At 37.1% G+C, this 288,358-nt stretch overlaps 1 protein-coding gene across 5 annotated transcripts; it reads right to left on the reverse strand.

Moving 5' to 3' along the window:
• Positions 1 to 71,192: 71,192 nt before the first annotated feature.
• On the reverse strand, positions 71,193 to 166,994 carry UBE3A (ubiquitin protein ligase E3A). Of its 5 annotated transcripts, XM_043554888.1 has the most exons (14): positions 166,447 to 166,550; positions 149,181 to 149,244; positions 146,921 to 147,040; positions 145,231 to 145,443; positions 143,644 to 143,688; positions 111,926 to 112,233; positions 104,648 to 105,897; positions 95,395 to 95,539; positions 91,892 to 92,097; positions 91,120 to 91,284; positions 89,664 to 89,819; positions 89,499 to 89,572; positions 75,658 to 75,801; positions 71,193 to 74,641 (listed from the first exon to the last, which is right to left on the reverse strand). In XM_043554888.1, exons 4-14 carry the CDS (start codon positions 145,380 to 145,382, stop codon positions 74,521 to 74,523), a joined length of 2,766 nt encoding a protein of 921 aa, XP_043410823.1. In that variant the 5' UTR covers positions 145,383 to 145,443; positions 146,921 to 147,040; positions 149,181 to 149,244; positions 166,447 to 166,550; the 3' UTR covers positions 71,193 to 74,520. The 5 variants fall into 5 exon arrangements, with proteins under 5 accessions (XP_043410823.1, XP_043410824.1, XP_043410827.1 ...); XM_043554889.1 differs by lacking the exon at positions 145,231 to 145,443 and having other exon boundaries at positions 166,447 to 166,994; XM_043554892.1 differs by lacking the exons at positions 145,231 to 145,443; positions 146,921 to 147,040.
• Positions 166,995 to 288,358: the final 121,364 nt, after the last annotated feature.

Consider the following 288,358-nt stretch of genomic DNA (forward strand, 5'->3'; position numbering starts at 1 on the left):
ACCCGCAGATAGAAAGTTAGGATATGGAGAAACATTGATCATGCAAATGGATGTCAAAGGAAAGCCAAAGGAGCAAACATATGTCACACAAAATAGGCTTTAAAACAAAGTCTGTAACAAGAAACTAAGAAGGGCACTATGTAATATTAAAGGAGACGATCCAACCAGAAGATGTAACAATTGTAAATATCTATGCACCCAAAATAGGAGCAGTTAATACATAAACAATTAATAATAAACTAAAGGAAATAATATATAATAATATAATAATAGTAGGGGAAATTAACACACATATTTACATCAATGGACAGATAACCTGAACAGAAAATAAGGAGCAATGTCTTTGAATTACAAACTGGACCAGATGGATTTAACAGATATATTCAGAACATTTCATTCTAAAACAGAAAAATACACATTCTTTTCAAGTTCACATGGAACATTGTCTAGAATAGATCACACAGTAGCCCACAAAACTAGCCTCAACAAATGCAAGTTCAAAGTCATACCATGTGTCTTTTCTGATCACAACACTATGAAACTAGAAACCAACTACAGGAAAAAATCTGGAGAGACTACAAACACATTTAGGTTAAATAACATACTAATAAATGATGAATGGGTAAACGAAGAAATCAAGAAATAAATTAAAAATGCATGGAAAACAAGTGGTCCATGTTCATTCTTCTGCATGTCGCTGTCCAGTTTTCCCAGCACCACTTGCTGAAGAGACTGTCTTTATTCCATTGGATATTCTTTCCTGCTTTGTCAAAGATTCGTTGGCCATACGTTTGTAGGTCCATTTCTGGGTTCTCTATTCTGTTCCATTGATCTGAGTGTCTGTTCTTGTGCCAGTACCATACTGTCTTGATGATTACAGCTTTGTAGTATAGCTTAAAGTTTCGGATTGTGATGCCTCCTGCTTTGGTTTTCTTTTTCACTCATATAAGGACTTTAAGAGACAAAACAGATGAACATAAGGGAAGGGAAACAAAAATAATATAAAAACAGGGAGGGGGACAAAACAGAAGACACTCATAAATATGGAAAACAAACTGAGGGTTACTGGAGGGGTTGTGGGAGGGGGAAGGGGCTAAATGGGTAAGGGGCACTAAGGAACCTACTCCTGAAATCATTGTTGCACTATATGCTAGCTAATTTAGATATAAATTTTTAAAAACATTTAAAAACATACATGGAAACAAATGAAAATGAAAACAAAACAGTCCATAACTTTTGGAATGTAGCAAAAGCAGTTCTAAGAGGGAAGTTTGTAACCACATTGGCCTAACTCAAAAAGCAAAAAGAAGTTCAGAAAATAACCTAAACTTACACCTAAGGAAGGTAGGAAAAGAAAAACAACACCCAAAGCCAGCAGAAGGAAAGAAATAATATTAGGGTAGAAATAAATTGTATAGAAACTAAAAACACAATACAGCAGATCAAGGAAACTAAGAACTAGTTCTTTGAAAAGATATAAAACATGATAAATTCATCAAGGAGAAAGAGAAAGAGAATTAAAATAAACAATATCAAGAATAAAAGAGGAAAAAATAAAAACCACCACAACAAAAATGCAAACAATGGTAAGACAATATTATGAAAAACTATGCCAACAAATTTGACAACCGGGAAGGAAATTAATAAATTCCTAGAAACACATAACCTACCAAAACTGAAGCAGAAAGGAATAGAAATTTGAACAGGCTGGTTACCATCAAGGAGATTGAATCGGTAATTTTAAAAAATCTCAACAAACAAAAGCCCAGGACCAGATGGCTTCACAGGGAAATTCCACAAAACATTTAAAGAAGAGCTAATACCTATTATTCTCAAACTCCCAAAAAATAGAAGGAGGAGGAAAACTTCCAAATTCATTCTCTAAGGTGAGTATCACTCTATACCAAAGTCAGATAGACATCATTAAAAAAAAGGTAACAGCAGACCAATAACTGATGAACTTTGATGCAAAACCAGAAAACAAAATCCAATACATTTATAAAAAAAAAACATTCATCATGATCAAGTGGGGTTTATCCCTGGGTTGCAAGGGTGGTTCAAAATTCTCAAATCAATCAATGTGATACATCACATCAATAAGAGAAAGTATAAAAACATGATTATCTTAATATATTCAGGAAAAGCATTTGAAAAAATACAACCCTCAACAAAGTAAGTTTAGAGGGAACATACCTCAACATAATAAAGGCCACATACAAAAAAAACCCACAGCAAATATTACCCTCAGTGGGGAAAAACTGAGAGTGTTCCCTGTAAGGTCAGGGACAAGACACGCATGTTCACTCTCATCACCTTAATTCAACATAGTACTTGAATTCCTATTCACAGAAACTAGACAACAAAAGGAAATAAAGCACATTCAAAGTGGTAAGGAAAAAGTAAAAAATTTACTATTTGCAGATAACATAATACTCTATACAGAAAATGCTAAAGATTCCACCAAAAATATTAGAACTACTAAATGAATTCAATAAAGTCACAGGATAAAAAAATCAATGTGCATAAATTTGTTGCATTCTTATACACCAATAATGAAGCAGCATAAAGGGAAAACAAGGAATCAACCCCATTCACAATTGCACTAAAAACCATAAGATACCTAGGAGTAAACATAGCCCAAGAGATAAAAGATCTGTACTCTGAAAATGATACAACACTAATGAAAGAAGCTGATGAGGATACAAAAAAATGGAAAAACGTTCCATGGTCATGGATTGGAAGAACAAACGTTGTTAAAATGTCTATAATACAAAAGCAATCTACACCTTTGGTGTAATACCTATCAAACAAACATCAGCAGTTTTCACAGAGCTAGAACAAACAAATCCTAAAATTTGCATAGAACCACAAGAGACCCAGAATAGCCAAAGGAACCTTGAAAAAGAAAAGCAAAGCTGAAGACATCACAATTCCAGCCTTCACGTTATATTACAAAGCTGTAGTAATCAAGACAGTATGGTACTGATACAAAAACAGATACATAGATCAATTGAACAGAACACCCAGAAATGGGCCCACAAGTATATGGTCAAATAATCTTTTGAAAAGCAGGAACGAATATCTAACGGAAAAAAGACAGTGTCTTCAATGAATGGTGCTGGGAAGACTGGACAGCAACATTAAGAAGAATGAAATTGGACCACTTTCGTACACCATACACAAAAATAAAGTCAAAATAGACAAAAGACCTAAATGTGATACAGGGAACCATCACAATCCTAGAAGATAAAACAGCAACCTCTTTGATTCAGGCTGCAGCAACTTATTACTTGATGTGTCTCTGGAGGCAAGAGGAATAAAAGCAAAAATGAACTATTGTGACCTCATCAAGATAAAATGCTTCTGGGGGCACCTGGGTGGCTCAGTCGGTTGAATGTCTGACTTCAGATTAGGTCATGATCTCACAGTTCGTGGGTTCAGGCCCTACATCAGGCTCTGTGCTGACAGCTTGGAGCCTAGAGCCTGCTTCAGATTCTGTCTCCCTCTCTCTCTCTGCCCCTCCCCCACTAGTGCTCTCTCTCTCTCTCTCTCTCTCTCTCTCAAATAAATAAATGTTAAAAATATTTTTAAAAGAAGATAAAATGATCCTGCACAGCATGGGAAACAATCAACAAAATTATAAGGCAACTGACAGAATGGGAGAAGGTATTTGCAAATTACATATCTATAAAGGGTTAGTATCCAAAACCTATAAAGAACTTACCAAAGTCAACAAGCCTCGTCAAAAACAAAACAAAACAAATAATCCAGTGAAGAAATAGGCAAAAGACATGAATAGATATTTTTCCAAAGAAGACATCCAGATGGCTAACAGACACATGAAAAGATGCTAAACGTCACTCATCATCAGGGAAATACAAATCAAAACCGCAATGAGATACCACCTCACACCTGTCAGAATGGCTAAAATTATCAACTTAGGAAACAAGATGTTGGCAAAGATGTGGAGAAAGGAGCACCCTTTTACACTGTAGGTGTGAATACAAACTGGTGCAGCCACTCTGAAAAACAGCATGGATGTTTAAAAAGTTAAAAATAGAACTACCTTAGGATCCAGTAAATACACTACTAAGTACTTAACCAAACAATATAAATATACTGATTTGAAGGGGCACATGCTCCCCGATGTTTATAGCATCATTGTTATAGCATCCATAATTTGAATATATATACACACACACACGCACACACACACACACACACAATGGAATATATAAAAAAAGAAAAATGAAATATTGCCATTTGCAGTGATGTGGATGGATCTAAAAAGTATGTTAAGCAAAATAAACCAGAGAAAGACAAATACAGTATGATTTGACTCATATGTGGAAGTTAAGAAACAAAACAAAGAAAAGGAAAAGGTAAGAGAGAGAGAGAGAGACAAGAAACAGTCCCTCAATTATAAGTAAAAATCTGATGTTTACCAGTGGGGATGATTATAAATGGGGGGATGGTTAAATAGGTGATAAAGGTTAAGGAGTTCACTTGCAATGAGCACAGGGTGATGTATGGAAGTGCTGAATCACTATATTGTATACCTGAAACCAACATAACAGTGTATGTTAACTAATTGGAACTAAAATGAAAACTTTAAAAATTATAAGGAAAAAATACATTTACAATACTATACTGTAAAAAAAAGTCCATGTATAAGTGGACCTGCACAGTTACAACCCATGTTGTTCAAATGCCAACTGTACTATATAAATTTACTTATATATTAAATCTTAAAAAGTCAAATTCATAAAATCAGAGAGTGGAATGGTAGTTTTCAGGGGCTAAGGGGTGAGGAAAGTGAGCAGATTTTGGTCACAGGGTAATAACTTCAGTTTTAAGATTAATAGTTTCTGAGAATCTAGGGGCGCCTGGGTGGCTCAGTCGGTTAAGCATCCAACTTCAGCTCAGGTCACGATCTCGCGGTCTGTGAGTTCCAGCCCCGCGTCGGGCTCTGGACTGATGGCTCAGAGCCTGGAGCCTGCTTCAGATTCTGTGTCTCCCTCTCTCTCTCTGCCCCTCCCCCGTTCATGCTCTGTCTCTCTCTGTCTCAAAAATAAATAAACGTTAAAATTTTTTTTTTTTAAAATAGTTTCTGAGAATCTAATGTAAAGCATAATGACTGTAGTTAATACTGTATTGTATACTCAAAATTTGCAAACAGATGTCTTAAATATTCTCACCATAGTAAAAAAAAAAAGGTAACTATATGAGGTGAGGGATGTATTAATTAACTTGATTGTGGTAATCATTTCACAGTGCATACTTCTATGAAATCATTGTGTTTTAAACCTTAAATATGTAAAATTTTTATTTGTCAATTTTACCTCCATAAACTCTTAAAAAATAGATCAATTAGGCAAGATTAATTAAGAAATAAAAAACTTAACACCTAACAGGCATCTGTAGAAATACAGCTACAACAATAATAGAATATACATATTGCCCAAATGCCATGGAGCATTCTCCAGAAAGATTATTTGTTAAGCCATAAAATCCACATCACTATATTTAAAAGAATTGAAATCATTCAATTCATATTTTGTGACCACCAAGATATTGTATCATAAATGGATACAGAAAGAAATTTGGGGAATTCATAATGAAGTGGAAATTAAAAAATACACTCCTAAAAACCTTACAAGTCAAAAATGAACTACTAGGACTTCATCAAAATAAAAAGCTTCTGCACAGTGAAGGAAACAATAAGCAAAACTAAAAGGCAAATGACAGAATGGGAGAAGATATTTGCAAATGACGTATCAGATAAAGGGTTAGTATCCAAAATCTATAAAGAACTTACCAAACTCAACACTCAAAAAACCAAATAATCCAGTGAAGAAATGGGCAAAAGACATGAATAGACACTTCTCCAAAGAAGACATCCAGATGGCCAACCAACACATGAAAAAATGCTCAACATCACTCATCATCGGGGAAATGCAAATCAAAACCACAATGAGATACCACCTGACACCTGGCAGAGTGGCTAACATTAACAACTCAGGCAACAACAGATGTTGGTGAGGATGCAGAAAAAGAGGATCTCTTTTGCATTGTTGGTGGGAATGCAAGCTGGTGAAGCCACTCTGGAAAACAGATTGGAGGTTCCTCAAAAAACTAAAAATAGAACTACACTATGACCCAGCAATTGCACTACTAGGTATTTATCCATGGGATACAAGTGTGCAGTTTCGAAGGGACACATGCACCCCCATGTTTATAGCAGCACTATCAACAATAGCCAAAGTATGGAAAGAGCCAAAATGTCCATTAATGGATGAATGAATAAAGAAGATGTGATATATATATATATATATACACACACACATATATATATATACACACATATATACACAATGGAGTATTACTCGGCAATCAAAAAGAATGAAATCTTGCCATTTGCAACTACATGGATGGAACTGGAGGGTATTATGCTAAGTGAAGTTAGTCAGTCAGAGAAAGACAAAAATTCTATGACTTCACTCATATGAGGACTTTAAGAGACAAAACAGATGAACATAAGGGAAGGGAAACAAAAATAATATAAAAACAGGGATGGGAACAAAACAGAAGAGACTCACAAATATGGAGAACAAACTGAGGGTTATTGGAGGGGTTGTGGGAGGGGGGATGGGCTAAATGGGTAAGAGGCACTAAGGAACCTACTTCTGAAATCATTGTTGCCCTATATGCTAACTAATTTGGATTTAAATTAAAAACAAAAAACAAAAAACAAAAACAAAACCTATCTATATATACTGCCTGCAAGGGACTCATTTTAGATCTAAAGACACCTGTGTATTGAGAGTGAGGGGATGCAGAAACATTGCTCATGCATGCAAATGGATGTTAAAAGAAAGCCAGAGTAGCAATAGTTATATTGGAAAAATAGACTTCAAAACAAAGATTGTAACAAGGAACAAAGAAGGACACTGTATATAATAAAGGAGATAATACATCAAGAAAATACAACAATTGCAAATATTTATGCACCCAACGTGAGAGTACCCAAATACATATAACAGTTAATATAAAACATAAAGTAACTAATTGATAGTAATACAATAATAGTAGGGGACTTTAATGCTACACTTACATCAGTGAACAGAACATCCAAATAGAAAATCAACAAGGGTGAGCCTGGGTGGCTCAGTCAGCTAAGCTTCCCACTCTTGGTTTCAGCTCAAGTCATTATCTCATGGTTCATTAGTTCGACCCCACTGGGGCATGACAGGGCAGAGCATGCTTGGGATTCTCTCTCTCTCCCTCTCTCTGTATGGTCCTCCCCCACTTGTGCTCTTTCTCTCTCTCTCAAAATAAATAAATAAACTTAAAAAAAAGAAAATCAACAAGAAAACTACTTTGAATGACACATTGTACCAGGTGAATTTAACAGATTTGTTCAGAATATTCCATCCAAAAAACCCAGCAGAATACATATTCTTTTCAAGTGTACATGGAACATTCTACAGAATAGATAACATGTTAGCCTACAAAAAAAGCCTCAATAGACCTGAAACCATAAAAATTCTAGCATATTCTACAGGCATAACAACTTATGATATAAGCCATAACAACTTTTTTTCTAGATAATTCTCCTGAGGCAAGGAAACAAAATCAAAAATAAACTATTGGGACTTCATCAAGAATAAAAGCTCTGCACAGCAAAATAAAAAACTACAAGGCACCTACATAATGGGAGATGATATTTGTAAATAACATATCTGATAAAGGTTTCATCTCCACAATATATAAAAAAACTTATAAAACTCAACACCCAAAAAACAAATAATTCAGTTTAAAAATAGGCAGAATGCATGAATAGACATTTTTCCAAAGAATACACCCAGATGACTAACAGATACATGAAAAGATGTTTAACAACACTCATCATCAGGGAAATGCAAATCAAAACTACACCTCACACCTGTCAGAATGGCTACAATTAATAACACAAGAAACAACAGGTGTTGGTGAGGATGTGGAGAAAAAGGAATACTCCTGAACTGTTGGTAGAATGCAAACTGGTGCAGCCTCTAGAAAAAAGTATAGATTTTCCCCAAAAAACTTAAAAATATAACTACCTGATTACCCATCTATCACACTCCTGGGTATTTACCTGAAGAATACAAAAACACTAATTCAAAGTGATACATGCACCCCTACATTTATTGGAGAATTATTTGCAATAGCCAAGATATGGAAGGAGCCCAAGTGTCCATTATTTGATGAATGTATAAAGAGGATGTGGTATATATATAAAGTGGAATATATAAAAAATAAGAATGAAATCTTGCCATTTGTGATGACATTGATGGACCTAGAGAGCATTATGCTAAGTGAAATAAGTCACTCAGAGAAGGACAGATAGCATATGGTTTCACTCATATGTGGAATTAAGAAACAAAACAAACAGAGAGAAACAAAGCAAACAAGCAAAGAGAAAAATAAGAGAGTTAATCAAGTAGACTCTTAATCATAGAGAACAAACCAAACAAAACAAATTGATGGTTTTCAGAGGGGAGGTGAGTGGACAGATGGGTGAAATAGGTGATGGGGATTAAGGAGTGCACTTGTGATGAGCACGTGATGTATAGAAATGTTCAATCACTACAAGTGTACACCTGAAACTAATATAATACCCTTTGTTAACTAAATGGAATTAAAATAAAAACTTAAAAGAAAGTAATCTTCTTTGGCTAAATTCTCTGTCTTCCAACTCATCATGGTGATTGCTCTGAGCTCCGAGTGTCAGCCTTGTTGATCATTCAGTCATTTGGGAGGTCATTCTCTTTTCTTGAAGAAAACTTCATATTCACAACTGGATAGTTCTATTGACCCATCCTGTCAAATCCCAGAAATCTAACAGCTTTCTTTGATTTTGCCCCATCCCTATTCCCTTTAATTCAACCTGGCAGTTTTTCTTCTGATATAATTCCATCTCTATTCTTGGCTTCTGCTAAGATGGCTGGTTAAGTCAATGAGTTATACCTGTAATCTCTCTATGCAGCTGTTTTCCAGCCACACTTTGGTATTCTTTCCAGAGCAAGCTTTCTTGTATTTCACAATATGGATAAGTTAAGAATTTTCCAAATATTCAAGTTATGGTTCTTTTTCCCTTAACAATTTCTTCAACTTATTATTCTGCTCTCACATTTTACTATAAGCAACAAAGATAAACCAGGATGTGCTTTCAATACTTTGCTTAGAAATCTCCTTAATATCCATGACCATCACTACAATTTCAACTTTCCACAAGACACTACAACGCAATTTGGCCAAATTATTTCCCATGTTATAACAGAGAACACCTTGGAGCGCCTGGGTGGCTCAGTCAGTTGAGTTTCCAACTTCAGCTCAGGTCATGATATCCTGGTTTGTGGGTTTGAGCCCTGCGTCAGGCTCTGTGCTGACAGCTCAGAGCTTGGAGCCTGCTTCCGATTCTGTGTCTTCCTCTCTCTCTGCCCCTAACCCACTCGCATTCTGTCTCTGTCTCTCTCAAAAATAAATAAACATTAAAAAAAATAACACAGAACACCTTTCTTCCTATTTTGAAATGTTATTGAATAATATATTCTTCATTTTTATTTGAGATCTCAGTATAATCACCTTTAGTGTCCATATTCCTACCAAGTCTCTTCAAGACAATCTAGGTTTTTTTTTCTATCATGCACCTCAAAGCTCTTCCAGCTTCTATGCACAATCCAGTTCCAAAGTAACTTCTACATTTTTAAGTACTTGTTATAATAGCACCTCATTTAATTGCACCAAAATTTGTATTATTTTCATAGAGCTGCCATAACAAAATACCAGAAACTGAATAGCTTAACACAAATTTATTTTCTTACATTATGGAGGCTAGAAGTCCATGAACAAGGTATTGGAAGGTTTAGTTCCTCCCATTATTATTATTATTTTTTATTCAAATTCCTGTTAGTGAACATACAGTGTTATATTAGTTTCAGGTGTACAATTTAGTGATTCAGCAATTCCATACAACACCTGGTGTTCATCACAATAAGTGCCCATCACCTATTTAACCCATCCCCCCCACACACACATGCCTCTCCTCTAATAACCATCAGTTTGTTCTCTATCGTTAAAATTCTCTTGCTTTGCCTCTATTTCCCTATGCTCATTTGTTTGGTTTCTTAAATTCCACATATGATTCAAATCATATGATATTTGTCTTTCTCTGACTGACTTATTTCATTTAGCATAATACTGTCTATCTCCATCCACGTCATTGCAAATGGCAAGATTTATGGCGGAGTAGTATTCCATTGTACATATATACCACCTCTTCTTTGTTCATTCAATAGTCCGTGGACACTTGGGCTCTTTCCATAGTTTGGCTATTGTAGATAATGCTGCTATAAATATCACGGTGCATGTATCCCTGTGAATTACTTCTCATATTCTTTAGGTGAATACCTAGCAGTGCAATTACTGAATCATAGGGTAGTTCTATTTTTAACTTGTTGAGGAACCTCCATACTGCTTCCAGAATGGATGTGCCAGTTTGCATTCCCACCAACAGTATAAGGGAGTACCCCTTTCTCCACATCCTTGTCAACACCTTTTGTTTCCTGAGTTGTTAATTTTAGCTTTTCTGACTGCTGTGAAGTGATATCTCATTATAGTTTTGATTTGCGTTTCCCTGATGATGAGCGATGTTGAGCATCTTTTCATGTATCTGTTAGCCATTTGTATATTTTCTTTGGAAAATGTCTATTCATGTCGTCTGCACATTTTTAAATTTGATTATTTGTTTTTTGAGTGTTAAGTTCTTTATATATTTTGAGAACTAGCTCTTTACCAGAAATTTCACCTGAAATATCTTCTCCCATTCCACAGGTTGTCTTTTAGTTTTGTTGAGTATTTCCTTCACTGTGCAGAAGATTTTTATTTTGAGGAAGTCCCAATAGTTTATTTTTGTTTTAGTTTCCCTTACCTCAGGAGACATATCTTGTAAAAGTTGCTACGGCTGATGTCAAAGAGGTTACTGCCTGTCTTCTCCACTAGGATATTTATAGTTTCAGGCCCAAATTTAGGTCTTTCATCCACTTTGAGTTAATTTTTGGGTAAGGTAAAAGAAAGTGGTTCAGTTTCATTCTTTTGCACGTTGCTGTCCAGTTTTCCCAACAGCATTTGCTGAAAAGACTGTCTTATTTTCCACTGGATACTCTTTCCTGCTTCATCAAAGATTAATTGACCGTAAAGTTGTGCGTTTATTTCTGGCTTTTCTATTCTGATCCATTGACCTATGTGTCTGTTTTCGTGCCAGTACCATACTGTCTTTATCACTGCAGCTGTGTAATATGACTTGAAGTTCAGAATTGTGATGCCTCCAGCTTTGCTTTTCTTTTTTAAGATTGCTTTGGTTATTTGGAGTCTTTTGTGGTCTCATACAATTTTAGGATTGTTTGTTCTACTTCTTGAAAACCACTGTTGGCATTTTGATAGGGATTGCATTAAATGTGTTGGTTGCTTTGGATAGTATAGACACTTTAACAATATTTGTTCTTCCAATCCATAAGCACAGAAAGTCTTTCCGTTTCTTTGTATCATCTCAATTTCTTTCATCACTGTTTTATAGTTTTCAGGGTACAGGTCTTTCACCACTTCAGTTAGGTTTATTCCCAAGTATCTTACATTTTTTTTGCCATTGTATATGAGGTTGATTCCTTAGTTTCTCTTTCAGCTGTTTTATTATAGGTGTATAGAAATGCAACAGATCTCTGTATGTTTATTTTCTATACTGTGACTTTCCTGAATTCATGTATCAGTTCTAGCAATATAATACTATGTCATCTGCAATAGTGAAATCCACAGTTAATGCCATCCTCAATGGGGAAAAACTGAGTGCTTTTCTTCTATGGTCAGGAACAAGACAGCAATGTCCATTCTTATCACTGTTATTTAACATAATATTGGAAGTTCTAGCCACAGCAGACAACAAAAAGTAATAAAAGGCATTCAGGTCAGCAAGGAAGTGGCTTGGTTTCTTTTGAGAAATCTCCCCTTGGCTTGCAGATGGTCACCTTCTTACCGTGGTCTCACATGGCTATTTCTCTGCGTGTGCACATCCCTGGTGTTTTTTATATGTCCAAATTTCCTCTTCTTACATGGATACAAGTCATATTGGATCAGGGGCCATCCATATTACTTCATTTAACTCTAATTGCATATTTGAAAGCTATATGCAAATAAAGTCACATTCTGAGGAACTGGGGCTTAGAGCTTCAACATATTTTGGGAAAATTCAGTCCATAACAGCACTAAAAGTCTAGCATAATGTTATAATGATATACAGGCAAATGAAATTTCATGACACTCTTTCTCCCCAAAGCAGTTATTTCATCTTCAACAAGACTTCTCCTGAGTGTTCTGCTTTTTACTGAAATCCAGATTTCCACTCAAGTTGATTATGACCATTTTTAATTTAAAAACTTTATTTTTAAATCATAAAGACTAAACGGAGGGGCATCTGGCTCAGTCAGTTGAGTTTCCAACTTCGGCTCAGGTCATGATCTCCTGGTTTGTGGGTCTGAGCCCTGCGTCAGGCTCTGTGCTGACAGCTCAGAGCCTGGAGCCTGTTTTGGATTCTGTGTCTCTTTCTCTCTTTGCCCCTCCCCTGTTCGTGCTTTGTCTCTGTGTCTCTCAAAAATAAATAAATATTTTAAAAAATAAAAAAAACTAAATGGAAAGTAGAGGAGTTTCCCATATATCCCCTGTTTCCATACCTGCACAACCTTCCCTACTATCAACATCCTTTACCAGAGTAGTACATTTCTTAAAATGAACCTACATTGACATCATTACCACTCAAAGTCCATAGTTTATATTCACCCTTGGTTTGTATATCTTATTGTTTTTGACAAATGTACAATGACAAATATGTCCCATTGTATATTACATAAAACTTTCACTTCCCTAAAAATTCTCCATACCCTGCCTATTCATTCCTATGTCCCCACCTAACCCCTGACAACTACCAATCTTTTTACTAACTCCATAGTTTTGCTTTTTCCAAAATATCATATGGTTTGAATCGATAATCCTCTGACCATGCATTTAACTTTCTCACATTTGTTTCTTTCACTTAGTGATATGTATTTAATTTTCCTACAGGTCTACTCACGGTTTTATGATTCCTTTTGTTAGTCATAAATAATATTGCATTTTCTAGAGGCACCACTTCTTATTAATTCACCTACTAAAGGACATATTAATTGCTTCAAAATGTGCAATTATGAATAAGCTTCTATAAAAGCATTCATGTGGACATAAGTTTTCAAATCATCTGATTAAATATCAAGGAGTACAATACCTGAATTGTATGGTAGGAGCATGTTTAGTATTATAAGAAGCTGCCAAACTGTCTCCCAAGGTGGCTGTTCATTTTTCATTCCCACTAGCAATGAATGAGAGTCCTATTGTTCCACATTCTCACCAATATCAATAGCTAATTTGATATTGCCAGTGATCTAGATTTTGGCTGCTCAAATAGGTGTGTAGTGGTAATTCACTTATGGTTTAATTAGCAATTCCCTGATAACATATGATCTTTTCATATGCTAATTTTTCATTTGTATATATGTTTTGTGAGATGTCTGTTAAGGTCTTTGACCCATTTTTTTAAATTGGGTTGTTCATTTTCTTTTCTTGATTTTTAAGTGTTTGTATGTTTTGGATAACAGTCCTTTACTAGAGGTGGTTTTTGAAATGCTGTTTCCCAGCCTGTGGATTGTGTCCTCCCTCTCTTGACATTGTCCTTTTTAAAGGAGAAGTTTTTAATTTTAATGAAGCACATCAATGGTCTCTTTCATCAGTTGTACACTTGGTGTTGTTTCAAAAGTTTTTGCCATATTTTCTCCTATAATATCCGGAAGGAATTTTACAGCTTTGAATTTCACACTTAGATCTTTAACTCGAGGATTAATTTTTATGAAAGGTGTAAGGTCTGTGTATAGATTCATTTTTTTGCATATGGATGTCCATGTCCAGTTGTTCCAGAATTATTTGTTGCAGATACTATCTTTGCTGTATTATATTGCTTTTTCTCTTTTATCAAATATCAGTTGTCTGTATTTATTTGGGTTTATCTCTGGGCTCCCTATTCTGTCCCATGGCTCTACTCCTTTATTGTTTCACTGATACCTTGATTATTGTAGCTTTGTAGTCTTTTTTTAAAATTTATTTATTCATTTTGAGGGAAGGGGGGGAACCAGAGAGAGACAGGGAGAGACAATCCCCAGCAGGCTCCATGTTGCCAGCACAAAGCCTGATATGGGGTTTGATCTCACAAACCATGAGATCATGACCTGAGTTGAAATCAAGAGTTGGATGCTTAACCTACTGAGCCACCCAGGCACCCTGTAGTAAGTCTTGATACAGTTAATATGAAACCTTCTATGGTATTCTTCTCCTTCAATATTGACTTTGCTATTCTGGGTCTTTTGCCTCTACGTAAAAACTGTATGTAGTTATATCCACAAAATAACTGGCTGGTATTTGGGCCGGATTACATTGAATCTATAGATCAAGTTGGGAAGAACTGACATCTTGACAATGTTGAATCTTCCTATCAATGAACATAAAATATCTCTCCATTTATTTAATTCCTTTTTCAATATTTTAGAATTTCACAGTTTTCTTCATACAGAACTTTTACATATTTTATTAGAATTATATTGGGGCACCTGGGTGGCTCAGTCGGTTGAGCGGCTGACTTCGGCTCAGGTCATGATCTCATGGTCCGTGAGTTCAAGCCCCGCGTCAGGCTCTGTGCTGACAGCTTGGAGTCTGGAGCCTGTTTCGGATTCTGTGTCTCCCTCTCTCTGACCCTCCCCCGTTCATGCTCTGTCTCTCTCTGTCTCAAAAATAAATAAACGTTAAAAAAAATTTAAAAAAAAGAATTATATCCAGATATTTAATTTTAGGAGGATACTCTTGTAAATGCTGATGTGTTTTTAATTAAATATTCCACATGTTCATTGCTGGTATGCTGGGAAATAATTGACTTTGTATATTAATTTTGTATCCTTCAATTTTCCTGTAATTTAGTAATTTTTTATCAATTCTTTCATATTATTTACATAGAAAATCATGTTACCTATGAACAAAGACAGTTTCGTTTCTTCCTTAAAAATATGTATACCTTTTATTTACTTTTCTGGTTTTGTTGCATTACATAGTACATCTTGTATACATCCTTTCCTTGTACCTATTCTTAACTGGGAAACCAGGTTTCTCACCATTAAGTATGATGCTTGCTGTAGATTTTTTGTATTCTTTATCAAGTTGAGAAAGTTCTCCACTAGCCATAGTTTGTTGAGTTTTTAGCATGAATAAATATTGGATTTTGTCATATGTTTTTTTCTTCTGCATCTATTGATACGATCATGAATTTTTTCTTTTTTGTTGACTTGATGAATTACATTTGCTAATTTTTAAATATTGAACTAGCCTTGCACATGTGGAATACATTCCTCTAGGCTGTGATATGCAATTACTTTTAAACATTTTTAATTCAATTTGCTAGTATGTTGTTGAGGATTTTTTTCATTTATGTTTATGAGAGATTTGGGGTTTTAGTTTTATTCTCTTTGTAATAACTTTGTCTGGTGTTAGTGTTAGGATGAGCCTAGCCTTTTAGAGTGAATTAGGAAGTATTAAGTATTTTCTCTATTTCTATCTTCTTAAGATGATAGAGAACTGATATAATTTCTTTCTTAAATGTCTGGTAGAATTCACCAGTAAACCCATCTGGTTCTGGTGCTTTCTTTTTTGGAAAGTTATTATCTATTGATTCAATTTCTTTAATAAATAGATCTATATCTATTAATTATTAAAGATTAATTTAAAGACAGGCATATTCTGTCTTTCATAGAATTAATTATAACTAAGTTTTCATATGTGTAGATATAGAGATGTTCATATCTTTATTATCCTTTGAATGCCCATGGGATCTGTGGTGATGCCCTCCCTTTCATTTCTGATGTTAGTAAATTGTGTCCTCTCTTTTGTTAGTTTGCCTGAAGATTTTCAAGTTTATTGATATTTTTAATGAAAGAGCACTTTATTCCAGTTTTATTGGAAAACAATTGATATTTGTCACTGCGTAAGTTTAAGGTGCACAGCATATGGTTTAGTTTACATATGTTTTGAAATAAGTATTGCAGTAGTCAAACAACCGGTTTTTTATTTTGTTGATTTTTTAATTGATTTTCTTTTTCCAATTTTATTGATTTCTGCTTTAGTTATTACTACTTTATTTCTGCTGACTTTGTACTTAATTTGGTCTTCTTTTTCTATTTTTCTTTTTTTAATGTTTATTTATTTTTGAGAGACAGCCGGGGAGAGGCAGAGAGAGAGAGAGAGAGACACAGAATCTGAAACAGGCTCCAGGCTCTGAGCTGTCAGCACAGAGCCTGACATGGGGCTCGAACTCAGGAGCCGTGAGATCATGACAAGCTGAAATCTAACACTCAACCAACTGGGCCACTCAAGTGCTCCCATCTTTTTCTACTTTTCTGAAGTGGAATCTTTGATTACTGATTTTAGATCTTTCTTCTTATGTGATATATGCATTCAAGACTCTAAACTTCCCTCTAAGCAAATCTTCCACTGTGTTTCACAAGTTTTGATATGTTGTATTTTATTTTCATTTAGTTTAAAATATTTTGAAATATTTAAAAAAATTTCTTCTTTGAGCTATGTGTTGCTTGTATGTTGTTAAATCCATGTATTTTTTCAGCTATCTTTCTGTAATTGATTTCAAGTTAAATCCATTGTAATTTCACAGCAGATGCTGTATTATTTCTACTTATAAAAATTTATTAAGTTGGGACTCTTGGGTGGATCAGTCAGTTAAGCCTCAGACTCTGGTTCAGTTCATGATCTCACAGTTTGTGAGTCTCAGCCCCACATTGGGCTGTCTGCTGTCAATGCAGAGCTTGCTTCAGATCCTCTGCCCCCCCCCCGCCCCTCCCCTGATCTCTCTCTCTCTCTCTCAAAAATAAAAAATAAAAGCTTTTCAAATAAAAATAATAAAATTTTATTAAGTTGTGCTTTATGGCCCAGAATATGGTCTATCTTGATGAGTGTTTTATGTGACTTGAGAAGACTCTGTCATTTTCTGTTGTTGGATGAAGCAGTCTATGTCAAAAATACCCAGTTAGTTGATGGTTCTGTTGAGGTCCATTAGATGCTTTCTGACTTTCTGCCTACTGGATCTGTCCTTCTCCATTACATGAATGTAAAATCTACTATGATAGTAGATTCATGTATTTTTAATTGCAATTCTGATCATTTTTGCCTAACATATTAGTGTCCTCTAACTTTAGGTACATGCACATTAAGACTTGTTATGTCTTTAGGATGCCTGGATGACTCAGTCAGTTAAGGTCTGAGTTTGGCTCAGGTCATGATCTTGCAGTTCGTGAGTTCAAGCCCCACATCAGGCTCTGTGCTGACAGCTCAGAGCCTGGAGCCTGCTTCGGATTCTGTGTCTCCCTCTCTCTCTCTCTCTCTCTGCCCCTCCCCTGCTCACACTTTGTCTCTCTCTCTCTCTCTTTCTCTCTCTCTCTTAAAAATAAATAAACATTAAAAAATAGTTGTTATGTCTTCTAGCAATATTGATATATTTATCATTCTGTAATGCCATTCTTTATCTCTGATCATTTTTCTTGATCTAAAATCTGATTTGATGAAATTAACATAAGCACACCTTTGTTTTGATTAGTGTTGGTTTGGTACACCCTTCTCTATTTTGTTTGCTTGTTTGTTTATAAGTAGGCTTCATGCACAGCATAGAGCCAAATGCAAGGCTTGAGCTCACAACCCCAAGATCAAGAGATGAGCTAAGATCAAGAGTCAGATGCTTAAGTTACTGAGCCACCCAGGCACTCCTGTTTCTTTACTTTTAATCTATATGTATATTTAGAGTTGCATGGGTTTCTATAAAGAACACATTATTGGTCATTTTTTCTTTTTTATCTACTCTGAAAATAGCTGTCTTTTTAATTTAAATTTTAGTTAACATAACATACAGTGTAATATGGGTTTCAGGACTAGAATTCAGTGAGTCATCACTTACATACAGCACCCAGTGCTCATCTCAACAAGTGGCCTTTTTAATACTCATCACCCATCTAGCTCATCTCCCACCCACCTTACTCCACCAACCCTGAGTTTGTTCTCTGTGTTAAGAGTCTCCTGTGGTTTGTTTTCCTCTTTTCTCTTTCCCCCATTCCCGTATATTTATCTGTCTTGTTTCTTAATTTCCACATGTGTGACATCATATGGTATTTGTCTTTCTTTGGTTGACTTATTTCACTTGGCTCCCACCATAGTTTGACTATTGTTGATAATAGCCATAACTGCTATAAACATTAGGGTGCATGGACATCTTCAAATCTGTATTTGTGTATCCTTTGGGTAAATATCTAATAGTGCAATTGCTGGATTGTAAGGTAGTTATATTTTTAAGTTTTTTAAGGAAATTCCATACTGTTGTCCAGAATGGCTGCACCAGTTTGCATTTCCATCAGCAGTGCAAAAAACTTCTCCTTTCTCTGCATCCTTGCCAACACCTGTTGTTGCTTGTGTTGTTAATTTTATCCATTCTAAAAGGTATTAGGGGATATTTCATCGTTGTTTTTATTTGCATTTCCCTGATAATGAGTGTTGAGCACTTTTCATGTGTCTATTAGTCATCTGGATGTCTTCTTTGGAAAAGTGTTTATTCATGTCTTCTGCCCGTTTCCTAACTAGGCTATTTGTTTTTTGGGTGTTGAGTTTGGTAAGTTAATTATAGATTTTGGATACTAATTCTTTATCAGATATGTCATTTATGAATATCTTCTCTCATTCCATAGGCTATCTGCTAGTTTTGTTGTTTCCTTTGCTGTGCAGAAGCTTTTTACCTTGATGAATTCCCAGTAGTTCATGTTTGCCTTTGTTTTCCTTGTCTGTGGTGACATGTCAAGAAAGAAGTTGCTGTAGCCAAGGTCAAAGAGGTTTCTGCCTGTGTTCTCCTCTAGAACTGATGGATTTCTGCCTGACATTTAGGTTTTTCATACATTTTGAATTTATTTTTATGTATGGAGTAAGACAGTGGTCCAGTTTCATTGTTCCACATGTTACAGTCCAGTTTTCTCAACACCATTTGTTGAAGACGCTGTCTTTTTTCCATTGGATATTCTTTTCTGCTTTGTCAAAGATGAGTTGACCATATACTTGTGGGTCCACTTCTGGGTTTTCTATTCTGTTCCATTGATTTATGTGTTTGTTTTCATGCCAGTACCATACTGTCTTGATTACTACAGCTTTATAATACAGTTTAAAATCAGGAATTGTGATGCCTCCAGTTTTGTTTTTCTTTTTCCAGATTCCTTTAGCTTTTCTGGGTCTTTTGTGATCCCAGACAAATATTAGGATTGTTTGTTCTAGCTCATAAAGAATGCTGGCGGTATTTTAAAAGGGACTGCATTAACTGCGTAGATTGCAGTATAGGCATTTTAACAATATTTGTTCTTCCAATCCATGAATATGGAATGCTTTTCCATTTCTTTGTGTCATCTTCAATATTTTTCATAAATCGTCTGTAGTTTACAGATCTTTTACCTCTTTAGTTAGGTTTATTCCTAAGCACCTTATTGTTTTTGGTACAATTGTAAATGGGATTCATTTCTTGATTTCCTTTTCTACTGCTTCCTTATTGGTGTATAAAAATGCAACAGATTTCCACACATTAATTATATATCCTGAGAATTTGATGAATTCATGTATTATTTCTAACAACTTTTTGGTGGAGTCTTTTTGGTTTTCTACATAGGGTATCAAGTCATCTGCAAATAGTGAATTTGTCTTTTCCTTGCCAAGTTAGATGCCCTTTATTTCCTTTTGTTGTCTGATTGCTGAGGTTAAGACTTTCAGTACTATATTAAATAGTAATGGTGACAGTGGACATCCTTGTCTTGTTCCTGACTATAAAGGAAAGGCTCTCAGTTTTTCCCCATTGAGGATGATATTAGCTGTGTGTATATAACCATTCCTAATTTGTGGAGGATTTTACTCAAGAATGGATGCTGTATTTTGTCAAATGCTTTTTCTGCATCTATTGACAGGATCGTATGTTTCTTATACTTTATTTTATTAATGTGGCATATCATGTTGATTTTCAAATATTGAACCTGCCCTTCAGCCCAGGAATAAATCCCTCTTGATAATGGTGAGTAATTATTTTAATGTACTATTGATTTCAATTTGCTAGTATCTTGTTGAGAATTTTTGCATCCCAGCTCATCAGGCATATTGGCCTGTAATTCTCCTCTTTAGTAGGGTCTTTGTCTGGTTTTGGAATCAAGGTAATGCTGGTTCTTAGAATGAGTTTTGAAGTTTTCTTTCCATTTCTATTTTTGGAAAAAGTTTGAGAAGATTAGGTGTTAACTTTCTTTAAATCACTGGTAGAATTCCCCTGGGAAGCCATCTGGCCCAAGGCTCTTTTTTCTGGGAGATTTGTAATTACTGAGTCAATTTCTTTATTGCTTATTGGTCTGTTCAAATTTTCTATTTCTTCCTGTTTTAGTTTTGGTAGTTTGTGAGTTTCTAGAAATTTGTCCATTTATTCCAGATTGCCCAATTTGTTGGCATATAATTATGCCTGTGGTGTTGGCTGTAATCTCTCCTCTTTCATTTGTGATTTTATATATTTGGGTCCTTTCTATTTTCTTTTTGATAGGTCTGGCTAAGGGTTTATCAATTTTGTTTATTCTTTCAAAGAACCAGCTCTTAGTTTCAATGATATGTTTTACTGTGGTTTTTTTTTTTTTTGCTTCTATATCATTTATTTATGCTCTAGTAGTTATTATTTCCCTTCTTCTGCCTATATGTTGTAGACTCTGGGTCTGGAGTTCTCTCTTGTCCAGTAAGAGAGCAGATGCAGAATTAAAAGCGAGAGAGACTAATGTCCAGGAGGAGACAAGAGCCCCGAGTGGATCTTGCTCCATTTTTATTAGGACCAGAAGGCTTACAAGCATGATGGATGTGCAGAAAGAGACAATGGAACCATGAACATTAACTCATGTATGTGAGAGAAAGGGGGTTTTGAAGATATGTGGTGTTAGGGGGTTGGGTCAATACAAAACAAAATCCTGGCACCAGGCAGATGATGTGGCAAGCGGGAGGCACCACGTCTGTTTATCTCAGCTTGCCTAGGGGATAAGACAGATAGAGCATGATACCTCAGGGTCAATAAGACCTTTATTTTGCTAATTAGCTCCACTCTGGGCAACTTCACCCTGCTGTGGTGTATAGCCCTATTTACCAGTTGACCTATTCTGGTCCTCCCCTCCTGTGAAAGCAGCTTTCTGCTATTGTACTATGTTGGGGCACTCCCACCCTGAATATCTAATCTTGGATGTTTTCATCCTGTGGCTTCCTATTTCTCTATGCCTTTGTTCTATACTAGCTGACGTTTTCACCTTGTGTACCTAATCCCAGATGCTTTCATCCTAAACCTTGTTAACTCATCAGTGCAAGCTCAGGGAATTCTTAAGCTTATTCCCCACACCTATAGATTTTATTTGTTGTTCCTTTTCTAGCTCCTCTAGGTATAAGGTTAGGTTGTGTATTTGGGACCTTTCTTGCCTCTTGAGATTGGCCTGAATTGCAATATACTTTCATCTTAGGACTGCCTTTCCTGCATCCCAAAGGTTTTGGACTGTTGTGTTTTCATTTTCATTGCCTTCCATGTATTTTTGAATTTCTTCTTTAATTTCCTGGTTAACCCATTCATTCTTTAGTAGGATATTCTTTAACCCCCTGTATTTGAGGGCTTTCCAATTTTTTTTGTGGTTGACTTCCAGTTTCATAGCATTGTGATCTGAAAATATGCATGGTATGTTCTCGATCTTTTTGTACCTGCTGAGACATGATTTGTGACCTAATATGTGATCTATTCTGGAGAATATTCCATATGAACTTGAGAATAATGTGTATTCTCCTGATTTAGGATGAAATGTTCTGAATATATCTGTTAAGTCCATCTGTGTATTCAAAGACATTGTTTCCTTGTTGATTTTCTGCTTCATATGATTTGTCTCTTGCTGTAAGTGGGGTGTTAAAGTCACCTACTATTATTGTATCATTATCAGTGAGTTTCTTTCTGTTGGTTATTAATTGATTTATATATTTGGGGACCCCCAAGTTGGCAGAATAAGTATTTACAGTTGTTATGTTATGCCCAGAATTCGTGATCCCCAAAGACCACCAGGGAGCCGAGTCCGATGCAAAAGCAAAGAGCCTTTATTCAAGCTAGCTCGAGCTCAATCCCCTACCTGCACCGACACAGCAGTGAGATACCAGGGAGAGAGAGCGAGTTTCAAAAGGACAAAGGTTTTATTGGGGCCTGGGGGCAGTTGGTGAGGTAATGGCTATGGCCTCAGCCGATTGGCTGGGGAAGGGTCCTGGGGAAGGGTCCGAGTCCTGTTAGGCAGGTGAGGGGGGGTTTACTCAAGGGGAGGAGGTGTGGTCAAGGTGAAGGACACGGAACAGGATGGAGTCGGCCGGAGTAGGCCCCCCCTTTCAGCTAGATCTTCTTGATGGATAGAACCTTTAATTATAATGTCATGTCCTTCTTCATCCCTTGTTACAGTCTTTATTTTATGTCTGAAAGTCTAGATTGTCTGATATAAGTATGGCTACTCCAGTTTTCTTTTGTTGACCTCATAGACCATGATAGATGGTTCTCCATAACTTCACTTTCAATCTTCAGATGTCTTTAAGTCTAAAATGAGTCTCTCATAGGCAGAATGTAGATGGATCTTTTTTTTTAACCATTCTGTTATGTTATGTCTTTTGACTGGAACATTTAATCTATTTACAATCAGAGTGATTATCAGCATATATGAATTTAGTGCCATCATGTTGCCTGTAGAGTTGGTGTTTCTGGTAATGTTTTCTTGCCCTTTCTAGTCTTTGTTGCCTTTGGTCCTGTCTTGTTTTTTTTTTTTTTCCCTCCACTCAGAAAGTCTCCTTTAAAATTTCTTTTTTTTTTTTTAGTGTTTATTTCTTTTTGAGAGACAGAGAGAGTGCAAGCAGGGGAGTGACAGAGAAAGAGGGAGACAAAGGATATTAAGTGGGCTCTGCACTGACAGCAGACAGCCTGATGTGGGGCTCAAACTCACAAACTGTGAGATCATGACCTGAGCCGAAGTCAGATGCTTAACTGACTGAGCCACCTAGACACACGTCCCCTTAAAAATTCTTGTAGGGCTGGTTTAGTGGTCATGAACTCCTTTAGTTTTTGTTTGTTTTGGAATCTATTTCTCTCTCCTATTCTGAATGACAGCTTTTTTGGATAAAGAATTATTGCCTGCATATTTTCCCCATTCAGTACATTGAAAATATCTTACAACTCCTTTCTGGACTGCCAAGTTTCTGTGGACAGATCTGCTGAAACCTGGTAAGTTTTCCCTTGTAGTTTAAGGACTTTTTTTCTTGCTGCTTTCAAGATTCTTCCTTTGCCTGAGTATTTTGTGAATTTCACTATGATATGCCTTGGTGATGGTTGGCTTCTTTTAAATTTAATGAAAGCTTTCTGTGCTTCTTGGGTTTTCATGTCTGTGACCCTTCTCACATTAGGAAAGTTTTCAGCTATAATTTGTTCACTTCAACTTTCTTCCCCTTTTTCTCTCTTTATCTCTGGGACTTTTATGATACAAATGTTATTCTTCTTTAATAGGTCACTGAATTCTTTAAGTCTTTTACCATCATCTTTGGACTTTGTATCCATCTTCTTTTCAGCTTCATTATTTTCCATAATTTTATCTTCTACATCACAGATTCACTGCTCCACTTCATCCATCCTTGCCATCATGGCATCCATTCAAGATTACATATCAGTTATAGCATTTTTAATTTTGATTTGACTAAACTTTAGTTCTTTTATCCCTGCAGAAAGGGATTCTCTGGTGTCTTCTATTATTTTTCAACCCCAGATAGTATTCTTATAATCATGGGGGTTTTAATTAAATTTATTTTTTATGTTTATTTATTTACACTGAGAGAGAGAGAGAGAGAGCAAAAGAAAGAGAGCATGAGTGGGAGAGGGGCATAGGAGAGAGAGAGAGAGAGAAAGAGAGAGAGAGAGAGAGAGAGACAGAGAGAGTCCCAAGCAAGCTCTGCACTGTCAGCACAGAGCCCAATGAGGGACTCAATCCTACAAACTGTGAGATCATGACTAGAGTGGAAATCAAGAGCTGGATGCTTAACTGACTGAGTCACCCAGGCACCCCTATAATTGTGGTTTTAAAGTCTGGTTCAGATATCTTACTTATATTTGTGTCAATTAAATCCATGAATGAGTTCTATTGCCTGTTCTTTCTTTGGGGATGAGTTTCTCTATCTCATTTTTTTTTCCAAAAAGAAAAGAGGAAGAAAGAAAAGAAAAGAAAAGAAAAGAAAAGAAAACACACAAAGAGAGAAACAAAAATCAAAAAAGCAAACAAAACACAACAACAAAAAAAAGATCTTGGGTATGTTTTGATCTGTTTGATAAAAGTATCGAGATCCAAAAATAAATAAAATATAATAACATAAAATAAAATAAAATAATAAAATAAAACCCCAAAACCAATAAAATAAAAAATTAAAAATAAAAGAAGGGACATGGGGATGGCTCAGTAGGTTAAATGTCTTCAGCTCAGGTCATGATCTCGAAGTTCATAGGTTTGAGCCACCCATCAGCCTCTGTGTTGACAGCTCAGAGCCTGAAGCTTACTCAGATTCCATGTCTCCTTTTCTCTCTGCCTCTCCCCTGCTCATGCTTGTCTCTCTCACTTTCTCAAAACAAAAAAATAAAAACACTAAAAAAATAAAAGGATATGTATATATAAAAACAAAATGTAGTAAAAAGTAAAAAAAAAATAATTAAAAAATGAGAAAATAAATAAAAGAAAAAAATAACGAATTAAATAAAACTGAAGTTAGAGCCTAATTCTCCTAGAGCTGGAACTTTGCAGCACCAAAATTATTAACTTGGTGCAAAGGAGTTGTGTTGGTCTTCTTGGGTGAGGGACCTGCTGCCCTGACTTGTTTCAGTGGAAGTGCACCTGAAGTGTGCAGAGGGGCAGAGCTTGTTGTAAGTGGCTCCAGCCTCCACTAGGTGGTGCTATATTGCACTCTGAACACTTTCAGCCATAAAGGGTAGAATGCACCCTGCTCTATAGCCCGGGACCTGAAAGTTCCTGCCCTCCACTCTTCATGGAAACCTCACAGGACAATTAATCACTTCTCTTGTGTCTCTAGTTTCTGTTAGAACCCCACATTCACTCAGCTTGTGTCCAAGCTTTATTTCAGGTACACGACTGAATTTCAAACCTCCAAATTTTAGGGATTCCCACTGTGAGAACCCATGCTGTTCCCCTGGGGAAGGATCTCACTGTACTTTTGCCAGCCCATGTTTAAAAAGGCAGTGGTAAGACTCTGCTGCTGTTCAGAATTTATGTCAAAACAGAGCAGAAAGCAGGCACACCTCCTTGCAGCCCTCAGCTGGGATGAGTCCTCTCTCTTATGCCTGGAAAGAGCACAGAACTTTTGTGTGACTTCTATTTCAACCCAAGGGATCCTCTGACCATGCTGTCACTCCCGGTATTCTTACCCACTTCACCACTTGAGCATCTTTCAGCTATGCTCTTTATCCATGGTAGGGGACTGCTACAAGTTCAGATTTTTTGCTCTGCTACTTGTACTACTTTGCAGTAGCCTCTTTAAGCCAGCTTCCCCGCCCCCCGCCCCAGTGTGGGCCCAGAGAAATATCTCTCCTGGTAAATTCTCTGCACCTCCTACCTTCCAAAGAATGGTTCCTTTTCTACATGTAGTCTTGCAGCTTTTGTTCATTCATACCTCCACTTTATTTCTTTGGTGTTCAGAATGATTTGATAACTCTCTAGCTATGTTCAAGGGATGAGACAAGATTAGGATCTCCCTACTCTGACTGCTTCTTCTCCAGTCAGAGAAGAAAGTTCTTATTTTTATTTTTAAAGAAAGATATAAGGGCATTTGGGTGGCTCAGTTAGTGAAATGTCTGACTCTTGATCTTGGCTCAGGTCATGATCTCACGATTCCTGGAATCAAGCTCTGCATTAAGCCCCACATCAGGCTCCATGCTGACATCTCTGAGATTGCTTGGGATTGTCTCTATCACTCTCTCTCTCTCTCTGCCCTCCCCCTGCTCCGATAATCTCTGCCTTTTAATTGGTGTATTGAAATCATTGATTTTTTGTAGTGTAGTTGACACAAAATATTACATTAGTTTTAGGTGTACAACATAGTAATTCAACAATTTTATACATTATTCTATGTTCACCACTAATGGAGCTACCATCTATCCCCATACATTCTTTATTAAAATATTGTTCAGTGTATTCCTTATGCTGTGCCATTTATTCCCATGATTTATTTATTCCATAACTGAAGACCTGTACTTCACACTTTCCTCTCCCTTTTACTTATTTTGTGTAACCCTCCACCCTCCTCACCTGTGGCAACCATCATTTTGTTATCTGTATGTATAGGTCGAATTCTGCTTGTTAATTTTTTTTTCTATTTCGCAATAAGTAAAATCATATGATATTTGTCCTTCTATTCTTTTTTTCAAGTTTTTATTTAAATTTCACTTAGTTTACATACTGTGTAATAATTAGTTTTAGGTGTAGAATTTAGTAATTCACTATTTACATACAACACCCAGTGCTCATCACAAGAAGTGCCCTCCTTAATACCCTTCATCAATTTAACCTATCCTCCAACCCACCTTCCCTCCAGCAACCCTCAGTTTGTTCTCTTAATAAGAGTCTGTTTTAAGGTTTGCTTCTCTCTCTTTTTTCTTTCCCTTATGCTCATCTCTCTTGTTTATTAAATTCCACATGTGAGTGAAATCATATGGTATTTGTCTTTCTCTGACTGACTTGTTTAACTTAGCATAATACTCTCTAGTTACAATAACATCATTGCAAATGGCAAGATTTCATTATTTTTGATGGCTGAGTAATATTCTGTTGTATATACATACAACATCTTTAACCATTCATCAGTTGATGGACATCTGGGCTTTTTTCATAATTTGACTATTGAAATACTACTGCTATAAACATCAGGGTGCATGTATCCCTTCAAATCAGTATTTTTGTATCCTGTAGGTAAATACCTAGTAGTGCAATTTCTGGGTCATAGTTCTATTTTTAACTTTTTGAGGAACCTCCATACTGTTGTCCAGAGTGGATACACCAGTTTGCATTCCCACCAATAGTGAAAGAGGATTCCAATTTCTCCACATTGTCACCAACTTCTGTTGTTCACTGGGTTGTTAATTTTAGGCATTCCAACAGGTGTGAGATGATATGTCATTGTAGTTTTGATTTGTATTTCCCTGATGATGAGTGATGTTAAACATCTTTTCATGTGTCTTTTAGCCATCTGTATGTCTTCCTTTAAAAATATCTATATTTCTCTTCTGCCCATTTTTTAACTGGATTATTCCTTTTTTGGGTGCTGAGATTGATAAGTTTTTATAGATTTTGGATAATAATCCTTTATCAGATATATCATTTGCAAACATCTTCTCCCATTCTGTAGGTTGTCTTTTAGTTTTATTGATTGTTTCCTTTGCTGTATAGAAGCTTTTTATTTTGATGGAGTGCCAATAGTTTATTTTTGCTTTTGTTTCCCTTATCTGAGGAAACATAGTAAGAAATTCCTACAGCCGATGTCAAAGAGATTATTGCCTGTGTTCTCCTCTAAGATATTTATGGTTTCCCGTCTCAAATTTAGGTCTTTCATCCATTTTGAATTTATTTAAAAAATATTTATGGTGTAAGAAAGTGGTTCAGTTTCATTCTTTTGCATGTTACTGCCCAGTGTTCTCAACATCATTTTTTAATGTTTATTTATTTTGCGGGGGGAGAAAGAGACAGACTGTGAGTGAGTGAGGGGCCAAGAGAGAGGGAGAAACAGAATCTGAAGCAGGCTTCAGGCTCTGAGCTGTCAGCACAGAGCCAAATGCGGGGCTCAAATTCACAAATGATGAGATTATGACCTGAACCAAAGTCGAATGCTCAACCAACTGAGCCACCCAGACATCTCTCAACCCCATTTTTTGAAGAAAAAATTTCCCACTGGATATCCTTTCCTGAGTTTTTGAATATTAGTTCACCACATAGGTGTGGTTCATTTCTGGGTTTTCTCTTCTGTTCCACTGATCTATGTGTTTGTTTTTTGTGCCAGTACCATATAGTTTTGATCACTACAGCTTTGAAATATATTTGAAGTCCAGAATTGTTATGCCTCCAGTTTTGCTTTTCTTTTTCAAGGTTTCTTTGACTCTTCAGAGTCTTTTGGGATTTTAAGATTGTTCTAGCTCTGTGAAAACAGCTGTTGGTATTTTGATGCACTAAATGTATAGATTTCTTTGATTGATGTAGACATTTTAACAATATTTACTCTTCCAATCCCTTAGCATAGAATATTTTTCCATTTCTTCTTCAATTTCTTCCATCGGTGGTTTACAGTTTTCAGAGTTTAGATCTTTTACCTCTTTGACTCGGTTTACTCCTAGATATCTATGTTTTTGATGCAGTTGTGAATGGGATCCAATCCTTGATTTCTCTTTATGCTGCTTCATTATTGGTGTATAGAAGTGCAACATATTTCTGTATGTTGATTTTGTATCCCATAACTTTACTGGATTCATATATCAATTTTAACAGTTTTTTTGGTGGCATTTTTCAGGTTTTTCAATATAGTATATTATATCATCTGCAAATAGTGAAAGTGACTTCTTCCTTGCTGATTTGGGTACCTTTTATTTCTTTTTGTTGTCTAATTGCTGAGGCTAAGATTTATGGTACTATGTTAGATAACACTGGTGAGAGTGGACATTTCTGTCTTATTCCTGACCATAGAGGGAAAGCTCTAGTTTTTTCCCACTGAGGATGATATTAGCTGTGTTTTTTAAATATGGCCTTTATCATGTTGAAGTATATTCCTTATATCCCTACTTCCTGGGTCATTGCCACATCAGGTCCCTGAAGTTTGGAATTTTAAAAGTCATCAGGCTTCACTGGGATAGAGCTCAAGGTTTGCTGCTCCAGGCAGGCAGGCAACATGAAGATAGTGTGAAAATAGCAACATGAAAAGTGTCTGGGATTCAAGAGGGAAATCATTCACTTCTCTGAAAGTGCTTCCCTGAGAGTAGCAAGCAGGGACTCCCCTTTCTGGATACAAAGGAATGGCCTGATGCCATTTCCCTTTCCACTCCTCAGCATAAACCAACTTCAGTAAACAACACAGCACTGACACTGCCTGCCTAACCTGCTTACACCAAGTCTTATCTCCCTGCATTCTGCTGTTACTGGTTTTCTTGGGTAAGTGTACCCAAGGGCAAGCACAGCAGGCCCCTTCCCCAGTTAAGGTTCACAACCACCCACATGCACCACATCTACTGACCATAGAGTTCTGTAAAACTTCAGTTCTCAGTCTCTTAAAAAGCAGACCAGAACACAGATACTTAAAACTTGCCACACTCTGGCCATTGTCCAAACACTGCCCACTCAGGCAAGGAATACCTCTGTCAGATGACTGACCTGGGGGATAAAACCACCAAAATATAGCAGCAGAGTGCACAAGAACACACAAGAGACATTCCGTTAAGCTCCACGTCCTGGACATTATATGACCTCTTCTTAATAAAGCCATTACTCTCAGGAGCAAGAAATATAACAGGCTTTTCTAACAGAGAAGAAGACAGATATCTAGATAATATGCCAACACAGAAGAATTCATCCCAAAATAAAGAACAAGAAAAGGCCATGGCCAGTGTTCTAATCATAATAGATATAAGTAATATACCTAATCCAGAATTTAAAGCAACAATCGTAAGCATACTAGCTGGGCTTAAGAAAAGCATGGAAGACATAAGGGATATCCTTACCACAGGGATAAAAGAGCTAAAAAACAATCAAGCTGAAGTGAAAAATGCAATAACTGAGATTGAAAATTGAGTGGATGTAATGACTACAAGGAGGAAGCAAAGGAACAAATAAGTGATATAGAACACAATTATGTAAAATAATGAGGCTAAACAAAAGAGAGAAAGAAAAAATGTGGATCATGAGAGTAGAATTAGTTAACTCAGTGACTCCATGAAACGTAATAACATTCATATCATAGGAATTCCAGAAGAAGAGAGAATAGGAGGCAGGTATATTTGAGGAAATTATAGCTGAAAATTTCCCTAACTGGGGAAGGAAACAGACATCTTGGTTGAGAAGGCACAGGGAACTCCCATTAAAATTTTAAAAAGAATGCCAACACCAAGACACCAAGACACCAAGACATATTGTAATTAAATTTGCAAAATGTAGTGATAAAGAAAAATTCTAAAAGCAGCAAGATAAAAGAAATCCCTAACTTACAAGGAGAGACCCGTAAGGCTATAAGCAGATTTCTCAACAGAAACGAGGCAAGCCAGAAGGGAGTGGTATGATGTATTCAAAGTGCTGAATGGGAAAAATAGGCAACCAAGAATACTCTATCCAGGAAGGCTATCATTCAGAATAGAAGGAGAGATAGTTTCCCAAACAAAAATTAAACAAGTTTATAACCACTAAACCAGCCCTGCAAGAAATATTAAAGAGGACCCTTTAACTGGGAAGGAAAGACCAAAGTGACAAACACAAGAAAAGAACAAAGACAATCTCCAGAAACAACAATAAAACAAGTAATAAAATGGCATTAAATACATATCTATCAATAATCACTTTGATGTATGTGGACGAAAAGCTCCAATCAAGATATTGGGTGTCAGAATGGATAAAAAAACAAGACCTATCTATATGCCGCCAACAAGACACTCATTTTAGACCTAAAGACACCTGCAGGTAGAAAGTGAGGGGGTGGAGAAATATTTATCATGCAAATGGACGTCAAAAGAAAGCCAAAGTAGCAATACTTAGGCTAAATTTTAAAACCAGACTGTAACAAGAGATGAAGAAGGGTGATATATCAAAATAAAGGGGATTATCCGACAGAAGATTTAACAATTGTAAATATTTATGCCCCCAACTTGAAACACCCAAATATATAAAACAATTACTAACAAACTTAAAGAAACTCAATGATAATAATGCAATAATAGTAGGGAACCTTAACACACCATTTATTGCAATGGACATATCGTCTAAGCAGAAAATCAACAAGAAAACAATGCCTTTGACTGACAGACTGGACCAAATGAACTTAACAGATATATTCAGAACATTTCATCCTAAAGCAACAGAATACACATTCTTTTCAAGTGCACGTGGGATATCCTCCAAAATAGATTACATAGTAGGTCACAAATAGGGTCTCAACAGGTTCAAAAAGATTGAGATCATACCATGCATATTTTCTGACCACAATGGTATGAAACTTGAAATCAACCACAAGAAATAATTTGGAGAGACCACAAATACATAGAGGTTAAACATCACACTACTAAATAGTGAATGGATCAACCAGGAAATCAAAGAAGAAATAAAAAATACATGGAAACTAATGAAAATGACAACATGACTGTCCAAAACCTTTGGGATGCAGCAAAAATGGTCATAGGAGGGAAGTGTACAGCAATATAGGCCTACTTCAATAAATAAGAAAAATGTCAACTAACCTAAGCTTCTATCTACATAAGCAAAAAAAAAAAAAAACAAACTTCAAATGAAGCCTATAGGCAACAGAAGAAGGGAAATAATAAAGCTTGGAGTATAAATAAGGTGGCCCCTCTGAGAATTTGGGGTCAGGCTGTGGCTTGGCCATTGCTGCTTCCAAGTCACCAAGTCACCTCACCCTGAAAATTCCCTTCTCAGCTACCCTCCTTCCACAGCGGTTTGTCCCTGGGGGTGAAGGTCTAGCTGAAGTAACCCTACCCTGGCAGCCCTGTCCCCAGGCACCGGGACCTCATGTCTTCTCCAACCCCTTCCTCTGCCCCACAACCTCTGTCCCCTTCCTAAGGCAGGGGCTTCAGACCCATGGGACATACGGTGGTGGCTGGTGCTCAGGGCCTCCTTGGTACCCACCAGCCAGACTCTCCAATGCCTCACTAACCTTCTGCCACCTCGTTCTGTGTTCAGATGCTCTCCTCTAGTGCCTTGGGTTTTTCTCAATCATCATTCCCAGATATTGTACTGAAAATATTATGCAAACTGGTTAAGCTTTACTAATCAATAAATGATTTAAAGCCAAAAAAAAATAAATGATGCTAAGTGAAATAGGTCAGAGAAACACAAATACTATATGGAATTTGGAAACATATGGAACTCATATGGAATTTAAGAAACAAAACAGGTTAGTATAGGGAGAAAAAAGAGAGAAGCAAACCATAAAATAGACTCAACTATAGAGAACAAACTGAGGGTTGTTAGAGGTGGGGTGGGCATGGGGATGAATTAAATGGGTGATAGACACTTCTTGTGATGAGCACTGGGTGTTTTGTGTAAGTGATAAATCAGTAAATTCTACTCCTGAAACTAATATTACATTGCATGTTAACTAACTGAAATTTACTTTATTTAATTTATTTTTACAACTTTTTTTTAAAGTTTATTTATTTATTTTGAGACAGAAAGAGAGAGAGCATGGAAGGGGTAGAGAGACAGAATTCCAAGCAGACTCCACGCTGTCAGTGCAGAGCTCAAGGCAGGGCTCAAACTCATGAACCACGAGATCATGACCTGAGCCAAAATCAAGAGTCAGACACTTAACTGACTGAACCACGTAGGCACTCCCTAACTGAAATTTAAATAAAAACTTGAAACAACAAGAAAAAAAGAATATATCATGATTTGTCTTTTCATGTGTCTGTTGGCTATCTGTATGTCTTCTTTGGAGAAATGTCTATTTAGGTCCTCTGCCCATTTTTTAAAAATCAGATTGTTGTTCTGGTGTTGAGTGGTGTATGCTCTTTGTATATTTTGGATATTAACCACTCATTAGCTACATCACTTGTAAATATTCTCTCCCATTCAGTGGGTGTCTTTTTGGTTTGTTGATGGTTTCCTTTGATGTGCAAGTCTTTTTAGTTTGATGTAGTCCCCAAAAATAATTTTTGCTCTTGTTTCCCTTGCCTTAGGAGACATAGGTAGACAAATACTGCTATATCCAATGCCAGAGAAATTACTGCCCATGTTCTCTTCTAGGATTTTTATGTTTTCAGGTCCCATATTTAGGTCTTTAATCCATTTTGAGTTTATTTTTTGTGTATGCTGTTAAAAGGGGGTTCCGTTTTATTTTTTTAACCTGTAGCTGTCCAATTTTCCCAACATCTTTTATTGAAGAGATTGTCTTTTTCTCCACTCTATATTCATGTTTCCTTTGTCATAGATTAATTGACCACATGGATCAATTTCTGGGCTTTCTATTCTGTTCCATTGATCTATGTGTCATTTTGTGCCAGAACCATACAGTTTGATTACTGCAGCTTTGTAGTGTATCTTGAAATTTGGAATTGTGATACTTCCACATTTATTCTTCTTTCTCAAGATTGTTTTGGCTATTTGGAGTCTTTTGTTTTCCATGCAAATTTTAGTATTATTTGTTCTAGTTTCATGAAAAATGTAGGTATTTTGATAGGGATTGCATTGAATCTTTAGATTGGGGTAAAATGGACACTTTAACAATATTAATTCTTTCAATCCATGAGCATAGAAAAGCTTTCCATTTCTTCATGTTATCTTCTATTTCTTTCATCAATGTTTCATAGTTTTCAGAGTACAGAGTTTTCACCTCTTTGGTTAAGTTTATTCCTAGGTATTTTTTTCTTTTTGGTGAAATTGTAAATGATGTTGTTTTCTCAATTTCTCTTTCTTCAACTTTATTATTAGCTCATGGAAATGCTACTGATTTCTGGTGTTAATTTGGTATCCTGCAACTATACTGAATCATTTATTACTTCTAGCAGTTTTTGGTGGAATCTTGAGGATTTTCTCTATATGATTATATAATTTATGTTTAAAGTGATTTACAAAGATGTGTTAATATCTACCATACTTGTTACTGATTTTTACTTTTTGCCCTTGTTATTTGTTTCTATCCTTGCCTTCCACAATTTTTATGTCTTTTATTGTTTTAACTGAGCATTTTATATAATTATTTTTCTCCTTTTGGCATTTAACCTATTCTTAAACATTTTTTTAGTGATTGCCCTAGAGTTTGTAATATATATTTAGAATTGATCTAAGTCCACTTTCAAATAACACTATACTACTTTACAGATATTCTAAGTACTTTATATTTCTAATTCCTCCTTCCTGTACCTTATATATTTACTGCTATTCATTTTACTTATACATAAGCACAGACACACACATAAGCATAGCATGCATAATCAAATACCTTGTTGCTACTACTATTTTGAACAAACTGCAATCTTTAGATCAATTAAGGATAAGAAAAATGAAAGTGTTTGTTTTATGTTCACTTATTCATTCTCCAGTGTTCTTACTTTCTTTTTTGTTTGTTTGTTTTTAGAGAGCAAAAAAGTGTGTGCTTGTGCAAGCTGGGGAGAGGGGTTGGAGGAGAGAGAGAAAGAGATAGAGATAGAGAGAGAGACAGAGAGAGAGAGAGAAGTTGAGAGAGAGAGAGAGAGAGAGAGAGAGAGAGAATCTTAAGCAGGCTCCATGCTAAGCATGACATGGGACTCGATCTCAGGACCCTGAGATCATGACCTGAGCTGAAATCAAGAGACTGACACTCAACCTACTCAGCCACTCAGGTGCCCATTTCCTTTCTTTAGCTGACTTATTTCACTTAGGATAATACTCCCCAGCCCCATCCATGTCATTGCAAATGGCAAGATTTTATTCTAAGACTGTGTAATATTTCATTATATATATGCCATCTCTTCTTTATCCATTCATTGGTTGATGGAAATTTGGGCTCTTCCTATAATTTGGCTATTAATGATAATGCTGCTATAAATGTATACATGTATCTCTTTTAATTAGTATTTTTTTATCCTTTTGGCAAATAGTAGTGAAATTGCTGGATCATAAGGTAGCTCTATTTTTAATTTTTTGAGGAACCTCCATGCTGTTTTGCAGAGTGGCCGCACCAGTTTGCATTCCTACCAATGGTGTGAGACTGTTCCCTTTTCTCCACATCCTTGCCAGCATTTGTTGTTTCCTATGTTATTAATTTTAGCCTTTTTGACTGCTATGAGGTAATATCTCATTGTGATTTTGATTTGTATTTCCTTGATGATGAGTGACATTGAGCACCCTTTTATGTGTCTTCTGGCCATCTGGATGTCTTCTTTAGAAAAATGTCTATTAATGTCTTCTGCCCATTTTTAAATGAGATTATTTGATTGTTCAGGTTTTTTGCTTTTGGTTTTTGTTTTATTTCTTTTTTTTAAATTTTTTAACGTTTATTTATTTTTGAGACAGAGAGAGACAGAGCATGAACGGGGGAGGGTCAGAGAGAGAGGGAGACACAGAATCTGAAACAGACTCCAGGCTCTGAGCTGTCAGCACAGACCCCGACGTGGGGCTCAAACTCACGGACCACAAAATCATGACCTGAGCCAAAGTCGGACACTTCACTGACTGAGCCACCAGGTGCCCTTATTTATTTATTTATTTATTTATTTATAGAAACAGCACATGAGAAGGGGAGGGTCAGAGGGAGAGAAATAATCCTAAGCAGGCTCCATGCCCAGCATGAAGCCTGACACAGGGCTCAATCCCACCAACTGTGAGATCATGACCTGAGCCAAAATCAAGAGTGGGATGCCTAAGTCTTCCAGTTGCCCGGGTATTGAGTTTTATAAGTTCTTTATATACTTTGGAAATCCTTTATCAGATATGACATTTGCAAATATCTTCTCCCATTTTATAGGTTACCTTTTAGTTTTGCTGATTGTTTCCTTCACTGTGTAGAAGCTTATTTGGTGAAGCCCCAATAGTTTATTTTTGCTTTTGTTTCCCTTGCTTCAGGAGACATATCTAGTAAGAAGTTGTTACAGTTGATGCCAAAGAAGTTACTGCCTGTGTTCTCCTCTAGAATAGTTCTTTTTTTTTTTAATTTTTTTTAACGTTTATTTATTTTTGAGACAGAGAGAGACAGAGCATGAACGGGGGAGGGGCAGAGAGAGAGGGAGACACAGAATCGGAAACAGGCTCCAGGCTCTGAACCATCAGCCCAGAGCCCGATGCGGGGCTCGAACTCACGACCGTGAGATCGTGACCTGGCTGAAGTCGGATGCTTAACCGACTGCGCCACCCAGGCGCCCCTAGAATAGTTCTTTAATCAATTTTGAGGGTTTTTTTTCCTTTTCTCTTCTTTTTTTTTTTTAATAAAGTGTAAGAAAGTGATCCAGTTTCATTCTTTTGCACCTTGCTATCCAGTTTTCCCAACAGCATTTGTTGAAGAGACTGTCTTTTTTCCATTGTATATTATTACCTGCTTTGTCAAAGATTAATTAACCATATAGTTGTGGGTTCATTTATAGGATTTCTATTTTGTTCCATTGATCTGTGTGTGTCTGCTTTTTGCCAGTACCATACTGTCTTGATGACTATAGCTTTGTAATATAGCTTGAAGTCTGGAATTGTGATACCTTCAGCTTTTCTTTTTCAAGATTGCTTTGGGGGGCTGTGGGGCATCTGAGTGTCTCAGTTCGGTTAAGGCTCCAACTTCAGCTCAGGTCATGATCTCACAGTTAATGGGTTCAAGCCCTACATCCGGCTCTGTGCTGACAGCCCAGAGCCTGGAGCCTGCTTCGAATTTTGTTTCTTTCTCTCTATGCTCCTCCCCTGCTCGTGCTCTCTCTCTCTCTCTCTCTCTGTCACTCAAAACTAAATAAACGTTATAAAATTTAAAAGAAAGAAAGAAAGAAAGATTGCTTTATTTGATTATTCTGGGTCTTTTATTGTTACATACACATTTTAGAATTGTTTGTTCTAGCTCTGTGAAAATTGCTGTTGGCATTTTGATAGGGATTGAATTAAATGTATAGATTGATTTGGATAGTATAGACATTTTAACAATATTTCTTCTTTCAATCCATGAGCATGGAATGTCTTTTCATTTCTTTGTGTCCTTTTCAACTTTTTTCATCAATATTTTATAGTTTTCAGAGTACAGGTCTTTCACCTCTTTAGTTAGTTTTATTCTTAAGTATCTTATGGGTTTTGGTGCAAATGTAAATGTGATCGATTTCTTAATTTCTCAGCATGCAACTTTACTGAATTGGGGTTTAAGTACTAGCAGGGTTTTTTTGGTGACACTTTTAAGCTTTTCTATATAGATGAAATTATTTTCATCTGCAAATAGTGAAAATTTTACTTCTCCCTTGGTGATTTGGATGCCTTTTGTTTCTTTTTGTTGTCTGATTTCTGAGGCTAGGACTTCCAGGGCTATGTTAAATAACAGTGGTGAGAGTGGACATCTTTGTCTTGCTCCTGACCATAGAGAAAAAGCTCTCAGTTTTTCCCAGTGAGGATATTACCTGAAATCTTCAAGAATCAGAATATTTCGTAATGGAGAAATAATGGAGACTGGCAGAGATGAGATTAGAGAAAAGTGACAAAGGGACAGAAAATCATGGGGAATTTTCCAGAGTGAAAAGAAGAAAAAATGATGATAAAATCTTATAGAAGTGGAATGGGAAGGAGTTAAAGTGGAAAAAGTAGGGAGAAAATTTTGGAAACTTGACTTTCGAAAAAAATTTAGAGAATTGGCATGGTTTAGAAAAGGGAGATGGATGTGAAATGCCAGAGATAGTTATGGAGAATTGTAAGGCATCAAATATAGAATTAGGGTGAAGAGGAAAAAGATAAAAATTTTGGAAAATCACAGGTATAAGGGGAAGGAAGTGGTAAGAACTTGAGAGAAAATGAATAATTGGCAGATGTCAGAATGGGGAGCTGGGGATGGAAAAGAGAAGAATATCCAAAATACAGACCCGATTTCAGGTTGAAGATCCAAGGTCCAGGTCCCTGTCAGGAGTCCAAGTAAAAGGTCTAAGAAAAATCTGGTTGAAAGTTTTAAATCCAATGTCCAAAACCAGGTACAATGTCTGGGTCCAAGTGTAGGTTTAGGGCCAGGGTCAAGATCCATAAATCAAGGCCAAGGACCAGGTCCATGTCTGAGACCCAGAACTTATAAGTCAAGTCCCAACATTATTGTCTAGATATGAAGTCCAAGAACAACTCCCAGGGCCAATGTCATGTTGAGGTTCAGCTCTATGTTCTAGGTCCCAAGCCTGGACCTGAATTTTAATAAAGAGGTAAAAAATGGACCTTCTTTCTGAACATGAACCTAGGACTTGAACCTTACACTTGGATTTGCCCAATTCCTTGGACATATCTTTAACATGAAACTTGGACCAGGATATGGAACTTTGATTTAAGCTTAGTTCTTTGATGTGGATCTGAATTGTAAAAATAAAGTTTGGACCATAGACCTTGGAAACTGAAATCTTGGAATTAAGCTTTGGTCTTGGCCTTGGAACTTACACCTGGGCATTGGACCTGGGCCTTGGATTTGGCTCTCTAGGTCTCTCTAAATCTTTACTTATGTACTGCCAAAATGCCCATTTCTTATCATATTTTTTTTTTCAGTGCAGATGAATTATATCATTTCAGAGCACAGTAAAAAGGACACTTCAATGAAGGACCAAACACAAAACTCTCTATTGGTCTAGTTTTATCTAAGCATAAACTTAGGATACTGGTGGAGTGACTGGACTATGTTCTCTTCTTCAAAAAATCTTAACTACCATCCCCCAAATTAAGATTTAGAAAAACAGACACCAGATAAAGTAAGATTATACTACTGGCAAAATAAACTGGCAAACCAAACCAAACCAAACAGCAAAAAGCACAGCTGTTCTTTGTTGCTAATCAATGGTCAAGTTTTATGCTTCCTTATTCTCTGGGGCAGAAGTTAGATTCCAGCATATAGTTTCTCATGAAAAATTAAAAGGTTTGAATGGATGCCCACACAACAGAAGTGGAGAAATTGTTTTCATTTTGCATTTTGCACAGATTTAAATTTTCCTTTTCCCCAACAAGTTTGAATTAATGAGATAATTCAGTTTAACAACACTTAACATTCATATAACACTCTTCAGTTCACAGAGCATATTTCTACCCCAGTAAAAGTGCTTTGATTCTCAGCTTCATCATGTCTCACTGGAGTTATTACAAAAGCATTTTCTCTGGTCTCCTGCCTCTAGCCCAACGAATATTAGCTGATAGGACACTGTAGGATCTAATGGAGGCTCCAGATGCTCTCTCAGAAAACTGTGCTTATAAACATTCATAAGAAACTTTTCTTAGAATTTCAAGGGTTCCCCTCTACCCCATCCTCTGATCCCTGATTCCATCTCTGCATTCCTGATGTAGTCCCACGTGTTGTAACCAGGGTAATGAATAAAACATTTTGTGATTCTTCATTGCTTCAAATAAAATATGAATCCTGCAGAATAATATGTGAAGTCGCTCACAATTGGTCTCTGTGTACCTCTCATACACCATACCTCCTGACATACGCATCTTTTCCGGACCCTTGAACCAATTGCTCTTCTAAGATCATCTATGCAGATCTCTACCTGAAGTAACTTTTCTCCAGTTCCTCTGATTCTATCAGAGCTAGGGCAGATATTGCTTCCCCTGAACATCCACTACCTGAAACAGATTTGAACACCCCTTTTATGTTTTTATTGTCCCACATATACACACCTTCTGAATCACTTTGACACATTCAAGTGTAATTCTAAACTGACATATTTGTCTTCAACTTCAAACCTAAGCTCCTTGAAGACAAATATACTTTGCCTACAGCATCTAGCCCAATGAGGCAATGGTAAGAGGTCAATAAATATTTGCTAAAAATTCATCTGCCGAATAAAATGTACTTTATGGATGATATATGTTAGGCTCTGTAAATTATATAAGTAACTTTACAGAGGCCATGCCAAACTGAAAAGTGGAGCTGGAATTAAAATATAAATATAATTCTTGACCCCACTTCCCATGACCACATGATGTTCATGTGTCATTATTGTGTAAATGTTCCTCAGAGCCATTCTCGGGATAGATCATCAAGGTCAGGGCCTCTGGTTACAAGGTGGAAATAGGGGCATCCTGAGAAAAAGGCACAGAATTTCCAAGGACAGCCACCATCCCTCCTCCCCTACTTTTTACGCTTCTCGTTGCCAAGAGAGAGAGATGCCACTGAAGGCCCTATGTGGGAGAACTGACCGTGTTCTCATTCATTTTCAGACACTGAAACCTGCCTCCAAAAGTGATATAATCAACCACGTTCTGGAGGATGGGGACTTTAGGAAATGGAGATAAAGCTGAGCTCCAGAAATAATCATGACTTATTAATGCCATTCATTTATTTTGCTAGAGGCCAAGCAAGGCATTAAACATCCCTGAAAAACTTTCTAAATGGAGAAATATTCATAGGCAAAACAATTCTCAAACTCATACCTCACTGAGTTATGTATACTAACATAAAATTTGATATACATGGTCAATACGCCAACAGATTCTCTAATGGGAATGTAGGTAATCTCTGATTGTGACTTAATCAAAAGTCATCTATAATTGAATAAAAAGAGCTTCTGGTGTCTTTGGCTCAAGGATTATCCAGTCCAGTTCACCTACAAGACTGAACATTAAAACAGGGAGCATTTGTGATGAACAAATACAGTATATAAAGAATGCACTCCATGCCATGTAGCAGCGGGTCCATAGCTTCTAGATGGAATGGGTGTGGTGAAGGATATGCTGCTGCCTCTGATATGTTCTGTGCCTCTTCTTGATCTCCAAATATAGTTATTTTGTTGTATATAGGTGTGTACAAGAATTAAAGTGGAAAACCTATGTTCACAGCCTTAAGAAGTGAATTTAGAAGGCTATTTAGCTTCCTCATTGCAGTGGACACGATAATTGGTGTAGAGATAGGCATAGAACACAAAGTATACCATTTGTTGTCTTCATTGGGATTTTTTCTCAAAACCATTAGGGAAGAAACTCTTTCTCCTGGGGTAAAATGTGGGTTACTGGTAGCCATCTTACCTACTATTTGGGGGAAAAACTGAGGGATAAAGTTCTGAGGGCCTCATAAGAGTACTACATGCAGATGTTCCATAGTGCAAGGTATACCTCTGTATTTTTTTAATTGAAGCATGATTGACAGATCATAAACTACCCATATTTAATTCTGGGCACATCCATCACTACTACATTTTTTCAACTTTTTTCTTCCACTAAGTTTTCTCTTCCCTCTGCTTCCAAGAAAACCGTCGGCTTTCTTTCTGTCTCTATATTTTAAGATAGAATATTATATAATTGGAACCACACAGTGTATTCTATCATTTATCTATCTATATCTATATCTATCATCTATATCTATCTATCTATCCATCATCTATCTATCTGAGTTTCAGTATAATTCACATAGTGTTATATTAGTTTCAGGAGTACTATATAGTGATTCAACAATTCCATGCATCACCCAGTGCTCATCATCCATCACAAGTGCACTCAATCCCCATTACTTATTATGCCCACCAAACTTCCCTCTGGTACCAATTTGTTCACTGTAGTTAAGAGTCCGTTTCTTGGTTTGTCTGTCTCTTTTTTCCTTAACTTGTTTGTTTTGTTTCTTAAATTACTCATATGAGTGAAATCATAAGGTACTTGTCTTTCTCTGACTGGCTTATTTCACTTAGCATTATACTCTCAAGCTTCATCCATGTCGTTGCAAACGGCAAGATTTCATTCCTTTTTTATGACTTAATTCTATAAATGTTGCCCTAGTTATTGCTTTGGTGACATCCAACACATTTTTTATGTTTGCTTTTATTTTCATTTAGTTCAAAATTCATCCTAATTTAACTTTTGTGCTCTGTGTGTGTGTGGTAATTAATTTCAAATATCAATGGTTTTCCAGAGATTTTTTTATATTATTGATATCTAATTTAATTCCATTTTGGCCTGGGAACATGCTTTGACTTGACTGTCATTTTTTATTTCTGCAGTAAAATTCACATTAACCTACAATTAACCAACTTAAAATGTATAATTGGTTATACATTTATACATTATAAATTCAGTGGCATTTAGTATATTCACAAAATTGTGCAACATTACCTCTATCTAGTTTCCAAAAATTTTTATCACTCCAAAAGAAAACCCCATAACCATTAAACAGACAATCCTCATTCCTCTTTCTCACAGCATATGATAACCAGTAATCTTCTTTCTGTCTCTGTAGATTTACCAATTCAGGCTATTTCATAGAAATGGATTAATATAAAATGGCCTTTTATATACGGCTTCTTTCATGTTGCATGTTTTCAAGGTACATTCATATTGTAGCATGTATTCATACTTCATTCTTTTTCATGATTGAATATCACATTGTATGGATAATGTTTTGTATAACCATTCAAAATTGATAAACATTTAGGTTTTTTCTATAGTTTGACTATTGGGAATAGCGCTGCTATAAACATTGGTGTGCAAGTTTTTGCTTGAATACTTCAATGTTTTTGTGTATATACCTATTAGAGGAAATGTTGGGTCATATGGTAATTCTATATTTAGTTTAAGAACTGCCAAACTGTTTTCCACAGTGACTGTATCATTTTACATTCCCACCCATAATGAATGAGGGTTCCAATTTCTCCAAATTTTCACCAACAATATTTGTTAATTTCCATTTTTTCAATTATAGCCATCTTGTGGGTGTGAAGTGGAATATTGTGGTTTTGATTTGCATTCCCCTAATGAAAATGATGGTGAGCATCCATTCATGTGGCTATTGGCCATTTGTATACTTTGGAGAAATCTACTTAAATACTTTGGTCATTATTTGAGTTGTCATTATTATAGAATTATTAAATTTTTTAAATATTCTGAATAAACATTTTTATATTTGTGCATGTATTTACCTTTACCAGAAATATTTTATCTTCATAAAAGTTTAAAATACGGTCTTGTGTCCTTCTATTTCAACCTGACATACTCCTTTTAGCAGTTATTATAGGACAAGTTGAGTGATAATAAAATCTCTGAGCTTTTGTTTATTTGGGAATGCTTTAATCTCTCCATTTTTGAAGGGCAGTTTTGCTGGTTATAGAAATATTAGTTGACAGATATTTTTCTTTCAAATTTATAAATATATCATCCCACTGCCATCTAGTTACCAAGATTTTTGTTGAAAGAATTCAGTTTATAATCTCACTGAAGATCCGTTGTATATGATAAGTTGCTTCTCTCTTGCTGCTTTCAAAATTCTGTCTGCTTTTTGACAGATTATAATGTGCCTTAATGTTGGTCTCTTTCTTTGGATGCATCTTGCTTACAGTTTGTTGAGTTTTTTAGATTTTATACATTCATGTCTTTCAACAAGTTTGGATAATTTTCAGACATTATCTTTTAATAATATTTCCCTTCTCCATTGGGGTCCCTACAATGCCTATATTGGTTTACATGATAATGGCTCATATGTCCTTTAGGCTCTCTTCACTTTTTTTCAATCTTTTTCTCTCAGTTTGATCATTTAACTTGTCCTCTCTTCATTTTTTTCTAATTTATTCTTATGCTTGCTCAAATCTGCTGTTGAACCCTCTATTAAAATTTTTAATTCACTTATTTTATTTTTCAGCTCCAGAATTTCTGTTTAGTCCCTATTTATAATTTCTATCTTTGTTGATACTCTCACTTTGTTCATATATAATGTTCTTGATTTATTTGTTTATTTTTTGGTCTGTGTTTTCCTTGAACTATTTGAACATATTTAAGATAATTCTTTTAAAATCTTTATTTAGCATGTCCATTGTCTGTGCTGCTTCAGAGATAGTTTCTGCCAAATTTACTTTCTTCTGTTTAATTGTCCATATTTTGCTGTTTCTTTGTATGTATGTCTTGTGATTTTGTTGTTGCTGAAAATTGGCAATTGCAAAAACACTCAGCATTCCCAGTCTTTGTAGACTGTTTCTATGTCAGAGATGTCATTTACTGAGTCATTTACTGAGATGCTCTGAGTTTAGGGGTTAGCTGAGGTAAAACAAGATCTTTCTGGAGCGTGTTTCTTGACTCTGCCTGTGTGTGACCAAATGAAGTTGAAAGCAGAAGAATAGGGGAAATTATAACATTAGAGCAGAAATAAATGATATAGGTACAAAAAACACTAGGACAGATCAATGAAACTAAGAGCTGGTTCTTTGAAAGAATTAATATAAATGATAAAAATCTAGCCAGACTAATCAAAAAGAAAAGAGAAAGGAACCAAATAAATAAAATAACAAATGAAAGAGGAGAAATCACAACCAACACCACATAAATAAAAACAATTATAAGAGAATATTATAAAAAATTATATGCTAACAAACTGGGCAATCTAGAAGAAATGAACAAATCCCTAGAAACATACAAACTACCAAAACTGAAACAGGAAGAAATAGATAATTGACACAGACTCATAACCAGTAAAGAAATTGAATCTGTAATTAAAAATATCCCAACAAACGAAAGTCCAGGGCCAGATAGCTTCCCAGGGGAATTCTGCCAGACATTTAAAGAAGAGTTAAAACCTGTTCTTAAACTCTTCCAAAAAATAACAATGGAAGGAAAACTTCCAAACTCATTCTACAAGGCCAGCATTACCCTGATTCCAAAATCAGACAAAGTTCCCGTCAAAAAGGAGAATTACAGGCCAATATCCCTGGTGAACATGGATGAAAACTTCTCAACAAGATACTAGCAAATTGAATCCAACAATACATTAAAAGAATTATTCACCATGATCGAGTGGGATTTATTCCTGGGCTGCAAAGGTGGCTCAGTATTCACAGATCAATCAACATGATACAACACATTAATAAAAGAAAGGATAAGAACAATATGATCCTGTCAACAGAGCAGAAAAAGCATCTGAAAAATAAACCATAAATTCTTGATAAAAACCCTCAAGAAAGTAGGAATAGATGGAACATACCTCATACACCATAAAGGCCATATATGAAAGACCCATAGTTAATATCACCCTCAATGGAAAAAAAAACTGAAAGCTTTTCCTCTATGGTCTGGAACAAGACAGGGATGTCCACTCTCATCATTACTATTTAACATAGCCCTGGAAGTCCTAGCCTAAGCAATCAGACAACAAAAAGAAATTAAAGGCATCCAAATCAGCAAGGAAGTCAAACTTTCACTATTTGCATATGACATGACACTCTATGTAGAAAACCCAAAGAACACCACAAAAAGAAATGATAGAACTATATATGAATTCAGCAAAGTCACAGGATATAAAAATCAATGTACAGAAATCTGTTGCATTTCTATACACCAATAATGAAACAACAGAAAAAGAAATCAAGAAATCAATCCCATTTACAATTGTAACAAAACCCATAAGATACTTAGAAATAAACCTAACCAAAAAGGTAAAAAAATCAGTACTATGAAAATTATAAAACAATGATGAAAAACTTGAAGATGGTACAAAGAAATGGAAAAACAGTCCATTCTCATGGATTGGAAGAACAAATATTGTTAAAATATCTATACTACCCAAAGCAATCCACACATTTAATGCAATACCACTAGTTTTTCACAGTGCTAGGACAAACAATCCTAAACTTTGCATGGAACCACAAAAGACCCTAAATAGCCAAAGCAATCCTGAGAATGAAAAGTAATCTGGAGTTGCGGCAAGATGGCGGCTTAGGAGGACGCTGGGCTCACCGCACGTCCTGCTGATCACTTAGATTCCATCTACACCTGCCTAAATAACCCAGAAAACCGCCAGAGGATTAGCAGAACGGAGTCGCCGGAGCCAAACGCAGACGAGAGGCCCACGGAAGAGGGTAGGAAGGGCGGCGAGGCGGTGCGCGCTCCACGGACTGGCGGGAGGGAGCCGGGGCGGAGGGGCGGCTCGCCGGCCAAGCAGAGCCCCCGAGTCGGGCTTGCAAAAGCGGAGGGGCCGGGCAGGACTGTGTTCCGACAGCAAGCGCGACTTAGCGTCTGGGAGGTCAGAAATTAACAGCTCTGCTCGGAAAGCGGGAAGGCTGGAGGACAAAGGGAGGGAGAGCTGCTGAGCCCCCTGACAACAGAGCTCAGTTTGGTGGGGAACAAAGGCGCTCGCCAGCGCCATTTCCCCCACCCATCCCCCAGCCGAAATCCCAAAGGGAACCGGTTCCTGCCAGGGAACTTGCTCGCTCCGCGCAAACACCCAACTCTGCGCTTCTGCGGAGCCAAACCTCCGGCAGCGGATCTGACTCCCTCCCGCTGCCACAGGGCCCCTCCTGAAGTGGATCACCTAAGGAGAAGCGATCTAAGCCTGCCCCTCCTGCCCCCGAGCACCTTGCCTACCCACCCCAGCTAATACACCAGATCCCCAGCATCACAAGCCTGGCAGGGTGCAAGTAGCCCAGACGAGCCACACCACCCCACAGTGAATCCTGCCCCTAGGAGAGGGGAAGAGAAGGCACACACCAGTCTGACTGTGGCCCCAGCGGTGGGCTGGGGGCAGACATCAGGTCTGACTGCGGCCCCGCCCACCAACTCCAGGTATACACCACAGCACAGGGGAAGTGCCCTGCAGGTCCTCACCACGCCAGGGACTATCCAAAATGACCAAGCGGAAGAACTCCCCTCAGAAGAATCTCCAGGAAATAACAACAGCTAATGAGCTGATCAAAAAGGATTTAAATAATATAACAGAAAGTGAATTTAGAATAATAGTCATAAAATTAATCGCTGGGCTTGAAAACAGTATACAGGACAGCAGAGAATCTCTTGCTACAGAGATCAAGGGACTAAGGAACAGTCACGAGGAGCTGAAAAACGCTTTAAACGAAATGCATAACAAAATGGAAACCACCACAGCTCGGCTTGAAGAGGCAGAGGAGAGAATAGGTGAACTAGAAGATAAAGTTATGGAAAAAGAGGAAGCTGAGAAAAAGAGAGATAAAAAAATCCAGGAGTATGAGGGGAAAATTAGAGAATTAAGTGATACACTAAAAAGAAATAATATACGCATAATTGGTATCCCAGAGGAGGAAGAGAGAGGGAAAGGTGCTGAAGGGGTACTTGAAGAAATCATAGCTGAGAACTTCCCTGAACTGGGGAAGGAAAAAGGCATTGAAATCCAAGAGGCACAGAGAACTCCCTTCAGACGTAACTTGAATCGATCTTCTGCACGACATATCATAGTGAAACTGGCAAAATACAAGGATAAAGAGAAAATTCTGAAAGCAGCAAGGGGTAAACGTGCCCTCACATATAAAGGGAGACCTATAAGACTCGTGACTGATCTCTCTTTTGAAACTTGGCAGGCCAGAAAGAATTGGCACGAGATTTTCAGGGTGCTAGACAGAAAAAATATGCAGCCGAGAATCCTTTATCCAGCAAGTCTGTCATTTAGAATAGAAGGAGAGATAAAGGTCTTCCCAAACAAACAAAAACTGAAGGAATTTGTCACCACTAAACCAGCCCTACAAGAGATCCTAAGGGGGACCCTGTGAGACAAAGTCCCAGAGACATCACTATAAGCATAAAACATACAGACATCACAATGACTCTAAACCCGTATCTTTCTATAATAACACTGAATGTAAATGGATTAAATGCGCCAACCAAAAGACATAGGGTATCAGAATGGATAAAAAAACAAGACCCATCTATTTGCTGTCTACAAGAGACTCATTTTAGACCTGAGGACACCTTTAGATTGAGAGTGAGGGGATGGAGAACTATTTATCATGCGACTGGAAGCCAAAAGAAAGCTGGAGTAGCCATACTTATATCAGACAAACTAGACTTTAAATTAAAGGCTGTAACAAGAGATGAAGAAGGACATTATATAATAGTTACAGGGTCTATCCATCAGGAAGAGCTAACAATTATAAATGTCTATGCACCGAATACCGGAGCCCCCAAATATATAAAACAATTACTCATAAACATAAGCAACCTTATTGATAAGAATGTGGTAATTGCAGGGGACTTTAATACACCACTTACAGAAATGGATAGATCATCTAGACACACGGTCAATAAAGAAACAAGGGCCCTGAATGAGACATTGGATCAGATGGACTTGACAGATATATTTAGAACTCTGCATCCCAAAGCAACAGAATATACTTTCTTCTCGAGTGCACATGGAACATTCTCCAAGATAGATCATATACTGGGTCACAAAACAGCCCTTCATAAGTTTACAAGAATTGAAATTATACCATGCTTACTTTCAGACCACAATGCCATGAAGCTTGAAATCAACCACAGGAAAAAGTCTGGAAAACCTCCAAAAGCATGGAGGTTAAAGAACACCCTACTAACGAATGAGTGGGTCAACCAGGCAATTAGAGAAGAAATTAAAAAATATATGGAAACAAACGAAAATGAAAATACAACAATCCAAACGCTTTGGGACGCAGCAAAGGCAGTCCTGAGAGGAAAATACATTGCAATCCAGGCCTATCTCAAGAAACAAGAAAAATCCCAAATACAAAATCTAACAGCACACCTAAAGGAACTAGAAGCAGAACAGCAAAGGCAGCCTAAGCCCAGCAGAAGAAGAGAAATAATAAAGATCAGAGCAGAAATAAACAATATAGAAACTAAAAAAACTGTAGAGCAGATCAACGAAACCAAGAGTTGGTTTTTTGAAAAAATAAACAAAATTGACAAACCTCTAGCCAGGCTTCTCAAAAAGAAAAGGGAGATGACCCAAATAGATAAAATCATGAATGAAAATGGAATTATTACAACCAATCCCTCAGAGATACAAACAATTATCAGGGAATACTATGAAAACTTATATGCCAACAAATTGGACAACCTGGAAGAAATGGACGAATTCCTGAACACCCACACGCTTCCAAAACTCAATCAGGAGGAAATAGAAAGCTTGAACAGACCCATAACCAGCGAAGAAATTGAATCGGTTATCAAAAATCTCCCAACAAATAAGAGTCCAGGACCAGATGGCTTCCCAGGGGAGTTCTACCAGACGTTTAAAGCAGAGATAATACCTATCCTTCTCAAGCTATTCCAAGAAATAGAAAGGGAAGGAAAACTTCCAGACTCATTCTATGAAGCCAGTATTACTTTGATTCCTAAACCAGACAGAGACCCAGTAAAAAAAGAGAACTACAGGCCAATATCCCTGATGAATATGGATGCAAAAATTCTCAATAAGATACTAGCAAATCGAATTCAACGGCATATAAAAAGAATTATTCACCATGATCAAGTGGGATTCATTCCTGGGATGCAGGGCTGGTTCAACATTCGCAAATCAATCAACGTGATACATCACATTAACAAAAAAAGAGAGAAGAACCATATGATCCTGTCAATCGATGCAGAAAAGGCCTTCGACAAAATCCAGCACCCTTTCTTAATAAAAACCCTTGAGAAAGTCGGGATAGAAGGAACATACTTAAAGATCATAAAAGCCATTTATGAAAAGCCCACAGCTAACATCATCCTCAACGGGGAAAAACTGAAAGCTTTTTCCCTGAGATCAGGAACACGACAAGGATGCCCACTCTCACCGCTGCTGTTTAACATAGTGCTGGAAGTTCTAGCATCAGCAATCAGACAACAAAAGGAAATCAAAGGCATCAAAATTGGCAAAGATGAAGTCAAGCTTTCGCTTTTTGCAGATGACATGATATTATACATGGAAAATCCGATAGACTCCACCAAAAGTCTGCTAGAACTGATACAGGAATTCAGCAAAGTTGCAGGATACAAAATCAATGTACAGAAATCAGTTGCATTCTTATACACTAACAATGAAGCAACAGAAAGACAAATAAAGAAACTGATCCCATTCACAATTGCACCAAGAAGCATAAAATACCTAGGAATAAATCTAACCAAAGATGTAAAGGATCTGTATGCTGAAAACTATAGAAAGCTTATGAAGGAAATTGAAGAAGATTTAAAGAAATGGAAAGACATTCCCTGCTCATGGATTGGAAAAATAAATATTGTCAAAATGTCAATACTACCCAAAGCTATCTACACATTCAATGCAATCCCAATCAAAATTGCACCAGCATTCTTCTCGAAACTAGAACAAGCAATCCTAAAATTCATATGGAACCACAAAAGGCCCCGAATAGCCAAAGGAATTTTGAAGAAGAAGACCAAAGCAGGAGGCATCACAATCCCAGACTTTAGCCTCTACTACAAAGCTGTCATCATCAAGACAGCATGGTATTGGCACCAAAACAGACACATAGACCAATGGAATAGAATAGAAACCCCAGAACTAGACCCACAAACGTATGGCCAACTCATCTTTGACAAAGCAGGAAAGAACATCCAATGGAAAAAAGACAGCCTCTTTAACAAATGGTGCTGGGAGAACTGGACAGCAACATGCAGAAGGTTGAAACTAGACCACTTTCTCACACCATTCACAAAAATAAACTCAAAATGGATAAAGGACCTAAATGTGAGACAGGAAACCATCAAAACCTTAGAGGAGAAAGCAGGAAAAGACCTCTCTGACCTCAGCCGTAGCAATCTCTTACTCGACACATCCCCAAAGGCAAGGGAATTAAAAGCAAAAGTGAATTACTGGGACCTTATGAAGATAAAAAGCTTCTGCACAGCAAAGGAAACAACCAACAAAACTAAAAGGCAACCAACGGAATGGGAAAAGATATTCGCAAATGACATATCGGACAAAGGGCTAGTATCCAAAATCTATAAAGAGCTCACCAAACTCCACACCCGAAAAACAAATAACCCAGTGAAGAAATGGGCAGAAAACATGAATAGACACTTCTCTAAAGAAGACATCCAGATGGCCAACAGGCACATGAAAAGATGTTCAGCGTCGCTCCTTATCAGGGAAATACAAATCAAAACCACACTCAGGTATCACCTCACGCCAGTCAGAGTGGCCAAAATGAACAAATCAGGAGACTATAGATGCTGGAGAGGATGTGGAGAAACGGGAACCCTCTTGCACTGTTGGTGGGAATGCAAATTGGTGCAGCCGCTCTGGAAAGCAGTGTGGAGGTTCCTCAGAAAATTAAAAATAGACCTACCCTATGACCCAGCAATAGCACTGCTAGGAATTTATCCAAGGGATACAGGAGCACTGATGCATAGGGCCACTTGTACCCCAATGTTCATAGCAGCACTCTCAACAATAGCCAAATTATGGAAAGAGCCTAAATGTCCATCAACTGATGAATGGATAAAGAAATTGTGGTTTATATACACAATGGAATATTACATGGCAATGAGAAAAAATGAAATATGGCCTTTTGTAGCAACGTGGATGGAACTGGAGAGTGTGATGCTAAGTGAAATAAGCCATACAGAGAAAGACAGATACCATATGGTCTCACTCTTATGTGGATCCTGAGAAACTTAACAGGAACCCATGAGGGAGGGGAAGGAAAAAAAAAAAAAAAAGAGGTTAGAATGGGAGAGAGCCAAAGCATAAGAGACTGTTAAAAACTGAGAACAAACTGAGGGTTGATGGGGGGTGGGAGGGAGGAGAGGGTGGGTGATGGGTATTGAGGAGGGCACCTTTTGGGATGAGCACTGGGTGTTGTATGGAAACCAATTTGTCAATAAATTTCAGAAAAAAATAAATAAATAAATAAAATAATAAAAAAAAAAAAAAAAAAAGAAAAGTAAATCTGGAGGCATCACAATCCTGGGTTTTGAGTTATATTACAAAGCTGTAATCATCAAGACAGTATGGTACTGATACAAAAACAGATACACAGATCAATGGAACAAAATAGAAAACCCAGAAATGGACCCACAAATATATGGTGAACTCATCTTCAACAATGAAGAAAGAATATCCAATGAAAATAAGACAATTTCTTCAACAAATGGTGTTGAGAAAACTGGACTGCAACATGAGGAAGAATGAAACTAGGCCACTGTCTTACTCCGTACATAAAAATAAATTCAAAATGGATGAAGGACATAAATGTGAGACAGAAAAATACCAAAATCCAGGCAGTAACCTCTTTGACATTGGCCATAGCAACTTGCTACTAGATATGTCTCCTGAGGCAAGGGAAACAAAATAAAAATGAACTATTGGGACTTCAGCAAGATAAAAAGCTTCTGCACGGTTGAAGAAAACAATCAACAAAACTAAAAGACAAGCTATGGAATAGGAGAAATTATTTGCAAATGACATAGCTGATAAAGGGTATCCAAAATCTATAAAAACTTATCAAACTCAACACCCAAAGCCCAAATACTCCAGTTAAGAAATGGGCCAAAGACATGAATAGACACTTTTCCAAAGAATACATGCAGATGACTAAGACACACATGAAAAAATGCTCAACATCACTCACCATCAGGTAAATACAAATCAAAACTACAAGATACCACCACACACCTGTCAGAATGGCTAAAATTAACAACACAAGAAACAAAAAGTGTCAGCAAGGATGCAGAGAAAGGGGAACACTCTTGTGCTCTTGGTGGGATGCAGCCACTCTGGAAAACAGTATGGAGGTTCCTTAAAAAGTGAAAAATAGAACTACCCTACAATGCAGCAGTTGCGGTACTAGGTATTTACCCAAAGGATACAAACATACAGATTTGAAAGGGTACATGCACCCCAATGGGTACAGCAGCATTATTAACAGTATCCAAACTATGGAAAGAACCTAAGTGTTCATTGGCTAATGAATGCAATGAATATACACATACACATACAATGGAATATTACTCAGCCATCAAAAGGAATGAAATCTTACTAGTTGCAATGATGTGAATGGAGCTAGAGTATATTATGTTAAGTGAAATAAATCAGTCAGAGAAAGATAAATAACCTATTATTTCACTCATGTGGGATTTAAGAAACAAAACAGATGAAAATAGGGGAAGGGGAAAAAGAGAAGGAAGTAAATCATAAAAGACTCTTACCTATAGAGAACAAACTGAGGGCTGCTGGAAGGGGAGGTGGGTGGAGAATGGGCTAAATGGGTGATGGGTATTAAGGAGGGCACTTGTGTTAAACACGGGGTGTTACATGTAAGTGATGAATCACTAAATTCTACTCCTGAAAACAATTTTACACTATATGTTAACTAACTAGAATTTAAATTTAAAAATTAAAAAAAAATAAATTATGTGTATTCTGCTGATGTTGTATGAAGTGTTTTAGGAATTTAACTTAAGTAAAGGTGATTAATAGTATTGTTCAATTGCTGATTTTATGCCCATTTAGTCTATCAATAATTGAAAGAGATTTATTAAAATCTCTGACTTTAAATGTGGATTTGTATTTTTCCTTGTATTTCTATCAATTTTCACTTCAAATATTTCGAAGATCAGTTTGGTGAAAAAGCACTTCAGATTGTTAGGCCACATGTTAAATTGGTTCCTTTACATTTCCAAGGTAAACTTTATTATCTTTACTAATATTTTTTGCTCTGAAACATACTTTGTGGGTATTAAAATAGTCATTCTAGATTTCTTTAATTGGTGTTAAGTATGGTATATCTGTTTCCATCTTTTTACTTTTAACATATTTGTGTCTTTAGATTTAAAGTTCATTTCTTGTTGAATGCATATGGTTGGTTGGGTCTTTTTTTTGTAATCTAATCTGATCTTCTTTGTCTTTTCATTGTAGTTTTTATATGATTTATATTTAATATGATTATTGTCATGTCTAATATTAAATCAATCCTCCAATTATTTGGTTTCCACTTGTCTCATCAGTTGTTTTTCCCCTTTCTCACTTTCTTTTGGATTGCTTATTAGTTTCCTAGAGCTGTGGTAAGAAAATACTGCAAGCAGAATAGCTTAAAACAATAGAAATTCATTGTCTCATAGTTTTGGAGGCTAGTCATATGAAATAAAAATGACAGCAAAGCCATGTTCTCTCTGAAACCTATAGGAGAGAATTTTCCTTTTCTCTTCTAGCTTCTGATGTTTTTTAGGAATCCATGGCATTCTTTGGCTTTTAGATGTATTTCTCCAATCTCTGCCTTCATCATTACATGGCCATCTTCTCATTGTGTGTCTCTGTTTTCTTCTTCTAATAAGGATACCAGTCATATTGAATTCAGTTCCAACTTAATGAATCTCACTTTAAGTTGATTACATCTGCAAAGATCTTATTTCCCCCAAAATCACTTTCACAATTATCAGGGATTAAGACTTCAACATATCCTTTTGGGGAATACAATTCAACCTGTAATAAATGATTTATACAACTCTATTTTATGTCCTTTGTTGGCTTATTAGTTCCAACTCTGTTTTGTTAATTTAATAGTTGCTTTAGGGTTTATAGTATATATCTTTATCACAGTATGGTTTAAGAATATGTACAGTTTAAGAACCTTATAATACTATATTCCATTTCTGGACTTTAGTTTATAATTTGCATAATTTGATTTACACCTATGTTATAAACTCCTCAATACATCAGTTATGTTTCAAAAGTCAGTAGTCATTTAAAGAGATTTAAATAAGAAAAAATCTTATTTTGTCAGTTTCGATGCTCTTAATTCTGTTGTATATCCATATTCCTACCTGATATGTACTTTCTGCCTGAAAGCTATGCATAAGATTTTTTTCTCTTTATCACTGTTTTTGAGCCATTTCATTGTTATGTGTTTTGGTATTATTTCCTTCTTGTATGTAGATTTCAGTGATATTTTTGATTCTGTGAATTTAGGGGCTTTTAAAAATCAGATTTGGAAATCTCTGGCTATTATTTCTTTAAATATTTTTTTTTCTTTTCCCTCTGTCTTTCCTGTCCTTAGGGGACTCTAATTTACATCTACCCATACTAGGCTGATTGAAGTTATTCCATAGCTCACTCTTTCTTTCTTTCTTTCTTTCTTTCTTTCTTTTTCTTTCTTTCTTTCTTTCTTTCTTTCTTTCTTTCTTTCTTTCTTTCATTTTGGATAATTTCTACTGCTACAACTTCAAATTTATCAATATTTTATTTTGCTATATCTAATATCCTGTTATTCACATTTTTCATTTCAAACATTATTGTTTTAATCTCTAGAAGTTTCAAGTCCTTTAAAAAATATCTTCCATGTCTTTACTTTTGAACATATGAAATACAGTTATAATAACTGTTTTTAATGTACTTGTATGCTAATTCTTACATCACTTTTTTATACTAATGAAAAATAAGTACATAAAAAGATGCTTGACATTATTAGGCACCTGGGAAATTAAAATTGAAGCCATGAGATACCACTTGGCTCTTACTATCATCAAAAAGGCAGATAATAATAAGTGTTGGTGAGGATGTATGTGGAGAAATCAGACATTCATATACCACTGGTGGGACTCTAAAATTGTGCAGCACTTTGGAAAACATAAGTTTTCCAACTTCAGTAAGGCTGAACATAGTTATCATATGTCATACAATCCACTCCTAGGCATACTCCAGAGAAACGGAGGGGGGGGGGACCCACACTGTATCTTGTGAAAAGAAAGCCCCATAAGCAATGACCCTTCCGTCTTGACCTGTGCATTGCTGCAGGTCTCATTTAGAGCCTCAGACACAGGACTTGCCTGTGTCTTTGAAATGGCTTTCAAACAAACTTTGATTTGGCTTATGCTCTAAAAGTGGTTTGAAAGAAAGGGCTCTACTTGTTCATCAAGAGAAGGGGTAGCCGGGGAGAAGCCCACTCCCCTCTACAGTAGGCAACACCTGTGCAAATGGTGAAAGGGAAAAAACATGCCCATTCAGTTTGAATGAAGGGGACATGAACGCTCTCTGCTGCTGTGTTCACAAAGAGCACTCCTCAGACTTGCCCTTTGTTAGCTATCACCCACCAAGGTTATAGGCAGAGGCAACCCAGTGTAGTACAAAGAGTCCTGGAATGGGTGTCCCAGATTTGATACCTGGGTTTAGCTCTCTATGAAAACTTGACAATTCCCATATCATCTCTGGCGTTCAGACTCCTCATCATTTGGGCTCTGTGACACCCAGAAGCCTTTCCTATTTTTATATTCTGTAATCTCAGAAACTGAATAATGTAAGGAGTAACCCACAAGGAAGTTCTCAGCTTTTATGGGATCAGAATTCACCTTAACATACCACAGACTGAAGAAGTTAGAGTATAAAGGAGTGAGTCAGAAGATCCTAGTGCCTGACGCCATCAGGTATTATTAACTCAAAGTACCAGTTCCATATAGGAATATATTTCCTGCATTGATGGGCTATGTCCTTCATAGGTATGAGCTTGTCCTATTGGTCAGTGGATTCTCCCAGAGCTAGACTTTTTCAGTACTTCTGTAGAGATTTCTGAGACTGCTCAATTCTTTTAATTGATACAGGCTTTAACAGAAGGGTCAGGGTATTGTGTCAGGTTATAGGCCTGGGAATCCTGCCTTGTTAAGGTAAAGTTTTGCTTTGAGAGAAGGAAAGAGGGTGCAAGTGAGCAAAGGGCAGACAGAGCGAGAGACAGAGAGAAGCAGGGCTCACCCAAAGTGGGACTCGTGTTCAACTGAAGAGGGGCTCAAGCTCACCTGATGCAGGGCTCGAACTCACAAACTGAGATCATGACCTGACCGAAAGTCAGATGCTTAACTGACTGAGCCACCCAGGCACCCCTTGTTAAGGTAATATCATTTCCATATTTCTAAATTCTACATGGAGGTGAAATATCAAGGGTGGTCTTACTGTGGCACTCAGGTCCTAGGTCCCAGAAGCAGGATAGGGTCACAAAGCCCTCTTAGTCTATGTGAGAGATAACTGGAGTAGTGGCCAAAGAGAAGAAATGATGTGAAGATCATTTCTGAGATATTATATATGTATAAGACTTCGGGGACAACTAGATATGGAAAGTCAGAAACAAAGAGTTGGAGATGTCTTTGAGGTTCTCAACATAGGTAATATTTCTTAATGTTATTTAAGAAAACATCAACATGAGATTAAGGTGTCTGTAGTCACTGAACTAAACTGTAATTTCAAAGTGTATACTTCATGGACCTTAAGGGTGTAGTGATCAGATTCTCTGAGCTAACAATACTATGACTCTAGGAAAAAATAACATAGATTGGCATGCTATGTCAATGGTAAGTGTAAATGTTACTACCATAATCACAGTGGGACAGTACTATTGGTTATTCATCTAGAACTTGGTGCAGTTCCACATTTTGCTGGTGCTGACCTCCATGAAGGGCTTTTTGGCCCTTTCCTCTCTTTTCCAAAGTTGGCAAATCATTGCAGAGCTAATCCTTATATAATAGTATGTTGAACTAATAATCTCTTAGATCCCTTACAATAGTAAAATTATTATATGCACACCTCTATAATGAAAGGCAGGGTTTCAGGTGCAGATGGTTTTTCTGCTGCTATGGTTGTTTACATCTAGCATCTATTCCAGTTTGTTGATGTCACATTGTCAAATTTTGGAGATTATCCTTGGATGTTTTAAAGCACAGTGCTAGGCTCTATTGACTGTAAAACAAACTAGCATTTCTGACCTGACCTGTGTGGGATCAGACTAAGAGAAACTACCATGAGAAGGGAGGGGAAGACATAACTGGGTAAATTCAGCCCCTTTACCAGTTGCAGTATAGACAACCAAAATGCCCAAGCCATTCTGATGGTTATCCTGCTATTTAAGGTTGGTGAGGTCAAAGAGGGATCCTCCAGTATAGTGTGCAGGGATCAATAGAAGTTTCATAAAGCCACTTCTCCCTTCAAAGGAATTCTGATACTTTGCTAATAAGTACAATTTTCTTATGTCAGTTACAGGAATTTATCAGTGAAGATACTATTAGCTGACAACTTCTTGGACAATTTGATGATATGGCTCAAACATGTGATTTAAAATCTGGGTTCTGTCCCTCCACAAAGCTATCCATGGGTCAGCATTATACCAAGGCTGGATGCCCTTGGTGGTAAGAAGGCTGACAGTAGAAAGTGGAGACAAGAGAAACTAGAGCAACAAGTTTCCTTGTTTAGGTAGTGTTGCTTCCCAAAACTCATATAGGAGCAAGCATACTTTCTCCCAAGTCATACTAAACATCCTGCCATATCTTACAGTCTCACAGTGGTTTTGGCCAGCCCAGACTCAAATCAATCACTGTGGCAAGGCAGGTTTTGCATTATCCTGATTGGCTGAGACAAACCTGCCTATCCTCGGGGCTGGACACAGTTTTTGGGTCAGGCCTCCAAACTGCATGTAGCCATTCAGTGGAGACAGGTGGTATGATGTTTGAGAGCAATCTGGATTTGCAAAAACTCATTTAGATTTATATAATATTTTCTAATTTAAAAGCCACTTTTATATATTTCATTTTACTAATATAAATACCACTTTTACTCTAAATGTAAGCAAAAGATGAGGTCCAAGTATGTGAAGGAGCTATCAAAGCTTTGTGTTTTTACACAGTAGGGTTTGGCAAATCAATAACTGTTAAAGAAGGAGAACAAACAGGAGAGTTTAAGATTGCAAGAAGGTTTCTTGGGCTAAAGGAAGACTCCATACTATTTTAGGAATACAATGTTTAGATAAAAGAAGTTGGTGTCTGCTTTTTACATTTTTTTAAAGTTTTTATTAATTTTGAGAGATGGGGGGTGGGTGGGCAGAGAGAAAGGGAGAGACACAGAATACCAAGCAGGCTTTGCACTGTCAGTGTGGGGCCCAATGCAGGACTTGAAACCACGACCTGAGCCAAAATCAAGAGTCAGTTGCTTAACTGACTGAGCCACCCGGGGCACCTCAGGGTCTAATTTCTTGAGGAGAGTTGAGAATGACCTGGAAAACAGGAATAAAAGGGATAGGAATAAACAGAATAATTTACATTATTTTACAGATATTTTTACGGATAATTTACATACTATATGGGTGGCAATTAATGGACCTAAGAAGAGGAAGATTATAGTTGTTAAAAGGTCAGTCATGAAGAAGAAGAAGAAGAAGAAGAAGAAGAAGAAGAAGAAGAAGGAGGAGGAGGAGAGGGAAAGGGAAGGGGGAAGGGGAAGGAAGGAAGGAAGGAAGGAAGGAAGGAAGGAAGGAAGGAAGGAAGGAAGGAAATCTTCATAAGTAACAGTCTTGAGTTGCAAAGTGGCTGGGTCACAAACACATTAAATTCCTGGTAGAACAAATGTAGCAGCTTATCTGAAGGTACTTATGTAAAGGGGGCTATGGTTTGAGGCATAAGAGCTGGGGTTGAAAATTTAGGGCTTCTGTAAGCTGGCACCAGCACTATCTAGGGGATTCTGTGGCCCACCCTACTGTCACCCTGTCTGAGGCTGTCTAGAGAAAGTCTAACATCCAGTTAGGACCAAATCTTTTGAGCTCAGCATCTAGGTGCAGACTGTTAATAGTTGATGTGCCTTCAAGAAGAGTATCCTCATTTATATTTTCTCTTCTTCCTTCTCCATTTCTCCCATACTTCCCCCCCCCCTTTTTTTGTTTGGCTGTTGGGAGGTCTCATCTTTGAAAAAAAATCTTCTATATCACAATTAATGAAGGTGTCCAATTTCAACCAACTGATCACTTCCATCTTGAGAGGTTCACATAATAAGACTATATAAAGTACCTTTTTCATTTACTTACATAAACATTCTCCTATTAGATGATACTTCTATATCTCATATCTCTGTTAATAATCTTATTAAAAACTTCCCTACTGGCCATTCCCTACCTGTCAGGGAGATAGAGGGAACTAAATTTAAACAATCTGTAACATCTTTAAGTTACTAAAAAGTAAACACATTCAGCCCGGCCCCTGTCAATGCAGTCCAATCAGACAGAGACAGAGCAGATGGCCTTCAAGCTCCCACCCCCTTAGAAAAGGAACAGTTCTTAGGTGGAAGCCGAGCTTGCAGTAAACAGGCTGATGAATAAGTTTCCCAGAATCTCTGTTCTTAGAAAGAGCGTTGACCACCAGACTGTGTAACCTGATGATCTATGGAGTTAACAACAAACACCAAAACCCAGAATAGAACCCTTTGATCATAGTGTCCACTTGTCACTAGGCACCCTCACAGATCTGCTGACAGAATATTGGCTGCCAGGTCTCTGATGGACTGAGAAATGTCTGATCCCCAAGTCCAACTGGGTATCTTATGGAGAAACCACCAGCAGAGCGACTGTTATAACTTGTTGGACAGCATCAGCAATCAGGGAAACAAACACTATTCCACAGTTGGAGAGAACATAAAACTTAAGGAAAGAGAGAAGTCCTGCTCAATTCTGTCTTTCAACTGGAAAGAAGAGAATTTGTTGAAAAAGAAACTCAGTTTTCTGGAGTTCATGAAGAAATATGAAGCTAATGCCCAGCTAATGGAGCAGAAAGTCTTTTATAAACAATGTCATTTGAAGCTCCAAAGGTCAGAGCTGGCACATGCCCAGTTGCTGGGCAACAAGGACCTGGCCAAACGGCTCACCTCCAAGAATATGTTGTCCAACTACACCTCTACCTTGGTGGATGAGAGTGAGGCAGCAGTGAAGGCAATAGTCCAGAATAGGAGAGGGTGGAAGAAGAACAAGATGCTCTTCAGGCTCAGTCTGGACAAAAACATGCTCTACCCACCCCTCAGCAGTAGTCTGATGAAGAAGGTGGAGGCCCAGCCAGCTTCCAGGGTGACTTTAAAGGCAGACTCCAAGAAAGAGAGTGTAAGGGCAACTGTAAAAATCAGTAGGTCTCCTTCCCGAAAGGAGGGCAAGCCAGCTCTGGTTTTATCTTTAGAGTCTCTGGGTAGCCCACAGCAGGAAGCAAGGCAGAGAAAGCTTCCCTTAGACAGCAGGCCACCCCTGGAGGGGGAAGGAATGATGAGGGACTTCTCCAGCAGAACATCAAGCATTGTGCAGAGTCATCTCCAAGATCCAGCTAATGGCAGGAAATCAAAAGGCAAGTTTCTTAAATACATAGTGTATGGAGACAGAAGTGTGGAACACCCCAATGAGAAAATTCCAAGACCCAGGAACAATCCTCATGGCCAAGAAGTGGTCAGCACTGCTGACCGAGATCCAAATCCTTTTAAGGCAAGAGTTTCTGATGAATGAAAGAGCTAAGTCTCTGGAGAACAGAATCCAAAGTCTGCTGCAGCCTACACATTTTCTTTTTCAAGATTATTCTTCTAGCAGTCCCTTGGAAACAGGAAGTGAGGGAGTACTGCATGATCCAGTAATCAAAATGCATGGTGCAGGAAGAGAGCAGAAAATCATTCTTGAAGAGATCAGAAAACAAATTGGAAGCAATTCCCTCATTAAAGCAAACATTTTTTTCCCAAAGGTACCCTTCCCCTTTCTACCCATTTATCATTCAGCAAAAACTTAACAACAACAACAAAAATCTTACCCCTGACCTCAAACTGCTTCTGAACTCAGAGAGAAAATGCTTTTCCTCTTCTATAAAACCATGACATCAAGACAGGATTTAACAGTAAGAAAGTGGACCTGGATCACAACTGGCCCTTGTAGCCCTTAAATTGGAGACACAGAGACAAACATAGCCCACAGGCAGCAAATGATGGGCAGGCTGCACTGGGAGCAGGGCATCTTGAACTTTCCATACCAGCCTTCATCTCTACACCAAATAACACTTTTCAATGAGTAATATCCAAAAGGAACATGATTCTGGGAAACTTTTTGCCAATATTATTTTTACTGTAAAAAGAGTCAAAGACAATAATTTGGGAAATGTTAGCAAATTTGTTCCTTCAGTGGCATGAGGAGGGAGTGGGAATGGAAGCTTCACTCTAATTTCTGACCTTTTCACAATAAAAACAAACAAATGAACACTAGTTGACTTGAAAACTAGGAGAGATCTTTTTCTTATGGGGAGAAACCTCTTATGGGGAGCCTCCTTACATTTAGTTAAACAAAGACAGTACTGACTGAAGCAAGCTGAAGTTAACTGGCTTGATAATGTGGAAGGAGCATGGAGTGGGAGGCAGAGCCTGGTTTCTACCTTTAGTTACATGAATACAATGGCCAGAGTAATCTTGGGCAAAGTGCTTCACAGTTTGACATCTGTTTCCTCATCTATAAAATGAGGGTTAGGTAATATGATCTTTTAGGTCATTTTAACCCCTAAATTTCCACAATGCAAATTACTTTGTTACAAAAACAGATTCTGAATGACTGCCCTTGAGCAAAATAAAATGTCTTGTCCCTCCAGTGATCTTTCCAGTGGTCTGTTAATATTTCAGACTTTTTGCTGAGGTAACATAAGGCAGTTAAAAGTTTTTAATAATCAATTAGATAGTAATGGGATAAATACATAAAGTGAGAATTTTACATTTAAATGGTTTTTTTTTCCTTTTGTAACACCCAGTGCTCATCCCAACAAGTGCCCTCCTCAATGCCTATCACCCATTGAGCCCATACCCCCATCCAGCACCCCTCCAGCAACCCTAAGTTTGTTCTCTGTATTTAAGAGTCTCTTATGGTTTGTCTCCCTCTCTGTTTTTATCTTATTTTTCCTTCCCTTTCCCTATGTTCATCTGTTGTTTCTTAAATTACATAATGGTAAGGCTCTCTTTAAAAGTTATTTCTGTGTATTTCCTAAATATTTAAGTCTCATGATGACAGCAAAAGTAATCTAAGAAAGTGGACTTCATTTTATAAAGCATGTAACTAATTAATCGCAGGTTTAGTGTCACCTGTGAAATCAGATGGCTGAAATGAGGCCCATTTGCAGGCAGAGGCTACTCTTGTCACACACTGCAATGGTCTGTGATGTTCCAAATGACTGTATCCACTTCATGTGGTTTCAATGTGAATTTTAACAATTTCCTCTATAGGTTATTGAGTAGAAGTATTGAAAACACACAGATGGTTATCACGAGAAACAAAAAGACATCCTTAAATAAATGATTACAAGAGTGATTTTAGAGTGGGGAGTCTAGATGGAGATATGAGATAGAGAGGAATAAAGAAGCTCTCTGAAAAGTAAAGTCGCTTAGGAAAATATGATCTATTTACTCACCACCTTCTTAGAAATATGTGGAAAACAAACTGGTTTTCCTCTTACTGCTTTTCCAAACCAGCTACATTCATAAGAATTATGCTGTCCCTGAACAATGGAAAGAAAGTGTGAGGAGCCCCTGAATGCCAGAAGAGCTCCAAGATCCTTCTACATATCCAGTGACAATTCTTATACTGGTAGTTTCTGTAGAGATCTGGAAGCCCAGTTGACAAATCAGGCCCTTTGACTTTGCAAATATAATTTCATTCATATATTCCTTCAATAGTTTTGTACTGGACATTGAAGTAAACCAAAATAGACATGTTTCTACTGTCCTGGAGCTTACAATTTGAGGACAGAGTTAGGCAGTAATGAAACAAACAAAATAATACATTGTGATAGGCACTATGGAATGATGATGAACATTTTGGAGAACACAATTTAAATCTGCAAAATAAGTCAGTCCTATTAATAATATATATTGAAGGCAAATGGCATTTTCACCAGGTTGGGTGCTGAATGCAAGCACACTGGGAGCAATTTTGAAATGCATTTTTAGGTAAGAAGATAACTTCATTTGACAGGCCCAAGTATACACTGTTGAGTTGTGGCAAGCTGGGATTGTCTTACTCAATTTTAGCTTGAAGTACTTGAACGTTATCTTCCTGCCCTTGGTGTTATCTCTGGGATAAGGCTGCCTTATTTGCCTCAAGCAACAGATTTGATCTCACTACAGTGCCTTTTCGTGCCCACTGAGTAGATGAAACCTAGCAGTGTCAGGCAATGATTGGTCCTGAAAGGTGAACAATTGATATATAAAGTCCAAAATCAATTACATCACCTTTCAAAAGTTTTGAAATATTTTCACTTAGCTGATTTATCTGTAAGAAGAGTTGTGATTGAGGGGTGGGTGTCCACCAGTGGTGTGCAAAGGTACAGAAGGGAGGATGAAAAGGAATTTCTGAGACAGTCTGGTTGGTGTGTAGCTCCATAAATCATGTTTACATTCTGCTACTGACATGGGGGGCACAACCATGAATAAGACAAAGTCCCTGCCTTCATAGAGCTTGATTTCTAGTGGAGCACAGATAGCAATAAGCAAACTAATAATAATGACAATTTTCCTTTACTGAAAGTTCCATGTGTAACTCAAATGCTACCATTTCCCGGGGATATTGACCACGTTCTTCTTGCCTCCCTTTATTCCCTTTTTCTGGTTCCTACCTATGGGTTCTGCTATGACCTATATGAACTGTAATCTTTTTTTTTTTTTTGAATTAATCTCATTTTATTTGAAGTAAGTTTTTACCAAGGTATTGACTTTTAAAAAGAGTGATCTTTCTCGGCTAAAAAAAAAAATTTTTTTTTCAGCTAGAAGTAAGAACCCCAGCATCAATAAGCTGCTAAGATTCCAAAACACAATTATTTAACATAGAAAACAATGAAATAGAACACAATAGAATTCTTTAATTTTTGGAGCATTCTTTTTTTAATGTTTATTCAGTTTTTGAGAGACAGAGAGAGACAGAGCATGAGTGGAGCAGGGGCAGAGAGAGGGAGACACAGAATCTGAACCAGGCTCCAGGCTCTGAGACGTCAGCACAGAGCCCAACAAGGGGCTTAAACTTATGATCTACGAGATCATGCCCTGAGCTGAAGTCGGACTATATGAACTGTAATCTTAAGAGCCAACATTTTTATCTCCTGTGTAGGCTTTTTTTCTAGATCCATATATTTTTTGAATTTTCTCTGAACAACTCCACTTGCATATCTTTCAGACACTTCAACTAAAACAACTAACCCCAGCTGTACTGTATTGGCTTTCCCTCCAAAACCTGCTCCTCTTGTTTGAACCCAACAACCCCACTATCTACCCAGTCACCTAAACCAGAAATGTGGTAGTTCTTTAGAATGCAAAACAGATTATCTTTGCTACTCAAAGTCTGTAAAATAAAGTCCAAAGTCTTTGGTATGGTTTACAAGGCCCTCTATGACCTGACCTATCATTGTCCTTTCTAATCCCATCTTGACACTTATTCCCTATACTCAGGTATATTGAACACCCTCTATATATCTGCCTGGTATACATTTACACATCTGTTAAGATTGTCCTAAACCCTTATCTCCTATCTGAAAAAGTTTTGGATCTGAATGCTAAGATTATATTTTTACATACTTCTATAACCCTTAGTGGTTTGCATATGTCTGATCTATTAAATTATCTCCTTATAATAGACTCTTTGATTGAGCAAAGCAGTTTTGAATCAATCTAACACTTTAGCAAACATGCAACGTGGCAAGTATTCAATTGGTATTTGTTAAATGTTAATGAAAGGAAAAAACTTCACACTTCAGTTGGAATAGGATGAGGGGCAGGTTTTGAAATCTCCTGTAGCAAACTCTCCTTGTCATAAATATTATCATCATCCTACATGTCCCAAGTTCTTCCCATAGGTCTGATTTACAGACTCATTTAAATAATGAGGGCTGGGGGCGCCTGGGTGGCGCAGTCGGTTAAGCGTCCGACTTCAGCCAGGTCACGATCTCGCGGTCCGTGAGTTGGAGCCCCGCGTCAGGCTCTGGGCAGATGGCTCAGAGCCTGTTTCCGATTCTGTGTCTCCCTCTCTCTCTGCCCCTCCCCCGTTCATGCTCTGTCTCTCTCTGTCCCAAAAATAAATAAACGTTGAAAAAAAAAATAATTAAAAAAAAAATAATGAGGGCTGTATTTGTGTATAGGCGAGGGGAGAGTGGAGCAGCAAAAGACAACTTTTTTTTTTTGTTTTTGCAAACCTGCTCTCTGGCTCTCGTGGCTCTGAAGAAAAAAAATTTTTTTTCTGGTCACTATCAGATAAGAAACAAACATCTACATCTCTAGGTATTAAGTCCACACCAGTGAAACTCTCTTAACTGAAAACATAATTCTCACTTAGGTCTTCCTCTAGGTGGGAAGCCTGAAGATAAGTGTGTGAGCAACCAGATTCTTTTCTCTTCCCCCCCCCCCCCTTACCCTTCTTCTTACTTACAGCTATTTCCAGCCCTTCTAGAAGGGAAGGAATTAGAGAAAATGATTCTGCCTTATCCATTTTGTGCAGCTATAATAGGGTATTGAGCCGTTGGAAGAGGTGAGGTTAATGGCTTTCCTCCATGAAATATATCCTACTGGGAACCCCAACTGAGAATCTCTAGTTAGGCTGGCAGGTTCCCATTTCTCCTCCCCTCACAACTTCTGTATTTTATGGTACTCAGATGTAGGGTACCTGGCCCCCTGCAAGAAGTCCACAGGTGAAGTGATTTCCAAGATGGGTCATCTCTTATAACCACATGTAGCAAATGGGAAACATACACGTCAACCCCATTATTTGTGAATGTGCCTTTTTTTTTTTTTTGGTTTATTTATTTATTTTTGTGAGAGATAGCATAAGCAAATGAGCGGGGTGGGGCAGAAAGAGGAGACAGAGGATCCAAAGCTGCTCTGTGCTGACAGCAGAGAGCCAGATGTGTGGCTCGAACTCATGAACTATTAGATCATGATGAAGCAAGGTTGGATGCTTAACCTACTGAGCCACCCAGGCACCCCTTTATTCAGTTGTTAAAGGTCCTTTCAGCCACATCCTACCCAAGGACCCTTTCCAGGAAGAGTCAAGTACCATCCTTGTGTTCCCCCCAATCTTATCACAGGGTCAAGGCCTCCAAGCAGTTCATCTGAACTGTATTTGAACAAGTATTGCCCTGATATCAAAACGAGGCAAAGATATAACAAGAAAACTACAGATCAGTATTTCTTATTAACATAGATGTAAATATTCTTAAAAAATACTAGCAAAACAAATCCAGGACCATATAAAAAGGTTTATGTACCATGGACAAGTAGGATTATTTCATGAATGCACGGTGGGTTCAATACACTAAAATTCATCAATGTAATATACCCCCTTAGATACAGAAGAATGATTTGACAAAATCCAATATACTTTCTTGATAAAAACACTCAACAAACTAGGAATAGAAGAAAATTTCGTCAACCTGAAGCATCTATGAGAAACTCACAGCTAACACCATACTCACTGGTGAAAGATGGAATATTTTCCTCCTAAAATCAAGAATAAGACAAAGATATCTGTTCTTGCCACTTCCAGCTAATGTTATTCTAAAAGTGCTAGTCAGGGTATGTAGGTATGAAAAACAAACAAAAAGAATCCAAAGTGGAAAGGAAGAAGTGAAACTATTTAAATTCACAGATGCATGATGTTGTGTGTACGAACTCCTAAGGAATAAAATAAACAGATAAATACAGAAAAGCTGCAGAATACAAGATCAATATACAAAAATTATATTTTACATACTAGCAATGAACAAACCAAAAATAAAATTTAGAAAAAAGATTTATAGTAATAGCATCAAAAATAACAACTTAGGAAAACATCCAAAGAAGACCAGACTTGTACACTGAAACCTACGAAACATCAGTGAAAAAAATTAAAGACCTGAACAAATGGAGAGACATCCCATGTTCATGGATTGGGAAACTTTATATTGTTAAAATAGCAATATTCCTTATAAAACACAGCACAATCCCTATCAAAATTCTAGCTGTGTGTTTTGTTGATTATAAAATTCATGTGGAACTGCAAGGGACCTCAAATAAACAAAGTGATCTTGAAAAAGAACAAAGTTGGGGGATTCACATCTCAAATTCAAAACCTAGCTATAGCAATCAAGCTGTAATAAGACAGTGTGGCACTGGCATAACGACAATGCAAGTCCAAAAAATAAAGTCTTATATTTATGGTCAATCATTTCTCAATAATGGTGCCAAGACCATCATAGGTAAACAAATCTTTTCAACTGGGCTTGGACAACTGGACATCCACAAGCCAAAGAACAAAGCTGGATTCCTACAATGCACAATATGCAAAAATGGATCAAAGACCTAAAACTATAAGACACTTACTAGAAAACAAGTATAAATATTCATGACTTGGATTAGGTAAATTTTTTTTTTTTTAAGATATGACACTTGGGGCACCTGGGTGGTTCAGTCAGTTGAGCGACCGACTTTGGCTCAGGTCATGATCTCACGGTTTGTGAGTTCGAGCCCCACTTCGGGCTCTATGCTGACAGCTCTGAGCCTGGAGCCTGCTTCCAATTCTGTGTCTCCCTCTCTGTCTGCCCCTCCCCCACTCATGCTCTGTCTCTCTCTCTCTCAGAAATAAACATTAAGAAAAAAAAAAGAAAGATATGACACCAAAAGCACAAGTCTCAAAAGAAAAAATAGAGAATTTGGACATCACCAAAATTGAAAAATTTTCTGCTTCAAAGAGCGCCATCAAGAAAGTGAAAATACTATCCAAAGAATGGGTGAAAATATTTGCAAGTAATTTACGTGGGTAGGGACTTGCATTTAGAATAAAGAACTCAGCAATAAAAAGAACCCAATTAAAAAATGGGCAAAGGATCTGAATAAACATTTCTCCAAAGATGAACAAATGTCCAAAAAGCACATGAAAAGATGCTCAACATTATTAGTCATTAGGGAAATGTAAATCAAAACCATGAAATACTTCATTCCCACTAGGATGGCTAGAATCAAAATGTCAATAATAAGTGTTGGCCAGGATATAGAGAAATTGGAACTCTTACACACAGTTGGTGGAAACAGTTAACAGCCACTTTGGAAAGGTTTGATACTTCCTTGAGAGGAGTAGGCATATGACTCCGCAATTCACTCCTATGTACATAACCAAGGGAAATAAAAACTTAGGTCCACATAAAAACCTGTACACAAATGTTCATAGTAGTAGTATTTATAATAGCCATAAAGCAGAAATAACACAAATATCCATCAAATGAATGACCAAAATATGGCATATAAATACAATGAAATATTCAGCCATAGAAAGAAATGAAGTACTGATACATGCTGCAACATAGATGCACCTTGAAAACATTGTTCTAAGTGGGAAAAAAAGTCATACAAAGGCCACATATTGCACGATTCCATTGACATGAAATGTCCCAAGTAGGCAAATCTATAGACAGAAAGATTGGCGGTTACCAGGGGCTTTGGTGGGAGGTGGGGGGGTGGGGGTGGGATTGGGGAAGTAGTGAGGGGAGAATAAACAGCCACTCTAATGGGTACAGGAATTTTATTTTTTTTACAGTGATAAAAATGCTTTGTATAAAATGGTGATAGTTGCACAATTTTGTGAATATTCTAAAAGCAACTAATTGCGCACATTAAAATGGTGAATTTTATTGGATGAGGGAGGGTCAACTCTTGCCAAAGAAATCTTCACTATAAATTATCTTCAACTTCTCCATGGACTCTGCTCTTAATTGGCAACTATTGAGAATCTCAGTCTCTCAGGATGTTTTGCATAAGGCTATCTAGCTTCTGTTATCTCAACTTTGCTGAATCCTGATAACCAGCAATGAGGTAAGCTTGGATATCAGAATCCAAGCTGAGGGCAGGACAGGGCCAGGACTGAGAACCAGTCATTTGACTCTGAAGGCTGCACCCTCAACAGCTGTGTACCTTTACCAGTCACATGCTTATCCCATTTTCTATGGTTTCTTAAAGACCAGAAGATAGCTAGGATAATTATTCCACATCCTGCTCAAATGCACTTAAGAATCCTGACTTGATGGTTGACTTGTAGTAATGGTAATGAGGTTCTGGGAAAAACAGGCATTCATCGTGGTGCTTCATTTAGTATAAATGTATAGTATTTGGCAGATTGCTCCTTGATAGACAGGAGGAGCTGGCAACAGTGGGATGATGTGATCCCTGCCTCCATCTCCACTGGGAAAGGAATGTGGCCACAGCAAGGCTGCACAGAAGCTTCTCGTTGTCAGAGCACATCCAAACGGCAGGGCTGGGAAAGTCCCATATTCTTGCTCTCAAGGAATCTGTCCTTTTCATCCTCCCCCTCTCACTAATTTATCTTTCCATGAGTCGAAACACAGCCAGTGATTCTGGGGAGACACTGCCCCAAGGAGAAAAGTCCTTCAGTCACAAAACATTAAAATATTCAAAAAAAAAAAAAAAAAAACCTTTTATTTTTAATGTTTATTTTCGAGAGTCAGAGCGTGAGCGGGGTGGGGGCAGACAGGGAGACAGAATCTGAAGCAGGCTCCAAGCTGTCAGCACAGAACCCGACGTGGGGCTCAAACTCAACGAACGATGAGATCATGACCTGGCCGAAGTAGGAGGCTCAACTGACTGAGCCACCCAGGCACCCCTAAAAAAGCCTTTTTTGCGGGGGAGAAGTGTGGGAAGACAAGGAGGCAGAGGCCACCTTTAGTGAAAAAACAGGAAGCTACATTGAACATTCTATTGCATGCTGAGTCATTTTCAATCATTCACGTAGTGACAAGCTGGTGGAGAGATGATAAAAAACAAAACAAAACAAAACCCCATAACCTTTACCATGAATTGGCACACATTCTAGGTAATGGTTATGGGGGGAAAATTCCATTCACCCCTCACTGTTCAAAAAAGAAATGTGCCCCACCATGCTGTGCTACCATGAGAGCGTGGGCTGCTGTGAGGTCACATGAGCACTTTGGGGGTCAATGAAGTTTTTATGGGTGAGGTACTTTTTAAATTTTGGTTTTGAAGGGTATTTGAGAAATATAAAAATGATTAGGCACAAATGTAGATGCTGGGTGGGGATGCAGGGAGAGAAGTGCCCATAATAGAAGGCAAAAGTGGAAAAGTATGTGGGGCTCAGTCTATGGAGGGTTTTAGACACCAAGCTTGAGGAATATTTCTAATGGGAATAAATTTTGAGGCAGAAGTTATTTAAATAAGCAAAACTGCATTTTAGCAGAATGAAAAAGACTGGAAGAGGTTACAGTCAGGGTGGCTAGTTAGAAAGCTACCAAGAGCAACCAGGTGATTCAATGGACCAGGACCTGAAAGGAAGTAGGATGGTGGAATGAACAGTTGGGAAGATAGGAGGGAAAAGAGCGGATACAAGCTGTGACAACTGAGGGAGGAAGGATTTTGGTGACAGGGTTGAAAGTGACCCTTTAAAGGGAGAAACAATAGGTAGAGATGCAAGATTAAGTTTTGGTATTGACTTTGAGATGCCAGAAAGATATCCTGGGGCTAGGGTCTGAACAGAAAATAGGGATTTAGGCAAGAATCTTAAGGAGTCGTTGAGGTTGACCAGAGAGAACTGGGCAAGACAAGAACCTTAATTATAGTATCCACCCAAGATCTGGACAGTATACATCCAACCAAAAAAAGGAACCAAGTAACAGGCAAATTAAGTTCAAGTTGTTGGCAAGATTAGAGCCCTTACTGGCAATTCAGGTTATGAGCATTCTTCAGGACAGCATTTTCAGTAGGACAGAAATGGATTAGCAGCATTTCTCACAGACATTTGCATTAAAATCTTTTTTTTTTTTTTTTTAACAAAAGCCAATCTACTGGATTTGAACAGGGAAGAGGAAAAAGCTTTGGGACTTTGCATTTGACACTCTGTCCTCCCCAGGAAATTCTTTATAGACTAATGACACTGAGTAGAGGAAGACAAGAGGGAGTAAAATAGAAGCTTGTTTTTGAATTCTTTGGTGGCTCAGGGAAGGGGTGGGAGGGGTAGAGATGTTCCTTAAGAAGCTATGGAAGGTAAAAAAGGTGCTAAGGTAAAAAAAAAAAAGATAGATTAGATAGATAGATGACAGGATGGATAGATAGATAGCAAGGAGATCAAGACTACAAATAGAGTAGCCTCAGGAAAACAGTCCTTCCTGTAACAGACTATGAAACTGAGAAAAATCCCAAAGGGGCTTAAAACCCCAGCACAGTTGTGTTCTTATAGGAAAGGGAATGACATTGCTAGGTCACAACTATGAATGAATAACATCAGCAGTTCAGTTTGAAGCCTCATTTTCAAGTTTTTTGTTTGGATATTTATCTTTCCTACACAAGTTTGTATCCCCAAATGAGGCTACGGAAGTTGTAATTGTATTTTATCACACAATTAACCACAACCCAGGAAAGTAGTATACAGTATAGGGTCAGGAAATCTAACTCATTTGCTGAAGCTGCCAGGCTCCGGGAAAATTTGGCTTCAAGATGTATTTTTATATTGCATGTTTGGAATTTTCTAAAATAATAAAATATTAAACACAAAGTTTCCATTTGGAAATTTCATTTTTTAGTTTATGGTTCATTTTGTCCCAGAACTTCTTGGGAGACTGTAGGCTGATTGACAGATAACCAAAATATGTAAGAGTGTCCAGGCAAAAATGTGCTTTAATAATATGACATTTGGGGTAGAGTAAGTAGTCATTAGTCAAAATTTCTGTTTTCCTCTTCCTTGAGATATTGTTCAGTGGCATTCTGGTAAACAGTAGTGAACAGGAGGCAATGATAAGAAGTGGTAACATGCCCAGGATAATTATTAAGCAAGTGAGAGGCTACTATGGACAACCAATGACTTTTTCTCTTAGAATATTTTTAAGGGTAGGTTTATTTTGAACTGTTTGTTAAAAGTCTATTTGATGTGAATTCTATATCTGATAACCTATACTCAATTACCATTCACAGACTTCATACAGATATATTAATACAATTGTAGAACTTCAATACTGTGATAATAGAATTTGAGAACTGAAGAGCACACATTTCTTCACGAATTTATTATAAAATGCCCCCAGAGTATTTTATTTCTCTCCTTCTCACTTTCATTATACACAAGCACATGGATGAGACACTCTTTAAGATAACTGTAGTAGCATGAGAGTCCCTTGCATCAAGGTAGTGTACATACCTTAACAGTGTTCTAAAGGCTGGCCCAGAAAAAAACAAAAAACAAAAACGTTACCTTATCACAAGATGGAAAGCATTATTTTCTTTTTCCACTAAATTATGATGAAAAATGTTACTGCTTTATTTAGCAATATGGTACATAACAGATGTGTTTCAATTACTAAAATAATTAAAATAATCCTCAAAGACATCCTTTTTCCCCTCCAGTGATTTGAAAAGCTGTATTTTTCCTGTCAATTGCAAACAAATCATCAGCTGATCGTAGTCTGTTAAAACAATCATCAAAGCACAAGCTCAGCACATTAGCTGTATGTAGCTTGTAGTAAAAGGATATATCAATATGTTTCTCCTTAGTTAAAAATACATAATCCTTTTATTTTATATTGCAATAAAACAAATTAACACCACAGACACATAAGACTAGAAAGGGGAAACTACTTACTTCTGAACTTCCAGTAATTTAAACGTATTTGTACTTTTCCATAGTACATGAAAGTAATATTTAACACTTACTTTTTGAAGTAAAACTTAATCTTTGGGGATATACAATGTAGATAGGACTTAAGAGTAATAGTTCCATTCATTTCCAGGTCTGCTTAATGTATGATTAGGTAAAACAAGGCACAATAGCCATCCTTTCCATTATGTTGCAACACTGATCATGTGCCTTGATAAAATGGCTGATTAGACAAGATGATGGCAACATGAAGGGAAGACTTTGGATTGTCTATTTAAAATGCAGGTAATAAGTAATTAATAAAAAATTTATTTTAAGTGCACTTTCACATGCTTTGAGTTTATAATAAACAACAAACTTCCTAACTTTCTTGCAACAGGCTTGACTACCATTTCTTTTGGCCAAATGCACTTTTCCCCAGTAAACTTAAAACAACAACAATAACAACAACAACAACAACAACAACAACAACAACAAAATAATCCCTGTCCTTTCATATACTAAGAAAGAGGATTGGCTACTGAAACAGTTCATTGCAAGACACATGAAGACGACATACTGTGGCATGAGTTGTTTTTAATTTGTTGTGCTGTTTCTAAAGTAAAGTTCTGAGGGCTGCAGTTAAAACATTCCAAGTTCTCCCTTCCATCTTTATTGATTTCAAGATTTTGCACAGAAAACTCTTTGGGGACTAGAACAGCAGCAATTGCATCACACTGTTTTCAAGACTTCAAGTTTCAAAGCAAATTGTTTAAAAAAAAAAAAAAAAAGCACAGTTCCTGATTTGAGTTAGATACAGGGACAAAATAGCACATACTTGAAGGTTACACAGTCTACAAATGGTGGTAATATTTTCCTTGGGAGAGTAGTTTTGTTGGTATATATTTTTTAAATACTCAAAAAGGCTCAACCTCAAGCAGTAATAAACACAAGCAAAAGTGATTTAACCCTTAAAATAAATATTCAGAAAAACCTCTCTGTACATACAAGTGAAAGAATAAGTAACACTTTCACACCAAAAAAAAAAAAAAAATAATAATAATAAAGGATTTGTTCATATAAGTAGCTGAAATCTGCTGTTCCAGCCCATATATCCCCAATAAAGAAGGGAGGCACAGACATAGGTGACTACTGTGGTTCACTATCTTACAGCCTTTTTGTACTGGGACACTATCACCACCAATTTTATCCCTCTTGTTATATGTATTAAAATTTTAAATTTCCTTTTTTTTTTCTTTTTTCATTTTTTTCTTCTTCTTCTTCTTTTTTTTTTTTTACAGCATGCCAAATCCTTTGGCATAAGTGATGGCCTTCAACAATCTTTCTTTAAGTTTTTCTTTGCTTGAATATTCCGGCAGTAAAAGGACATTAAAGCAAGTATGAGATGTAGGTAACCTAAAGAGAGAGGAGGGGAAAAGGTAGGAAAATAAATCATGGAGAATACGCCCAGTACTAAATGATCCTACTTTTAGATGGTATATATAGTTGAGATGGTTTGCAATGCAGACTATACATTAATGCAACTCACAAAGATAAACTTTTTGCTTTTCCTGTGCAACTGCCAAGTATCAGTTCATTCAATACTAATGCTGCTGCTGACTGATGATAACACTGCATTCACTAAGCTATTATGACATCCCAGATATTGTTTTAGGTATTTAACTGTTATATCTGTTTTAACTAAATCTTCTCACAATAAACCTACAGAGGAAGTATTATCCCCACTACAGAGCGGACATCACTGAGAAGTTACTCTAAAATGGAGATAATATTCAAACCCAGTCAACCCAGTTTTTAAGATTTCAAAGTCTGTGTTCTTTAATGCTAACCAGAAATATTCTTGGCCATATGACTACATCAATGACTTGTAACAAATATAAGTAAATTAACATTAAAGCCATCATACAGCAAATAATGTGGACTACTAATAGAAATTTTTCTATACGTTTAAACCCTTAAATAGGTTACTGTATGTATGATTCTTATTAAAAAAAATGTTAACTTCTATAATGAAGAGAGAATAAAATCAAATGTCAAGATTATGAAATTGGATTCAAATGTCAACATTATGAAATCTAGTGCCGAACAATTTTCTTAGCCTCAACTTAACCATCCTAAATAGATTACATAATATGGGTGTTCAATTAAAAAACTGTGAAATTAAAAGCTGAATGATTCGTAACAATATGTAAAATTCCAAATCAAGTGAGCCCTGTAATAATTTTGAACTAGGCCACTGTTTTAAAAATTTCCTCAAACAGTAACAGCAAAATATTCTCTGAACTAATGTTTCATGTGATTTGGAGAGTTCTATATAAAATTGTAAAAGTGCTCAGAAGCTACTGGACAGTTCACATATGTGTGATATGGAATGTAAGGTTTCTGGTATATAGTCACAATTTAATAATTACCTTTCTGTGTCTGGGCCATTTTTGGCTATAATCATCTTTAATTTTCCTAGTCCACCCACAGGTGCTCTGTCTGTGCCTGTTGTAAACTGCAAGAAGAGTCTTTTCTGCTCATCTGTAAATGAATGAACAATTTCCCAGAACTCCCTAAGGAGAAAAGATAGAATACTGATTTTAGTTTGGCATTCATTTACAACTAACACTAATATGAGTTTATGACTTATTAAAACCATATTAGGGAGATGAACTGGAAGTTAATATCAGAAACCCTAAACTCCTGGTGATTTAGGATCTATGGATTACTTATGCAAATTTATCTTAAGGAAACAGTTTTAAAATCATATTATTTACAACATTAACCGGCAAACCCAAGTGTCCAATAGGAAATAATTATGTAAACTACGGTATACTCACAGTATATAATCAGGAATCAGTAAAGTAATCAGTAAAGACAAAATCCAAAACCCAAATCCTGTTAAATGAAAGTAAGTGAAAAGAAATACTCTAAAAAATTAACTCCAGATGTCTTTGGGTATATATATTTTTATTTATTGCCCTCCACACCTGACTTCCTTATTCTCTTTGTCTACCCTTACCTTACTTAATTTTGGGCATTGGGGGTGAGGAAAGGTGATAAGAGATTAAGGACAAAATAAAAAGAAACACACACACCCCTAATAGCAGTAATACAAAAACATACTTTTATATAAACTAGAACATTTTTGACTTCACGTGTTATGGAAGTGGGGATGGAAGATAATTTTTTTTTAATTTTTAAAAAAATATTTATTTTTGAGAGAGAGAGAGAGAGAGAGAGAAAGAGAGAGAGAGAGAGAGGAAAGAGAGAGAGAAAGAGAAGGGCAAAGAAAGAGGGAATCCAAAGCAGGCTCCAGGCTCTGAGCTGTCAGCACAGAGCCCTATGTGAGGCTTGTGCTCACAAACAATGAGATCATGACCTGAGCTGAAGTCAGACACTTAAGTGACTGAGCCACCCAGGCGCCCCTGGAGGACACTACTTACATGCAATTATTTTAAGAGAATGATTTGGTCCCTGGCATTCCTAAAACCTATGTGATAAAATTCATGTTGTTATAATCACTCTAAAAACAAAATGGGGGCGCCTGGGTGGCTCAGTCATTTGGGCGTCCGACTCCGACTTCAGCTTAGGTCATGATCTCACGGCTTGTGGGTTCAAGCCCTGTGTCAGGCTCTGGGCTGACAGCTCAGAGCCTAGAGCCTGCTTCAGATTCTGTGTCTCCCTCTCTCTCTGCCCCTCCCCCACTCATGCTCTATCTCTGAAAAATAAACATTAAAAAAAAAACAAAACCAAAAAATGTAGCTCATTAAAAGCAATCTTGGCATACTTGTTCGAATACTGAGATATCCATAAATTTAACATATATACTAATTCTCAGCTAAAAAAAAATTCAAGATTTTAGAAAAAAATTTAAAATGTTTTTTTAAATTGATCGAAGAGTACATTTTAATATTTATTTGAAAGGCTCTTTCCAGAATCTTAGCAGAAAAGATCACACTCCCTACACATGTAATTATAATTCCAGTTTTCGATATTCTAATATTCCAGGATACAATTTCTATTATCAAAATGCTGGCATTTTTGTTGGTGCAATGCCAATACTTCTGACACAGGTTAGCAGCTTTATTAGACTTCTTGGCTCCCTTCAAAGTCTTCCTACTTTTTTTCCCTGACACTCTTAACATCCTCCCTACCCCTCAGTCCCAGTAAACCTCCCACTCCCCTAGAGAAAACAATAAAGAACTACATTGTAACAACAGGAAATTAGACACGGAACTTGCAGGTGCATCTTTCAGGAACAGCTAAAATCACCCCACAGTTTAGATCATCACTTTTGGTTGGCTGACAAGAAAAAATAAGTTTCCTATAGCCTAGAGCTGTCAGGGCAGAATAGGTATCCTGCACACTACAAGGAACCAGTCATACCTAAAAAGGCAGATACAAAGGTATCCTTATCAGCATGGCTTCTTATTTACTTGGTTCTTTCTAAAAAATAGGAATTTAAAATATTGGAGTTACCATCAGTTTATATAATGAAAACACTTATTGACAAAATTCTTCTCTTAGTGTTATGTTCTATATTAAAATTCTGGTTAGGAATGCAACTATTTAGAAAACCAAACATGAAAGAGAGGCTTCTGCATTTCTTCCTTAAGTGGTGGCTGCATGGATCACATCTCATTTATATCTCCTTAAACCTATTCAGATAAAAAATGAGAGAAAATCTGATAGAAACACTCATAACCTATGCTTAGATTAAAACCAGGAAAACAGAGCAGCAAACTCCCAACTGACATATCAGCTGGAGTACGAACACCTGAGCCCAAACTAGCAGAGTCCAGCAGGAGCACTATGGAAGAGGGGGGTGTACAGAAGAATAACACAGGTTACAGTTCACCCCAGAAGGGCAGAGCCCCACCCCAAGAGTGAACTACTAAGGATAGGTAAGAGCACTGGCAACAAAGTGGCTAAAAGGAAGGGTCTTAGAAAAGTATCAGGGATTATAAATGACAGGCATGCTACCTGGAAGGGATGGGGAGCACCCTGGGAGGCATAAGTGTCCCTTGAAAGTAGCTTCTGGTTATAAAGGGATGGAAGCAGGAATGCCTGGGTGACTCAGTTGGTTGAACGTCCGATTTCAGCTCAGGTCATGATCTCACACGGCTTGTGAGAGTTCGAGCCCCGCATCGGGCTCTGTGCTGATAGCTCAGAGCCTGGAGCCTGCTTCAGATTCTGTGTTTCCCTCTCTCTCTCTGCTGCTAAACAACTCTCATTCTGTCTCTGTCTCACTCAAAAATAAATAAACATTGAAAAAAAAAAACCTAAAAAAAAAAAGGGATGGAAGCAGCTAATGAAAAAGGTCCTAATTAAACAAGATGGAACTGAAGAATCAGAAGGTGGTAGGCCACATAACCATGTATTAAAGAAATTGCACAACAGAAAAGAGGGACTATTCGATCAAAAGACCACTAAAGCCACCCAAACTTCTCTCTACTCCCCCATGAGATCTACTAATAGGTCAGAAAAATCCAACCAATAGAAACATAAATGAGAAAAACATAATTCCAAAGTCCAAATAAAGATATTATGAAACAAGTATAACAAATAAGAAGCTAAATTCCTAGCAGAAAAAATGTATTCTTGAAAAATTCAGTTGTGAAGAATGCAAACTGTGTAATTCCCACATTCCAATATGAAGATAGAAAAGAACACCATTAATCGGAAATACAAAGATCAGGAATGAACAAATCTGAAACAGAAATGGGAATACTCAAACATACTCAAGAAATATGAACATAAATTTGGAAACAGAAGGTTAATATATAAGGTGACCAAAGGAGAAACAGCATAAACAACATTTCTACTAGGGACACAGAGATCAGAAACAAAAGAACAAGAAAAATGAATTTAAAAAACTAAACAAACAAAAAAACCCCACAAAAAACAAAAACAAAACAAACAAAAACCTAAAGAAATATGCACCAAAGCAGAATACAGAAAAAGATTACTATTTTTAACTACATAAACATAAAAGCTTTTACTTGGCAAAAAACAAAAACAAAAACCTAAGCAAAGTCAAAAGATAAACTCGTAAAAATATATTTGCAAATTTATTAGGGCTAAACAGCTAATCTAACATATAAAGTTTCTAAAAACAAAGAAAATAACCAATAACTGAGCAGGAAAAGGAGTAAGACTATAAAGAATACAAATAGCTCCTAAGTACAAGAAAAGATGCCCATTCTCATACATATTGAGGAAAACACAAATTACCATTTCTTAACTGGCAGACAGGTAAACATCAGAGTTTAAACACCACACTGGATTTGGGAAACTGTAGGAAAAGGGATACTCATATATTGTTGGTGGGAGTACAAAACCTTATAATTACTGTGAAGGAGAATTTGGCATTACCTAGCAAAAAAACACATGTATCTACAATTTGATGTAACAATCCCATTTTTAGCAATTAAATGATACCCATACATACATATGGAATAATCCATGTACGATGATTCACTGTCACATTATTTCTAATAGCAAAAGGTTAGAAATAAACACTATGTCCTAATAATCTATACTGCTTTCACCCAATGATAGTATTTAGCCATACGATTTCTTATAAAATGGCTTATTTCAGACCTTGAGTTAAGAATGCTCAAGGGTGACCTAAAAATTTCAAAATGTAATGAGGTGATGTTAAAAGCATACCAAAACTAAGCTGTTTGAATATCACTATGAATAATGAATGCGAAACACACTCAACATATAAAAGTCCATGAGTTCATAACAATATTCAGAAAAAATCCAAAAAACAAAACGAAACAAATTCACCCCACCAATTAAAATCCAAACTCATTTGTCATCACTGAATTATATCAACTCCTTACTCTAAAATATTTAATACATTTTATTATGCCTTTTCAGTAGAACTGTTTCTCAAGGTAATCAAATAGCAACCATTGATGAGGAAAAAGAATGGCAGGTATATATGCAGAATGAACAGAAAAAATTTTTTTTCCTAAATCACCATTTTGCAACCCCCAGTGAAACAATGGATTCAGGCAAGAATACTGATACTAAAAATTAGAAGAGAGACAGATAGGAGGTTTTGGGACAATGATGGTGGCAGAAACACAGTTATTTTGTTTTTGCTTTTCTTTCCAATCGTCCTAATCTTAATCTCTCCCATAAAATCAGAACTAAGTGGATGACAAAAGAGAAGACCTACAGAGAGCACCTATAAAACTAGGTAACAAGATATCCCCCATAAATCCTTGCGTGTAAGTGAAAAGGAACACCACTGACACTACAAGACCTGGCTGGTATCGGTGTCAGTGGGTGAAGAAGCACAAGGAAGACAACTGCATTTCTTACAGCCCTGAGAACAATGGGACCTCAAAAACACCAACCCACTGGAAATCACATGTTAGTCTGAGAATAGCAGCTCAAAGAGTTATCCAATACAAGGGATCATGATACAGTGAAAGGTCTGGGCCTTTAAAGCTCTCGAACACTAAAATTCTTTTTTAAACTGAGGAGAAACTGCTGGACATAGGTCCAAACTGACCAAATCAAGAAAAAAAAAACAAACAAGAAAAAGTCAAATAAATGGGAAGAGAATAGGTAAGTTTCAGAAAATGCAAGATCATACATATATACATATACATATATGTATATATTTTTATCATTTTGCAAAAGTAAAATGTACAGAGCCTTCCTGAAGCATGAAAAGCTGCCTGGCCTATCTCTCCCTCTTGCAAATATGACAAAACTCATTCCACTTAAAAGTAATGAACAACAGGAAAAAAATCACAAACACTAAAAGAGCTGTTACTAGAGAGAGAATAGTGTGTGTGTGTGTGCGCGCACACACAAGAATGATGTCTCTATAGAGAATAAAGTACACTGAAAGATCCGCTAACAAAGATCCGCAGGAAGAGCTCTCCAGCCCCATGGGCCTAAGACATCATGCAACTTGGCCTGGTGAAGCAGCTCATTTCAGCCCCCTCAAACAACACCATCATGTATTGGGAGCCCCCATGGAATGATATAAATAAAGCAGACAGGAATAGTGCCACAACTCTGGAAAACTAAATTTGTCACTGGAACCACAACCCACAAAATGTTTCACTTGTGAAATAATAGAAAAATCTCAGGAAAGAAACAGAAGTTAAAATAATAATAATAAAAAAAAGAGCTAAATGTAAATTATAGAACTGAAAAATACAGTAAGAGAAAAATACCAGATAGGGTCAATAGTAAAGATGACAGAGAATAATAAACCGAACAAGAGACAAAACAGAGAAACAAAAACAACAGAAACCCAGGTTCATGTGGAACAATATCAAATTATTAGAGGCCCAGAAAGAAAAAGAGATTGGAGCTGAAAAAGTATTTGAAGAAATGGCCAAAACCTTACCATGTTGGGCAAAAGACACAAACCCACAAATTCAAGAAGCTGAACAAACTTCAAAAAGCTTAAACAAAACTATTCTTCAGGAATAAAGGGGAAGTAAAGACATCCCTAGACAAAGGAAAACTAAAAGAAAATGCCATCAATAGACCTGTCTTTGAAGAATGACTGAAAGAAAGTGACAAAATATGGACTCTTGAAGCAAATGGAAAGAAGAATGGAAATGACAGAAGAAATGTAAGTAACATACAACAGAATACTATTCTCATGAGTTTTGTAAATCAAATGTGATGACTGATACAAAAATTGTAACAGCATTAATAGTCAAGACAATTTTTAAAAGTGAAGAAAGAAACCTAAATGGAAGCAAGGTTTCCACACTTCACTGGAAGTGATGTTATCCACTTTCACATATGTACAGTGTAATATCACAGCAACCAGGAAGAACACTATGTAAACAATATACCCCAATAAACACTAAAAGTAAATCAAGAGGGAATCTTAAAATATGCTCAAGTAACTAAATAATCCATGGAAGGCAAAAAGACAGAAACAAGCAATCACAAAGAGGAACAGAAAACAAATGGTAGATGTAAGCCCTAACCTATTAGTAATTACCTTAAATATGAACTGTCTAAATTTGCCAATTATAAGGCAAACTGACAGAGTAGACTAAAAAAAAAAAAACAAAAAACACAAACTTTGTGCTATTTCTCAGAAATTCATTTTGAATTCAGCAACAGGTTGAAAATACAATGACAGAAAAAGGTATCATGCAAACTTAAAAAAAATAGGAACTGTTATATTCATATTAGATTCAGAGCACAGAAAATTTCAAGATACAAAGAGTGACCTTATATAATGATAAAAAGACCAGTCCACCAATAACGTATGATTCTAAATGGGTATGTACGAAAAAATGTTAAAAACTGAAAAAAGATATGCACCAAATTTCAGAGCCTCAAAATACATGAAGGAAAAAAAAAGGGGAAAGGAGAAAGACACGTACCAGAAAGAGACCTGCAGAAATATGCTCCACTGATTTTTGACATATGTGAAAAAAGTAATTCACTGGAGGAAAGATAAAGTAGTAAATCTAGAATATGCACACAGAGCTCTCAAACTCAACAGTAAAAAAAAAAAAAAAAAAAAAAAAAGTCAGGTGCACTCTTGGCATTTATCATAGAAATGAAAATTTATGTTTACCTAAAAAATCACATGATTATTCATAGCAACTTTATTCATAATGGCTTTAGAAGCTTTTCTGAAGTCTGAAGTCTTTCAACAAGCAAATGGTTAAAAAGACTGGTAAATCCATAGCAAAGGAATAAACACTACTCGCAATAAAAAGAAACAAATTATTGATAGTGAAAAAATCTGGATGACTTTCAAGGCTGAGTAAAAAAAGCCAATCCCAAAAGGTGACACGTTATATGTGATTCACTTAATACAACATTCTTGAAATGACAAACTTAAAGAAACAGAGAACAGATTAGTGGTTGTCAGGGATTGGGACTAGAGTGAGGACAGGGTAACGGTATGAGTGTGACTGACATATATAAAAGATCAACAGAAGGAATTCTTGTGGTGACAGAACTTTTCTGTATCTTAACCGTATTCTAGTTGTGATATTATACTAATGTTTTATAAAGACTTCCATTCCATTGAGGGAAACACGGTAAAGTATACACAGGGTCTGTGTGATTTCTTAACAACTATATGCCAAATTACATGATCTCACAATAAAAAGTTTAATTAAAAGGAAAGTGTTGGGGCACCTGGGTAACTCAGTCTGTTAAGTGTCCAATTTGATTTCAGCTCAGGTCATAATCTCAGGGTTGAGACTGAGTTCCATGCTGGGCATGGAGCCCGCTTGAGATTCTGACGCTCCCCCGTTTGCTCACATGTGCATGCACTCTTTTTCTTTCTCTCACACACACGCACAAAAAAATGTGTTAAAGAAGATTAACAGATGAGTAGGTTTGGGAGTAAAGAAAATCAGTAGAGACAAAGAGGCACATCACCTAATAATGGTAAAGGATCAATCCACCAAGAAGACATCCACCAAGAAGACGTACTGAGGTTCAGAGTGTATGCACCAATCAAAAAATATTTAAGATACATAAAGTAAAAACTGATAGAGCTGAAAGGAGGAATGAACAAATCTACCAGTATGGAGCATTCAAGACCCTTGTCTCTGAGCAACTAATAGTCAGAAAATCTGCAACATCATCAATGAACAGGATCTACATCAACATTTATAGAACATTCCACCTATCAACACAGAATTCACAAATTCAAAAGCATTGGGGAGTCACGAAGATTAAGTTCTCTTATTATGAAGAATCAAACTAGAAATCAGTAACAGAGGAAAATATTAAAAAACACTGGAAATTAAACAACATAATTTTATTTAAATAATGTCTGAAGAAAAAGTCTCAAAATAAATTCTAAAAAATACATAGGGAAAAAAATGAAAATCAAACATATTAAGAATATGGGATACAGCTAAAGCAAAGGTGAGGGAGAATAAAATTTAAAGCACTAAATGATTACATCAGAAAAGAGGAAAGGTTTCTAATCAATCACTGTTTCTATCCTCAATAACCTAGAACAAAAAGAGCAAACTAAACCAAAATAAGGAAGGAAGTAATAAACAGCAGAAATCAATGAAACTGAAAGCAGGAAAACAACAAAGAAATAAAAGCTGGCTTTTCAATATAATCAGTAAATTCAACAAATCTCTCAAGCAAGACTAACAAGTTCAAAAAAGAAAAACAAGCAAATTATCACTATGAGGAATTAAAATGGGTATGATCAGTTCAGATCTGCAGACATTAAAAGGATAAAAAGGGAATATTAAGAATTCTGCACACATAAATTTGACAACTTAAAAATAAAATGGGTCAACTCCTTGAATAACACAAACTATCACAACCCACCCAATATGAAAGAAAACTTTAACAGTTCTACAAACATTAAACAAACTGAATTTGAAATTAAAACACTCCCCAAAAAGGATATTTCTAGGCCAAGATGGTTTCATTGGAGAATTCTACCAAACATTTAAGAAATAATTAGTACCACTTGAACACAATCCTCTCCTAGAGAGCAGAACACTTTTCAACTCAATCATGAGGCCAGAATTAACCCTGATGTTAAAACCAGACCAAGACAACATAAAACACCAAAACTACAGACCAGTATCTCTCATGAACTTAAACACAAAAATCACCAAACAATTAGCAAGTCCAATTTGACAATAACTAAATGGAAATGACTCAGATACACAATGGTGGTTCAATAATGGAAAATCCATTAATGTAATGTGCCATATCAAATAGAGGATAAAGAAAAGTTATTATATCAACCAACAGAAAAAGCATCTGACAAAAACCAAAAGCCTATATATAATAAAACTCAACAAGCAAGGTACAGAGGGGAGCTTCCTTGAATTTGTGGAGCACTTACTACACTAATATAAAGCTTAATAAAGATAAATGCTTTCTTCTAAATCTGAGAACAAGGCAAGGTTTTCATCACTTTTATTACTCCTATTTGGCATTGTGTTAAAAGTTCTAGGCAGCATAATAAGGCAGGAAAAATGAATAAAAGGCATAAACATTTAAAAAGAAGCAGCACAAACTATCCCTATTTACAGATGACACAACTATCTACACAGAAGGCCCCAAGTGATCTCAATAAAAAAAAAACAACAAAAAAAACCCCTTCTAAAATAAGTGAGTTCAGCAAGATCAAAAGATATATGACCAACATGTAAAAAATCAATTACATCTGACTATACTACCAACATATGGAAACAAAAATTAAAAATACTACCATTAAAAAAAATAAAAACACCATTTACAATCACTACAAAGGAAATCACACATTTAGGATAAATCAAACAAAACATGTATAAAATGTGTATGTTGAAAATTACATAATACTGATGAAAGGAATAAAAAATAAATGGGGAGCTATACTATAGCTGAAGAGTCAACAACAGTAAAAATGTCAAAATCTCATCAAGGTTTTTTGTAGGCACAAAGTGAATATAAAATTTATAGGGAAAAGCAGAGTAGCTAACATATGGAAAAGGCAAGAAATCTTTCACTTAAAATTGGAGTAAGCACTCTATCTGATGTTAATACTTACTATTTACCTATACTAATAGACAGTGTAGTATTGACAGAGGGATGAATAGGCACACAGATCAAGGGAGAATATAGAATTCAGGATTCAGACAAACATTACAAACTGATTTTTGACAAAGATGAAAAAACAGTTCTTCAGGAAAGGAAGGATAGCCTTTTCAATAAATTGTATGGGAACAAATGGGCATCTACAGGCAAAAAAGAGAATCTTGACTTGAATCTCACATATAAAAATCAACTAAAACGGACCACAGATTTCAATATAATATGTAAAACTTTAAAATTTTAGGGAAAAAGAAAAAAAAAGAAAATCTTCAGGACCTAAAGCTGGCCAAGAGTTTTAGGTCTGACTTGACAAAAAGTATGATCCAGGGGCGCCTGGGTGGCTCAGTCGGTTGGGCGTCCAACTTAAGCTTAGGTCATGATCTCACAGTCTGTGAGTGTGAGCCCTGCGTCGGACTCTATGCTGACAGCTCAGAGCCTGGAGCCTGTTTCAGATTCTGTGTCTCCCTCTCTCTCTGATCCTCCCCGTTCATGCTCTGTCTGTCTCAAGAAATAAATAAAAATGTTAAAAAAATAAAAAGTATGATCCATAAAATGAAAAATCAAAGCTTATCAAAATTAAATACTTCTGCTATGCAAAAGATTCTCTAAAGAAAATGAAAAGATTAGCTACAAGAGTAGGACATAGTATCTGAAAAGCACATACCTCAGAAAGGACTAGAATATATGAAGAACTCAAAATTCAACAGTAAAAATAACCAGACATTTCACCAAAAACAATATACAGATGGTAAATAAGTACATGAAAAGATATCCCACATCACTGTCATCTAGAGTAATTCAAATTACACCACGAGATATCACAACATACCCAGCAGAATGAACAAAATAACATCTTTGATACCACCAAATGCAGGCAATGATATAAACTGGATCACTCATATATTGCCCAGGGAAATGTAAAATGGTATAGCAATTCTGGAAAATAGTTTGGCAGTTTATCATATAACCCAAGATTGCACTCTTGGACATTTATACCAGAGAAACGACAACTTATGTTCATGTAAAAATCTGTGCCTAAATGTTTAGTAGCCTTATTCCTAAAAGCCAAATACTGACAACAAACCACGTGTCCTTTAAACAGTTGAATGGTTAAATCAAATATGGTACATATATGCCATGGAATACTATGCAGGAATAAAAAGGAATAAGCTGTTGATATATGTAACAACTTTGATGGATCTGAAGGAAATCATGCTGTAGGGGTAGGAGTATGCATACAAACGGATAGCAAGAGACACACTTCTGGTGATGAAAAAGTTGTGCATTATGATTATGATAGTGGTTATGCACATCTATACAATGTGACAAAAAGTACACAGAACTACACATACATATAAATAAGTGCCTGAAAAATTGATGAAATCTGAACATGGTCTGTAGATTGAACCTATATCAATTTCCTGATTTTGATATTGTGCTACAGTTATGCAAAATGTTACCACTGTGGGAAAGTGATGGAGGGTATGGGGGACCAACCTGTAGTTTAACAGAAAATTCCAATAAATCTATAGTTATTTCAAAACAAAATAAAAAAAAATTCCAAAAAACAAAAAACCTTCTGAAAAAGAAATATCCAGGCCCTGATGGTCTCACTGGTGAATTTGAACAAAGTTATTTAAGAGAAAAAAATACCAATCTTACAGAAGTATTTCTGAAAATAAAGAACAGTACTCTTTCAAATCAGTATGTGAGGGTAGCAAAACCTGATAAATGTGTACAAAAAAGGGATATTATCAGTCAATATTCCTTATGAATACAGACCAAAAAATCTTAACAAAAGGTTAATAAAATAAACAGAGCACCATATTTATAAACTAACAGACCACAGCTAAGTTAGGCTTACCTAGAAACAAAGGCTGATATAATACTGAAAGATTCAATGAAATGAATCACAAGAACTGTGGGGAGAGGATAATCAAATCTGAATCTGCTCAAGCGTTTGAAACGGAAAACTATCAATTAAAAGAAAACTGCAGTCCCCACCTCTCACCTCACCCCAAGAGTAAAAAGGGGCATTTAAAAAGATATCTCTAAGTCTCTTAGTAGTCAAATGAAATCAGGGAGAGTCTTATCAGCAACTGGAAAACATATGCAAAAGCTTGCCTGTGAGTCAACATTTTTACACTTTGTTGTTTTAAAGTTTATTGATTTTGAGAGACAGAGAGTGCGAGTGGGGGGAGGGGCACAGGCTCAGCGTGGAGCCTGACACAGGGCTCCATCCCATAACACTGGGATCATGACTTGAGCTGAAATCAAGAGTCAGACGTCTAACCAACTGAGCCACCCAGTTGCCCCTATCATTACTATTCTGTCTTCAACTTCCTACTAGTTGTAGACTCTATTTAATAATTAATGTTTTCATATTAAGGTTGACAAAATAAGAAATTGAATTTTGTTTAAAGATTTAGAATACCATTAACTGTGAGAATGATTTGGAACCTGTTGTCTTTTCACTTGCCTTTCAAATCACACATTAACTTATGACCTTAAGATATGTATCAAGTAGGGATTATGTTATTATAGAAGCTAGAAATCAAATTAAACCTTAATTTAAAAAATAATTTCTCCATAAAGAACACACAAGGTATTTTCAACTATTCTCAGAGAAACACTAAGGCTACAAAATCCTGTGATCACTGTCATTAACAGAGATACTACTGTGAACTCCTTGTGACTCATAAGCGCCGTTTTTTTTTTCATCACCATATCTCAAACCTTTCATGTGTCAATTTTGAAACTTCAAGTAGTAGAAGAACAATGGTTAGAGTATGTAAGTTCCAATACTGCTGCTAGAAATGACTTAAGGTGTACTAAAAAGAGGAAATACCAGTAGCCTCCTGCACACCAGGATGAAGAACAAAATAACAGAAGAAAATAATTTAACATAAAATATTATTTATTTCTAATTATACTTGATATTCATTGTGGTGTCCACAAATTGGAGTCTTACAGGAATAACCTTTAGAGACAACCTCCAGGAAGTTATGTTTGCATTCCTTCTCACCTTACCCCACCCCAAAGATGCGCCAAAGAAGCATCTTCGTGCTCTTCTAACAATCCGTGCGAGGAAGAAAGCCTATGCCTTTTAAGATTGAATAGCGTAGTACAGAAAAGGAAATATTAGCAATTGCTAATTGCTTGACTGGAAGCAGATAATATTGGGAATCTTTGCCTCTTTCTGTGAAAATTTGGGGTTCAGTTTCTTCAGGTGTAGAACAAACATTAATACGTATCTTGGCATATTATCATAAAGATTAAATAAAAGAACGTAACATATCATATAAGGTGCTTCATATAAGTAGGGAAGAAACAGTTCACAAATAGGGAGTTCAAAAGAAAGGAGAAACATTCAGAGATGGTAGCTCTATTTTCATTATTTTCTAACCAGCAGCAAGCACATGCTAATCAAAATCATTAAGAATATTAGATAACTTATATCCCAAATGCCAAAGAAAACATGTGACTTACATAAAACACTTAAGAAATAAATCGTAAGATTAACAATGAAAACTAGTGATTATATTACAAATACACTTTTAATATTATAGATTGAGAATTTGTGAGTTTGCTTATTTGGGAAGTAATACCTAGAGATGAAGACCTAAAGCATAAAGTACACACCCCTCTGATGAATTTAAATCTTCTTTTTAAGAATTAAACACCTCACCTAATCAGAACAGAGTCCCTGGTATAGCCACCATCATATTCGGTAGTTTCTTCTAGTGCTTGGAAGTCTAGATTCTGCAAATTCAAGAAAATGTGTCTTAATATATATACATCATTACAAACAATAAATCGATATATTTTTTGCAGACACTTTTTGCTTTCTTACCCGGCTTCCACATATAAGCAATTCAATTTCCTCTGGTCTGAATAAATATTTTAAGGGAGATTCATTGGTCACCATATGAAAACCTCTCCGAAAAGCCTTAAACTGTTTTTCTACTGATTTATTGAGAATGTAGTCAGAATAGAGATTGACAAATTCCTGCAGAAAACATTAACCACAAGAACTTCTTATAATATGCTATATAAATAAAACATAACAAACTATTCGGCTGCATAGCTTTTAGTTTTGTTTTCATTTTCCCCAAGAAAGAACAAACACTCAAAAATATTTTTAAAGATTCAAACTTTATACATATAAAGGAAAATACAGGCATACCTCAGAGATATCGTGGTTAGTTTTGGCCCACTGCAATAAAGTGGATATTGCAATAAAGCAAGACAAATGAATTTTTTGGTTTCCCAGTGCATATAAAAGTAATGTTTACACTATATTGTAGTCTATTAAGATTGTAATAACACTATGTCCAAAACAATGTATATTCCTTAATTTTAAAAATACTTTACTGCTAAAAAATGCTAACCATCATTTGAGCTTTCAGCAAGTCTTAATCACTGATCACAGATCACAGTACAATAATGATGAAAAAGTTTGAAATAAAATGAGAATTAACCAAATGTGACACAGAGTGAGCAAACGCTGTTTGAAAACTGGTGCTGACAGACTTCCTCGACACAAGGTTTCCACAGTTGATTTGTAAAAAACCCAACATATGCAAAATGCAATAAAGTGAAGCTCAATAAAATGAGGTATGCCTGTACCTTTAACAATTTCACAACTTTTTGCAATAGTAAATACTGAACTATAAAAAGCCCACGTAAACTAATTATACACGTAAGTTTCAAATTTGATACTGCATTAAACCAGACTTAAAATAAAAGCTGGGCCTTAATGCAATTTTGACATTCCCTCAACCAAGTGTACAAACACAGACACATTTAAACCATGTATACATCCATTTATAAAACCTAACAACTGCAATGTACCGGATTTGAACAAACCAGGAAGCCTCACGTTGTCTGTGCTAGAATATTTAGGAAGCTGCCTACTGTATCCAGTTCAGCAAAAATGTGGGTGTTTTACTAGATACATAAGCTGTTATACCAAATTATAAAAGGCAAGTGAATCCTAACTTAGACATTATAATATTTTATCAAGTTACATTATTATAAAATGTTTTATGGCCATAATGTGTCACTCACTATCTACTATTCCTGCCCCCTTTCTTGAAAAGGGGTTTAGTGCCTAACTATGTGCTCTCATACCAGCTTATATCCAAGATTTAGAAAACTGGGGCTATTTCATTTAAAAGAATTTGAGTATTTGATTTCTTGAGTTTTTGTATGGACTATTTTAGATACTTCTTTATCACAAGTATATATGCTTTAAAACTCTGTTAATAAAGAGACAAAGACAATGATGATATAAAAACATGTATTACCTTCCTGTTTTCATTTGTAATTGGAATTTTATCACCATTTTCCTTTAGATCATACATCATTGGATTACCAAAAAGGTCTGTCTGAGATATCTGGAAAGTGATCATCATGTCATCTTCTACATTCCCTTCATATTCCAGTAAATCTTTTAAACTCTGATATAGGACCTAACAACCAGAAATGACAAATTAGGCTACCACAGAGCTATAAAATATAAGTTAGCATCATTTTTCTTGGGGAAAAAAAAATGACAACAAAGACTGAAGAATAGGAAGTATCCTTCTTGTCCCTCAAATAGTTTACTATAAAGAAAGACTGTCAGTCACTGGTATGTCCCATCCAGTGCTGAGAAAACCACAGCATCAATTTAGCAATGGATTTCATACTGTGCTCTATGAGTGAACCTCAGGTGTCTCATAGTGAGGGACGGATTCGAGACAGAAACAACATACTAACTGTAGCCACCAAGCCCCTTATCCAGAGCAGTTCTGATTTCACGTGGCAATCTCATGTGTTTTAAAAAACAAACAATGTTTAAAAACCCTTTTCTACAGAATCAATTTTACAAAACCTGCTTGCTGAAAGTAATATATAATAAATTTCCTGAGTTTTTAGGTATTCATGGTACTGCAACAGGTTAAAACAACTTTAACTTATTAGGTATAAATATTAACAAGTGAAACTGATTCCAAATGAAAACTGTAGTTTTTTAAATAAATTATAGTTTTGCTTTTAAATAAAGCTAAATGATCAAATAAAAAATGCCAGACTTACAGGGTGAGAGTCTCCCAGATCACGAAAAGTTCCTTTTTTCCCCATTAGCTTCCTGTAGACAACCATGGGAAAATGTACATCCAGTATACAGTTATTGTAAATAGCCAGACCCAGCACTATACCAATCAGAGTGAACTGACCCTCAGTTTCAAAAGAGGATGGATTAAACCAAAACAATTTTGTAGATTCATCATATGTGAACATACCTATAAAAAAGGATTTTAAAAAAATACATTACTTTTCTATTTTATTAAATAGACTAATGAACAATACAAACATAAAATAATTACACATGCAAACTTATACATAGTAGGCATACAAAAATTGTTTTTTCTATTACATCAGCACTTGAGAGACCACAGTTCAAATATATGTGATTGTTATAAATTATGGCAAATGGTAGTATGTCATTTTAAGAAGCCAAGGAAAAAGGAAACAAGTAGCAGGCAATTTTGGCTGCATTTTTCAAAACGGAAAAATGTTCATTAAATTCAATTCTCTAATCTTCTACTAATACAAATAAGAAATTAATTTACTACATCCACTGGTTGATTGAAAATGAATGCAAAACCAAAAGGAAAAAAGCTACCGTATTTTTAAAATGTTTCACGTATAAAAACATGTTTAATCTACATGTGCTGTTTTCAAAAACCAATTTTAAATTTCATTAAAGAAAAGTTTTCGTTTTTTCAAAACTGCACAATGATCCTATGAAGTTTTTCTAACTCCTAACGAAGTCAGATGAAGTACATAAACTTGAATAAATTTGATAAAGGTAGATTACGTCCAAAATCCAAGGCTATTTAATATACATACACGTTAATCGTGAGCCAGTGAGTAAAACAAAAGTAGTTTGTATTTGTAGCCTTCTTTCAATTTCATATGTTTTTCACTATTCAAAACCCAAGCTTGGAGATTTTTTTTGTAACATTCATCTTAAAAAGGAGGAATGTTTCAGGGCGCCTGAGTGGCTCAGTTGGTTAAGTGTCCGACTTCGGCTCAGGTCATGATCTCATGGTCCGTGGGTTCTAGCTCCGCTTCGGGGTCTGTGCTGGTGGCTGGGAGCCTGGAGCCTGCTTTGGACTCTGTGTCTCCCTCTCTCTCTGCTCCTCCCCCACTCACACTCTCTTTCTCTCTCTCTCAAAAATAAACATTAAAAAAAAAATTAAAAAGTAGGAATGTTTCGTTTACCTATCTAAAACCATTACTAAGACAGAATTATCTTCTTCCCTTTAAACAAACAGAATATCTAAGGAAAGGTTATATGATACTTTAATGAATTTACGATTTTTCTTACTTTACTAAAATGTTTTTCAGTTGCTACTGTGCAACTGAATGAAAATATTTTAAGAATTAGGTCTGAAAAGGGCAATTTCCAATAGAACAAACTTTAGAAATCAATTTGGCACATAAATATGTCAATTCATATGATTTTTGAAAGCTTTAAAAATGTTTATTTTCACATTTAGTTTAAGTTAAATACAAAGGAACCGTAAAATGTCCCCTGGATCATAAGAGTACAAAGTAAGCTAGGACGTTTTTCTAATGGAAGTTACAATTCACAAAATAACAGTCTGAAAATTATCCAATTCTTATCTGAATTTCAGTTTAGATCTAAATTTTTTTACAAGTCTAAGTTACAAGATTCATTGAAGTAAAAAAACTTCACTTAGTTATAAATATGGTATGAACAAAGTCAACAACAGTTGAAAACAATAAATTTGATGAAATCTCACAAATGTATGTCCTTGGTCTCAAGAGCAATAAACTAAATTAATCAGAATATAAATTACACAGGTCATTACTCTCCTCTCTGTGTATGAAATTAAAGATAATAATTTTAAGGTTCAAAGTGATCTATTTTGGGCACATTTTTGCCAGGTCCCTGGAAGAAATGCACCATAAAAGGTAGTTCTTATAAAACATTCTATTTTGGTATATTTAACCAAATATTCCATATTTGGTATTTTTAACCATTTCAATTACTTTACTTTACTATCAAGTAGAACTGTTTATGTTTTTTTTCTGAAAGTATTTCTGCATATAACGTAAGTATATTTTATTTACAGCTAATGTTTTACATGTTGAGATACAAAGGAATCCAGAGCAAAGGTTTACCAAACCTATGAAGCTCATAAATTAATTTTCTATCACAAAAAAGGCATGGTTTTATGTGTCTTGGTTTACTTTGAACAAATTATATGCAAATTACACAGCTTTCTGATTATTAATAAACATTAGCTAAAATATATAGTCTTACTTTAACTACATTTATGTCATGAACTCAAAACGTCTATGTCCATTTGCACGTTTGTGTGTATATATGACCAGCTAAGAACAATAACAGAAAAGTCAATTCAATGTACATACTGACAATCAACAGGCTGTAAGAGCTCAATTCTCAAAGCTTAAAGGAAATGATCTGCATTATTCTATGTCATATTCTTCACAATCCTAAAAGTACCTTTAGCGGAATCCTTTTCCTATGATGGTCATGCATTGTTTTTAAAAGTAAGCAAACCTGGTAACCAAGTAAGTGGTTACATCGCATAAACTGAATCAGTTCAGAATTATCTATCCAAGAAGCTGTTGTCTTTTACCACTTCCACTGTGCCTACTTGTCTACCAGTAAAATTCAAATCCTTCAACTTTCAGACTGAGATATGTAGATCAGTTTTTCCCAAACTGTTCAATGAAAAAACACTTCTGACAGACAAATGTTATTAAAGGTGGGGTGGAAAAAGGCTTCTGAAGTTCAAAAAGTTTGGGAAAGAGAATATTAAGCCTCCTGAAATCCTGTAGTAAATAAACCTAATTAATCTGATACCAGTCAGGGTTTCCAAACTTTGAGCATGATACACTTGTGAGACATTCTCAACATTCTTCAGACAATTGTTGTATGAAACTCTCATTTCAGAAATGCCGTGAGGGGCGCCTGGGTGGCGCAGTCGGTTAAGCGTCTGACTTCAGCCAGGTCACGATCTCACGGTCTGGGAGTTCGAGCCCTGCGTCGGGCTCTGGGCTGATGGCTCAGAGCCTGGAGCCTGCTTCCGATTCTGTGTCTCCCTCTCTCTCTGCCCCTCCCCCGTTCATGCTCTCTCTCTCTGTCCCAAAAATAAATAAAAGTTGAAAAAAAAAAAATTTAAAAAAAAAAAAAAAAAAAAAGAAATGCCGTGAGTCTGAAGAATGTTTTCGAATAAAAAGAGCAAAGAAATCCTTCAATTGTTCTAATGTACCATTCTAAAGGGTTTTCAATTTGACTTACCTAAAAGACAATTTCCTACAGTAAAATATTTGGCTAAGTAATCTAAATAAGAACTTGAATAAATGAGTGATGCACATCACTCCCCCAAACCCAAATTCAGTCATTTTCTGTGATTCTAGGAAATCTATACTGAAACCTACTGTTTACTCTTTGTAACTGAGAATATTTATAAACCTAGGTAAACAAACCCTTAAATCAAAAAGATATGACATCATGATCACATCACTAAAATATTTACCAATATCTGGATTGAAGATTTCCTCCACAACCAGCTGAAAAAATTCTTTGGAAACACCTCCCTCATCAACTCCTTGTTCTCCTTCAAATTCCACATACAACTGTTTCTTCAAGTCTGCAGGATTTTCCATAGCGATCATCTCTAGCTAGTGAGTGAAAAGATAAAGTGAAAAGAAGGTGACTGCCAGTTTAAGGATGAAAGCAAAATAAAAATAAGTAGAAAAAATAAAAACAAGGATTCAGGCTATGGAGCAAATAAAAGATACTGACTTTTGGTTTGTTTTAAATGGAAACAGGAAGCAAACCAGTAAAAAGCCAGTAAAGGCAAAGATTCAGTCTCACAGATAATGGAAAAATAGGACAGAAAAGAAATCGGCATAGAATAATAAAAGAGTTACTTTCTAACTATTGATTTGTCATGAAATTAACATATAGTAGAAAATTAAAATTAGATTTTCTGTTACTTCTGTATAACAAACCTGGGCTCTAAAGGTTAGGACATGGAAAGAAGTCAACACAGCCAAATACATAAGTGACTACTCAAACTAAATCATTTCAGCAAAAACAACAGAGTACAGAAGTTTGACTTCAAGTTTGTTTGCTAGTAAGTCTTTATGTTTAATAGAATAGAAACTAAGGAATTAAGTTTTGTTATCTATTAAGCCATGAATAAAATACTTTCAATTAAGAGAAGAAACATATTGGGTAAATAGGGAGCAGCTTATGGTCTCTTATAGCACTTAATACAAACTGCCACGTCTTGATGGAACCTAAGACATTCTATATATACTTTTTTTTGAAAGCAGATGAGATTTATGCTTGCTTACATCCTTACTCTTAATTTCTTACTAACAGTTACATTTTTCAACTATAAATCTTTACTAGATACTTTTTGGAATCTATAGAATAATACACAGTAAGTGATCTCAGTCATTAAGAGATTAATCAGAAAATACACACTAAATACTAATGTGAACTATTTATACTTCCAGTTTTTAATGTATTTGAAATTTACTAATAGCATGCCTGACTGATCACCCGCTTTACTTGCTAAATAGACTTAAAATGCCTTCTGGCGGTTAAAAAATTTGAAATTTGCCAAAACAGAGTATTTACGAGTGTTCAAGTTATTCCAACCATTGCAATTATAATTTTAAAAATGGTTTTGAGCAATGCAAACATCATCAAAACAACTGTACTATAGTCCTCAAGCAATTACTTTAGGTTAACAGTACTGGTTTGGACATTCTAGTATGTCTATAGAAAAATAAAATCTCAAATTCATCAATCCGGACAGTTGTCCTAGATCAATGTTTTTCAAACTGTCAACTGCCACTCATTAGTGGGCAGCCCAATTCATTTAGTGGTTTAAAACCAACAACGGGAGGAAAGAGAATGTGTTCCACACAGTAATGGCATCAACCATTTTGTGAAACTTTTGTTTCAACTATAAGTATAGACAGATACACATACATGTATGTACCTATGCTATGTAAAGTATCACTTTCCTACTTGGGAATACAGTCAAAAAAGTTTTAAGAATAAAGGCTGAAATAATCTAGATATCTTCAACTTTTGGAGTCTGTGAATTTAGAATCTTTAGCTTTAAGAAATGTCCTGTGTAACAATGGTCTTTAATATTTACCAAAAAAAAAAATTATGCCAAGTTTTTAAAGATAATTTATTTTTGTGACAGAGTGTTGTGAATTGAGACAGAATAAATACTCTGTAGTTGTTCCAACTATCACTTAACTTTTAAACTTTAAATTTTAGCAAGCGACTCAGGTAAGCCTGTTTCCTCATCTGCAGAGAAAAAAAAGGGATAGTACTCTTCATACTACAAAGATGTGAAGGCTTAATAAAAATATACAGAAGAGTTCTAGAGCAGACAATATTACTAAGATAACACATCATGTTGCAACCTTTTAAAACAACTTTGATCTTTGAACATAAGATTCGTAATTTGATTTTACAGCCTAGTCCCAAGTTTGAAAGAACCTTGGGGAAAAATAGTTCCAGTTGGAAACCTGCTTCAAGCCACAGAAAATAAAGAATGCTGAGAACTAAATTAGAATTATCAGCTCCAATGTGGTTTACCCATCACGCCAACATCCTATATTGCCATGGAACGCATTCCTAGTTTCCTTCTTCCAGTTCCCACCTGCCTAGGTGTCAAAGGAATATAAGTCAATGTTTATATATATGCCCTTATAACACAAAGACAAATCTGCTTATATCAAAAGTATAATGCATTCTGAGGTGAAAAAACTGATTATCTGCTATTTAAATTATACTTCCTATAGTCCTCTTTATTAACATTCACAAATGAGAGCTGACTCCATTATCAATGTGATTGATATCTTTTAAAGGATTCGGTGTCGATTCTACAGGATTCAGAGGCCATGTGTTGTAGTCTTAGTTCCACCTAAGACACCTCATAGGACACTGAAACAAATTTATCTTCATTCCTTTTTTTTTTTTAAAGATGTTCCTAATACCTTTTTTTTTTTTTTTTCTAGAGAGAAAGAGAGAACATGTGAGCAGGGGAGAGGGGCACATGGAGGGAAAGAGAATCTTAAGAAGGTTCCACACTCAGTGCAGAGCCCAACACGGGGCTCGATCCCACAACCCTGGGAACATGACCTGAGCTGAAATCAAGAGTCAGATGCTCAACCAACTGAGCCACCCAGGAGCCCCTAACTTCATTCTTATAAAATATTAAATGTCTGTCTGTCTCCATCAATCTCCACAGTGCTCTCCACCCTGAGTGCCAAAATAATTCAATATAATATTTTATAATTATAATTGTAAACATATAGCTTTCTTTCTTTGCTTTAGTTTCATCTATAAAATGAAAATGATATAATAAAAAATTAATATATGTGAAGCACTAGATGAATTCCCTGTACAACAACGCTTTTGTTATTGTTACTTTTATTTGTACTAAAAATTCTTTCAGGCATGCCTGAAAACCTAACAACCCAGATATTACAGAACAAAAATATTTCAGTAACAACACAAGAATAATATATAGCACTTATGTGCCAGGGCACTATTCTCAGCACTTTACATATATCAATTCACTGCATTTTCACAACAATCTTATGAGGCCAGTAATATTATCAATCCCATTTTACAGATGAAGTCTCCAAAGTCATGAGAGGTTCAATAACTTGCTTTTAGTGTTAGTAAATAGAACAGATTCTAATCCAGAAGGAAGCTCTTAACTATTATGCCTTCCTGCCTCTCTTCAATAACTAGCAATAATCTTTTTTGAAATTGTAAGTGACTTTTATTTTCTTCATGTTTTCTGTATTTTCAATTAGTTTTTACAATAAACATGTATTTCAGAATCAGGATGTAGTCACATGTAAATATGTAAAAAGAATGATTTGAAAAATAGATGGCAACTGAACTCTGCAGGCAAAAATTTCCATTACCTATGTTCTATACTTAATATATATAAGTATTTATATATACTATATACTTAATATATACCTAGGTATATATTAAGTGGTTCTGTAAAATACTTTATCATTTATGTATACATGGGCAGTCTATCTTTAAAAACAATGTTTACTTTTAATTATAGCATAAAATTTGCCAGTTACCATTTGACAAAGGCCATTAAGGGGCTACATTTTTATTTTTCTAAAACACAACCACTTCTGACCCACTGTTCAATCAGAGAATGATTTCAGAACTGAATTGTAAAGGTATACAACTTTCTGTAATAAATACAAAGCATTTAAAACAGAATTATGAAAATCAAAAGCTGTCTTGAATACAGGATACTTGGAAATTGAAAGACTAGGTCAGTGAACATTCTGAAAAGGAGTATTTGTATGCATCCTTGAATTGAAATCATTTAGTATACAGACTTGTAGTTTTATATACAGGTTTTCTTAAAGTAGGGTATATTTTGTATTAATTTAATATGAAGACTGGCAAAATGCAGATTACTGGGTTAAAATAAACAACAGACTGGATGTAATAACATCTACCTCTTCCTTATATGACTTCCTCTTCTTACTAAGACTCTTGATTTCATCAATTGTTGGATAAAACGATTTTCAATTTCTGAACTTTTAATTGGCCATGATGATGAAATCCTAGAGAGATCATTTTTTAAAAAAATTGATCTGGTATCAAAGCATTCCCAGAATACCTAGGTAGGATGACATCTTAATATAAAAATATCATACTTGCCAGATGCAAAAGCGTTAAAAGGAAAACCCTATCCTTTAAAATCTTACAGTATTCTGGGCTACTATTATTCATGACAAAGTTATCTTTACCCATAGTTGAAAAAATTCCTTAATGGTATGGATATTTAAGTAGTATTCACATAAAATGGACCTAATTCTTAAGAATGCCTACGTTCTCTAAGAATGGCTGGCTTAAAACAACTTCAGTCAACTTATTAGACTCTATGGTTAAACAGTTTGTTTACACCTTTAAGCTACTGAGTGGAGCAAGATCTTTAGATTATTTAAGTATATTTAATTTTTTCATTTATCTACGAACAGATAAAGTGTTGTTTTTTTTTTTTTTAACTATTTTACACATAAAGTTTAGATGTTTTGGTAACAGCCAAATCATTTAATCATATCTGCTTGTGAGACCAGGAACCCTGAGTTCTAACAGTTCCAATCCTGCCATTAATTTATACAGGCCAGAATCTGAGATTCATTTTTCTCACATGTAAGAGTAAGGAGTTTCACAAATTTCATTTTTTTAGATTATTATATGATGCGGAGAATCTATGTAGATCTGCTTCATTCTCCTAATCTCCCTTGAGTACATAAATCAGACATGAAGTTAATTTCCTTTAGAATAAATCTTAAGAAACAATAATCATCATTGCATTAAGCACAATAAAGTGAATGTACAAGATAAAATTAATCACACTCAGAACAGCACAAGATAATCTGATTCTTAAAGCACTGTAGATCAATTGTTAAATAAAAGAATCAGGTTTTATTTAAATAACTAAGGGTGTGTGTCAAGGAAAATACTGGGGGCTGGGTCAGACAGTACTGTTAGAGCCCAGAAAAAATGAATGATTTTTTTTACAGGGGACTGAGCAGAACTAATTGGTAGTAGGGGGTTTTTCATTTGTGCTTATCATCTTTATCTGTTCCAGTTCACAGTTTTGGACTTTCCTATCCAGTTCTACTCAGCCATTCCTTTCAGTCTTTAGATCCCCACTCAAAATTCTAGGATTCCCAGAACCAAGAACCTAATCTGAACCAAGTCTCAGACCACTGTCAATCCTATTTCTACACCTGCTATTTTCACCACCTTTTCAAAGACTGCCAGTTTTCCCAGTATGTACTTGTATATAAAAATGGCCTCAATAAATATGTATATATAAACCGTACTAGTTGCTATCTTCCCAAATACTGGTTTGCAGACTGGCTTTATGGGAGTATCTGCGGACATGACCAGAAATATAGATTTCTAGGCTCCACACCAGACTTCCTAATCTGAATCTCTAGAGGGTAGAACCTTGAAATTTTTCTTTTAAACAAATTTCCCATTCTGACATGAAGGCAGTTCAGAGTATGTCATAGATGGCAATACTGTCTTCCATGATACTCATACTCTCCTAACATAATCTAAGATAAAAAGTATGAATAAAATTTTATATCCTTTTCCTTTGGGAATGCTTGGTCTAAGAAAAATGACAAAATATCTACTTTTAAAAGAATACACAAATACACAAATGTTATGAGTAAAATACTATAAAAACCTTATGTTAGAATTGTTTTAATTCAAATGAGCTCATAACTATCACTGTACTATTTTCTAAGAAACAATAAAAAATAGTGAAAGTAAGCCCTGGGGGAAACATTCCAGCAACTTACAGGTATGGGAGTAGTTCTTAAATGATTCTGAGATACCTACCTGTGAAAAGGCAGTTAATATTTTACCATATTTCACTGATTCTAAAATTCATTTTTCTGTTTTTGCACTTTAACATCTCTGAAATTATGGATATACCATACAACTGGTAGCATCTCACAACTAACTGGCAGTCTTTTTTTCTTTTTTAGTAGTATTAGTGGGTCCTATAATCAATAGCATTTAAGGTTCAATAAAATAACTGTAAACACTAATTCAGCTGTCAGCAAAGATAGTTCCTCTAGAAAAAACTCCAGTTAGGAAATAATCTGCTAGTCTGGTCTGAATTACATGGTATGAGAAGGTGGCAAACATATTTTTCATTAAAAAAAAATCTGAAATTATCAACTGAAGGTACTACCCCTCCCTTTTCCTCCATGACAGTCAGCCTGACAATTAACTGAAAAATAGGACCTAACAGAAAACATACTCAAGACTGTCATATATGTAGTCACTATTTTCTGGGTCTCATTTGTATACCAAGGAGATGAACTCCAAGCCTCCTTTTAGCTCTTAAAGCCTACAATCCTATAACCTTAATTATTTAATTATTAATATTGAGCTCACCACAAAGTTTCTCATTTCCTCTTCTTTTCCTGACCCTAAATTAGCAGGCCATAAGAAAGTGGTCAATAGGTTTATTTTGTCTGTCAAACTGATATAGAAGAAAGAATGAGGCTTTAAAAAAGCAAAGTAGATCCTTGAAGAATAAGATGTTAAAACCCATCAGTACTTTTGGGAGTTCAGCTGAGAGGATGTCCTTAAACTACTTTTTGTTGTAAACCTTTTACTTTTTGCTACTAAAATACTATAATTTTTACAATAATCACACATTCTATGAATATTTTTTAAAAAATAGAGCATCAATTGACTGACTCACAAGCTATTTTGATGATTTTATTTTTCTGGCCCTTCATATTGTTATTTAAAAAGAAAGCAGAAGAAAAAAGGGAAGAAGAGTAAAATTTGCTTAGTATGAATATTTAGAGCCCCTAAGAAGCTTCTCCGTGGTCATGATTCATCTTTACATCTTTACTGCTTAGCAAAATGCCTCACACAGAAGATTTCTAAATCAAACTGCTTTTGTGGACTGGTAATTTAAGTACAGGTATTATCTAGTGAATCCTAATTTATAACTGGTCAAATTACAATATTCAGGTTTGGTATAATGAAGCAGAACTCACTAAAAAAACCCAATTTCTTAGCATAATTAAAAAGTTGTTAATTTTATCCTAACATCTGCTTTAAAAAAGGGCTTATAAACCAAAATGATTGTTTCCTCAAAGTTCTAGATGATAGAATAAAGTAAGTATACAACAAGTACTTAAACTTTCGTTATTTCTTAGCCTTGCTTTACTAAGGGGGTGGTGGTGGGAAACAAGGCGGGGGAAGGAAAATAAAGTTGGGTAGATTTCTTAGCAGAAGGCAGATAAGGAAGGTGGACAACATTTTTTTTTAAATTCTGGATTGAATCTTATACAGAGTGATTTCACTGCTTTTTAAAAGCCAGGCACAGCAGGGGCGCCTGGGTGGCGCAGTCGGTTAAGCATCCGACTTCAGCCAGGTCACGATCTCGCGGTCCGTGAGTTCGAGCCCCGCATCAGGCTCTGGGCTGATGGCTCGGAGCCTGGAGCCTGTTTCCGATTCTGTGTCTCCCTCTCTCTCTGCCCCTCCCCCGTTCATGCTCTGTCTCTCTCTGTCCCAAAAATAAATAAACGTTGAAAAAGCCAGGCACAGCTTTTGCTGGAAATAGATGAAAGAATCCCAACTCAAGAAGCCAAACATAAAATGTGTTGTTTTGGGATATGCAGTTCTGCTCTAACAATCGAAATTCATAGAAGACTTCAATGTCCTTTTCACAAAACATCACGCTTTTGTAAGATACCCTACTTTCTGCTAAATTATGTAAAGTTGCTGGCTGCCTGATGATGAGTTGTTAAGTATGTTAATTATTTATGTAGCTCAAAACTACAGGAGTAAAATAAAAAGAGCATCAGAAAGCAAGCAACAATAATTACTCCAAACAATTAATGCCTCTTTCTGCCGCTGTTGAAAAACTGCTTGAGTTGTTTAAATAGTGTAGAACTTTTCTTCAATACTAGAAATATATTTGATGTTTTAAAAAACCAATTAACAAACAAAAGAGGCATAAAAATCTCGAAAACTTTTAAGTTTCTGAGGTGTCAAACAACTTTTTCCACTGGTTAAGTTTTATGAATATTCAGATTTAGACAAACCAATTCTAAAGCTAAAATATATTTTAAAATAAATACCACAATTTCCTAGTTGTGTCATGGTTTATCTTCCACTAGTATGGAAGGTTTACTGCATCTTAATTTTAGCTGGCATCAAATTTTACTTAAAGTGGTTAAAAAAAAGAACTAGTAATGATGGGTGTATCTAATATTCTGAATACAAAAAAATCCTGCAATAAAGCACCCTATGGCAAATGTAAATTTTGGTACATGAGTGGCAACTGGTTTCTGTCTTCTGAACAGGCCTGCACTCTTACTTAAATGGGGGCAGTAAAATTCTTATTTTCTGCTGCGGGAAGGAATGAACAAAAGGCAACAATCTGGAGATACAGGAAGTTAGAAGGTGGGTACTTGTATTCCCAATATTCTCCTAGCTCAATCTCCCTGGATTGGGTTTATGAAACAAGGCACCATTAATTTCAAGAAATCCTGGAATAGCTGCTGTTTTCCTAGAAGTTCCAACAAACTCCAAGACCCAGAGTAGTTCATACAGATTATTTAAGTGGTTAAGAAAATACCACAACCAGGCAGTGCCATTCAGGGGCATTATGAGTGACCCAGCAGGAACTCTTACCAGCAACGCACGCTAAAGTGTCTAGATCACTTCAACTTCACAATAACCCAACTCTAAACTTTACGTTTAGAGTTTGTGAATTTTTGAATACCACTTATTATTCTATGGTATGATTTTATTGTACCACTCTTCCCAGTTAAGGCTTGACATTCATACTTATTACTGTCTCCACATTCCCCTTGTTCTTGTGTTCTAGTCTTTTCCCAACATCCACTTGTCTTCTGAATAGAGAAAAAACTTTTGGGGTTAGTTGTCGATATTTAGAAAATCTTTTTCAAAGACAGAGTGACCATTATTTAAGACAACCAATAGTTTGTGGGACGCATTTATAAATTTGGACAAGAACAACAAAAGTATAATATTTACATTTATAATACAAAATGTCCATGTGTTCCTAAACCATGTAATACATTTTTTTTCAGAGTCACTTATAAAATGAATTCACTGAACTGTACTACAATCTCCCCAGCATTAGGTATGTATTCTAGTACTAATTTTTAAGCATTAGCCCAACTTACCCGGACAAGTGCATCATCTATGATATGGTCACGTCTGACTTTGAGTCTCAAATATGGATTCAACTGCTGTCCTTGAACTAAGCTGTAGAGAACAGTGATTCTTCGTTCACTGTACATGCGAATTCTATTGTCATAATATAATCCCAAATTCTTTGTGACAGCATTCAATATAAAGGGACATGTCATGAAAGAGAATTTGTTCTCTGTTTCTACTTTGAAAAAAGTATAGTCTTTATCCATTTCTAGAACATCATTCAGTGGTTCATTAATAAACTCTTCAAAAGGGATAAGTGGTTTTCGACAGTCCAGAGTTTTAACACCAAGTTCAGTTTCCAGTGGGTCCACTCGAGGACCTTTCTTGTTTCTTCTTTCCTCTCCCAAAAGCTCCTGAAGTGTCAATTCACTTGACTCAGGGATGGGCTCTTCATCATCTTCTTCATTATGATTTGTGTCCACTTCCCCACCCACTACATTTGCATAGTAAACCATTTTCAAGCACTTTGAAGCAGCAACAATAGCATCATCATCATTCACTAGATTGCGACTGTTAAATTCATTGCTTATGACCTTGTAAGTAATAAGTTGCTGAAATGTTTCCATCATTCTGCGAATCTGGTCTGCACTGTATTTAGACCACAGTCTAACCAATTTTCCTTGGGCTGCAAGGGGTAGCTTACTCATTGCTTTGCAAAATAATGGCAAAGCCATTTCCAGATATTCAGGACTGTGGAGATTTCTATTCTCCATTACAATAATGAATAAATTCAGATAATTAGGATCTCGAGAGTATACATTGTGATATGTCAAGTCACATTCCACATTAGGTGACAAATATACAAGTGCATTGAGAAAAGCAGTTTCTATTTTTTCATTAGAGAGTAATCTGGTGTAGACCCTTCTAATGGCCTCAATATCCACAGACACATCATCAGGGCCTAATTTTTGTAAGTTGTTATCTCCTTGTGAACTATCACTTATCCTTGAAGAAGATGCTTCTGAATCTTCTTCCATAGCAGCAGCAGCAGAACATGCAGCTTTTTCCTTTTCATCCTCATCTTTGTCTTCATCCTTTCCTTGAAGAGATTTCAGTTCTTCCTTGGTGTGTTGCTTGACTTTCCGAAAGCTCTGTACCAATGCCTCAGCACTAGAAAAAACTCTTCCAATAACACGGATTAAAGGGGAATAATCCTCTCTCTCTCTACATAATTCAAGAATTTCATATACCGTATCTTCTGTTAGGTAAGTCACATCTAGAAAATTAAAGAAAAAAGGAGAACATTTATTTTTTAAGTATGTTTACTTTGTCTTAATAAGTTCTAGTGAAAAGTAAAATAGCCAAAACATTTTGTACTCAATACCATTTATGATGTACAGCTCTTTTAAAATGTATCTAATAGTTAGATTCAACAAAATATATTTTATCTATTTCTTTCCATGAAATAACAGAAACAACCTCACCCATTCTTTTACATTCTTTCATTAATACACAGCATTTAATGAGTTTAAACTCTTCATAATCACAGTAGACTACAGCTTTAATTTGTAAATATGTGAACCAAGCCATCATGTGATTTGACTCATCACACCTCTTTACAACCGCACTTTAGAGAAGAAACACTGTTCTTCTGAGAGGTTTCTTCCTTATTTCACTACTCTGTTCTCAAAAGACTGAGAAGGCAAGAAACGTTCCTTCAGTATTCTCTTTGATAAACCACCCTTGTCTTACTTTTGTATTATCTGAAAATCAAACTGGTTCCTTTGGAGTCTTCATTTTTAGTTTTTTTGCAGGGTGGTTATTCTGTGGGTGATTGACAAGAATTAATACACCGTTTCTAATAAAACCTGAAGTTGACAAACACTGCCATCTGCAGCCAGGAATCAGGTTGCAACAAACCTTACAGAGTAACAGGAAATAGTTACTGGGTCAGGCCAAGGCTTTTCCTTCTGGCTAATGGGGCGATGCTCCCAGAATGCTCTGGAAGCTATGTGTTAAAAATAATAATGTCACTACAGCTGCATTTCTGAATGACTGTGTGAAGCAGAATTTTGCCAACCTAGAATATCATGGCTGTCAGATGAGCTAGAAATAAATTTCCACTTTGTTTAATAAGCTAGTGCTCTTTCTAGTTATCTACTTAATATTGCAGTCTAGTTGATCCTTACTTAATACAGAAAGAAGCTTTTCAGCTTTTTCCATCTTGCCTTCAGAGTCTTTAAAACACCAGTAATGACTGTCCCTCTAAATTAAGCTTAATCTTTCTTGGTACTTTTCTTGTATATATAAAAATTTTATAAGGAAGATAAGCTGTTTTTGCACTTAGTTACCATTGTTTTTGCTGTCTGTAGTACTTAAATCCAAGGTAGTTTTAGTATGTTTTTCTATTATATCCGTTCTCCCCCCATTAAGAAATAACCCTATAAGAGGCAAAAATGACAGGAGGCAAGGAAAAGCCAGACCAAATATCAGTTTATTACACATTTTCAGAATTACAGTAATGTTAATAAGTTGAAATTCAAATGAAATCACAGAAGAAACAAAAAAGAACATTTCAAGGATTTTGGAGATAAAAATCTCTGGAGACAGGGACTACTGCTGTGGTGAAAGTCTGTAGCAGTTTGCTGGCATGCATCTTACTTCCTCTCACATCTGTCTCTAAATAGTAACTTAGACCTCCATTATCACCTTTTCAAATATTTTTATATTTGCCATTATTCTCTTTCAGACAAAACCAGATAAACATATGGCTCTCATTCTCTTCACCAACAAAAATTAAATCTATACATATATCCCCTTGAGAGGAATGAAGAATAAGTCTGGAGATTATAGAATGCATAAGCTTAATTAAAAGGGAACCCCAATGGATGAAACACATTAGAACAACAAAGAAAAACTCCAAGTGTGTTCCCTCTCTTATGCTTTGTTTACTCAAACACACAAAAAAGAATATTAACATGCTCTTTTCTAAAATTCCAAGTTGTCATCTATTTAAATGTTAATTTATTTCATGCAGTTTAATCTGAGCTTTCATAATGCTTGACTTTTTCACAGTACTGAGTGCAGTGATTAAGAGGAAACCATGTAAAACATTCCATTCAACTCCATCTCAACGCTTGGGGATATTAGACAATTGACAACTTGCAGATTCAACACATCAAATAATAGAACTCCCTGGTACTTACCATGAATTTCAATTTAAAAAAGGAAAAAAAAAAACATTTTAAAAATTAAAATTAGCTTAGCTATAAATGTACTCAATTCTCATGATCTACCATCAAAACAAAAGCAAAAAAAAAAAAACAACCCACACTTCATTTTCTCACTTATAATCTGAGATAGGCTAAATAATCACAAAATTGCACCTTACCAAAGCTGAGAAATCTACCTTGACAACACTATTTTTTCACTTATGACTTGCATGAATATCAGGTTAACTGGGGATAACAATAAATTGTTTTTTAAAGGTCAAACAAGAACACAAATGACTTGTATTACAAATAAAAATAAGGAAATAAAAATATTCTGATCCTACAAACGACTTCATTAATAAAAGAGGTGGAAATATCCTTTAAACAGATAAATAAATTTCACTTTAAAAATCAACTCTATGACCTGTTGTAATAGCTAAAGGAAGAATGAACTCTCTGGGCAAAGACAACTCAAAAGCTTGAAAGCTTCATGTTATCTGTGTGTATAAATGTGTTTTTGTGATCCCTAATGACTATCACATGTCTGGTATTATTTAAAATACTCAAATGTTGGTAGACAGGTAAGGCTAACCAATTACTAAAAGGATATGAAACTATTAATGACTGACTAGTGTACGTCATTCTCAACTGATTATAAAGATGTCATTCAATGCTGGATAGTACACCCAAGAGTTTTGTGCCCTGAGTTATACTAGTTTAGTTTACATGAATATGTCAACTTCAATTTTCTTTTTTTTAATTTTTTTTTAATGTTTATTTATTTTTGAGACAGAGAGAGACAGACCATGAATGGGAGAGGGCCAGAGATGGAGGGAGACACAGAATCGGAAGCAGGCTCCAGGCTCTGAGTTGTCAGCACAGAGCCCGATGCGGGGCTCGAACTCACGGACCGTGAGATCATGACCTGAGCCGAAGTCGGACGCCCAACCGACTGAGCCACCCAGGTGCCCCGTTAACTTAAATTTTCTACTGAGATTATTTCTAACTCCAAATTAGAATTATTAATCATTCTGTATCTAAAAGGTGATCTTCTGAAACTGTGGTCTTCTCTAAACATGCTGTCATAACAAACTGTAAAAACTAAACACTTAGTATTCCAATCTTTATTTATATCTGGAGAATAGCATGTGACACAGGTCTGCCAATTACCTAAGTGGAAGTCCACTGGTGAACTTCTGATGGCTAATTTTCCTGATAAATAGGGGCAGCTATGATTAACTCACACTGTGAGTACAACAAAAATCTCCTAATTTTTAGTAGTAGATATACTAATACACCTATAGTTTCCTTTATGGGTTTTAACTCTTTAAGAGTTAATCCTCAGGTTTGTTCCAGGATACACAGGAGTGCTTTTCTAAAGTTTCCATTAGGCTACTTTGTTTATACAAATAAAGTTAAAAAGCAAAAAAAAAAAAAAGAGTTTGTGTTATTTTGTGTTAAGAGAGAGGTTATTTTTTGGGTAAGAGAACCTCAAAATTTTTTCTATAGAAACTAATGATAATCACTTCTTCACTTATTATATGCCATTTTGGCTCATGAAAGGTTTCATAAGAATGCTCTATTTTCAGATAGTGGGGAATTCTGCTTAACATCAGTAATCTCTTCCTGAAAAGTATGAAACTGTTAACTGGAAGCTTATTTCCCATTATTTCCATTGGAAACAAAATTTAACATCTTACAAGACAAAACAAAACCCCTATCTAATTTCCTAAAATGTAACCAAAACAGAATACCTATTATAACTACCTTGCTAGGACCTAAAAACTCTGCTTCCTATTCATCAAATCATAAACTTATTAACAAAGAGTTGTTTTGCATGCAGTAACATGAACTATCTTAAGGGACAGCAACATTCTAGACCCACACACCCTTTTTGTTGACATGCTGTTCAGAACATCTTCAAGTGAATCAGACATTCTACTAATTCTATATAATGTATAATATAAAATGTATCAATTTCCCTACACAGAGTTTTGTTTAAAATGTTGAACTGAGGGGACACCTGTGGCTCAGTTGGTTAAGCGTCTGACTTTTCAGCTCAGGTCAGGATCTCGTGATCCCGGGTTCGAGCCCCCTCATCGGGCTCTGTGATAACAGCTCAGAGCCTGGAGTTTGCTTCAGACTCTGTGTCTCCCTTTCTCTATCCCTCCCCTGTTTGTACTCTTTCTCTCTCAAAAATAAACGTTTAAAAAAATTAAAAATTAAAAAAAATTTTTAAAGTGAACCGAGTTTTTCAGACATAAATTAGTTAAAAAAAATTATAATTAGAGATATAAGCATTCACAATGTTAAAAAAGAGATGCTCTACTAAGAAAATGTTAAATGAAAGAACATTCCCATAGGGTATACCAGTATATTTTGTAATAAATAGATGTGTGTTCCTGAAAATACATTCTGTAAAATTTTATACTTAAGAAAATTTTTATACAAAAACAGAGTTTGGGGCAAACTACTAAATATGTATAGAACTAACAAATATAATTAACAATAAAAAGTACTAGTGTAGTTAATGCATTTGTAATTCCTCGTAGAAAAAATATTGTAGGAAATATAGAAAGTTGCAGAAAAAAGGGAGGAGCAGCAGAGAGAGTAACGTATTGGGAGAAAGTACAAGGAATTGATAAATTACATAGACGAGCAAAAACAGGGATAAACATTCAATAACACCTACAATGAAGCACATAGCCAAAAAGATGTGTCCATCTGCCCTGTACCATAATCCCCATGGGCTAGCTGTATTCAATTGCACCAACACATTTACATTTAGTAATTGCTACTCTGTGGTGCACCCTTAATGGGGAAATGGGTATGGGGGGTCTGGGTGGCTCAGTCAGTTAAGTGTCCATCTTGGGCTCAGGTCATGATCTCATGGTTCATGCATTCGAGCTCCATGTTGGGCTCTGTGCTGACAGCTCAGGGCCTAGAGCCTGCTTTGGATTCTGTGTCTCCCTCTCTCTCTGTTCCTCCCCGACCTGTGCTCACTTGCTCTCTCTCTCTCTCAAAAATAATTTAAAAAAATTTTTTTTCTAAATGGGGAAATGGGTATAATGGAGTCAATGCAACTTCCACATTGTACACACTGACAACATTCACCTACTTATTCACACTGTGTGAGCTAATTCATGTAACAGAACCATGCATTTAGGAGCAATAAAGTGGTATAAAGTTATGAAATTAGTTATACTATGAAATTAGAATAAAAGATATAATACAATTCCATATCACCAATTAAAATTAAACTTGCATTCAAATCATGTTACTGAAAACTTTTGAGGTGTTCTCCAACTTACACATGTCTTAAACAAAAAGCTTCCTTTTTTAAAATACCTCTGGTAGGTATTATGCACACTGTCAGTTATTTAGAAATTCAACTACTTTGTTACTAACATTGATTATCTTCACTGAGGAAAAGAAAGCTTGGATTTGAAGGTTAAAAAAAATTTTTCTTTAAACAATTTTGGAATACAGGATCATTTAGAAAACAAAGGCTTGGGTAAAGACTGCCATTAATAAGCAGGTGATGATTCTTGGCAGCATGAGTGTACCAAATCCCGAGAAGAAGCTGAGCAGGATATGGGAAGAATATTAGAAAGAAAAACTGAATTATTTCTCAAGTAACGTCTACAAAATTTTGCTGTGCCCTCAGAAATGGAAAAGACTGCCACCACTTCTTTCTGCTTCTTTCACCTAATAGTGCTCAGGTTCCACAATTCATTCCAGATATTCAGTCCAGCTATTTGATAACTTCATTAGATTCTATAGCCTAGTTTAGGAGACTACTACTTAGGAAAAATGTTCAAAAGTTCCAATCAATCTATTAAAGAAACTTTTGGAATTTAATCTGCTTCTCATTAGAGACCATTAGAACTATAAAATGCAGTCAAATAATTAGTTCAATTATTAGTTTGTCCTTTGCCACAATAAATATATATATACAATGGTAAATAAATACCACTATACTAATACATCTTAATGTCACACAATTAGACAAAACAAGTAAGAACCTCACAAATTATTTAAATCTCCAATCTGGTTTTTCAGTCAAAAGTTCCCAAAAATAGAACATCTTACCTCTAAAATCATCTCTTGCTCCTTGTCCTTCCTTCTTGTTCATTTTTATGTCAGAGCAGGAGTTGTTAGGGGCACCTTTCGAGTTTTCAAGGTAAGCTGAGCTTGCTCCTTTCTTGGAGGGATGAGGATCACAGAGTTTTGCATTAATCTTATAAAGCTCGAGGGCTTTAATAGCTGCTGCATTGTTATCCATACGAAGAAAAGTTGGACAGGAAGCACAAAACTCATTCGTGCAGGCCTCATTTCCACAGCCCTCAGTTAACTGGTGGTAGTAGCGTTCTATTAGATGCTTTGCAGCTGCTCGCTTCCTGTAGCAAACATTCAAACAATGAGCACAGTAATTAAGATTAGTATAGCTCTCATGTAAAAAGCTCAACAGATCATAAGGCAAGGCAAGTTAGTCAAGCACTGAAGTAAAAAACTGGCAAAGATGAGGTTTAGAAAATGGAGATCCACTATTTACATAAATAAAACTTTTAACTAGATAAATGCTAAGATACTATGATAAAGAACAGCAGGGACACCTGGGTGGCTCAGTCGGTTAAGCATCTGACTTTGGCTCAGGTGAGGATCTCACGGTTCGTGGGTTCGAGCCCCATGTCGGGTTCTGTGCGGACAGCTCAGAGCCTGGAGCCTGCTTCGGATTCTGTGTCTCCCTCTCTCTCTCTGCCCTTCCCCCATTCACACTCTGTCTCTGTGTCTCTCAAAAATGAATAAACATTTAAAAAAAATTAAAAAAAAAAAGAACAGCAATATTTATCAAAATCATTGTTTTAATAGATTATGCTTTTCTCTGGCTTAAAAAAGTGTGTGGGGGGGACTTTATTCGATGGTATATGTGCTTAAACTGTTTAGCACAACGGATGAAAATCAGAAGGTTTATGGCCAAGAGTTTTGTATTTTATCACTTTAAACAACAGACATTAAGAAAATAAGAGTTTAGTTAAAAGTATCAATCCAGCTTTCCTTTATATAATTACTATTTTAATAATTTATAAATACTTGATTAATAGTTAACAAAGAACTTCTATCTGGAACAAAAAAGTTTTTTCCTCCAATTATCTACCATATGAGGGATTTAAAAATAACCTATAAATCAAATAGCCAAAACTGTGTTATACTGCAAGAAAATGATTCTGAGCATACAATCCTGAACCCAAAACATGTCCTTGAACTTGCTCATTAATCCCATGTCACAGAAACCTAGAATATTTTAAGTTCCCGTAGGGCAAAATTTTATGTTTCATTTACTTGTGAAGTTAAAGTATGTAGATTAACATTCTTAACTGGCTTTCCAGCAGAGCTTCCAAAGATACTGAGGAAGAGATTATTTCATCAAGCAAGGAGCTGGACTACAATATCTATCTCTATGGTTTATTCAACTCTAAGATCTATGCTTGTACTGTCTGATGATGTGAGATTACCATAATTTAAGGAAAGCAGTCTAGATCCAAAGAAACAGAATTCATAGCTATTCCTTTTGGTCTCAAATTCACATGCATGGGAATAAAAACTACAAGTAATCAAAACCATAAAAAAAAGAAATTACCTAACTCTCAAAATGTTCCTACAATTACCTTACTAACATGTAAGACTAAATGGCAAAGGACAGTAGGGTTCACATTTTGTTAATTGTGAGATACCTGTTGTTCATCATGAGAAACTGAACAACAAGGCAAATAACAGTAGATAAGGGACATACTAATAAGTCCAATTCTGTCTCAAAAGTAGGACTTTGTCCCTAAACTAAGTGACAAAGACTAGCACAATTAACTCTTGAACAATGTTGGCATTAGCGGTGCAAACACTTTGCAGAGTTAAAATCTGCAAGTAAGTTTAGATGCTCTCATAACTTAACTACAAACAGCCTACTATTGACCAGAAGCCTTCAATAATATAAAGAAGTGATTAACACATATTTTGTATGTTACATGTATTGTATATTTTTACATTAATGTAAGCTAGAGAAAATAAAATATTAAGAAAATCGTAAGAATACATTTACAGTACTCTAGTGGATTTATCAATATGTGAGTTTAAAAAAACCCTCATGTAAGTGAATGCAGTTCAAACCTATGTTGTTCAAGGGTCAACTGTAACTCAAAAACACTCATTTTGATGCATCTATTTTTTTAAATGTGCCATGCAAATTAATGCATACAGAGAAAGAAGACAAACGTAAAACACACACTTAAAATTTTCATCAGCAGCACTTAGTTATTTTAGATGTAGCTACAAACAATCCAACTTTTGAAAATTAAAGATTATGCCAGATATGTCACTATGCAAAATATTAAAGTGACATGTAAAGAGAAATATAGCCTCAAGAAGATTTATACCATCATCTCCCAAAATATAGTAGCTTTCCCTAGTGAAAATGTAAATAGGTATGTATGTATTTCTATTCTGGAGGAAAATTATTGAACACAAAGTTAAAAATGAAAAATCAGAAATCAAGTGAAATTAACTGGAAAACTGTGCAAAAATGCACTGTTTCTGTGAAATTTGGAAAAAATGAAATGCCCATTTACATAATATGGGATTACTTAAATGAACTGCAACAATTCACATAATGGAATAAATGAAATTACCAAGATCTGAATTTGGCAAGGAATAGTCTTCTTCATTCATCACTAATGGATAAAAGTCAGTTACAAAGTTTTAAGTTTAAGATGAGGCCACTTTTATTTCAAAGTGTTAACAGTCATTTTCTCTAACTGGTGTTGACTGAATGGGTTTTTTGAATTCTTCCATACTTTGCTTCTAATTTATTTTTTCTATAATAAACATGCTACTTGCATATTAAAAATAAATACAAATGAGGAAACGTTAACAGCTTTATAACTTCATATACATGATTTAAAGAGCCTCAAGATTTATTAAATTGTCCCTATGATTTTAGTAGTTAATTACAAAATTCAAAATACCAAACACTCTTATTATTTTTCTTAATAAGAGTGTCATGTTTTGTTCGAAGAAAAGTCCCCCCAAAACTCAGCCATATTACATAATGCTTCTGTATGTAATGCATAAAGGAGTGTGAACAGTAAAAATAGGACAAGACTGAGAAATTAGAAGACCTACATTAAGTGACAGCTCCTTTTGCCTCTAATTACCTCTACAGTTCTGAATGAGTAGTTCTCTGGGCCTCAGTTCTCCCATCTTAAGATTCCCTTCAGTACTAAGGTTTAGGTTATTCTATGTAATAGTAGGTGAACAAGGTACTAGTATTTGATGAGTGTCTGATAACATACTAGACATACTGCTAGGCACTCTGGCGTAGGTTATCTCATTTGAATCCCATTACTTTGAGGATTATCTTCAGTTGACAGCTAAAAGACAATTAAAAGAGTAAAATTATGTACCCAAGATCACACAAAGGAAAATGCAGAATCAGGACAAAAACAGGAGTCAGGGGTCTTCTGGCTCATTTCCACTATACTGCCTCACAGAAAGGGATTCATTTCAAAACAATTCTCAAGAATAGTAGCACTAATGACTCTAATGGGGGGGAAAAATCCCAGGAATAATATGTAATTGAAAAAAGCAAAAAACCTGAAAAAATCAAAATCTGAATCTCACATTTATGCATACCTGCTATCTCATAAGTACACTAAGTTTTTTGAAGAGATACCAAAATATTCTGTAAAGTTAATACATCTACAATTTCTTGAAAACCTATATGCTACAGATGTTCTCACCTTAGAAGGCAGTAAAGCCTAGCAGTTAAGAGCTTGCACTATGAAGCCAGACTGCCCAAGTTCACATGTTGGCTCTGGCACTTATTAACTATGTGGCCTTGAATGATTTACTGACAACATTTCTGTGTCTCAGCTTCTTCATCATTAAAATGATGGTATACAATTACCATGGCTGTGAGAGAATTAAATGAGTTAATATACATAGTTAGAACACTGCCTGGGATATAGTAAGTGCCATGTGTTAGCTGCTATTATTGTTATGACTAAGATCCTCATAAGCTTATGAATTGGCTAGATAAACTATCATTCTGCTGATGCTCAGAGCAGTTACATCACAAGTCACACATCTGATAAGAGATTTGAACCCAGGCTTGACTCAAAAACTTGGGTTTTAAATACCACTAAGGGGAGATTTAATACCAGACGGGAACGTAGCCCTCTCTATTCAGTCTGCTTCTCTGCCCGGGACATACAAATAGCAGCTACACAGCTGAAACAGGACTGAAAGGAGGCCATGCCAGAACCTCCAGGCTATCAGTTGAATCAACCATTTTAAACATTTTTCTTCTTTCCTCACACCAATGACACCCTGAATTATATCTGTCCAATTCTGTATCCCCATCTAATAGAGCATTAAAAAAGACTTCTATGTTGGCAATGTGTACACTAATAATGACATTTTTATAAGTAACTTGTACAAGGTTAATCCCTATATAGTAGGAGTCACCAAATCATAGCTTGTGGGCCAAATCTAGCCTGCCATAAAAAACAAACAAACAACCATAAAGTCTTATTAAAACATAGCCAAGCTCAATAATTTATATATCGTCTATGGCTGTTTTGCACTACAACAAAAGAGTTGAGTAGTTTTAAAAGAGATTGTATGGCTTGTAAATCCTAAAATAAATACCACCTGGCCCCTTACAGAAAAAATTTCCCAACTCTTAATTTAGAGTCTGTGCTCCTTGCTCTCCAGTGACATTTCCTTATCATCACATGGTCGGCTGACTCTTTCCCCTCAACAAATCAATGCAGCAAAATATGTACTTTTCCCCAACTATGATTAAAAGAGAGAGAAAGAGAGAAAATGGAAGGAGAAGAGAAAAAAAGAAAAGAAGAAAAGGAGATAACAAAAAGGAAAGAAACGAAGAGAGATCCTTCCTTAACCAGACCCCTCTAGTGACCCCTATCTGCTATTCATAATCAAAACTACAATATGGGCTAGGGCTTATTTTTTTTTAAGTTTTTATTTAAATTCCAGTTAGTTAACATACAGTGCAGTATTAATTTCAAGTGTACAACAGGATTTAACACTTCCATACAACACTTGGTGCTCATCACAAGTGCACTTGTAAATCCCGACCACCTATCCCCTCCACCCACCTCCCCTCTTGTAACCATCAGTTTGTTCTCTATAATTAAGAGTCTGTTTCTTGGTTTTCCTCTCTTGCAATGCCTCCCCCCCCATGTTTGTTTTGTTTCTTAAATTCTACATGAGTGAAATTATATGGTATTTTGTCTTTCTCCAGCTGACTTATTTCACTTAGCATAATACTCTCCAGCGCCATGAATGTTGCTGCAAATGGCAAGATTTCATTCTTTTTTATGGCTGAGTAATATTCCATTGTGTATATACGCCACATCTTCCTTATGCATTCATCAGTTGTTAGATATCTGGGCTGTTTCCATAACTTTTCCTTTTTAGATAATGCTGCTATAAACATCAAGGTGCCATGTATCCCTTTGAATTAGTGTTTTTGCATTCCCTGGTTCAATACCTGGTAGTACAATTGAAACTATAAAAATCCTATAGGAGAACACACAGTAACCTCTTTGACACTGGTCGTAGCAACTTCTTTCTAGATCTGTCTCCTGAGGCAAGGGAAACAAAAGCAAAAATAAACTATTTGGGCTTCATCAAAATAAAAGCTTCTGCATGGTGAAGGACACAACCAACAAAACTAAAAGGCAGCCTACAGAATGGGAGAAGGTATTTCCAAATGGCATATCTGATAAAAGGTTAGTATCCAAAATATATAAAGAACTTATAAAACATCAAAAAACCCAATAATCCAATCTAAAAATGGACAGAAGACATGAATAGATATTTTCCCAAGGAAGACATCCAGGTGGCCCACAGACACAGGAAAAGATGTTCGACATCACTCATCATCAGGGAAATACAAATCAAAACTAAAATGTGGCACTGCCTCACATGTGCCAGAATGGCTAAAATCAACAACACAAGAAACAACAGGTGTTGTGGAGAAAGGGGAACCCTCTTGCACTGCTGGTGGGAATGCAAACTGGTACAGCCACTCTGGAAAACAGTATGGGGGCTTCTCAAAAAGTTAAAAATACGGCTTACTTTCTATATTCTGTATTTTTTTCACATTTCATGGACTTTTCTTATGGAGTCAATAATGGAGGAGGGCCAAGTGAGATCTGATGAGAAAGCTCTCAAAGTAGACAACTGAAAATATGCATTTAAAATAGACAACATTGGGGCACCTGGGTGGCTCAGTCGGTGAAGAGTCCAACTTCGGCTCACATCATGATCTCACAGTTCATGGGTTTGAGCCCTGTGTCAGGCTCTGTGCTGACAGCTCAGAGCCTGGAGCGTGTTTCAGATTCTGACTCTCTCTCTCTCTCTCTCTCTCTCTCTGTCCCTCCCCCACTTGTGCTCTGTCTCTCTCTCTCAAAAATCAATCAATCAATCAGACAACACTTTCTATTCATTTATTTTACTTCCATGGCTCAGTGAGACAGTTCTACAAATAAATGTCCTATGGAATAAATTACATATAGAGGGCCAGAGTTACTCTAGAAAACTGGACAGAAGTCTTTTAAAAATTAGTTTCACTCTTGGGGAGAAGGGCACTGAGGTCAGCAATTAACTTTGAAATGCGTGAAAAAATAAAGATGGAATGATGGACAGAAGGATGGATATGTGATAATACAAGGTAAGTATTAATAGTAAAATCTAGATGGCAGGCATATTGTGTCCATTGCAGAACACTTTCAACTTTGCTGCATGTTTCCAAGTTTCCAAAATAAAACACTGGGGGAAAATACTGTTACAATACATACTATAACTTCTGAGAGGTCAACTGGCAGAGGAAATGATTTTAGCCATCAGTGGCCAAAACAGAAAAACCCATGTGTCATCAATGGCACTAATACCATGTTTTCTGACTTTGAAGCTAGTTTTGAATCAATCCAGTACTCAACAAACAAAAACCCCTATAATAATAATAATAAAAAGAAAAGCTATGAGATGACCATAAATACATATAGCAACTTAGTTTACTTGTCAAGGAGACAAATATTAGGAAAGTATTTTTAATATTCCTATACCAATAGCAAAGCACTGGGGTTAGGATCACTGAAATGACGGCCAACGATAAAGATGATGAAAGTTGAAAAAAGATATTAAACAGGTAGCTGAAAAATAAGTAATGAATACAGGAACAAAAAAGATGAAACCACAGAAACTGCTACTGTCAGAAAGGGAAGATGTGTTAACGAACAATGAGCAAACAAGATTGGAATCAATTAAAAACTGTAGAACATAAAAGAAATAGTAACTGTGACATGTTAACATAAAAACTAATGGTAGACAGGGGCGTCTGGGTGGCTCAGACAGTTAAGCATCTGACTCTTGATTTCGGCTCAGGTCATAATCCCAGGTTCATGAGATTGAGCCCAGCAATGGGCTCTACACTGAGCGTGGAACCTGCTTCAGATTCTCCCAACCCTCCCCTCCACTTACGCGCTCTCTCTAAAAAAATATTTATATAATAAAAAAGCTAATGATAGAGTATAAAATAATAAAAGAACATAAAAAGGCAAAGATAAAAAAGTCAATGTAAGCAGAGTGACTTTAACTGAAGATGAAGTTAAATGAAGATGTGAGGAATCGAGACGCCAGGGATAAAAAGGCTTGTATGCTCAATCTATAAAGCTAATAAACACTTGCTTACTGATTTCTCAAAGTAGTGTGTCTCTCTGTTCCTTTTGGGATGTTGGCTTTGTAAACACTCCATCCCCTCCCCTAAAGTTATATTTAACATAAAATTTTGGAAGAGTGAACAATGATATCCAAGGTAGTATTATGCCTTAGAAAATTGGATGACATAAAACATCTGTAACATAGCTGTTAGGTTTAAGGTTGGGTCTGTTACAATGGAACTGCATGAAATGTTAGATTATTTCAAGACTGAACGTACAATTCTGAAGTCATTATTACACTATATCCTACCAATAATCCATTAACTACAGAATAAGATATATTTTCAGGAGAAAAATATCAATATAAACCAGCATATTTTACTATGATAAACTCAACATAATAATAATCCCAAAGTATTACTTTATTGAGCTTTATAATCTCAATGCCCAGAGTGTGTGTTATACATTAAACATGAAGTAAAATTGTAGAACAAAATATTTATTTACCTTTAACCTGTTTTTTAAAAAAGTATCACATTTTATGGTGAAGTTGTAATGAACAAAAAACGAACTATATCCATCTGCCTCCCTCTAATTAAGATCCTAAAAGGATAGAAACAAAAAAACACAAAATACTTGTTGGCATTAGTATAGGGTATCTATCAATTATCTGTGACAATCATGAAATATAGTCTTTGATTTTTTTTCCTTTCTAATTCAAATATAATCAAGACAGAAATTCATTCCTTGGTTGATAACATACTTCTATGTCTACCATGGACCAGGCAATATGCCCAAAATTTTGTGATAAAGATCTGGTTAATGGGTTATTTTACATTCTGAATATTTTAATCACTCTTACAAAATCATCTTTTTTAGGGGTTTAGGGAGCTGACTAAACCTTGGAGTTACTAGAAACAATAGCTTTTATAGATACTGTTGAGAAACAAGTAGACTTTTCAGTGTTATAATGAGAAAATCCTGAAACAGATCTTTGAACTTATACTAAAGATAATTTACTAATATGTCTAAGTTAGCTTTGTATAGGTGATAAATCTTCTGGCATTTTCCTCCGACCAAATGAATTGGAGAAATACTAAATTTATCTGAACAAAGATAAAAACCCAACCAGGAGAGATGTCTGCAAGATGGAGGAAAAAGAAGCTCCAGAATTTATTCCCTCACAGGAACATTAACTTATATACATGGTCCAAAAACCCTTTATGAGACCTCTAGAAACCAGTTAGAAAGTTGCAGTACCCCAAGCAAGCTCCAAGCCAAAAAGGGCCAGATATATGTAAGAAAAACTTTCATTTCAACTGTATCAATCCCTCCCCAAGATGGCACAGTTCATACTCATGATGAAAAGCTCAACCTGCAGCTTCACCCATTGGAATTATGTCCAACATTCCTGTTTTTCGGGGTGAAAGGAGCTGTCAAAGGGACAAGTTTTTGTATTGGCCAGACTTGGAGCACTGATGGAACCAGCATATACTGGATGCCTAGAGGCTACAGAAAACACTGGCTTGTTTCAGGACTAGAGTACTTGAAGCTCTTGAAAAAGAAACCAATTAAGTATTTCACTGGGAAATTACAAGCGTAAGTCCGAAAAAGATACACCCCAATAAAAGGTATTAGAGTTACCAAGAATCTCTAATGAAGGTCTTCCCCTCAATGAAGCCAATTCAGAGAGACTGGAAGAGGTGGTTGTTTTTATCAGAGGCAAAATCTACACACACACACACAAAATTAAAATGCATATTAAAAACTACAAAGTACCCCCCCCCAAAACCAAGAAATTACAGTCCAATTCCAATCAAAGGAACAAAATCAAGCTCTAGAATGACCTTAAAGAAGCGGAGATCTATGAATTACCTGACAAAAATGCAACATAACTGTCTTAGGGAAACTCAATTTGTTACAAGAGAACACAAAGAAAACAACTAGATGAAATCACCATGCATACACAAAAAAAGAATTCATCAGCAAAAAATATAAAAAAGAACTAACCAAAAATTCTAGAAATAAAAAGAATACAATAACTGAACTGAAAATTCACGAGGGAACAATAGACTTAATCAAACAAAACAAAGAAAATAAACCCAAAGTCAGGCCATTTGAAATTACTGAGTCAGAGGCAATTTTTAAAACGGAAGAAAAGTGAAGAAACCCCAAGACACTTCTAAGACACCACCAACCCTACTAATATATGCACTTAGAGGAATTCCATGAGAACAAAGAATGTGGCAGACAGCTTATCTGAAAAAGTAATGGCCAAACACTTCCCAAATGTAAGGAAGGAAATGGATATCTAATTTTAAGAGGTTTGAAGGACTCCAACTACAATGAACCCAAAGAGGCTGATACTAAAACACACTATAATCTCTGTCAGAAGTCAGAGACAGAGAGAATATGGAAAACAGCAAAACAAAAATGACTAGTCATGTACAAAGGCAACTATCCTAAGACTATCAGCGGGTTTCTCAGCAGAAACCTTGCAGAAAGACCAGAAAGAAGTGGGATAATATATTCAAAGTGTTGAAAAAAATAAGTGCCAACCAAAAACACTGTATCTAGCAAAACTGACTTTCTAAATGAAGAATAAAGACTCCCAAGGATAAACAAAAGCTGACAGTTCCTCACTACTAGCCCTGTCTTACAAAAAGGAAGTTCTTCAACTTGAAAAAAAAAGAAAAGAAAAAGATAAAAAGGACTGTAAATACAAAATCATGTAAAAATATAAAACTGTTTGGTAAAGGTAAATATATGGACAAATACAGGATCCTGTAATACTGTAATGGTGGTGAGTAAATCAGTCAGGTAGATGCGAAAGATGTGAAAGATGAAAACATTTTTTAAACAACTATAAATAAAATTGATACAAAACATAAAAAGATAAATTTGTATCTTCAGTGAAAGGGGGGAAAGATGTAAAGGAGTAGAGTTTTTGTATGCAATTGAAATTGCTATTAGTTTTAAATAGATTATAACTATAGTACAACTATAAAATGTCTTATGTAATTCCCATGGTAACCAGAAAGAAAATGGCTAGAGAAGATATACAAAAGAAAACGAGACAGGAATCACAGCATGTCACTACAAAAAAAATCAATGAAACACAAAGGAAGACCTCACAGAGAAGGAAAAAAATAACTACAAGACATACAAAACCCATAAAAATGGTGATAGGAAGTCTTCCTTATCAGTAATTACTTTAAAGGTATATGGATTAAACTCCCCAATCAAAAGACACAGAGTGGCTGAGTGGATTTAAAAAAAAAAAAAAAGAGAGAGACACAACTATATGTTACTTACAAGAGACTCACATTAGATAGAAGGATATACACAGACTGAAAGGATGGAAAGAGACATCCTATGCAAAAAATAACTAAAAAAGAGAAAGAATGATTATATATATACATATACATATATATATGGCTATATATATATATATACACACACACACACACACACATATATATAGAAAAAAGAAACAAGTGACACATTATATGATAAAAGGGTTAATTCGCCAAAAATATATATTATAAATATATACGCACCTAACAGAAGAGCAGCCAGATACATTAAGCAAATAATGACAAAGAACTAAAGAGAAAAGAAAGATAGTAACATAGTAATAATAGGACATTTCCATATCCCACTTTCAATAATGGGAAAGAAAACCGATTAGGAAACACAGGACCTTAGCATTAGACCAAATGGACCTAAAGACACACACATGACATTATACCCAACACCAGAATACACATTTTCTCAGTTGTACCTGGGACATTTTCCACAGGAGATCACGTTATACCATAAAGTTAGTTTTAACAAACTTAAGGAGACTGAAATCATACCAAGTATCTTTTCTGACTACAACGGAATGAAGCTAGACATCAAAAGCAAAAGAAAAACATGAATATCTACAAAATACGGGAAAATCAAACTGCATATTCCTGAATAACAAATGTCAGAAGAAAAAAATCCGAAGGGAAAGCAGAAAATATCTGGAGACAAAGGACAATAAAACACAACATACCGAAATGTATGGAATGCCACAAAAGCAGTATGAAAAGGGAAATTCATAGTAGTAAATGCCTATAGTAAAAAACAAAGACCGCAAATGAACAGCCTAACTTCAGACTTCAAGAAATTAGAAAAACTAACTCAAAGTTCATCAAAGGAGGGAATAATAAAGATTACAGCACAATTAAACGAAATAGAGACAGAAAAATAAAAATTCAACAATTTAGTATTGGTTTTTGGAGACTATTAAGAATATCAAGAAACCGTTAATTAGACCAAGAGAAAATGCTCATAAAACAAAAGTCAAGATTCCTAAACCAGACAGAGACCCAGTAAAAAAAGAGAACTACAGGCCAATATCCCTGATGAATATGGATGCAAAAATTCTCAATAAGATACTAGCAAATCGAATTCAACAGCATATAAAAAGAATTATTCACCATGATCAAGTGGGATTCATTCCTGGGATGCAGGGCTGGTTCAACATTCGCAAATCAATCAACGTGATACATCACATTAACAAAAAAAAAGAGAAGAACCATATGATCCTGTCAATCGATGCAGAAAAGGCCTTCGACAAAATCCAGCACCCTTTCTTAATAAAAACCCTTGAGAAAGTTGGGATAGAAGGAACATACTTAAGGATCATAAAAGCCATTTATGAAAAGCCCACAGCTAACATCATCCTCAACGGGGAAAAACTGAAAGCTTTTTCCCTGAGATCAGGAACACGACAAGGATGCCCACTCTCACCGCTGCTGTTTAACATAGTGCTGGAAGTTCTAGCATCAGCAATCAGACAACAAAAGGAAATCAAAGGCATCAAAATTGGCAAAGATGAAGTCAAGCTTTCGCTTTTTGCAGATGACATGATATTATACATGGAAAATCCGATAGACTCCACCAAAAGTCTGCTAGAACTGATACAGGAATTCAGCAAAGTTGCAGGATACAAAATCAATGTACAGAAATCAGTTGCATTCTTATACACTAACAATGAAGCAACAGAAAGACAAATAAAGAAACTGATCCCATTCACAATTGCACCAAGAAGCATAAAATACCTAGGAATAAATCTAACCAAAGATGTAAAGGATCTGTATGCTGAAAACTATAGAAAGCTTATGAAGGAAATTGAAGAAGATTTAAAGAAATGGAAAGACATTCCCTGCTCATGGATTGGAAGAATAAATATTGTCAAAATGTCAATACTACCCAAAGCTATCTACACATTCAATGCAATCCCAATCAAAATTGCACCAGCATTCTTCTCGAAACTAGAACAAGCAATTCTAAAATTCATATGGAACCACAAAAGGCCCCGAATAGCCAAAGGAATTTTGAAGAAGAAGACCAAAGCAGGAGGCATCACAATCCCAGACTTTAGCCTCTACTACAAAGCTGTCATCATCAAGACAGCATGGTATTGGCACCAAAACAGACACATAGACCAATGGAATAGAATAGAAACCCCAGAACTAGACCCACAAACGTATGGCCAACTCATCTTTGACAAAGCAGGAAAGAACATCCAATGGAAAAAAGACAGCCTCTTTAACAAATGGTGCTGGGAGAACTGGACAGCAACATGCAGAAGGTTGAAACTAGACCACTTTCTCACACCATTCACAAAAACAAACTCAAAATGGATAAAGGACCTAAATGTGAGACAGGAAACCATCAAAACCTTAGAGGAGAAAGCAGGAAAAGACCTCTCTGACCTCAGCCGTAGCAATCTCTTACTCGACACATCCCCAAAGGCAAGGGAATTAAAAGCAAAAGTGAATTACTGGGACCTTATGAAGATAAAAAGCTTCTGCACAGCAAAGGAAACAACCAACAAAACTAAAAGGCAACCAATGGAATGGGAAAAGATATTCGCAAATGACATATCGGACAAAGGGCTAGTATCCAAAATCTATAAAGAACTCACCAAACTCCACACCCGAAAAACAAATAACCCAGTGAAGAAATGGGCAGAAAATATGAATAGACACTTCTCTAAAGAAGACATCCGGATGGCCAACAGGCACATGAAAAGATGTTCAGCGTCGCTCCTTATCAGGGAAATACAAATCAAAACCACACTCAGGTATCACCTCACGCCAGTCAGAGTGGCCAAAATGAACAAATCAGGAGACTATAGATGCTGGAGAGGATGTGGAGAAACGGGAACCCTCTTGCACTGTTGGTGGGAATGCAAATTGGTGCAGCCGCTCTGGAAAGCAGTGTGGAGGTTCCTCAGAAAATTAAAAATAGACCTACCCTATGACCCAGCAATAGCACTGCTAGGAATTTACCCAAGGGATACAGGAGCACTGATGCATAGGGCCACTTGTACCCCAATGTTCCTAGCAGCACTCTCAACAATAGCCAAATTATGGAAAGAGCCTAAATGTCCATCAACTGATGATGGATAAAGAAATTGTGGTTTATATACACAATGGAATATTACGTGGCAATGAGAAAAAATGAAATATGGCCTTTTGTAGCAACGTGGATGGAACTGGAGAGTGTGATGCTAAGTGAAATAAGCCATACAGAGAAAGACAGATACCATATGGTTTCACTCTTATGTGGATCCTGAGAAACTTAACAGGAACCCATGGGGGAGGGGAAGGAAAAAAAAAAAAAAAAGAGGTTAGAATGGGAGAGAGCCAAAGCATAAGAGACTGTTAAAAACTGAGAACAAACTGAGGGTTGATGGGGGGTGGGAGGGAGGGGAGGGTGGGTGATGGGTATTGAGGAGGGCACCTTTTGGGATGAGCACTGGGTTTTGTATGGAAACCAATTTGTCAATAAATTTCATAAAAAAAAAAAAATAAAAAATAAAACTCTAAAAAAAAACAAAAGTCAAAAATGAAAAAAGACACATTATAACGGATGCCATAAGAATAAAAAGGATCATAAGAGACTGCTGTCAACACATGCCAAAAATTGGATAACTTAGAAGAAATGAGTATATTTCTAGAAACATATAATCTAACGGGACAGAATCATGAGGAAATAAATCCGAAGCAACCTGTAACTAGTAAAAAGACTGAATCAGTAATACAAAACTTCCCAACAATGAATAACCCAGAATCAGATAGTTTCAATGGAGAATCTACCAATGATTAAAAAAAAAAAAATTAACAAGAACCCTTCTCTGACGCCTCCAAAAACCTGAAGTGAAGGGAATACTGTAAAACTCATCCCATGAGGCCAACATTACCCTGATACCAAAATAAGACAAAGAAGAAAATAAAAATACAGACAAATATCCCTAATGATTATTGATGCAAAAACCCTCAATGAAATACTAGGCAGTTAGAATTTAACAATACATTAAAAGAGTTATATCATCACCAAGTGGAATTTATTCCTGGAATGTAAGGATGCTTCACCATACAAAAATCAATCAATCCAACACAATGAATTATCAAAATTACAAAAATAACATGATCACTCCACTGACACAGAAAAAGCATTTGACAAAAATCAAGATCCTTTCATAATAAAAACATTCCACAGACTAGACAAGGAAGGAAATTACTTCAACACAATAAAAGCCATATATGAAAAGCCCAGAGCGAAGATTATACGTAATGGTATAAAACTGAAAGCTTTCCCTCTAAAATCAGGAACAAGGCAAGGATGCCCATTGTTACCATTTCTTTTCAAAACAGTACTAGAAATCCTAGACAGAGCAATTAGGCATCCAAATTGGAAAGGAAGAAACAAAATTATCTCTGTTTGCGGATGACATGATCTTATGTGTAGAAAACCCTAAATTTAGACCCTGTAAAAAAACTGTTAGAATAAATCAAACTTAGTAAAATTACAGGATACAAAGGTCAACCAATGCAAAATCCAGTTGTATTTCTATAAACAGTGAACAAAAGGAAATAAAAAATATTCCCATTTACAAAAGCATCAAAAAGAAAAAAATACTTTACTAAAGAAACTTAACTAAGGAAGTAGACTTATGTAACAGTCCCCCTTATTTGTGGGGACTCTAAGGACTCCAACAGATGTGTGAAACCACAACAGTACCAAAACCTATATATATATTTTCCTATTGATACTTTTGATAAAGTTTAATTAATAAATTAAGCACAGTTAAGACAGTAACAATAATAATGAAATAGAACAATTACAATATATTACAATAAAAGTTACGTGAATGTGGTCTTTCTCTCAAACTACCTTATTGTACTGTACTCAACCTTCTAATGATGTGAGATGATAAAATGCCTATGTGATGAAATGAAATAAGGTGAATGATAGATGCCTTGTGATGTAGTATTAGGCTACTATTGACCAAAATCTGACAACACCGAAGAAGAATCATCATCTGCTTCCACAATGCAGTTGACCATGGATAACTGAAAACACTAAAAGGGAAACAATGGATAAAGAGAACAATGAAAAATATACAATGAAAACTATGAAATACTGCTGAAAGAAACTAAAGACACAAATGTAAACATGCTGTGATCACGGTAAGACTTAATATTGTTAAATGCCCATTCTACCCAAAACAATCTACATATTCAATTCAAACCCTACTGAACTGGCATGTTTTAAATAAAAAAATTAAAAAAAAATCTAAAATCCATATGGAATATCAATAGGACCCAAACAACAAAAACAATCTTGAGAAAGAAAACAAAGCCAGTCTCATACTTCCTGACTTAAAACATCTTACAAAGCTACAGAAACCAAAACAGTAATGTACTGGCATAAAGACAAGACAGAGACCAATGAAACACATCAGAGAACCCCAAAATAAACTCACATATATGGTCAAATAAACTGTGGCATAGATGCCAAGGCTATCCAATGGGGGAACAAGAGCCTCTTCCACAAATGGTGCTGGGAAACCTGGATATCCAAATGCAAAAGAATGAAGTTGAAGCCTTACATCTTATACTACATTAAAAAAAAAAAAAAAAAAAAGGTTAACCAAAATGGATTAAAGAACTAAACATACAGGGGCCTGGGTGGTTGAGTAACCGACTCTTGATTTTGGCTTGAATTGTGATTTCACAGTTCATGGGATCAAGCCTCATGTGGGGCTCTATGGTTACAGGGTGGAGCCTGCTTGGGATTCTCTCTCTCCCTCTCTCTCTGACCGTCTCCTACTCACACACTCTGTCTCTCTAAATAAATAAATAAACATTAAAACAAATAGGGGCGCCTGGATGGGTCAGTCAGTTGAGCATCTGACTTCGGCTCAGGTCAGGATCTCAGAGTTTATATGTTTGAGCCCAACATCAAGCTCTCTGTTGTCAGCATAGAGCCCACTTCAGATCTTCTGTCCTCCTCTCTCTGCCCCTCCCCAACTCATGCGTGCGTGCGCGCGCGCACGCACACACGCACACACACACACGCACTCTCTCTCTCTCTCTCTCTCTCTCTCTCTCAAAAATAAACATTAAAAAATAAATAAAGACCTAAACATAAAACCCAACATTACAAAACTCCAAAAATAAACATGGGGAAATAGCTTCATTACACTGGATTGGGCAATGTAACACCAAAAGCACAACTAAAACCACATAAAACAAAAGCAAAAATAGACAAATGAGACTACAGTGAACTTCTGCACAGCAAAGGAAACCATCAACAGAGTGAAAAGGCAACATATATAATATGATTATTCCATCTCCTGGGTCTGACTTAAACACTCCACCTCAGGAAATAGAAGAACCAGGGATGGAGACTGGAAGACAGCAGAGGGGCCACAGGATACCTCTCAAAGACAGGAAAAACAGGAGAGAAAGCAAGTAAGAAAACATACAAAGATCACAACCTTAGGTGGCTGTTTTAATTAACATTAAATAATAAACATTAGCATGCCCATGGAAATGGAAAGGAGCAGCAAAACAGAGGTGAAAAGAGCACTTCAAAGACTGAGAAGTGACTAACAATGAAGACAGACATAGCCATAAAGATAACATAGCCAGAATGCATAGCCTCAAAGGAGCAGGAATTTTTTTAATTTTTTTTTTCAACGTTTATTTATTTTTGGGACAGAGAGAGACAGAGCATGAACGGGGGAGGGGCAGAGACAGAGGGAGACACAGAATCGGAAGCAGGTTCCAGGCTCTGAGCCATCAGCCCAGAGCCTGACGCGGGGCTCGAACTCACGGACCGCGAGATCGTGACCTGGCTGAAGTCGGACGCTTAACCGACTGCGCCACCCAGGCGCCCCAGGAGCAGGAATTTTTATGCTGAGAGAATAGTAACAGTCCAGAAACATCAGTGGAGAACAAGAATAACAATGTGTGGGAAACAAACAGGTCAGGCTTACTGCACCTGTAACCTAGCTTCTGTATCTAGTGATACAGAAACTATTCTTGAGAGTCATCACTTTTCACTCCTTATTTTGTTTTAACCTTGCTGAGAAATGCAGACCTGGAAATTTATTGTGGGCTTTCAGGACACATTTCCTGATTTTCTCCCTTCTCTCTGACTGTTCTTCACAGACTTCCCTCCCTAATCTGAAAATGTTTATACTCCCAGGGACCAGCCATTAGACACTTTCTCTTTTAAATTTCTTTGAACCATTTCATCTTTTTCAAGGCAATACCTGATGACTTCCAAATGTCTCTTTCAACATAGTTTAACTCTGCTTGAGAATCTATTCCAAGTTCTCTGGCTATTTTCATATTAGCTCTTTCTTTAAGAAATTTGCTGCTTGAAAAGATAAAGGCCAGATGATTTAAATATCATAGGAAATACAGAGGTACAGTAATATAAAGAAAGACAACTTAGCCAAGATAAGTCACAAAGGATGACTAGGAGAGGACAAAAAAATACAAGGAATATTTCAGGTAAGAAGCGAATGAGTAAAGGCACAAGAGCCTGAGAACATCCTATGACAATTTCAAAGATACAGTTCAAAACAGGAATCAAAAATATGAAGCGGAAGGGAGGAGCCAGATTATGAGAGACTTTGAATTCTGATTTTAGTCAGCAGAAAAGTAATCTAATAAAGGTGAATGATTTTCACCTCATAAAAATGCACACATACTCCATCTTGCAAAAAATTTCAGAGGCATCACATACTATTTATAAACCACTAGATAAAAACACATTCAATACAAGTCACTGAAGGGTTTAAGCAGGTCAGTGATTAAGCCAAATTTGCCTTTATGATAATTCTATTTTGTAAATTGGGATCAAAGCTGGCAAAAGTGGAGGCAGGCAATCCAGTTAGGTGATGACTACTGTAATACACCAGGGAAAGAAAGCAGCAGGAATGAAGAGAAGGAAACTAATGCAAGAAATATTTAAAAGATGTAGCATGTAGGGGGTAAATGAGTGGAAAGAGATAAATGCCTAGGTTTCTATTATGGGCAACTGGGTAGAAGGTAGTGCTACAATCTAAAATGGTAACAAAAACAACCACCACTCATTAACCTGCATTAACCTATAGTGAATGGTTTTTGTATGTTGTGTCCTTTAATCCTTACAATTATCCTAGCAAGAAGATTGCAGAAGCCAATAAAGGATCCAGTAAATCAGAAAGTCCTGCTTTTAAATAATTTAGGGGAAACAGCATCTATTTTCACTACATCTTTTAACTTTGAATCCCATTTATAGCCAGCAAGTTCTATGTAATAAAGTACACCATCCCCATTAATGTTTCTTAAAACCTTTTTAGGGACCCATAAGATATAATGAATAAAATGCAAAATTAACATAGATTCTAAACAACATTTTATTAGAGTACCTGAACAAAACCAGCCAGGTTTTGCTCATTCTGCTTTCTGAGAAGACTAAGCCAGAGGGAGCTCATCTATTCATTCATTCTTACCATTAACCAGAAGCACAATACCTTCTATTTAAAATACAATGTGTAAGTTTATATGATGCTTCATGTGGTAGAAAAGTAGACCAATTCAAGCCACTTCAAAGCCTAACACTTTTCATTAGCTCCTATGTCTACCAGAAGAAAACCCAGGGCTTTTCAGTAATGTCGAGGCCTTTCACTTGACTACTTCACTTTGTCATGCCTTTCTGCTTCCAGCTACATTTTTTTTAGCACATCCCCTCCCATCTCCTAAATCTACATTCCAGCAATACTGAACTTCCTACAGTTAAAAGGATCTGTTCTACCGTCTTCCTTGGTTCTAGGTGTTAGAAAAGTTTTCTTCCTGCCCAGAATACTATGATCCCTACTTACACCAAGTAACTCTCAAAGACTCAGCTTAGATATCACTTCCAAGATTATTACATATCCCTTCTCTGATCCCACAGCAACCTGTACCTACTCTAAATGTGCCTTATTATAAATGCCAATTATTTAGATGGTAGGTTCCCTGAGACATATGACCAAATAACTTCTTTACAGTTATATCCTCAGGACCTAGTAAATTATGAAACTTTAATAAAGGTCCTTCAATTTCTCTTCTGGTATTATCTAAATAACAGTGTCAATTAACCCTATCTTTTTCTAGTATTTAACCATAAAGGAAAATACCTGTCAGAATACTTCCCAGTTTCAGAAAAAGGAACCCTTGTGCACTGTTGGTAGGAATGAAAACTGTGCAGTCACTGTGGAAAACAGTATGGAGGTTCCCCAAAAAATTTAAAATAGATTACCATATTATCCAGTAATTCCACTACTGAGTATTTACCCAAAGATGAGCACAGTAATTCAAAAAGGTAAACGCACTCTATGGTTACTGGAGTATTATTTACAATAGCAAAGATATGGAAAAAATCCAGGTGTCAATCGACAGATCAAAGGATAAAGATGTGGTACATATATAATGGAATATTACTTAGCCATAAAAAAATGAAATCTTGCCATTTGCAGAAACATGGATGGATCTGTAGGGCATAAGGCTAAGTGAAATAAGTCATTCAGAGAGAAACAAATACAATACAATTTCACTCATACACAGAATTTAAGAACCTCAACAAAGAAAAAGAGACAAATAAACAAACAAAAAAACCAGACTCTTAACTAAGAGAACAAACTGATGGGGGCAAGGGGAGGATTAGTGAAATAGGTAAAGGGGATTAAGAGTATACTTATCATGATAAGCAATGAGTAATGCATAGAACTGTTGAATCACTTTACTGTAAAATATAAAAACCGTATGTTAATTACACTGGAACTTAAAATGGAACAAAAAATATGAGCATCTTTTTTAACAAAAAATACCTCCCAATTTCATAGGTTTTAACAGAAGCATAAAAAGAATATGCAAAGGCTCAATCTGGAGAAGAACACAGTTATCAGAACCTATAGGAGAGGATACTGAAAAAAGAATTATCTCTATTGACTAAATAGATTTTTTTCCAAATTTTTATTTAAATTCTAGTTGGTTAACATACAGTGCAATACTGGTTTCAGGAGAATTCAGTGATTCATCACTTACATAAGTACCCAGTGCTCATCACAAGTGCCCTTCTCAATACCCATCACCCATCTAGCCCATCCCCCACCCACTTTCTTCCATCAACCCTAAGTTTGTTCTCTATTTTTAAGAGTCTCTCATGGTTTGTTTCCCTCTCTTTCCCCCCCTCCCATATGTTCGTTTTGTTTCTTAAATTCCACACGAGCAAAATCATATGGTATCTGTCGATGAAAGAGATTTGTATCTTTAGAATGTACTTCCAGATGTTATTTAATCCATAAATGCTGTTATACACGTTAAATATATCTAAGTTGGAAGTTACACAGAATTATTTTTCCCATTCCATATAGAAAATAAAAGCATCCAAGCTAGATCTCAATTTCTGACTTCTGGTTCCACATGTAAAGAGCTAGAAAGCTGCTACTCCAATCAAACAACAGGTAAAAATCTGAACAGACAAAAAATTAACAACTCTTCTTGGGTTATTGGAAGAGGGATACAGGGCAAATTGCTGCCCCAAAGACTGGAGAGAGAGAGGCAAATACACGCAGCCATGGTTTACTGAAGCAGAGAACAGGAAACCATCAGCGAAATCTGTGATGTGAGAGGAAAACCTAAACTGCAATTGACAAATTCCTGGAGGCTCACCACAGAAAAGTCTAATAGTTAAAAACTCCCAAAGGGACCTAGCCACAGCAGAGCCCCCACAATTTTGTGATATTTACCTCAAAAAACTAAACCAGGCTCTCACAGCAAATGCTGGAGAAAAATCCCCTCATGCTTCTAGCAGGGGAGGAAAAAGGAAACATTTGAGATAGATCAGAGAATTCATAACAAGACCTATCCTCAAGGGACACTAGTTAACCAGAGCCTAATCTACCAGGTATTATCAGAGCCTAACTGGCCTGTGTACTGGAAACATCCAACTCCAGCCCACTCTAGTCATCCTGTTCCACTTAAGAGGGGAGGAAAAAAAATGAAAGTTCACAATCCAGAGGCACAGCCAGGCTCACTAGAAGACTAAGACGTAAACAAAAGACTACAGAACACTTCCCTTCCTCCTACACCACAATACCATATTATTAAGGCCTATTTATAGCAATTCCTTTTACCTGGGAAATCACATCCAGCTATCTAGAAATATTACAAGGCATACTAAAGGCAATAAAACACTGTCTGAAAAGACAGCAAACACAAGAACTAAATACAGCAGGGATGTTGGAATTAACATACCAGAAATTTAAACTATGATTAATATGCTAAGGACTCTAATGGATAAAGTAGACAGCACAAAAGAACAGCAGAGCTATGTAAGCAGAGAAAAACCAAAGACTCAAAAAAGAAAAACCAGAGTTCAAAAACACTGTAACAGAAATGAAAACTATTTTTGATGAGCTTAATAATGAATTGCAAACAACTGAAGAAAGAAATCCTGAACTTGAAAATATACCAAAAGAAACAGAACTGAAAAGCAAAGAGAACAAAGATTGGCAAAAACAATACGCAAGGACTTGTGGGACCTACAAAAAGTGTAACATACACAAAATGGGAATATCAGAAGAAAGTGACAGAATCAGAACTGAAACAATAATGACTGAGAATGTCCCCAAGTTAGTATCAGACATCAAACCACAGATCCAGGAAATTCAGAAAACATCAAAAAGAATAAATTGTAAAACAAACAAAAAACACCCACCAAAACAAACAAACAAACAAACAAACAAACAAAAACCAAAACACACCAAAACCAAAAAACTACACTTGGCATATCATTTTTAAACTACAAATAATCAAAGATAAACAAAAAATTCTGAGAGGTGCCTGAGTGGCTCACTCGGCTAAGTGTCCAACTTTAGCTCAGGTCATGGTCTCACAGTTTGTGGATTCGAGCCCCATGTCAGGCTCTGTGTTGACAGCTCGGAACCTGGAGCCTGCTTTGGATTCTGTGCCTCCCACTCTCTCTCTCTCTTCCCCTCTTCCACTCACACTGTCTCTCTCTAAAAAATAAACATTAAAAAATTAATTTAAAAAAAAGAAACAATTTTGAAAGAAGCCAAGAGGAAAACAACTACAGAAGAATAAAGGTAAAAATTACATCTGACTTCTCAGAAACGATGCAAGCAAGAGAGTGGAATGAAAAAGCATCAAAGAAAAAAAACCCCACCAACCTAAGAATTCTATACCTTGAGAAATCATTCTTCAAAAGTAGAAAAGAAACAGACTCTCAACCAAAAAAAGGGGGGGGGGAATCTGTTGTCAGTACATTTGCCTTGCAAGAAATATTAAGAGAACTTGTTTAGACAGAAAGGAAATGATATAGATCAGAAACTCATTATCTATATAAGGAAAGACCACTACCAAAGGAATAAGTGGAAATAAAATAACTTATTCTTTTTAACCTTAATTGATACAACAACAGTTTGTTCAAAATAATAATGCCAACAATTTATTCAGTTATGAATATTTATGTGTGTAAAATTTTAAATACATGTTTATATATGTGAAATAAATGACAGCAATATAAAAGGACAGAAGCAAGGAATATTATAAGGTACTCCCATTCCCTGCGACATGTATAGTGTTACTTGAAAGTAGACTAGGTTAAGATATAAATGTATACTACAGACTCTAAGACAACCCCAAAAAGAAAAGTTAAATGAAAAGTAACTAACTGATCTACTTGCAAGTGAGAGAAAATGGAACAATATACAATGCTCAGGTAAAACCACAAAAGGAATAAAGAGGGTAGAAGACAAAAACAGGAAAAAAAGAGCAAGAGCAACAAACAGACAACAGTAACAAAAATGTTAGGTACTAATCCAACTATATCAATAATCACTTTCAACATTAGTGCTCTAAATGCATCAACTGAAAGACACAGATTGCCAGACTGGATCAAAAAAATAACATCCAAGGACGCCTTGGTGGTTCAGTCAGTTAAGCATCCAACTTCGGCTCAGATCATGATCTCAGTCCTAGGTTCAAGCCCTGCGTTGGGCTCTGTGCTGACAGCTCAGAGCCTGGAGCCTGTTTCAGATTCTGTGTCTCCCTCTCCCTGCCCCTCCCCTGCTTGTACTCGGTCTCTCTCTCAAAAATAAACATTAAAAAAAATAATAATAACATGCAACTATACATTGTCTACACTTCAAATATAAAGATACAGATTAAAAATTTAAAAATGTACTGTGCTAACAATGAAAAGAAAGCTGGGCAGACAGGCAGACTTCAAAAGCAAGGTAAGTCATCAGAATTAAAGAGGGGACACAACATAACGATAAACAGTTTAATTTTCCAAGAAGACATAACGATCCTTAACATCTGTGCACCTAACTAAAAGGCATCAAATTAAATAAGGCAAAAACGGAAACCACTACAAGAAAAATAGATAAATCCACCATCATAGTTGCAAACTTCCACACCCCTCTATCAGAAATGGACAGATCTAGCAGGCAGATAATCAGTAGAGACATAGTTGAACTCAAAAGCACCATCAATCAATTAGATATAATTGACATCTCTGGACTACCTCATCCAACAACAGCAGATTACACATTTTTCTCAAGCTCACACAGAACATTCGTCAAGATATATCACATTCGGGGCCATATGATATACCTTATCAAATTTAAAATAATAGAAATCATACAAAGTCTACTCTTACACTACAATTAAGCCAAAATCAGTAATAAAACAATAACTGGAAAATCTCAAAAATACATGGATATTAAACAAGTCAACAAAGAAATCCCAACAGAAACCAAAAATTCTTTTCAACTAAATAAAAATGAAAACACAATTTATCAAAATTGTGGAATGGAATGTAGTGAAAATAGTGCTTAGAGAGCACTAATTATTAGTGCACTAATTTATTAACACTGCATGCATGTATTAGAAAAAAAAGAACTAAAGTTAATCATTTATATTCCCACCTTAATAAACTAAAAAAGAGCAAATTAAATCCAAAGTAAACAAAAGGAAAGAAATAATATTGTAACAGAAATCCATGAAATTGAAAAATGGAAACCAATAGAGAAAAATCAACATCAAAAGTTCTGAAAAGATTAATGAAATCAATACTCCTCTAGCCAGGCTAACTAAGGAAAAAATGAATTACTAGTATCACAAATGAAATAGGGGACATCACAACAGATCCCACAAACATTAAAAGGATAAAAGATATACTACGAGTAACTCTATACCCACAAATTTGACAACCTAGATGAAACTGACCAACTCCTTACAAGACTCACTCTGCCAAAACTCACAAGAAATACACAACCTGATAGGCCTATATCTGATATGAAAACTGAATAAATAAGTAACCTTCCAAAACAGAAAGCACTAGAACCAAATGAATTCACTGATGAATTTTACCAAAAATTTAAGAAATTGTACCAGTTCTTCAGTCTCTATCAGAGGATACAAGCTGTAACTCCAGAGTCTAATCTGATCAAAAGGCTCAGGTTTAAAAACAACAAAATCTTGCCAATTAAGACAATACTGATGGACCTGGAAGGTATTATGCTAAGCGAAGTAAGAGAAAGACAAATACCATATGATCTCACTTACAAGTGGAATCTTAAAAAAAAAAAAAAACCACACAACCAAAAAACCAAAAACAAATGAACACAAAAACAAACAAAAAGAAAAAGATCCATAAATACAGAGAACTGGTGGCTGCCAGAGGGGTGGGTGAGAGGGAAAAAATGGGTGAAGAAGAATGGGAGGTACAGGCTTCCAGTTACAGAATAAGTCACAGGGATGAAAGGTACAATATAAGGAATATAGTCAATAATTCTGTAATAGTGTTGTATGGTGACAGATGGCAGCTATGCTTCTGGTGAGCATGGCATAATGTAGAGTTGCTGAATCACTATGTTGTATACCTGAATTTAGTGTATCGCTATGCATCAACTATATGTCAATAAATAAATAAAATGCAAATTCACGAAATTAAACTTTACATACCTATAGAAATAAATATTTTGGTTATTGTTTGTGTTTTAAGAAGGCTCACTTTTATTATCAAATGACAGAATGCATGTGGAGTACTGAGCACAGTGGTTTATTATATGCTAAGTGCTCAAGATGTCAGGTGCTACTACATAAGTTCTGTGGGTTGTATACAAATATATATCAGTTATTTCCACATAAACTGATTACAGAAAATTCTTCCAACACTTCTGCAAGGGAATTAAAAAGGCAGAAATAAACATTTTGCATTAACTTAATAATTTCACTCTTTCATATATTATTTACTGATTACCTCTTGCAGGCCAGGCACTCTATCATTAGGCTTCCATACTAGTATTAAATGAGTCAGACAACAATGAAATCAATTAAGTCAAATGACATTAAATCCCATGATGACAAATGTAACAGGGTAAAGGCAACAGCAAACAAAGAACATGACAATTCTTTGTTGAAGTTGGTCAAGGAAGGCCCCTCTGATAAGACATCATTTGAGCAGAGATCTCTGGGGCAAGTGAAAGGAAGCCATGGGGATACCACACAGAAGGGTTGCAAACAACAGGTACAAGTCTTTTTTCTTTTTTAATTTTTTTAAATGTTTTATTTATTTTTGAGACAGGGAGAGACAGAGCATGAACAGGGGAGGGTCAGAGAGAGGGAGACACAGAATCTGAAACAGGCTCCAGGCTCTGAGCTGTCGGCACAGAGCCCGATGCGGGGCTTGAACTCACGGAGCGCGAGATCATGACCTGGGCCGAAGTTGGCGGCTTAACCGACTGAGCCACCCAGGCGCCCCAACAGGCACAAGTCTTAAGAACATCAAAACATTAAAGGCAAAATCATAAAGCCAGTGTATATAAAGATAAACAAGAGAGATGGAAAGGCCACACAAAATGAAAGCTCGTACAGGGCCTCGAAGATCTTCAGATTTTACTCTGAGACATATAGGGAGCCCCTGAAAAGTTCTGAGCATAAATAACGTGGTTTAACTTCAATTTAAAACAGATCACTCTGGCTGCTACCCAGAAAATACAATGAAAGGGGCAAGGATGGAAGCAGCAAGACTACCAGGGAAACAATTTCATTCTTCTGGCACAAGATATTGGCTTTAAATCAGCATGATAAGGTGGAAATGGTGTAAATAAAGTGGTACAATTAAGATATTTTCAAGGTGGAGGCAACATGATTTGCTGATAACTTGAGTAAGACAAAGATAAAGATGCTTCCAAAGTTTTCGATAAGCTGGAAGAAAAAAAGACTTCCTACTAATTGAGATGGCAAAAAGATTACAAGAAAAGTAGTTTTGAGAGGATGAAAATCAAGACCTACCTTGGACTTGTTAAGTTTGAGAATCAGACATTCAATTATTGGATATATGAGTTTACAATTCAGAGGGTAAGTCAGAGTTAGAGATGAAAATATGAGCTCTTACCTGGAGAGAAAAAATAATGATGGCCTGAGACCTGGGTCCTACCAACATTTACAGAAAACTAAGTATTTATTTCAATTACGGAACCATAAATCAGTTGATATGTTTACCCTTGTTCCATTTTCTTAGTCATACACTCATACCTACAGCCTAAGCACTGAAGATAGGGTTGGAGAGTAACTACCAAAGGATGAGAATTCTGAAGTTGCTAGAAATTGCTTCGTAATCATTAAAAAAAATTAGAGTCTAAATTAATATGTACAAAAATATTCCACTATGTGGTATATATGAATTTTTTAAAAATAAAGGGTGACTATTCATACAATTGGATAAAAAGATCTGGGTTATTGTGTTAGTTCTATTTCTAGGCTAAACTATAGCATGGCATGCAACTGTTAAAGATTTTTACTGTTTTTCTGCAACCTAGGGAATAGGCAACACTAGGTATATTCTTTAATTTTATAATTACCATTTAGAATGCACCCAAGATGTTCCGTAAAGGATGCCAAATGCAAATGTGCCTCCAATTGCCCCCCAAAAAATCATTCTTCAAGATGTTGCCATTATTCAAAGATCCTAGGATAATTCTTAGGTAAAACCAAGAATCCTTCATTATCTATTTTGTACATCAAAACTCATAAAATTTTGGTAGAATAAACTGGACCTACTCACTTTACTAAACCATTGTCTGGTTATAGCTTCCACAGGTATAGTAATTTATGAAATGGGGACAGACACGAAGACAGAGCTGTATTACAACGATTATATCTGGAAGCTTAGACGCCGTTATCAAGACATCATGTTAGGTCTAATTCCCGGCTATTCTACCTTAATATGATCAAGTTAAACAGTACGGCAGCTTGCTCAACTCAACCAGAACTGAGTACCAGAGTTTCATCTGGAATCTTGTGACACATATCCTACCATGTCTCACATTCTTGCTATCCTTCATTTTTACTACAAAATGCCAAGCTTCATCTACTGTTTTCTATTCTTTACTATTGATTCATCCCATTAATCTACTCTACTAAGATCTCTAGAAAAATATTTATAATACAGGTTGTCCCTAATCTTCAACTGCTTTATATAATGGTTCCTCAACCTCTTAGCTTTCACTAAAGCCTGGTTTTACCCCAAAAGGCACTGCTTATCTTGCATCCCTTTTATGTGAGGATTTCATAAACAACTAAAACGCGTAAATCCACTATTATTCTTCTAATTCCTTGTATTTAAAACAATGTCCATCAAAACAAAATAAACACAACACAAACACAACTTACATTTGAAAATCATATTATCTACCTGAATACCTTTCTTCTGGTAAATTATACCCATATACTAAAGGCTCTATTTTGCCCCCATTTATATCACTGGCATGCTGACTTCAATGTCTGTGTCCATGATCTATCCCAACACTTTAGCCCCCTCTTACCCAAAATACTTACTTGACTTTCTTCAGAAACCTTCACCGCCTCTCTATGTCAATCACTACTGTAGGCATATTAAATATCCAACCCCTGATCATTATCATCTATCCTTATAAAAATTTCACTTACACTAAACGATCTCTCTGACCTATCAAGGCTTTTTATAACCAGCCTAACACCTCTGTCTGGCACCACAATATATCCAATCATGGCCATCACCAAAGACTTACATATTCAACTTACTTCAGTGTTAACAACCTATGCACATGCCACTAGTAATTCTGTCCCATCTGTTCTGCTAATACCCAACCTTGAAATACCATGCCTCTTTTCTGGCTATTAAAGAAATTCTTTAAACTCCAAGTATATGTTCCCTAACCTCAACTAACCACTCAGTAGCATGAGACTCAATAATATTTGGTCTACTTCTTCATCCATTCTCCCCAGACACTTTCCAAATTTGCACAGTCTTCTCAAATTCCCTAATCAAACTCTGTGTTCCACAAAACCCTATTAAAACATGTTTCTTAGAAAGTTACATGCTCACAAAACTAGAATAAAAAAAATAACTGCATTAGGATGGCAATTATCAAAAACAGATAATTACAAGTGCTGATGAGATTATTAAAAAAAGTATAGCGGTTCCTCAAAAAATTAAAGAATTAGCATATGATCCAACAAGCCTACTTCTGGGAATATGCCCAAAGAATTGAAAGCAGGGTCTCAAAGAGATATCTGTGTTGTCCTAAACATGTCATGAAAGTAATCCAAGTGTCCATTAATGGGTGAAAGGATAAACAAAATGTTATATACATATAGCAGAATATTATTCAGCCTTAAAAAGGAAGACAATTCTGACAAATGCCACAACAGGATGAAGCTTGAGAACATTATGCTAAATGAAATAAGCCATCACAAAAAGACAAATATAAATAATTCCGCTTATATGAAACAGAGTAGTCAAAATAGAAAGTAGAATGATGGTTGCCAGGAGGTGGGGAGAAGGGGAAATTGGGAGTTATTGTTTAAAGGATATAGTTTCAGCATTGCAAGATGCACAGAGTTGTGGAGAATCTACACAACATTATTAATGTACTTAAATACCACTGAATTGCACTTAAAAAATAATGTTACATGTATTTTACCACAAAAAAAATAGGATGAAAACGTTACATGGACACATAAATTTGAGAAATACATTTTACAATCCCTTTTGGAGATTCACAATGTACATCAGCACTTTAAAGTATTCCACTATTTTCAGTAAAGAAACCTGTTTAATTCTGTAGTTCCCAAATTTATTCAACAACTGAACCTCCTTTTCAAGAAGTGTCTACTAACATCTCAAAGGAGAAATAAACAGTGGTGTAGCAGACCTATACAAATTTACTGAGAAAATACTCCAAGTAAAAATGACCTTTGACTGGGGCACCTGGGTGGCTCAGTCAGTTAAGCATCTGACTCTTGATTCTGGCTCAGGTCAGGATCTCACGGTTCATGGGACTGAGCCCATGTCAGGCTCCGTGCTGTCAGTGGACTCTGATTGGGATTCTCTCTCCCTCTCTCTCTGCCCCTCCCTCTCTCGTTCTCTCTCTCTCAAAATAAATAAACTTAAAAAAAAAAAAAAAAGACCTTGACTTCCCCTATTCTCATCTGCAAACACATTTAACATTACATAACCATCTTTATCTCCTTCTTCTAGTTTAAGATAGGGGTCTCTGCTCTTATTCCAAAGCAATCCCTATACCTATATTCTTCATTTCAACCCTTACTATCTCAAAAACCTTGCTTCAATAATTACCACCTTCCTGTTACCTTACCTTAAACTTCTTAAATTCTTACAACTAGTCACTGAGGTCTTAACTATTTCACTTTCTAAATACTTTTCTTAAATCCAGAGAACGTTATCTTGAATTCCTATTCACTGCCCTTCTTAGGGCTGTCACTGACTGAACTGCTGAAGCTCTGGTCACCTGCCACCACGGACTTCTTTTCAATTCTGTTTCTCTGCTGCCAAAACTATTAAAAACCTATGTCTAACAAGGTTACTACCTCTTCCTCAGCAAATTCTTTATTGACTCCCAGATACTTATGAGAGACAGGCCAAGGCCCTTCACATAGCTGGCAAGGCCCTTTCTCTATCAAGTGTTATTTTTCACTTTCCTACTTATGATCTAAAAATCCTCAAATGCCTACTGTTCTCTACACACACTATGCAGCTTTATAACTTTACCCATGCTTCTGCCTAGAACAACTCTGACTATGCTTCTGGCTACCTAAGTTCCAGTTACACTTCAAGATTTAATTTGGCCTTCCCTGGCCACCCCTATTTCCCTGCCACCTGGTTTAGGTTCCTTTTGAATACCTAGGTAACACGGTATTCCTTAATGTTCCTGTTGCATCCTCAGTATAACTCTACCAAAAAGATGATTTGCTTCTATGTCTTTCTACTAGGTACACTGTAAAATTATCTGGGTTAGGGACTAATTATTATGCATCTTTGTAGCCACAAGACATCACCAGCTGCTTTATACATAGTGAGTCTTTAATAAGTGATTGTTAACCTGACTCTTTCCCCTCTCTATTTCTCCACAACTTCTAGGTGACCAAAAAGACATTACAATCCAGGAGTATACAATTATCCACTTAAAAGTAGAAATCTAGTACCATGTTACCAAAGTTTAGAGGTATTTATTTGGTAGGAAAAATAGTAGGCACATTCCTCTCTCCCAATTTTTTTTTTAATGTATTAGTCTCTTACAACTGGAAATTATTGTCAAATAACATGACACCTTTAAAGCAATCTAGGTTAACTTAAAAAACACCATAGCCTCAACCAAGTTACACTTACATTCGGCTAGCTTCGATGTTGTCAGACTGAGGTTCTCCTGGCGATCTGTAAAATGCAATTGAGGAAAGTTAAGCAGAATATTCCATATTCCAAAAAGGGCAGACATGTTATTTTAGAAGACAAATTTGAAAACAAGATTTAATTGTTAACAGTTTTAAAAGTAACTAAAGATTTCAACAGAAGAAAAAAGTGATCAAGTCAGACTGCCATTCAACACATTTATTATAAAAGCTGGACTAATAAAAAAGTCAGCACATTGTTTTTAAGGAAAACTGTAAACACTATATTTAGATACCAACATACAAAGCAGTATAATAAAACATAATTATTCACAAAGTCAATATTTATAATAAAAACATACAACTACGAAACTTTCTACAGCCAACTACTAGTTATCCATAATATCAAAAGTATTCACTAGTATTCACAGTCCCAAACTATATTTAGATCAGGGGTCAGCAAACTATTTCCTCGGACAACAAACTAAGGCCTGGGCCAGGCGCCTATTGTTGTACAATTTTATTGGAATACAGCCACACTCATTCATTTACATATTGTCTATGGCTGCTTTCAAAACACTACAAGAGCAGAGCTGAGAAACTCTGATAAGGATATATAGCCCACAAAGCCTAAGTATTTATTATCTGGCCCATTAAGAAAAAGTTTGCCAACTTCTGCTCTAGATAATTTAAATTTAAATCTAATAGCCTTGGGAATTTTGAGACACTTTAAGTCAGATTTACCATTCTAATCATGATTATCTTGGTTTAACAATGAAATTAACTTTCCCTGAAAATACACCGGCAAGATGCACTACGTATCAAAAGTGTACCAACCGGGGATATTAAAATTTTACTACAGATAATTGTGAACTGACTTCAGTTATAAATAGTTGCCAGTTACACCAAAAAGTATTTTATTTGCATTTTGAGATATGAATCAATTTTGCCTATTCCCACCATGCTGTTAAAAAAATAAATTCCTGTGATCCTATTCAGTTTCATCAACAGTATTGGTCAGTGTATACTAAGGTGAATCAACATAATATTGATTTCTAACACTCAAATTCTCAAAATTTTCAGAGATCAAAAGCTAAATATCTAAAATGACATTATAAGGGCTTGATTTGTGAATTTATCACTGACTTGAAATTCCTAATTCTGACCTTTAACAAAAGAATCTTAAATTCAGAGCCACCAGCAAAATAAAAAAAGAAAAGAAAGAAAAAGAAAAAAACAACAAAAATAAACAGTTTTCCACATTTCTTAGCTTTTAAAAATCTCACTTCTTTACCAGACTTTCAAAATTACCCCTCACCGTAGTTCATTCAGAGTCCAAGGACAAGAATGCCAAAAAAAAAAAAAAACCAAAAAAAAACAAAAACAAAAACAAAACAAAAAAAAACCAAAAAAGACTCCAGCAGCTCAAATATTTTAGCTCCTCTTTGCAGTGTATTCACATTTTCAATTTTGCACAAAGTTATATTAGAACTAAAAATTGGGGCATGCTGGAGGTGGCAGTGACTTGGCACTGACACAAATGCAAAAATTTCACTCCACCCTCTCCCCCAGGGAGCAAGCAAATCACCTTTGTGACACACCTGGTCTCCACCAGCCTTGTGGGTAAGTACCCCAAGATTGCTTCCAAACTTGTTTGTATGTCTCAGACAGAAGAGCTAAAAACTGATGATAACCCCATGTACCAGCTGACTCATTTTTGAAAGTGCGACCCTCCAGCATCAGATGTCATACTGTAAGGAGGCAGAGCAGGCTTGCAAAACAAAAAATAAACCTGCTGGCACTAAGGGAAGAGAGGCAGATTAGAAGCTTTCAAACACGTAGGCGGCAAAACTTTCAAAATTAACAGGTAAAGAGAAAGAGAGAGGGAAAAAAATGAGGACACAATGACAGGAAAATTAAAATACTACTGCAAAAAGGTAAGACACAAGCAAGAAGGAAAACAAATTCAAGTCTTAGAAGCACAATATATAACTGCTGCAAAGTTTTGAGAAATGAGATAGACGTTAAATACATCATCAAATGGTAACTACACTCTGTTTTCCAATCTCTGTTCCCTAAACAAGAGAATATGTAAACATTAGCATCAAACTGTCAGCAAATTATTATATAGTTAATACATATTCAAGTGAGCTACTAAAAACCATTTATAAGTCAAACCAAGCAATTTAAACCAATTCGGTCTAACAGAAGGACAAAAGAATAAGAAAGGATTGAAAGAGTATTACCCAAAAACAGATCTATCCTCAGTCTCTTAAACATGGTTAGCCCAAATTGTTTTCTACTCAAAATGGAAATGTTTTTTTTAATTAAGAGAAAAGTGAATATACACAGAACTAGCAAACGCTTTTCTTGCAATGTGTAATAGTATATGTTTGAATAAACTTCTAGTCATTCTGCTTATATTTCTGTAATATTCTAAATAATTTACCAAAAAATATCCTAAAATTATGATTCTGACTCTCAAACTATGAAATATCTAACATCTAGCATTAGTTTCCAAGCTTTACTTTGGCCACTAAAGCATTTTTATTCATTACTGTCAAGTTTTTGGAAGTAAGGATCTAGTACATGTTCAGGATATTATCAATGGGGAGAAAAAAGAAAAAGTACTGACTTAAGTTAACCTAGTTTGTCAGAATAACAAACCAGAAAAGACACTTTAAAATAAACAATAAGTAACATTAGAAAATAAAAAATCTTGGAAGAGTCTCAATTTTAGGCCTTGATTTGGATCACAGAAAACTGATCACAAAATGCCTACTAATCTAGATAGTGCAGCATGAGCTGGAACATTCAAATGGAGGATCACTTCCAATAATAATGGGTGCAGCTTGTCCAGCCAGCAAGCCACTCCTTCTACCTCCACGATAACTATCTAGGAGAGAAAATTATACCAGTTTTATTGAAGTTGTAAAAATTTCTAGAAGTATTTTAGTTAAAACTCCTACCACATAAAAGGCACATCTTAAAATGCACACTGAGAATTTTTTTTATAGTTTTTATAATGTTCAAACAGGTTTATTTAAAAACATGACATTTTTGAGAAATACTTTCTTGTTTACTTATACAGATAGATCTGGGGTCGGGGGAAGCATAAAATATTTTAGGAAGGATATTTAAATGGAGAAGCACATTACCACTTAAGCTCTACTATTTGCACTATTCCTGCCAACTATAATTTTCTTCATTTCTTACAAAACATATCTTACTTTATAATAACAGCCTTTTAAAGGCTGTAAAATAACATTCAAAATTACCTTTTACAAGCTGTGGCCATTCGGTGACATCAGGGTGATCACAGCTTTGAGTCACTGATTAAAAACAGGTAGTCACACCAGTCTAGCTGCTAACTTGATCTGAGCGTAGGTTTAATAACTCTAATAAATTAAACAAATCTTTAGTTAGAACACTTTAATATAAATCCAATTCACTGTTCAAAAACTTATCTTCAAAGCTTCAAATCAGGTGTCAATTCAACATTCATCAGAAGAGTAATTATTATAGAAATGCTTTTAAGGACTATTTTCCAGATTTTTTTTCCTTAAATGATCTCTTCACTTGATAAAGTGTGGTGATAATCTCTTGTATTTTTACAGAGTGTTACAGTTTACACAGCACTTTGGTCAACAGTGTCTTGTTTGAGACTCAGGACAACTTCAGCTCTACCTAATCAGGGCAGATACTATAATAAGAATTTAAGGAAAAAACAAAAACCAAAACAAATTAAGCAGACTTAGAGTGATTAACTGACTTGCCCAAGATTTTAGAATTAGTGTTGAAGCTAGGATTAAAACTCAGATCTACTGACTTCCTATCCAGGGTTAGAATTTTTTGGTTTGATTTAGTTTTTACTATACAGAGTTTCCTAACTTCAGTGTATGCAAAGATTCAGAATATGGATTGAGATCCCACTATTATGGCAACTGTTTAAATGAGACTAACAGTCATAGAGTTTTCCAGGTAGTCAAATGCTTAATGGTTACACACACACACACACACACACCCACCCACCCACCCACCCACCCAAAGTCTAGTCCTACTTACTCTACATTAAGGAGGGTAATCTAACAGCCCAAACCCCTTGGGTACTCCATGAAAAAAGTGTTCTATTCTTTCTCAGCCATAAATCCACTAATATTCAATTCCATTAAAGAGACTGGCAAGATACAAAAACATGTTCTCCTCCCTCAACCTAGTATCTTTTGATCCCCTTACTTGGCTTTAGCACAACTTTCTTGATTGTCATGGTTCAAATTTATCAGGCATCCTAATCCTATATAGTTCTGGCAAAGACATACATCTGAAATATCCCCATATTGAGAACTCATTTTGTGCAACTAGTTTTTCCTCTATTTGATTTCCCTACCAAACTGTATATCCAGGCCAAATCCAAAAAGTGAACTAAGGAAAAATGAGAAAATTAAGAGGGAGGAAAAAATACCCTTGATAGTTGACACCTCTCCAAAGTGGCAACAAACAACCACAGAAGGCGGTTACCAGCATGGACCCCGAACCCAATATAAAATAGTAAGGTATCTGAGAATACCAAGAGAAGAGTTGAAATATCAATCTTGAGTCCATACCTCTACAGCAGCCTATGAACTTGGGCTTCAAATTCAGATAAGGGTGAGGGTTGGCCTTAGTATATACAAGTAATTTTAGGGAACTCCAAATATATGGGACTTACATGCCCTGGACAAAACAATCCAATTTTCCAGACTTCCCTATCATAGCTACCTGTCTCCTTATGAGAGCCTAAAATATTCCTGAGTTTACATGAGAAAAAGGCAATGGCATCCCTGAAATGAACAATGTTCCCTCTTGGGTTCCCTCTGATTTCAGAACCCCCAAAGAAGTCTAACTTTCCAACCTGTAAACATAATATATGAGAAAGTTAAAATACCTCGAGTGATCAACTGAGGTAAATTAATTCATTAAAGAGCTATTTGTATTTTACTGAGCCAAGTTCTCTCTACTGGTCCGCTTTTATATGAGGTCCAGTGTTTAACAGAGCACAAATAGGGTCCGGAGCCAATCTAGATTCAAGTCCTTGTTTGGTCACTTACTAGATGGCAACTCTTGGGCAAGTTGTTTAACCATTCTGAGCCTCATTTCATTCATAGAGAGAAGTAAAACAATAGTAGTGTCTATTTTAGAGGGCTGTCCTGAGGATGCACAAACCAACATATTCAACTGCTCAGAACAGTGCCTGGCACATAGTAAGAGCTTAACAAATGGAAGCTATTATTAACTCACAACTTAACAGCCAAACCTGTCCCCTTCAATCTTCTCATGCATAAGATTTCACTTTTCACAGCATCCTAACCTCTTCTAATTTCTTTCAGAATCTCATTTCTGTCCCTTATAGTCTACCTGGTAGCACAGTGATTTACCACCTAGCACAATGCTTTAAAAATAGCAGGCACCCAAATTTGCTGAAAATGTTTGTCCTTATTCTAACTATGACATTAAGATATGCATGCATTTTGAATTCCAAAAAATAAAACAGAAACATACCATATTTCGCCAAACTTCTGAGGAGCTGGTGAATTGTAAAATCAGGTTCTTACAGATTTTTAACCTAAAATATAAAACACCTCACTCAATTCTTTTCACATAGACAACTGGATAAACTAAAAAATCTTCCCCAAAATTCATTTTTTGTAATGTTTATGAATATCCAAAAACATACCAAGAGACAAGTGTCCCTAATGCTTTTGCCAGGCTGCATGCAAAGGTGGTTAGACAGGCCCTGTTCCCTGACTGCTTTCCTCTGGCAGAGCCATGTTTCCTATATTCATCCACAGAGCTTAGAGTCTGCCATTTCTTTACTCTTCCCTCCCTCCAAAAGGGCTGCAAATACATGAAAACTTTGACTGTATGCCTCTAATTCCTTCAGATACCTATAGCAATTTAGCTATAGGTAAATAAATGTACCTAACATAGCAGATACTCATAATATGCAGCATCTTAACATATTATGAGCATCTGCTATGTTAGGTATATTTACGAGCATCCGTCCACTACCCCCTAGATTTGCAGCCTTGGGCAGGTTCTTTCATATCTGAGTCTCAGGCGTCAGGTTGTTGTGAGTTTTAGAGAAAATGTTTTAGAAGTATGTAGGACAATGCTACCTGGCACAAAAAAGGAGCTCAACACATGGCAGCAATGATTATTTCCTAAATCAAACATGTAACATGTCTATCAAAACTTAACTCATCAAAAAAAAAAAAAAAATACCTTGACCCATCAAAAACCAAATTCTGAGCTTAAAACATGTACCCAAATAATCACTGTAAATTCTTAACTCTTTTCCATTTCTCAGTGGAATAAGAACTGCAGTCTTTTAAATCATTTCCTTTGATCATATATGAAGAAACCAACTCCCAAAGATTAGGAAACCCACAGGAGGTCGGGTTGGGGCAGGCCAGGGTGACTCATTCAGTTAATCATCCAATGATTTTGGCTGAGGTCCTGATCTCAGTTTGTGGGATCAAGGCCCAAATCAGGATCCTCGATATCAGTGCAGAGCCTTATTGGGATTCTCTCTCCCTCTCTTTGCCCCTCCCCTGCTCACTTGTGCTCTCTCAAAATAAAATAAATATACTAAAAAAACAAAAACAAAAACAAAAAAAAACACCCACCCAGTGTTCTAGGTTGATGGTAGAAAATGAATACACAGCATATATTTTTTATATTAACCAACTTTTAAGATCTTAGAAAACCAAGTCTCAATGTATTCAAAATAGACTCCACTAGAGAAATCTGCAAAAAATGGGTATTTGACCTTTACTTTCAGACTGTGATTCGGTGCATAAAGTGGGGGTGCATGAATCTGCATTTTTAATACACATTTCAGGTGACACACAGATCCAAATGTGAAATACCTTGCTTTAGAAGATTGGGAACACATAATCATAGGAAAATATATCATCAAATCTAGAGTGATACAGGATAAGAGAAACTGTAAGCCCCAGAAATGTTAGTCTCCGTAAATTTAACCATTAGCACCCTAATACAAGACTTAGTGCCTTTATTTTATTTATATCTGTGTGCCTCTCCAGAAAGCCCAGTCTAATAATCTAAGAATAAAAACGTAATCTACCCTTTATCCATCTACATTCATCTGCCCCTCTAACATTTTCATTTACTCTTAAAATGGTCCATCTGTTAACCCTCACACTCTATATATGCACACCACCTATATACATTATGTCTATATATTATTACATTTGTTATGTCCTTCATCTCCTCTTCAATAGCCTATTTCCTTCATTTCCTTCTAACCTAGGTCAAAACTTAATTTCACAGACTACCTGTTCTATCGTTTTTTTGTGTGTTCCCTCAGCACTTCTTTGAACAATGGTTATGATGTCTTAAATTTATGGGTAAAGCTACTTGTTGAAACTCTTAAGCTTTGGAAATTTATAAATCTCACAACTGACCAAAGACTGTCCTCATCCATTCTGTTGTTAGAACAAAATGTTTAAATACTGCTTTCATACCGTACTCTCCACATAATCCCCTCAACTCTATTAACCCCTGAGTACCAGTTCCTTATTTTCTTCCCTTTTAACTGCTGGAAAGACCTGAAAACCATTATTAATTATCTCAGCTGCTTACACACAAAACCTTCCACCTACTGACATTTTTCTTACAGAAGTCATCATCATTCCTGTGTATTCTAAATCCTGTGGCCTCTAATCCTATTTTATCTCTGCAGCACTTCACACCAGTACTCACCTTCCCTGGCTTCCATAATGCTGCACCCACCTATATATTCTTCTACTTGTGACAGCAACTAGTTCATCTTCCTACCCCTCATTCTTGGCCACTAAAGTTTCTTGCACTAGCCCCTTTTCTTAACCTAAATTAATTCTCTGTGCAATGCCATCCATTTCTATAGCACCCCTATACTTTGGACCCAACTCTATATTTTTAAGTCTCTATCTCTCAAGTTGTGATAAGCCTGCTACTCTCAATTACCACTGATACACATGCACGCCTGAAGTATCATTAGCATATAATCAAACTCCATTGTTTCCCAAAAAAATCACTCCAACATGCCCAATCCTGCTGTCCTTCTAGATACAGAATGAAAAAATTGCTGCCACTCTTTATTTTCTTCTTCTCATTTTTATTTAGCATAACCACGGTGTGGGTTGAAACTTGTTAACCTTCAAATTCTCAATCATTCATTCAAAAAATGTCTGCTAGCTGAAACTGATACAATGTTATACATCAATTACATCTCAATAAAAAAAGTGCATTAGAGTTTGAGTGCACATCAAGTGGATAAAGACACAGTGGTAAAGAAACTAGACATAATCTCTTGTCCTCATGTGATGGGCAAAAGGGGCACAAATAATAAAAAACACAATAAATAATGTAATTGCAATACATAATTGTGTTGTAAAGAAGCACAAGATATGGTAAGTGCATATAGAGTTCTGACAATCTGGGAAAGCAGGGAAGGCAAAAAAACACAGAAGCACCCTATGACCCAATAATACCGTTCCTCAGTAGATACCCAAGAACCAAAAATATAAGAACTGAAAGCAAGGACTTGAAGAAACATTTGTACATCCATATTCACAGCAGCATTATTTGTAACAGCCAAAAGAAGGAAGCAACCCAAGTGTCCAGTGAATGAATGGTTAAACAAATTGTGGTATTTTTACATACAATGAAATACTATTCAGCCTTAAAAAAGGAAAATGATACATGCTGTAACATGAGTAAGCCTTGAATATATCACGCTACGTGATACAAGCCAGAAGCAAAAGGATAGATATTGTATGATTACACTTACATAAGTAGCTAGAATAGTCAAATTCTTAGAGACAGAAAATAGAAGAGTGGTCACTAAAGGCTGGAGGGAGGGAGAAGGTAACAGGAGCAGGGGAGAGTTACTGTTTAATGGGTACAGAATCTGAGTTTGGGACAATGAAAAAGTTCCAGAGATGAGTAAGAGTGATGACTGCACAACAACATGAATATACTTTATGCCACTGATCTGTACACCTAAAAATGGTTAAAGTAATGAATTTTATCTTATGTACATTTTACTGTACAGAAAAAGAAACTATGATGTGATACCACCACACACCCATCAGAACATCTGATACTTGAAAATATCAAATGCTAAATGCAAAATGATAGAACAATTTGGAAAACAATTCTTTATAAATCTAAACATAAATTTGTCATTGATCTAGTAATTCCAATTTAAGGTTTTTACTCTGGAGAAATGAAAACATGTTCACAAAAAGACACACGCAAAGTGTATGTTTATTCACAACAGCCTAATGCTGGAAAAAATCTCAATGTTCACCTAAAGAAAAAAAAAAAAGAAAAATGAATAAGCAAACTGTGGCATAGCTGTACTGCACTAAAAAACAAACAAAAAGTGATAAATACAAAATTGAAGAATTTCAAATACTTGCTAAAGGAACAAAGTCAAAGAAAGAAAAATATATAACTTATGACACCATTTATATGCAACTCTAGAAGAGGCAAAACTAATACGCAGAGCAATGGTTGGTTACCTGGAGCTAAGAGGGAGAAATGACTAGGAAGAACATTTTTGGGGAGTAATTTAAATGTTCTGTTACAGGACATATATGCATGAAAATACATCAAACTGTACACTTAAAAATGGGCATACATTATTGGATATAAATTATACTTCAATAAACTTTTTTTGGTTTATGAAAATGTAGCATATAAAAAGGTGGCATTTTAAATCAGTGAAGAAAGGATCCCTTAACTGATCTAGAGAATTGTCTACCCAAGTGGAAAAAAAAGGTAAATATGTGTACACAATATCCAAGGACATGCCAAATGCAATACAGATCTAAATCTAAACAAAACAATATACAAAAAATTAACTCAAAACAGATGACAGACTTAAATACAGAGCTAGAACTACAAAACTCTTAGAAGAAAGTAGGCATAAATCCTTATAACCTTTAGATTAGGCAATGGTTTCTTAAATAACAACACCAAAGACAACAAAATAAAAATTCATAAACCGGACATTTAAAACTTGGGTGCTTCAAGATAACAACCATAAAAGTGAAAAGAAAACCCACAGAATGTGGAGAAATATTTGAAAATCATGTATCTGATAAGAGACTTGTATCCAGAACATATAAAGAATACTTAAAACACAACAATAGAAAGGGGCACGTGGGTGGCTAAGTCAGGTAAGCGGCTGACTTGATTTCAGCTCAGGTCATGATCTCACATTTCATGAGATCAAGCCCCACATGGGGCTCTGAGTTTAACTAACAGCGTGCAGCCTGCTTGGGATTTTCCCTCTCTCTTTTTCTGCCATCCCCCCACTCTCGTATATAGAAGCTCTCTCAAAAAAAAAAAAAAAAAGTTCCAATTAAAAAATAGCAAAGGATTTGTGCAGATCCACCCCCAAAGAGGGCCAATCAGCACATGAAACGTTTCTATCATCATTAGTCATTAAGCAAATGCAAATCAAAACCACAAAGAGATACCTTCACACCCATAAAAATTACTAAGATAAAGGGACAATGAACGGAGGTAGTGCTATCAGAAAGAACCTGCATACGCTGCTGATTCAACTGTAAAATGGTGCAGCCACTTTGGAGGACTTTGGCAGCTTAAAATGTTAAACATAGATACCCTATGACCCAGCAGTTTCACTTCTAGATATATACCCAACAGAGCTGAATATATATGTCCACACAAAAGCCTATATATGAATGTTCATGGCAACTTGATTCATAATAACCATAAAGTGGAAACAATCCAAATAGTTATCAACTAACTGAATAAACAGTGCATATATTCATAGCATATTATTCAGCCATAAAAAAAAGAATGAAGTGCTGTTATACGCTACATGAGTGAAACCTGAAAATATAATACTGTGTAAAAGTCGTCTTACATTAAAGGGCACATATTTTATGATTCCACATACATGAGATGTCCAGAACAGGCAAATCCATATAGAAAGAAAGCAGATTAATGGTTGCCAGAGGATGGAGGACAGGAGAATAGGGAATGACTACTAACAGGTACAGAGTTTCTTTTGGGATAATAAAAAGGTTCTAAAATCAGCACTGGTGGTTGTACAACTGAGTATACTAAAACCCAAATATACTAAATACAGTTATTACTAAAACTGAATTATATGCTTTAAAAGGATGAATTGTATGGTATGTGAATTATATCTCAATAAAGTTGGGAATTATAAAAAATATATGGTGTGATTTTTTTTTAAGAAACCTCTCAAAACAAGAAAAAAGCTACATGTATCTATAATTATACAAATATATTTGTTTGGCGTTTGGCATTTGCCAGGCAATTTTAGATTATTCTACACTAACATTTAACAGCTGTTATATTTTAGAATAAGAAGAAACTTTCACTTATTTTTATACCTAAAACTATACATTTTATCTACCTGCATTTGCTCACTCTCAAAAATAATTCTATGCACCAATATTTAAGGGGGGGGGGGGGGGGGATGGGAAAACCAACCAGGAAATACAAGTGGCTTTCTGGAAATACAGAAATGTTAGAATTCATGGTTTTATGATTTATGAAAATAACCTAACCCAATATTTGAAATTGATACTATGCTGCAAATCTAGATTGTACAGTTATATATAGGAGTAGGTAGGAGAACTCTGGGGTCACAATTACTGTGTATTGGAAAAGAACTGAACTCTCTAATGGCATTTAGCCTTCCCCTCCCTCTGGGTTCTGTGAACAGTTCATAAATTAAATAAGTTATGCTTATTTACCTACCTGAATAACTACAAAATGTACATTCCTGATTGGCCAATTTTCCCCCTAATAAGGTACCTTTACTTAAGTGTTTTGTTACATGGGTTAAGAGTAGATCAAGTGTCATCTATGGAAATCTTTTAGAAATTCTAAATTACCAGATTTATCTCAATTTCCTGGCTTTAAATATAAATCACATATTCTGGTCAAGAATTCTATGATCTGAAAATAGAAGCAAATGTGACACATAGTCCGAATGACAGTATTGTGAAACTTTCCTCCAGGTTCTTTCTGCACTATAGTTCATTTGAGTTCAATCTTATATAGTGCCTAACCTAAAATTAAACCTAGAATTATGCTTTCAGCCTATTTTATGCACACACACCAAAAAATGACATACAGTACAAGATACTGAAATAACTAAAGGTAGGTGGGTTTTCCTTGAAATAATCATGAACATATACTTTCACATTTATTATTTCCTCTGCATATCAAATGTAGCACCTAAACTCACGTATCTGGCATGCTGGGGAGCTTAGTCGGTTAAGCATGCAACAGGATTTCAGCTCAAATCACAGTTCATGAGATGGAGCTCCCCTGTTGGGCTCCGTGCTGACAGTGCAGACCCTGCTTGGGATTCTCTCTCTCCCCTCCCCTGCTTGCATGAGCTCTCTCTCTCTAAAAATAAATACAATAACCTTAAAAAAAAATAAACTCATAAATTCTGATTCAAGGATAACAAAAGACCACTGGCTTCTAATTTAACTTCAAAGTGCTTTTAAGAATGCTTACTACATATAATTTTAATTACATCTGCATCTGTTAAAAAAAATTGAAAATTGTTCTAAAGACTATACTTGAAGGATATAAAACGTAAAAGTTGAAGATGTTTAATTTTCTATTAATATCTAGTAAAATACTTCAAAGTGGCCTAATTATATTCTTTTGAGCAGTTACCAACTGGAGTAGTATTTTTAGATCAATTAGTACATGAACCTTCATTCATTCACCCAGCACAGATGCCTGAAAGTATACAATAAAAAAAAGGGGGGGTGGGGAGGACATCAGGATGGCTTAGTTGGTGGAGTATGAGACTCTTTACTCCAGGGTTGTAAATTTGAGCCCCAAGTTGGGTGTAGAGATTACTTAAAAAAAAATAAGATCTTTAAATAAGTAAAATTAATAAAATAAAATAAAATAAAATAAAATAAAATAAAATAAAATAAAATAAAATAAAGAACCATTTACTTTTATCATGGAGTCATCAAGTCAGGAGTAAAGAACTTATTTAATTGCAATTTGAGATTATGTACTTGCTCAGGAAAAGCAGGATTCAAAAACAGCACAGTACAAGGAAACACTAAAACCAATGAGTGCAAGGAGATTCTCAGGGAAGGCTTCCCAGAGTAATATTTAGGAATATTTAGCAATATTCCCTGAGACCTAAAGAACAGGTGAAATTTGTTGTCTGTATTCCAGGAAAATTGAAATGCACTGGCAAAGACTTTGACACTACTAGAAAGAGGTTAGACAGCTCAAAAAACTGCAAAGGTCAGTACTGTTAGATGGCTCTGAACAATGGGGACTGAGGAGAAAGATACAGCTGTGGAGGAGAAAGAATCTAGATTATGTGAGACTTCCTAGACTAATAAAGGATTCTGAATTTATTCTAAAAGCAACGGAAAGCCAAAGCATAATTTTAAATAGAAAGTAACAAGGTTAAGACTTATTTTTAAACAATCACTTGAAAAGACAGAATTGTTATTTGTTCACAATAATCCAAAAGAATTACAAACAATTAGAAATGATGGAGTTCATCCAAGTTGATGGTTACAAAATCAATACCAGAAATAATCAAATGAAATAAAAAGGATGCTATTTATATTGCAAAAAAAAAATTAATCATATACCAGGAATAAATTTAATAAAGCATGTGTAAAAGGCCTTTATGAAGAAAACTGCAAAATACAGAAGAATCAAATAAAGAGCAAGATAAACCATGTATAGTCAATGCAATTCCAAATAATATCTCCAAAGGAATTTGATAAAATAGTTTTAAGTTATGAAAGAATGAAAGTCTAAGAGTCAAGATAGTTCTGAAAATTAATAAAGGGGAGGCCTGGAATCCTAGATTTCAAAGCTTAATATAGAACTATGTGAAATAAAAAAAATGTAGTACTGGTGTTTAAAAAAGATTAAGACAAAAAATTAAAAAAAAAAAAAAACTAAAATCAAACCCAAGCATATGACAGATGACAGTAGAAAAATAATGGAGAATCAACACTTAGTGTTGGAACAATTAACTTATGTGGAAAAAAAAATTGATTCCTAACTCCCTCCCACATGGGACCTAAATACAAAAAAAATCAAACAATATAAACCTCTCAACTATTAGCAGACAACGTAAAAGATGGTTTCTGGAACAAAAAATACAAATCATAAAGGAAAAGGATCATGATTTTAACATCCAAAGTTGAGATTCTAGATCACACAAGACACTATCACAACGGGCAACAAGTAATTTTATTCTTATTCTGTTATCTTTCACCACTGCACTGTAAAGTAAGAAGGTTGAATGAGATGATTATCAGGGTCCTTTACATAACATAAATGCTGTTAAGATGTCTCACTCTTTTTAAAACATTTAATTCATAAAATATTTAAAACATAGCCAAAATAATAAAGTTCATAGCCATTTACCAACCATCCAGAGTTAATAATCAAGAAAATGCAAATTAAAATGAAGTATCATTTCGTATCCATCAAATTTGCTAAAATTTTAAAATGTGACAATCCCAAGTATGGGCTAGGATGCTGGAAAATGAATTGCACATATGCTGCTGGTAAAGTAAACATTGCATAATGATTTTAAAGAAGAATTAGTAATATCTAGTAAAATTAAAGTTATTCACAACCTATTCCAGGCAATTTCACTTTAATGAATCTTCCCAAACACCTACACCAAAAAAAAAAAAAAAAGTATAAGAAACAATCACTCCAGCATTATTAATAACAGAAAAGAAAATAACTCAAAATATCCATCAACAGTGAAATACATACATTTTATATATCTATACAATGGAGTACCATTACAGCAAATTGAATATTATTAGATTTATATGCACTAACATACAGATCTCAAAAAATGCTAAGTATTTTTTTTAAAAGGAAGCTGATGAAAGATTATGTTCAATACAGTACCATTTTGTAAAAATTTTAAACATAAAACACTGTGTATATCACTTATGGATACATGTACATGGATACAGTAGAAGTATATACAAGAATATGAAGTATATACTCAAGAACCTCAAGATAGTTATTACCTTAAGTAGAGAGAGGGTAATAGAACTGGGAAAGATTGGGAGGATGTTGCTATAATTGCATACATAAGACTGCATTTACTTCCCAAAGAATCAAAAGTGGCCGAATTTATAATTCTGGATAGTGTTTGAATGAGTATTTGCTATATTATTTACTGTAAGTTTTAAATACTTTGTAAACAATGTAACCTAACCTACTTACTTTATAAAAGGAAAGATATCAGAATATAAAATAAATACTATTGTAGTCACAGCAATTTTAAACATGTCTAAAATAGCACTTTGGGGAATTAAATCTTGATCACTTAAGAGAAAGAAACTTGTAGGCTACAGTGCAGCCTTAATTTCTCAACATCTGATGTCAGCTAGAAATATCGAGAACACAAACACACCCCTCCTGGAAACCCTGTCAAGTACAGCACAGGTATCAGCAGTAAAGTGGGACTGCAGTATAGGCAGGTCTTTAGTCTACTGTCCAGACTGATCCCTAGTCCTATCATTACTTAAAATTATTTAAAGTTCTGAAACCTAGAGGATTTTGCTCCTGATTAAACTTAGTTCATCAGCCCACAGCAGATATCCAAAAGTAGTTCTAAACTAAAAAGAAAGCAGTTCACTCATTAAGCACTTACAAATACATAAAACTGCATGTGAAAAAATGTTTATTGTTCTCACAGAATCTTCAATCCAGGAGCAAAGAAATGATTTAATTTCCGTTGAGATAAGTGACTTACCTATTCTCCTGTTGAGACCCATCTATTTTTAAGTTCACCCCTCCTTGCCTTTCATCTAGCCCAAAAGATGGAAGAGGAATTTTAGGGTGAGTAAACGGACTCCCTACTGAGATAAATGAGACCACAGGACCTTACTTTTTCATTTTGAAGATAATCTGAAATATAATACACTGGGCAATCATGGAATTAAAAGAATATACAATAATACCTGAAATGCAGAAATCTAGTTTTATGTGTATGCAAGACTAAAGTTAGCTCATTTTTTTTTTTAACATATTCTACTTAAGAGGTCTCATTTCAACACTATAGTCAACTTTTAAGCACTTCCACCCTGTCAAGCACAGTACATCCCTACCTTCGCTGCCAAACTTTGATCCATTTAATTTTCTATTTTCCTTTTCTGCTCTTTAAACATGTTGAATGTGTCCTAGTCCATTTTGGGCAGCTAAAACAAGATACCACAGACTGGGTGGCTTGTAAACAAATTTCTCACATTTCTGGAGTCTAAGAAGCCCAATATCAGGGTGCTGGCAGATTTGATGTCTGGGAAGAACTAGATTCCTGATTCACAGACAGCTGTCTTCTAGCTGGGTCCTCCTATGGAAGAAAAGGCAAGGGAATTCCTTGAAAGCTTTTATAAGGCACCCCATTAGTGAGGGCTCTACTCTAATGATCTAATCACCTCCAGAAGGCGTCAGATCCTAATACCATTACACTGGGTGTTACAATTCCAACACATAAATTTTGGGAGGACGTAAACATTTAGTCTATAGCAGTATGTCACAAACATAACAAAATGTGTAAAATTTTGAATATAAATGAAGCAGCTTAAGTAGCTACGGAAAGAAACTTTTCATTTTTTGTAAGAAACTCTAAATTTAGAACATCTTGAACAGCATAGTTTCTATAACCAATATTCAATATGATGCATTGTCAGCTCACTTCAGAAAACTAGAAATGTTACCCAATTACTCTTTGTGTTAAATGGGATTTATCACATAAAACAGGTGCTCAAAAGACATGTATTTTTTTTAATTCCTAAAACAAAAACTTTAAATATTTAGCAAAGGTAAATATTTAATATCCTTATTTACAGCACACTATAAGGTTATCAATATTGGCACATATACACACAAAGAGTCACAATAAATAGAACCCCTAAGAAAAAAATACTGAAGTAATTATTAAGCTGAAAATACCCATATGTCTCCCTATGACCCATTAGCTTTATGTAATAAAACTGCTGGGCATTTCATCCTTTCTCTTTCAAAGAATGGGATTATGCTTTACATCTGATAAAAGAATTTGTTAGCAGTATGAAGAAATTCCTGTAGTGGTATCTGCAGTGCTAGAAGTATCATCTGAGAAGAAAAAAAAGAACACCAGTTTTAAAGATGAAGCAAGGAAGTGACAAAATGTGACTTTGTTCAGTCTGAATGGTACATACATGATTGTTATATTATTCTCTATACTGTCTGTATATTGAATTGCGGGGGGGGGGGGTCAGAATTTGTTCTGAATCACAAAGAATATAAAAGTAAATGGGTTAGGATAGTGGTTACAGTCCACAAAAGAAATGCTAAGACTACCTTCTCACATTCAAGAGTAGAACTCTATTAGAAGCTTGAAATGGATAAGGTATCCCTTTTGATACAAGGAGGCAGAAGTCATCACATTAAGAACTAACAAAGAGCTATAAGCCTGCATACCACAAAGAAACAGGTCAAAAATTTTTTTCATGTTTTATTTTCAATATAAAAGGATCTGTGCTTGACTAACCTCAACTGACCTCAGAAGGGTACTGTACGCAACACACTGAACTGTTAAGAGTTACCACATTAAGCTCCATTCTGCCCAGCCAAGAGTTTCATTTAAAGAACATTTTACCCTACTTGTATAGTAAGTGTTCAGGGTTCATATGCTACCTTCATGCTTTTAATTATAGCATAGATGCTGACTTTAATAAAGTCTTACATAGGATTATTTTCCATGATCCACATGTGATGCCTTATAGATTCCACAGACTTCCTAGGATTGAACTTCTCGCATAATCTTATCCAATAAGAATCTATGTCTCCAAAATTTTTCCTTTGAGGTCAACCTTATGATTCACTTGCCATTTATCAAATTAACAGGAGAGGTCAAAAGTAAAGCAAATTACAGAAGGTGTTGGACTATGGATTAATAATACTGAATACATCACTAATTATTAAGATTTATTGTTTATTTTAAATGTAGTTGACAAATTTAAAATAAATTCAGACACTAAACATTTTCCAAAATAATACTTCTATGAAAAGATTAAAAATGTTAATAGAGAAAAGCATGGAAATATACCAAGGTTCCAATCACCTATTTAATACTAACCAACTTGTTTTTTAGGGCAAGTCACTAAATCATACAAGGTCACTTTATTATTCCACTTTTTTGAGAATGATCACATCTGAAAAGCAATCCTTTGAAACAGACAAAGCAAGTATCACCTTCACTTGAAAGAAGTTAACAGAACAAAGGCTTTAAGAGATAAATGACCTGCTCATGACTAGAAGCTAGATGGGAAGAATGAACCCATGATCTTCTGACACCAAAGTTAGTGCTTCTTCCTCCACATCAGTGATTCTTGGTGGCTTTTGTTCACTGAACCTGCTGAGACTCTGAAACACTTAAAATTTTATATATAATTTTAGGGAGTTCACAGTCATGAAGCTTAGAATCAAACAGTTAACAACTGTCAGCTAAATCTATATGCAAACAGCAATATTCCAAAAAAAGGTACTAGCTTTATTTCATTCTCAGATTGGCCTTAAACTTAATAATCTTCTTTTTGACTTATTATCCACAATGATATTTACTTGCTAAAGATAATTTAGATCAAACACACTATACGTAACATTTCTCAGGTTAAATGAAAATGAAAGTTGGTAGAGACTAATTACGTACTGTTATTTCATTAAAAAAATTACACAGTATCTTTAAGTGTTTTAAACATAGAATATGTTTATAGATTAATACTATTTCTATTTAGGGGCACCTGGGTGGCTCCATCGGTTGGGCATCTGACTTTGGCTCAGGTCATGATCTCCCAGTTGGTGGGTCCAAGCCCTGCGTCAGGCTCTGTGCTGACAGCTCAGAGCATGAAGCCTCCTTCAAATTCTGTGTCTCCTCCTCTCTCTGCCCCTCCCATGCTCATGCTCTGTCTCGCTCTGTCTCTCAATAATAAATAAATGTAAAAAAAAAAAAAATACTATTTCTATTTACTGTAATTTTACTTGACTTCCTTTCTAAGAAGAAAAAGTTCCATTTCCGGCACTGTTATGGTCAGAAAAGGCCCATTGATGGCATCTTGTGAAGTCATCCTTCTAATAATAGTGTAGAAAACACTCAAACAGAAGGTAAGTGTGTAATCACAAACTACTCCTCCCAAGAGGTAGGAGCAAACATGTGCCATAGGGTACAAAGAGTCCTGAACAAAGAGTCCATATTCTCAGACTGTGGTTCTGGCTCTGCCACCTAGGTGACTTTAAGAAAATCTGTTTAAAGCTTTGCACTTCAATTTCTTCATGTGTAAAATTAATGGAGTAACTAACTTCAAGAATAGTCCTACTCAGGGTTAAACCTTGTATAAATCTAGAAGACAGAAGGATAATCACCCCAGAAAAATATCAAAGTATTCATAGGAAACTGCCAATTTTTCTTTTTTTTATATATACCCATTCACACAAACAAACACACTATGTGCCAGATCTTGAGTGATGGAGAGGGACCAAGATATAAAGATATGAAATATCTCACATATGCCAAATAGTGGCAGAAAAGGGTAAAAATAATAATCTTTAGAATAGCAGCTGCGGGTGGAAAGTGTTGAGCCCAACAGAACTGTCCTAAGATTAGAAGAGCACAGAAGAATGAGGCTCTGTTACATGATAGGGTTTCACAAAAAATGGGATTAATATGGACAGAGTAACTAGACTATAAGCTTCCGAAAGACAGAGACATGATTTTTGTCTTTGTATCCCTTACACCTAACCAAGCTCATAGTAGGTACGCAATAAATGTTAGCTGACTATTTACTACTTCATTAACTAATTCATCCATACTCAAGTATGGATAGTAAACTTTCTGGGAAACACTAGTAGGAGTCCTTGCCCTTAAAGAGTGAGTTCACAGGTAGTGAGAATGAAAACATGTAAAGGATAACATGCTAGAGTTCCCTGTATGTAAGGTGCTTTGAGACCAATCAGAAAAACTGGGTAGAAAGACTTCAAATGATAATGCTTATTAAGGGCCTATGTGTTAGGCATTTTACAAACTTTAATCCTCATTAACAACTCTGAGTTAGTTTCACCATCCCATTTTACAGATGACAAAACTGCAGCTCACCAAGACAAAGTTAACTTGCCAAGATAAGACAACTAGGGGGAGCCCTGAATTAAAAGTGGGATCTAGGGGCGCCTGGGTGGCGCAGTCGGTTAAGCGTCCGACTTCAGTCAGGTCACGATCTCGCGGTCCGTGAGTTCGAGCCCCGCGTCGGGCTCTGGGCTGATGGCTCAGAGCCTGGAGCCTGTTTCCGATTCTGTGTCTCCCTCTCTCTCTGCCCCTCCCCCGTTCATGCTCTGTTTCTCTCTGTCCCAAAAATAAATAAACGTTGAAAAAAAAAAAAATAAAAAAATAAAAGTGGGATCTAGTTCCAAAGCTGTTTTCACTGTACATACTGTAATGTCTTTGAATATATTTTATCTTTACATTTCCACTGGGGGTGGGGGGGTAGGGGGCTGAGGGAGCAGGAACTGTCAAAATCTGCCAAAACTCTGTTATCCTGAATTAACCATAAAAAGAGAAAATTTGTCTTCATTCATAAAAATGAGAAAACTAATTTTTATACAGCTGCATGTGTACTTAATATAAATTGTCTCTACATTCTGACCAATACAAGTTTAGGTCTCAACAAAAATATGCAACATGACTGAAGAACATAACCAATAATCATTTAAGAAAATAAGCATTTGTAAATATCATTTCAAGTGCTTGGGTTGAAAAATTTAGGTATGATTCATAGTTTTGGATTATTCCAATGACTGCTTATTCGAAAGAGCAAATTATTTCAGATTTGTGGGGGAGAGGTTTGGAGGTGAGAGAGAAGGGATAATTTTAAAAATGGCCTAAAGTTTAAGAAATACAAATGATTAAATGTTAAATGTCAAAGACACTGTAAGTAACCAATTAATCTTGTTAAATGACCTGGACAAGTGGGATGAGAATGTCTTCCTCTCAATTCTAATTAAGTATACTTAAAAAAAGTAAGTCATGAAAAAGATGTACAATTTAGGAGACATAAAACAAAAACAGCTTACAAAACCTCTGAAAAGGAATCAAAACATTGTAATTTTATCTCTCTGTAAAGTTAAACTCCTCAGGAACTAGGCAATGTCTAGACAATTGTGTACACAACACTTAGCACATTAATGCTAGTTAATAAATATTGACACAATAAGGCTTTCTTAGTTTCCAATTCTAATTTTGTAAATATAGGGTCATTATTTCTTGGATTTATTTTTTACTTTTGCGATCATGATTACTAGTTTCTTTAAAGGGCTTCTGGGTCATTCTTTAGTTTTATCAGCACCATCACTAATACTGTATTCATTTCATTAAAAATGTGATAAATAGCTCAGATTTACAAGCAAGATCTAATTCCAAAATTACTTCAACTATACACACTGTGACAAAATTTTATTTTTATCTTCCTAAATTCTAAACTTTTTTACATGATTTACACAATAATACTCCAAGTAAGAATACTAGTCAGAGATATGAAATACACTTCTCATTCCTCTTGTCATTCACTTAAGATTTACTGGGTATCTACAATGACTTTGACAGGTAATTTTTGTGACTGCTGTACTTAGAAACTTTAGGTCACTTCCATTTCAGGTCCCCAGAATATTCTGGAATAAATTTCCTGCTTCTTTCAATATTGCAAGCAGTGGAATACTCCAAAATTATAGGTCATATCCATATTCTCTCATGGTTTATGGAGAGTAACTCTGGACTGTAAATCCCATATTGCCATTCGTCTACATTTTCAACAGCACCTTAGCCACTTAATAAATATAATGCCAAACAGATTTAGTAATGCTTCTATTTTAATATGCCCATAGAACGTTTTAAAAAAAAATTAGAAACTAAATTATCTTTGAAGAATAAACTCAACGAGTGTCTATGTTAAAATTATTTCTAACAATTTTACGGACTAAAGCATTTGCCACATTCAATTCTGACTTTACCAACAAAACCTCAACGCCATGACGAAAAGTCCTTTTCATTTTCTCAACTGAAAAGGGAAAACAAAAAATGCCAACTGTTTGCAGGGTTGCATTTAACAGAATCTCTGGCAAACCCGGTAGAGCTCATACTTAATTTGAAAAACCCAATAACCTGTGAACACAATCCTTGGGCTTGATTTCCCTCTTCATTCCCCCTCTCCGCCAGTCCACCCCCAAAATCCCGACCCACCAAGACACACGTCTAAACATTTTTCACTACCGGGGCAAAAACCTCGAAAACAGAGGCTTCCTCCCCTTTGGAAGAAAAAGGCCAGGCCTATTCAGCCTGGGGCCCGGGCCTGCTCCTTAAGCTCCGCTCCAAGGAGGGCCAACTCTCGACCCCCTGCACGGCCCGCCTCGGGCCCGCTCGCGTCCCCTAAGGCGACAAAACCCTCCCTCAGGCCCTCAGCCAGGACTGACAGTTACGGGAGCAGCTGCGGCTGCTACCTATCAGAGGCCTACTTCTGGCACCGACCCCTCCAAACCACGCGCCCCCAACACCTGCCGCGGCGCGGTTTAGGGGCGTCCTTACGTTTGCCGAAACCAGCCCCGCAGGGTGGCTTGGACTACAGAGAAAACGAAGGGAAATGTGACCGGCCTCCCCGGCCCAGGCCCCGTCCTCAGCCACACTGACCTGTTGTCGCCCCCGCGCCTGGGCTGTGGCCCTCGCAGAAGCGGCCGCCTCACTAGTCGTCGTCGCCCTCGCTCGCCGCCTCCGCCCGCCGCCGCCTCGTTCCCTTTCGCTGCCGCCACCGCCGGGGCTCATGCGGGACCCGCGCTTCCTTCTCCGGAGACTAAGGCCGGGAAAGGGGGCACCGGGGCCGCATAAAACCCCGCGCTCGTCGCCAGCCGCCGCTCCGCCGCTGCCTGTCCCCACTAGAGAGCTGCGGGGCCCGCCGACTCGGGGCTAGACTGTAAGCTGCTCCGAGCGCGACCCCAAGGAGGAGCCGAGGGAGGCGCCGCTCCCCGAGGCCGTAATCGCTAGGTCCGCACAGATGAAGCTCAAGTCGGAGGCAGGAGCGAAAGGCGAGTGCCTGGGACGGCAGATGGCTAAGTGGTAGCGAGGTGTGCAAGCGAGAGGAAGGCGATGTGTCGAGGTTCCGGCGAAGGGGATTCAGGCTCTGTCGTCTCCTGCAGTCACCCCGAACCCAGCGCCACCATCTTGGGAAAAACGCGGATCTCGCCGCCGCAGCGCAAGCCGGGAGGACTGGCTGGGCGGGCCGAGTATCCCAGCAGGCAGCGCGCTCCGCCCGGTCGGGCGAGGGCTCCGGGCCGGGACGCAGGAACGCGGGGCGGGGCTGGGGGGAGCGAAGGAGGACGCAGCGTTTTGCCCTGCCCCCCTTGCTGGCTCCGCCCTCTTCCTGCTTGCCGTCGTCGCCGGCGCAGGGGCTGTTGGGAAGGGGAAGTTGGTCCCGGTTCCCTGGAGTCCAACTAGGCTCGGTCGCCATCTTAGGACGGGGCGGAGAGGGCAATGTTTCCTTTGAGCCACCGCTGTTTGTGGCCCCACGAAAGAAGGGGGTACACGTCGGAAGGCCCCTGTCTCCCCAGGCGTGTTGGAGAGCCCCCTGGTCAACCCAAGTACAGAAACGTCCTAGGACTTGGACGCTTTTGCTTTTGGTGGGGAACAAATCGGCTCTGAAAATCCGCCGAAGGGTGGGTGGAGGGGGCCTTTGATAGCTCCCAGCCCCTCTGCAGGGCTGAAGCCTCCGGATCCCAGGCCTTCGACCCCAACCCCTTTCTGTCCAGAGCTGCCTCTAAATACTGCAGAGGTAGCCCGAAAGTGTGAGCCAGCTTTCAGGGATCCAAGGTCATATGCTTAGGTCTCTCGGCAACACTTTATGTCACTAGTTTGCTGGAATCTGAAAGCCAGTCTCGCAGTTTTGATGCTTGGTAGGTTGTTGATAAAATGAATGTGGCGTCTTGGTAGACATCAGCTGGATGGATGCTAATTTTGACCCATATGACAATACATTTAAACCCGTGCGTCATTTTTAGTACCAAGGTCACCATTTTATTTAAAAGGGATTTTTTGTGGCTCTGCGACACTTAAACTAGCAAAGCTATAATGGAATCACTAGCAATTCATAGTCTTAACGGCTTGCAACTTTGCTAAGCCCATAGAATACTATATGAGATCCCATTCATCTAGTATTCAAAGGATTTTTTTAAATCAACAATCACATAGCACTGTATTTAGCTGTCATTCTTAGAACATTTTTTTCTATACAGTAACATATATATAGTTATATATAGAGATATACTGCTTTCCAACTATAAACAACATAAACAACTATAAAAAGTCAGCTACTGGAATTTAAAATTTCCCAGGACAATTAATGATAAATGACAGTATTAAATCATGTCCAATTTTAACTCAGTTCCTCATTCTTTTTTTTCATTTTCCTCCATTACAGGTCTTAATTTGGAAACAATTTGCAGTTATATTTTATAGAAGAGGGAAATTAAAGTCAGTCTTTTAAGGATTCTTTGCATATTATCAAAATAGGCAAATGAGAATGAAAATCTTTGAAGAATTTTGTTAGAATTATCAAAGCAAAATGTTACTGCAGTGTCTAGTATGTGAAGATACTTGTAACTACTCTACTTAAGTATAAATTGAATAAATGAAATGTAGTTTTGTATAACCTGATGCATCAAAATGGGGCAGAAATTCCTGAATATCAAAAAAATTAAAGACTGACGAGAAATAATTCTGTTCTTAGTTAAATGTCGCACTGACTATCCTGTTCTTTACCAAAATCAAGGAGGATCCCAGATCCTTTGAATATGCAGAAATTACACATAGACCTTTTAATTCATTGATAGGTATTTGTTAGTGTCAGACCTGGTTCAAGAACCCACTCTCTTTGTCTTATCCATTTAAAATGTTGTGATGTTTGCTGATAAAAATTACTAGCACTTTGGCATATGGTAAGTGCTCAGTAAATGTTAGGGCTTAGTAATAGTAGTAGTATCAATACTATTGTGTAACATTATACACTTCATGAACTCCTTCACACCTCCACACTTATTTCTACAGATCTACCTGAATTTCCACTCCCCCGATCTCGTGTCTTAAAGTATGAGCCTTTTTTTTTTTTTTTTTTTTTGCCAGTGCGTGAGGGGGTAGAAATCTCAAGACCTTAGTCCCTTGGTTGTTTCCTTTCTTGTTCATGAATTCTCCTAACTTTGTCCCTTCTATTTAGAAGAGCTATCTATACTTGGGTTGTCATTTCTTTCTAAGTCCCTCTTCAACTACTGAAATTTAGCATTTGCCCCCATTTTAATATACTGCTTGTGTTAATGCCAGTAATAGCACAGTGGCCAAATCTAAAAGTTGCTTCTCAATTTTCATGGTGTATGACCTCTTTGTAGGCTTCCATACTGCTGCTAACCACTGCCTGCTGGAAACTGCTTCCTAGGTTCCATCACCCTGCATTCTCCCTTCCTTGTCATGGGCCCTCTTCTTCAAGTTGTCTTTGCATAATGTTCTTCATTGTTGGTTCTCTTTGCCTGCTGTATTATACAGTCTCTGACATTACCATATACATATACTCTCCCTCTATCACTTATTTCAGAGAACAAGTCTGAATCTTGAACACTGATCTCTCTCAGAAACCAGTTATATTCAGCCCCTTATTGGAAATGTGTATTGGATGTTCTGTTGCACCTTAAAACTCAACATGTATAAAATTAAACTGCTAATTTCCATTTTACACCATTAACTGAGATGGGAATAATTTTGGAGAAGAGCAGGTTTTGGAAGAACTAGCAGGAATTGGGTTTGGGGAGTGTTAAATTTGAAATACCTATATCTCTGTAGTGGATATCCATAGTAGAGATTGACTGCTAGTTGACTCCTAATATGCCTCTCCTCTTCATCCATGGTAATAGAATTATCTAGCCAGACACATGGTTGCCTATAATAAACTCTGAATGTATCCATGTCAGTAGGTTCTGGCCAGTGGGATTGAGAAACTTCCAGATGATATTCTAAAATAATGGGATGCCTCTTTCCCTTTATCCGTTTCTGGTGATGGAAATGTAGTAGACGTTGTGAGCTATTTTGGAAGGACAATTGGGTGGGTCCCTGAAGACTTCATGAGTCAGAGCCTATGTACCAGCTTGAACTTTAGTGTGAGACCGATAACTTCTATAATTTGCCATGGTTTTTCTACATCACTTTTACTGAAGCTGACTTTGTATCATAATATCCAAATGAAGAAATCAAGGAGGCAGTTGGATGTGGGTGTCTGGAGTTAAGGGAGAATGAAAGCAACTTATTCTACATTCCCTGGCTTGATGACTCTTCCATCTGTGGCATTCCTCAATCATAATTTGGTAATCCTAGATTTCTTCCTCTCTCTCACTCCTTTGGCAATTAGGCAAAGTCACATTTTCTTTAAAGCATTGGTTTTAAAGTTAGGTAGCATAGCAAAATGGTTAAGAGCACCGGCTCCCAATTTATTGGCAAGTGCAAAAATGTCAGGCAAAATCATAAATCCCTCCCTGGATTAACTTTTCTCATCTGTAAAGTGGGGTTATTGTGAGGATTAAGTGTTAATATATGTAAAGCTCTTAGAATAATGCTGAGCATATAGTAAACAAAAGTGAGCTTTTTCTAAATCCCAATGCAAATCCCAGTTCTGCCACTTACCAGGTATAGAACTTTTAGTTAAAACTTGAATTAATGTCTCTGTTTCCTCATCAGTAAAATGGGAAAAATAATAGTACTGGCCTCATATGGCCACTGTAAGCCTTCTTTCATCCATTCAAACATTTATTAAATAGATATGATATACCAGCATAGTTCTAGGTGTCAAGAATACAACAGTGAACAAAGCCTGCCCTCATGTGGTTTATGATCTAGTAGAGAAACCAATCAATGTGATAAGTGTTAAGGAGAACTACAAAACAAAGTGAAGAGAATAGAGAATGCTACAGGAGTTGAATCATGCAGGGTGGTCAGAGAGGTGTCATTAAAAATATATTTAAGCAGAGGCTTGACAGAATGAGCTGTGAGATATAAGAGGGAGAGTATTCCAGACAGAGAGGGCCCTGAGGCAGGAAGGTGCCTAAAGAATTCTAGGACCACCTAGGAAGACACTGGCTGGAACACAGAAAAGGAGCTGAGATGAGATCAGAGAAGTCAGAGTGGGCCACAGCCCAGGCTTTGCAACACATCTTGAGGCCATGGGTACTTGCACTAAATGAGGTGGAAAGCCCTAGAAGGGTTTGAGAGAGTTATGACAAATTTAACCCATAGGAATCATTCTGGCTGTTGTGTGGAGAATGGGCCGACAGCACATGTGAAGTGTTTAGTGCCTGACATATAAGAAATGTTCAATAAGTGGTAATAAACATTTATTAGGTATTATGATTGTTGCATCCACATGACTCCTGAAACAGAATGCTATGGGCATCAGTGACAGTCACAATAAAGTTTATTGCAATGAGAGGTAAGGCAAACCGATCGATCGGGACCGACACTCTTGACCAGAGTGCGGTCTCGAACAGCTGGAGTGCAGAGTTTTTATAGCTGACCACATCGTCGTATTATCACCTGGGAACAGAACAAAGGAATAGTTCCCAGGTGGAAACAGTTCAAACAGGCCCTTGTCCCAATCCAATCAAACACTAATCACATCCCTTGATTGATAGGATAAGGCTGTTATCTCTTAACCTATAGTGTTAAAACAAAGCTGTTATTTCTTAAGGCTACAGGTTAGCCCTACACTACAATTTAATCCTTACAATGATCATTATTATTATGACATCTATTTCCTTCTATGTGAACTCTCTGATACTACCTTAATTTAGACCCTTACTGTTTCTTACCTGAATGCCAGTGTAAGCTTCAGAAGGGCAGGATCGTACTACCTTATTCATATTATATCCCCCAAACCCAAGACAATGCTTTACAGTACTTTGCTACTGAATCTCACTGTGGAATATTTTTTAAAGAAACAAATATGATTTCATTGCATCCTTGCTTGAATCTGCCACCGGTTCCTTTTTTTTTTTTTTTAATGTTTATTTATTTTTGAGGGGAGGGGAGGGACAAAGACAGGGAGATCCAGAGCAAGCTTTGCTCTGACCACAGCAAGCCTGATGGGGGGCTCAAACTCACGAACTATGAGATCATGACCTGAGCCAAAGTCAGATGCTCAACCTACTGAGCCACCCAGGCACCCAAAATCTGTCACTGGTTTTCATAGCTTTCTGGATGACGTCCAAACTCCAAGACCAAAGTCCATTCGAATTGGGCCTCGCTTCCCTTCCAGCTCCAATTCTTTCCACTTCGCACATAAATCCATTGCTGGAGAAGTACTTACTTTAAAAAGTCATTTGGAGCCCTTTTGCATGCAAATTCATTTTTTTTTTTCATTTTCCAATTCCAGTGTAGTTAGCATGCAGTGTTAATTAGTTTCAGATGTACCATATAGTGATTGAATAATTTCATGTATTAGTGGTCATTAAGAGAAATGCACTCTTAATCTCCTTTACTAACAAAACTAAAGACAAAAGACTATTGAATGGAAGAAGGTAATTACAAATGATATCCGATAAAGGATTAGTACCCAAAATATATAAAGAACTTGTACAATTGATACCAAAAAATAATCCAATAAACAAATGGGCAGAAGGCATGAACAGACATATCTCCAAAGAAGACATACAGGTGGCCAATAGACACCAAAAAGATGTTCAACTTCAGTCCTTATCAGGGAAATGCAAATCAAAACCCCAATGAGATATCACCTCACATTTGTCATAATGGCTAAAATTAACAGCACAAGAAAAAATAAGTGAGAATGTGGAGGAAAAGGAACTCTCCTGCACTGCTGGTGGGAATGCAAACTGGTGCAGCCACTGTGAAAAACAGTATGGAGTTTCTTTAAAAAGTTCAAAATAGAACTACCCCATGATCCAGCCATCCCACTCCTGGGTATTTACCCAAAAAATAGAAAAACACAAATTCAGAGGGGTACATGCACCCCTATGTTTATTCTAGCATAATTTACAATAGTCAAATTATGGAAGCAACCCAAATGTCCATTGATACATTGATGGATAAAGAAGATGTGGTGTGTGTGTGTGTGTGTGTGTGTGTGTGTGTGATGGAATATTATTCAGTCATAAAAAATAATGAAATCTTGTCATTTGTAACAACATAGATGGAGCTAGAGTATGATGTTAAGCAAAATTAGAGAGAACTATGATATGATTTCTCTTATGTGGAATTTAAGAAATAAATGAGGAATAAAAAAAGAGAGGCAAGCCAATAAACAGACTCAAATATTGAGAACAAACTGAGAGTTACCAGAGGAGACGTTGGTGGGCATATGGGTGAAAATAGATGATGGGGATTAAGGAGAGCACTTGTGATGAGCACTGGGTGATGTATGGAATTGAATTGGTATATTGTACACCTGAAATTAATATACCGCTGTATGTTAACTATATTGGAATTTAAAAAAGTCATTGAAGTAAAAACTTGGAAGTGTTATGCTTTGACCTTGGTGATTTCAGTTTCTTTGTGCCTACCTTAACCCAGCTGGAGAGTAGGTGGAAGAGAGGAGTTTCATTGAACACCAGCTGCTGCTGCTGCTGCTACTGTTGCTGCTGCTGCTGCTAATCTGAACTGTTCTGAATAAAACAGTTCCACTGAAATCAATGAAGCCATCAGAAATTTTGCTTTCTGACAATTTCATCTTTTATTTATTTGAAATCGTTCACATTGCATTCATATATCTGATCCTATTTTTTAATACTTATACTCATTTTAACAGGAATCTAAGGAAGTGCATGGGTTAAATAAAATCTCAATTATTAAAACCGGTACAGACTACACTTCCTATTTTTCCTCATGATATCTCAACTAAAGAAAAACATCTGGTTAGGGAAGAATCATGAATACAGTTTGGAATCAACAAGCAATATTTTATTTTATTTTTTTAATTCTTGCTTGACACTAACAAAAATACAAAATTATCAAAATGATAAAGTTACTATTGGACTCTGAGCTTACTTAAAACAATTTTATACCTAAAGCTTGCCTTTATTTTAGTTTTGCTTTGTGACAGTAAACAAACTATCATTATGATATAGAAAGATCAAAATTTTTAAAGATAGTAATGTAGATATCATTTATGACATAAAGTGTTTTTTTTTTATTTTGGTTAAGCATAATACTAATTACATCTGTATTTTAGCACTTAACACAAAGTTTCTGACATGACAGTTTATTTCCACAAATTGCATTTGTGCACCCTTTAGGTGCTAGTTGCTTGAATAAACCTTAATAATCCTTACAACAATTTTGAATGCTATGCATTTTATGGATTAGGAAATTGAGCTTAGAATAAGTAACCTGTCAATGACTCGCAGTTGAAACCTAGTAGAGCTAGGATTTAAATCCAGGTGTGTGTGTGTGTGTGTGTGTGTGTGTGTGTGTGTGTGTGTGTCCTGTTGCTGCTTTCCCAGAAAACAAAGATAATTTTTTGAATTTCAAAGGTTTCATTGAAATGTTTTTTAAATTATTAAGTTATCCCTAACAGCATTACAGGTTTCCCCTGCTTTCCAAAAGTAGAATGCTCATATGAAATCTTTCATAAGCTGAAATGGCATAAATCAAAGAAGCAATTACCATAAATTTACATGGAAAAACTTTTTTTAGCATTCCCAGATCCCCCAAAAAAAAACTTCTCTTAGGCTTTTCTGATCCCTTACAACACATCTTGCTAATGGATGTACACAATGAATGGAAATAAAACACAGATATTCATAAACACAGTTCAAAGCTTTGGCAGTTTGATGCTAAGATGCTGAGTGTAGTTCCTGGAGAAGACGCTGGGCGGTGACACTCGCTGCTCTGGGTGTACGCTACTTCTATTATGGCTCGATGCAAAACAAATGTTGAACACTATTTTCACTTTATACCTTTTTCTGATAAAAGCAAAAATCCTCTTTGAATTTCTTTTAGTCAGTGAAAATAGGTATGCTCTAATGTGAGTCTTCCATAAAAGCAAAGTGGTGGGTCATGAACTGTATATCAGAAATTGAACCTGGTATGACATGAACCTGTATACCAGAACAATATTCTCAACTTATTACCCCCAAAGAAACCTCCTTTTCCATAATGTTCAATTCAAAACACAAATTCTGTGGCCCTCAGCTGCCTGATTTGCCACAACTCCCTTCCAACACTCAGTCCCATTTTGTGATTGTTGGACAAGATACTTATCTTCTTTAGGCGTTAATTTCTTCATTTGTAAAGGGGATGATATGAATATGATTAAAGAGACCATGTGTTGCTAAGGACTTGACTCAATGCTTAGCACATGATAAATGCTAAATAAATGTGATGTATGAATGAATGAATGGGTGAGTAGATGAAGTTGTCTTAACTTGGGTTTCCCAGAAACAGATTTGAGATAATTTGAGTATAAGTATTTTAGTTGAGAGGTTATTCTAAAAACTTTGGTAGGGAAGCAAGGAAGTGAGCTAAGGAAGGAGGACAACGAATAAAGTGGGCAATATCAATCAAGTATCCACTGTGGGTAACCAGCAGTTAATTCTGCTGAGGAACTCTGGAAGAAAGTGTAGAACAGTCACCTCGCAGTTATCCTGTCAGTAGAAAAAGGGAGCTTTTATTATACACTGATTATCCCGGTGATTACACTGCTGTCTTACTGTAGTAGGGGCATGGCAACTCCAACTGGTCAGAAAATGCCCAAAGTAAAAAAAATGCAGATGCTAGCAATTAGAGCTAGTACTGGCATGTACTACACTGATAAGACTTAGGTCACCAAGAGCATCCGCTGTATGAATTAATGCACACACACAAAAAAGGGACAAATGAGCCATATTTGATGAATTTACCACAGTTCAGATGGCCCTCGTGTTTGCAAGTTTAGAAACCTATTAGAGCAGCCCATCAAACAAATTAACATTAACCAAGCTCGAGAAATGGAATTTTAAAATCAGAATGCCAGTTTATTTCTTTTCATTTGTTTTTCATAAGTAGAATTTAGCGATTCATCACTTACATGCAACCCAGTACCCATCTAAACAAGTGCCCTTCTTAATACCCATTACCAATCTAGCCCATCTCCCACTGACCTCCCTTCATTAACCCTCAGTTTCTTCTCTATCATTAAGAGTCTCTTGTGGTTAGTTTCCTTCTTTTCTCTTCCCCCTCCTACCCCTATGTTCATCTGTTTTGTTTCTTAAATTCTACATAGGACTGAAATCATATGGTATATGTCTTTCTCTGACTTATTTCATTTAACATAATGCATTCTAGCTCCATCCACGTTGTTGCAAATGGCAAGATTTCATTCTTTTTGATGGCTGAGTAGCATTCCAGTGTGTGTGTGTACACACATATAAGGTATTTTCTTTATCCATTCATCAGTCAATGGACATGGACATTTGGGCTCTCTCCATAGTTCAGCTATTATTGATAATGCTGCTATAAACATTAGGGTGCATGTACCTCTTTGAATCTGTATTTTTGAATCCTTTGAGTAAATAATAGTGCAATTTCTGGATCATAGAGTAGGAAACTCCATAGTATTCTCCACAGTGTCTACACCGGTTTGCATTCCCACCAATAGTGCAAGAGGGTTCCTCTTTCTCCACAACCCTGAAATACCTGTTGTTTTTTGTGTTGTTAATTTTAGCCATTCTGACAGGTGTAAGGTGGTATCCCATTGTGGTTTTGATTTGTATTTCCCTGATAATGAGTGATGCTGAGCATCTTTTCATGTGTCTCTTAGTCATCTGGATGTCTTTAGAAAATGCGCTCTGCCCATTTCTTAACTGGGTGGTTTGATTTTTGGGTGTTGAGTTTGATAAGTTCCTTATAGATTTTGGACACTAACTCTTTATCAGATATATCATTTTCATTTATCTTCTCCCATTCTATAGGCTACCTTTTAGTTTTGTTGATTGCTTCCTTTGCTGTGCCAAAGATTTTATCTTCATGAAGTCCCAATAGTTCATGTTTGCTTTTGTTTCCTTTGCCTTCAGTGATGTGTCTAGTAAGTGTCTAGTAAGAAGTTGTTCTGGCTGAGGTCAGAGAGGTTGCTCCCTGTGTTCTCCTCTAGGATTTTGATGATTTCCTGTCTCACATTTAGGTTTTTCATACATTTTGAATTTATTTTTGTGTACAGTGTGAGAAATTGATCCAGGTTCATTCTTCTGCATGTCACCATCCAGTTTTCCCAACACCATTTGTTGAAGAGACTGTCTTTTTTCCACCACATATTCTTTCCTGCTTTGTCAAATATTAGGCGATCATATAGTTGTGAGTCCATTTCTGGGTTCTTTATTCTGTTCCATTGATCTATGTATCTGTTTTTGTGCCAGTACCATACTGTCTTGATGACTACAGCTTTGTAGTATAGCTTGAAATCCAGAATCGTTATGCCTTTAGTTCTGTTTTTCTTTGTCAGGATTGCTTTGGCTATTATGGGGTCTTTTGTGGTTCCATATAAATTTTAGGATTGTTTTTACTAGATCTGCAAAAAATACTGGTGGTATTTAGATAGGGATTACATTAAATGTGTAGATTGAGTTGCGTAGTATAGACATTTTAACAATGTTTGTTCTTCCAATACACGAGCATGGTATGTTTTTCCATTTCTTTGTGTCTTCTTCAATTTCTTACATAAGCAGAATGCCAGTTTGTTGATTTAAATTGAGAAATAACTATTACAGGGGCTGGAATGGTGGCAGTGCATATGATCAGAGCATTCTTTCTCTGTAAGAAGATATACAGTCCCCTCAATAAGAGAAAGTTTCTTATGAAGCTTGAGATCTAGACAAAAGGAGTTGGAGGAAGTGAATTTTGATGACAATAAGCTAAAATACCTGATATATTCAACTTCCATTAAGAATAATTTTGAGGAATTAATATGGCAGAATTATATGGGGACCCTGAGCTTGCCTCATACCTGAAACACAGCTAGATCAGCCTCAAACCATTTTGAACACCTAGGAAATTGATCTGAGGATCAATGGAACAATCTGCATAATTGAAGCCAGAGAACTTGGCAGGTGCATGGTGCAGAGAGGTTAATTGGGGGAGAGAACAGCCATGGAGCCACAGAGGGTAGGGAGACATTTTCATGGAGAGAGGACAGAGGGAGAAAGAGAAAGGGGGAGAATGCAGCATATCAGAGTCACACAAAAAAAGTCCTCCCCATGAAAATAGCTAGAGAGAAAGAGAGAGAGAAAGAGTGAAAACACTTGCACAGGACTGGACAAAAAAATCTGTTCACCAAACCATTGACAGGGAGAAAGGAGAGGAGTTCAATACCACCAGATTCTATAACCAGTGGAGAGAAAAGTCTGAAATTTCAGATCTCAGTGCCTGGAGGTGCTCTGGTGAAGAAGTAGCACAAAACCTCATGAGCAGGCAGCACACTCTGAGGGGACCGTGTGCCATATGGGGAGAAGCGGTTTCCCTGATTGGAGTGCATTTGGTAGAAGCCATATGGCCTCCCTGCAGACAAAAGTCCCAGTGGACCCCCTCACCCTCCCAAGGGCAACCACGTTTACTGATATTGGAACAAAGATGCCAGAGGGGAGCACAATCTGGTGCCAGCTATGTGTTGTGACTTGCCATAAACTCTGGGCCTCTGTCACTGTGAAACTGAGTGAACTTTTTCTGGGACGAGCCAGCACCCAGCCATTGCTTGGCGAGACCCTCCCCCAGAAAGTTGGTGTGGGTCCAAGCCATAGGACTCTCTGAAGTATGGGGTTTTGAAACAGCCCCATCTGAGATAAAACTCTGGAGGGAGGTTCCACCTGGCAGGTGGACAGCTTGGACACAGGCAGGATGGGGCAGGGAGCAGACAGAAGCCTGAGACAAATGAGGGGTGCTTGATCACCAGTGAGGGCACAGGGTTTCTGTTTCAGAGACTAGGGATCTGGGTGAAGCCATTTTCACTTCTAGCATGCACACACATGGATCAATCCCAGTAAGCTAGCAGCACCACCAAGTGGAGAACAGAGTTGTTACACCAAGCCCTGCCCACCTGCACCCTCCAGGCATATCCCCCAAAGACCAGCACACATCCCTTCTACCTGCTTATTAGTCTACAGACTATAGCATGTCTATAAACTGCAAAGTTTCAGTTCTAGGGGACACCGAATGTAACTTCATTCAGATTTCATTCTGTTTGCTTATTTGTTTGTTTTCTTTGCTTCTGTTTTTCTTTAGATTGTTTTCTTTGTTCTTTCCTTTCTTTCTCTTTGTTAGGTACAGAAAGATCAAATTCTTACTTTTTAATGTCTTTATTTTATTTTGTAATCCTATTTTATTCTCTTTATATAATTTTATTATTTAAAAATTATAAAATAATTTATAATAATTTATATAATATATATTTATTTATACTTATAAATAAATATTTATTTATTTATAATAATTTATATTATTTTATTATAAAATAATAAAAATTATGGCGCGCCTGAGTGACTCAGTCGGTTAAGCGTCTGACTTCATCTCAAGTCATGATCTTGCAGTCCATGAGTTCAAGCCCCACATAGTGCTCTGTGTTAACAGCTCAGAGCCTGGAACCTGCTCCGGATTCTGTGTCTACCTCTCTCTCTGCCCCTTCCCTGCTCACACTCTGTCTCTCTCTCTCTCTCTCAAAAATAAATAAAAATTAAAAAATTTTTTTAAAATAAAAATAAAAACATTATTTTCCTTTCTCTATTCTATCAAGCTTCTCTCAACAAGCAGACCAAAATACACCTAGGATCTAGCTTTCTGTATTTGATATTTTTAGTTTTTTTTTTTTTTTATTGTTAACACTTATTTCTTATTTTATTATTTTTTTTCTTCCTCCAAAGTGACAAGACAGAAGAAATCACCCCAAAAGAGAACAGGAAGAAATTATGGCCAGGGATTTAATTAACACAGATATAAATAAGATGTCTAAACTAGAATTTAAAATCATGACTATAAGAATGCCACCTGGGCTTGAAAAAAGCATAGAAGATGCTGAGAATCCCTTTCTGTGGAGATAAAAGAAGTAAATTCTAGTCAGCCCCAAATTAAAAATGCTATAGCCAACATGCAATTGTGAATGGATGCCGTGACAGCAAGGATGATTAAGCAGAGCAGTTAATCAGTGAGATAGAAAATAAAATTATGTAAAATAAAGAAGCAGAAAAAAAGAGGGACAAAGGAAAAAGATCATGATACAATACTTAGAGAACTCAGTGACTTATTAAAAAGGAATAACATTTGAATGATAGGAGTCCCAGAAGATGAAGAGAAAAAAAAGGGGCAGAAGGTTTATGTGAGCAAATTACAGCTGAAAACTTTTCTGATCTAAGGAAAGACACAGACTTCAAAATCCAAGAAGCACAGAAAACTCCCATTAGATTCAACAAAAACCGACCATCACCAAGGCACATCAGAGTCAAATTCATAAAATACACAGACAAAGATAGAATTATGGAAGTAGCAAGGGAAAAAAGTCCTTAACCTGCAAGGGAAGACAGATCAGGTTTGCAGCAGATCTGTCCACAGAAACTTGGCAGGCCAGAAAGGAATGGCAGAGTACATTCAACGTGCTGAATTTGAAAATAGGCAGCCAAGAATGTTTTAACCAGCAAGGCTGTCATTCAAAATAAAAGGAGAAATAAATAGTTTCCCAGACAAACAAAAACCAAACGAGTTTGTGACCAGTAATCCACCCCTACAGGAAATTTTAAGGGATATTCTTTGAGTGGAGAAAAACACAACAAAACAAAGAAGACCAAATGCAGCAAAGGCTAGAAAGGACGAGAGAACATCACCTGAAATACCAACTCTACAGGCAACACAATGACACTGTATTCATATCTTTCAATAATCACTCTAAATGTAAATGGACTAAATTATCCAATCGAAAGACATGGGTATCAGAATGGGAAAAAAAAGGGATCCATTTATATGCTGCCTGCAAGAGACTCATTTTAGACCTAAAGACACCTGTAGGTTGAAAGTAAGAGGCTGGAGAACCATCTATCATGCTAATGGACATCAAAAGAAAGAGTAGCCATACTTATATTGGACAAAATAGATTTTAAAACGAAGACTTTAACAAGAGAAAAGCAGGGCATGACATCATAATTAAGGGGACTATCTGCCAAGAAACTCTAATAATTGTAAATATTTATGCCCCCATCTTGAAAGAACTCAAATGTATCAATCAATAAATCACAAACATAAACTCATTGATGATAATAATAACATAATAGTAGGGGACTTCAACACCCCACTTACAACAATTGACAGATTTAGGCTGAAACCAACTAGGAAACAATGGCTATAATAACACACTGGACTGGATGGATTTAACAGATATATTCAGAACATTTTGTCCTAAAGCAACAGAACACACATCCTTCTTGAGTTTACATGGAATGTTCTCCAGAAAGGATCACATACTGGGTCACAAATTAGTCCTCAACAAGTACAAAATGATCGATACCATACCATGCATATTTTCAGACTGCAGTGCTATAAAACTTAAAATCAACCACAAGAAAAATTTTGGAAAGACCACAAATACGTGGAGATTAAAGAACATCTTACTAAAGAATGAATGGGTTGGGGCGCCTGGGTGGCGCAGTCGGTTAGGCGTCCGACTTCAGCCAGGTCACGATCTCGCGGTCCGTGAGTTGGAGCCCCGCGTCGGGCTCTGGGCGGATGGCTCGGAGCCTGGAGCCTGTTTCCGATTCTGTGTCTCCCTCTCTCTCTGCCCCTCCCCCGTTCATGCTCTGTCTCTCTCTGTCCCAAAAATAAATAAACGTTGGAAAAAAAAAAAAAAAAAAAAAAGAATGAATGGGTTAACCAAGAAATTAAAGAGAGAATTAAAAAGTACATGGAAGCCAATGAAAACACAACAGTCCAAAATATCTGGGATACAGCAAAGGGGATCACAATAGGGAAGTATATAGCAATTCAGGCCTTCCTAAAGAAAGAAATGTCTCAAATACTCAAGCTAACCTTACATCTACAGCAGTTGGAAAAAGAACAGCTAATAAAGCCCCAAACCTGTGGAAGAAGGGGAATAGAAAAGATTAGAGCAGAAATCAATGATATTTAAATACAAAAACAAACAAACAAACAAAACAATAGTAAAACAGATCAACAAAATTAGGAGCTTGTTATTTAAAAGAATTAACAAAATTGATAACCCCATGTCCAGATTTATCAAAAAGAAAAAGGAAAGGACCCAAAGAAATAAAATCACAAATGAAAGAGGAGAGATCACAACCTACAGCACAGAAATAAAAACAATAATTAGAGAACATTATGAGCAAATATATGCCAACAAATTGGGAAGGAAACTGAAGCAGGAAGAAGTAGAAAATTTGAATAGATCCATAACCAATAAAGAAATTGAATCAGTAAATAAAAAAGGGGGGATGGCACCTGGGTGGCTCAGTCAGTTGAGTGTCTGACTTTGGCTCAGGTCATGATCTCACGGTTTGTGAGCCCCATGTTGGGCTCTGTGCTGACAGCTTACAGCTTGGAGCCTGCTTCAGATTCTGTGTCTGTCTCTCTGTTTCTTGGCCCCTCCCCCATATCTCAAAAATAAATAAACATAAAAAAAAGCAATTGAGTCAGTAATAAAAATCTCCCAACAAACAAGAGTCCAGAGCCAGATATCTTCCCAGGGGAATTCTACCAAACATTTAAAGAAGAATTCATACCTATTCTTTTGAAGCTGTTACAAAAAATAGAAATGGAAGGAAAAGTTATAAACTCACTCTATGAGGCCAGCATTACCTTGTTTCTGAAACCAGAAGACCCCACTAAAAATGAGAGTTACAGACCAATCTCTCTGATTAACATGGATCCAAAAATTCTGAACAGGATGCTATTAAACCAAATCCAAAAATACATTAAAAGAATTATTCACCATGATTAAGTGGGATTTATTCCTGGTCTTCAGGGCAGGTTCAATATCTGCAAGTAAATCAATGTGATACATCACATTAATAAAAGAAAGGACAAGAACCGCATGATCTCTTAATATATTCAGGAAAAGCATTTGACAAAATACAACACCCATTCTTGATAAAAACCCTCAAGAAAGTAGGGATAGAAGGAACATACCTCAAGCTCATAAAGGCCATATATGAAAGACCCACAGCTAATATCATCCTCAATGGGGAAAAACTGAGAGCCTTTCCCCTAAGGTCAGGAACATGACAGGGATGTCCACTCTCATAATTGTTGTTCAGCATAGTGTTGGAAGTCCGAGCTTCAGGAATCAGACAACAAAAAGAAATAAAAGGTATCCAAATTGGCAAGGAAGAAGTCATACTTTCAGTCTTTGCAGATTACATGATACTCTATGTGGAAAACCTGAAAGACTCCACCAAAAAACTGCTGGAACTGATACATGAATTAAGCAAACTTGCAGGTTATGAAATCAACATACAGAAATCAGTTGTATTTCTATACGCCAAAATGAAGCAGCAGAAAGAGATATCAAGGAATTAATTCCATTTACAATTGCAACAGAAATGATAAAATACCTAGAAATAAGTGTTACCAAAGAGGTGAAAAATCTATACACTGAAAACTCTAGAAAGCTTATGAAAGAGATTGAAGAAGACACAGAGAAATGGAAAAACATTCCATGCTCATGGATTGGAAGAAAAATATTGTTAAAATGTTGATACTACTCAAAGCAATCTACACATTCAATGAAATCCCTATCAAAATAACTCTTACATATCTCAGCATACTTTTCCTAAGAACAAAAGCATTCTTGGGGCTCCTGGGTAGCTCAGTTGGTTGAGCATCTGACTTTGACTCAGGTCATGATCTCACAGCTCATGGGTTAAAGCCTCACATTGGGCTCTGGACTGACAGCTCAGAGCCTGGACCCTACTTTGGATTCTGTGTCTCCATCTCTCTCTGCCCATCCCCTGCTCATGCTCATGCTCTGTCTCTGTCTCTATCAAAAAGAAATAAACATTAAACATAAGAAAAAGAAAACAACAAGAACATTCTTACATATTACCACAATACTGTATAATATTTAACATTGACCCAATAATGTTGTCTAACACACAATTTATATTCAAGTTTCCCTAATTGTAATATTGCTTATAGTTTTTAAAATATTTTTCAAGTATAGTTAGCACATAGTGTTATATTAGTTTCAGGTGTACAACATATAGATCCAACAATTCTGTACATTACTCAGTGCTCATCATGAGGAGTATACTTTTAATTCCCTTCATCTGTTTCACCCATCCTCACACCCACCTTCCCTCTGATAACCACCAGTTTGTTCTCTATAGTTAAGGCCTTTTTTGTCTCATTTTTTCTTTGATCCTTTGTTTTATTTCTTTAATGTTTATTTATTTTTGAGAGAAAGAGAGAGACAGAGTGTGAGCATGGAGGGGCAGAGAGAGAGAGACAGACAGACAGACAGACAGACAGAATCCCAAGCAGGCTCTAGGCTCTGAGTTGTCAGCAGAGGTCCTAATGTGGGGCTTGAACCCATGAACCATGAGATCATGACCTAAGCCAAAGTCACATGCTTAACCAACTGAGCCACCCTGGCGCCCCTTGTTTTATTTCTTAAATTCCACATATGAGTGAAACCATATGGCATTTGTCTTTCTCTGAGTAAGAACCAATTAAGTAACACACACCATTAGTTTTCATAATTTTTTAGTCTTTGTTTATCTAGAAACCACCCCACAAGATTTTTTCTTTTATGACCTTGATTCTTTGAAGATACAGGGCAGTTGTTATATAGGAGTCCTCATGATCTGATTCATCTGATTGTTTCCTCATGATTAGATTCACATTATATATTTTTAGAAGTAATATATAGGTGATGTTACATACTCTTTGCATCACCAAAGCAGGCATATATTGTAGTTTTTGTATTGTTAGTGTTGCTCTTATTACTTGGTTAAAGTGGGGTCTGCTAGATTTCTTCATTATAAATGTTTGTTATAATTAATAAGTAATTTGAGTAGTGGTACTTTTAAAGTTGAGCATATATTTCAATATTTTACCTAGTAGTTTTTGTCCAGGTATGATTATTATCTGAAGCAACCTTACACTGATGATTATATAATAATTCTCCCTCCATTTCTTTTACATCTATCAGCTGTGTATTTTAGAGAAGAGATTTTCCTCCTACCCACCATTTTTCTTTAGTTTTAATATGGATTCATGGTTTTACTTTTTATTCAATATGACAAAATACATTACATCATTATTCTTTCTAGTGCTCAAATTGTCCCAAATTTGGCAAGTTGAGGCCCCCCAACCAATTTTGTATCCTTTTGACTTGATCCTATCAATCTGAGTATTTCTTTGCACAATAAGATGTTCAGGTTTATTCTACTCATGATCTGGACTCAGTGACTGAGCTGTTTCTCAGAAACTTTGTGGGGTTTTGTTTTGATTTGTTTTAGTAAATCTGGGCACTATTCATTGCATCAATGGCCATATTTATGGAATACATCTATATCTATCTATCTATCTATCTATCCATCATCTATCATTTTTTAAATTATGTGTCAAACCCAATACTCCTGTATTCTTCTGCATCTTCTCTCATTCCATATTTACTTCTTCCTTCTCCCACAGTGAGAACCCAATATATTTATTATATGCTCTATCTTACAATACACACAAATTACCAATACCACTATCAACAACAAATTTACGAAGTAAAATTCAAGATTTCTTTGCAGATTTCTAGTCCTTAAACTAACCCCCCCAAAGATGATCAGATTATTGTATTCAGAAGTTTCTTGAATTAATTATTATTACTTTGATACATAGGTTTATTTTTTTCTGTCTACAGGAATTTTTGGGCTTGATTCTTTCATCTTCATGAGTTATTTTCATTTTGAGTTTGTAAAATATTTTGATGTTTCAAATTTTCAAACTACATAAAAAGATATACCTAGAGGTGTTTCACTCAATTTCCTATCCCTCCAACTCCATTCCTACTCAATCCTTATAAGAAGCCATGTTTATTTTTTAGAATACCTTTCCTAACATTTTTTAAATGAAAATTTATTTTCAATAAAATAACTCCCACACATCTTGTTCATATTTTTATTTGTGTATGTAATGTATATTATTATTATCATCCTCTCTTCTTTATATTTATGGCGTTTATTTCTTTTGGTATTTAAGAAATGTAAATTAGTATAGAAAAAAATTACACTAATACTTTATATAGTCTTCTCAGTTTCCTTTATTTAGATTTTGACTATTTTATTTAATAGTTACTCAAAAAAGTTTGAATTCTACCTATTGCCTATGCAACAATCAGTGAGATTTTCTACTCCCCATTACTTCTCCATTCTCTTATTTTTAAAATGGTGTAAGTTCTACTTAGTAATAATAATTTTTACATACTATTCTTCACAGCAATTTGTTTTAGGGTTAAGGTTAGGGCTATAAGTAAATACATTCTAGGCTTATAACAAGTCCTTTTACTGATGTTTCTTCAGTTATATTTTGGTTTGATAAAAGTCATCTTCCAGTAAATTCCTCAGGAAGAGGTCAGGCATACAGTATTTCCTGAGTTTTGTCCATATTTTAAACTGTTTTTCCTATATCCTTGATATTCAAAGGATGGCTTAATTGGCTTAAGACATTTGGTTTACATATTCCCTTTGATCTTTATGTATATTATGCTCCACTGTTTCTTTACTTCTGCTGCTTTTAAGAAATCTGATGAGAACTAGATTTTATGCCCTTTATAAGACACTTTGTCTTTTAACACAGAGCCATACTTTTAAAAATCTTAACTTTTAATAGTTTTACTAGGATATGATTTGGATGTGATCATTTAGTGGTGATTTTCCAAGTTCACAGTGAGGCCCTTTCAACATATAGCTTCAGATCTTCTTTTATTTCCATAAATATTTTTAGTATGTAGTTATAAGACTAGGTAATACCACCATAAATTCATCATGAGTGGAAGTGATACATTCAAGATCAGGCTTCAGCAAATCTAAACATCACAAGTAAGCTTAAATAACAGCTGTCTCTCAACTCCATGTTATTTACTATTGCAGTGTTGCCTCTCCCTTCACCCAGTGTTACCTTTGACCCAATGGAGTATTTCTTATGACAAGCTGACAAAGAAGAAAAAAAAAATTTTGAACTTGTTTGAAAATGGGTCAATGTATGTTGTTGGCATGACCAGAAAGTTAAAAACAAAAACAAAAAAATAGTAGTGTGGGGTAAGGGAAAACATCTCAATGGGTAGAGCTTTGGATGACTCGTCATTTGTTTTATGTGGAGAGAGAAGTTGGATACACATGCACTTATGGGAAATAACAAGTGACTTAGTTAATTGGTCAGGGTTATAGATAAAATTGTCCTAAGGGCGCCTGGGTGGCGCAGTCGGTTAAGCGTCTGACTTCAGCCAGGTCACGATCTCGCAGTCCGGGAGTTCGAGCCCCGCGTCAGGCTCTGGGCTGATGGCTCAGAGCCTGGAGCCTGTTTCCGATTCTGTGTCTCCCTCTCTCTCTGCCCCTCCCCCGTTCATGCTCTGTCTCTCTCTGTCCCAAAAATAAATAAAAAACGTTGAAAAAAAAATTGTCCTACATGGTAGAAGACTAGGAGTATTTCTTCAAGTTTGGGACTAAAACAAAGATTTCCACTCCCATTATTTCTGTTCAGTGTTAGCCTGGAGATCCTGGCCAGTGAAGTTAAGCAAGACAAAAAATTAGAAAGCGTATAAATTATAAAGAAGTAAAATTATCTTTATTCATACATGAAAAAATTTCATACCCCATTACTATATGAAGAGAATCCAAATGAATCTGTAAGTAACTTTTTTTTAAATATATGGGATTTATTGTCAAACTGGTTTCTATACAACACGAGTGCTCATCCCAAAAGATGCCCTCTTCAGTACCCATCACCTCCCCTCCCCTCCCTCCGACCCCCATCAACCTTCAGTTTGTTCTCAGTTTTTAAGAGTCTCTTATGCTTTGGCTCTCTCCCACTCTAACCACTATTTGTTTTTTTCCCCTCCCCTCCACCATGGGTTTCTGATAAGTCCCTCAGGATCCACATAAGAGTGAAAACATATGGCATCTGTCTTTCTCTGTATGGCTTATTTTGCTTAGCATAACACTCTCCAGTTCCATCCACGTTGCTACAAAGGACCATATTTCATTCTTTCTCATTGCCACGTAGTACTCCATTGTGTATATAAACCACAATTTCTTTATCCATTCGTCGATGGAGATTTAGGCTTTTTCCATAATTTGGCTATTGTTGAGAGTGCTGCTATAAACGTTGGGGTACAAGTGCCCCTATACATCCGTACTCCTGTATCCCTTGAGTAAATTCCTAGCAGTGCTACTGCTGGATCATAGGGTAGGTCTCCTTTTAATTTTTTGAGGAACCTCCACACTGTTTTCCAGAGCAGCTGCACCAGTTGCATTCCCACCAACAGTGCAAGAGGGTTCCTGTTTCTCCACATCCTCTCCAGCATCTGTAGTCTCCTGATTTGTTCATTTTGGCCACTCTGACTGGCGTGAGGTGACATCTGAGTGTGGTTTTGATTTGTACTTCCCTGATGAGGAGTGACATTGGGCATCTTTTCACGTGCTTGTTGGCCATCCGGATGTCTTCTTTAGAGAAGTGTCTATTCATGTTTTCTGCCCATATCTTCATTGCATTATTTGTTTTTCAGGTGTGGAGTTTGGTGAGCTCTTTATAGATTTTAGATACTAGCCCTTTGTCCGATATGTCATTTGCAAATATCTTTTCCCATTCCACTGGTTGCCTTTTAGTTTTGTTGATTGTTTCTTTTGCTGTGCAGAAGCTTTTTATCTTCATGAGGTCCCAATAGTTCATTTTTGCTTTTAATTCCCTTGCCTTTGGCGATGTGTCAAGTAAGAAATTGCTGCAGCTGAGGTCAGAGAGGTCTTTTCCTGCTTTCTCCTCTAGGGTTTTGATGGTTTCCTGTCTCACATTCAGGTCCTTTATCCATTTTGAGTTTATTTTTGTGAATGGTGTAAGAAAGTGATCTAGTTTCATTCTTCTGCATGTTGCTGTCCAGTTCTCCCAGCACCATTTGTTAAAGAGACTGTCTTTTTTCCATTGGTTATTCTTTCCTGCTTTGTCAAAGATGAGTTTGCCATGCTTTTGTGGGTCTAGTTCTTGGGTTTCTATTCTATTCCATTAGTCTATGTGTCTGTTTTTGTGCCAAAACCATGCTGTCATGATGATGACAGCTTTGTAGTAGAGGCTAAAGTCTGGGATTGTGATGCCTCCTGCTTTGGTCTTCGTCTTCAAAATTCCTTTGGCTATTCAGGGCCTTTTGTGGTTCCATATGAATTTTAGGATTGCTTGTTCTAGCTTCGAGAAGAATGCTGGTGCAATTTTGATTGGGATTGCATTGAATGTGTAGATAGCTTTGGGCAGGATTGACATTTTGACAATATTTATTCTTCCAACCCATTAGCACAGAACGTTTTTCCATTTCCTTATATCTTCTTCAATTTCCTTCATAAGCTTTCTATAGTTTTCAGCATACAGATCTTTTACATCTTTGGTTAGATTTATTCCTAGGTATTTTATGCTTCTTGGTGCAATTGTGAATGGGATCATTTTCTTTATTTGTTTTTCTGTTGTTTCATTATTAGTGTATACGAATGTAACTGATTTCTGTACATTGATTTTGTATCCTGCAACTTTGCTGAATTCATGTATCAGTTCTAGCAGACTTTTGGTGGACTCTATCAGGTTTTCCATGTATAATATCATGTCATCTGCAAAAAGTGAAAGCTTGACTTCATCTTTGCCAATTTTGATGCCTTTTATTTCCTTTTGTTGTCTGATTGCTGACGCTAGAACTTCCAACACTATGTTAAACAACAGTGGTGAGAATGGACATCCCTGTCGTGTTCCTGATCTCAGGGAGAATGCTCTCAGTGTTTCTCCATTGAGGATGATGTTAGCTGTGGGCTTTTCAAAAATGGGTTTTATGATGTTGAAGTACATTTCTTCTATCCCGACTTTCTCAAGGGTTTTTATTAAGAAAAGATGCTTAATTTTGTCAAATGCTTTTTCTGCATTGATTCACAAGATCATATGTTTCTTTTCTTTTATTAACGTGATGTATCACGTTGATTGATTTGTGAATGTTGAACCAGCCCTGCATCCCAGGAATGAATCCCACTTGATCATGGTGAATACTTCTTTTCACATGCTGTTGAATTCGAGTTGCTAGTATCTTATTGAGAATTTTTGCATCCATATTCATCAGGGATATTGGCCTGTAGTTCTCTTTTTCTTATCGGGTCTCTGCCTGGTTTAGGAATCAAAGTAATACTGGCTTCATAGAATGAGTCTGGAAGTTTTCCGTCCCTTTCTATTTTTTGGAATAGCTTGAGAAGGATAGGTATTTTCTCTGCTTTAAACGTCTGATAGAACTCCCCTGGGAAGCCATCTGGTCATGGACTCTTATTTGTTGGGAGAGTTTTGATAACTGATTCAATTTCTTCACTGGTTAGGGGTCTGTTCAAGCTTTGTATTTCCTTGTGATTGAGTTTTAGAAGTGTGTGGATGCCTAGGAATTTGTGCATTTCTTCCAGGTTGTCCAGTTTGTTGGCATATAATTTTTATAGTATCCCCTGATAATTGCTTCTATTTCTGAGGGATTGGTTGTAATAATTCCATTTTCATTCATGATTGTATCTATTTGGGGCATCTCCCTTTTCTTTTTGAGAAACCTGGCTAGAGGTTTATCGATTTTGTTTATTTTTTCAAAAAACCAACTCTTGGTTTCATTGATCTGCTCTACAGTTTTTTTAGATTCTATATTGTATTTCTGCTGTGATCTTTATTATTTCTCTTCTTCTGCTCATTTTGGGGTGTCTTTGCTGCTCTGCTTCTATTTCCTCTAGGTGTGCTGTTAGATTTTGTATTGGGGATTTTCTTGTTTCTGGAGATAGGCCTGGATTGCAATGTATTTTCCTCTCAGGACTGCCTTCACTGTATCCCAAAGCGTTTGGATTGTTGTATTTTCATTTTCATTTGTTTCCATATATTTTTTAATTACTTCTCTAATTGCCTGTTTGACCCATTCATTCTTTAGTAGGGTGTTCGTTAACCTCCATGCTTTTGGAGGTTTTCAAGACTTTTTCCTGTGGTTGATATCAAGCTTCAAAGCACTGTGGTCCGAAAGTATGCACGGTATGATCTCAATTCTTACATACTTCTGAAGAGCTGTTTTGTGACCCAGTATGTGATCTATCTTGGAGAATGTTCCATGTGCACTTGAGAAGAAAGTATATTCTGTTACTTTGGGATGTAGAGTTCTTCAACATTTATTTATTTTTGGGACAGAGAGAGACAGAGCATGAACGGGGGAGGGGCAGAGAGAGAGGGAGACACAGAATCGGAAACAGGCTCCAGGCTCTGAGCCATCAGGCCAGAGCCCGACGCGGGGCTCGAACTCACGGACCGTGAGATTGTGACCTGGCTGAAGTCGGACGCTTAACCGACTGCGCCACCCAGGCGCCCCTGGGATGTAGAGTTCTAAATATCTGTAAAGTCCACCTGATCCAATGTATCATTCAGGGCCCTTGTTTCTTTCTTGATCCTGTGTCTATATGATCTATCCATTGTTCTAAGTGAGGTATTAAAGTCCCTTGCAATCACTACGTTCTTGTCAATAAGGTTGCTTATGTTTGTGAGTAATTGTTTTATATATTTGGGGGCTCCTGTATTCAGCGCACAGACATTTATAATTATTAGTTCTTCCTGATGGATAGACCCTGTAATTATTATATAAAGCTCTTCTTCATCTCTTGTTATAGCCTTTAATTTAAAGTCTAGTTTGTCTGATATAAGTATGGCTACTCCAGCTTTCTTTTGACTTTCAGTAACATGATAAATAGTTCTCCATCCCCTCACTTTCAATCTGAAAGTGTCTTCAGGTCTAAAATGAGTCTCGTGTAGACAGCAAATAGATAGGTCTTTTTTTTTTATCCATTCTGATACCCTATGTCTTTTGGTTGGCGCATTTAGTCCATTTACATTCAGTGTTATTATAGAAAGACATGGGTTTAGAGTCATTGTGATGTGTGTAGGTTTCATGCTTGTAGAGATGTCTCTGGTACTTTGTCTCACAGGATCCCCCTTAAGGTCTCTTGTAGGGCTGGTTTAGTGGTGATGAATATTTACAGTTTTTGTTTGTTTCGGAAGACCTTTATCTCTCCTTCTATTCTAAATGACAGATTTGCTGGATAGAAGATTCTCAGCTGCATATTTTTTTCTGTTCATCACATTGAAGATTTCCTGCCATTCCTTTCTGGCCTGCCAAGTTTCAGTAGAGAGATCCGTCACTAGTCTTATCGGTCTCCCTTTATGTGTTAGAGCACATTTATCCCTAGATGCTTTCAGAATTTTCTCTTTATCCTTGTATTTTGACAGTTTCACTATGATATGTCATGCAAAAGAATGATTCAAGTTACATCTGAAGCGAGTTCTCTGTGCCTCTTGGATTTCAATGCCCTTTTCCTTCCCCAGATCAGGGAAGTTCTCAGCTATGATTTCTTCAAGTACACCTTCAGCACCTTTCCCTCTCTCTTCCTCCTCTGGAATACCAATTATGCGTAGATTATTTCTCTTTAGTGCATCACTTAGTTCTCTAATTTTCCCCTCATACTCCTGGATTTTTTAAATCTCTTTTTCTCAGCTTCCTCTTTTTCCATAATTTTATCTTCTAATTCACCTATTCTCTCCTCTGCCTCTTCAATCTGAGCTGTGGTTGTCTCCATTTTATTTTGCAGCTCATTAATAGCATTTTTTAGCTCCTTCTGACTGTTCCTTAGTCCTTTGATCTCAGTAGCAATAGATTCTCTGCTGTCCTTTATACTGTTTTCAAGGCCAGCGATTAATTTTAAGACTATTATTCTAAATTCACTTTCTGTTATATTGTTTAAATCGTTTCTGATCAGTTCATTAGCTGTTGCTATTTCATGGAGATTCTTTTAGGGGAATTCTTCCATTTTGTCATTTTGGACAGTCCCTGGAGTGGTGTAGAACTGCAGGGCACTTCCCCTGTGTTGTCTTGAATAACTTGCGTTGGTGGGAGGGGCTGCAGTCAGACCTGATGTCTGCCCCCAGCCCACCATTGGGGCCACAGTCAGACTGGTGTGTACCTTCTCTTCCCCTCTCCTAGTAGCAGGATTCACTGTGGGGTGGTGTGGCCCATGTGGGCTACTTGCACAGTGCCAGGCTTGTGGTGCTGGGGATCTGGTGTATTAGCTGGGGTGGATCAGCAAGGTGCACAGGGGCGGGAGGGGCATGCTTAGCTCGCTTTTCCTTCAGAGATCCACTTTGGGAGGGGCCCTGTTGCACGGGAAGGGAGTCAGACCTGCAGCTGGAGGGATGGATCCGAAGAAGCACAGCGTTGGGTGTTTGCGTGGTGCAAGCAAGTTCCCTGACAGGAACTGGTTCCCTTTGGGATTTTGGCTGGGGGATGGGTGAGGGAGATGGCGCTGGTGAGCGCCTTTGTTCCCCGCCAAGCTGTGCTCTGTCTTCCCTGGTTCAACAACTCTCCCTCCCATTGTCTTCCAGCCCTCTGGCTCTCCAAGCAGAGCTGTTAACTTATAACCTTCCAGATGTTAAGTCCCTCTTGCTGTCAGAACACACTCTGTCCGGCGCCTCCGCTTTTGCAAGCCAGACTCAGGGGCTCTGCTCTGCTGGCGGGCTTTCCCTCAGCCCTGGCTCCTTCCCGCCAGCCCATGTAGTGAGCACCGCCTCTCCGCCCTTCCTACCCTCTTCCGTGGGCCTCTCCTCTATGCTTGGCTCCGGAGAATCCATTCTGCTAGTCTTCTGGTGGTTTTCTGGGTTATTTAGGCAGGTGTGGGATTTAGGCAGGTAAGGATTGCATTGAATATGTAGATCGCTTTGGGTAGTATTGAGATTTTAACAATATTTGTTATTCCTATCCAGGAGCATGGAATCTTTTTCCATTGTTTTGTGGTTTCTTCAATTTCTTTCATAAGCTTTCTATAGTTTTCAACGTATAGATTTTTCACCTCTTTGGTTAGATTTATTCCTAGGTATTTTATGGTTTTTGGTGCAATTGTAAGTGGGATTGATTCCTTGATTTCTCTTTTTGTTGCTTCATTGTTGGTGTATAGGAATGCAACCGATTTCTCTGCATTGATTTTTTATCCTGAAACTTTGCTGAATTCATGAATCAATTCTAGCAGTTTTTTTTGTGGAATCCTGTGGGTTTTCCATCTAGAGAATCATGTCATCTGCAAAGAGTGAAAGTTTGACCTCCTGGCTGATTTGGATGCCTTTTATTTCTTTGTGTTGTCTGATTGCAGAGCCTAAGACCTCCAATACCATGTTGAATAACAGTGGTGAGAGTAGACATTCCTGTCTTTTTCCTGACCTTAGGGGGAAAGCTCTCAGTTTTTCCCCATTGAGGATAATATTAGCATTGGGTCATTCATATATGGCTTTTATGATCTCGAGGTATGCTCCTTCCATCCCTAGTTTCTTGAGGGTTTTTATCAAGAAAGGATGTTGTATTTTGTCAAACTCTTCCTTGCATCTATTGAGAGGTTCATGTGTTTCTTGTCCTTTCTGTTATTGATGTGATGAATCATGTTAATTGTTTTGCTGATATTGAATCAGCCCTGCATCCCAGGTATAAATCCCAATTGGTCATGATGAATAATTTTTTTAATGTATCGTTAGAGCCAGTTGGCTAATATCTTGTTGAGTATTTTTGTACCCATGTTCATCAGGGAAATTGGTCTATAGTTCTACTTTTTAGTGGGATCTCTGTCTGGTTTTGGAATCAAAGTAATGCTGGCTTCAAAGAAAGAGTTTGGAAGTTTTCCTTCCATTTCTATGTTTTGGAACAATTTCAAGAGAATAGGTGTTAACTCTTCCTTAAATGTTTGGTAGAATTCCCCTGGAAAGCCATCTGGCCCTGGACTCTTGTTTTTGGGGGAGATATTTGATTACTAATTCGATTTCTTTACTGGTTATGGGTCTATTCAAATTTTGTATTTCTTCCTGTTTCACTTTTGGTAGTGTATATGTTTCTAGGAACTTACCCATTTCTTCCAGATAGTCCATTTTATTGGTGTATAATTTCTCATAATATTCTCTTATTATTGTTTTCATTTCTGCTGTGTTGGTTGTGACCTCTCCTCTTTCATTCTTGATTTTATTTATTTGGGCCCTTTCCCTTTTCTTTTTGATCAAACTGGCTAGTGGTTTATCAATTTTGTTGTTTGCTTTAAAGCACCAGCTTGTGGCTTTATTTTTCTGTTCTACTTCTTTTTTTTTTAATTTCAATAGCATTAATTTCTGCTCTAATCTTTATTATTTTCTGTCTTCTGCTGGTCTTGGGTTTTATTTGCTCTTCTTTTTCCAGCTCCTTAAGGCATAAGCTTAGGTTGTGTATCTGAGATCTTTTTTCCTTCTTTAGGAAGGACTGGATTGGTATATACTTTCCTCTTATGTCTGCCTTTGCTGCATCCCAGAGGTTTTAGGTTGTGGTGTTATCATTTTCATTGACTTCCATACACTTTTTAATGTTCTCTTTAACCTAATGGTTAGCCCATTCATTCTTTAGCAGGATGTTCTTCAGTCTCCAAGTATTTGTTACCGTTCCAATTTTTTTTCTTGTGGTTGATTTCGAGTTTCATAATGTTGTGGTCTGATAATATGTACGGTTTTATCTCAATCTTTTTGTACTTTCTGAGGGTGACTTATGTCCCAGTATGTGGTCTATTCTGGAGAACATTCTATGTGCCTTGGAGAAGAATGTATATTCTGTTGCTTTAGGATGAAATGTTCTGAATATATCTGTTAAGTCAATCCGGTCCATTGTGTCATTCAAAGCCATCATTTTCTTGTTGATTTTCTGTTTATATGATCTGTCCAATGTTGTAAGTGGGGTGTTGAAGTCCCCTCCTGTTATGGTATTATTATCAATGAGTGTCTTTATGTTTGGGATTAATTGATTTATATATTTGGGTGTCTGCACATTTGGAGCATTAATGTTTACAATTGTTAGGTATTCTTGGTGGATAGACTCCTTGATTATGATATAATGCCCTTCTGCATCTCTTGATACAGTCTTTATTTTAAAGTCTAGATTTTCTGATATAAGTATGGCTACTCCAGCTTTTTTTGGCAAACATTAACCTGATAGATGGTTCTCCATACCCTTAGTTTTAATCTGAAGGTGTCTTTAGGTCTAACGTGGGTCTCTCGTAAACAGCATATAGATGGATCTTGTTTTCTTATCCATTCTGTTACCCTCTGTCTTTTCATTGGAGCATTGAGTCCATTGATGTTTAGAGTGAGAACTGAAAGAAATGAATTTATTCCCATTATGTTGCTTGTAGAGTTGGAGTTTCTGCTGGTGTTCTCTGGTCCTTCCCAATCTTTGTTGCTTTTGGTATTTATTTATTTATTTATTTATTTATTTATTTATTTATATTTTCATCTTGTCTCCCCTGAGAAAGTCTGTCTTAAAATTTCTTGCAGGGCTGGTTTAGTGCTAACAAAGTATTTTAACTTTTGTTTGTTTAGGAACTTTTTATCTCTCCTTCTGTTTTGTATGACAACCTTGCTGGATAAAGAATTCTTGGCTGCATATTTTTCTGATTCAGTGGATTGAATATATCTTGCCACTCCTTTTTGGCCTCCCAAGTGTCTGTGTATAGGTCTGCTACAAACCTTATCTGTCTTCCCTTGTAGGTTAGGGACTTTTTTTCTCTTGCTGCTTTCATGATTCTTGTCTTGCCTGAGTATTTTGTGAATTTGACTATGATATGCCTTGCTGATGGTCGCTTTTTGTTGAATCTAATGGGAATCCTCTGTGCTTCCTGAATTTTGATGTCTGTGTCTTTCCCCAGGTTAGGAAAGTTTTCTGCTATGATTTGCTCACATAACCCTTCCACCCCTATTTCTCTCTCTTCCTCTTCTGGGACCGCTATGATTCTGATGGTGTTCCTTTTTAATGAGTCACTGATTTCTCTAATTTTTAATTTGTATCTTTTGCCTTAATTCCCTTCTTTTTTTTATCCTTCCTTAGTCTCCATAAATTTGTCCTCTATATCGCTGATTCTCTCTTCTGCCTCATCCATCCTTGCCGCCGTGGCATCCATTCGAGATTGCAGCTCATTTATAGCATTTTGTATTTCATCCTGACTAGCTTTTACTTCATCTCCACAGAAATGGATTCTAATCTATTTTGACTCCAGCTAGAATTTTTATTTTCATGATTCTAATTTGTGGATCAGACACCTTGCTTGTATCTGTGTTGGTTAAGTCCCTGGCTGTCATTTCTTCCTGCTCTTTCTTTTGGGGTGAATTCCTCCATTTCATCATTTTGAAGGAGAAAAGGAAATTGTGAGGCAAAAAAACTTACACAATTTTAAATTTTAAAAAATATTAAAATTAAAAAATTAAAAGCAAACAAACACACACACACAAATCAAATAAATTATGCTAGATCCTAGGTGTGTTTGGTCTGGTTGTGGAAAGGGGCTTGATAGATTAGAGAAAAAAGGGGAAAGAAAAAAAGCAAATCATTTGATAATTTGAAAAAATGAATACACTGAAGTAGACTAAAATGAAATATAGAAGTAAAATAGAAGTTGAAAAAATTTACATGAAGGTAAAAAATATAGTAGAAAAACATGAAAGAACATATTTTTAGTAAAAATTAAAAATAAAAATGAATTTTTCTCTTTCTGTATTGAAGACAAAGAAGAGAAATTAAAAAAGAGAAAAAAAAGGAAAGAAATTTGAATAGATGGACTGGCAAACAGACTGAAATACAACTGACATTACTTTGTTTTACCCTAGAAGTCAAACTATGAAGTGCTTTATAGTCCATAAACTAAGCAGGTGGCTAGACTTGTGTTCTTTAAGAACGAGGTTGGTCCAGTTGGGCGGTGCTTAGTGTAACAGCTCCGTTCTGCACTAGATGGTGCTGCTTAGCTTACTGGAGTGGATTGTTGTGGCACTTATAGGTGCATATCTCATGCGTGGGAGCAGTGAAAATGGTGTCACCCAGCTACCCGGTCTCTATATTGGAACACTGTTCTCCCTGATTAGCAATTGCGCACCCGTGGTTTGTCTTCAGCATCTGTCCACTCCCTGCTTTTACACAGTCTGTGGCCAAGCCCCAGGCAGCACCTTCCTCCTGAGTTTTGTCTCTGATGTGGCTGTTTTTCTCGACTCCTTCTGAGGGACTGCGGCTTTGACCAGTTCTGCCCCTCTGCAAGAGGGTTTCATAGAGTAATGGCTAGGTGCCGGCTGCACCCAGGAATGTTTGCAAGACCATGCTGCTGCCGATGCTGAGACTGTGGCTGGTGCCAGCCTGCCCTAGAAAAAGTTTGCAAGATAGTGTAGCAGCAGTGTTTCAGGGATTATGGAAAATCACAACACACATCTGGCACCAGTCTTCACCCTTAATAACCTTGTTCCAGCACCAGAAAATGTCGTTGTTCTCCTGGGTCTACTGGGGCCTTGCCTTTGGAGTATCCACACAGCCTTTACCAGATGTCCTCCTATCAGGGGAACTGCCTCTCCCCATGTCCCCTGAAGAACCCCGGACTCCACTCTGCTGCTGAGAATTCACCCTTCTCACCAGAGCACCATCAGGTATTGAGCCATGGAGTTTCAGACTCTGCACTTCCTCTGTTTATAGGGTTTAAACCCTTTTCTTTCTCCCTTCTCCTTTCTCCCCTTTTAGTTCAGTCCCTGTGGCTGTTTCCACTTTTCCACTTTCTCTCCAGCTGCTTTGTGGGCAGTGATTTTCACATATTCTCACCTCTCCATCTTTGTCCTTTCTATGCACACAAAAGTGGCTCCCTGCCCTCTGCAACTTCTCTCTCACCCAGTTAACCTCTCTGCTCTGTGTACCTGCTGAGTTCTGTGGTTCAAGTTGTGCAGATTGTTGTATTAATCTTCAGATCAGTTTTCTAGGTGTGTAGGATGGTTTAGTGTTGGTCTGACTGTATTTCATGGATGTGAAGCAAACAAAAAAATTCCATGCTGTTTCACCATCTTGGCTCCTCCCCATATTACATCCATTTATTTTTTGAGTTCCTTGACTGATTTTTTACAGAAATATTCTTTTTTCTTTTTTTTTTTACTGCTTTTATGCTTCCTACTTTCATATTGTCACTTTTGGTCTCTCCTGTCCACTCAAAGTGTCCCCTTTAATAATACTTGCAGAGCTGGCTTTGTGGTCATGAACTCCTTTAGTTTTAGTTTGAGAAACTCTTTATCTTTCTTTCCATTCTGAATGATACCCTGCTGGATAGAGTATTCTTGGCTGCCCCTTTTTTCCCATTCAACACTTTGAATATATCATGTCACTCCCTTCTGGCTTGCAAAATTTCTGCTTAAAAATCTGCTGATAGCCTTATGGGGCTTCCCTTGTATGCAACTATATTCTTCTGTCTTGCTGCTTTAAAATTTTTCTTTATCACTACATTTTGCCATTTTAATTACAATATGACTTGGGGTGGATCTGCTTTTGTTGATTCCATTAGGGTTTGTAAGTGCCTTCTGCATCTGGATATCTGTAATACAAATGTTATTACTTTTGATGGAGTTTCTGAGTTCCCAAAGACTATTTTCATTTTGCATATATTTTTCTCTTTTTTGTTCAGGTTGATTAATTTCCATTATTCTTCATTCTAGGTCATTAGCTCATTCCTCTGCTTTTTCCAGCCTGCTGTTTGTTTCATCAAGTGTGTTTCTCATTTTATTTATTGGACCCTTTATCTCTGCTATGTTATTCCTTATTTGTGTTAAGGGTGACACTAATGCCTTCCACTCTTTCCTCAAGTCCAGTGAGTATCTTTATTATCATTACTTTAAATTCTCTCTCAGGCAGGTTACCTATATCTCTTTCACTTAGACCTCTGGTAGTGGCTTTGTCCTCTTCTTTAATGTAGGACAAATTCCTCTGTTTCCTCATTTTATCTAAGTCTCTGTGTCTGTTTCTCTGTGTTAGTAATGTCATCTCTGTCTCCTCTTCTTGAGGATAATGGCCTTATGAACAAGAGCTCCCATAGTGCCCTGCTGTGTAGTGTCACCTGTTCCCTAGGGCCTGAGGCTTCAGAGAATGTCTCCAGTGTGTGCTGTGTATGTGTCCTGGCCACTTTATACTTCAGGCCAGTCATCTGAAGAGGCTCTCTTTGCCTGTTTTGGGCCATGTTTTATCCCTGGCCTAAATGTAGCAAGTTTTAACTAGATGTTCTCTTGTATACTTGTGAAATAAGAGTTGTTGCTACTGCCACTGGAGCCAAGGCCCCACAAAACTCCCTGTTTGAGAGATGTATCATTGGAAGGGGTTTGGTTTGGTGTTCTGGGTGAGGGAGCCACTGTGCTGAGACTAAGGTAAGTATGACTGTAAAGAGTAGTTTCACCAGAGCATTGCAGGGGTGGGACATTGGTGTAAGCAAGTTAGGTAATAAATGTCAGTACTATGCTGGTTCCTGTAGTTGGCCTTGTGCTTATGCTGAGGGGTAGGGGAGAGAAATGTCACCTACCAGTTTCTTTGTTCCTGGAAGGGCCTCTCCTTGAACACTGCCTCTCTGGGACATGCCCTAACATGAGAAATTGACCTTCCTACTGTGTTCCCCAGGTGCTCCCCAGAGTGCTATTTCCTTGCTGTATGTCTGTGAACTGTTTGCCCTGCTTTCTTTCAAGGTGCAGCCTCAATGCCCTTCATGCCCATTCACAGCCACACTCACTGAGATTTGAAACCCCAGTCTCTAAGCCCTGCTGATTGCAAGAACTCTGTTAATTTAGCTCCTTTTGCTGTAGGGATTTGTCTTTCCTGTGTGGGCTCATCTGCATGCTAATCTGTCTCTCACCCTTCTCTGTAGCCATGGCTCCCTCCCCACTGCAGCAGCCACTATCTATATATCTCTTATTATGCATCTCTATACTTTCTACATTCTTCAGTGTGGCCTATTCTCCTCTTTTAGTAAGGCAGTTTGTTTTGCCAGTCTTTAGGTTGGTTTCTGGGGGTATTTGATAGTTATCTAGCTATATTCATGAAAGGAGATGAACCTAGGATCCTCCTACTCCACTGCCACCTTCCTCAATTTCATACTATGTAAATTGTACTTCAAGAAAGAGAGATGACAACAAAAAATACTTATGCCAGTTTTTGGATTATATATATATATTTTTTCTACTAGGCAGGATCATTATATGTTAAACTTGTTTTTCTCCCTCTTTTTCTTCTTCATTTCATGTGCCAAGGTGTATAAGTTTATTTGGAGATCCTCTTGGGACCCAGACATCTCATTCTTCATATCCTTGCTTATATATCACCAAATGGTCATAGGAATTTAAATATAAAAGACAGTAGAAAATACTTTAAATATAAAGGAACCTCATGCTTTAACATAGCATATGTTAGAGTTATTAGGAATATGTAGATGTACTAATAAAGAGACTATTTCAACTGGGATTGATTCTATTTCACCTGGGATTCCATGGTTGACTATGACAGTAGGAGAGTAGTATTTAGGTAAGGGAGGTTGGTAGGGCAGGATTTGTGTATGCCTGTGTCCTTAAGAGAAATACCATCTAAAAACACCTAAATAGCCTTATTTATTTTTAAAAAGTTTATTTTATTTATTTATTGTGAGAGAGGCAGGGAGGAAGGGGCAGAAAGAGTGGGAGAGAGAGAATCCCAAGCAGGCTCTGCACTGTCAGAGTGCAGAGCCCAATGCAGGGTTCAATCTCACAAACCATGAGATCATGACCTGAGTGGAAATCAAGAGTCAGACGCTTAATTTACTGAGCCACACAGGTGCCCAACCTAAGTACTGTTAACCCCAATATTGGGTTGGGAAGATACATGCATAGCGAATAGCATTTGGAAACAAGTTGAAGCTGCAGCTGTCATCAGCAACTGTACAACTAAGCTTGGGTTAGTAAGAAAGAAACTTCATTTTGAGAGTAGAATGAGATTGTACCTCAACTCTTCATGACCTCAGCCTAGATCTCTCACAGTATGGTATAGACATTTTTTATTATGGTTCATAAATAGCCTGATTTGAAGACATCAGATTGCATAGCTGGTATCACATCTCTTGGGTAGAGATCTTTGAACAGGCTTTTAAACATGTCTATCAAAACTTTGCCTGTTTTTAAGAAAGTTATACCTGCTTAAGAGATGTGATGCTACCTCTTCAATCTGTGGAGTGATTAGTTCTTGGTAGGGCCAAAGATGACCATCTTAAAAATGGCATTTTGATGCTTCTATTTTCGCTATGCCAAAGAGGAAAGATTCTCTACAAAAGAAAGATAATCTATAGAAAGGGACTTTGTTGTTTTTATTATTAGTAGTGAAGGCTTATCAAAATTTGGGAAATTAAAAACAAAGAAAAAATAAGTTTAGGGGAAATTATTTGTGAGGAATTTGAGGATACAGGCTTGGTGAATGCCAACAGCAGAGTTTCAGAATTAAAAACGTTGACTTCTGCAGGATTGGGGGAAATACCACATGACAGCACTAGTTACCTTTTCACAGAATTTGTTCCCAATAGAATTATGGAGGTTATGGGCACTGGCCAATAATAATCTGGCTGAAGCATATAAGTAACACTGAAACCAAATTTTCTTCAAATGTGTTATTTCTCTCCTTTATTTACTCAAATGCTTTGAAGTATTTTCTGGGGTCTTCTCTTGTTAACTGTCACGTGGCTCTAAATTGTATTGTATACAGTTTTGTGTCTAATTGTGTTCTAAGGGTAGCATATTGCTTGAGATGGACTGTTGAAGTACATGGGGGGAATTCTAACAATATTTTCCATAATTTTTTTGGCATAGAATTACTGCTATGGTGTATTTTATGTTGTATGAACTCCTTAAAATGTTGAAAAATAGGCTTACTCCATATCAAAAAGCAATACAGTAAAAAAATAGGCAGAGGACCTGAATAAACATTCTTCCAGGAAGACATACAGATGGATAAAGACACATGAAGAGATTCTCAGGGAGGGGCCAAGATGGTGGAGCAGCATGGAAGTTTTGTGTCTCTCATCCCTGAAATGAAGCCAGATCAACACCAAATCATCTTGCACACCTAGAAAATTGATCTGAGAATTAACTCAACAATATGCAAAACTTGAACCACAGAACTCAGCAGGTATGTGGCACAGAGAGGTGAACTGGGGGAAAGAGAAGCCATGGAAGGTAGGAAGCTATTTTTGCTTGCAGAGGGAGGACAGAGATGGGGTGTGGGGGAGAGTACAAGAAAGGCACTCCCCCTGAAAGCAGCTGGAGAGAAAGAGAAAGAGTGGAAATAATTAGAAGGGAATTAATAAGAAAGGGAGAAAGAGAGGGTTTGGATACCATTAAGACTCTATGAATAGAGGAGTGCAGAGTCTGAAACTCCACAGCTCAATACCTGGCAGTGCTCTGGTAGGAAGGGCAAATACCCAGGAGCAGACAGTGAGGTCTGAGGGGTCCTCAGGCCACACACAGAGAGGCAGTTCCCCTGATGAGAGGACATTTGGTAGAGGCTTTGTGGCCTCTGCACAGGCAAAGGTCCCAGAAGACCCTAGAGATCAGCCATATTTGCTGGTGTGGGAACAAGCACATAAGGAGGCAGTAGAGACTGGTGCCAGATATGTGTTGTGATTTACCATAATCCCTGAAATGCTGCTGCTACATGATCAAACTTTTTCTGGGGCAGGGTGGCACCCGACTGCAGTCTCTGGGCCTCTGCAGTGGCATGGTTGCATGAGCATTCCCAGGGGCAGGCCAGCACTGGACATTGCTTGGCAAAACACTCTCCCAGAGGGTCTGAGTGGGACAAAGCCGCAAGGCCCTCAGGAGTGAGGGGTTTTGAAACCTCATCTGAGATAAAACTCAGGAGGGAGGTGTTGTTTGGCAGGCTGACAACTTAGTGGCAGACAGGGTAGAGGTGGGGAGTGGACAGAGCCCAGAGACAAAAGAAGGGTGCTTGATTTCCAGTGGACAAGAGGACAGAGTTCTGATACCAGAGACTGGGTAGCTGGGTGTGGCCATTTTCACCTCTCTCGTGCATGAGCATACACGTGTACACACACCACAACAATCCACCCCAGTAAGCTAAGCAGTGCCATCTAATGGAGAACAGAAGTGTTACACTAAGCCCCATGCAACTGTTCCGACTGTGCTGTAAGGAATACAAGTCTTTCTGCCTGCTTACTTTACAGACTATAATGTGCTTCATAGTTTGACTTCTAGGGGAAACTGAATGTAATTTCAATTGTATTCCATTCTGTACCCTGGTCTATCTATTCAATTTTGTTTTCTTTTTATTTTATTTTCTTGAAAACAGAAAGAGAAAAAAATTATTTTTTATTTTCTATTTTTATAAAAATATTTTAAATATTTTAATTTTTTTTGAATGTCTATTTATTTTTGAGAGAGAGAGACAGAGCATGAGCAGGGGAGGGGCAGAGAGAGAGGGAGACACAGAATTCAAAGCAATCTCCAGACTCTGAGCTGTCAGCACAGAGCCTGATGTGGGGCTCAAACTCACAAGCCATGAGATCATGACCTGAGCTGAAGTCAGATGGTCAACTGACTGAGCCACCCAGGTGCCCCAAATATTTTAAATATTTTTTCTACTATATTTTTTACTTCTTTTGAAATTTTTTTCTCCTATTCTATTTTCAACATTTCATTTATTCTATTTTATTGTATCCATTTTTTAAATTTTCAAATGTTTTCCTCTTTTCTTTTCTTTACTTTCCCTTTCCCTCTATTCTCTCAAACTTCTTTCAACAACCAGACCAAAACACACCTAGGATCTAGCATCCTGTCTTTGATTTTTTTGTGTTGTTTTTAATTTTAATTTTTAATTTTATTAAGTATTTTTCTTTCTCCAAATTGACAAAACAAAGGAATCCACCCAAAAGAAAGAACAGGAAGAAATGACAGCCAGGGACTTAACCAACACAGATACAAAGAGATGTCTGAACCAGAATTTAGAATTATGGTAATAATACTAGCTGGAGTAAAAAATAGATTAGAATCCCATTCTGCAGAAATAAAGAAGTAAAAGCTAGTCAGGATGAAATAAAAAAAAAAAAAAACAACTGAGCTGCAATCTCGAATGAATGCCACAGCGGCAATGATGGATGAAGCACAGCAGCAAATAAGCAATAAGGAGGACAAACTTATGGAGAATTTGAAGCAGAAAAAAAGAGGGAGAGTAAGGCAAAAGAGCATGATATAAGAATTAGAGAACTCAGTGATTAATTAAAAAGGAATAACTTCAGAATCATAGGGGTCCCAGAAGATGAAGAGAGAGAAAAAGGGGTAGAAGTTTTATGTGAGCGAATCATAGCAGAAAACTTTCTTAACCTGGGGAAAGACACAGACATCAAAATCCAGAAGCACAGAGAACTCCCATTAGATTCAACAAAAACTGACCATCAACAAGGCATATCATAATCAATTCCATAAAATACACAGACAAGGAAATAATCATGAAAGAAGCAAGGGAAAATAAAGTTCTTAACCTATCAGGGAAGACAGATCAGGTTTGCGGCAGACCTAGCCAAAGAAACGTGGCAGGCCAGAAAGGAGTGGCAAGATATATTCAATACGCGGAATCATAAAAATGTTTATCCAAGAATTCTTTATCATGCAAGGCTATTATTTAAAAAGGAAGGAGAAATAAAAAGTTTCCCAGAAAAACAAAAACTAAAGGAATTCATGACCACTGAACCAGCCTTGCAAAAATTTTAAGGGGAACTTTCTGAGGGGAGAAAAGATGAAACAAAATTAAAAAGACCAAAACAACAAAGACTAACAAGGACTAGAGAATACCACCAGAACCTCCAACTCTACAGGCAACACAATGGCAATAAATTCATCTTTCAGTACTCACTAAATATCAGTAGACTAAACACTCTAATCAAAAGACAGGGTAACAGAATGTATAAGAAAACAAGATCCACCTATATGTTATTTACAAGAGACCCATTTTAGACCTAAAGACACCTTCAGATTGAAAGTAAGGGGATGGAGAACCATCTATCACGCTAATGGTAGCCGAAAGAAAGTCAGAGTAGCCATACTTATATAAGGCAATCTAGATTTTAAAATAAAGACTATAACAAGTGATGAAGAAGGGCATTATATCATAATGAAAGGGTCTATCCACCAGGACCTAACAATTGTAAACATCTATGCCCCAATCTGAAAGAACCCAAATATGTAAATCAATTAATCACAAACATAAAGAAACTCATTGATAGAAATACCATAGTAGTAGGGGACTTCAACACCCCCACTTGCAACAATGGAAAGATCATCTAAACAGAAAATCAACAAGGAAACAATGTCTTTGAATGACACACTGGACTGAATGGACTTAACATATATATTCAGAACATTTCATCCTAAAGCAGCAGAATATACATTCTTGTCCAGTGCACATGGAATACTGTTCAGAATAGATCACATACTGGAACAAAAATCAGCCCTCAACAAGTACAAAAAAATCTTGATCATTTCATGCATAGTTTCAGACCACAATGCTATGAAACTCAAAATTAACCACAACAAAAATTTGGAAAGAACAAATACTTGGAGACTAAAGAACATCCTACTAAATAATGAATGGGCTAACCAAGAAGTTAAAGAAGAAATTAAAAAGTCCATGAAAGCCCGAGCAACTAGGTGGCTCAGTCTGTTAAGTGTCTGACTTCAGATCAGGTCATGATCTCATGGTTCATGGGTTCAAGCCCTGCATTGGGCTCTGCACTGACACATCAGAGCCTGGAGCCTGCTTCAGATTCTATGTCTCCCTCTCTTTATGCTCCTCTCCCACTCATGCTGTGTCTGTCTTTCTCTCTCTAAAATAAACATTAAAAAATTTATAAAATAAAAACTACACGGAAGCCAATGAATATGATAACAACACAGCCACAAACCTCTGGGATGCAGCAAAGTTGGTCATCTGAGGGAAGTATATAGCAATCCAGGCCTTCCTAAAGAAGGAAGAAAGGTCTCAGATACACAACTTAACCTTACATCCTAAGGAGCTGGAAAAAGAACAGTAAATAAAACCCCAAAAGAGCAGAAGACAGGAAATAATAAAGATTAGAGCAGAAATCAATGTTATTGAAATAAACAACAACAACAACAACAACAACAACAACAGAACAGATCAATGAAACCAGGAGCTGGTTCCTTGAAAGAATTAACAATATTGACAAACCCTTAGCCAGTATGATCAAAAAGAAAAAGGGAAGTAACCAAATAAATAAAATCAAGAATGAAAGAGGAGAGATCACAACAAACACTGCAGAAATACAAACAATAATAAGAGAATATTATGAACTATTACATGCCAATAAATTGGGCAATCTGGAAGAAATGGACAAATGCCTGGAAACATATAAACTACCAAAACCGAAACAAGAAGATATAGAAAATTTGAACAGACCTATAACTGGTAAAGAAATCGAACTATAATAAAAAATCTCCCCCAAAACAAGAGCCCAGGGCCAGATGGCTTCCCAGGGGAATTCTACCAAACATTTAAAGAAGAGTTAACACCTATTCTTTGGAAGCTGTTCTAAAAAATAGAAATGGAAGGAAAACTTCCAAACTCTTTCTATGAAGCCAGCATTACTTTGATTCCCAAACCAGAAAAAGACCCCACTAAAAGGAGAACTACAGACCAATTTCCCCGATGAAGGTGGATGCAAAAATCCTCAACAAAATACTAGCCAATTGGATCCAACAATACATTAAAAGTATTATTCACTATGACCAAGCGGGATTTATACCTGGGATGCAGGTCTGGTTCAATATCTGCAAAATAGTCCATGTAATACATCACATCAATAAAAGAAATGACAAGAACCACATGATCCTCTCAATAGATGCAGAGAAAGCATTTGAAAAAATACAACATCCTTTCTTGATAAAAGCCCTCAAGAAAGTAGGGATAGAAGGAGCATACTGCAAGATCATAAAAGCTATATATAAAAGACCCAACACTAATATCATCCTCAATGGGGAAAAACTGAGAGCTTTCACCCTAATGTGAGGAACACGTCAGTGATGTCCATTCTCACCACTGTTATTCAACATAGTATTGGAAGTTTTAGCCTCAGCAATCAGACAACACCAAGGAATAAAAAGCATCAAAATTGGCAAGGAGGAAGTCAAACTTTCATTCTTAACAGACGACCTGATACTGTACATGAAAAACCAAAAGATTACACAAAGAAACTGCTAGGATGGATCCATAAGTTCAGCAAAGTCGCAGGATATAAAATCAATGCACAGAAATCGGTTGCATTTCTATACACCAATAATGAAGCAACAGAAAGATAAATCAAGGAATTGATCCCATTTGCAGTTGCATGAAAAGCCATAAAATACCTAGGAATAAATCTAACCAAAGAGGCAAGAAATGTATACACTTGAAACTATAAAAAGCTTATGAAAGAAATTGAAGAAGACACATAAAAATGGAAAAAGATTCCATGTTCATGTTCTGGAAGAACAAATGTTGAAATGTTGATACCACCCAAAGCAATTTACATATGCAGTGCAATCCCTATTAAAATAACATCATTATTCTTCACAGAGCTAGAACAAACAATCCTAAAATTTCTATGGAGCCAGAAAAGACCCTGAATAGCCAAAGCAATCCTGAAGCTGGAGACATGACAATCCCGGACTTCAAGATGTATTACAAAGCTGTAACCATCAAGACAGTATGGCACAAAAACAGACACATAGATCAATGGAACAGAATAGAGAACCCAGAAATGGATCCACGAACGTATGGCCAGCCAATCTTTGACAAAGCAGGAAGGAATGTCCAATGGTATAAAGACAGTCTCTTCAGCAAGTGGTGCTGGGAAAACTGGACAACAACATGCAGAAAAATGAATATGGAACACTTTCTTACTTTCTTACAGCATAAACAAAAATAAACTCAAAATGGAAGGAAGACCTAAACATAAGACAGGAAGCCATCAAAATCCTCGAGGAGAAAGCAGGCAAAAACCTCTTTGACCTGGGCCGCAGCAACTTCCTACTCAACATGTCTCCAGAAGGAAGTGAAACAAAAGAAAAAATTAACTGTTGGGATCTCATCAAGATAAAAAGCTTTTGCACATCCAAGGAAACAATCAGCAAATCTAAAAGGCAACCAACGGAATGGGAGAAGATATTTGCAAATGACTTATCAGATGAAGGGTTAGTATCCAAAATCTATAAATAACTTACCAAAGTCAACACCCAAAAAACAAAGAATCCAGTGAAGAAATGGGCAAAAGACATGAATAGACACTTTTCCAAAGAAGACAGCCAGATGGCCAACCGACACATGAAAAAAATTCTCATCAGGGAAATCCAAATCAAAACCACAGTGAGATACCACCTGACACCTGTCAGAATGGCTAACATTAACAACTCAGGAAACAACAGATGTTGGCGAGGATGAGGAGAAAGAGGATCTCTTTTGTACTGCTGGTTTGCATTGCTGGCAGAATGCAAACTGGTGCAGCCACTCTGGAAAACAATATGGAGGTTCCTTAAAATTTAAAAATAGAGCTATCCATCCTGTGACCCAGTAATTGCAATTGCACTACTAGATATATATCCAAGGGATACAGGTATGCTATGTCAAAGGGGAACATGCACCCCAATGTTTATAGCAGTGCAATTGGCAATAACCAAAGTATGGAAAGAGCTCTAATGTCCATTATATATATATATATATATATATATATATATATATATAATGGAGTGTTATATATATATATATATATATATAATGGAATGTTGCTAGACAATGAAAAAGTGAAATCTTGCATTTGCAACAACGTGGATGGAACTAGAGGGTATTATGCTAAGTGAAATTAGTCAGAGAAAGACAAATATCTGACTTTAGTCATATGAGCAATTTAAGATTCAAAACAGATGAATATAAGGGAAGGGAAGCAAAAAGAATATAAAAACAGGGAGGGGGAAATATTGGAGATTTAAATACAGAGAACAAACTGAGGATTGCTGGAAGGATTGTGGGTGGCAGGATGGATAAATGGGTAAGGGACATTAAGAGAGACACTTGTTCGGATGAGCACTGGGTTATACATAGGGGATGAATCACTGGAATCTACTCCTGAAAACATTATAGCAGTATATGCTAACTAACCTGGATGTAAATTAAGAATAAATAAATTAATTAATTAGAAAATAAAAAAGGAAAAAAAAAGAAAAAAATGTAATTAAAGGATAAAAAAATGAAGTAAACTTAGCCCAGAGAAGAATGCAAAGTTCTGTTTCAGTATTGTGAATAAATAATATTCTTCTGCATCTGTAGGAATTCTTACGTAACAACATGGGTAAATGAAAGTACTGCCATCTGCTTGATTACTTCCTATGATGGAGGACCAACACTAAATACAGAGAATGAAGAAGTGTAGAGTATTGTGAGATACTTCTTGTTAGGAAAATATTTCTTCTATTAAACCTGTTTAAAAATTAAAAAAAAAATTGAAGAAGTGACTGAAAAAAAAGAAAAGATTCTCAACACCACTCATCATCAAGAAAATGCAAATCAAAACCACAAGATATCACCTTACATCTGTTAGACTGGGTAAAAACAAAAAGACAAGAAATAACACGTGTTGTGATGATATGAAGAAAAAGGAATCCTTATACACAGTTGTAGGAAATGTAGGTTGTTACAGCCACTGTGGAAAATAGTATGAAGGTTCCTCAAAAAAAAAAAAAAGTTAAAAATAGAAGTAGCATACAATCCAATAATTCCATTATTGGGTATTTGCCCAAAGAAAATGAAAACACTAATTTGAAAAGATATTTACACCCCAATGTTTTTTGCAACATTATTTAAAATAACCAAGTATGACAGCAACCTAAGTGTCCATCATTAGATGAGTGGATAAAAAGATGTGGTACACACACACACACACACACACACTACAATATCACACAGCCATAAGAAAGATGAGATTATGCCATTTGAGACAACACTGATAGACCTAAAGAGTATTATTAAACTGAGTGAAGTAATTAAGACTGGAAAAGACAAATACCCTAAGATTTCACTCATAAGTGGAATCTAAAAAAATGAATAAACAAACAAAAAGCAGAATCATACCTATAAATACAAAGAAGAAGCTGATGATTGCTAATGGGAAAGGCAGTGAGGAGTTGGGCAAAATTGGTGAGGTGTAGTGGGAGATACAGGCTTCCAGTTATGGAATAAACAACTCACAAGAATAAAAGGTACAGCCTAAAAAGTATAGTAAATGATATTGTAATAACAGTGTATGGGGATGGTTGGGGTTCACTTGTGGTGAATATAGCATAGTGCATAAACTTATGAAATCACTATGTTATACACTTGAAACTAATGTAAAATGTGTGTCATTACACTAAAAAAAGGAAACAAAAAAAATTACTTTGTAGGTGCCCAAAGAGTTGGATCCGTTTCAATGAAATTAGTGCAGTTTGGACCCCATAATGTACTCACACCCCTCTGTATGAGATCAAGTTGAATCAAAAATTGAAGTGGACAAAAATTGGAGCTTTACTTTTACATTTCAATGGCAGATCGAATCTATTTGTATTAGTTTTTATATTTCTGTAACAAATTGCCACATATTTAGTGGCTTAGAATAACAGATTTATTATCTCACAGTTCTCTAGGTCAGAAGTCTGACATGGCCCTCATTGGGCTAAAATCAAGATATAAACAGGATTCTTGTGCCTTTATGGAAACTTTTCAAAGGAGAATATGTCCCTTGTCCTTTCCAGCCTCTGGAAGCCACCTGTATTCCTTGGCTCATAGCTTCTTTGCTTCATTTTCAAAGTCAGCATCATCAGTGCAAGTCCTTCACATGTTGCTATCCCTCTGGTTGTCTGCAGCTGGGAAATATTTCAGCTTTAAAAGACTCATGTGATTAGAGTGGGCCTATCTGGATAATCCAGAGAAATTTACCAATCTCAAGGTCCTTATGTTTAATCACATCTACAGATTCCATTTTACCATGTAAGGTAACATACCCACAGGTTCCAGGAAGTAAGATGTAGACATCTTTTGGGGTGCATTTTTCTCCTACTACATTACTCTAGGTAATTTAGGCAAAAGAGATTTCATATATAATATTGAATAACTTATAGAATCATTAGGAGGGCTAATGTAACAGACTTTAAGTTGAGCTTTCTGGAAGGACTTCCAAAGCTACACTGTAAATCTACATCACCTAATGTTCCCTTTGTATAATTAGACACTCACTGCAATGGAGAAACTTTCCTAACAAAAATGACATTCTACTACAGCAGGACCCCAAGATGCTGATCTTGTTATGATTTACATCCACAAAATGTATTACACCAAATGTTGCTTCTCAACATTCCTAAAGCTAATGTCTGAATTCTGGGACCTTTGCTAATACAACCACAGGAAATCCAAACATCCCCAAAATTTTAGCTGCCAACAATGGTATGACCTATTCCATACTGTCACCATCTAAGAACATTTCACTAGCCAAACACAAGTCACTTCTGGAAATTTAGCTCCATGAGAGTCCTAAAAATGCAGTTTTCTGTTCTCTGGCCCCTGCTCAATAGGTAGGCATAGAATTAAGGTGGGAATGGATTTGAAGGCCAGTTTACTGTATCTCCTCATGTCAGTCTCCATACACACCCATTTTCCCATTTTTAAACATACATGCAACATCAACCTCTTCCTGCTGAACATTAAATAAACATTCCTCTCCCCTAAGTGAATAAAATATGCTTATCCTTCTCTCAAAAGTGGAGGCATGGTAATCATAAAACAAATGCTGAACACTATTTTCAATTTTCACCTCTTACTATGCCCTAGTTAAAACACTACGGAAAAGGAAGAACAGAGAAAAATGATTCAAATGTAAATATTTTAGCAGAATGAAGAAGTCAATATGGGAAAGATGAAGAGTTGGAACGCTTGGTAATTATTCTTTAAAAATTTTTTAATGTTTATTAATTTTTGAGAGAAAGAGAGCATTAGTGGGAGAAGGGGGGAGAGAGAGAGGGAGACACAGAATCAGGAGCATACTCCAGGCTCTGAGCTGTCAACACGGAGACCAACGTGGGGCTGTAATTCATGAGTGGTTAGGTCATGACCTGAGCTGAAGTTGGACACCCAACCAACAGAGCCACCCAGGCAGCCCCCCCTCCACCTTGGTAGTTTTTCTTGCATACAGTTACTATAGTTTTCCATTGACTCTGATCACTGGACATGGAAGTGCCAAGGAGCATCAAGAACATCTTGTGAGTTCCAGATATATTCTTGTACTCTCATTGTTTAACAATAGTACCATACATCCTTAGTAATAAGGCTCAAGTACCCCCAAAATAGTATTTTTTTGCCAGGTAGCCCATTAGCTTGATGAACTCCAAATAACTGGTTGTCTTTTGAAATTCAGTTCAAAGAAACCACAGTTGAATCTCTCTGGTATAAGCATTATTTAGGTACCAAGACTTCTGTATCAGCAGAACTTGAAGTAGCAGAGACAGAAAGCAAATGTTGCAAGTGGGTTATTAAGCAGAGGAAAAAAAAACATTTATATCCCTTGGGTTTTGGGTTCATGCATTCTGTCTATGAGAGAAGGAACACTATACATTTGTTGCTGTATTTTGTGGGATTACACCTCCACCTCACAAATATGATTACAGTTGTCTTGACTGAGTCTTCAGTAGGCCTTTCCATTGTTCTACAAGGCCAGCTGCTTTTGATGATGTTAAGATCAACGAGCCCCTTGGGTATCAATTCATTGCTTCACTTCTATTGCTGTAAACTCACTTATTTGGTCAGAACCATTGTTGGGTGAGAGATATAGTCAGATGATAGGTGAAGACAAATATTAAAAAGAACTATTGACTTAGGGGCGCCTGGGTGGCTCAGTTGGTTAAGCATCTGGCATCAGCTCAGGTCACGATCTCATGGTTTGTTGGTTCAAACCTGGTGTCGTGCTCTGTGCTGACAGCTCAGATCCTGGGGCCTGCTTTGGATTCTGTGTTTCCCCCTCTCTCTGCCCCTCCCATGCTCATGCTCTTTCTCTCTCTGTCTCTCAATAGTAAATAAACATTAAAAAAAAACTATTGATTTCAATGAGGACAAATTGATATCCCTTCCATGAAAGCAGAGGTCAAATATAATCAACATACAACATATAACCAGTTGTTTTGTGTTGTGTCATAATTGCTGGAATATTTGTCACTCAGCAAAGGTAATAGCTAGAACAACATTGGTGAATATATGTCCAGATTGAATTTTCCCATTATCTATCACCTTGATCATTTTGTTCACAAGACCATTAAACAAACAAGGAAGTAAATAGCACAAGAAACTGGCATCCACAAAATTGGCATCTTGTCTACCTGATTAATAAGCACCTTTTCTGTAGTGAGTGCCCTTTGGTGAACATTCACATGGGCATAAATATTCTCACACTTTTGGCCAAGGCTGAAAGTCTACCCATGTGGCTCCCCCAAGATATCCATAATACAAGTCCAGTTTTTATTTCTCCAGGTTTATGATCATCCAGTAAAACTATTACCCATTACCCATGAATCAGTCATAGATCCATATTCCTTATGAACTTTCCTTCCAGGAAAAGGGAACAACTAATCTGTACCATCCAAAGTTCTACTCACTTGGGAGTATTATGTCTTCCTCTTCATTTTTTAGGGTTACATTCAAGAAGACTATAAAGCTGAATTGATCCTCTTCTGGTTAATGTCAGAACAGTCTATAATCTAGGCTCTATGTTTTCTCTTCTAGCCAACTGGTCATAGGAAATGTCTCAAGTGGCTTGAAAAGACAATGGAACATCATGAATAATTCAAGAAACTTGATCATAAAAATTAAGTGTGCCTTCAAAGTATACTCTGTCTGATATATCTAGATTGCCTCTCCTATAAGCAGTGTATAATTGGGTCTTGTTTATTTTTTAAAAACTTTATTCTGATAATCTCTGCCTTTTAATTCAATTTTAATATAGTTATTGAAAACATTGGATTAAGGTGTACCATTTTATCATTTATTTTCTGTTTATCCTTTTTATTGTTTCTCTATTTCCTCCTTTTTTTTAAATTAAAACAATTAAGTTTATTGATTTTGAAAGAGAGACAGCAGGGGAGGGGCAGAGAGAGAATGAGAGAGAGAATTCCAAACAAGTTCTGCACTGCCAGCACAGAGCCTGACATGGGGCTCAACCCAGAAATTGTGAGATGATAACCTCAGCCCAAACCAAGTCAGATGCTAAACCAACTGAGCTACTCATGTGCCTCTCTATTTCCTCCTTTTTACATTCTTTTAGATTTATTTTAATATTTTATTTTAGATTTCATTTAAATTCTTTTAAATTTCATATGGGTTTTTAGTTTAGCCATCTCTCTTTTCATTTTGTTCAGTAGTTACTCTAGAAATTATAACATATTACCTTAACTTTTCACAATATTAATTTAGAGTTAATATTGAACAACTTCACATGAAATGTAAAAATTTTGCATTTGTATAGGTCCATTTACTCCCCTGATATTACAGTTTTCACATGTATTACATGTGCATACATGGTAAACCCAACAAGAAAATGCTATGTATTTTTTCCTTTTAAAAAAATCATGTGTTGGGACGCCTGGGTGGCTCAGTTGGTTAAGTGTCCAACTTCAGCTCAGGTCATGATCCTGTGATCCATGGGTTCGATCCCCATGTCAGGCTCTGTGATGACAGCTGGGATTCTGGAGCTTGCTTAGGATTCTGTGTCTCCCTCTCTCTCTGACCCTTCCCAGCTCATGCTCTGTCTGTCTCTCTCTCAAAAATAAAAAATAAATAAATAAATCATGTGTTTTTTAAAAGAAATTAAGAGAAGATGGCGGCTTAGGAGGACGCTGGGCTCACCGCACGTCCTGCTGATCACTTAGATTCCATCTACACCTGCCTAAATAACCCAGAAAACCGCCAGAGGATTAGCAGAACGGAGTCGCCGGAGACAAACGCAGACGAGAGGCCCACGGAAGAGGGTAGGAAGGGCGGCGAGGCAGTGCGCGCTCCACGAACTGGCGGGAGGGAGCCGGGGCAGAGGGGCGGCTCGCTGGCCAAGCAGAGCCCCCGAGTCTGGCTTGTAAAAGCGGAGGGGCCTGACGGACTGTGTTCCCACAACAAGCGCGACTTAGCGTCTGGGAGGTCATAAGTTAACAGCTCTGCTCGGAAAGCGGGAAGGCTGGAGGACAAAGGGAGGGAGAGCTGCTGAGCCCCCTGACAACAGAGCTCAGTTTGGTGGGGAACAAAGGCGCTCGCCAGCGCCATCTCCCCCGCCCATCCCCCAGCCGAAATCCCAAAGGGAACTGGTTCCTGCCAGGGAACTTGCTCGCTCCGCTCAAACACCCAACTCTGCGCTTCGGGGGAGCCAAACCTCCGGCAGCGGATCTGACTCCCTCTCGCTGCCACAGGGCCCCTCCTGAAGTGGATCACCTAAGGAGAAGCGATCTAAGCCTGCCCCTCCTGCCCCCGAGCACCTTGCCTACCCACCCCAGCTAATACACCAGATCCCCAGCATCACAAGCCTGGCAGGGTGCAAGTAGCCCAGAGGAGCCACACCACCCCACAGTGAATCCCGCCCCTAGGAGAGGGGAAGAGAAGGCACACACCAGTCTGACTGTGGCCCCAGCGGTGGGCTGGGGGCAGACATCAGGTCTGACTGCGGCCCCGCCCACCAACTCCAGTTATACACCACAGCACAGGGGAAGTGCCCTGCAGGTCCTCACCACGCCAGGGACTATCCAAAATGACCAAGCGGAAGAATTCCCCTCAGAAGAATCTCCAGGAAATAACAACAGCTAATGAGCTGATCAAAAAGGACTTAAATAACATAACAGAAAGTGAATTTAGAATAATAGTCATAAAATTAATTGCTGGGCTTGAAAACAGTATACAGGACAGCAGAGAATCTCTTGCTACAGAGATCAAGGGACTAAGGAACAGTCACGAGGAGCTGAAAAACGCTTTAAATGAAATGCATAACAAAATGGAAACCACCACAGCTCGGCTTGAAGAGGCAGAGGAGAGAATAGGTGAACTAGAAGATAAAGTTATGGAAAAAGAGGAAGCTGAGAAAAAGAGAGATAAAAAAATCCAGGAGTATGAGGGGAAAATTAGAGAATTAAGTGATACACTAAAAAGAAATAATATACGCATAATTGGTATCCCAGAGGAGGAAGAGAGAGGGAAAGGTGCTGAAGGGGTACTTGAAGAAATCATAGCTGAGAACTTCCCTGAACTGGGGAAGGAAAAAGGCATTGAAATCCAAGAGGCACAGAGAACTCCCTTCAGACGTAACTTGAATCGATCTTCTGCACGACATATCATAGTGAAACTGGCAAAATACAAGGATAAAGAGAAAATTCTGAAAGCAGCAAGGGGTAAACGTGCCCTCACATATAAAGGGAGACCTATAAGACTCGTGACTGATCTCTCTTTTGAAACTTGGCAGGCCAGAAAGAATTGGCACGAGATTTTCAGGGTGCTAGACAGAAAAAATATGCAGCCAAGAATCCTTTATCCAGCAAGTCTGTCATTTAGAATAGAAGGAGAGATAAAGGTCTTCCCAAACAAACAAAAACTGAAGGAATTTGTCACCACTAAACCAGCCCTACAAGAGATCCTAAGGGGGACCCTGTGAGACAAAGTCCCAGAGACATCACTATAAGCATAAAACATACAGACATCACAATGACTCTAAACCCGTATCTTTCTATAATAACACTGAATGTAAATGGATTAAATGCGCCAACCAAAAGACATAGGGTATCAGAATGGATAAAAAAACAAGACCCATCTATTTGCTGTCTACAAGAGACTCATTTTAGACCTGAGGACACCTTTAGATTGAGAGTGAGGGGATGGAGAACTATTTATCATGCGACTGGAAGCCAAAAGAAAGCTGGAGTAGCCATACTTATATCAGACAAACTAGACTTTAAATTAAAGGCTGTAACAAGAGATGAAGAAGGACATTATATAATAGTTACAGGGTCTATCCATCAGGAAGAGCTAACAATTATAAATGTCTATGCACCGAATACCGGAGCCCCCAAATATATAAAACAATTACTCATAAACATAAGCAACCTTATTGATAAGAATGTGGTAATTGCAGGGGACTTTAATACACCACTTACAGAAATGGATAGATCATCTAGACACACGGTCAATAAAGAAACAAGGGCCCTGAATGAGACATTGGATCAGATGGACTTGACAGATATATTTAGAACTCTGCATCCCAAAGCAACAGAATATACTTTCTTCTCGAGTGCACATGGAACATTCTCCAAGATAGATCATATACTGGGTCACAAAACAGCCCTTCATAAGTTTACAAGAATTGAAATTATACCATGCTTACTTTCAGACCACAATGCTATGAAGCTTGAAATCAACCACAGAAAAAAGTCTGGAAAACCTCCAAAAGCATGGAGGTTAAAGAACACCCTACTAACGAATGAGTGGGTCAACCAGGCAATTAGAGAAGAAATTAAAAAATATATGGAAACAAACGAAAATGAAAATACAACAATCCAAACGCTTTGGGACGCAGCAAAGGCAGTCCTGAGAGGAAAATACATTGCAATCCAGGCCTATCTCAAGAAACAAGAAAAATCCCAAATACAAAATCTAACAGCACACCTAAAGGAACTAGAAGCAGAACAGCAAAGGCAGCCTAAGCCCAGCAGAAGAAGAGAAATAATAAAGATCAGAGCAGAAATAAACAATATAGAAACTAAAAAAACTGTAGAGCAGATCAACGAAACCAAGAGTTGGTTTTTTGAAAAAATAAACAAAATTGACAAACCTCTAGCCAGGCTTCTCAAAAAGAAAAGGGAGATGACCCAAATAGATAAAATCATGAATGAAAATGGAATTATTACAACCAATCCCTCAGAGATACAAACAATTATCAGGGAATACTATGAAAAATTATATGCCAACAAATTGGACAACCTGGAAGAAATGGACAAATTCCTGAACACCCACACTCTTCCAAAACTCAATCAGGAGGAAATAGAAAGCTTGAACAGACCCATAACCAGTGAAGAAATTGAATCGGTTATCAAAAATCTCCCAACAAATAAGAGTCCAGGACCAGATGGCTTCCCAGGGGAGTTCTACCAGACGTTTAAAGCAGAGATAATACCTATCCTTCTCAAGCTATTCCAAGAAATAGAAAGGGAAGGAAAACTTCCAGACTCATTCTATGAAGCCAGTATTACTTTGATTCCTAAACCAGACAGAGACCCAGTAAAAAAAGAGAACTACAGGCCAATATCCCTGATGAATATGGATGCAAAAATTCTCAATAAGATACTAGCAAATCGAATTCAACAGCATATAAAAAGAATTATTCACCATGATCAAGTGGGATTCATTCCTGGGATGCAGGGCTGGTTCAACATTCGCAAATCAATCAACGTGATACATCACATTAACAAAAAAAAAAGAGAAGAACCATATGATCCTGTCAATCGATGCAGAAAAGGCCTTCGACAAAATCCAGCACCCTTTCTTAATAAAAACCCTTGAGAAAGTCGGGATAGAAGGAACATACTTAAAGATCATAAAAGCCATTTATGAAAAGCCCACAGCTAACATCATCCTCAACGGGGAAAAACTGAGAGCTTTTTCCCTGAGATCAGGAACACGACAGGGATGCCCACTCTCACCACTGCTGTTTAACATAGTGCTGGAAGTTCTAGCATCAGCAATCAGACAACAAAAGGAAATCAAAGGCATCAAAATTGGCAAAGATGAAGTCAAGCTTTCGCTTTTTGCAGATGACATGATATTATACATGGAAAATCCGATAGACTCCACCAAAAGTCTGCTAGAACTGATACAGGAATTCAGCAAAGTTGCAGGATACAAAATCAATGTACAGAAATCAGTTGCATTCTTATACACTAACAATGAAGCAACAGAAAGACAAATAAAGAAACTGATCCCATTCACAATTGCACCAAGAAGCATAAAATACCTAGGAATAAATCTAACCAAAGATGTAAAGGATCTGTATGCTGAAAACTATAGAAAGCTTATGAAGGAAATTGAAGAAGATTTAAAGAAATGGAAAGACATTCCCTGCTCATGGATTGGAAAAATAAATATTGTCAAAATGTCAATACTACCCAAAGCTATCTACACATTCAATGCAATCCCAATCAAAATTGCACCAGCATTCTTCTCGAAACTAGAACAAGCAATCCTAAAATTCATATGGAACCACAAAAGGCCCCGAATAGCCAAAGGAATTTTGAAGAAGAAGACCAAAGCAGGAGGCATCACAATCCCAGACTTTAGCCTCTACTACAAAGCTGTCATCATCAAGACAGCATGGTATTGGCACCAAAACAGACACATAGACCAATGGAATAGAATAGAAACCCCAGAACTAGACCCACAAACGTATGGCCAACTCATCTTTGACAAAGCAGGAAAGAACATCCAATGGAAAAAAGACAGCCTCTTTAACAAATGGTGCTGGGAGAACTGGACAGCAACATGCAGAAGGTTGAAACTAGACCACTTTCTCACACCATTCACAAAAATAAACTCAAAATGGATAAAGGACCTAAATGTGAGACAGGAAACCATCAAAACCTTAGAGGAGAAAGCAGGAAAAGACCTCTCTGACCTCAGCCGTAGCAATCTCTTACTCGACACATCCCCAAAGGCAAGGGAATTAAAAGCAAAAGTGAATTACTGGGACCTTATGAAGATAAAAAGCTTCTGCACAGCAAAGGAAACAACCAACAAAACTAAAAGGCAACCAACGGAATGGGAAAAGATATTCGCAAATGACATATCGGACAAAGGGCTAGTATCCAAAATCTATAAAGAGCTCACCAAACTCCACACCCAAAAAACAAATAACCCAGTGAAGAAATGGGCAGAAAACATGAATAGACACTTCTCTAAAGAAGACATCCGGATGGCCAACAGGCACATGAAAAGATGTTCAGCGTCGCTCCTTATCAGGGAAATACAAATCAAAACCACACTCAGGTATCACCTCACGCCAGTCAGAGTGGCCAAAATGAACAAATCAGGAGACTATAGATGCTGGAGAGGATGTGGAGAAATGGGAACCCTCTTGCACTGTTGGTGGGAATGCAAATTGGTGCAGCCGCTCTGGAAAGCAGTGTGGAGGTTCCTCAGAAAATTAAAAATAGACCTACCCTATGACCCAGCAATAGCACTGCTAGGAATTTACCCAAGGGATACAGGAGCACTGATGCATAGGGCCACTTGTACCCCAATGTTCATAGCAGCACTCTCAACAATAGCCAAATTATGGAAAGAGCCTAAATGTCCATCAACTGATGAATGGATAAAGAAATTGTGGTTTATATACACAATGGAATATTACGTGGCAATGAGAAAAAATGAAATATGGCCTTTTGTAGCAACGTGGATGGAACTGGAGAGTGTGATGCTAAGTGAAATAAGCCATACAGAGAAAGACAGATACCATATGGTTTCACTCTTATGTGGATCCTGAGAAACTTAACGGGAACCCATGGGGGAGGGGAAGGAAAAAAAAAAAAAGAGGTTAGAGTGGGAGAGAGCCAAAGCATAAGACTGTTAAAAACTGAGAACAAACTGAGGGTTGATGGGGGGTGGGAGGGAGGAGAGGGTGGGTGATGGGTATTGAGGAGGGCACCTTTTGGGATGAGCACTGGGTGTTGTATGGAAACCAATTTGTCAATAATTTTCATAAAAAAAATAAATAAATAAAAGAAAAGAAATTAAGAGAAAAACAGTTTGTTACATTAATCAATACATTTACCATTTCTGATGCTCTTCTTTTCATTACTGATGATTCAAGTTTCCTCCTGGCATCATTTCTCTTTGCCTTGAAATGTTTCCTTTACTAGCTCTTATCGTGTAATCTTGCAGTAATAAATTCTGTTATTTTCCTTTACCTGAAAGTAGCTTTATGTTATCTCCATTATTAAAGAATATTTTTACCAGATATAAAATTATAGATTGAAAGTTTTTTTTTCTTATATCACCTTAAAAATGTTTCACTGTTATCTGGCCTTCATGGTTTTGACAGTCATTTGAATCATTGTGCCTAGGTACATATTTCTTTACATTTATCTTTTTGGAATTCATAGAACTTTGTGAATGTTTAATTTATTTCTTCCACCACATTTGAGAAGTTTTCTGCCATTGCTTCTTTAAATATTTTTCTGTTCCTCTATGTCTCCTCACCTTCTGGGACTCCAAATATCCTATGTCATGCCTTTCAAAATTATTGTTCAGTCTTTGAAACTCTATCCATCCATCTTTCAATCTCTTTCTTCTCTCTTCTCCATATTAGATAATTTATATTGATTTTTTTTTCAGGTTCACTCTTTACTCTGTCATCTCTACTCAGATATTAAATCTGTGCAGTTATTTATTTCAGATTTTCTACTTTTCAGTTCTAAAGTTTTCATTTTTTTTAATATTCAAAAGGGTTTTCCCCCATTCACTGCAAGTGTGTTTTCCTTTACCTCACTGAGCATATGTACAAAATCTATAGCAATCCTTGTCTAATAATATGTGTCATCTCTATTTGGCATCTGTCAATTGCCTTTTTCTTCAAGAATAAGTCATATTTTCCTCCGTAGATCCAACAGTTTTGTATTGTATACTGGATATCAGGAAGACTTATGCTGTGGAGACTGATTTATGTTCTGAATAGTTCTGATGTTTTCTTCTGAATAGTGCTGATGTTTTTGTTTTAGACAATTAATTTGTTTAGACTCAAACTGAAAGCTGTCATACCTGATGTGGGCAGCAAATGAATACTTTTTTCAGTTTGCTTTATCTATGCTTATATCAGGGAGCAGCAGGAAAGTTTGACTGAGTTCAGACATGACATTTGGGGATCATCTTCTCTTTCTCATTTATGGAGTTCTTCCTCATTCTTTGGTTACCCTGTTTGTTTTGGTTTCCTTCCCATGGTTATTCTGACTTCCCTTGGTTCCTACGACTAAAAGATGGCAAACTTTCTATCAGATACTACCTGCCCCATATTGCCATTTCTCTCACTGTGGCTACCCTCAGGGCAAAGCTGACAAAAAAAGGGGGGGAACTCTCTTCCTTCAAGTAACTTGTTGCCAATTTCAGATCTCTCCAAAATCTACATACCTTTGTTCAGTCTTCAAAGTCATCAGACTCTGTTGCTGTTGTTGTTTTTGTTCAGAGATCATAGGTATTGTTTTCAGGAAGATTTTTCAGGCTTCTGATCTTATATAAACCGCTTCCGGTTTATGATGGAGTGCTGCTGAGCATGACCAACCTTATGGCTTGGTAGATAAGCTATCAAATAATCGTTCACCATGGACATTTCATTTCATGCAATCATCTGATGTCCTTTTATCAGGTTTTAGTCTCCTTCGAAGTCAAGTAACAAGCTAAAAGAAAATTTAGAGAAGGATAAAAATTATATGTTGCCTACTCAAGATTCACCGTGACTTATGGTTTCTGACTGAGTTACTTTTCCTTGGTAATAAGTGTTGGGGAAGGCCTTTTTTTTTAAAATGAGATCTCATTTATCTACTACAATTTACATACAGAAGTTTCAACTAGGAACTAGGAGGAAGATGAGGCAGAGGCAAAGAGAAGGCATTTCTATATATGCTTAAAATAAATCTAAACCATGAGAAGTTACACTCAATGAATTATTTGCTTACAGCAAATTATGGAATATGACTTCTGCTGTGGATCAGCTAGGCAGACTTCCCTTTTTTTTTTGTTCCCAGTCAGAGAAGTATTATGTCTCCTTCTTAGTGTGGTAGGAGGTACAAGGCACAAAAACCCTTCTTTCATTTTGTAACAAATATTCAGAAATGCCTCAGATACTGACTCTCAGAAAACTTCACTTAGGTGTGAGACACTTAAGTTTTGATGGATTATTTTCTTTTATTTCTATTATCTTTGTGCCTTACCTGGGAATCTTGGGTATCTGCCATCCCCAGGTTTCCACTATGTACCAGTAAAATGTCATTAATGTAGTAGACAAGGGTAATTTCCTGTAGGATGACAAGATATCAAATCTTTCATTTGGCATAGCACAGAGTTGTGGGGGTTATGTAGCCCTGAGGTAAGAGAAATAAGGTGGCTCAAAGTTCCTGCCAGATACACTAAATTCATTCAGATGTTTTTGTATCATTAGAAAAGAGACAATGGCATCTTCCAGATCAGTCACTATGTACCAATAACCAAGAATTGTCTTTATTTGCTCTGGTAAGGAAACTACCTGGAGCAGCATCTGAAATTGTAATCACTGTTTTATTGACCTTATATTAATCCACTGTTTCTCTTCAATACCTATCCATTTTCTGTACAAACCAATAGGGCAGTCAGATGGAAATGTGATAGGAATCACCAATCCTTTTAATTTGGTAAAATCTCTGAAATTTTCATAGGGATGTTTTTTTTTGTTAGAGAGTTAGATGGCTTCCCCTTGATCTATTATCCAATAATATCCTTTGCTCCATAGATTAGGGATCCAACTGAGGATTCTACCAGTTGTTAAGAATGGTTAGTCCAACTATACCCTCAATATTTAAAAAAGTAACTTTAGCTTGTGTTCAGGAACCACTGGGAGTTAGACACAGGCTCAAATATTTTGTCTGTTTATTTTTTAATATTCATAGATCTCTGTCTGTTTAGTGGACCACACGATTATTTCCAAGTTGGTGTCCACAAAAGTCCACTGGCTTTCCCCCTTTCTCCAGTGCACAATTATCCTCGTAAGTGGCTGTTACTCAGACTGGGAAATGTTAGGAGGATCATTCGTGTTTGTGATATTGACAGGAATTGCTTCCTCAGGAGTCTGTACTTTTTATTCAAGAAGTACTGGGTTTGTGAACTAACTACAGCATTGGACTCAGTGAAAGATATTGAACCTTCATGGTGATAACTCAAGTCAGGTATTTGTTCATCAGCCCTAGAGTTCCTTTTGAGATATAGGTTAAGTTAAATTGCTTTGTGGATTCCTCTTATATTTTTCTCTTGTGTACTCTATAATCAATTGGCCAACACCAAAGAATCCCTGCAGAGGAAGACTTGTAACTGTCATTCTGGTCCTGCTGCATTTTATATCCCCAAGAGCACCTTGTCTCTAGCAGTGAGGTTGTTGCTACCCTGTCTCTGCTTTATTTTTGCTATGATTAGTATCTGGGTGAAAGCAGAGAATTTATGAAGTCAGAAGTCATTGTGGTACTGGACTAACAAGGAATTTACAGACATATTTTTGGGTGCCTTTAACACATAGACTGGAATTTAGTAGGTCTTAGATAAATCTCAGGACCCTGAATTTTTACCAAATGTTTTAGGTAATTATTCAGGCAACCCCTTTTCTCTCTTCCACCATAACCATAACCCACTTATTTTTTTTTTTAATTCCAGAGTAGTTAACATATAGGGTTATACTATTTTCAGGTGAACCATAACCCACTTTAGGAAACATTTGTCGTCAATCATTAATGGCTGCCACAAATTCTTTTGAACACCTTACCTTCACTTTGATATATGGCCATATTTTTAATCCTACCTCCTCAACGTGGAATTAAGATGATCTTAATTTGTCAGTCTTCTGTCTCTCTGCACCGGCTGACTTAGGCTCCATCTGTCAGATAGGGTGGTAGCCTTCCATTTGCAGCAAAAATAATCTTGTCTTGGTCAGCAGGGACAGCATCTCCATTAGCAAGCTAGTTCTATGATATGGTTTGAGGAAAGGTTCTCAGAAACCCAACCTAGGATCTGTCTCTTCATCCCTTCTTATTATACTGTGATGTTTATAAAAATTTTCTCACTTGGAAAGAAAGGGTAAACTTAGTAGGCCTGGGTTGTTCAAACCCTGTATATTCCAAAGAAAAGACTGTTTTCAAGACTAGCCCTTGGCTGGGCCATGGGATATAATCTCTGGACCCTCATAACACTTTGTCCTATAAGAATGTTTTATATGTTTGAGGTCTTGGGCCAGGATGTACCAATTTGGCCAGATAAGCTCATCTTAACACTGTGATATATGGTGAATTCCCAATTGCAGGGGGTGGAGGAGAATTTTTGGAGTATGAGTCACACAGGAACCACATGTCTACATGACTGACCCCAATAAAACTGCACATAAAAGCTTGAGTAAGCTTCTCTGGTTGGCAATATTTAGTATATTGTCACACACCATTGCTGGGAGAATTAAATGCATCCCTATGTGACTATACTGGAGAGTACACTGTGTGTATGGAACTTGTACCTGGTTTCTCCTGCACTTTGTTCCATACACCTTTTTATTTTGCGGATTTTAATCTGTATTATTTTGTTGCAGCAAACTGTAACCATGAGTACAACAACTTTTCTGAGTCCTGTGAGTCTTTCTAGCAAATCATTGAGCTTGAGGATGGTCTAGGGAACCCCTGAAGCACCTGTCTAAAACAATTACAGTGGTTTCTATTATCTCCAAACAAGAACTATTACTGACACAGAATTGAAATAAAAAGATTTTCTAAGAAGTAGAAATCTGGGAGTAGCATCTGGAATGGTTGGGTCTAATGGCAGTAAGTATCTCACTAGTGTTAAATAATTGGACAGTAGTCAATAGCAAATATTGACCAAATAGTTATTTCAATGATATTTTATAGTTAACTGGACTAAAGTGAGAATTGAAAAAAAGCATTTGATGAACCAAGTGATTGTTTGTTGGTCTATCATTAAGAAGGCTCCTGAAGGCCATTTACAAAGTACAACACAGGAGAAGTTTTACGGAGAAGTAGGGTAGTAGTCTTAATGGTTTGGCCTGATAGAACTTTAATAAACGCTAATTTGTACTAAGGAATGAAGTAAGTGTGCAGTCCAGTATGTCTCTTTTGATCAGTACAGCTGGTTCTGTTTGGTTCTGGTTAGCCAAAAGTTGACACCCACCATCTCAATGAAGACTCACAGTCACACACCAAGTCCCAAGCCTGAGTTACTTGGTGACTCAGAGAATATAGAGTAATGTGAATGAAGAAGAGTCTGGGTATATATGAGGATAACACCACAAAGTTCATACTATCTATTTTCCTTCTACTTTTCCTGAAAAAATCATATTACTATTTAGTAGTGTCACCATTCACTGGGAGGAAAAAAATACCCAGACCTTTCGGGGACTAATAGATATTGGTTCTGAAATGACATACTGCCCCGAGAACAGAGAGATACCCTGATCCTTCAGTCAGAGTGGAAGTTTGTGAGCCTCAGCTGCATAATTTCTCAGTGGATCCAGTAGGTCCCCAAGCCATCCCATGGTTAATTCTACAGATTCTGAATGTGAATTATAATAGGTATGCTTGTATCTAGCAAGATCTTCACATTGGTTTCCTGACCCGTGGAGTGAGGGCCTACCATGGTACAAAGGTGTGAAACTATCCTGTGTTAAAACAAAAACAAAAACAAAAACAAAAACAAAAACAAAAACAAAAACAAAATAATACCATTTCACAATGGGAATATTATTGATTAGTGTCCCACTGCCAAAAACTTGAAAGATACAGAGGTGTTGATTTCTACCACCTTTCCCATTTAATTTGCCTGATTGGCCTATGCAAAAATCAGATGGGTATAGGAGAATAACAGTGTGGTTTATCATAGGTCCAATCAGGTGGTGATATCAATTGCAGCTTCTATTCTTGAGGTGGTTATTCATTATTTCTCTCTCTCTCTCTTTCTCTCTCTCTCTCACACACATGGACATTCAAACACACACTTTATCCCCTCTCACCTCATTTTTCTCTTCCATTTCCCTAACCCTAACCCTAACCCTAACCCTCTTTTTAAAAATTTAAATTATGCAATATATCATATCTAGAGAATTATATAAAATCTATATGTACTGTTTCATCAATGATAAATAGTGTATTCCTGTGAAAACACTACTCAAGGCAACATGTAAACTAGAAGTTCCCTGCATGCCCTTCTGTACTCATACACCTTCCGTCTATCCTAGAGGGAATCTATATGCTAAATTTAGTGACAATTTCACCTTTGTTTTTCTCTATAGGTTTGTTGTACGTATGTGTGCCTTCAGGTAACATAGTATTTTGAGCTTTATACAAACTAAATAGTATATTTTCCTTTGTGATCTTTATTTAAATGTATTAGGGTGTCATCAGGATGAAATGCAGGTGTAATCTCTTCTGAAACTCAGGGTTCTCTTTCAAGCTCACTAGCTACTGGCAGAATCCAATTCCTTCCATTCATGGTACTTATGTTCCCATTTTCTTACTGGCTGTCAACTGGAGACCACTCAGCTTTTAGAGGCCATCTTCAGATACCTGCCATATGGGTTCCACCTCTCACAACATGACAGCTCATTTCTTCAAGGCCAGCAGGATAGTTTCTCACAAGTATGCTACAATGGAGTTTTATTATATAACATAATATAAGGAATGACTATCCCATCATATACACAGGTCCCACCCACACTCAAGTGGAAGGGATTCTTGAATGTATACCTGGGAGTTGGAAACTTGGAGGCCATCTTAGAATTCCACTTGCTACAAAAAACATGATATTTATACTTTATTTAACTTAAATGGTATATGTTATTCTATTTTATCTATATTATTCATTTCTAATTCTACTCTTGAATTACATTTGTGTTATTGTCTAGATTTTTATTAAAACAAACAAGCTACATGAACATTTCTATACATTTGTCTTCTTGCACATGTGCAAGAGCTTCTCTATGATATGCAATGAGGAGTAAAATTGCTTGTTCAATAGGTTATGTATGTGGGGGTGCCAGGGTGGCTCAGTCGGTTAAGTATTCAACTCTTGTTTTTGGCTCAGGTCATGATCTCACAGTTCGTGAGTTCAAGCTCCACATTGGGCTCTGAACTGACAGTGTAGAGCTTGTTTGGGATTTCTCACTTCCCCTCTCTCTGATCCTCCCCAGCTTGCTATCTCTCTCCCTCAAAAAAATACGTAAAGAAATTTAAAAAATACGTTGTGTGTGTGTCCAATGTCACTAGGTGATTATATTACTCCCAATGTCATTTACCAATTTACACTACCTCAGCATTGTATGAAAGTAACCATTGGTCTACAGCCTTGTAACTCTTGCTTTTTTTTCAGACCTTTATATTTTTTGCCAAGCTAGCAGGGTAGTAATTGAATATCATTGTAAATAGACTTTGTCTCCATTTGGTTGCCAATGAGATTGAGCATCTTTTCATATGTTTGCTGACTATCTTCTTTTTCTTCAAATAGTCTCCTAACTGGAAGGGCTGAGATGCAAGAGTGGTTGCTGGGCTTCTTCGGGTTTTGGATGTAACAAATGTTGCATCCATACTGTTCATGGGGAAACCCATTAAGCTGACAGTTCTGCATGGATCTTGAACAAAAGAAGGTTCTCCAGTTGGAGCAGGCTGCAACCTGCTATCTGGCCCTTAGAAGCCAATGGATCCAGTCAAACTTGAAGTGCTTGTGATTGATTAGATACTGCATGGTGTCTGTGGCAAGTCACAACAAGAGAAATGTGACAAAGACTCCAGAGTTTTGGAGAAAATATAGGTCCCCTTTGATAAATAATTTCCCTTTGAGAAATAATTCTTCTCTTGCAATTGAACTTAGGTAGGAGATATCAAAAGTATATGCATCCTGAGTTGCCTTCATGTACTGGGTATTGTCTGAACTGACTGAGCAACAAAGTTTCTCAAGGTATATGGTCTATAAGACGCTGGGTTCTGAGGATTAGGCAAGTTGCTTGAACAGCTGACTCATATTCCTAATAGGCCAGTTCTTGATGCCATTTAACCCTTACCTGTGGTCATATGGAGATTTTTATAGCATTACCAGTTGATTTGAATCTAGTACACAGTGGGCTCACATGAGATTCTCTTACCAGACAGAAATGATTGCTACAGTGTTTTCTCTTTGCTTAAGAGAGGTACTGAAGTTTGGTGCGGGAAATAAAACTTTCAGGTGAGAAGAAGTTTGAGTGGTTTGATGAAGTTTTCATTGATTTATGGGGCCAGTGGCTAAGGATTAGTTTTATGGGCAAGGACTTGCAAAAAACAACATAGAGGGGCTCCTCGGTGGCTCAGTTCATTAAGTATCTGACTTCTGCTGAGGTCATGAACTCACAGCTCATGAGTTCAAGCCCTGCATCAGGCTCTGTGCTGACAGTTCAGAGACTGGAGCTTGCTTCAGATTCTTGTTTCCCCTCTCATTCTGCCCTTCCCCCCACTCGGGCTCCATCTCTCTTTCTCAAAAATAAATAAAACATTAAAAAAAAAGAACAACATGGAAACACTGGGGGCAAAATGGTTTAGTATGAGGATGAAACTCTGAAAATGACACTGCACTGTGAATGAATCAGTGTCCCATGATAATTCCACCAAACAAATCTTCTTATGAAGTGTATCAGTCAGTGTCCATTCAGGATAGAATCCATAAAGTAGTGTGAATAGGTAAAATTTAATGTAAAGAATTATTAACTATATAGTACTGAATAAATGAGGGATTTTTCTAATTAGAAATAAAAAGAAAACTAAAAAAACTAATAAAAGGAGTGTCTGCTGTCTTTGGCCTGAAGAAGAATCTCCCAGGGATGAAAGCTGCCAGAAGACTAGCAGAATGGACTCTCCATAGCCAACCATAGACAAGAGGCCCACAGAAGAGGGTAGGAAGGGTGGAGAGGTGGTGTGTACTACATGGACTGGTGGGAGGGAGCTGGGTGGTGGAGGGGCAGCCTGCCGGGCAAGGCAAGGCCCCTGAAGTCTGGCCTGCAAAAGCGGAGTGGACAGACTCCATGAGTTCTGACAGCTGGCGGAACTTAACATCTGAAATGTTAAAAGTCAACAGCTCTGTTCTCGGAGGGCGGGAGGGGGAGAGAACACCTGGAGGGAGAATTGTTGAGCCCGGGAAGACAGAACTCAGCTTGGCTGGGGAACAAAGGCACTGGAAAGTGCCATTTACCTCTCCTACATACCAGCTGAAATTCCAAAGGGAACCAGTTCCTGTCACTAAACTTGCTTGCACCGCCCAAACGCCCAATGCTGTGCTTCTATGGATCCATCACTCCCACATGCCTGCCTCCTTCCCAGTGCTGCAGGGCCCCATCCGTGGAGACCACCAATGACAAAGTGAGCTAGGCCTTCCCCTCCTGCCCCTATGCACCTTGCAGATCCACCCAGGCTAATACGCCCTTGGCCAGATCCCATCAAAGCATCACCACAAGCCTGGCAGTGTGCATGTAGCCCAGAGCGGAGCCACACCACTCCACAATGAGTCCTGCCCCTGGGACAGGGGAAGATAAGGTACACACCAGTCTGACTGTGGCCCCAGTGGTGGGCTGGGGGCAGACATAGGGTCTGACTGAGGCCCTGCACACCAACACAAGTTACTCTGGACAAAACAGAGGAAGTGCCCTGAAGTTTGGCGCTACTGTAGGGACTACCCAAAATGATGAAATGGAAGAATTCTTCTCAAAAGAAACTCGAGGAAGTAGTGACAGCTAATGAATTGATCAAAACCAATTTAAGCAATATAATGGAACAAAAATTTAGAATAGTAGTCATAAAATTAATCTCTTGGTTTGAAAAAAGCATAGAGGACAGCAGAGAATCTATTGCTACAGAGATCAAGGGACTAAGAAATAGACATAAGGAACTAAAAAATGCTATAAATGAGGTGCAAAATAAAATGAAGGCAGCCATAGCATGGATTGAAGAGGCAGAGGAGAGAATGGGTGAATTAGACGATAAAATTATGGAAAAAGAAGAAGCTGAGATAAAGAGAGATAAAAATTCCAGGAGTATGAGGGGAGAATTAGACAACAAAGTGATGCAATCAAACAGAACAATATCTGTATCATAGGAATTCCAGAAGAAGAAGAGAAAGAGAAAGGGGGTGAAAGTGTGCTTGCACAAATCAGAGCTGAGAACTTCCCTCATCTGGGAAGGAAACATGCATTGAAATCCAAGAGGCACAGAGAACTCCCTTCAGGGTAACTTGAATCGATCTTCTACATGACATATCATAGTGAAACTGGCAAAATACAACAATAAAGAGAGAATTTTGAAAGCAGCTAGGGATAAACAGGCTCTAACAATGGGCCCTAAATACAAAGGTAGACACATAAGTGTAGTAGCAGACCTCTCTACTAAAACTTGACAGGCCAGAAAGGAATGGAAGGAAATCTTCAATGTAATGAACAGGAAAAGTGTGCAGCCAAGAATCCTTTATCCAGCAAGTCTGTCATCCAGAATACAAGGAGAGATACAAGTTTCCCAAACAAACAAAAACTGAAGGAATTCATCACCACTAAACCAGCCCTACAAGAGATCCTGAGGGGGAGTCTGTGAGTGAAATGTTGAAAGGACCACAGTGTGACACAGACATCACTACAAGCATGAAACCTACAGATATCACAATGACTCTAAACCCATATCTTTCAATAATAACACTGACTGTAAATGGACTGAATGCTCCAGCCAAAACACATAGGGTATCAGAATGGATTAAAAAACAAAAAAACAAAACTCATCTATTTGCTGTCTACAAGAGACTCATTTTAGACCTGAGGGTACCTTCAGATTGAATGTGAGGAGATGGAGAACTATCTATCATGTTAATGGAAGTCAAAAGAGAGCTGGAGTAGCCATACTTATATCAGACAAACTAGACTTTAAATCGAAGACTGTAACAAGAGATGAAGAAGGGCATTATATAATAATTACAGGGTCTATCCATCAGGAAGAGCTAACAATTATAAATGTCTATGTGCCAAATATGGGAGCCCCCGAATATATAAAGCAATTAATCACAAACATAAGCAACCTTATTGATAAGAATGTGGTAATTTCAGGGACTTTAATACCCCACTTACAACAATGGATAGATCATCTAGACACAGGATCAATAAAGGGCCCTGAATGATACATTGGATCAGATGGACTTGACAGATATATTCAGAACTCAGCACCCCAAAGCAATAGAATATACTTTCTTCTCGAGTGCACATGGAACATTCTCCAAGATAGATCGCATACTGACTGGGTCACAGATCAGATCTTAATAAGTATAAAACAATTGAAATCATAGCATGCATACTTTCAGACCACAATGCTATGAAGCTTGAAATCAACCACAGGAAAAAGTCTGGAAAACTTCCAAAAGCATGGAGGTTAAAGAGCACTCTACTAAAGAATGATGGGTCAACCAGGCAATTAGAGAAGAAATTAAGAAACATATGGAAACAAATGAAAATGAAACTACAACAATCTAAACGTTTTGGGATGCAGCGAAGGCAGTCCTGGGAGGAAAATACATTGCAATCCAGGCCTATCTCAAGAAACAAGAAAAATCACAAATACAAAAATCTAACACCACACCTAAAGGAAACAGAATAAAAACAGCAAAGACACCCTGAACCCAGCAGAAGAAGAGAAATAATAAAGATCAGAGCAGAAATAAGCAATATAGAATCTAAAAAAGCTGTAGAGCAGACCAATGAAACCAAGAGTTGGTTTTTTGAAAATATACAAAAAATCGATAATCCTCTAGCCAGGTTTCTCAAAATGAAAAGGGAGATGACCAAAATAGACAAAATCATGAATGAAAATAGAATTAACAACCAATCACTCAGAAATACAAGTAATTATCAAGGAATGCTATGAAAAATTATATGCCAAGAAACTGGACAACCTGGAAGAAATGGACAAATTCCTAAGTACCCACACACTTCCAAAACTCAAATAGGAAGAAATAGAAAGTTTGAACAGACCCATAACCATCAAAGAAATTGAATCAGTTATCAAAAATCTCCCAACTAATAAGAGTCCAGGACTAGATGGCTTACCAGGGGAATTCTATCAGACACTTAAGGCAGAGATAATACCTATCTTTCTCAAGCCCTTCCAAAGGAAAACTTCCAGACTCATTCTATGAAGCCAACATTACTTTGATTCCTAAACCAGACAGAGACCCAGTAAAAAAAGAGAACTACAGGCCAATATCCATCCTTGATGAATACGGATGCAAAAATTCTCAACAAGATACTAGCAAATAGAATTCAACAGCATGTGAAAAGAAGTATTTACCATGATCAAGTAGGATTCATTCCTGGGATGCAGGGCTGGTTCAACATTCGCAAATCAATCAAAGTGATACAGCACATTAATAAGAGGAAAGGTAACAACTATATGATCCTGTCAATAGATGCAGAACAAGCATTTGACAAAATTCAGCATCCTTTCTTGATAAAAACCCTCGAGAAAGTAGGGATAGAAGAAACATACTTCAATATCATAAAACCCATTTTTGAAAAGCCCACAGCTAATATCATCCTCAATGGAGAAACACTGAGAGCTTTCTCCCTGAGATCAGAAACATGACAGGGATGTCCACTCTCACTGCTGTTGTTTAATAAAATGTTGGAAGTTCTAGCATCAGCAATCAGACAACAAAAGAAAATCAAAGGCATCAAAATTGGCAAAGATGAAGTCAAGCTTTCACTTTTTGCCGATGACATGATATTATACATGGAAAACCCAACAGACTCCACCAAAAATCTGCTAGAACAGATACATGAATCCAGCAAAGTCACAGGATACAGTATCAATGTACCGAAATCAGTTGAATTCTTATACACTAATAATGAAGCAAGAGAAAGACAAAGAACCTGATCCCATTCACAATTGCACCAAGAATCATGAAATGCCTAGGAATAAATCTAACCAAATATGGAAAAGATCTGTATGTTGAAAACTATAGAAAGCTTATGAAGCAAAATGAAGAAGATATAAAGAAATGGAAAAGCATTCCGTGCTCATGGGTTGGAAGAATAAATATTATTAAAATGTCAATACTACCCAAAGCTATCTACACATTCAATGCAATCCCAATCAAAATTGCACCAGCATTCTTCTCGAAGCTAGAACAAGCAATCCTAAAATTTGTATGGAACCACAAAAGGCCTCGAATAGCCAAAGTAATTTTGAAGAAGAAGACCAAAGTGGGAGGCATCACAATCCCAGGCCTCTACTACAAAGCTGTAGTCAGCAAGACAACATGATATTGGCACAAAAACTGACACATAGACCAATGGAATAGAATAGAGACTACAGACTTGGACCCACATAAGTATGGCAACTAATCTTTGACAAAGCAGGAAAGAATATCCAGTGGAAAAAAGGCTGTTTCTTTAACAAATGGTGCTGGGAGAACTGGACAGCAACATGCCGAAGAATGAAACTAGACAACTTTCTTACATGATTCACAAAAACAAACTCAAAATGGATGAAGGACCTGAATGTGAGACAGGAAACCATCAAAGCCCTAGAACGGAAAGCAGGTAAAAACCTCTCTCATCTGAGCTGCAGCAATTTCTTACTTGAACCCCTCCAAGGCAAGGGAATTAAAAGCAAAAGTGAAATATTGGGACCTCATGAAGATAAAAAGCTTCTGCACTGTGAAGGAACAATCAACAAAGCTAAAAGGCAACCGACAGAATGGGAAAAGATATTTGCAAATGACATACTGGACAAAGGACTAGTATCCAAAATCTATAAAGAACTCACTGAACTCCACACTGACAACAAATAATCCAGTGAAGAAATGGGCAGAAGACATGAATAAACACTTCTCTAAAGAAGATATCCAGATGGCCAACAGGCACATGAAAAGATGCTCAACGTCACTCCTCATCAGGAAATAAAAATCAAAGCCACACTGAGATACCACCTCACACCAGTCTGAGTGTCTAAAATGAACAAATGAGGAGACTCTAGATGCTGGAGAGGATGTGGAGAAACGGGAACCCTCTTGCACTGTTGGTGGGAATGCAAACTGGTGCAGCCACTCTGGAAAACAGTGTGGAGGTTCCTCAAAAAATTAAAAGGAGACCTACCCTATGATACAGCAATAACACTGCTAGGAACTTACCCCAGGGATACAGGAGTGGTGATGCATAGGGGCACTTGTACCCCAATGTTTATAGCAGCACTCTCAACAATAGCCAAATTATGGAAAGAGCCTAAATGTCCATCAACTGATGAATGGATAAAGAAATTGTGGTTTACATATACAATGGAATTCTACTTGGCAATGAGAAAGAATGAAATATGGCCCTTTGTAGCAACGTGGATGGAACTGGAGAGTGTTATGCTAAGTGAAATAAGCCATACAGAGAAAGACAGATACCATATGGTTTCACTCATGTGGATCCTGAGAAACTTAACAGAAGTCCATGGGGGAGGGGAAGAAAAAAAAAGAGGGAGAGGGCCAAAGCATAAGAGACTCTTAAAAACTGAGAACAAACTGAAGGTTGATAGGGAGTGGGAGGGAGGGGAGGGTGGGTGATGGGTATTGAGGAGGGTACCTTTTGGGATGAACACTGGGTGTTGTATGGAAACCAATGTGACAATAAATTTCATATTAAAAAAAATAAAATAAATCAACAAGTAGCACAGTAGGAGAGGCTCTCAATAATCTGGCAAATACAATGACCTATCCTGTAGATGTCAATCATCCTCTTTCTTTGGCTACCTCCGTAGCTCAATGGACTCAAACAATAAGTCAATGTTGCAAACATGGGGGTTATGCATGGATGCAACACACAAAATTACCCTTAGGGGTAGTGTAGCTATAATTATTAATGAATGCCAAATCTGTCAACAGCAAAGAACAATTCTGGTCTCTGCAAAAGGCATAAACCACCTGATTGCAATAAAATATATCTGTACCATATCATGGAAAGGAAAATTAATACTGAATTAGACATCTATTTTTGAAAGGAAGTTGGAAACTTTTACCTCGCCTCCAGTTTGAAAAATTGCAGAAAGTGTCTATGATTGTCCCAACTTGGATCACAAACCCATATCTTGATTTAATATCTGGGGCCTATGAGATACCTCTGTTGGCCCCCATCATGTATTCTGTCTGTGATTAAGAGGGTAGTATCCATATGAAAATGGAAGCTGACATTTAGACCATGTTGATAGAGTCATGAGATTGGATGTTAGTTTCTTAGACCTGTCATAAAAACGTACCATAGACTAAGCGGCTTAAACAACACAAAAGTTGTCTCACAGTTCTGGAGGCTATAAGTCTAGGATCAAGGTATTAGAAGGTTTGGTTTCTCCTGTGGCCTGTCTTTGGTTTGCAGATGGCCAGCTTGCTGTGTCCTCATAATGTTTTTCCTCTATGCAATTGCACCCCTGGGTGTATCTCTGTCCAAATTTTCTTATTATGAGGACACTGATAATATAGATTAATACCTCATTTTAACATAAACATATCTTTAAATGCTCTATTCCCAAATAAAGTCATATTCTGAGGTACTGAGTGTTAGGGCTTCAATGTGAAAATATTGAGGAGACACAAGTCAGCCCATAACAGAAGAATGATTTCCCAGAGAGGGAGGTGTATAGATAATTTGTGACCACTTGAAAAAAATATTATAAGACAGTTTTGGCTTCCTTAAATTCAGTGTGGTAGGGGTACAACAAGTTGGAAGCATGGACAACCAGTAGCCCAAATGTCACTGGACTCTGTCTTTTACCTCATTCCTGTGTAGGTTGACTCCAAAATTTTCTACTGAAAATTGTTTACTTCACATAGCAGGCAACTTTATTTTTATTTCTCTCTATCCTTAAATTTTTAAATGTAGAATTGGCTCCTCCCTTGTCCTTGGTTGAAATTTATCGAAGACTCAATGACTTTTTGGTCCTTTTTAGGTAAGAAAATATCCTTAGATTACTCCAGTCCACAAGGTTTAGTTCAATAATTAAACTATCTGATCCAAAGTAATAATTAGAAATGTCAAACTTTAATGTTGAGGCATATTTTCCTGTTACCCCAGCTTAGATATATTGTAGATTGGCTAATTGAAGTGGGGCAGGGGGTGTGGTTTTCATCTTCTGTCTTTATCTTCTTGAACTTCTACTGATCCTACTTCTACTGCTCATCCTTCCATCTCTCAAATTCCAGCTTTTACTTCTCTAGAGAAAATAGGCAGAAAATTCTAACCTGACTAATACTGTTATGAGATGGTCTGAGTGTTTCCTGCAATATGTGGATGTGTGGGAGGCTGGGCCCGGGTGCCAGGCTGAGACCAGGTCAAGCAACGGCTCCCTGTTGACTCAGCCAACCCGGTGGTTCCCCCTCCATCCCCCCACTTTCAAGGGCATGCGAAAGCCTTGTCAAGGCTGAGAAAGTTAATTCCTGAAGCCTGTGGTCTGCAGGTGTTGGCAGTAATGCTACCTTTCTTTTTCTACCCCGAGTCAGATAGAAACAAACATGGGAACTGTGTTTTGCTAGCAATCTATCAACAAGGTCTTGTGACCCATTCGGAAAGTTCACAAGGTACACAGAACTAAATGTTTTGGCTGGCAGTGATCATGTGAAACCTGTTTATTCTTAGAATTACCTGATCCATAAGAGTCTTATATTATAAAAGATTGTGTACAGCAACAATAAAGCTGTCACTTGTGCCATCAGCCCAGGGGGCCCTCCTGTTCCCAAACTTTCTCTTCTCTCCTCTTTTTTCTTGCATTCCCCTACTCTCAGGACCCTGACCTCGGTGATTGTCGTGCTGGTCGCGACATGGATGTTTAAAAATGACTATTTTAGGGCACTTGAGTGGATTTCCATGTGACCTCTTATCCACATCATTGAGGGTATCTCTCCTATAGTTCCACTGAGAAAGACAAATGCAGATTTTGTGGCTGATTTTTTTTTAATAAGAGATTACTTTAGCTTCTGAGATTTTGGAATTTTGTCCTGCTGTTGAGTTCTCTTCATTTATTGGTGGCTCTCCTGGATAGAATCTAAGATAACTCCTCTCGAGAGTAACCTATCTCTAATCCCTGGGAAATGTTCATCCATTATTTTTCCTGATAAATGTGGACCTGAAAGTTGTCCAACCTGGTCACACTTCATTACATCATTCACAGAGCGCTAGCTGACCAGTTTTCCTTTTTAGGGATTTTAGGTATGAATTAATATATCAGTTTTCTAGAACTATCATAACAAAGTATCACAAGCAGAATGGCTGAAAACAACAGAAATTTATTATCTCATGGTTCTGGAGCTTAGAAGTCTGACATCAAGTTGTTAGCTGGGCTGTGCTCTAGCTGAAGCCTTCAGGGGAGGATCCTTCCTTAACTCTGAGTCTCTGGTAACCCAAGGTGTTCCTTGGTTCATGGAAGCATAATTCAGCATTTACCCTGTCTTCACATGGCATTCCTTTCTGTGTTTCTGTCTTCAGATGGTTGTCTTCTTATAAGGATAGTAGTCACATTGGATCAGGGGATTACTCTACTCCAGTATGGCTTCATTTTAACAAACTATATCTGAAATGACCATATTTTTGCATAAGATTACATAATGAGGTACTGTAGTTAGGACTTCAATATATCTTTTTGTGGGGGACATAACTCAACCCATAAAAATCAGCTACGAGTTTGCTCCATGAGACTTAAAATACACACATTAAGATTCTCAAATAATTGCCTTAAGTTCCACCTCTTGAGTTAAAGTGGGAAGCAACCCTCCCCTCAGCCCACCAGCAGTCCTCTCTCAAAATTTATTTAGTAATTGCCCACACTTTTCACAGCCTGCCCAAATGATTTTATAGTGGAGAAATGTACTCTTGAAGGCATTAGAGGGCTGAGAAGTATCTGAGAATTGACAGAAATCTAGAGAGATAAAATTGGTATATGGAACTTCTTATTACCAAGGATCCTTTCATAAATGCCAGAAGTGGTTGAAAATTAGCAGCACTTGTGACAAACTTGTAAGCCTGGGGGACAAGGTTAGAGTCAAGAGCCTATCCTGGTTGGGGTCACTGACAAACCCTGTGCTTTGAGATGAGAAATAAAGGGTGGAATCTTACAAATATGGGCAAACATAAATAAACCAAGACATTCTATAAAATTGCAGGGCTGAAATTAAATTAATGTGACCAAAGATTACTAGTATACTTAGGAAGTAAATACAATGCGAATGGCAAGCCATTTTTAGTGGGCTTTAAAAATATGTAAAAAATTGAAATACACAACAATAATACCTATAGATTTGGAGAGGTCAATGAAGTTAAAGTGTTCCATATCCCTGTATAGTCAAGAAAGATGACAAAAATAAAGATAATATATGAGTCAAGGATGCAGGATAATGTCTAGCTTGAAAACCTATAGAACAGTAAACATTTTTTCCCAAAATCACAAAGTGGCAAACTCAACAATAAAACAAATCAATGAAATAGAGAAAAAAAGAAAAAAAAACAAAAAGAAAAGATGGCAAAATAAAAAAATTGGGGAACAAAAATAATTTTGTGTGTAAATACATTAAATGAAAAAGGATTAAATGTTTCAGAGAGGGTAATAGTGGTCAGAATGAATAACATGAAACCCAACTGTATGCTGTTATTTTAAATACAAGAATACAAGAAGCAAAAGTAAAAAAAAGTTAAAGTATAGAAAATTATAAACAAAAAGGCTAGTATCACATATTAATACCAAATAAACATTAAGGCAAAAGTCTAACTAGAGATCAACAGAGATACATCATAAAAATACATTTTTTTAAATATGTAATTTATTGTCAAATTGGATTCCATACAACACCCAGTGTTCATCCCAAAAGGTGCCCTTCTCAATACCCATCACCCACCCTCTCCTCCCTCCCACTCCCCATCAACCTTCAGTTTGTTCTCAGTTTTTAAGAGTCTCTTATGCTTTGGCTCTCTCCCTTTTTTTTCTTCCCCTCCCCCATGGGTTTCTGTTAAGTTTCTCAGGATCCACATAAGAGTGAAAACATATGGTATCTGTCTTTCTCTGTATGGCTTATTTCACTTAGCATAACACTCTCCAGTTCCATCCACGTTGCTACAAAAGGCCATATTTCATTCTTTCTCATTGCCAAGTAGAATTCCATTGTGTATATAAACCACAATTTCTTTATCCATTAGTCAGTTGATGGACATTTAGGCTCTTTCCATAATTTGGCTATTGTTGAGAGTGCTGCTATAAACATTGGGGTACAAGTGCCCCTATGCATCACCACTCCTGTATCCCTTGGGTAAATTCCTAGCAGTGCTACTGCTGGGTCATAGGGTAGGTCTCTATTTAATTTTTTGAGGAACCTCCACACTGTTTTCCAGAGTGGCTGCACCAGTTTGCATTCCCACCAACAATGCAAGAGGGTTCCTGTTTCTCCACATCCTCTCCAGCATCTGTAGTCTCCTCATTTGTTCATTTTAGCCACTCTGACTGGCGTGAGGTGATGATATCTCAGTATGGTTTTGATTTGTATTTCCCTGATGAGGAGTGATGTTGAGCATCTTTTCATGTGCCTGTTGGCCATCCGGATGTCTTCTTTAGAGAAGTGTCTATTCATGTCTTCTGCCCATTTCTTCACTGGATTATTTGTTTTTTTGGGTGTGGAGTTTGGTGAGCTCTATACAGTTTTTAGATACTAGCCCTTTGTCCGATATGTCATTTGCAAATGACCATTTTGTTGGTTGCCTTTTAGTTTTGTTGTTTCCTTCGTAATGGAGAATCTTTTTACCATCATGAGGTCCCCCCAATAGTTCATTTTTGCTTTTAATTCCCTTGCCTTTGGGGATGTGTCAAGTAAGAAATTGCTGCAGCTGAGGTCAGAGAGGTCTTTTCCTGCTTTCTCCTCTAGGGTTTTGATGGTTTCCTGTCTCACATTCAAGTCCTTTCTCCATTTTGAGTTTGTTTTTGTGAATGGTGTAAGTGATCTAGTTTAATCCTTCTGCATGTGGCTCTCCAGTTCTTCCAGCACCATTTGTTAAAGAGACTGTCTTTTTTCCATTGGATGTTCTTTCCTGCTTTGTCAAAGATGAGTTGGCCATACTTTTGTGGGTCTAGTTCTGGAGTTTCTATTCTATTCCATTGGTCTATGTGTCGGATTTTGTGCCAATACCATGTTGTCTTGCTGACTAAGCTTTGTAGTAGAGGCTACAGTCTGGGATTGTGATGCCTACCACTTTGGTCTTCTTCTTCAAAATTCCTTTGGCTATTTGGGTCTTTTGTGGTTCCATACAAATTTTAGGATTGCTTGTTCTACCTTTGAGAAGAATGCTGGTTCAATTTTGATTGGGATTGCATTGAATGTGTAGATAGCTTTGGGTAGTATTGACATTTTAACAATATTTATTCTTCCAACCCATGAGTCGGAATGTTTTTCCATTTCTTTATATCTTCTTCATTTTGCTTCATAAGCTTTCTATACTTTTCAGTATACAGATCTTTTACATCTTTGGTTAGGTTTATTCCTAGGCATTTTATGCTTCTTGGTGCAATTGTGAATGGGATCATTTTCTTTATTAGTCTTTCTGTTGCTTCATTTTTAGTGTATAAGAATGCAACTGATTTCTGTACATTGATATTGTATCCTGCAACTTTGCTGAATTCATGTGTCAGTTCTAGCAGACTTTTGGTGGAGTCTATCGGATTTTCCACGTGTAATGTCATGTCATCTGCAAAAAGTGAAAGCTTGACTTCATCTTTGCCAATTTTGTTGCCTTTGATTTCCTTTTGTTGTCTGATTGCTGATGCTAGAACCTCCAACACTATGTTAAACAACAGCAGGGAGAGTGGACATCCCTGTCGTGTTCCTGATCTCAGGGAGAATGCTCTCAGTGGTCTCCATTGAGGATGATGTTAGCTGTGGGCTTTTCAAAAATGGGTTTTATGATGTTGAAGTATGTTTCTTCTATCCCGACTTTCTCGAGGGTTTTTATTAAGAAAAGATGCTTAATTTTGTCAAATGCTTTTTCTGCATTGATTCACAAGATCATATGTTTCTTTTCTTTTATTAACGTGATGTATCACGTTGATTGATTTGTGAATGTTGAACCAGCCCTACATCCCAGGAATGAATCCCACTTGATCATGGTGAATACTTCTTTTCACATGCTGTTGAATTCGAGTTGCTAGTATCTTATTGAGAATTTTTGCATCCATATTCATCAGGGATATTGGCCTGTAGTTCTCTTTTTCTTATCGGGTCTCTGCCTGGTTTAGGAATCAAAGTAATGTTGGCTTCATAGAATGAGTCTGGAAGTTTTCCATCCCTTTCTATTTTTTGGAATAGCTTGAGAAGGATAGGTAGTATCTCTGCTTTAAACGTCTGATAGAACTCCCCTGGGAAGCCATCTGGTCATGGACTCTTATTTGTTGGGAGAGTTTTGATAACTGATTCAATTTCTTCACTGGTTAGGGGTCTGTTCAAGCTTTGTATTTCCTCGTGATTGAGTTTTGGAAGTGTGTGGATGCTTAGGAATTTGTCCATTTCTTTCAGGTTGTCCAGTTTGTTGGCATATAATTTTTCATAGTATTCCCTGATAATTGCTTCTATTTCTGAGGGATTGGTTGTAATAATTCCATTTTCATTCATGATTGTATCTATTTGGGTCATCTCCTTTTTCTTTTTGAGAAACCTGGCTAGAGGTTTATCGATTTTGTTTATTTTTTCAAAAAAACAACTCTTGGTTTCATTGATCTGCTCTACAGTTTTTTTAGATTCTATATTGTTTATTTCTGCTGTGATCTTTATTATTTGTCTTCTGCTCATTTTGGGGTGTCTTTGCTGTTCTGCTTCTATTTTCTTTAGGTGTTCTGGTAGATTTTGTATTTGGGATTTTTCTTGTTTCTTGAGGTAGGCCTGAATTGCAATGTATTTTCCTCTCAGGACTGCCTTTGCTGCATCCCAAAGCGTTTGGATTGTTGTATTTTCATTTTCATTTGTTTCCATATATTTCTTAATTTCTTCTCTAATTGCCTATTTGACCCATTCATTCTTTAGTAGGGTATTCTTTAACCTCCATGCTTTTGGAGGTTTTCCAGACTCTTTCCTGTGGTTCACTTCAAGCTTCATAGCATTGTGGTCTGAAAGTATGTATGGTATGATCTCAATTCTTGTATATTCATGAAGGGCTGCTTTGTGACCCAATATGTGATATATCTTAGAAAATGTTCCATGTGCACTCGAGAAGAAAATATATTCTGTTGCTTTGGGATGCAGAGTTCTAAATATATCTGTCAAGTCCATCTGATCCAATGTATCATTCAGGGCCCTTTATTGATCCTGTGTCTAGATGTTCTATCCTTTGTTGTAATTGGAGTATTAAAGCCCCCTGCAATTACCACATTCTTATCAATAATGTTGCTTATGTTTGTAATTGTTTTATATATTTGTCGGCTCCCATAATTGGTGCATAGACATTTATAATTTTTAGCTCTTCCTAATGGATAGACCCTGTAATTATTATATATTGCCCTTCTTCATCTCTTGTTACAGCCTTTAAAGTCTAGTTTTTATGATATAAATATGGCTATTCCAGCTTTCATTTGACTTCCAGTAGCATGATAGATAGTTCTCCATCCCCTCACTTTCAATCTGAAGGTGTCCTCAGGTATAAAATGAGTCTCTTGTAGACAGAAAATAGATGGGTCTTTTCTTATCCATTCTGATACCCTATGTGTTTTGGTTGGAGCATTCAGTCCATTTACATTCAGTGTTATTATAGAAATACATGGGTTTAGAGTCATTGTGATGTCTGTAGATTTCATGGTTGTAGTTATGTCTCTGGTACTTTTTCTCACAGGATCCCCCTTAGGATCTCTTGTAGAGTTGGTTTAATGGTGATGAATTCATTCAGTTTTTGTTTGTTTCAGAAGTCCTTTATTTCTCTTTCCATTCTAAATGACAGACTTGCTGGATAAAGGATGCTCAGCTGCATATTTTTTCTGTTCATCACATTGAAGATTTCCTGCCATTCCTTTCTGGACTACCAAGTTTCTGTAAATGAATCCATCACAAGTCTTATCGGTCTCCCTTTATATGTTAGAGCATGTTTATCCCTAGCTGCTTTCAGAATTTTCTCTTTATCCCTGTATTTTGCCAGTTTCACTATGATATGTCGTGCAGAAGATTGATTCAAGTTACGTCTGAAGGGAGTCCCCTGTGTCTCTTGGATTTCAATGCCTTTTTCCTTCCCCAAATCAGGGAAGTTCTCAGCTATGAATTCTTCAAATATACCTTCTGTACCTTTCCCTCTCTCTTTCTCCTCTGAATCCCTATTATGTGTATATTATTGCATTTAATTGTGTCACTTAGTTCTCTAATTCTCCCTTAATTTTCCTGGATTTTTTTTATCTCTCTTTTTCTCAGCTTTCTCTTTTTCCATCATTTTGTCTTCTAATTCACCTATTCTCTCCTCTGCGTCCTCAATCTGAGCTGTGGTCGCCTCCATTTTATTTTACACCTCATTTATAGCATTTTTAAGCTCTTCCTGACTTGTTTCTTAGTCCCTTGATCTCTGTATCAATAGATGCTCTGCTGTCCTCTATACTTTTTCAAGCCCAGTTATTAATTCTATGACTATTATTTTGAATTCACCTTCTGTTACATTGCTTACATCGTTTTTGATTAGTTTGTTGCCTGTCACTACTTTCTGGAGTTTCTTTTGAGGAGAATTCTGTTTCATCATTTTGGATAGTCCCTGGAGTGGCACGGAACTGCAGGACTCTTCCCCTGTGCTGTCTGGAGTAACTTGTGTTGGTGGATGGGGCTGCAGTCAGACCTGATGTCTGCCCCCAGCCCAATGCTGGGGCCACAGTCAGAGTGGTGTGTACCTTATCTTCCCCTCTCCCAGGGGCAGGAGTCACTGTGGAGTATTGTTGTCCCTGTGTTGGCTACTTGCACACTGCCAGGCTTGTGGTGCTGCTTGGATGGGATCTGGAGCAGTACCCAGGGTGGATATGCAAGGTGCATATGGGTGGGAGGGGCAGACTCAGCTCGCTTTGCCTTCAGTGGTCAGCTGCAGAAGGGGCCTTGTGGCGTTGGGAGGGAGGCAGACCCGTCGGAGGGATGCATCCACAGAAACATAGCATTGGGTGTTTTTGCGGTGCAAGCAAGTTCCGTGATGGGAACTGGTTCCCTTTGGGATTTTGGCTGGGGGATGGATGAGGGAGTTGGTGCTGGCGAGCACCTTTGTTCCCTGCCAAGCTGAGCTCTGTCCTCTGTGGCTCAACAACTCTCCCTCCCATTGTCCTCTAGCCCTCCTGGTCTCGGAGCAGAGCTGTTGACTTATAACATTCCAGATATTAAGTCCTGCTGGCTGTGAGAACACACTCCGTCTGGCCCCTCTGCTTTTGCAAACCAGACTCAGGGGCTCTGCCTTTTTGGGTGGGCTGGCTGCCCCTCCACTGCCCCGGTTCCCTCCCACCAGTCCGTGTAGCTTGCATAACCTCTCCACCCTTCCTACCCTCTTCCATGGGTCTCTTGTCTAAGCTTGGTTCTGTAGAGTCCATTCCGCTAGACTTCTGGTGGTTTTCTGGGTTATTTAGGCAGATATGGGTGGAATCCAAGTGGTCCGCAGGACGTGGGGAGCCCAGCATCCTCCTCCACCATCATCTTCCTAGTTTTGTCAACAATAAAACTTTAAGTCACCCAGAAGATAGAATTGCTCTAAAAATATGTATCTAATAATATAGCCTCAAAATATATAGCTAAAAAATAAATGAATAAATCCACAATAAGAGTCGAATATGCTAATATACTTCTCTAGTGATTGACAAAACAAGTATACCAGAAATTGGTAAGCATATGAAAGATTTAAATAACACCATTAAGAAATTCAACCTAGTTGAGTGAAATCTCCCAGGGTCTAACAGTGATAAATTCCAGTTAGAGAGAGGGTGTTACAAAACAAACAAACAAACAAACAAACAAACAAATGATTGGTGTCCTCTCAGAATGCCAGATTTTGAATGTCATGAGGTAAAATAATAGCTAAGTTCAAAACCTACAAGGAGAAAAACTTCCACGTTTGAGGAGGTAAACATTTTATAGTTTCTAAATCAGAATCCTGGGAGGACCATCTATAATTAATGTGTTTTTTCAAATACAAAAGATTAAAAGCCAACTAAATTCATTAAAACTTAGAGACTTTCAATAGAAAATTTAAACTTTTATAAAAGGAAGAATTTTCACAGAGGCAAGGAACTCTAAAATACAATTACCTTTTTTTTCTTCCAAGATTTTATTTAAATTCAAGAAATTTAACATATAGTGTAGTATTGGTTTCAGGGGTAAAATTTAGTGATTCCTCAGTTACATATATAAAAACCAGTGTCATCCTTAATGACCATCACCCATTTAGCCCACCCCTCCATTCACCTCCCCTCCAGTAACCCTCATTTTGTTCTCTATAGTTAAGAGTTTCGTATGGTTTGTCTCCCTCTCTGTTTTTTATTTTATTTTTTTCTTCCCATACTCTGTGTTCATCTGTTTTGTTTCTTAAATTCCACATATGAGTGAAATCATATGATATTTTCTTTCTCTAGCTGACTTATTTTGCTTACCATAATACACTCTAGCTCCAAGCACATCATTGCAAATGGCAAGATCTCATTCTTATTGATGTCTGAGTAATATTCCACAGTATATATACACCATATATACAGTAGACAATATAGTTATGGGTCCATTTGTGGGTTCTCTATTCTGTTTCATTAATCTATGTGTCTGTTTTTGTGCCAGTACCATAATGTCCTTTTTACAAATGTTTCCTCCTTAAAGTTTATTTATACTTATTGAGAGAGAGAGAGAGAGAGAGAGAGAGAGAGAGAGAAGAGATAGGAAGAGAATCCCAAGCAGGCTCCATGTGATGTCGGTCTTGATCTCATGAAACTGATCATAACCTGAGCTTAAGTCAAGAACCAGATGCTAACCAACTGAGCCACCCAGGCACCCCAGTACCATACTGTCTTGATGATTACAGGTTCAGAATACAGCCTAAAGTCCGGAATTGTGATGCCTCCCACTTTGCTTTTCTTTTTCAATATTACAGTAGGTATTCAGGGTCTTTTATGGCTCCATACAAATTTTAGAATTTTTGTTCTAGTTCGGTGAAAAATGCTGGTGTTACTTTGACAGGGATTGCATTGAATGTATAGATTGCTTTGGGTAGTAAAGACATTTTAAGAATATTTGTTCTTTGACTCCACAAGCATGGGGTATTTTTCCATTTCTTTGTGTCCTCTTCAATTTCTTTCATAGGTTATCTATAGTTTTCAGAGTACAGATATTTTTCTTCGTTGGTTAGGTTTAGTCCTAGGTATCTTCTGGTTTTTGGTGCAATTGTAGGTGGGATTGATCCATTGATTTCTCTTTCTGCTGCCTCATTACTCATGTATAGAAATGAAACTTTGATTTTATATCCTGCGACTTTGCTGAATTCATGTATGCAGTTCTAGCAATTCTTCAGTGGAGTCTTATGAGTTTTCTACATACATTATCATGTCATCTGCAAACAGTGAAAGTTTGAGTTCTTCCATGCCAATTTGGATGCCTTTATTTCTTTTCGTTGTTTAATTGCTGAAGCTCAGACTTCCAATACTATGTTGAACAACAGTGGGGAGAGTGGCCATCCCTCTCATGTTCCTGACTTTAGGGAAAAGCTCTCTTTTTCCCCATCGAAGGTGATATTAGCTGTTGATATTTTGTATATGACCTTTATGATGTTGAGGTATGTTCCTTGTATCCCTACTTTTTTGAGGGTTTTTATCAAGAAAGGATGCTGTATTTTGTCAAATTCTTTTTCTGCATCTATTGACAGGATCACATGGTTCTTATCCTTTCTTTTATTAATGTGATGTATCATGTTGCTTGATTTTCAGATATTGAACCACTTTTGTATCTCAGCAATAAGTCCCACTTGATTGTGGTGAAAAATTCTTCTAATGTATTGTTGGATTCAATTTGTAAGTATCATGTTGAGAATTTTTGCAGCCATGTTCATCAGGGGTATTGATTCGTCTTTTTAGTGGGGTCTTTGTCAGGTTTTGGAATCAAGGTAATGCTGGCCTCATAGAATGAGTTTAGACATTTTCCTTCCATTTCTATTTTTGGAACAGTTTGAGAAGAATAGGTATTAACTCTTCTTTAAATGTTTGGTAGAATTCCTCTGGGAAGCCATCCAACCCTGGACTCCTGTTTTTGGGAGATTTTTGATTACTGATTCAATTTCTTTACTGGTCATGGGCCTGTTCAAATTTTCTATTTCTTCATGTATCAGTGTTGATAGTTTGTTTCTAGGAATTTACTCATTTCTTCCAGATTGCCCAATTTGTTGGCATATAATTGCTCATTATATTCTCTTATAATTGTATTTCTGTGGTGTTGACTGTGATCTCTTCTTTCATTTGTGAGTTTGATACAGATATTATTACACTTTGTGGAATTGCCGACTTTCCTAAGTCTGTATTCATGATCTAATAGTTTTATTTTCCTCTTCTTTTCACCTTAAATGTTTCCATAACTTTATCTTCTATATCACCTATTACTCTGCTTCTTCCACCCTCACTCTGATTACATCCAGTCCATTTTGCATCTCAGTTATAGTATTTTTCATTTTGGCCTGACTAGTATTTAGCCAAGGGTTTCTCTGGTGTCTTCTACACTTTTTTTCAAGCACAGCTAATATTCTTAAGACTCTTGTTCTAAATTCTTTTTTCAGGTATATTGTTTACATTTGTTTTGAGTAAATCACTGGCTGTGACTTCTTCTTGATTTTTCTTTTGGGGATAATTCCTTCATCTTTTCACTTTGTCTAGTTTTCTGTGTGTTATGAAACCTTGTTATGTTTCCTGCTCCTGAGAGTAATGTTATATTAAGTAGGGGTAATACACTCTCCAGGTGTTTGCTATGTAACCTCTACTTTTGTGTTTTGGCTTATCTTTCCCACAGATCAGTTCTTTGTGAGAGTTTCTCCTTGCTTGCAGTGGGAAGTGTTTGCATTTAAACAGTTGTGCATTGATTCATGCATTAAAATTAGCCTGATTTAAAAAAGAGTAGTCCAAAAAAAGAAAAAGGAAAAGGAACAATAAACAAAGAAAAAAGCTGTAAGCCTGATTCAAAGAAAAAGAAAGAAAAAAGCCTGATCTAAAAAATGAGAAAAGGAAATGAAAAAACAACCAACCAAACAAAAAACTATGAATAAACAAAATTTTTTTTTCCAAAGGGAGAGGGGGGAGAGGAAGGAAGGAAGGAAGGAAGGAAGAAAGAGAGAAAACCTAGTCTTATTTCCACTAGAACTGAAGCTGACACTTTAGAGCACTCTATGGTCAGATCTGGGGCCTGTGGGGTGCCTGTTTTCATCTGAGGGAAAGGCTCACTGTTGTGGATCAGAGTCAGACCTGCCCTAGTAAAGATGTCCCTGAAGGGTGCAGGTAGGAGGATTTAGTGTAAGCAGCTCCAGTCTCCTGTGGGGGCGCCATGTTTCTCACTGAAGTTAGACTGTGCTGATGGGCAGGGGGCATGGGGGTGAGGAAGATAGCATCAACTCACTCTCTTGTTCCCAGGGAAGGGAGCACACACCCCAGTCTGTTCATTAATCCTTCACAGAAAAGCAAACAATATCCCCTCTGTGTCCCAGGCTTCCATCAGATCGCTGCCTTCAACCCGTTTGTGCCTGGGCCATTGGCATTCCAAGTGACATTTTTTTCCTGTGTTTTATCTCTGGAATTGGCTAGTATTCAAAACTCCCAATATTAAGGGACCCAGCAACACACAGACCAATTCTGTCTTCCAGAGGAGAGACTTTCAGTGTTGTGACTGGTGCTGTTTTGTCAGAGGAAAGCAGTCTTGTGGCTATGCAGGTGTTTGGAGTTTATGGTAAAGCACAGTGTAAAGCTGCAGTTTATTCACCCTCTGCATGAACTTCTGTCATCTGCTGTTGAATGTCTCCTCAATGGCACCCACTGGTTTTTTGTCCAAGGAGAGACAATATACCCTCTTTCAAACATACTCCAGGAAAGGGAATGTTCTATCCCAGTGCAACCCAGGGGATCCCTACACCACACTGTCTGCCCCCAGGTCTCTGCCCTCCTTCTCCCCAGGAGTACCACTGACCACCTGGCTTGAATTTGGTGAATGGTATGGACTTTTAAAAAAATATATAATTTATTGTCAAATTGGTTTCCACACAACACACAGTCCTCATCCCAAAAAGTTCCCTCCTCCATGCCCATCACTCACTTTCCCCTCTCCCCCACCCTCCATCAACCCTCAGTTCTCTGTATTTAAGAGTCTCTTTATGGTTTGCCTTCCTCATTTTCTGTTTGTAACTTTTCCCCCTCTTCCCCTCCCCCATGGTCTTCTGTTAAGTTTCTCAAGATCCACATATGAGTGGAAACATATGGTGTCTGTCTTTCACTGACTGCCTTATTTCACTTACCATAATACCCTCCAGTTCCATCCATGTTGCTGTAAATGGTCAGATTTCATTCTTTCTCACTACCAAGTAGTATTCCATTATATATATAATATATATGCATATAATATGTATTATATGTATTATATATGTATATATATACATTATATATATAATATATATATTATATGTATTATATATATATTACATCTTCTTTGTCCATTTATATATATTTATATATTTTCCTGTGTTTTATCTCTGGCATTGGCTAGGATTCAAAACTCCCAATATTAAGGGACCCAGCAACACACATATATATGTATATATATATATATACATATATATATATATGTGTATATATGTATATATATATTTATATATATAATACATATACATATATACATATATAATATATATATATATATATATTACATCTTCTTTGTCCACTCATTAGTTGATGGACATTTAATCTCTTTCCATAATTTGATTATTGTTGAAAGCACTGCTATAAACATTGGGATACATGTGCCCCTATGCATCAGCACTCCTGTATCCCTTGGGTAAATTCTTAGCCGTGTTATTGCTGGGTCATAGGGTAGTCTTATTTTTAATTTTTGAGGAACCTCCACACTGTTTTCCAGACTGGCTGCACCAGTTTGCATTTCCACTAACAGTGCAAGAGAGTTCTGCTCTCTCCACATCTATAGTTTCCCAATTTGTTAATTTTAGCCACTGGTGTGAGGTGGTATCTCAGTGTGGCTTTGATTTTTATTTCCCTGATGATAAGTGACATTGAGCATCATTTCATGTGTCTGTTGGCCATCTGGATATCTTCTTTTGAAAAGTGTCTATTCATGTACTTTGGCTATTTCTTCACTGGATTATTTGGATTTTTTGTGGGTGTGGAGTTTGGTGAGTTATTTATAGATTTCGAATACTAGCCCTTTATTCAATAATGTCATTTGCAAATATCTTTTCCCATTCCATCAGTTGCCTTTTAGTTTTGTTGATTGTTTCCTTTGGCATGGACTTTTAAAACCTCAGAATTTGAGCTCCCTGTTTGTAAAAACTTGAAATAGTCAGCTCCTCTTGATTCCCTAGTCAATGGTTTTGAGGGAGTGTTTTTCTTGTGCAAACTCTTTCTCTGTTTCTCTCTCTGCCCTCTCACAGGAAAAGGGGTCCCTCCCCTCTGAAGCTTTTTTCTCCCCCAATTGACACCTCTGCATCTTACACCTGCCATGTTCTTTTCCTTGAATTGTGAAGATTGTTATGTTAATCCTCAGATCTATTTCCTAGGTTTCCAAATTTATTTGATGTTGATCTACCTGCATTTAAGGGATGAGACAAGTCCTGGATCCCTCTATTACTCTTTCATCTTTTTTTTTTTAAATTTTTTTTTTCAACGTTTATTTACTTTTGGGACAGAGAGAGACAGAGCATGAACGGGGGAGGGGCAGAGAGAGAGGGAGACACAGAATCGGAAACAGGCTCCAGGCTCTGAGCCACCAGCCCAGAGCCCGACGCGGGGCTCGAACTCACGGACTGCGAGATCGTGACCTGGCTGAAGTCGGACGCTTAACCAACTGCGCCACCCAGGCGCCCCAATTATTACTCTTTCATCTTAACTCTCCTCTGAAATATAATTAAATGTGTATTCTGGAAATGAAAAATACCACGTATAAAATTAAAAACTCATTGGAGGGATTTAACAGAAGATCAGGCATAGTGAAGACAGGAGCCATGCAGTTGAAAACTGATCAATAAAAAATTTTCAAACAAATTACACAGAGAAAAGATATTTGAAACAAGTAATCAAACAGCCTAAAGAGTCAAATAACCTACTATATATTTAATGTGAATTTCAGAAGAGAAGAGAAAAAATAAGGCAGAAAGAATATTTGAGGGGCGCCTGGGTGGCTCAGTCGGTTGAGCGTCCGACTTCGGCTCAGGTCATGATTTCACAGCTCGTGAGTTTGAGCCCCGTGTCAGGCTCTGTGCTGACAGCTCAGAGCCTGGAGCCTGTTTCAGATACTGTGTCTCCCTCTCTCTCTGCCCCTAACCCACTTGCATTCTGTCTCGGTCAAAAATAAATAAACATTAAAAAAAATTTAAAAAATAAAGAATATTTGAAAATAGAATAACAATAATTTCTTTAACTTGTTGAAAGCTATCAGTTTACAGAGTAAATAAAATTGGTGAACCTCAGGCAGAATAAATACAAAGAAAATATTACTGAAGCACATCAGAGTCAAACCACCAAAAAGCAAAGATAATGAGATAATCTAAAAGTAGTCAGAGAAATGAGATACAAACCTCTTAAGGACCAACAATAAGACTTACAGCTAACTTTTTATCAAGATTATGAATGTCATAAGACAGTGGAATAATGACTTCAAAGGACTAAAAAACAACCACAACAAGAAAGTCTAGAATTTTATACTCAGAAAAATAATATCCTTATAAACATATGTAAAATTAAAATGTTTTAGGGGAGCCTGAGTGGCTCACTTGGTTGAGTGTTCAACTTTAGGTCAGGTCATGACATCATGGTTTGTCAGCACAGAGCCAGCTTCAGGTCCTCTGTCCACCTCTTCTGCTTTTTCTCTCTCAGAAATAAATAAAACATTAAAAAATGTCTTAAACAGAAAAGTTGAAAATATTTATAGATAGCAGGTCTTTTCTCAAAGATATTTGAAAATAAATTCTTTAAACTGAAAGAAAATCATCCCAAATAGAAGCATAGAACTGCAAGAAGGAATAAAGTGTACTGGAAGGAGGGACACGTCAGTGGCTCAGTTGGTTAAGCATCTGACTTTGATTCAGGTAATGATCTCACAGTTCAAGAGTTTGGACCCTGTATAGGGTTATGTGGTGAAAGCTTAGAGCCTGGATCCTGCTTTGGATTCTGTGACTCACTCTCTCCCTGCCCCTCCCTGGCTTGTGCTCTCTGTCTCTGTCTCTCTCTGTCTCAAAAATAAATAAACATTAAATTTTTTTTTAAAAGAGTACCGGAAAAGGTAAATATGTGTGAAAAATACAAATGGATAATAATTAGTAGAAATAATAATAATGTATTATGAGATTTACTACATATAGAAATAAAAACATGACAGCAATAGCACAAAGAATGAGGATAATAAATGAGTTAAAAATGTGATGTTCTTGCATGGATCAGGAGGTTATAAAAATAATGAACTTAAGGTAGATTGTAGTAAGTGAGGGATTCATATTAGATCTCTAGGTAACAATTAAAATATTCAAGAACATCTAATAGAGGTGAAAAATAGAATAATAAAAAAATGATTAATCCAGGGGCCCCTGGGTGGCTTGGTCGGTTAAGCGTCCGACTTCGGCTCAGGTCATGATCTCACGGTCTGTGAGTTCGAGCCCCACGTCGGGCTCTGTGCTGACAGCTCAGAGCCTGGAGCCTGCTTCAGATTCTGTGTCTCCCTCTCTCTCTGATCCTCCCTTGTTCATGCTCTGTCTCTCTCTGTCTCAAAAATAAATAAACGTTAAAAAAATTAAAAAAAATTGATTAATCCAAAAAAAAGGCTTCTTAGAAAAATAATGAGACAAAGAATAAACAAGATGAACAGAAAAATAAATAGCAAGTTTGTAGACATAAATCCAACCATTTTATTAGTTACATTATATATGGATACTTAAACATTTCAGTTGAAGATACCACTGGATACAAAAACAAGACTTGAGTATGTGTTATTTATAAGAGTAGCAGTTTAAATATAAGGACACAGTTAAATGGAAAGTAAAAGGATAGAAAGAAATTATACCATGCAAACATTAGGCAAAAATTAAACTAGTTACTAATATATAACAGTTTAATAGACTTTAAGGCAAGAAAAAAACCACCAATTAAATAATTAATAATGCTAACATTTTCTGCATGTAATGTTTTACCTATGTGTACCTAATAGGTTCAAAACATATAATGCAAAATTTAACAGAACTAGAAGAAACTGATTTAAAATCATACAATAGTATTTGGAGATATTAACACATATCTCTCAGTACATACTATAACATCAATAAAAAACTTAACAAGGATATAACATATTTGAGCAACATGTTTAATCAAATTAATCTATGTAAAACACTACAGTTAACAGTTGCAGTCACATTTTCTTTTTATGTATACATGGAACAGTTACCAAAGTATAACATATGTTGTTCCCTTAATCAAGTTCTAAATTAAAAAGATTTCAGATTTAATTTTTTTCAGATTTAAAAGCTTTCTCACCACTTTGGATTTAAATTTGAAATAAAGAACACAAAGTAAATAGACAAATCATTAATAGTTTAGCAATTAAGCAACTCACTTCTAAACAATCCATGAGTAAATGGATAAATTATAGTGAATGCTAAAAAATAGTTTGAACTGGACCAATAGAATTTAGAAACGGTGGGGAGGAGTTAAAATGAAAGAGTAGTAAGGGGACCCTGGGCTTATCTCATCCTTCAAACACAGCTGGAGCAACATCAAGCTATTTTGAACACCTAGGAAATTGGTCTGAGGATTAAAAGGACAATCCGCATAATTTGAGGGAGAGAACACAGCAGGTACATGGTGCAGAGAGGTAAACTGGGGGATAGAAGAGCTGCAGTACTGCGGAGAGGAGGGATCTGTTTTCATGGAGAGGAGAAAAACAAAGAGGGAGAGAGAGCAGTGGGTCAGGTTTATACAAGAAATAATGCCCCCTGAAAGCAGCTAAAGAGAAAGAGTGAAAACACATATAGGGGACTGCACAAGAAAAATTCTCCCCAAAACCATTGATTGTGAGAAAAAGATACCACCAGTTTTTTATAAGCAGCAGAACAGAGTCTGTAATTTAAGAGGTCATTGCCTGGTGGTACTCTTTCAAGGAAGCAGGGCTGAGCCCCAAGAGAAGACAGCACAGTCTGAGGATCCCCTGGGTCACATGGGGTCTCCAAGAAGTTCCCCTGCTTGGAGTGCATTTGATAGAGGTGATACAGCTTTTCTGTGAGCAAAAGACCTGTTGGGTGCCATCAAGCTGGTACCTTCACCTATATAGGAACAAAGATACTGGCTGAGGATAGCAAACCCTGGTGCTGGCTGTCTTGTGATTTACCATAAACTCTGAGGTGCTGCCACTTTCAGGGTCACAGGACCATTTTCTGGGAGCAGTCAACACCACCCAGTGTGGCCAGATGCTCTTCCAGAGGGTTACTGCAAATCTAAACTGCAGGGGTCTCTGAAGTGTGGGGTTTGAAACACAGCCACACCTGAGAGAAAACTCTGGAGGGAGGTGCCTCCAGGTAGGCAGGCAACTTGGACACAGGGTGAAGGTAGGGAGCTGATAGAAGCAGGAGACCCAGGAGGGGTGATTGATCGCACATCTGTATGAGCACAAATTTCTTAATCCAGATACTAGAGAGCAGGGAGAAGTAATCCACAGTGAGATAAACAGCGCCACCAAGAGGAGAACAGAGCTATTACACCAAACCCACTACTGCACCCTCCAGGCACATCTCTACTAGGGCAAGTTGAACTGAGAATCAAAGCAGCAGGCTCTTCCCCCAGAAAACTAACACAAATCCCTTCCACCAGTTTTGTCTACTGACTGTAGACTGCTACAGAGTTTCAGGTGTGGGGAAACTGGATCTAGCTTCATTTGAGTTTGTTTGTTCCTTCTGTTTCTGTTATTATTTTTTTTTTTTGCTGTTGTTCTCGTTTTTTTTCTTTTGTTTCTTAGATACAGAAAGAACAAAATTATTTTATTTTATTTATTTATTATTTTATTTTATTTATTTTTATTTTTTCTCTTTTTTGTTGTTTTTCCTTTTCTCTATCAACCTTCTCTTTTTTATTTATTTTTTTAAATTTTTTTTTCAACGTTTATTTATTTTTGGGACAGAGAGAGACAGAGCATGAACAGGGGAGGGGCAGAGAGAGAGGGAGACACAGAATCGGAAACAGGCTCCAGGCTCTGAGCCATCAGCCCAGAGCCTGACGCGGGGCTCGAACTCACGGACTGCGAGATCGTGACCTGGCTGAAGTCGGACGCTTAACCGACTGAGCCACCCAGGTGCCCCTCTATCAAGCTTCTCTTAACAAGGGCACCAAAATGCACCTTTATTTGATTTATTTAAATTTTTAAATGTTTATTCTATTCTTCTTCTTCTTCTTCTATGTTTCTTCCTGAAAAATGACAAGACAGGGGAATTCTTCTCAAAAGAAAGAACAGGAATAAGTGAAAGCCAGAGATATAATCAATGCAGAAATGCATATATAAGATGTATGAAATAGAATTTAAAACAGAGGTCATAAGGATACTAGCTGAGTTTTGAGAAAAAGCTGAGTTTTTGAGAAAAAACCATCCTACACACCAGGAAATCCCTTTATGTAGAGACAAAGAACTAAAATCTAGTCAGACCAAATTAAAAATGCTATAATCGAGATGCAAACCCAAACGGAGGCCATAAAAATAAGAATGGGTGAGGTAGACGAGTGAATTAGTGATATAGAAGATAAAATTCTGGAAATAATGAAGCTGAAGAGAGAAACAAAGATCAGGGATCTCAAAGGCAGATTTAGGGAACTCAGTGATTTATTAAAATGTTATTTATTGGTAACTTTCATATTATAGCAGTCTCAAAAGATAAAGCGACAGAAAAAGGGGCAGAAGGTTTATGTGAGCAAATTGTACCTGAAAACTTCCAAAATCTAGGGAAGGACACAGACATCAAAATCCAGGAAGCACAGAGAATTCCCATTAAATTCAATAAAAGCCAGCTATCACCAAGATATATCATAGTCAAATTCACAAAATACACAGAGAAGGAAAAAATCCTTAAAGCAGCAGAGGAAAAAAAAGTCCTTAACCTACAAGGAAAGACAGATCATATTCACAGCAGGTCTGTCCATAGAAACTTGACAGACCAGAAAGGAATGGCAAGATACATTTAATGTGTTGAATGGGAAAAAATATGCAAGCAAGAATACTCTATCCATAAAGCTTGTCATTCAAAATAGAAGGAGAGATAAAGAATTTCCCAGCCAAACAAAAACCAAAGATGTTTGTGACCACTAAACCAGACATACAAGAAATTTTAAGGGTGACTCTTTAAGTCTAGGGGGAAAAAAGACTAAAAGCAATAAGGACTAGAAAGGTACAGAGAGCATCACTAGAAACACCAACTCTCTATGTAATACAATTGCACTAAATTCCTATCTTTCAATGATAATGCTGAATAAAATGGACTAAATGCTCCAATCAAAAGACATAGGGTATCAAAATGGATTTAAAAAAGGATCAATCTATATGCTGCATATGAGACTCATTTTAGACCTGAAGATTGAAAATGAGGGGATGGAGAGGAGCCAAGATGGTGGAACAGCATGGAAGTTTATGTGTGTCTTGCATCCATGAAATACAGCCAGACCAACACTAAACCATCCTACACACCTAGAAAACTGGAAGATTAACACAACAATCTGCACAACCCAAACCACAGAATTCAGCAGGTACTTGACACGAAGAGCTGATCTTGTATAGCAAGAAACTGCGAAAGGTAGGGAACCTTTTTTGTGGTCAGAGAGAGGATGGAGACTGGGGAGGGAGGAAGCATTTTGGAAAAGCACCCCTCCTCAAAAGCAGCTGGAGAGAAAGTGGAAAATTGGAAACAGCCACAGGGACTAAACTAAAAAGGGAAAAAGAAGAAAGGAGAAAGGAGAGGTTTAAATTCCATTAAGACTGTAAACAAGGGGAGTGCAAAGGCTGCAACTCTGCAGCTCAATACCTGGCGGTGCTCTGGTGGGAAAGGTGAATCCCCAGGAATGGAGGGGTCCGGAAGATTCTCAGGCCACACGGGGAAAAGCAGTCCTTTTCCCTGTACTTTCCACTGCTGGAAGGACATTTGGTAGAGGCTGTTGAAGCCACCTGTTCCCAGTAGACCCTGGAAGGCAGCCACATTCGCTGGTGCTGGGGCAAGTTCATTGAGGGTAAAGCCTGGTGCCAGATGTGTGTTGCGATTTTCCATAATCCCTGAAATGCTGATGGTACGCTGTCTCGCGATCTTTTTTGGGGGGGCGGGCTGGCACCTGGCTGCAGTCTTGGGGCACCAGCAACAGCAGAGTCCAGCAGGTGTTCCTGGGTGCAGCCAACATTCGGCCATTGCTCATTCAGCCATGGCTTGGTGAGACCCTCCCACAGAGGGGCAGAACGGGTCAAAGCCGCAGTCCTTCAGAAGTAAGGGACTGGGGAAAACAGCCACAACTGAGACAAAACTTGGGAGAGAGGTACTTCCTGGGGCCTGGTCATGGAGAGTGGAAAAGTGGGGAAAGGAACAGAGCTGGAGAAAGAGGACTAGTGTGCGATTGCTAATCCAGGTGAACAGACTGGGTAGCTGGGTGGCCCCATTTTCACTGCTTCCACGCATGAGAATGCATACCTATGAACACCGCAAAAATACACCCCAGTAGGCTAGCAGTGCCATCTAGTGGAGAGCAGAGCTGTTACACCAAGCCTCGCTCAACTGGGCCAACTTCACTTTTCAAGAACACAAACCTCACCGCTGGCTAAATTTATGGACCATAAAGAGCTACATGGACTCACATCTAGGGGAAAACGAAGCAATTTCAGTCCTACTTCAATCTGTCAGCAGGTTCATCTATTCAATATTTTTTTCTTTCTTTCTTTTTTTTTCTCTTTCTCCTTTTTCTCTTTTACAATTCTTTTTTTTTCGAATACAGAAAGAGAAAAAAAACTCATTTTCATTTTCAATTATTAAAAATTTCTGGCTTTAATTTTTATTACTATACTCTTTACTTTTGTGTAATTTTTTTCAAATTCTACTTTACTTCTTTCATTTTATTTTAGTCTACCACAGTGTAGTCACCTTTTCAAATTTTCAAAAAAATTCCTTTTTTTCTTTCTTTTTCGTTTCTTTTCTTTTTCTCAAATGCAGAAAGAGAAAAACTTCATTTTTACTTTCAATTTCTTTAAAATATTTTTATTTAATTTTTATTAATATATATTTTGCTTTCATGTAGATTTTTTCAAATTCTATCTTACTCCCATCATTTTATTTCAGTCTACCACAGTGTATTCACTTTTTCAAATTTTCAAATGATTTTTTTTTCTTTTCTTTTCTTTTTTCTTTTTTTATCTTTTTTCTCTTTTGCTTTCTTTCCTTTTTTCTTAAATACAGAAAATGAAAAAATTCATATTTATTTTTAATTTTTATTAAAAATAATTTTCTTTAATTTTTTCTACTATATTCTCTACTTTTGTGTATATTTTTTTAAATTCTATTTTACCGACATCATCTCATTTTAGTCTAATTTAGTGTATTCATTTTTTCAAATTCTCAAAGGATTTCCTTTTTTTCTCCCCCCCTTATTTTCTTTTCTCGAATCTGTCAAACCACTTTCAACACCCAGACCAAAACACACCTATGATCTAGCATCATCTATTCAATTTTTTTGTGTGTGTTTAATTTGTAATTTTAATTTTTTTAATTTTAATTTTTTTTAATTTCAATTTTTCTACCACATTAATTCCATTTCTCCCTTCAAAATGACAAAACGAAGGAATTCTCCCCAAAAGAAAGAGCACGAAGAAACGACAGCCAAGATTTAACCAACACAGATACAAGCAAGATGTCTGAAACAGAATTTAGAATCAGGATAATAAGAATATGAGCTGGAGTAAAAAATGGATTAAAATCTCTTTCTTCAGAGATAAAAGCAGTAAAAAGTAGCCAGAGTGAAATTAAAAATGCTATAACTGAGCTGCAATCATGGACAAATGCAGTGGCGGCAAGAATGGACAAGGCAGAACAGAGAATCAGTGATATAGAGGACAAATTTATAGAGAATAACGAAGCAAAAAAAAAAGAGGGAGATTAAGGCAGAAGAGCACAATTTAAGAATTAGAGAAATCAGTGACTCATTAAAAAGGAACATCAGAATCATAGGGGTTCCAGAGAAGGAAGAGAGAGAAATATGGGTAGAAGGGTTATATGAACAAATCATAGCGGAAACTTTTCTAACCTGGGGAAAGACACAGACATCAAAATCCAGAAAGCACAGAGGACTCCCATTAGATTCAATAAAAACCGACCATCAACAAAGCATATCATAGTCAAATTCACAAAATACTGAGGCAAGGAGAGAATCATGAAAGGAGCAAGGGAAAAAAAGTCCCTAACCTACAAGGGAAGACAGATCAGGTTTGCAGCAGACCTATCCACAGAATCTTGGCAGGCCAGAAAAGAGTGGTGGGATATATTCAGTGTGCTGTGTCAGAAAAATGTGCAGCCAAGAATTCTTTATCCAGCAAGGCTGTCATTCAAAATAGAAGGAGAGATAAAAAGTTTCCCAGACAAAAAAATTAAAGGAGTTTGTGACCACTAAACCAGCCCTGTAAGAAATGTTAAGGGGGACTGTCTTAAGGGAGAAAAGATGAAAAAAAAATATATGTATATATCAAAAGCAACAAAAAATTACAAAGGACCAGAGAACACCACCAGAAACTCCAACTCTACAAGCATCATAATGGCAATAAATTCATATCTTTCAGGACTCACTCAAAACGTCAATGGACTCAATGCTCCAATCAAAAGACATAGGGTAACAGAATGGATAAGAAAACAAGATCCATCTATATGCTGTTTACAAGACACCCACTTTAGACCTAAAGACACCTACATATTGAAAATAAGGGGATGGAGAACCATGGTCAACAAAATGAGAGCTGGAGTAGCCATACTTATATCAGACAATCTAGACTTTAAAATAAAGATTGTATCAAGAGATGCAGATGGACATTATATATAATCAAAGGGTCTATAGACCAAGAAGACCTAACAATTGTAAACATTTATGCGCCAATGTGCAGGCACCCAAATATATAAATCAATTAATCACGAACATAAAGAAAATCATTGATAGTAATACCATAATAGTAGGAGACTTCAACACCCCACTCACAGCAATGGACAGATCATCTAATCAAAAAATCAACAAGGAAACAATGGTTTTGAATGACTCATTGGACCAGATGGACTTAACAGATATATTCAGAACATTTCATCCTAAAGCAGAAGAATATACATTCTTCTCCAGTGCACATGGAACGTTCTCCAGAATAGGCCATATACTGGGACACAAATCAGCCCTAAGTAAGTACAAAAAGATCGAGATCATACTGTGCATATTTTCAGACCACAATGCTATGAAACTCAAAATCAACCACAAGAAAAAATTTGGAAAGGTAACAAATATTTGGAGATTGAAGAACATCCTACGAAAGAATGAATGCGCTAACCAAGGTTAAAGAAGAAATTAAAAAAGTATATGGAAGTCAATGAAAATGATAGTACCACAACCCAAAACCTCTGGGATGCAGCAAAGGTGGTCATAAGAGGAAAGTATATAGCAATCCAGGCCTTCCTAAAGAAGGAAGAAAGATCTCAGATTCACAACCTAACCTTACGCCTTAAGGAGCTAGAAAAAGAACAGCAAATAAAACCCAAAACCAGCAGAAGACAGGAAATAATAAAGATTAAGCAGAAATTAATACTATTGAAACAAAAAAAAACCCAGTAGAACAGATCAATGAAACCAGAAGCTGGTTCTTTGAAAGAATTAACAAAATTGATAAACCACTAGCCAGTTTGATCAAGAAGAAAAAGGAAAGGACCCAAATAAGAAAAATCAAGAATGAAAGAGGAGAAATCACAACCAACACAACAGAAACAAGAACAATAATAAGAGAATATTATGAGCAATTATATGAGAATAAAATGGGCAATCTGGAAGAAATGGACAAATTCCTAGAAACATACATGCTACCAAAACTGAAACAGGAAGAAATAGAAAATTTGAACAGACCCATAATCAGTAAGGAAATCTAATTAGTAATCAAAAATCTCCCAAACAACAAGAGTCCAGGGCCAGATGGCTTTCCAGGGGAATTCTACCAAACATTTAAGGAAGAGTTAACACCTATTCTCTTGAAGCTATTCCAAAAAATAGAAATGGAAGGAAAACTTCCAAACTCTTTCCATGAAGCCAGCATTACCTTGATTCCAAAGCCAGGCAGAGACCCCACTAAAAAGGAGAACTATAGACCAATTTCCCTGATGAACATGGATGCAAAAATCCTCAACAAGATATTAGCCAACCGGATCCAACAATACATTAAAACAATTATTCACCACGACCAAGTGGGATTTATACCTGGGATGCAGGGCTGGTTCAATCTCTTCAAAACAATTAACATGATTCATCACATCAATAAAATAAATAACAAGAACCATATAATCCTCTCAATAGATGCAGAGAAAGCATTTGACAAAATACAGCAACGTTTCTTGATAAAAACCCTCAAGAAAGTAGAGATAGAAGGATCATACCTCAAGATTATAAAAGCCATATATGAACGACCCAATGCTAATACCATCCTCAATGGGGAAAAACTTAGAGCTTTCCCCCTAAGGTCAGGAACAAGGCAGGGATGTCCACTCTTACCACTGTTATTTATCATAGTATTGGAGGTCTTAGCCTCTGTAATCAGACAACACAAAGAAATAAAAGGCATCCAAATCAGCCAGGAGGAGGTCAAATTTTCACTCTTCACAGATGACATGATACTTTATATGGAAATCCCAAAAGATTCCATCAAAAATCTGCTAGAACTGATTCATGAATTCAGCAAATTTGCAGGATATAAAACCAATGCACAGAAATCGGCTGCATTCCTATACAGCAACAATGAAGTGACAGAAAGAGAAATCAAGGAATCAATCCCATTTACAGTTGTATAAAAAACCATAAAATACCTAGGAATAAATCTAAACAAAGAGGTGAAAAATCTATACACTGAAAACTATAGAAAGCTGATGAAAGAAATTGAAGAAGACACAAAGAAATGGAAAAAGATTCCATGCTCCTGGATAGGAATAACAAATATTGTTAAAATGTCAATACAACCCAAAGCAATCTACATATTCAACGCAATCCCTATCAAAGTAACACCAACATTCTTCACAGAGCTAGAACAAATAACCCTAAAATTTGTATGGAACAAGAAAGGACCCCAAATATCCAAAGCGATCTTGAAAAAGAAAACCAAAGCAGGAGGCATCACAATCCCAGACTTCAAGCTATACTACAAAGCTGTAACCATCAAGACAGTATGGTACTGGCACAAGAACAGACACTCAGATCAATGGAACAGAATAGAGGACCCAGAAATGGACCCACAAACATATGGCCAATGAATCTTTGACAAAGCAGGAAAGAATATCCAATGGAATAAAGACAGTCTCTTCAGCAAGTGGTGCTGGGAAAACTGGACAGCAACATGCAGAAAAATGAACCTGGATCACTTTCTTACACCATACACAAAAATAAACTCAAAATGTATGAAAGACCTAAATGTAAGACAGGAAGCCATCAAAATCCTCAAGGAGAAAGCAGGCAAAAACCTCTTTGACCTGGGCGGCAGCACCTTCCTACTCAACATGTCTCCAGAGGCAAGTGAAACAAAAGAAAAAATGAACTGTTGGGATCTCATCAAGATAAAAAGCTTTTGCACATCCAAGGAAACAATCAGAAAATCTAAAAGGCAACCGAGGGAATGGGAGAAGATATTTGCAAATGACAGATCAGATAAAGGGTTAGTATCCAATCTCTATAAAGAACTTATCAAACTCAACACCCAAAAAACAAAGAATCCAGTGAAGAAATGGGCAAAAGACATGAATAGACACTTCTCCAAAGAAAACATCCCGATGGCCAACTGACACATGAAAAAATGCTCCACATCACTCATCATCAGGGAAATACAAATCAAAACCACAATGAGATACCACTTGACACCTGTCAGAATGGCTAACATTAACAACTCAGGCAACAACAGATGTTGTTGAGGATGTGGAGAAAGAGGATCTCTTTTGCATTGTTGGTGGGAATGCAAGCTGGTGCATCCACTCTGGAAAACAGAGTGGAGGTTCCTCAAAAAACTAAAAATAGAACTACCCTATGACCCAGCAATTGCACTACTAGGCATTTATCAACAGGATACAGGTGTTCTGTTTCTTTTTTTTTTTTAATTTTTTTTTCAACGTTTTATTTATTTTTGGGACAGAGAGAGACAGAGCATGAACAGGGGAGGGGGAGAGAGAGAGGGAGACACAGAATCGGAAACAGGCTCCAGGCTCTGAGCCATCAGCCCAGAGCCCAACTCGGGGCTCGAACTCCCGGACCGCGAGATCGTGACCTGGCTGAAGTCGGACGCCCAACCGACTGCGCCACCCAGGCACCCCAGGTGTTCTGTTTCAAAGGGACACATGCACCCCAATGTTATAACAGCATTATCAACAATAGCCAAAGTATGGAAAGAGCCCAAATGTCCATCAATGGATGAATGGATAAAGAATACACACACACACACACACACACACACACACACACTAGAGTATTACTTGGCATCAAAAAGAATGAAATCTTGCCATTTGCAACTACATGGATGGAACTGGAGAATGTTATGCTAAGTGAAATTAGTCAGTCAGAGAAAGACAAAAACCATATGACTTCATTCATATGAGGACTTTAAGACACAGAAAGGATGAACATAAGGGAAGGGAAACAAAAATAATATAAAAACAGGGAGGGGGACAAAACAGAAGAGACTCATAAATATGGAGAACAAACTGAGGGTTGCTGGAGTGGTTGTGGGAGGGGAGATGGGCTAAATGGGTAAGGGGCATTAAGGAATCTACTCCTGAAATCATTGTTGCACTATATGCTAACTAATTTGGATGTGAATTTAAAAAAATGAAAAATAAAGTTAAAAAAAAGAAAGATAACAAAATATATTTTAACGTTTATTTATTTTTGGGACAGAGAGAGACAGAGCATGAACGGGGGAGGGGCAGAGAGAGAGGGAGACACAGAATGGGAAACAGGCTCCAGGCTCTGAGCCATCAGCCCAGAGCCCGACGCGGGGCTCGAACTCACGGACCGCGAGATCGTGACCTGGCTGAAGTTGGACGCTTAACCGACTGCGCCACCCAGGCGCCCCACAAAATATATTTTAAAAAAAAGAAAGAAAATGAGGGGATGGTGAGCCATCAAACACACTAGTGGACAACAAAATAGAACCAGAGTAGCCATACTTATATCAGACCAACTAGATTTTAAAACAAAGACCATAATAAGAGATGAAGAAGGGCATTATATCATAATTAAGCGGTCTATCCATCAAGAAATTTTAACAATTATAAATATTTATGCCCCCAAAATGAGACACCAAATATATAAATCAATTAATCAAAAACATAAAGACAGTCATTGATAACAATTATAAAATAATAGCAGGGGGCTTTAACACCCCACTTACAGCAATACACAGATCATCTAAGCAGAATACCGACAAGGAAACAGTGGCTTTGAATGACACACTGGACCAGATGGATTTAACAATATATTCAGAACATTTCATTCTAAAGCAGTAGAATACACATTAGTTTCTAGTGCACATGGAGCATTCTCCAGAATAGGTCATACTGGGTCACAAATCAGCCCTCAACAAGTACAAAAAGATCGAAATCATATCATGCATATTTTCAGATTACAATGCTATGAAAATTTAAATTAACCACAAGAAAAAACTTGGAAAGCCCTCACATACATGGAAGTTAAAGTACATCCTGCTAAAGAATGAATGGGTTAACCAGGAAATTAAAAAGAAATGAAAAAATACATGGAAGCAAATGAAAGTGAAAACATGACAGTCCGAACTCTTTGGGATGCAGCAAAGCCAGTCTTAAGTGGGAAGTATATTGCAATTCAGACCTATCTCAAGAAGCAAGAAAGGTTCCAAATACACAACCTAACTTTATACCTAAAGGAGTTATAAAAAGGACAGCAAATAAAGCCTAAAGCCAACATAAGAAGGGAAATAATAAAGATTAGAGCAGAAATAAATGATGTAGAAACAAACGAATAAACAATAGAACAGAGCAAACAAAACTAAGAGCTCCTTCTTTGAAAGAGTTAACAAAATTGTTAACCTCCCAGACTTATCAAAAAGAAAAGAAAAAGGACCCAATAAATAAAAGCACCAATGGATGAGGAGAGATCACAACCAGAACCACAGAAATGCAAACAATTATAAGAGAATACTATGAAAAATTATATGCCTACAAACTGGGCAATACAGAAGATATTGACAAATTCCTTGAAAAACATAAGCTACCAAAACTGAAACAGGAAGAAATACAAAATTTTAACGGACACATAACTAGTAAAGAAATGGAATCAGTGATCAAAAATCTCCCAATAAACAAGAGTCCTGGGCCACAAGGATTCCCAGAGAATTTTACCAGATTTTAAAAGACGGGTCATACCTATTCTTCTCAAACTGTTCCAAAAAATAGAAATGAAATGTAATGACCTTAATGCCAAAACTAGCAATGATTTTGATTTCTTAATATATATGTGATTTCCCTGGATAGTTTGTTGACATTTAGATTTCTGTGTTCCATTCAGAGAGTCTGGATCCATAAATTTGAGATAGAGCTCAGGAAACTGTTTTTTGTTTTTTGTTTTTGTTTTTGTTTTTGTTTTTGTTAGTAAGCACTGAAAGGAAACATCAAGACAAAGTGTTCATTAGACTATGCTGTGGCAGAGCTGTCAATAAGCAATGTCAGGAAACTGAAACAGGGGTATGATTATAGTAGTGAAGAGAAAGTAAAAAAATATAGAAAAATTATAGGAAAACCAATTTTGCTTCTTGCTTGGGGCAGTGCTAAAGATCTGACTGTGGAAAGTGATTAGTATCTAGGGTTTTCCATTCTGAGCACATCTGCCTCTCACACCAGGGCTGAGGCAAGTGGAGGTCTTACCTTCCTACAATGCCTGATAGATTAGCTAAAACTTCAGAGGTACATGCACTTACACCAAAAGAAGACATCATTTAAGTAGAACAATTATTTTAAAAGTAAAAATAACATAATCATAAAAATCATAAAATTTATAGATTGTGTCAGAAGCAGAAATTAAGAAGAGGACAAATGAATTAAATTATCCTAATAAATATACTAAAAGGAGACAAAGGACCCAGTTGGCAAGGTGAAACAAGAACAACAAAAAGCTGAAAAGAACTAACCAAAAATATTAGTATCAAAAAATATTTAAAATAAAGAATACATTCGATGGGATGAGTAGCAAAATGGACGTGTCTCAGGAATTAACTAAAACATTAGAAGACAAACTGAAGAAATTTTTTGGAAGAAAAACCAAATATATATATATATATTTTAAAGGGGCGCCTGGGTGGCGCAGTCTGTTAAGCGTCCGACTTCAGCCAGGTCACGATCTCGCGGTCCGTGAGTTCGAGCCCCGCGTCGGGCTCTGGGCTGATGGCTCAGAGCCTGGAGCCTGCTTCCGATTCTGTGTCTCCCTCTCTCTCTGCCCCTCCCCCGTTCATGCTCTGTCTCTCTCTGTCTCAAAAATAAATAAAACGTTAAAAAAAAATTAAAAAAAAAAAAGCAAAAAATACACATGTGGAGGAGAGAAATTGAACTGTCAATATCCAATAATAGGAGTCCCAGGAAGAGAAAATATAAATGGAGATGAGAAAATATTTGAAGAAATAATCAGATAAATTTTCCTAAATTAAATAAAGATGAAAGATTTCTGTTTCATTCTTATTTTTTTTACTTTTAAAAAATTGCTTTCATGTGTACATGTTAGTGATTCAACACTTACATAAACACCCGGTGCTCATCTCAGCAAGTGCACTCCTCAATCCATATCACTTATTTAACCTATCCCCCCACCACTTCTCCTTTGGTAACCATCAAATTGTTTCTATAGTTAACAGTTTTTGTTTTTCTTTTTCAAATTTTTTATTAAATTTGGTTAGTAAACGTACACTGTAATATTAGTTTCAGGTGTAGAATTTAGTGATTCATCTCTTACATACAACACTCAGTGCCCATCACAATTGCACTCTTAATACCACTCAGCTGTTTAAACCATACCCCTGCCATCCTCCCCTCCAGTAACCCTCAGTTTGTTCTGTGTATTTAAGAGTTTGTTTCCTGGTTTGCCTTTTTCTCCCCTACATTCATCTGTTTTGTTTCTTTTTTATTTAATTGTTTATTAATTTTTTCATGTTTATTTATTTTTGAGAGAGAGGGAGAGAGAGGGAGAGTGCAAGTAGGAGAGGGGAAGAGAGAGAGGGAGACACAGAATCTGAAGCAGCCTCTAGGCTCTGACCTGTCAGCACAGAGCCCGACATGGGGTTCAAACCCTTGAACTGTGAGATCATGACCTGAGCCGAAGTCAGATGCTTAACCAACTGAGCCACCCAGGCATCTGTCTTTTTTTTTTTAATTAATATTATTTATTTTTGAGAGAGAGAAAGAGTGTGAGTGGGGGAGGGCAGAAAGAGAGAGAGGGAGACAGAGAATCTGAAGTAGGCTCCAGGGTCTGAGCTGTTAGCAAAGAGCCTGATGCTGGGCTTGATCCCATGAACCATTAAATCATGACCTGAGCCAAAGTTAGATGCTTAACTGACTGAGCCACCCAGTGGCTCCAATCTGTTTTGTTTCTTAAATTCCACATATGAGTGAAACCACATGGAATTTGTCTTTCTGATTGACTTAGTTCACTCAGCATAATACTCTCTATCTCTATCCACATCATTGCAAATGGCAAGATTTCATTCTTTTTGGTGGCTGAATAATATTTCATTGTATATATATGCAACATTTTTTTAAACCATTCATCCATTGATGTACACTTGGGCTGTTTCCATAGCTTGGCTATTGTAGATAGACAATGCTGCTATAAACATTGGGGTGTATGTATCCCTTTGAATTAGAATTTTGTACTCTTTGGGTAAATACCTAGTAATGCAATTGCTGGATCACAGGGGAGTTTTATTTTTAACTTTTTGAGGAACGCCCACACTGTTGTCCAGAGTGGCTGCACCAGTTTGCATGCCCACCAACAGTGTAGGAGAGAAAGGGAAAGGGAACACCCCCTTTCACCACATCCTCACTAACACCTATTGTTTCTTGGGTTATTGATTTTAGCCATTCTGACATGTGTGAGGTGATATCTCATTGTAGTTTTGATTGTATTTCCCTGATGGTGAGTGATGAGCATATTTTCATGTGTCTGTTGGCCATTTGTATATCTTCTTTGAAAAATATTCATTCATGTATTTGCCAATTTTAAAACATTTTTTTATCATTTATTCATTTTTGAAAGGCAGAGAGAGAGAGTGCAAGTGGGGGAGGAGCAGAGAGAGAGAGAGACCCAGAAACAGAAGCAGGCTCCAGGCTCTGAGCTATCAGCACAGAGCCCAACACGGGGCTTGAACTCACGGACCACGAGATCATGACCTGAGCCGAAGTCAGTCACGTAACCGACTGAGCCACCCAGGTGCCCCAAGTCTTTGGCCCATTTTTTAATTGCATTATTTGTTTTTTGTATGTTGTGTTTGATAAGTTCTTTATAGATTTTGGATAGTTGGCTTTTATCTTATATGTCATTTGCAAATATCTTCTCCCATTCAGTAGGTTGTCTTTTACTTTTGTTGATTGTTTCCTTTACTGTGCAGAAGCTTTTTTATTTTGCTGTAGCCCCAAGAGTTTATTTTTGGTTTTGTTTCCCTGGAAGCAGAAAATATCTAGTAAGAAGTTGCTATGGCTGATGTCAAAGAGGTTACTGCCTGTTTTCTCTTCCAGGATTTTATCTCTCTTTTTCTCAGCTTCCTCTTTTTCCATAACTTTATCTTCTAGTTCACCTATTCTCTCCTCTGCCTCTTCAATCCGAGCCGTCGTCATTTCCATTTTATTTTGCATTTCGTTTAAAGCATTTTTCAGCTCCTCCTGACTGTTCCTTAGTCCCTTGATCTCTGTAGCAAGAGATTCTCTGCTGTCCTCTATACTGTTTTCAAGCCCAGCGATTAATTTTATGACTATTATTCTAAATTCACTTTCTGTTATATTGTTTAAATCCTTTTTGATCAGTTCATTAGCTGTTGTCATTTCCTGGAGATTCTTTTGAGGGGAATTCTTCCGTTTGGTCATTTTGGATAGTCCCTGGAGTGGTGCGGACCTGCAGGGCACTTCCCCTGTGCTGTGGTGTATAACTGGAGTTGGTGGGCAGAGCCGCAGTCAGACCTGATGTCTGCCCCCAGCCCACCGCTGGGGCCACAGTCAGACTGGTGTGTGCCTTCTCTTCCCTTCTCCTAGGGGCGGGATTCACTGTGGGGTGGCGGCCAGTCTGGGCTACTTGCACACTGCCAGGCTTGTGGTGCTGGGGATCTGGCGTATTAGCTGGGGTGAGTAGGCAAGGTGCATGGGGGAAGGAGGGGCAGGCTTAGATCGCTTCTCCTTAGGTGATCCACTTCAGGAGGGGCCCTGTGGCAGCGGGAGGGAGTCAGACCCGCTGCAGGAGGGCTCCGCAGAAGCACAGCATTGGGTGTTTGCACGGAGCAAGCAAGTTCCCTGGCAGGAACTGGTTCCCTTTGGGATTTTGGCTGGGGGATGGGCGAGGGAGATGGCGCTGGCGAGCGCCTTTGTTCCCCGCCAAACTGAGCTCTGTCGTCCGGGGGCTCAGCAGCTCTCCCTCCCTTTGTCCTCCAGCCTTCCCGCTTTCCGAGCAGAGCTGTTAACTTATGACCTCCCAGATGCTAAGTCCCGCTTGCTGTCAGAACACACTCCGTCCGGCCCCTCTGCTTTTCCCAGCCAGACTCGGGGGCTCTGCTTGGCTGCTGGGCCGCCCCTCTGCCCCGGCTCCCTCCCGCCAGTCCGGGGAACGCGCACTGCCTCGCCGCCCTTCCTACCCTCTTCTGTGGGCCTCTCATCTGCGCTTGGCTCTGGAGACTCCATTCTTCTGGTCTTCTGGTGGTTTTCTGGGTTAGTTAGGCAGGTGTAGGTGAAATCTAAGTGATCAGCAGGACGCGCGGTGAGCCCAGCGTCCTCCTACACCGCCATCTTCCTCTCTTCCAGGATTTTAATGGTTTCCTGTCTCACATTTAGGTCTTTGATCCATTTTGAGTTTATTTTTCTGTATGGTGTAACAAAGTGGTCCAGTTTCATTCTTTTGCATGTAGCTCTTCAGTTTTCTAAACACCATTTTTTTTGTTTTTCTTTTGTTTTTGTTTTCTTTTTCAAGTTTTTATTTAAATGCCACTTCGTTAACGTACACTGTATTATTGGTTTAAGGTGTAGAATTTAGTGATTCTTCACTTACATACAACACCAGTGCTCATATCAACAAGTGCCCTCCTTAATGCCCATCACCCATCTAGCCCATCCTCCATTCTCCTCCCTCCATAGGCCTTTAGTTTTTTCTCTATCATTAAGAGTCTCTTTTATGATTTACCTCTCTCTCCCCCCCCCATGTTCAGCTGTTTTGCTTCTTACATTCCACATATGAGGGGAATCACACAATGTTTGTCTTTCTTTGACTTATTTTGCTTAGCCTAATACACTCTAGTTCCCTCCATGTTGTTGCAAATGGCAAGATTTCATTCTTTTTGATTGCTGAGTAGTACTCCATTGTGTATATATACTACATCTTTGTCCATTCATCAGTCGATGGACACTGGGGCTCTTTGCCTAATTTAGCTATTGTTGATAGCGCTGTTATAAACAATAGGGTACATAAGCCCTTTAGAATCAGTATTTTTGTATCCTTTCATTAAATTCCTAGTAGTGCAATTGCTGGGTTGTAGAGCAGTTCTAGTTTAAACTTTCCAGGAACCACCATACTGTTTATTGAAACGTTTTGGGGTATTGTCTGTTTTGTTGTTGTTGTTTTGTTGTTGTTGTTGTTGTTGTTGTTGTTGTTGTTGTTTTGCTGACTGAGACCAGTTATCTGCTTCAGAGCAGAGAAATTCATCTCTCTCAACCCAACCTCCTGGAAACCTCAGCCCAGCTCCATCTTCTCAGGGGACTACCTCTGCCTCACTCAGGTTGCTAGTACCTTCTAGTACCTCACTCAGGTTGCTAGTAACAGTTGCTCTGTTAGCAGCTCTAAAGCTTGCCCAAATGGCCTCAGTAAAATATTAATAAATAATGATCATGACCTATTTACTCCAGGCCACTTGTATATCTCTTTTTCACTTTTTTAAAAATATAATTTATTGCCAAGTTGGCTAACATACAGTGTATACAGTGTGCTCTTGGTTTGGGGGGTAGATTCCGTGATTCATCATTTACATACAACACCCAGTGCTCATCCCAACAAGTGCCCTCCTCAATGCTCATTATGCATTTTATCCTCCCCCCATCAACCCTCAGTTTGTTCTCTGTATTTAAGAGTCTTTTATGGTTTGCCCACTCCCTCTTTGTTTGTAACTTTTTCCCCTTCCCCTCCCCCATGGTCTTCTGTTAAGTTTCTCAATGTCAACATATGAGTGCAAACATATGATATCTGTCTTTCTCTGACTTATTTCACTTAGCAGAATACCTTCCAGTTCTATCCATGTTGCTGCAAATGGCCAGATTTCAGTCTTTCTCATTACCAAGTAGTATCCCATTGTATATATAAACCACATCTTCTTTATCCATTCATCAGTTGATGGACATTTAGGCTGTTTCCATAATTTGGCTCTTGTTGAAAGCAATGCTATAAACATTGGGATACATGTGCCCCTATGCATCAGCACTCCTGTATCCCTTGGGTAAATTCCTAGCAGTGCTATTGCTGATTTATAGGGTAGTTCTATTTTTAATTTTTTGAGGAACCCCCACACTGTTTTCCAGAGCGGCTGCACCAGTTTACATTCCCACCAACAGTGCAGTAGGGTTCTGCTTTCTCCACATCCTCGCCAGCATCTATAGTCTCCAGATTTGTTCATTTTAGCTGCTCTGACTGGTGTAAGGTGGTATCTCAGTGTGGCTTTGATTTTTATTTCCCTGATGATGAGTGACATTGAGCATCATTTCATGTGTCTGTTGGCCATCTGCATGTCTTCTTTGGAAAAGTGTCTATTCATGTCTTCTGCCCATTTCTTCACTGGATTGCTTGTTTTTCGGGTATGGAGTTTGGTGAGTTCTTTATAGATTTTGGATACTAGCCCTTTGTCCAATATGTCATTTGCAAATATCTTTTCATTCTGTCGGTTGCCTTTTAGTTTTGTTGATTGTTTCCTTGCCAGTGTAGAAGCTTTTTTTCTTGATGAGGTTCCAGTAGTTCATTTTTGCTTTTAATTCTCTTGCCTTTGGAGATGTGTCGAGTAAGAAATTGCTGCGGCCGAGGTCAAGAGGCTGTTTCCTGCTTTCTCCTCTGGGGTTTTGATGGTTTCCTGTCTCACATTCAGATCTTTCATCCATTTTGAGTTTATTTTTGTATATGGTGCAAGAAAGTGGTCTAGTTTCATTCTTATGCATGTTGCTGTCCAGTTCTCCCAGCACCATTTGTTAAGGAAACTGTCTTTTTCCATTGGATTCTCTTCCTGCTTTGTCAAAGATGAGTTGGCCATACATTTGTGGGTCCAATTCTTGAGTATCTATTATTCCATTGGTCTATGTGTCAGTTTTTGTGACATACCATGCTGTCTTAATTATTACAGCTTTGTAGTAGAGGCTAAAGTCTGGGATTGTGATGCCTCCTGCTTTGGTTTTCTTTTCAACATTACTTTGGCTATTCAGGGTCTTTTGTGGTTCCACACAAATTTTAGGATTGTTTGTTCTACCTTTGAGAAGAATGTTAGTGCAGTTTTGATTTGGATTGCATTGAATGTGTAGATTGCTTTGGGTAGTATTGACATTTCAACAATATTTATTCTTCCAATCCATGAGCATGGAATGTGTTTCCATTTCTTTGTGTCTTCTTCAATTTCATTAGAAAGTTTTAGCATAAGTTTTAGCATGTATAGTTTTTAGCATACAGATATTTTGCATATTTGTTTAGGTTTATTACTAGGTATTTTAAAGTTCTTGGTGCAATTATAAATTGGATCTATTTCTAATGTCCTTTCTGTTGTTTCATTGTTGGTGTATAGAAATGCAACCCATTACTGTACATTGATTCTGTATCCTGAGACTTTGCTGAATTCATGTATCAGTGCTAGCAGCCTTGTGATGGAGTCATTCAGGTTTTCCATGTAGAGTATCATGTCATCTGTGAAAAGTGAAACTTTGACTTCTTTGCCAATTTGGATACATTTTATTTCATTTTTTGTGTGATTGCTGAAGGTAGGACTTCCAACATGATGTTAAACAACAGTGGTGAGAGAGGACATCCCTGTCATGTGCCTGATCTCAGGGTGAAAGTTCTCAGCTTTTCCCCATTGAGGATGATATTAGCTGTGGGCTTTTAATATATGGCTTCTATGATGTTTTGGTATATTCCTTCTATCCCGACTTTTTTGAGGATATTTATTAAGAAACAATGCTATATTTTGTCAAATGCTTTTTCTACATCTATTGACAGAGTCATATGGTTCTTATCTTTTCTTTCATTAATTTGATGTATCACATTGATTGAATTGCAAACATTGAACCAGCCCCACAGCCCAGGAATGAATCCCATTTGATCACGGTGAATAATTATTTTTATATGCTGTTGAATTCGATTTGCTAGTATCTTGTTGAGAATTTCTGCATCCATGTTCATCAGGCATATTGGCCTGTAATTCTCCTTTTTTGTGGGGTCTCTGTCTGGTTTGGGAATCAAGGTAAAGCTGGCTTCATAGAATGAGTCTGTAAGTTTTGCTTCCCTTTCTGTTTTTTTGGAATAGCATGAGCAGGATAGATATTAACTCTGCTTTAAATGCTAGAAATCCCCCGGGAAACAATCTGGTCTGGAACTCTTATCTGTTGGGAGATTTTGGACAACTGATTCAATTTCTTCCCTATGTAAAGTTCTGTTCAAAGTTTCTACTTCTTCATTTGAGTTTTGGTAGTGTGTGGGTGTCTAGGAATTTTTCCTTTTTTTTTTATTAAAAAAAATTTTTTTTAATTATGAAATTTATTGACAAATTGGTTTCCATACAACACCCAGTGCTCATCCCAAAAGGTGCCCTCCTCAACCCATCACCCACCCTCTCCTCCCTCCCACCCCCATCAACTCTCAGTTTGTTCTCAGTTTTTAACAGTCTCTTATGCTTTGGCTCTCTCCCACTCTAACCTCTTTTTTTTTTTTCCTTCCCCTCCCCCATGGGTTCCTGTTAAGTTTCTCAGGATCCACATAAGAGTGAAACCATATGGTATCTGTCTTTCTCTGTATGGCTTATTTCACTTAGCATCACACTCTCCAGTTCCATCCACGTTGCTACAAAAGGCCATATTTCATTCTTTCTCATTGCCACGTAGTATTCCATTGTGTATATAAACCACAATTTCTTTATCCATTCATCAGTTGATGGACATTTAGGCTCTTTCCATAATTTGGCTATTGTTGAGAGTGCTGCTATGAACATTGGGGTACAAGTGGCCCTATGCATCAGTACTCCTGTATCCCTTGGATAAATTCCTAGCAGTGCTATTGCTGGGTCATAGGGTAGGTCTATTTTTAATTTTCTGAGGAACCTCCACACTGCTTTCCAGAGCGGCTGCACCAGTTTGCATTCCCACCAACAGTGCAAGAGAGTTCCCGTTTCTCCACATCCTCTCCAGCATCAGCATAGTCTCCTGATTTGTTCATTTTGGCCACTCTGACTGGCGTGAGGTGATATCTGAGTGTGGTTTTGATTTGTATTTCCCTGATAAGGAGCGACGCTGAACATCTTTTCATGTGCCTGTTGGCCATCCGGATGTCTTCTTTAGAGAAGTGTCTATTCATGTTTTCTGCCCATTTCTTCACTGGGTTATTTGTTTTTCGGGTGTGGAGTTTGGTGAGCTCTTTATAGATTTTGGATACTAGCCCTTTGTCCGATATGTCATTTGCGAATATCTTTTCCCATTCCGTTGGTTGCCTTTTAGTTTTGTTGGTTGTTTCCTTTGCTGTGCAGAAGCTTTTTATCTTCATAAGGTCCCAGTAATTCACTTTTGCTTTTAATTCCCTTGCCTTTGGGGATGTGTCGAGTAAGAGATTGCTACGGCTGAGGTCAGAGAGGTCTTTTCCTGCTTTCTCCTCTAAGGTTTTGATGGTTTCCTGTCTCACATTCAGGTCCTTTATCCATTTTGAGTTTATTTTTGTGAATGGTGTGAGAAAGTGGTCTAGTTTCAACCTTCTGCATGTTGCTGTCCAGTTCTCCCAGCACCATTTGTTAAAGAGGCTGTCTTTTTTCCATTGGATGTTCTTTCCTGCTTTGTCAAAGATGAGTTGGCCATACGTTTGTGGGTCTAGTTCTGGGGTTTCTATTCTATTCCATTGGTCTATGTGTCTGTTTTTGTGCCAATACCATGCTGTCTTGATGATGACAGCTTTGTAGTAGAGGCTAAAGTCTGGGATTGTGATGCCTCCTGCTTTGGTCTTCTTCTTCAAAATTCCTTTGGCTATTCGGGGCCTTTTGTGGTTCCATATGAATTTTAGGATTGCTTGTTCTAGTTTCGAGAAGAATGCTGGTGCAATTTTGATTGGGATTGCATTGAATGTGTAGATAGCTTTGGGTAGTATTGACATTTTGACAATATTTATTTTTCCAATCCATGAGCAGGGAATGTCTTTCCATTTCTTTAAATCTTCTTCAATTTCCTTCATAAGCTTTCTATAGTTTTCAGCATACAGATCCTTTACATCTTTGGTTAGATTTATTCCTAGGTATTTTATGCTTCTTGGTGCAATTGTGAATGGGATCAGTTTCTTTCTTTGTCTTTCTGTTGCTTCATTGTTAGTGTATAAGAATGCAACTGATTTCTGTACATTGATTTTGTATCCTGCAACTTTGCTGAATTCCTGTATCAGTTCTAGCAGACTTTTGGTGGAGTCTATCGGATTTTCCATGTATAATATCATGTCATCTGCAAAAAGCGAAAGCTTGACTTCATCTTTGCCAATTTTGATGCCTTTGATTTCCTTTTGTTGTCTGATTGCTGATGCTAGAACTTCCAACACTATGTTAAACAACAGCGGTGAGAGTGGGCATCCCTGTCGTGTTCCTGATCTCAGGGAAAAAGCTCTCAGTTTTTCCCCCTTGAGGATGATGTTAGCTGTGGGCTTTTCATAAATGGCTTTTATGATCTTTAAGTATGTTCCTTCTATCCCGACTTTCTCAAGGGTTTTTATTAAGAAAGGGTGCTGGATTTTGTCAAAGGCCTTTTCTGCATCGATTGACAGGATCATATGGTTCTTTTTTTTTTGTTGTTAATGTGATGTATCACGTTGATTGATTTGCGAATGTTGAACCAGCCCTGCATCCCAGGAATGAATCCCACTTGATCATGGTGAATAATTCTTTTTATATGCCGTTGAATTCGATTTGCTAGTATCTTATTGAGAATTTTTGCATCCATATTCATCAGGGATATTGGCCTGTAGTTCTCTTTTTTTACTGGGTCTCTGTCTGGTTTAGGAATCAAAGTAATACTGGCTTCATAGAATGAGTCTGGAAGTTTTCCTTCCCTTTCTATTTCTTGGAATAGCTTGAGAAGGATAGGTATTATCTCTGCTTTAAACGTCTGGTAGAACTCCCCTGGGAAGCCATCTGGTCCTGGACTCTTATTTGTTGGGAGATTTTTGATAACCGATTCAATTTCTTCGCTGGTTATGGGTCTGTTCAAGCTTTCTATTTCCTCCTGATTGAGTTTTGGAAGTGTGTGGGTGTTCAGGAATTTGTCCATTTCTTCCAGGTTGTCCAATTTGTTGGCATATAATTTTTCATAGTATTCCCTGATAATTGTTTGTATCTCTGAGGGATTGGTTGTAATGATTCCACTTTCATTCATGATTTTATCTATTTGGGTCATCTCCCTTTTCTTTTTGAGAAGCCTGGCTAGAGGTTTGTCAATTTTGTTTATTTTTTCAAAAAACCAACTCTTGGTTTCGTTGATCTGCTCTACAGTTTTTTAGATTCTATATTGTTTATTTCTGCTCTGATCTTTATTATTTCTCTTCTTCTGCTCATTTTGGGGTGTCTTTGATGTTCTGCTTCTAGTTCCTTTAGGTGTGCTGTTAGATTTTGTATTTGGGATTTTTCTTGTTTCTTGAGATAGGCCTGGATTGCAATGTATTTTCCTCTCAGGACTGCCTTTGCTGCGTCCCAAAGCGTTTGGATTGTTGTATTTTCATTTTCATTTGTTTCCATATATTTTTTAATTTCTTCTCTAATTGCCTGGTTGACCCACTCATTCGTTAGTAGGGTGTTCTTTAACCTCCATGCTTTTGGAGGTTTTCCAGACTTTTTTCTGTGGTTGATTTCAAGCTTCATCGCATTGTGGTCTGAAAGTATGCATGGTATAATTTCAATTCTTGTAAACTTATGAAGGGCTGTTTTGTGACCCAGTATATGATCTATCTTGGAGAATGTTCCATGTGCACTCGAGAAGAAAGTATATTCTGTTGCTTTGGGATGCAGAGTTCTAAATATATCTGTCAAGTCCATCTGATCCAATGTCTCATTCAGGGCCCTTGTTTCTTTATTGACCGTGTGTCTAGATGATCTATCCATTTCTGTAAGTGGAGTGTTAAAGTCCCCTGCAATTACCACATTCTTATCGATAAGGTTGCTTATGTTTATGAGTAATTGTTTTATATATTTGGGGGCTCCGGTATTCGGCGCATAGACATTTATAATTGTTAGCTCTTCCTGATGGATAGACCCTGTAACTATTATATAATGTCCTTCTTCATCTCTTGTTACAGCCTTTAATTTAAAGTCTAGTTTGTCTGATATAAGTATGGCTATTCCAGCTTTCTTTTGGCTTCCAGTCGCATGATAAATAGTTCTCCATCCCCTCACTCTCAATCTAAAGGTGTCCTCAGGTCTAAAATTGGTCTCTTGTAGACAGCAAATAGATGGGTCTTGTTTTTTTATCCATTCTGATACCCTATGTCTTTTGGTTGGCGCATTTAATCCATTTACATTCAGTGTTATTATAGAAAAATACGGGTTTAGAGTCATTGTGATATCTGTATGTTTTATGCTTGTAGTGATGCCTCTGGTACTTTGTCTCACAGGGTCCCCCTTAGGATCTCTTGTAGGGCTGGTTTAGTGGTGACAAATTCCTTCAGTTTTTGTTTGTTTGGGAAGACCTTTATCTCTCCTTCTAGTCTAAATGACAGACTTGCTGGATAAAGGATTCTTGGCTGCATATTTTTTCTGTCTAGCACCCTGAAAATCTCGTGCCAATTCTTTCAGGCCTGCCAAGTTTCAAAAGAGAGATCAGTCACGAGTCTTATAGGTCTCCCTTTATATGTGAGGGCACGTTTACCCCTTGCTGCTTTCAGAATTTTCTCTTTATCCTTGTATTTTGACAGTTTCACTATGATATGTCGTGCAGAAGATCGATTCAAGTTACGTCTGAAGGGAGTTCTCTGTGCCTCTTGGATTTCAATGCCTTTTTCCTTCCCCAGTTCAGGGAAGTTCTCAGCTATTATTTCTTCAAGTACCCCTTCAGCACCTTTCCCTCTCTCTTCCTCCTCTGGGATACCAATTATTCATATATTATTTCTTTTTAGTGTATCACTTAGTTCTCTAATTTTCCCCTCATACTCCTGGATTTTTTTATGTCTCTTTTTCTCAGCTTCCTCTTTTTCCATAACTTTATCTTCTAGTTCACCTATTCTCTCCTCTGCCTCTTCAATCTGAGCCGTGGTGGTTTCCATTTTGTTTTGCATTTCATTTAAAGCGTTTTTCAGCTCCTCGTGACTGTTCCTTAGTCCCTTGATCTCTGTAGCAAGAGATTCTCTGCTGTCCTCTATACTGTTTTCAAGCCCAGTGGTTAATTTTATGACTGTTATTGTAAATTCACTTTCTGTTATATTATTTAAATCCTTTTTGATCAGCTCATTAGCTGTTGTTATTTCCTGGAAATTCTTCTGAGGAGAATTCTTCTGCTTGGTCATTTTGGATAGTCCCTGGCATGGTGAGGAGCTGCAGGGCACTTCCCCTGTGCTGTGGTGTATAACTGGAGTTGGTGGGCAGGGCCTCAGTCAATCCTGATGTCTGCCCCCAGCCCACCGCTGGGGCCACAGTCAGACTGGTGTGTGCCTTCTCTTCCCTTCTCCTAGGGGCAGGATTCACTGTGGGGTGGCGTGGCCTGTCTGGGCTACTTGCACAGTGCCAGGCTTGTGGTGCTGGGGATCTGGTGTATTAGCTGGGGTGGGTAGGCAAGGTGCATGGGGGCAGGAGGGGCAGGCTTAGCTTGCTTCTCCTTAGGTGATCCACTTCAGGAGGGGCCCTGTGGCAGCGGGAGGGGGTCAGATCTGCTGCTGGAGGTTTGGCTCCGCAGAAGCACAGAGTTGGGTGTTTGCGCGGAGCGAGCAAGTTCCCTGGCAGGAACTGGTTCCCTTTGGGATTTTGGCTGGGGAATGGGCAGGGGAGATGGCGCTGGCGAGCGCCTTTGTTCCCCGCCAAACTGAGCTCTGTCGTCCGGGGGCTCAGCAGCTCTCCCTCCCTTTGTCCTCCAGCCTTCCCGCTTTGCGAGCAGAGCTGCTAACTTATGTCCTCCCAGCCGCTAAGTCGCGCTTGCTGTCGGAACACCGTCTGCCCGGCCCCTCCGCTTTTGCCAGCCAGACTCGGGGGCTCTGCTTGGCCGGCGAGCCGCCCTTCCACCCTGGCTCCCTCCTGCCAGTCCGTGGAGCGCGCACCACCTCGCCGCCCTTCCTACCCTCTTCCGTGGGCCTCTCGTCTGCGCTTGGCTCTGGCGACTCCATTCTGCTAAACCTCTGGCAGTTTTCTGGGTTATTTAGGCAGGTGTAGGTGGAATCTAAGTGATCAGCCGGACGCGCAGTGAGCCCAGCATCCTCCTACGCCGCCATCTTGACTAGAATCCTCTCAACACCAAAATTCTTTATAGAACTAGAAAAAACAATCCTAAAAACTGTATATAACCAGAAAATACCATGAATAGCCAAAGTAATTTTGAAAAAGAAAACCAAGGCTGGAGTCATCACACTTTACGACTTCAAGCTGTATTACAAAGCTATAATCATCAAGACAGCATGGTACTGGAACAAAAAGAGAAGCATAGATCACTGGAATAGAACAGATAACCTAGAAATAGACCTGAAAATGTATAGCTAACAAATCTTCAACAAAGTAGGAAAGAGTACCCAATGAAAAAAAGACAGTCTCCTCAGCAAATGGTGCTGGGAAAACTGGATAGCAACATGCAGAAGAATGAAACTGGACCACTAACATACAAAATAGTTAATTAAAAATGGATTAAAGACCTAAATGTGAAACAGAAAACGATCAAAATCCTAGAGGAGAAAACAGGCAGCAATATCTTTGACCTCATCCACAGCAACTTCTTACTTGACATGTCTCCAGAGGCAAAGGAAGTAAAAGAAAAAATAAACTAATGAAACCTCATCAATATAAAAAACGTCTGCACAGTGAAGGAAACAATCAGCAAAACTAAAAGGCAAACAATAGAATAGGAAAAGATATTTGCAAATTACCATAGGATAAAGGGTAAGTATCCAAAACTTATAAAGAACTTACTTAACTCAACACCTAAAAAATGAATAATTCAATGAAGAAATGGGCAGAAGACATATATAGACACTTTTTCCAAGAAGATATCCAGATGACTAACAGACACATGAAAAAATGCTCAACATCACTCATCATCAGGGAAAAACAAATAAAAACTATGATGAGATATCACCTCACGCCTGTCAAAATGGCTAAAATTAAGACCTCAGGAAACAAAAGATCTTGGCCAGGATGTGGAGAAAGGGGAAGACTTTTGTACTGTTCGTGGGAATGGAAACTGGTGCAGACATTATGAAAAACAGTACGGAAATTCTTCCAAAATTTACAGATAGAGCTACCTAATGGCCCAGCAATCAGACTACTAGATATTTATCCAAAGGATACAAAAATGCTGATGTGAAGAGGCACGTGAACCCCAATGTTTATAAGCATTATCAACAATAGCCAAATTATGTAAAAAGCCCAAGTGTCCATCAACTGATGAATGGATAAAGAAGATGTGGCACATATATATGTGTGTGTGTGTGTGTGTGTGTGTGTACACACAATGGCAGTGATGAAAAAGAATGAAATCTTGCCATTTGCAATAATGTGAATGGAAATAGAGGGTATTGTGCTAAGTGAGATAAGTAAATCAGAGAAAGACAAAATCACTTGATTTCACTTATAAGTGGAATTTAAGAAATACAACAGGTGAACATAGGGGAAGGAAAGGATAAAAATAAGATAAAAACACAGGAATGCAAGCTGGTGCAGCCACTCTGGAAAACAGTATGGAGGTTCCTCAAAAAACTAAAAATAGAACTACCTTACGACCCAGCAATTGCACTACTAGGCATTTATCCATGAGATACAGGTGTGCTGTTTCAAAGGGACACATGCACTCCCATGTTTATAGCAGCACAATCAACAATAGCCAAAGTATGGAAAGAACCCAAATGTCCATCGATGGATGAATGGATAAAGAAGATGTGGGATATATATATATATATATATATATAATGGAGTATTACTCGACAATCAAAAAGAATGAAATCTTGCCAATTACAACTACGCAGATTGAACTGGAGGGTATTATGCTAAGTGAAACTAGTTAGAGAAAGACAAAACTCATATGACTTCACTCATATGAGGACTTTAGAGAGAAAACAGATGAACATAAGGGAAGGGAAACAAAAATAATATAAAAACAGGGAGGGGGACAAAACAGAAGAGACTCATAAATATGGAGAACAAACTGAGGGTTACTGGAGGTGTTGTGGGAAGGGGATGGGTAAATGGGAAAGGGGCATTAAGGAATCTACTCCTGAAATCATTGTTGCACTATATGCTAACTAATTTGGATGTAAATTTAAAAAAACAAAATTAAATTTAAAAAACATGTGAAAACCATAAGAGACTCTTAAATACAGAGGACAAACTGAGGTTTGCTGGAGGAGAGGTGGGTGGAATGATGGGATAAATATGTGATAGGCATTAAGAAGAGGAATTTTTAGAATGAGCACCAAGTGTCATTATATGAAATGATATCGGGTCTGACTGCGGCCCCGTCCATCAACACAAGTTACTCCAGACAACACAGAGGAAGAGTCCTGCAGTTCCACGTCACTCCAGGACTATCCAAAATGATGAAACGGAAGAATTCTCCTTAAAAGAAACTGCAGGAAGTAGCGACAGTTAACGAACTGATCAAAAACAATTTAAGCAATAAAACAGAACATGAATTTAAAATAATGTTATAAAATTAATCGCTGGGCTTGAAAAAAGTATAGAGGACAGCAGAGAACCTATTGCTACAGAGATCAAGGCACTAAGAAACAGGAGAAGCTAAAAAATGCTATAAATGAGGTGCAAAATAAATGAAGGCGACCATTGCTCGGATTGAAGAGGCAGAGGAGAGAATAGGTGAATTAGAAGATAAAATTATGGAAAAAGAGGAAGCTGAGAAAAAGAGAGATAAAAAAAATCCAGGAGTATGAGGGGAAAATTAGAGAAATAAGTGATGCACTAAAGAGAAATAATCTACGCATAATTGGTATTCCAGAGGAGGAAGAGAGAGGGAAAGGTGCTGAAAGTGTACTTGAAGAAATCATAGCTGAGAACTTCCCTGATCTGGGGAAGGAAAAGGGCATTGAAATCCAAGAGGCACAGAGAACTCCCTTCAGACGTAACTTGAATCGATCTTCTGCACGACATATCATAGTGAAACTGTCAAAATACAAGGATAAAGAGAAAATTCTGAAAGCAGCTAGGGATAAACATGCTCTAACATATAAAGGGAGACCGATAAGACTAGTGACGGATCTCTCTACTGAAACTTGGCAGGCCAGAAAGGAATGGCAGGAAATCTTCAATGTGATGAACAGAAAAAAATATGCAGCTGAGAATCCTTTATCAAGCAAATCTGCCGTTTAGAATAGAAGGAGAGACAAAGGTCTTCCCAAACCAATAAAAACTGAAGGAATTCATCACCACTAAACCAGCCCTACAAGAGATCCCAAGGGGGATCCTGTGAGACAAAGTACCAGAGACATCACTGCAAGCATGAAACCTACAGACATCACAATGACTCTAAACCCATATCTTTCTATAATAACACTGAATGTAAATGGACTAAATACTCCAACCAAAAGACATAAGGTATGAAAATGGATAAAAAAAAAAACGAGACCCATCTATTTTCTGTCTACAAGAGACTCATTTTAGACCTGAGGGCACCTTCAGATTGAAAGTGAGGGGATGAAGAACTGTCTGTCATGCTACTGGAACTCAAAACAAAGCTGGAGTAGCCATACTTATATCAGACAAACTAGATTTTAAATTAACGACTACAGCCATTAATTTTAATTAATTTAATTAATTGATTTAATTAACTAATTAATTAACTTCTCTTCTTCTACAGAGATGAAGAAGGGCATTATATAATAATTACAGGGTCTATCCATCAGGAAGAGCTAACAATTATAAATGTCTATGCACCAAATACGGGAGCCCCCAAATATATAAAACAATCACAAACATAAGCAACCTTATTGATAAGAATGTGGAAATCGCAGGGGACTTAATACCCCACTTACAACAATGGATAGATCATCTAGACACACGGTCAATAAAGAAACTAGGGCCCTGAATGAGACATTGGATCAGATGGACTTGACAGATATATTTACAACTCTGCATTCCAAAGCAACAGAATATACTTTCTTCTCAGGTGCACATGGAACATTCTCCAAGATAGATCACATACTGACTGGGTCACAAAACAGCCCTTCATAAGGATACAAGAATTGAGATCATACCATGCATACTTTCAGACCACAATGCTATGAAGCTTGAAATCAACCACAGGAAAAAGTCTGGAAAAACTCCAAAAGCATGGAGGTTAAAAAACACCCTACTAAAGAACGAATGGGTCAACCAGGCAATTAGGGAAGAAATTAAGAAATATATGGAAACAAATGAAAATACAACAATCAAAATGTTTTGGGATGCAGGGAAGGCAGTCCTGAGGGGAAAATACATTGCAATCCAAGTCTAGCTCAAGAAGCAAGAAAAAATAAAAACTACAAATTCTAACAGCATACCTAAAGGAAATAGAAGCAGAACAACAAAGACACACCAAACCAAGCAGAAGAAGAGAAATAATAAATATTAGAGCAGAAATTAACAATATAGAATCTAAAAAAACTGTAGAGCAGGTCAACGAAACCAAGAGTTGGTTTTTTGAAAAAATAAACAAAATTGATAAACCTCTAGACAGGCTTCTCAAAAAGAAAAGGGAGATGACCCAAATAGATAAAATAATGAATGAAAATGGAAATATTACAACAAATCCCTCAGAAATACAAGCAATTATCAGGGAATACTATGAAAAATTATATGCCAAGAAACTGGACAACCTGGAAGAAATGGACAAATTCCTAAGCACCCACACACTTCAAAAACTCAAATAGGAAGAAATAGAAAACTTGAACAGACTCATAACCAGAGAATAAATTGAATCGTTTATCAAAAATCTCCCAACAAATAAGAGTCCAGGACCAGATGGCTTCCCAGGGGAATTCTACCAGACATTTAAAGCAGAGGTAATACCTATCCTTCTCAAGCTGTTCCAATAAATAGAAAGGGAAGGAAAACATCCTGACTCATTCTATGAAGCCAGCATTACTTTGATTCCTACAACAGACAGAGACCAAGTAAAAAAAGACAACTACAGGCCAATATCCATCCTGATGAATATGGATGCAAAATTTCTCAATGAACATACTAGCAAATAGAATTCAGTAGCATATTATTCACCATGATCAAGTGGGATTCATTTGTGGGCTTCAGGGCTGGTTCAACACTTGCAAATCAGTCAATGTGATACATCACATTAATAAAGGAAAAGATCAGAACCATATGATCCTGTCAATCGATGCAGAAAAAGCATTTGACAAAATTCAGCATCCTTTCTTGTGAAAACCCTCGAGAAAGTCGGTATAGAAGGAACATACTTAAACATCATAAAAGTCATTTATGAAAAGCCCACAGCTAATATCATCCTCAATGGGGAAAAACTGAGAGCTTTCTCCCTGAGATCAGGACCACGACAGGAATGTCCACTCTCACCGCTGTTGTTTAACATAGTGCTGGAAGTTCTAGCATCAGCAATCAGACAACAAAAGGAAATCAAAGGCATCAAAATTGGCAAAGATGAAGTTAAGCTTTCACTTTTTGCAGATGACTTGATATTATACATGGAAAACCCAACAGACTCCACCAAAAGTCTGCTAGAACTGATATATGAATTCAGCAAAGTCGCAGGATACAAACCTAATGTACAGAAATCAGCTGCATTCGTATACACTAATAATGAAGCAACAAAGAGACAAATAAAGAAACTGATCCCATTCACAATTGCACCAAGGATAAAGTACCTAGGAATAAACCTAACCAAAGATGTAAAAGATCTGTATGCTGAAAACTGTAGAAAGCTTATGAAGGAAATTGAAGAATATACAATGAAATGGAAACACATTCCGTGCTCATGGATTGGAAGAATAAATATTGTTAAAATGTCAATCCTACCCAAAGCTATCTACACATTCAATGCAATCCCAATCAAAATTGCACCAGCATTCTTCTCAAAACTAGAATAAGCAATCTTAAAATTTGTATGGAAGCACAAAAGGCCCCGAATAGCCAAAGTAATTTTGAAGAAGAAGACCAAAGTGGGAGGCATCACAGTCCCAGACTTTAGCCTCTACTACAAAGCTGTCATCATCAAGACAGCATGGTATTGGCACAAAAACAGACACATAGACCAATGGAATCGAATAGAAACCCCAGAACTAGACCCACAAAAGTATGGCAAACTCATCTTTGACAAAGCAGGAAAGAATATCCAATGGAAAAAAGACAGCCTCTTTAACAAATGGAAGAACCGGATAGCAACATGCAAAAGGATGAAACTAGACCACTTTCTTACACGATTCACAAAAATAAACTCAAAATGGATGAAGGACCTAAATGTGAGACAGGAAACCATAAAACCCTAGAGGAGAAAGCAGGAAACGACCTCTCTGACCTTAGCTGCAGCAATTCCTT

The sequence above is a fragment of the Prionailurus bengalensis genome, chromosome B3 (genome assembly GCF_016509475.1).
Source record: "Prionailurus bengalensis isolate Pbe53 chromosome B3, Fcat_Pben_1.1_paternal_pri, whole genome shotgun sequence".
In the NCBI taxonomy this organism is placed as follows: domain Eukaryota; kingdom Metazoa; phylum Chordata; class Mammalia; order Carnivora; family Felidae; genus Prionailurus; species Prionailurus bengalensis.

Coding starts and splice junctions, on each gene's coding strand:
- UBE3A (XM_043554888.1), bottom strand. CDS start 145,382: ATGCTGGAGGGTCGCACTTTCAAAAATGAGTCAGCTGGTACATGGGGT. Junction 95,540..104,647: donor TAGATGATGCACTTGTCCGG/GTAAGTTGGGCT, acceptor TTCACTCACTAG/CTAGAGATGATCGCTATGGA. Junction 89,573..89,663: donor TGCTTATATGTGGAAGCCGG/GTAAGAAAGCAA, acceptor TTGAATTTGCAG/AATCTAGACTTCCAAGCACT.